Raw genomic sequence first — 238,334 nt, forward strand, 5'->3', positions numbered from 1 at the left:
AACGTTTAGTCAACGACTAGGTCTTTAGAGACAGGGAACAAGCTTGAATTGTCATTTTCAAAAGAACCAAACCAGCATTTGCCTTCTCTAAGTTATAGGAACCACTGAAACCTTAATCCGAACTGTCGGACGAGGACAGCACCGCCGTTCACCTGAGTAAATTACATATACCCTACCTGTCAAAAGTTTTCGATTACTCGTGATAAAAACTATGAACTTTATTTTAGTGTGCAAACCCATCGTACAAACTAAAGAGACTAACAAAATTCTCTCTCTTCCATGAAGTATAATACAATACGGTTTTGAGTTTAGCATCCACAGAGTATCCAGCCTTTGCCTTCAGAACACCTGCACAAACTCTTGGCATTCTGAACATTAGATTTTTTCGTATTTTTGCAGATATAGTAATCCAATACGTCAGTAAATTATTCCATAAATCTTCAACCTTAGATGACCTGTCAAGTTCATCCCATAGCAGGGATTTAGGTGAGGTGACTGGCTTGGCCAAACATTTTTTTTTTCAGTTCCCCACGTTACTCTTTTCTAATGCAATACCCTCTTCACAATTTAGAAGCATGTTTGGGATTATTGCCCTGTTACAGAACAAATCCTCCACCAGTAAGTCTCCTGCCAGATGGAACTCCATTGGTGATCAGTATCCTGTCGTAGCCTTCCTTCGTTAACGTTTCCTTAATTCTCACTAGAAAACCGACCGTATCACCCGCTAAACACCCCCACACCATGACCGATTTCTACCATACCTCACCATTGCCGTCACACACCGACTCTTCCTACACTGTGTGATCAAAAGTATCCGGACACCCTCGAAACGTACGTTTTTCATATTAGGTGCATTGTGCTGCCACCTGCCACCTACTGCCAGGTACGCCATATCAGCGACCTCACTAGTCATTAGATATAGTGAGACACCATAATGGGGCGCCCCGCGGAACTCACGGACTTCGAACGTGGTCAGGTGATTGGGTGTCACTAGTGTCAAATGTCTGTACGAGAGATTTCCGCTCCTGAACATCCCTAGGTCCACCGTTTTCAATGTGATAGTAAGTGGAAACGTCAGGGACACGTACAGCACAAAAGCGTATAGGCCGACCTCGTTTGTTGACTGGCAGAGACTGCCGACAGCTGAAGAGGGTCGTTATGTGTAATAGGCAAACATCTATCCAGACCATCACACAGGAATTCCAAACTGCATCAGGATCCACTGCAAGTATTATGACAGTTAGGCGGGAGGTGAGAAAACTTGGAATTCATGGTAGAGCGGCTGCGTATAAGCCACACATCGCGCCGGTAAGTGCCAAACGACGCCTCGCTTGGTGTAAGGAGCGTGAACATACACTCCTGGAAATTGAAATAAGAACACCGTGAATTCATTGTCCCAGGAAGGGGAAACTTTATTGACACATTCCTGGGGTCAGATACATCACATGATCACACTGACAGAACCACAGGCACATAGACACAGGCAACAGGGCATGCACAATTTCGGCACTAGTACAGTGTATATCCACCTTTCGCAGCAATGCAGGCTGTTATTCTCCCATGGAGACGATCGTAGAGATGCTGGATGTAGTCCTGTGGAACGGCATGCCATGCCATTTCCACCTGGCGCCTCAGTTGGACCAGCGTTCATGCTGGACGTGCAGACCGCGTGAGACGACGCTTCATCCAGTCCCAAACATGCTCAATGGGGGACAGATCCGGAGATCTTGCTGGCCAGGGTAGTTGACTTACACCTTCTAGAGCACGTTGGGTGGCACGGGATACATGCGGACGTGCATTGTCCTGTTGGAACAGCAAGTTCCCTTGCCGGTCTAGGAATGGTAGAACGATGGGTTCGATGACGGTTTGGATGTACCGTGCACTATTCAGTGTCCCCTCGACGATCAACAGAGGTGTACGGCCAGTGTAGGAGATCGCTCCCCACACCATGTTGCCGGGTGTTGGCCCTGTGTGCCTAGGTCGTATGCAGTCCTGATTGTGGCGCTCACCTGCACGGCGCCAAACACGCATACGACCATCATTGGCACCAAGGCTGAAGCGACTCTCATCGCTGAAGACAACACGTCTCCATTCGTCCCTCCATTCATGCCTTCGCGACACCACTGGAGGCGAGCTGCACGATGTTGAGGCGTGAGCGGAAGACGGCCTAACGGTGTGCGGGACCGTAGCCCAGCTTCATGGAGACGGTTGCGAATGGTCCTCGCCGATACCCCAGGAGCAACAGTGTCCCTAATTTGTTGGGAAGTGGTGGTGCGGTCCCCTACGGCACTGCGCAGTAACCTACGGTCTTGGCGTGCATCCGTGCGTCGCTGCGGTCCGGTCCCAGGTCGACGGGCACGTGCACCTTTCGCCGACCACTGGCGACAACATCGATGTACTGTGGAGACCTCACGCCCCACGTGTTGAGCAATTCGGCGGTACGTCCACCCGGCCTCCCGCATGCCCACTATACGCCCTCGCTCAAAGTCCGTCAACTGCACATACGGTTCACGTCCACGCTGTCGCGGCATGCTACCAGTGTTAAAGACTGCGATGGAGCTCCGTATGCCACGGCGAACTGGCTGACACTGACGGCGGCGGTGCACAAATGCTGCGCAGCTAGCGCCATTCGACGGCCAACACCGCGGTTCCTGGTGTGTCCGCTGTGCCGTGCGTGTGATTATTGCTTGTACAGCCCTCTCGCAGTGTCCGGAGCAAGTATGGTGGGTCTGACACACCGGTGTCAATGTGTTCTTTTTTCCATTTCCAGGAGTGTAGGACGAGTGAACAGTGGAAAAACGTTGTGTGGAGTGACGAATCACGGTACACAATGTGGCGATGCAATGGCAGGGTGTGGGTGTGGCGAACGCCCAGTGAACGTCATCTGTCAGCGTGTGTAGTGCCCAACAGTAAAATTCGGAGGCGGTGGTGTTAAGTGTGGTCGTGTTTTTCATGGAGGCGACTTTCACCCCCTTGTTCTTTTGCGTGGCACTATCACAGCACAGGCGTACATTGATGTTTTACGCACCTTCTTGCTTCTCACTTCGGGGATGACGATTGCATCTTTCAACACAATCGAGCACCTTTTCATATTGCACAGCCTGTGGCGGACTGATTACACGACACTAACATCCTTGTAATGGACTGGCCTGCACCGAGTCCTGACCTGAATCTTATAGAAGACCTTTGGGATGTTCTGGAACGCCAACTTCGTGCCAGGCCTCACCGACCGACATCGATACCTCTCCTCAGTGCAGCAGTCCGTGAAGAATGGGCTGCCTTACCCCAAGAAACCTTCCAGCACCTGATTGAACGTATGCGTGCGAGAGTGGAAGCTGTCATCAAGATTAAGGGTGGGTCAACACCATATTGAATTCCAGCATTACCGATGGAAGGCGCTACGAACTTGTACGTAATTTTCAGTCAGGTGTCCAGATACTTTTGATCACACAGTGTATGTTCTCCACAATATTTAAGAACAAATATTCGAATATGGCTTCTAAGTACTTCACATATAAATTCAGTCATGGATAACACTTTTGACCAATGCCGCATCCTCTAGTTTTTATGTTTGCCTACTGCAATCTTTTCACCTTATTTCGTTGTCGTAAAAAGGATGTTTGGCCGCTAAGCATCCCTTTAAACCTTGTTCAGGAAGACGGCGTCGTATTGTTGAGACAAAGACTGGAACTGTTCGCATACTATTTACTTCCTCGCGAATTTCATATGCAGTACCAGTTCTCCGGCGCTTACTCTGTACACATATGAACTTACTTCCTCCGTAAGATGTTACTCGGAGTCTTCCAGATCACGAAATATTTGCATTGATATCCAAGGTGGCCCATACTACCCTGTGGCAAGAGGGGCGCCCCCCCCCCCCCCCCCCGCCCCTCCCTATCTCTCAGAGAAGGTAAAAAATACAGTGTAGTACGGTGCTTTTCTTTTTCTTTTTTTTTTCGAGAAAAGATTTAAAAGTCTTTATCACATAGGTTCTTAACAGGGTCTGAACTGGAACTTTTTTATGGCTTCTTACAAGTCGCTATTCGTCTTCCAAGATATTAAAAACATTCACTACCCGTATAGCGTAGCCATCCAGCTACGAACTCGTCGGGACATTCTGAGATGGGGTGTGCAAACGAAGTAGAAAATTTATTTAATATAATTAGTTTTTATTTAGAACACGGTTCATGGAACTTGTTGTGGCAGTAGTAGTTGGTAAACCATATTTTTCAGAAGATTTCACCTTTTTCAGCAAGTCTTTTTTTCCCTTAGACGTATTTATAAAATTCCATGCAAGTTAGCTTATACTTAAACTGGCACTGTAAAGACTGATTCCACAGTCCCTGGCAACAGTCAATTTCTTTCATCAGTCCACTGAGCCAACATCAGCGAAAATAATCTTTCCACAGTGGCATTGTGTGCTGGAATAGAAAACAAATACTCGGATAATTTTAGCTAGTTGGCATTTGCGTTCATGTTTTAGGTTGCCGTAAGAAAGTAAATCCACCTTTCTTCAACGGAGTGTTTAGGCTTCCACACTTCCGAGTCACCCTTAGTTTCTAAAAAGCCCTTCAGATAAATATGTTCCTGAAAACAATTGTCACCTGAAATCTTCACACTATTTTTAGTCCGGTGCATAATAGTGTTTTCAATCACCGCCCAATCTTGTGTTTCAGATAACGTCATCCAATGAAATGCTTGATATTTATTAAAAGAAATAACCAATTTCTCTAAGTAATCAAATACTATGGTATAGAAAACCATTGTCTCTTCCTCAAATTTCGAAATCAGATTAATTATTTCTGGGTTAGGGCTCTTATTCTATAATTTTTTCAAATTCATTTTGGTTTGCATGCCAATAAAACCGGCAGTCTTCCTTTCATTCAGACATCTTTGAGTTTCAATTATTATATTTCTTATTTCAATTATCGAGACTTTATTCTTCTCCACGCTTTTTATATTTTTCTCAAACAGAGGCAAGTTTGACTGCAGAAACATGAAGTGAATTTCACTGATAGGACTACTGAAAAACTCTGAAATTACTTTAGATGGCCTGTCTTCGGCGTCAAAAAACTATTGTAATGGAATCCAGAGCTTAAGAATTCTCTCAACTACGGGCAATAAAGACAGCCGTCTTGTTTTGAATGAGAAACAAGAGTCTGATGATTGACATCAACGTATAAGCAGAACTTTTTCAGCTTCTCTCTCCTTACTGTATACCGCGTGATCAAAAAGTCAGTATTAATTTGAAAACTGAATAAATCACGGAATAATGTAGATAGAGAGGTACAAATTGACACACATGCTTGGAATGACATTGGGTTTTATTAGAACAAAAAAAAAAAAATACAATAGTTCAAAAAAATTTCGACAGATGGCGCTTTGTCTGATCAGAATAGCAATAATTAGCATAACGAAGGAAGACAAAGCAATGATGATATTCTTTACAGGATATGCTCAATATGTCCACCATCATTCCTCAACAATAGCTGTAGTCGAGGAATAATGTTGTGAACAGCACTGTAAAGCAAGTCCGGAATTATGTTGAGGCATTGGCGTCGGATGTTGTCTTTCAGCATCCCTAGAGTCGGTCGATCACTTGCGACTTCAGGTAACCCCAAAGCCAATAATCTCACGGACTGAGGTCGGGGGACCTGGGAGGCCAAGCATGACGAAAGTGGCGGCTGAGCACACGATCATTACCAAACGACGCGCGCAAGAGATCTTTCACGCGTCTAGCAATATGGGGTGGAGCGCCATCCTGCATAAACATCGTACGTTCCAGCAGGTGTTTATCAACCAGGCTGGGGATGATGCGATTCTGTAACATATCGGCGTACCTCTCACCCGTCACGGTAGCAGTTACAAAACCAGAATCACGCATTTCCTCGAAGAAAAAAGGCCCGATAACGGTAGATATGGTAAATCCAACCCATACCGTGACTTTCTCGTCATGCAATGGAGTTATCACGACAGTTCTAGGATTTTCGGTAGCCCAAATTCTGCAGTTGTGGACGTTGACAGACCCTCGGGGCGTGAAATGAGCTTCGTCGGTCCACAACACGTTACTCAATCATCTTTCGAAACGCCCACACCGCAAATGCCCTCCGCTTCACTAAATCGCAGGTAACAGTTCATGATGCCGATGGATTTAATAAGTACAGGAGAGAACTTATAGAGTGTACTGGACAAAAATAGAGAAATGATGCAAATGGCTAATTACTGGTATCAGGCTATCCAGCTGTGCATAAATCAAACAAAAACAGAAGAAATAATATTTAATCTCAAAGTAACTAAAAATGAAAATAAAACAGTGAAATTACTTGGACTTATCATAGACCAAAAGCTCTCATGGGAAAGACACACCAATTATCTATGTAGTAAACTAGCACGAGTACTTTTCTTATTGTATAAATTAAGAAACAGTGTGAGAAAGCAATTGCTACTCCACTCATACTATGCTTTTTTTCATTCCCAACTGCAATATGGAACATTGCTTTGGGGTAACTCCCCAGGGGCTGAATGTATTTTCAGATCGCAGAAGAAAGCAATGAGGTGCATGGAGGGGTTAGCACACATAGAGTCCTGCAGAAATTATTTTAAATCTGTTGGCATAATGACAGTGCCAAGCATGTACATATATAACTATCTAATATACGCCAGAGAAAATCTGAAAAAATTGAACATGAGATGTGATGTGCATGCACACAGTACAAGAAACAGTCACCTGCTGGACTTGCCTTCCACAAGACTTGCTGTAGTCGATAATAACTATAAGTACTTAAGCATAAAATTTTTCAATAAGTTACCATGCTCAGATCGTACAGTACCACTAAATAAATGTAAGAATACATTGCAAACCTGGCTAAAAAACAACGAATTCTATACAACTGAAGAATTCTTAGAAACTAATCATCAAAATATATGTTTAACCTAAGTTATGAAGAAAATGTTTTGATATTATATAAGCTAGTTATTTACTGTGATTCTTTTCTTAAGTGTGTATTTAATTACTGTATAAGACATTGTTTTACATAATGCTGAAGAAAAGGTCTTTAGTTTCATTGCTCCCCTTTCTGTAACTATTTGAATATCGTAATGAAACTAAAACCCTCTGTAAACTTTGACGAAGCCAATTGTATAAAAAATACTGAAAGGCTAATAAAAAATATTCTATTCTATTCTATTCTAAATATTCTATTCTACGGATAGCATCGGAGGGTACGCGTAAGTGCCAGCCAAACAGCAGTGTATGGAATGCCGGTGCGACGTGCAACTGCGCGAGCGCTGACTTCCCCGTGCATAGACGAACCCACTACAGTCTCCGTTTCTTCCTGAAATGTCTCAACAGCATTACGCCTTGTGCTCGGTCGGCCATTACGGGGTCTGTCGTCTAAACAACCCGTGGCTTCGAACTTCGAAATCATTCTCGCCACAGCTGCATTTGCCAACGGACCTTTATGCGTTCGAATCCCCTTCCCATGGCGATAGGATCGTAACGCTGAACTTTCCCTTTCTGACAATACAGCTTCACTAAAAGCGCCTTTTCAGGTAATGTCAACATGCTGCCACTGCTGGCGCATCTCATTCTCTCTCTTTTCTTTTCTTTATTGTAATTTTAAAACCTGTACTACAGGCAGGCTGTCAGTAGCGTTCTATGCTGAGAAACAAACAGAAAGATTACACATAGGTTACAGAACGGTGGGCAAGAAAACAGTTGGCACAGAAAGACAAACACGGAGCCGTTCACACTCGACGATAGTCCACACTTGAAACTGTTGACACGACGCACAAACACGGAAGACGGCGATGGCAAAGGTGAACGATGGAGTGCGACGGTGAACACTGAACACTAAACACGACGGCACACACGAGACACTGATGGCGATGATCTCCGGCGCGCGAAAGTCCACGTAGCCGTAGCGTGTGCGAGTCCGGGGACCTGCCAAGAGGGGAAGAAGGGCGGGGTGGGGGGGGGGGGGGGTGGAGAGGGAAGAACAAAGACGCCAACGGCTGAGGAGATGGGAGGAGGAGTAGAGGGACAGGGGAGGGGAAACCCGGGGGAGGAGTGGGGAGAAAGGGATGAGGGAGGGAGGGTGCCCAAAGGAACAGAGACAGGAAGAGGGAAGGAGGATCAAATTTGGTAGGAGGGGTATATGGAGGGAAGGAGGACATCATCAGGGAGGGGGAGCTGGTGGAAGCCACCTTGGGAGAGGGTAAGGAGGGTAGAGAGATGGAGACCAGGTGGGACGTGGGAATACAGGCGCGGCAGCGGGCGGGGGCGGGTTAGGATGGGCGAGACAAGCAGGTGAGGAGGATCGAGTTTGTGGGAGGTGTACAGGATCCATATCCTCTCAAGGAAAAGGAGGAGGTAGGGGAATGGAATGAGATCGTACAGCATCTGCATGGGGGAGGGGAGACGGATGCGATAGGCGATCCGGAGAGCATGGTGTTCAAGGATTTGGAGGGATTTGTAAAAGGGAGTGGGGGCGGAGATCCAGGCCAGATGGGCGTAACAAAGGATAGGGCGGATGAGGGATTTATAGGTGTGGAGTATGGTGGAGGGGTCCAGACCCCACGTACGACCGGAAAGGAGCTTGAGGAGATGGAGACGGGAGCATGCCTTGGCTTGGATTGTCCGGAGATGTGGGGTCCAGGAGAGTCGACGGTCGAGGGTGACGCCAAGGTACTTGAGGGTGGGGGTGAGGGCGATAGGACGGCCATAGACGGTGAGATAGAAATCAGGGAGGCGGAAGGAAGGGGTGGTTTTGCCTACAATGATCGCCTGGGTTTTGGAGGGATTGACCTTGAGCAACCACTGTTTGCACCAAGCGGTGAACCGGTCAAGATGGGATTGGAGAAGGTGTTGGGAGCGCTGCAGGGTGGGGGCAAGGGCAAGGAAGTCGGTGTCATCGGCAAACTGGAGAAGGCGGACGGGGGATGACGGCGGCGGCATGTCCGCCGTATACAAAAGGTACAGAAGGGGGAAGAGGACGGAGCCTTGGGGCACACCAGCGGAGGGGAAAAAGGTGTAGGAAGATGTGTTATGGATGGTGATGTAGGAAGGACGGCGGGAGAGAAAGGAGCCGATCAGACGGACGTAATTAATGGGAAGGGCAAAGGTTTGGAGCTTGAAGAGGAGACCGGAATGCCATACGCGGTCATAAGCACGTTCGAGGTCCAGGGAGAGGAAGAGATTCTCTCTCTCATTATAGCTCTTTTTATACGCGATTGTCATGCACAGTCACTGACATTTTACTGTCCAGCGCCATCTGTCGGACATTTTGTGAACCTTTTTTTTCCAATAAAACCCCATGTCATTCCACGCATTCGTGTCAATTTTACCTCTCTATCTACATTATTCTGTGGTTTATTAAGTTTTCAAATTTATACTGACTTTTTGATCTCCCGGTATATTGAAAAATTGACGAGTGTTTCAATGCCTACAGTTAAGACTCCAGCAGCGCTTGATATACGTTTGTGGAGAATATAGGCAGGGCATTCGTTTCCTTCTACATTTGTTACTTGTTCTTCTTTAATTTGGTCAAACACATTCCGCTGGCCGTGTCGGTGAGGCCCTCCGAATTTTGTGATCAATTTACCTAATGGAATTTGCAGTTCTCTTAAAGTGTCTAGACAAAACTTTGCAATTGTCTCCGATGTTTCGTTATACAGCGAATCAAACTTCAATAGCTTCTGCTGGATTCCGTCAGTTTCAGTAAACTATTGAATAAATGAAGGAAACATCGTTCAATCATTATATATAGATTGCTTTGCTGTGACATTTGAGTGAGCTACATTGCAGCATTCAGGTTTACGATACATTCAAGAGAACTGAAGAATTGGTGATGTTTGACACTATATAAGCTGTTGTTAGTTCTGCAACAGCAACGAGCAATTTTTCGTGGTTATCTTCTTTAATCATGAATGTAGAAATCGGCATTGATGTCGATGCTATGGCGAATCTGTTTGCATGATTCTCCGTAGAATTGTGATGCTTCACATCTGCCTTACCTCCGTGAGTAGCGGAATGCGTGTCGCGCGTGTGTCCGGTTGCTGCGAGTCTCCGACCAATGGGGCGGGATCACATTGAATATTGCATGGAGCTCGTTACTTGTTCTCGGAAGGGAGTCGTAGATATGAAGGGAGTATGATGAATTTGGTGCACAATATCGCGGTCCTCCCTTGTGGTGAACAGACATGGTCGAACAGAAACTTGACAACGAGTATGCCTACTTTCGCGTTCCCAAACAGTCCAACATGAGACCACTGTCACATCCTGGCTATTACACGATTCGATTGTCAAATGGAGACTAACAATGATGCACCTTTCAAACCCTTTCAGGTCCTGATAACGCTGTCTCAAACGAGTATGCGGCATCACTGTGCATTATTATATACCATACAGCATGAATTTATGAGATGTCTCCATAATGGAGAAGTAACTTTCTTATTTTCCTCAGAATACATAGTCCAGTGTTTACTAAGTACTTTCAGTGGAATAATATTCGAGAAATGTAGTTCGCACAAAAGGAGGCAACTTACAATACTCTCATTCGATCCATAAATGAGTATTGCTCTTTGGACTAGAATGCTTGCGATGTAGGACTGATAGAGGAAATAGAGACGATCCAAGGAAAACCAGTGGGTTGCGTCACAGATTCGTTTAGTATGCAGGAAAGCATCACGGAAGTGCTGATCCACCGATTGTGGCAGACGTTACAACGTAGATGCTGCTTATGACGATGCGGTTTCCTGTTACAATTCCGAGAGTGTATTTTCCATTAAGAGTCAGCCAACATATTGTGTCTTCCTATATATATTTCGCGAAAAACCACGAGGGTAAGCTTAGATATATTCGATGTGATACACAATCCTAGCAACGATCATTCTTCCAGTGCACCTTTCGTGACTGGGAGAGGAAAGAAGGAATGTGGCAGAGGTACAGCAAGTTCTCTCCGCAACACGCTGTGAGGTAGCATGCGGAATACACCAGGGGCGTTCAATAACTAATGCAACACATTTCATTCTGAAGGCAGGTTGAATTTATTCAGGATTCCTATACACTATATTATTGCTTATTCCTTTGGCCATAAAGCCCTATTTTTTCAGCATTATGTCCTTCCAAGCCGGCCGCTGTGGCTTGTCATGCAATGCCTGCGGCAGGCAGCCGACTGGAAGCAGTGGCTTAGCCTCTCGCTAACGGAGGGTACAAGGAAAAGATTCCGGCTACTGTTTTGTCGGTTCTTGCCTGCTGCTGTGGGTGCAAGTTCCGGCTGCGGCGCTCAGAGCACCCTGATAGCTTAATACTGAACTAGTCAGTATGCTGGTAGAGCGGCGACAGAAGCGGATGTGTGTGTTGCGTGAGATGATTCAATATGGTGAGTGTTTGCGCTAGACGATTATTCCCCCTCATGTAAATTGACCGGTCACTGCTCGACGGGCACAGTAACAATCTGCCCGGCTTCCGAGCTTTTGGCACGACAATCGTGCGAATACTGGGAGACTAGTGCTGAACTCTCAATGTTGTCGACATACGTGGCCCAGCTGTTTCTCTGCGCTGTGGTGAGGTCCCGGGCACGGCGGCGGACAGCGCGTAATGCAATCTGGCGGATGGCGCGCACCTCGCGATCAAGAGTGTGATGCGATTGGAACGTTTTTTTCGACAGATACATTATGTGAGCAAAAGTATCCGAACATCTGGCCGAAAACGACTTACAAGTTCGTGCTGCCCTCCATCGGTAATGCTGGAATTCAGTATGGTGTTTAGTCTTGGTGACAGCTTCCACTCTTGCAGGCATACGTTCAATCAGCTGCTGGGTTTCTTGGGAAATGGCAGCCTATTCTTCACGGAGTGCTGCAGCGAGGAGAGTTATAGATGTTTCCAGTCATCAACAGGCCAATATCGATACTGACTGGCCATGGCGAGGCGTAAAGCTCTGTGTCGTGCGATCACGAGGAGGCTTTCGGCTCCGAAAGCCCATATCGATGATGTCTTCTTGAATGGCTTACAAGCTGACACTTGCTGATGGCCCAGCATTGAAATCTGTAGCAATTTTCGGATGGGTTGCATTTCTGTGACGTTGAACGATTCTCTTCAGTTGTCGTTGGTCCCGTTCTTGCAGGATCTTTTTCGGCAGCAGCGATATTGAAGTTTTGATGTTTTACCGGATTCCTTATATTCACAGCATTCACGGAATGATCTTACAGGAAAATCACTGCTTCATCGCTACCTCGAAGATGCTGCGTCCCATTGCTCGTGCGCCGACTATAACACCACTTTCAAACTCACTTAAATCTTGTCAATCTGCCATTGTAGCAGCAGCAACCGATCTAACAATTGCGCCAGACACTTGTTGTCTTATATAGGCGTTGCCGACCGCAGCGCCGTATTCTTCCTGTTTACATATCTCCGTATTTGAATACGCATGCCTATACCAGTTTCTTTGGCGCTTTACTGTATAAATTTATGAGAAACTAGCTGAGTACCTGATCTTGGCCTGGTATGTATTTATTCCAATCTTCTATTGGTCCATCTCCTTCTTTCCCCTCTCAATGTCCACGTCCACCTCCCCTTGTCTCTCTGCCAATTTACTCCTGCACCGTCACTATGCCACATAACTATAGCACCCCAACATGTTTGAGCTCAAATATAAACAGGACTCTTTAACAGCATCGCTGCTTCCATGCCAATCAGCATGGATTCCGAAAATGCAATTCATGCGAAGCTCAACTCCCTCTCACCTCACATGACATACTGAAAACTGTGGATCAAGGTAATCAGGTGTATGCAGTATTTCTCAACGTCCAGAAGACATTTGACTCAATACCTCATTAAAGCTCATTAACAAAAAAGAGAACATATGTGGTAACAAACAAAATTTTTGATTGGATTCAAGATATCTAACTAGTTTAGAGGCCGAATGTGGTTGGCCTCTACAGTGGGTGGGGGACCTGGGTTGTTAGACGTCAGGAAGTCAGCAGTTCACAACCTTGGGTAAGGTACTGATGGGGCAGGAGAGGATATCGGGTTGTCGTCTGACGTTTCGTCGTGAAAACAGAATTGTTAAAACATTATTTTATTGCTCAGCAATCTACAACAGTTGTGACAATTTTTGGGGGAACGAATGCCGCTAAGACATAAACTATAAACAGCCAGCGAAAAGGTGCTGTGGACAACAAGCGGCCTGTTTTCATTGGCAGCTTGCACCATCGCTTGGCCAGAGACACAATGGTGGCAGCAACTCCGCAAGGACAATGACTCCAGTATCGGGCGTAAGCCCAGGACAGTAGCTGCACAAGCTAAAGCCAGCCACACAGATTGGGACAAGGAACATCAGATCACGCCGAATCTCACTACGAGTAGCAAATAGAGGCAGCCTACAACCTCTCCCTATGGTACTCACTGCTGTGTCTCAGTCATAAATATGAAGATTGGGAGAGGTTGCTTCAATAACTATGATAAATATCTCAGACTCCCTGCATTGTGTTTGGTTGAGAACATCATGGCGCCGATGCGATGTCGTGAACAATGCGATGTATATTGCGTGATTTGATAAAATACGAAAAATGTGGAAAAATACGTAAATTGGAGATAAATGAGAGTACTTACGTATTTACCTGGGTGTGGTCTCTGCTGATGCCTCGAATGACATACATAAACAGCTAATAACAAATAAAAGTCAAGAGACATGACTTAACGTAATTTGTTGTAAATAAATGGACGCAGCCTACAACTTTTCCCTATGCTGCAGAGTTCCAGAGTGCCACAGAAACAAAAGAGAAAATATGTAAAATTGGAAAATACAAAAAAATGGAAAATACGGGGAAATATGTAAAACTGTGGAAGAATGAGAGTACTTACATACACTATGTGATAAAAAGTATCCGGACACCCCCAAAACCATACGTTTTTCATATTAGGTGCATTGTGCTATCACCTACTGCCAGGTACTCCATATCAGCAACCTCAGCAGTCATTTAGACATCGTGAGACAGCAGAATGAGGCACTCCGCGGAACTCAAGGATTTCGAAGGGCGTCAGGTGATTGGGTGTCACTTGTGTGATACGTCTGCACGCGAGATTTCCACACTCCTAAACATCCCTATGTCCAATGTTTCCGATGTGATAGTGAAGTGGAAACGTGAAGGGAGATGTACAGCACAAAAGCGTACAGGCCGACCTCGTCTGTTGACTGACAGAGACCGCCGACAGTTGAAGAGGGTCGTAATGTGTAATAGACAGAGATCTATGCAGACCATCACACAGGGATTCCAAACTGCATCAGGATCCACTGCAAGTACTATGACTATCGCAGCACAGGCCTACATTGATTTTTTAAGCATCTTCTTGCTTCCCACTGTGGAAGAGCAATTCGGGGATGGCGGTTTCATCATTCAACAGCCTGCACATAATTCTGACCTGAATCCTATAGAACACCTATGGAATGTTTTGGAACGCCGACTTCGTGCCAGGCCTTACCGACCGATTTCGATATCTCTCCTAGTGCAGCACTCCGTGAAGAATGGGCTGTCATTCCCCCAGAAACCTTCGAACGCCTGACTGAACGTACGCCAGCGAAAGTGGAAGCTGTCATCAAGGCTAAGGGTGGGCCAACATCATACTGAATTCCCGCATTACCGATGGAAGCACCACGAACTTGTAAGCCATTTTCACATTTTCAGCCAACTATTTGTATACTTTTGATTACATAGTATATTTATTTCTGAAGGACACAGATTCGTTGTCACCTATGATGGCGCTTCCTCCTCAGAAGGGGGGGGGGGGGGGGAGGGAGGGAGGAAGAGAAAGAAAGAGAAAAAATCCTTGTTAAGCTAGTGATTGGGTCGACAAGACTGAATCCTTTCAGAAACGTTTACCTGAGAATCAAGAGGTATATTAAGTTGATGATATTAGCAGGATTATAGGTAGCAGAGGTAAGGGTAAGGATTGCATAATTATTCTTCGGCAGAGCTCTGTCAAATTGTGGCAGACGTTCTTCAAGCCGAGGAAGGCTACTGCAACAATACGTTGTCTCAAGTTTCTATTGACTTGAGAGACAAAACCACGTAAATAAACTGTGTACGACCTCATTCAGATTTAATTCGTATGATAAAGTGCCAAAGAGCACAGTAAAGGTTAATTTGATAAGAACAGGCGCAAGAAAGCATGAGACAGCAAGAACTTGTCAGTCTGTAATTAGTATTAACACAAAGGGAAGAATTGGAAGTACTGACTAATGTATTGTGAGTGGTAGTACAATATGTAGTTCTTGTATGAGTATAGTTTTAAAGATGTGTTTCCTGATAAAACATAAAGGAAGGGAAACTTTTACTTCAAACACAGAGTTCCATATGATGTACGGAAACGGCGGGTTAAGAACATCTGATAATCGACGAGAAGTGCCAAGCATGAGAAACAGTTGAATGGGACTGTGTGCTGTTAGATGATTACTGAGGAATTTGACGGCAAGAGAGGATTTGGTAATGTTATTGTACTACACGGTCCAGCCACGTTAATGCGACTACCGCAATAACCACTCTCAAATGGTAGATGACAGCGCTTGCAGTGGACTGCAAATAAGGCTTGTTGCGCGAACGCGGAAAATAGTGCAGGCGTTGTCGTAACGCGGAAACGTAGCGATTTATCTGTCTCCAAAACGGCATGGTCGGGACAAGGATGGAAGTATTTCCGAAGTTTGTAAACAGTTTGTGTGCTGCTGTGGTTAAAGTATACCGTGCCAAAATGGCGCTATCCAAAACTGACGCCGTGGCAAGTGTGATGTACCACAGGCCATAGATGAAAGGGGTGAACGACAACTGCGGAGATGTGATTGGGGGAATAGACGTACAACTGTTGAGAAACCTTCCTAGATGAACCAACGGGCTACCAACAGTGTTTCCTTACGACCTTTCGGTGAATGTTGTGCATATGGGCCTTAGGTGCAGGTGCCGTGTTCGTGCATCCATGCTGATTGCTGTTCATCAGTGGCGAAAGCTGGAATTGGTATGCCAATAGCGCAATTGAACTTACACTGAGCGGCAACAGGTGGCCTTTTTAGACACGTTTCTGTGATCCATCGGACATATGGCCGTTGGCGTTTATGGCGTGAAACGTCTGAAAGCCAAAACCCAGCAACAATAGTCGGTAGGGTCGAGAATGGGCGGCGTTTCGTGGGCGATCTCGTCATTCTGGAAGGCACAATGGATCAAAATAAGTATGCATCTATCCACCCCTACTTGCAGTTGGTTTTCCTCGGCACTATGGCATCTACCAGCACAACAATGCATTGTGTCACACAGCTCGCAGTGTACTTGTATGCAGAGCAGCAGGATGAGTTTACAGTACTCCAAAGACCACCAAACTTCCCGTATATAAACCCAATCGAGAAACTGTGGAACAGCCTCGAGTGAGCTGTGTCATAGGTCCTCAACCGAGAAACCTGGTGCAGCTTGCCGTGGCACTGGAGTTGGCATGGCTCCACATCCGTGTTGGTGCTTTTTAGAATCTCATTGACTCTCTTCCTGCAGATCTTGGAGCGGTCTGCTACGACAAAAGTTGGTTATTTAGGCTTTAGACAGGTGGTCACATTAATACACTACTGGCCATTAAAATTACTACACCAAGAAGAAATATAGATGATAAACGGGTATTCATTGGACAAATATATTTTACTAGAACTGACATGTGGTTACATTTTCACCCAATTTCGGTAAATAGATACTGGGAAATCAGTACCCAGAACAACCACCTCCGGCCGTAATAACGGCCTTGGTACGCCTGAGCATTGAGTCTAACAGAGCTTGGATGGCGTGTACAGGTACAGCTGCCCATGCAGCTTCCACCCGATACCACAGTTCATCAAGAGTAGTGACTGGCGTATTGTGACGAGCCAGTTGCTCGGCTACCGTTTACCAGACGTTTTCAATTGGTGAGAGATCTGGAGAATGTGCTGTCCAGGGCAGCAGTCGAATATTTTCTGTATCCAGAAAGGCTCGCACAGGACCTGCAACATGCGGTCGTGCATTATCCTGCTGAAATGTAGGGTTTCGAGAGGATCGAATGAAGGGTAGAGCCACGGGTCGTAACACATCTGAAATGTAACGTCCACTGTACAAAGTGCCGTCAGTGCGAACAAGAGGTGACCGACACGTGTAACCAATGGCACCCCATACCATCACGCGGAGTGATACACCAGTATGGCGATGATGAATACACGCTTCCAATGTGCGTTCACCGCAATGTCGCCAAACACGGATGCGACCATCATGATGCTGTAAACAGAACCTGGATTCATCCGAAAAAAATGATGTTTTGCCATTCGTGCACCCAGGTTCGTCGTTGAGTACACCGTCAGAGGCGCTCCTGTCTGTGATGTAGCGTCAAGGGTAACCGCAGCCATGGTCTCCGAGCTGATAGTCCATGCTGCTGCAAGCGTCGTCGAACTGTTCGTGCAGATGGTTGTCGTCTTGCAAACGTCCCGACTGTTGACTCAGGGATCGAGACGTGGCTTCACGATCCGTTACAGCCATGCGGATAAGATGCCTGTCATCTTGACTGCTAGTGATACGACGCCGATGGGATCCAGCACGGCTTTCCGTATTACCCTCCTGAACCCACCGATTCCATATTCTGCTAACAGTCATTGGATCTCGACCAACGCGAGCAGCAATGACGCGATACGATAAACCGCAATCGCGATAGGCTACAATCCGACCTTTATCAAAGTCGGAAACGTGATGGTACGCATTTCTCCTCCTTACACGAGTTTCAGCAGGCAACGCCGGTCAACTGCTGTTTGTGTATGAGAAATCGGTTGGATACTTTTCTCATGTCAGCACGTTGTAGGTGTCGCCACCGGTGTCAACCTTGTGTGAATGCTCTGAAAAGCTAATCATTTGCATATCACGGCATCTTCATCCGGTCGGTTAAATTTCGCGTCTGTAGCACGTCATCTTCGTGGTGTAGCAATTTTAATGACCTGTAGTGTATAACTGGGCAGTGTAGTTTGTAAGTGATGATTTAATGGAATCATGTTTCTATGAGGATCCAAGAAAAGTTCAATGGACTAAACATAGAACATTCCATTTAGATTAAGAAACAGCCAGTGAATTATGTGATTTAACTTGAACTAATGTAAATGAAATACTGAATTTGCTGTACACCTGTGTCACTTTGTAAGATACAAGGTATCAAGACTTTGCAAGATTCCCATGAGCCAGGATACGGCGTGCCAGATCTTCTGAAGAAGGAAGGCATGTTGCATCACAGCAAAATTACTCTGCAACGCCGAGTAAAACTGTGACATCACCAGTAGTTATTGCAACAGGTTATGGAAATGGGTTAGATCGGACCAGCCAGGTGCAGTTATGTGTAGAGCGACTGGCAGTATTACAAAAATTACAGTCACCATGGCTGTAGGGCGGTTACTGGGGAGTCTTGCCCCATTCGTTGTTAGGGTGCCTATGGGATGCAGCGTTCTGGGAACTCTATACAACAATTCAGTCAAATAACATTAGTAGTTTTATTTCCAGAGAGCAAATTGACAATACTTAACTTTAAGTCTGCAGGCTTCCGTGGCCATTGTCACTGAAGTTACTCGTAAAATCTTCTGGGTTATTAGGTCGCGTCATGTTTCTTCTGAAATGTTCGACGTTGCGATCCCTGTGCTGGGATCTTCCTCAGGATCTTACCGCAGGGGGCGCGTCTGGAGCGGCGCGGTCTGATTCCGCACACTATTGGCCGCCCTTTCTCCACCGCCTTCTCTGCTCTTGCGTGCCGGCTCTTCGTTCCGGAGTTTGTGGTTACGCCGGAACAATTACCACGTGCCCCAGCCCAGCAAAGGGACCAATATTCTAAAATAATCAACGCAGCAGAAATGCAGACCCGCTGTGACATTGGTGACCTGACTGCTTCACATCCAAGTCATGATTCTGTCGCGGCTTATGTGACGGCAAGTAATGCCTTGTCAAAACAAGGTTGAGGCAAGTCCATATAATTATTATTCATTTTCAGAAGGAAGTACACAGTCAGGCAACCACTAGCTCTTAGGGGACGAGTTTGCATGGATCAACAAGCTGCCACCTCTGGTAGCTGTGTCACTGCTTTTCAGGCTGAGGATGATGCTGCTGACTTCGCACCGCCCAACTGGTAGGACACCTGTGGGCCTACCTCAGCTGCTGCTGGCCTTCTATCCTGGTGGTTTGCAGTTGAGCCTGGGGCTGTGCAGTGACTCAGCCATTATTGCCTGTGTGGCAAGATCTTTGCTGTTTGCCTCCGCTTGCATGGGCATGCGCTGTTGCTTAGAGCTGCCTCCTCCACAAACGTGTAAGAGATTGATTGGGGTGGACTTAGCCTGCAATGGGCACGCAGCTAGTGGAGACCAAGTCTCATAGTGGCTGCTTATAGCACCATGTCGGCTATTGGACTGGCATAGAGCTCCAGACTGCTATCTATTGCATCTATGTATTGTATGTAATGTATTGCGAATACATAGAAAGAAGGATCCTTTATTGTATGATTATATGATAGCGGAACAAACACTGGTAGCAGTTATTTCTGTAAAATATCTGAGAGTATGCGTACGGAACGATTCGAAGTGGAATGACCATATAAAATTAATTGTTAGTAAGGCGGGTGCCAGGTTGAGATTCATTGGGAGAGTCCTTAGAAAATGTAGTCCATCAACTAAGGAGGTGGCTTACAAAACACTCGTTTAACCTATACTTGAGTAATGCTCATCAGCGTGGGATCCCTACCAGGTCGGGTTGACAGAGGAGATAGAGAAGATCCAAAGAAGAGCGGCTCGTTTCGTCACGGGGTTATTTGGTAAGCGTGATAGCGTTTCGGAGATGTTTAGCAAACTCAAGTGGCAGACTCTGCAAGAGAGGCGCACTGCATCGCGATGTAGTTCGCTGTCCAGATTTCGAGAGGGTACGTTTCTGGATGAGGCATGGAATACATTGCTTCCCCCTACTTATACCTCCCGAGGAAATCACGAACGTAAAACTAGTGAGATTCGAGTGCGCACGGAGGCTTTCCGGCAGTCGTTCTTCCCGCGAACCATGCGCGACTGGAACAGGAAAGGGAGAAATGACAGTGGCAAGTAAGGTGCCCTCCGCCACACACCGTTGGGTGGCTTGCTGAGTATAAATGTACTCGGTTTTCAAGCCGCATCAATTCGAATAAAATCCTCGACCTTTCGATGAATCTCTCCGGCATCGTCGTCAGGATTTCACTGACTTGCTTGCTTCAGCCTGACAGAGACAGATTGGTCTCTGTTGTTCGGTGGAGTCCAAGCTGGTTGGCTATTCCTCCAAGCTGGCGGTGTGTGTGGGTTGTCCTTTCGTTGTGTTTATGTCCTTTCAGTCTGCTGGGACGGCGTTCCTGGCGTGCTTGCAACTTATTGGTCGCGAAGCAGATGTGGCCATCTGGTGGCGTTGAGACGTTGCACACGGTGGCCTAGTGCTCGGAGGAGCGGATTTGTTGACTGCATGGTCTTCTCGTAGAAAAGTCGTGCAGCCTGGCGAAACCTCTCTCTAACAGTTGGAATGTTCGAGACTCGGTGAAGGTCGTCCGACGGGAAGTCCCGAGGGAGGTGCAACGCCAGCCGTAGGATCCGGTTTTGGAGTCGTTGTAGTCTTCCGACATGGCTCGCTGCGGCGTTGCCCCAAACCACAGCGGCGTAGTCGATGAGTGGACGGATTAGAGTCAGATACATCGCAACACCCAGGTCAGGTGGGAGTGCAGTTGATGGATTGAGGAAGGGGTAGAGCTGTGTCATTCTACCCCTGACCTTTTTGACTATATCATCGATGTGATGTCTCCAAGTGAGCCCTCTATCCAGCGTTACACCCAGGTACTTTGCTGTAGTGCCCCAAGGTACGGCGGTTCCCCTAATGGTGATCTGCGGTAGAGCAGCTGGAATATGTTTCTTCGTGATGAGGAGGGCTTGCGTCTTAGCCCCATTGAAGCTGAGGCGCCACCTCCTGGCCCACTGACTAAGTGTGTCAGCTGCTGCTTGCATGCGTCGTTGGAGTAGAGCTGCATTCATGCTCCTTGCGTACATCGCTGTATCATCTGCGTAGAGTGCAAGATGGACCCTGTCCATCCGCGGCATGTCTGCAGTATACAGGATGTAGAGTATGGGGCCGAGGACGGAGCCTTGGGGAACTCCAGCCCTGACCAGACGGCGCGTCGACAAGTCCTCCGTGCGGACATGGAAGCTTCTGTTGGCGAGGTAAGATTGTAGAAGGCGGACATGCGGCAGGGGCACACCGAGGTCCAGAAGCTTGAAAAGGAGCCCCTCATGCCATACAGAATCGAACGCCCGTGAGACATCCAGGAAGGTGGCCCCGAAAAACTCCCATCGTTCGATGGCATCAAGGGCCTCTTCGACTAGTCGAAGCAGTTGGTGCGTTGTTGCATGACCAGGGCGAAAACCACATTGTTCGTCCGGCAGTAGACGTTCTTCCTGAATGTGACGTTGTAAGCGTCGGAGATAAAGTCTTTCAAAGACCTTGCTGACTGCTGGTAGTATGATAGGCCTGTAGCTACTTGGTAAACGAGGGTCCTTCCCAGGCTTCTGGATGGGCACTACCTCCGCATGTTTCCATGCTTGAGGATAGTGTCCAGTGCGGAGAATGTTGTTGAAAAGTCGAGCCAGGTGTTCTATGGCTGCTGGTGGCATCTGTCGCAGCATTTCATTTGTGAGCTGGTCAGGGCCTCCCGCCTTGCGCTTGTTGAGTCGCCGAAGTTCTACGGAGACTTCATCAGTATCCACCTCTTCGATGTGATCGTCGCCCACAGGTGCATTGAGGAATACCGGAAGACGTTGTGTAACCAGTCGAATGTGATCTGGATCCATGGGGTCCACGATGGGCTGGAAATTTCGTTCAAAAACATCAGCGATGGCGTTGGCTTTGTCCGCTGGGCTGCTGGTGATGTTTTGACCGACTTGTAGCGGCGGTATCCTCTGTCGTCGGCGGAGGAAGAACTGCGTGGCTTTCCAAGCAGTACCATCATCAATCCGAAGAGTGGCCAGGCGGTTGGACCATTCCTGATGGCGGTGATTTGCAACGGCAACCTTTATCTCTCTCCTCATCCGGTTTAGTGCCCTCTTCGTTGCTGCGTTTCGTGTCAGCTGCCATTCACGGAATAGGCGATTTTTGGTGGTTATCGCCTCCATTAGATGTGGTGGCAGTTTCCGTGATCGGTCAGGTGGTTCAGATCGCGGCCGCGGTGTGCCCCGGTGCACCGCTTGTATAGCACAGTCTTGAAGGAATCGGGCATAGCCATCAACTCCAACCTCAGCAGCATCTGGTGCATCTCGGAGGCCCTCAGCGATCAGCTCCTGGTATCGGATCCAGTTGGTGTTCCTGGTCTGGATTCCTCTCTGCGACACTGGCTGAGCATCGACATCGATGTCAAAGATAACTGGAACATGGTCCGAGGATAAGGCGTTGCGAGTGCTGGCAGATATAACATAGGGCACCCCCTTGGCCACCGCAATGTCAAGCACGTCTGGAAGTCCACCATTGTTAGGAAAGTGGGTGGGATCATGAGGTCCGAGGATGATGGCGTTCCACCGCTGTGCGACTCGGAGAAGTTTTCGTCCGTGGTTGTTGGTAAGACGAGAATGCCATTCAGTATGTTTTGCGTTAAAATCACCGCCGGCAAAGACCTTTCCAGGTAATGTCAGCAGCGCTTCAACGTCCTGTTGGAGTAACTGCCTGCCAGGTGGACGGTAGACAGCCACAAACGTGATGCGCCCATGTGAGGTGTCAACAGCTACAGCAGTTGCCTCTATCGCTTGTAGTGGCGGAAGCTGAATCTGATGGTGCGCCAGTGAAGTCCGGACGTAGACCGCAGTACCACCGCCATGAGTTGGTCTGTCAGTCCGATAGCACACGTAGTTCGCTGCTCGGACGTGAACTCCAGGCTTGAGAAAAGTCTCCGAGACGAGGCAAATGTCAACGGCTTCATCTCGCAGCAGCTGACTAAATTCGCCATCTTGGGTGCGGATGTCCTGGGCATTCCACACGCATACAGTGACTCCTCGTTGACTACGGGCCATGCTGGGTCTTCAGTGGTCCGGTGGTGATTGCCTGAACGGCTGCACTAACAGCGGCGATGAGTTGCCGTGGGATATCCCTGAGAAGCTCCCGAAGTTCTTGCAGGAGGAGCTTCATTTCTTCCATGCTGGAATCGGCCGCCTGGGAGGGTGCAGATGCAGCGTGTGGGTGTTGAGCTGGGGTTTCCACGACGACAGCCTGGCGTCCCTGTTGGGAGCGGTCGTGTTGTCCCTGGTCTTCACTCTGTTGCTGATCAGGACGCAGTGCTGGTGGTCGCGCTGTGCCTCGTGGACGGCGGGCCTTCTTGTTGTCTGCAGCTGTTGCAACAGTGGCTGGCGCCGTCGCAGGTACGGGGGCCTGCGGAGAGGAGCCAGGGGAAACAGCAGCAGCAAAACTGACTCCAGGTCTGACTGGTGCAGGCCGCTTTATTGAGCCAGGGCGCTGGCCACGGCTCCGTGCCGCAGCCCGTTGGAAGCTGGAACAGCCGCGGTAAGAGGCAACATGTTCTCCCCCACATCCAGCGCATTTGGGCGGTCCATCTGTCCGCTGCCGTGTGCAGTCGCGACTAGCGTGCTCCCCTGCACACTTATCACAGCGTGGGGGTAGCGTGCAGAACCGTGCTACATGCCCAACCATTTGGCAGTTGTAGCACTGAGGTTCTCCCCTCTTCGAGCGGAGTTTTTCTGTAGTGACTGGTGTCGCCGCTATCTTCGTGACCTGCCACAGCCCACGGTTGTGTGGGATATCACAAGTGACCACTAGGACCAGCGGCGTCTCCTTTCTGGTTCGGCGAGACGGTAGGCGGGGTATCGACCTGAGTCCAAATCCATAGCCCATATCCTCCAGTTGCTGCCGGATGTGATCCAGGCTGTAGTTTCGAGGGAGCCCTCGAAAGACGATCTTTAGCGTCTTGTCTGTTGCCGACGGATAAGTGTAGAACGGCTTTTCCTGTTCTCTGAACGCAGCCGTAACCTTTCTGTAGTCATCAGCTGTTTTCAGCGTGATCTTGTACAGGTTGGTGCCAGCAGGCTTGATGACAACGTTGTCTTGGCCAACAAGACGAAGCAGCATCCTGTAGAGGCCGTCGTAGTCTTCAGTATGTTGGACCACAATAGGCGGCGGCCTTGGTTCACTCTTCTGAGTAGGTAACTCCACACCCTCAGCGAGCTCATCATAACTGTTTGTCGTCGGAACCGGCGGTGCAGACGACAGTTGAGCCTTCCTGGCCGGCCGTTTGACGAGTTGAAAACCTTCCTCATCGACGACGACATCCGCCGGTTTTGCCTTCTTTCCCTTAGGAGGGGCTCGAGTAGTTCCTGTGGCGGTGGTCGCCCTCCTTTTCTTCGTCCTGGTGGAGGTGGACGCTTCTTGTCGTGCCGCCGCCTCGTCGTCAGATTCGGGCAGCGGTACTTGCAGTGCAGCCGACTCGAAATCCATAGTCGTGTCCAATGACGATGCCTGGGTCGTCTTAGGTGGGGGGCCGGATGGGGCCGCCGGCAAAGCAAGCTCTGCCGGACGACGATCCGCCACATCCTTCGCTGTACGGACATCCTCTCGCTCCGACATCTCAGCGCAGACTGCGTGGCCACGTTGGATTTCACTGACTGCTACGGTTTCTCGCTTATATAGGCATGATGACGTCAGCAGCAGCCAATCAGATAGACCCAATGTGACGCGCGCGCATAAGTCGACCCGGGCAGCTAGCGGAGCTATTGCCCGTGGAAGCAGGTGGCGCCAGGGGCAGGTGCCACGTTTGAAACTGCCGCTCCCACGTCACGCATCTGTCTTTGCTTTCTTTCGATGTCCAGTCTATTTGATTAAAAATTATGGATATTTATATTAGATCAGTACGCACTTGCTTTGCTGAAACACTGCTTTCGACCTCGTAAGCTACAACCAGTTCACGGCAAGGGGCTGTGGTTACTGGTTCACCGATGCCATAGTCACCCATCTCTCTGCTGCATTGCGGAGCTGTTCCCTTGCCTGGCCTGCAACGTGGAAATCTGACAGTAGCGCTGCTGCATCTGACGTAACGCTGTTTTGGTCGGTTCAACACTCACCCACTGCTGTGGCCTTTTGCAGCAGCCGTGGCAGAGTCGTTATTTTACTCAATAACGCTGGAAAATAGTGATGGCGCTGTACACCCCGCCTCTGTGTTAGCTCTGGTCCTCAGATCTTAGCTCAGGATAATAACGCAAAGACTCGGTGTGCATCATCAAATGATAACTAAGCACAGCACATTTCTCTTAAAACTTGATAGTTTAAACGACAGTGTTCATTGACTGCTTACTAAACCTATAGCAGTAGCCCACAGGCTTTTCCATTTTCCTATGACCAGTAACTTCTTAATTGCCCACTTACAAACCGACAGAGTAATGCCACAAGATACACATCTCTCGTTTCAACCCTTAACAACTGCTTAATAATATATTCATTCATGCAAGGAAATTCTTATGCATATCAGAACAGTGTGTGTACCTATATAACCTTCACATAACTAATTGCAAATAATACTCGGGAGTTCTTTCCCTCTCAACAAACTTTCTTAACGCATCGTGTTTACACAGTAAATCGTCTTACTTAGTTGTATACTGTGCTCGTTAGATAATTCAGTCTACTAGGGAAACTAAGTAAACAATGTTTCCACAAGATTTACACAAAAAAATCCTACTTTTAACATTAATTACTATTAATCCATATAACCACTGGTAAATCTTCAGGTGCTATAACTCGTTTAAATGCATTGTTAATCATCACACAAAAATCTTTTAAAGGCACTACGTCATTAATAACCTAGGCCCCATCGCTGCATTACAGCACACGATCCAGTCACTCAGAACAGCAAAGGATCTGCAGTGTCATCCATTAAACGTCATTATCATTAAATAACATATTCCTACCAAAAATCATCATAAATATTCACACAAAATGACAAATACTCTATTTACATAGCCAGTAAGTATGGAACGACCTAAAAATAGTACTGGGTAACTCTCTCTTAACAAATTACCCATAACAAATCCCCTTTAACAGTATACGGTCCTACTCCATTCCTCACTTACGTCCGACATTCAGTTCGTCTGTCTGTTTGTTTCTTAACCCACTGTTTCGCTACATCATCCAGAACTTTGTCATTGCAACGACACTTCCCCTCCTGGTTTCCAAAACATCGCCCTAAAACCGCGCTCACACTAAACCCAGTCACAGCTCTACCACACCCAATAATTTGACCTGTTTCACTCACTGTAACAGACTGAATCCTTCTTGCAATGCTACGTTCTCATGTAACCTCGCTCACCTGAAGCAACTTCCCAGTGCCTCGCTGCGTTAGTGATTTTATCCGCTGTTGAACTGATTTGCCCCTCATGTTAGACGAATCTTGCAACAGTATTTCATTGATGATAGTTTCCCCTGTCTAGAACATTGTCCCTCTGGGTTCTGCCATACATTGCCAAAGGTCAGTTCTGGCATAATATTTGTACAGAAAGTCTAGCCCCAGGATCACACAGTAATCTTCACTTGCAATACGAGTTACGTTGCAAGTGTCATCATTTTTGTGTATCTCCCACTCCTCAGTCATCCATTCCTCAAAGGATTCGGCCTAGTCGGTTCGATCATTAACCTTAGCAACACGTTTCCTTTTTCTTCTCCTATCCTCTCCATATATCTGAGGAGGCGACGCCATACAAGTGGTAACGAATCTGTATCCTTCGGAAATAAACGCTTTTGTGCCACTTCATTATCCACTACATCCGCAATACACTCAACATTATCAATAGCTTCCTGTGCATCCTCCGCAGTATCTACAACAAAATTACCGTCTGCAGTTCCACTTCGCGTGATACAAAAATTAGCAGCACATACACTTCCCTGTACATCAGCCCCAGGCTCTATGGCCTCATAACATGACCCATTATCACTCAGTGGGATAGATATTGCTATACTTTAATCACCCATGTTGCTGTCGGCACTCTTATTCACTTCCATACAGCACACACTTAAATTCGTCTGGCAGTATAGGCGATTCAGACTTCGCATTTTCTTAAGAAATTGCTGCAGTTAATTCTACATTACTCCCCTTAATTACTACAACGTTACTACTTTTTGCATCCACCCAAGTTCTACCCTTGTCTCTTTATTCAAGTTTCTCAAAAATCGTCATATTCCTTATCGCTGGAGACATAAATTCGTGATTTTTCTACCTCTTCTGTGGATACTGTGGAGTAACTCTTTCGCACAAAGCTCTGTTCTGTTCCACTTTTACTCTCTCTACGCCCAGTCTGCTCCCGTATCCTATATTTCCTTAATTGTATTTGCGTTGACTCAGTTAACTGGGCTGCTATAATTTTCAGCGTCTCTACCAGGATAGTATCATGTAGTATTGCCAACGACATTATTTACTCTTTGCCAATTACACAACGACAAAAGATGAGAACAAAACAGAAAAATAACAAGGACACTGAAATATAATACTACCCCAACACCGTAACTTAACAGCTCTGCCTGAGTAGCTCTCCATGATCACATGCTTAAAAGTTTGTTGCTCAAAACAAAATACATTGTCAATTCCAAATTGTGCCGATTAGTAATAGTCTGTGCAATTCTCAGACTCAGACGTAGTGGAGACTCTTTTAAGTAAATACAACAAAACAGCAACAGCAGGAAAAACCAAATCAAACGACGAGAAGGGCACGTAATTGAACACTGCTATAACACACTGCTGTGAAAAAAGTCATGGGATATCTCCTAATATTGTGTCGGACCTCCTTTTGCCCGGTTTAGAGCAGCATCTCGACATGTTATGGACTCAACAAGTCGTTGGAAGTCCCCTGAAGAAATATTGAGCCGTGATTCCTCTGTAGCTGTCCATAACTGCGAACGATTCGCCGCTGCAGGATTTTGTGCTTGAACTGACCTCTCGATTATGTCCCATAAATGTTCGATGAGATTCATATCGGGCGATCCGGTTGGCCAAACCATGTGCTCGAATTGTCCAGAATGTTCTTCAAACCAATTGCGAAAACTAGTGACTCAGTGACGTCGCGCATTGTCATCTGCAAAAATTCCATCGCTGTTTGGGAACATAGCGTCCATGAATGGCTACAAATAGTCTCCAAGCAGCCAAACATCCAAACGACCCTGTCCATTCAATGTAAACGCAGCCCACACCATTGTGGAGCCACAACCAGCTTGCACAGTACCTTGTTGACAACTTGGGTCCATGGTTTTATGGGGTCTGCGCCACTCTCGAACCCTGTCATCAGCTGTTACCAACTGAACTCGTCTGCCCAAGCCATGGTTTTACGGTCGTCTAGGATCCAACCAATATTGTCACGAGCCCAGGAGAGGGCTGCAGATGATGTCATGCTGTTAGCAAAGGTACTCACGTTGGCCGTCTGCTGCCATAGCACATGAACGCCAGATTTAGACGCACTGTCCTAACGGATACATTCGTCGTACGCCACATATTGGTTTCCGCGGTTATTTCACGCAGTGTTGGTTGTCTCTTAGCTTTGACACCTCTGCGTAAACGCCGCTGCTCTCGGCCGTTAACTGAAGGCCGTCGGTCACTGTATGGTCCTTGGTGAGAGGTAGGTAATGCCTGAAATGTGGTATTCCCATGGATCGTAGAATACTGAATTCCCTAACGATTTCCGAAATGGAAAGTCCCATGGGTCTAGCTCCAAGTACGATTCCACGTAGAAAGTTTGTTAATTCCCGTCCTGCGGCCATAATCACGTTGGAACCTTTCCACAGTAATCACCTGATTACAAATGACGCGTCCATTAATGCACTGCCATTTTATCCTTGTGTACGCAGTACTACCGCCATCTGTATAGATACATATCGCTATTCCATGGCCTTTGTTACCTCAGTGTTCTTCTCAACAAAACTCAGCTTCACCTCTTGAATCGTTACGTGTAGTTAGCACTTTACACATTTCTAGATAATGAGCCACATTCCATGCTCATGACAATACCGACTGGCCATAGTCGAAAAGTAACACCTACATTTACACATCCTTAGAGCACTGTCTGAGTTTACTAGCTACACTCGATAAATGCAGACACCGTTAAAAACGTGGTGGAAGATGCTGTGACACGAAGTGATACTTGGAGGCAATAAAAACCACAAAGAACAGTTAGCATACTCACTCCACTGTGTGTTGAATCTGTGAGTTGTGGCTGGAGATGAAGTTCCTTGTCCAGCAGCAGACGTCAATCCTACTTCTAACACCAAACTGTAAAGGCCTGAAGCGGGTGACCTCCACAGTGGCAGGTTTGAGTTGAGGCAGTTGTTTGCTGTCAGGAAGATGATCGCTATTTGTTCATAGAAACATGATTATCAGTCATACGTTTTACTAAGGAGCAATTACCAACATTCTTAGTGAATATCTGTGGTGCCAACGCCCTCCCATGAGCGTCTGCTGAAAGTGTGGAGATGCTGATGCAAGCAGGTGGCTGGTGGACAGCTGTGATGCCAGAGCTTAGGCAGGAATGCTAACGTGCAAAGTTTGCAGCCGTTCTTGTAGCATCAGGGCCGGCTGTGCAGCTCACGGCAGGAAACTCATTGTGACTCTTGTAAAGGAAGACAGCCCTTAGCGGTGGTTCCTGTCCTTGAGGTTGGAGACATACAGTGTCAGTATGTCCAAGCGGGCTTAAAATGTTGAATCGTTGCACTGCATTGGATTGAATAACTGCCGTCCGGGGCGGATGGCTGGCTGCAGCTGAAGTGAACCCAGAGGTGAACCACTGGTTCGAGGCTGACTGCTAGTCCTTATACGTGTGAAGTGTCCTCGTCTGTTAAGATATCTATGGAAATCAGGTTGATATTGTGATACCTTTAGCAAGCAGAAACGACTGGATGGCTTATTTCATTTCGCGTATAAGGCCCTGAAGATGGTACCAATGATACACCAAAACTGGTAGCATAGTAAAATTATTCCTCTAACTTATGGCTTTTGGATAACTGTTTTCTGCAAGTCTTGTAGTGATCGCTTGTAGAACCATGTGGCCTTGTGAACCAGCGTAGTCCTCTCCTCGGAGATGGTGCTGCCAGACTGCGATCCCTTTGACTAAAAATGATGGGTATTTATACTGGTTCAGCTTCTACATTTACATGATTACTCTTCTATTCACAATAAAGTGTCTGGCAGACGGTTCAATGAACCACCTTCAAGCTGTCTCTCTACCGTTACACTCTCGAACGGCGGGCGGGAAGAACGGGCACTTAATTTTTTCTGTGCGTGACCTGATTTCTCTTATTTTATCGTAATGATCAATTCTCCCTATGTTGGTGGGTGACAGCAGAATGTTTTCGCAATCGGAGGAGATAACTGGTGATTGAAATTTCATGAGCAGATCCCGTCGCAACGAAAAGCGCCTTTGTTTTAAAGATTGCCACTCCAATTCACGTATCATATCTATGGCACTATCTCACCTATTTCGCAATAATACTTAACTACCTGCCCTCTTTTGAACTTTTTCGATGTCATCCGTCAGTCCCACCCGATGCGGATCCTACACCGCACAGGAATATTCCAGAACAGGGCGGACAAGCGTGGTGTAAACAGTCTCTTTAGCAGATCTATTGCGCCTTCTAATGAATCACAGTCTTTGGTTTTCTCTACCCACAACATTATCTACGTGATCATTGGAATTTAGGTTATTTGTAATTGTAATCCCTAATTATTTAGTTGAATTTACAGCCTTCAGATTTGTGTGACTCATCGCGTAATCGAAATTCAGCGGATTTCTTTTTATACTCATGCGAATAACTTCACACTTTTCTTTATTCAAAGTCAATTGCCACTTTTCGCACCATACAGGTAACTTATTTAAATTATTTTGCAATTAGTTTTGGTCATCTGATGACAGCATCATCTGCACAGTGTCTAAAGTGGCTATTCAGAATGTCTCCTACGTCGTTAATATACTAGAGTTATTTGGAAAGTAAGTTCCGATTGATCGCGAAATGGAAAACACTTTGAAAATCAGAAATGTTTTATCTGCAACAGTTAGCTACAGCTTCCATCCACTGCTCTACATAGTCACCACTCCGACTTAGACATTTGTCGCAACGTTGTACCAACTCTCTAATACCCTCGTCATAGAAGGCAGTCGCCTGCGCTTCCCGCCTATTCTGTACGCTCATCTATAGCTCGTTGTCTGTGCGAAATGTTGTCTTCATAGCCAGTAGTTAATGTGAGCAGAGATGAAACACAGAGGGAGCCAATTACGGGCTGTAGTGTGGGTGATCAAACTCTTCCCATTGAAAACGCTGCAGGAGCATTTACATTTCCCCTGCAGATTGCGACCGAGAATTGTCACAAAGTAGGAACTGTATGACAGTTCTGTAATGTGGGCTGCAAACCATCAGGCGAAATCTCTCACCAGGACCTCATATTTGGCGGGAGACACTATTTTCTACGCATCTTTATATTCTCACCATGCACTCAGAACTGAAAAGAGAGAAATGATATAACCGACAGACATACTAGGGGCTCTGTCGAACACATATGTGTAGAGCTTTCTTAGATTTTCACAGTGGTTTCCATTTCTTGACCGATCGGAACTTACTTTCCGAATATCCCTCGTAGATCGGTAACAATAGATGGCCTATACCACTTTCTTGGGGAACGCCGGATATTACTTCTGCTTTATTCGATGACTTTCCGTCTATTACTACGGACTGTGAACTTCCTGACAGAAAATCACGAATCTAATCGCACAACTCAGGCGATATTCCATAGACACGAAGTATGGTGAGAAGACGCTTGTGAGGAACGGTGTCGAAAGCCTTCTGGAAATATGAAAACATGGAATCAATTTGACATCCCCTGTCGATAGCACTCATTACTTCACGAGCATAAAGATCTAGTCGTGTTTCACAAGAGCGACATTTTCTGAATCTATACTGACAATGTGCCAACAAATCGTTTTCTTCGAGGTAATTCATGATGTTCGAACAGAGTATATATTCCAAAACTCTACCGCAAATCGACTTTAATGATATGGGCGTGTAATTCAAAATCGACTTTAATGATATGGGCGTGTAATTCATTGGATTACTCCTATTTCCCTTTTTGGGTATTGATATGACGTGAGCAATTTTCCAGTCTGTAAGTACGAATCTTTCTGTGAGCGAGTGAATCTGTATAATTGCTAATTATGGAACTAGTGTATCAGCATACTCCGAAAGGAACGTGCCAGGTATACAATCAGGACCGGAGGCGCTGCCTTTATTAAGTGATTTACTCTGCTTTGCTACTGCGAGAATATCTACTTGTATGTTTCTCATCTTGGCGGTTGTTCTTAATTGAAATTTCGGAATATTTACTTCGTCTTCTTTGGTGAAGGAGTTTCGGAAAACCATGTTTAATAATTCTGCTTTTGTGGTACTGTGTTCAGCGACTTCGCCGTTGTTATCGCGCAGCGAAGGTCAATATTGTATCTTGCCACTGGTGTGGTTTATGTATGACCAGAATCTCTTTGGGTTTTCTGCCAAATTCTGAGACAGAGTTTCGCTGTGGAAATTATGCATCTCTCATTGAAGTACGCGCTATATTTCGAACTGCTGAAAAACTTTGCTAATCTTGGGGATTTTGCTTTCTTTTAAAGGTGGCATGTTTTTTTCGTTGCTTCTGCTGCTTGTTTTGTACTTCTTTTGCAGAAGCACGACCATAAACCATGTGAGCCGTAACAAGTTCACAGCTATGTGTGTAGTAACCGACTTGCCGAAGCCATAGTCGTTCCACGTTTCTATTCGGTCGCCGTTATTGCAGAGCTGATCCCTTGCCTGGCCCACAATGTGCAAATCGGATGGTGGCAGTGTTGCAACTGACATAACGATGTTTTGGTCGGCTCGTCACTCGCCCCCTCCTATGGCCTCATCGCAACAACCCTGCCAGCGTCCTTATTTTACACAGCAGCACCGGAAAATAGTGGCAGAACTACAATATCTTTCCAGTGAGACAATATCCAGACGAAAGAATCGAGTCATGGAGAAACAGAATCGATAAGCTGCCAAAATCGTTCACAGAGGCCATAACAAGGATGACAGACACAGTGCAATTAAAAGCTGCTTTAGATTATCGGTACGTATTAACCGTTGACTTCCCAGGTGCGGCCTCACAGACCGCTAGCGTTTATTGTTATTCTGTTGCTAGTGCATTGGGGTGGGGTAGGAGATTACAGCGTTGTCTAGTTGTTTTTCCCGCAGCTGTCGTGGTTTTCTTTGTCAGTACAGTTGAAAGTAACGTGGTATACTATTACTGCTTCTTGTGTGCAAGCGGTCTCTGAGACCGCACCTGGGGCTTTGTGGATTCAGTAGCCAGCCTTCGCCTACTGTTCATGTTTAACTGACACTGACTTTGAGTATACAGTTTTAAAATGGCTTGAGGTTAGTTTAGGAAGTGATGTTGGAACAGACAGTGACAACGAAACTGAAAATGAACATAAAACAGCATAAGGACAGTGCGACAGTGACAACAAATTTATTTTGCCACCTGCGAATTCCTTGAATTAAACAAGTGACCAAAGTGATGAAGGCAGAAGTGTGGAGACTAAATCATTAGCAAGAGGTTCTGCTAGGAATACATTAGGACGAAACAAATTTCGCTGCATGTCACAGCCTGTTCCAACGATGGCCAGTGGCATAACTTTTGCGCATGTTGGACGCAAGTGGGGTGAATGTGTTTGTCCTAGAGAGACAATACTCATGAGATGCGCTTTAATTTTTGAAGAAGCTTATAAACACGTTAGTGTCACCACAGGTAAAAAGTGAGATAACAAGTATCACGTATCTCTTGAACTTCGCGTATAGTTCACCGTGTTTTGGGTGTAGCAAAAACAAGAGTAGAAGTCGTTGTAGAACGATTGGAAAAACGCAAAACCTGCTCCACCTATAACCCCCCCCAAAAAAGAGAAAGGCATCCCTTATTTGCCACTGTTGCAAGAAGCGAATCTGACATGAAATCTCCTCAAAAATTTCCAGCGAGTGCAAAGAAAACCTGCGAGAAGGAAACTATACGATTGAACTATTAGTGTAGTTTCCATTTTTGAATGTTTTGTGGGAGCTTTTATGCTTTTATTGTTAACTGTGTATTAAAAGATAAAAATATAGCAAAAAGTAAAATTTGGCATGCAGGCAAGGTATTTGAGTTTTGGTATCGTTAACATTATCATGTAATATTTTGTTCATTGTCTCCAGCTTTCTGTATAAATACATTTTTTGCGAAAATAAACTTTAAAATTTATTTGAATATGTATTTTTATGTGGTTTTAACGTAACCTTTTACACAAAATCCGAACTGTTGCACTGAAACTGAAGAACCCAATTTGTGTGTCTATTTAAATATAGAAGTCACCCAGAACACACCTCGGATACTGTGTAATCAAAAAATGACCTGGAAAGCTAAGGATTAAGATGTCCAGGAATCAGTGAGTGATCAATTTCAAACAATTGTGCAGAGTCGTGGTGGAAAGATAGGTGTAAGTAATGGGGTGGAAGTTGCACTACAAGAAAAGAGTGCACTGCTGCCACTAAAAGAAAGGGATCATTTCCCAAGGGCTATTCATAGAATCAGTGAAAGAAAAAAATTATAGATGGGCTAGATATTATAACTGTGGCCAAAAAGGCCATTTGCTGTATATTGCTGCAAACCAAAGAAATGAAGCGAAAATACGACAGGTAACCCACTAGGGCACTAGAGGCCAGAAAATTTTAGAATGCCTAGTATCATTGTCATAAACTAGTGCATATCGTTGTGCAGAGTAGAAAGATAATTATCTGCGAACAATGCCACAGACTTGGGCATCAAACAAAAGACTGTCAGTCACATAAATGCTACTGTGCAGTAAGTAAGGTAATATTTGGCCTCATTGTAGAGTGAATAGTAATAGGAAATTTGGAGGGTGGAAAAGTAACAAATAATGTGGAATATGATGCAGCCACTTGTTACCACAATAAAGTGGCCAAGAATTAGAGAAATGGCCTTCAAAGCAAAAAAAAGAGATAATTATGGCACAATGCTATTACTCAGAGATGCATTAGGGACCACAGACCTGCAATTGCTCATGGCAGAGAAGTCACAAGTAGAACAGAATTTGCACAGCTTAGGGAGAAGGTCTAAATCCCTTATGATTGTATAATAGGAGACTTTCTGAAAATGCAAAGCGCTATAATCAGTTATGATGGCAAAGTTTTTGAAATAAGGAGTCGGAATATACTGCTGCATACAGTGCCCAACATAGTGACCCAAATAGACAAAGTAAAGCAACAAGTTTCCAAGAAACCTGTAAGCCAAATCAATACAGATCACAAAAGGGACTCTTACTAGGCAAATAGTATCAAAGGGTGACATGCTACAGAGGAGAACATTTTGAGAACATTTTTAGAAGGAGGAGAAACTTATGGATGGAAAGACAGTAATTATTCCTGAAAAGGAAGTAATGGAAAGTGTATATATACCACACTCGATTGAACACCTAAGATAAGGAAAATATATTACAACTGTAGAAAAAATGAATGTGACTGAATGTGACCTAAGCTCACTGAGACTAAGGACAGAAAAGATGGCAAATAAAACGCGAAGTATGGGGATACAGGAAAGAACAGGCAAAGCAGATATATTTCAGAAGTGCATGACTCAAGTAAGAGTGACAATATGCACAGAGCACTTGAACTGAGAAAAGAAATATGAATTAGATAAACTATGTTGCAAGTATTGTGGCATATTTTATTTGAAAGGTGATACGTTATCCCCTACCAAAACAGTGAATTAAGCTCTTCCTGTACTACCAGAGCATATGGGCAAGGCTATAAATGTACATCCTTTCAGAGTACCAGAGACACAAAAGAAAGTGTTATAGGAAGAAATAGAAAAAATACTAAATAATGATATAATTGTAACGATGAATAGACCATGGAATGTACCACTTATGTTAGTGGCAAAGAAAAAAGAAGGCAGTGGACTACTTAAGCATATGCTGGTAGCATATTGTAGAAAGTTAAACGAAATTTTGGTCAGATATGCTTTCCTGATATCCAACATAAGTGAAATCTTAGACCATCTGGGCAAATCAATGTATTTTTCCACTGTAAACATGGAAAGTGGATGTCATCAGATTTCAATGAAACCAGGGGATAGAGAGAAAATAGCTTTAGTGCAAATTTCCTGCACTATGAATACATATGATTGTTGATGGGATTAAAAATGCACCAAATACATTTCAAAGAGTGATGAATGTATTGTTGTCAGAATTGCAAGGTACGAGGTGTCTGATGTACCTAAATCATATTATTTGTTACAGAAGTTCATTAAAGGAGCGTAACAGAATGTTACAAGAAGTCTTTGACAGACTGAGGGAATGCAGGTTGAAACTTGTAATATTATTGGGATTTCCATAATATGAAAGCTGTGAGTACCCTTGAAAAGGCATTCACCTTTCTTTATATTAAATGATCAACCTATGAGATGAGACCAATTCTTTGACAGACATTTGTTTTATATAATTTACGTCACTGTAAAGATGTGCATCCAGCGTGGACGCTAATACATCGATTGTGCAGTCAAAGAAACATTTTAACAGAAGCTGAACTGACGGTCCGCTTCGATCTAAATAAAAGATGACATTAAAAAAAAGCTTTTGTAGATCTTCCGATTTTTAACGTACTTCTGCTTGTAATGCTGCTGTTTAAGCTAGAAAAGTGAGCGGTCTTGCCAGTGTGCAGACAACATTATTAATTAATAAAATTCAAGTAATTTATGTTCGAAACTGTAAATCGGCAAGTTATTGTTATGAAGGTGTTGGACAGTGCAAGAATTGTCTTTAACGAAGGAGAAAAGTAATTACTATAATTTGTGACAAAAACGTAAACTAAGGAGACAGCACAGGGCAGGCTGAAATCTGATCGCACCATACAGTTAGAAAAGTACTTATGTAAGTTATATTGTTTATAAATAAGCCCTAATTTGCTAGTGAGAAGTGTTTGAATACATTTAGTGTTTACCAGATTTCTTATTCTGTTCTTTTCCTTTATACTTTTTTAACCTCATGCCATATTATTTTTATAAATGTCAAACAGCCTTTACTACAGCAGAGAATACTGCAGCATCCTGGTCGTGTACAAAAGGCCGCCCCTTGTCTTCTATACAACTCATAGCTGCCCCATTTATTAATGATTTCAATTGCAAATGAATTTTTTTTACTGTTCATTGTTAAAGGTCCCTTATGTAATTATAAAATTCATACTGATTACGTAAAGAAATCTGGGTTGTTCTTTTCCAAATGATAGAAGTCTTTGCGTAATCAAAAACTATCCTCCTTCTGACAACGATCAGGAGCCGACCAGAAGACGGACGTCTTCAACCGCTTTCATGTCTCCTGTAGCAAAGCTGTATCAAACTGGGAACACGACATTCTAGTATGAAACACAGATTTAAATTGAAAGAATTGAAATATATTTAACTGAATAATAATTTTTTATCATACTAGAAACTCCAACCTGACAAGTGTAAATTCCTGAGGAAGGAGGTAATATTTTTAGGACACAACATAAAGGGGTAGAACTGGAAGAGAGGAATGTGCAAAAGGTGGAGAACCTTCCAGTTTAAAAGTCATTGAAAGAATTAAAATGTTACTTAGGGATTGTCAGATATTATTGTTGTTTCATTCTGAAGCTCAGTAAAACTGTCGGACCATTACACAAGTTGTTGAAGGTTTAAGTACCAAATGAATGAAGAACTCAGCAGCAAGCACCATTCATAAAACTGAAACAGAAATTTATAAATACACATGTATTAAGGTAACTGTATGTTGAGAAACCATTTATAACAACCAAAGATGCTAATCGAGAAGCATTAGGAGCAGTGCTGTCACATGGCAAAAAGGTGCAAAACGACCAACAGCATAAGCCTCACAATCATCAAATAAAGTGAAAAAGAATTATTCTGCGACTGAATCATAATCGTTGGCAAATAGTGTGGGCTCTCAAACAGTTTAGCCCATATGTGTATGGTAGATATTTTACGCTAGTGAATGATCAAAATCCACTGATTTTGATTTTTAGTTTCAAAGATTCATTCATGATTTCTGTCATGGAGATTAAAATTCGAAGAGTACTCGTGTGTTGTTGTGTACAAGCCAGGCAAACTGAATGAATGATCTGGTGTAGTTTGCATTGCTGCCAGATTTGTCCATAATGGTAGTTCCAGGATATCTGCCACTATGACATAAATGCTTAAGTTTGACTTTTCCACAACACAACAGCCCCCTGATGCACCACTAGCAGGCATGATGGAGTAGGACAAACAACTGTTTAGTCTGTCAAAATATGCACCATCGCTCATGGTGCAGCAGCAATCCACAGATGAGCCACCAGATATTTCAGAACAGGACACACAAAAATTGATTAAGTCACAGCTGAGTTGTCCCAATATACTACTATTTTCCACAAAATATAATTTGATTGCCAACAGAATAAAGTGTGTTAATATAGGTATACGAGAAGACAGTGATGTCATGTAGTAACGGAAATCGAGAATGTCAAACATTATGTTTAAGTGCAGTTTATAGAAATGGAGAGCGATGAGGTATGCTGTGCATGCCATACATCAATGCTCAGATGACTATGGAGTATGATTCATCTCGTTCTCCTCCAGACGTCTAGTGCTTTGGTTGAAGCTGTCTGTTATAGAGGTGTATGGGGATGCAGCACTCAAGGTGGGATTTGGAGACTCAGTCATTCATTCACATAATTCAAGCGTTATGAGCTTACATGGCCTAGGGAACGGATTATTCGTTGTTTTAGACAAATTGAGTTGATGGTATCCATATGTTAAAATTATATTCAGTGATGTTTTATGTTATGTTGTATGGATTTAATTCTTATGGGGCCTACCACTTTAATGTACACAGTGTACATGTAAAAGACTTAAAGTCGTAAATGAGTTCATGCATCTGCACAGTGCCAGTGTCAGCTTCTATCACACCTTTAAGAATTAAATCCATACAAGCTGAATTACTGATGGAATCCCAAAGTTTTTTGTTGTTCCTTGTCTGACGCTATAAAGCCTGAATTTAAGGCATAGAAGAAACAGCTATTTCAGCTATACTGTACAGCTGTTAATTAAAAACGAAATCAGAGCATCTTTCAAAACGGTTTACCTGACCCAATGTATCACTGTTGATGTATGAAACTGTATAATAAAATAACACTTTATCATAATATTCTTATTTGACAATCCTCTGATTCAAATATGAGTCCAAAGTTTATAAAGATGTGCAGCCATTGTAACTCAATGAGTAAGGGCTCCAGGTTATAGTGGCTGTGTATTTTGTAACAGGAAAAACATAATTAATTTGTTCCTTTTTACAGACCTCACAGTGCAGTTTGATGGTAGAGATTCAACAATTGAACATCATACATTCAAATTTTGATGTTCATAACAAGATTCATCATTAAATACCAGTACATCACTTGAAACATTTGAGGTAACTATTGAAAGCTTCATGAAATATCACATAACAAGTGTATTCATTGTTTGAGAAATCAATAATACTCAGTTGCTTCCAAACTTCAATGTTTCCTATAAAAGTTAGGAAGAATCTTACACGCATGATTAGATTCAAGCCACTCGAACAGGGAATAAGCATCAGCACCCTCCTCTTCTATCAGGTCAAATCTGTAGTCCTCCAATGGCAACATATTCAGAAGTAATGAGTTCCAGAATCCCCAGGTCATCTGAACCTAGAGAAGTGCTTGAAAACAACAGTGTTGTGCAGCTGTTATTCTCCTTTAGCTGTGAGTTCATGCATGTCTACACATTATAGGGTGATGCTTCAGTGCTCAGAATTTGCAGTATAATTTCACAGCTGTCAGTCAAATTAACAGGTAATACCACTGCTCTGCATTTATCAGGATTAACATAAAGTATCATAACCTTTTTCATTTTTAGTACCATGTGTGGCAACATGAGCGACAGTGACGACCTGACTGTAGAGCCCTGTGTATTATTTCTTTTATACCTGAAAGTAATGATTATACACATGTTACATACAATGTGATGAAATATGCTGATGAAGACATGCTGAAAAAACGTTCTCTCAGTCAAATAACAGTTCTCAAAGGGCAATAATGTCGAAATGCATAGCAACGATGCAACCTTAATAAAGCTGTTCGTGATGATGATGACTGGTAGAACACATTGGCAAAACTACATCTTGTGACGAAAGCAAGCGCTATATCATTTGAGAGATACAGAAGCGAGCGAATTAAAGTAAATTTTCCAAAGAATATGCTTGAGTATATTACTGTTATATAAATTGTTAAATCTCAGAGTCATAATATGAATATGTTTCCCTAAATACATCATTTTAAATAAACAAACAAGAGCGCAAATAATAACGGTAGAAAGCCTAAATTGTTCAGGATGTGCAAACGCATGTCACAATCAACTGTTACAAGTTTCAACTTGGTCAAAACAATATTTTAATCAAAATCTGCGTTTTTACAAAAATTGAAGGCATAAAAATTAGACTTAGAAAGATGAAAATTGATGTGAAGATTCAGATTGATACAAAAACATTAAGGGTATGTAACCCCATTAAGCACCTCTAATAGTTTTCAATTAATTTACTAAAAACGAAATTTGGAACAAAAATATCCTTATTTGTAATAGAGTAAGTATCATTTATATTAATGATAAAAAGTGATTCAACGATAAAGCTAAGATATTAATGATAAAAGTGATTACATGATAAAGCTAAGATATTAATGATAAAAGTGATTAAATGATAAAGCTAAGATATTAATGATAAAAAGTGATTAAATGATAAAGCAACAACAAGTGCCATGACTTTGATGTTAATAACAATCAATACAAGATCTCTTAAAGATTTATCTCAGAGGTCATGTTCTACTGTCAGTTCTGTTCTAAAAATTCTAGCTGGCAATGTTTGAGAGCAGTTGAGCTCAAACTTTTTCTGTAATTAAAGCCAACCTAACCACATTCAAGTAAAATTTATGAAGATTGTAAATTGATACACAACAGAGTTATCGAATTATATGTGGCTGAGAAAGCAGATCGCATAGATGTCGAGGAAATTACTGTTTATCAGGCACCTCTAATGTTGACAAAGCCACATGGCAAGTTATGAGATTATTTTCCACTTTTGTGGCGAGCAATTAACTTTGATTATTAGACATCAAGGCGAAGGACCATTTAATGGGAACTTACCATAGAGGTCCCCACTGAATTGCTCATAGTGCCATTTTTTTATAGAGACATCGTTATTATTATTATTTCTTTCTTTTGTCAGACGTTATGTCTGGTCAAAAATGGAAAGTGACGCGGACCTTGATCAAGCGTGACTTCCTTTTAACTGTACGATATATGTTATATTGCATTTAGGAACTTTTGGGTAATTGAACATGTGTCAATACTTACAGATTTCTGTAGTTGTATATATAAGTTTGGATGTAGCTGTGTTGCATTGATGTACTGGTGGATATTGTGTGGTATGACTCCTGTAGTTGATAGTATAATTGGTATAATGTCAACTTTATCCTGATGCCACATGTCCTTTACTTCCTCAGCCAGTTGGATGTATTTTTCAATTTTTTCTCCTGTTTTCTTTTGTATATTTGTTGTATTGGGTATGGATATTTCGATTAGTTGTGTTAATTTCTTCTTTTTATTGCTGAGTATGATGTGAGGTTTGTTATGTGGTGTTGTTTTATCTCTTAGAATGGTTCTGTTCCAGTATATTATTATAATTATTATTGCCAGGAATATTATTGTATCGTGCATGTGAAATTTTATTGAATATATTAATCACTTAGACCTCAAAACTTTCATTTATGATTTTATTTCCTGATTCCACTGAGTAAATAGAGAGAAAGAAACCTTTTTCCAGTGAGCACAAGAAGAATGTTGACTTCCAGACAGGAAATTATGCTTAATATGTTCCCCACCACTTTCTAGCTGATAACAAAATTAGTTTTGTTATGTGGTGTTGTTTTATCTCTTATAATGGTTCTGTTCCAGTATATTAATATAATTATTATTGCCAGGAATATTATTGTATCGTGCATGTGAAATTTTATTGAATATATTAATCACTTAGACCTCAAAACTTTCATTTATGATTTTATTTCCTGATTCCGCTGAGTAAATAGAGAGAAAGAAACCTTTTTTCAGTGAGCACAAGAAGAATGTTGACTTCCAGACTGGAAATTATGCTTAATATGTTCCCCACCACTTTCTAGCTGATAACAAAATTAGTTTTCTGGCTCTTGTAAAAGATGGCAAAACAATAATTCTTATTCCATCCGCCACACCACAATCAGTGTAACTCATTTTCATTTCTCCATGCAGCTGGGGAAAGCCAGCTTATATGAAAGTAATGTTGTTTGATAGAACACATAATTTAAAAAAGTGTGGCATTAAATGCATCAGCATGAGAATGATGTCTGCGAGTCCTACACAGTGCTGGATTTCGAAAATCTTCAGTGTAGTGATATGAAAGTCTTATTATCACTAGATAAGTGTGTCCTCTATGTGATGTTTTAGTGGTAACTGCAGTCATGTTCAATGGAATTGGTCAAGATCCATCAGTCATATTAAGTGATTATATGGTATCTGCAGGGGGCATGCCATAATCATCTAAAATTTTCTGTTATTTAGAACACACGCATTTAAAAACTTAATGCACTCCAGTTACGTGATCCAGCATCCTCTAGTGAAGCAGTAGTCAATTATTTTTGCCTATCATCTACTGTTGTATCTCTCTTAGCTGTAAAATTTTCTACCTGCTCATCAGCTGCACTGTGATCGTGTTTTATAAAGTAGGGAAGAAGACTTATAGAAAGTTAAAGCATACAATAATAATGACTTACTAAATATCTTATGTTGACATTTCACAAAAAGGTAATAAAAATATTTTTAAAACTCCTACAGCCTACCATCCACCATGATAGCTGTAACACAAACTACTGGGCAGTATAGATTAGGTTCATTGCCACTAGTCTAGATGAATGAATAAGCTGTCAACTGTATATGTACATATTCTATGAGATAATGTGGACTGAATTGGTGTAGTTAGCGTGCAATGCTTAGCATCCATTGGAAGAAATCATAGCCTTAGTTTAGAACTCCTCCAATGGATCACCCTCCATGCCAGATGTAAGCTAGACCTACATTCTTATTTGAGCTGGTATGTATGTCATATAGGCTTTTAAGAGATTATAAATAAAAAAGTTTAAGTCACACGCTGTGTGTTTCTCTATAAAAACCCCTGGCATGCTCATAATATCATGTGGTCATCACCATGGGCGAGTGTGCAAAACAGCCTCATCACAAGAACTTCGTTGTAGCCGACTGGTCCTGCAATACTAGCGAAGATCGGAAGAAGGAAAAGGAGATGAATGGGACATCATTCTTGATCATATACACTCCTGGAAATGGAAAAAAGAACACATTGACACCGGTGTGTCAGACCCACCATACTTGCTCCGGACACTGAGAGAGGGCTGTACAAGCAATGATCACACGCACGGCACAGCGGACACACCAGGAACCGCGGTGTTGGCCGTCAAATGGCGCTAGCTGCGCAGCATTTGTGCAGCGCCGCCGTCAGTGTCAGCCAGTTTGCCGTGGCATACGGAGCTCCATCGCAGTCTTTAACACTGGTAGCATGCCGCGACAGCGTGGACGTGAACCGTATGTGCAGTTGATGGACTTTGAGCGAGGGCGTATAGTGAGCATGCGGGAGGCCGGGTGGACGTACCGCCGAATTGCTCAACACGTGGGGCGTGAGGTCTCCACAGTACATCGATGTTGTCGCCAGTGGTCGGCGGAAGGTGCACGTGCCCGTCGACCTGGTACTGGACCGCAGCGACGCACGGATGCACGCCAAGACCATAGGATCCTATGCAGTGCCGTAGGGGACTGCACCGCCACTACCCAGCAAATTAGGGACACTGTTGCTCCTGGGGTATCGGCGAGGACCATTCGCAACCGTCTCCATGAAGCTGGGCTACGGTCCCGCACACCGTTAGGCCGTCTTCCGCTCACGCCCCAACATCGTGCAGCCCGCCTCCAGTGGTGTTCGACAGGCGTGAATGGAGGGACGAATGGAGACGTGTCGTCTTCAGCGATGAGAGTCGCTTCTGCCTTGGTGCCAATGATGGTCGTATGCGTGTTTGGCGCCTTGCAGGTGAGCGCCACAATCAGGACTGCATACGACCGAGGCACACAGGGCCAACACCCGGCATCATGGTGTGGGAAGCGATCTCCTACACTGCCCGTACACCTCTGGTGATCGTCGAGAGGACACTGAATAGTGCACGGTACATCCAAACCGTCATCGAACCTATCATTCTACCATTCCGAGACCGGCAAGGGAACTTGCTGTTCCAACAGGACAATGCACGTCCGCATGTGTCCCGTGCCACCCAACGTGCTCTAGAAGGTGTAAGTCAACTACCCTGGCCAGCAAGATCTCCGGATCTGTCCCCCATTGCGCATGTTTGGGACTAGATGAAGCGTCGTCTCACGTGGTCTGCACGTCCAGCACGAACGCTGGTCCAACTGAGGCGCCAGGTGGAAATGGCATGGCATGCCGTTCCACAGGACTACATCCAGCATCTCTACGATCGTCTCCATGGGAGAATAGCAGCCTGCATTGCTGCGAAAGGTGGATATACACTGTACTAGTGCCGACATTGTGCATGCTCTGTTGCCTGTGTCTATGTGCCTGTGGTTCTGTCAGTGTGATCATGTGATGTATCTGACCCCAGGAATGTGTCAATAAAGTTTCCCCTTCCTGGGACAATGAATTCACGGTGTTCTTATTTCAATTTCCTGGAGTGTATAAACTATAACTGTAGGTCCATCTGGCTGCTGGAAGATCATATGACTGCTAACACAATCAGCTGTAATTTGTATGAGCTTGTGTATGTATTTTCAAAAACAGTATTTCACTCCAAATCCTGGATATTACAGGAGATGTTGTATGGAATCGATGGTGTAAAGTATGTGACATCAATTGAAAACATTGATATATCTTCACCAGAGAGGATTAAGCTGAACACTGTGTTTATATTTGAACATGTTCCAGTGGAAAACCATCAAATAAGAAAATATTTTTGTTTCGGCCCTTGTATGGAGGTGACATTTTTTATTTGAGTGAGACGTATTCTGGGATCCTGAAACAGATGGTGAGGGATAATGAAAACCTTATTACCCCTTTCAAATAGCAATATGAATTTAAAGTACTGTACGTTTATCAAGCATGTGTAGGAACTGATATGACATTCAGTGAATTTGTAAATATATGTGTAGATTGCTAGAATCACACATTGTACGATTTTCTATGTATTGACTACATAAGAAAACTGAGTGATGAATGATATGCAAGAAACTTCCTGGAGTTTCTCTGAACTTAATATGTATAGTAATACAAGATGTGGGTAAACTGTAAACATCAGCAAAAGTTTAACTAGAATGATTGACATTATGTTTATGATGGCTAAACAGAAGATTAATGCAAAATTCCAGAGGAACGATCAGCAGATAACCTCAAGATTTGAGGACATCTGGAAGATAATCTAAAAAACGTTAGAAGACATGAAAATATCTCAGAACTCTTCAGATGTTAATCATTATATTATGTGCAAAGGTTGATGAAACTGAATGGGTTTTAGACTCGTGCCAAAAATAAATCCGCAGATTAGTCCATGAGACTATATAAATTGTGTACTATCTCAAAGTAAATTTAGTACTCAGCAGCATGTGGACAAAATGTAAAGTCATTGAGACATAGAAGGCTATTTGACAGAAATTATGATTGTTAAGATTATGGGATTTGGAATGAGATCAGATCACTCAGCCACTTACTGAATCTTTGAAGGAAAAAAAAGATGACACTGCCAGTTTCGCTGATTGTCACAGCAATGCTCAGATAAATAATATATAGAGCCTATAAGTTTAACGAGCACATGGTACACATTCATAGCAGAGAATTTCAAATTTACTGAATATAGTGGTCCTAAAAACCTCAAAAACCGGAAATTAATTACAGAAAGATGTAGAAATGTATGGCGAAATATTACATTTGACTGATGTACATAAGACAGCCAATGAAGGCCAAAAAGCCAAACCAGAATGAATCGTTGTAGTAGTAGTAGTAGCAGTAGTACAAGGATATAGGACATGTCAAAGTATTTACAAATTTAGATCAATTTAAAATAAGCATATACACATATATTTACAGACTTCTAGTTAGAGACAATCATTAGATTTACTCCTGGTATATAATACTTTTTTTTAGAAATAACTTATTAAATAATATATGCAACATTGTTCACTCATATCTCACCATCAGTCACTGCACTCACTATACACACATTGTTTCAGAACACTCCACTCACTACACACACACACACACACACACACACACACACACACACACACACACACACACACACACACACACACACTCACACACACACTGGTGATTTCTGGTCCATTTTTTGTACCGCAACTTTCTATTTGCTATCCTGAAAGACTGCGTCAGCAAGCATCCCTCCATAAAGAGTGAGATGTTGAGCTCTGAAAGAGGAAGAGGTGTTAGTATTGTGCCATGCATAACTTGGAAGTAGATATTTCTAGAAAGGGAAAAAAGTAGGAAAATAACATAAGGTGAAGGTGTTATGTGCAATATTGTATATTTTATAATCATTATTATTTATTTGTTTAAATTTTTTTATCAAACCCCTGTTCCGTTTTAGCTAAGTAATTCTTCAATGTATAAAATGTTTTAGGTAACAGGTACTTTTTAACTGCCTTTTTAAATATGTGTATTTTTCCAATGTCTTTAATCTCTTTTGGTAATTTACTGTACAGTTTTATTCCTTGGTAGAATATGCTGTTTCGAGTTTTATGTTATTTTTTCTTGGTAAATGTAAGTTGAGTCTATCTCTTGTTGCATGGTCATGGAGAGAGCTGTTTGTGCACTAATTACCAATGTTATATTTTATGTGTACAACTGACAGGAAAATGTATTCAAATGGAGCAGTTAAAATTTCCAGAGTCCTGAACAGATCTTTACAATGAACTTGACTAGTACTTTTTGTCTTTATTCTTATGGCTCTTTTCTGGAGTTTGAAAATTGTGTTCATAGTTTGTGCATTTCTTCCCCAAAAAAGAATGCCATAGCTAAGAAATGAGTGTACATATGAATAATATGTAACTAAAAGACACTCCATGTTACAACATGATGATAGGATCCTAAGGGCATAACATGCTGATGACATTCTGTTTGCAAGTAGCTTTGTATGTTTGCACCACTTCAACTGAGAATCAATATTCATTCCTAGAAATTTTGCATTTTTAACACAGTCTATAGAGATACTATCTACATTTAATTTAACATTGTCATTTTTTCTCTTAAAACTGAAATTCTTGGCATTAGTTTTCTTTTTGTTCAATGTCACTTTATTACTTATTCGCCAATCATAAACTTCCTTGAGAGTTTCATTTGCTGTCCTGGCAATGAGTTCTCTTGTTTCCTCAGTGACTATAATATTGCTGTCATCAGTGAAGAGGATTTTTTCACCATGAGAATACTACTGGGAAACTCATTGGTGTATATCAGGAACAGTATTGGCCCTAATATGCTACCTTGCAGATCTCCTATATTAATGTATTTTGGTTCTGACAAGTATTTTACTAAATGTTTCGATCAATTTATAGTATGTGTTATCTCTACTCTTTGTACCCTATATGTAAGATATGATCGAAACCAGTCATTATCTACCCCTCTTATTCCTAATGTTTCTAATTTATTTAATAGAATCTTGTGGTCGACTGTATCAAACGCCTTAGAAAGATCCAAAAATACATTTGTGACACACTCATCCTTATCAAGAGCATCAAGTATAACTTTTGTGAATTCTCCTGTATCTAATTCCGTATTTTTGCCGCTACTGAAACCATACTGCCTTTCGCTTCAAAGATTGTATTTATTCAGGTATGTTATTCTGCATTTGTTTACCTCTTCCTGTTCCCTTTTTTTATAACATCCCAGACTGCTTTGCTTTTATTCTCTGCATTATACATTATTTTGTAATTAAATGACTTTTTTGCAGCAATCAGAACCTTCCTATAGATCTTTTTGTATCTATGATACAAATTTAAGAATTTTGTATCATTGTGAATCTTTTTCATGGAACAGACGTGTTTAAGTGTTTGGGAGGACTTCTTAATACCTCTTTTTTTCATTTGTTTTTATGAGATGTTGATACAGACATGCATACTTTCGGAAATGCTTTTTCAGAGTTCAATTTAAACATTGTGGAGAATTTATAGAATGTCATATTCACATTGGTTTCCTTATACACTTCATCCCAGCTTTGTTTTTTTAGTTCTTTTGAAAAAACTTTTATTCTGATTTCCAATAAATGTAGTTTGTAGGCTTGTAATTTAGGGAATGATTCGATGCCTGGCTTTACTGTTGTTATTTGACAGAGATGGTATGATAGTCCGAGATCTTTTACAGCTACATCAGATTTTTCCCTGTCCATATTTGTGGCCACAATGTCAGTTACTGATGAAGCTGATGTGATAACCCTTGTTTCATTAATGACCAATAGGAACATGAAAAAACTTTGAAGGATGTTTATGAAGGTGCTGTTGGATTCATTTATGATGTTACAGTTGATTTTAATGTCCCCACAGAGAACTATGTTGACTTTTGTAATTGAGACTTTATCTAGAACTTCTGTTAACTTACTGAAAAAAGAGTCCACACTACCACTGGGAGATCTGTATGCACACAAAATGATTAATTTCTTGCTGCTATCAAGCTCTGTTAATTCAATAACTGATATTTCAAAGTGTTTGTCTTCACTTACTGTAGTGAGGTCATGTCTTGTTTTGAACTGTGTTCCTTTTATGATATAAATACATGATCCACCACCTCTGGAAGTAGTTCTGCAATAAGAGTTTGCCTTTTCATACAATGACAATGCTGCATGTTGGATTTCTGTCTCCCTGCACCAGTAATATAAACTACTGTGTAGTTCAAAGATTGGAGCTCAACTTCTAATAGTTGTATTTTATTTTTTATTGATTGTATGTTTTGATGGAGGATTGTTAAGTTTGTGAAATGCACCATGTTACTCTTTCCAATGGTTTGTTTTTCTTTGTGACATCTGGTCTAAGCGATATTTAAGGTGTTAAAATTAGTGATATTAGATGCTAGATTTATCATTGGTGAAGGATTTGACATTCCACATGAAGGAATATTCATTAGATCTCTGTATATATTTTCAATCTCTCTGTGTATTATGATGACCCCAATGAGATAACAATATGACTACAACTGCAAATTTCTGGGAATACAGCTCATACAAATCAAATCATATCTTCAGAGCTTAGGAAAAGACATATAATCCAATAATTATGGAGACAATAGCTTGCAAATCATAGTACAAAACATTCCCTCATAGATATGTCAAAGTACATAGTCTGGGTGATATACATTAGATATGAAGCAATGTTCATGGGAGATTGAGGTCCCCAATTCGCCTGGACATTACACATAAAAACTAAAACAGGGAAGATTGTTGCACAGGTGTTTCGACAATTGATGCGTTTGTGGATGAATCATTGGCCATACAACTTTCAAGTCGACTATTAGAGTGAGTACTATAATAGATATTTCAAGACAGCGATGAAACGCTGTGAAATACGTCACTATTCAATGTTCTCCCACATGAAAGCAGTTTCATGGACAGATAGACAAAAAACCAAATGTGAATGCGCTTTAACCCTTGAGGATCATATACATGGCTAGATATAACTGAACTATACATGATACAATACAAATGAAGCCAAGTGATGTTAGAGACTATGGGTTTTTAAGGGGAGCTGGAATGCCCAATCCTGACAATGTTAAATTTAGTGACTGGGATTCCCTGTATTTCAGGAAGCACTGTAGCCATTGACATGACACTTTTACAGAGCATTAAACTGTATGTTCTCTGAGTCCACTGAACTACAAAAATTGCATTTCAGCCACTGCTTTGAGAAATCCAATTTTTTATTTAATGATCAAAATTTTGTGTACTTTTTGTGCACATTATCCCAAATAATTTTAATTACACGTATCATTATGTCCTTCTTATAGTTCATTAGACTCAACTCTCCAAGTGGTTTCTGAGATTTAGGGAAAATGCGACAGAAAATGTAAATTTTCAGGAACGGATTCTAAAGTTTCAAAAGACTGTAACTCACTTAATATATGCTTAATTTTTTTATTTTTAGTCACTCAGAGTACCCTGCACCATACTGTATATCTTCTCTTCATCTTTTTCCAGGTTTTTACTGCTTTCTGGACTCCTTAGTGGCCAACGGTGCTGCATACTCTGCTTTATCAATGCGAACCTTCTTCCATTCAAGTTCTCTGATGCAGTTTTCTCTGGGATTAATTCTTATCTGCTGTAGCACTTTCACCCTATCAATGTTGCCATCATTAAAAGCAATAACAGCATCACTGACGCTCCCTCCCCACCTTAGTGTCTTCATTCTAAAAAAAAAACATTTTTTGGTATGCTTGTCCATACACGATTATTTAATGACTCATTGGGATTTAGAGTCTGATTATGCAGACATTTTTCAGTAATTCAGGATTTGTTAGGTCTCTGTAATAGGTTTTATGATATCCATGACTGCTGCTGGGATGGAATATATGAACTGTTTGGGTACTGAGCAGTGTGGTAATTTCACCATAAATCTGCTCCAGGAGGGCAAAGTTGGTGTCATAGTTTTTCATCAGTTGACAGTCTGTGGAAGAAGGTAGCCCATACTGCCTGCTTAACTTTTAACAAATCGTCAGTATTATTTCTAATGTCCATCCCATAATACTGCTGTAGTTCATCAATCATTTTGTCTATCAGCCTGCCTCTTATGGTTTTACCATCAGAAAGTATCTTGTCTCTCAAATTTTCTTTAAACTTCCTCAACCTGGTGCCCTTCCTCTTCTGGACAAGACCTTTATAATACAGCATTCCACAGTCTTCTGTATAAAATATTACCAATTTTATTAGATCTTGAAGTAACATACATAAAAATTTTAACATTTTCAACTGGTGTAGATTATATATGAAAAAATAAAATAAAATACTTGGCATGTGAATTTATAAGAGTGTATATATATATATATATATATATATATATATATATATATATATATATAATTTTATTTGGAAAATTACAAATTTTATAATGAGATAAAAATTCGAAAATGCGAAAAAAAATTCCATTCTAACTCGCCTTAGATACTGTCTATAATCTGGTTAAAATAGTGAGGCCACGCAAACAGAAATATAATGTAGGTGATTTAGCCCATATTTTAATGCATAAATGCATAAGACTGCATCTAAGGAATCTTACCGACAGAACTATTCAACAAAGACAGTTGTAGTTTGCAAAGTGCAGAGAACAATCCGTAGAATTTACATATTAAAGGATGATGATAGCAGAAAAATTATGGTGGTAGTATTCTCAATAAACTACTGGTTGAATTGTACAACCCTACATTTAATTAGTGTGTGCCAGAAACAAAGATTCAATAACATTTAGCACATGGCGATAAGTGGGTTAACCTTTTGGATGAGGCCTACATGTAACTATAACATCAAATGCAATACAAATATAGATCTTTCAGAATGTCACACTGCCGATCGAATTTTAGCTGATAAAGATGAGGCAATTTGTACAGGAACAGACACTTGTATAGGACAATGCATTGCAGCATCTGGAGAATATGTTTCCAACAAATTATGAACACCTAAAGAGGAAAAGAAAAGCCTATGGTACTTAAAAACTGAATTCAGTCACCAGTGGCTGAAAGTGTCCTGAAGCAGAAATGGTTAACTTTACATTAACACTTGTTTCATAGCTCATTAATACGACATTTCGTAATGATGTGAGATGTGTCAGTTTAACATAAGTTTCCTTTACACAGTACAACTATTTTTTTTATTTTTTTGTGCAGTTACTACATAAAATCTAAAATTAACTATTGAATAGAAAGAGTTGCCATTCAGAAATTCTTTTAATTTGCTCCTAAATGTCACTTGGCTAATTATCAGACTCTTAGTGCTATCGGGCAAATGACCAAAGATTTTTGTGGTAACATAAGTCACCGGTTTCTGTGCCAAAGGTCAGATTTAACCCAGAATAGTGAAGGTCATCCTTTCTTCAAGTTCTGTAACTTGGCACTCTGCTACTATTTTTGAACTGGAAGGGTTATTAATTAAAAAAATCATGAGTGAATATATGTATTGTGATGGTATTTTGAATATCCTGAGTTCTTTAAATAAATCACTGCATGTTGGTCTCGGTTGTACTCCAGCTATTATTCTGATTACATGCTTCTGTGCCATGAATACGTTTTCCTTAATGATTAATTACCCCAAAATATGATGCCATATGAAAGTAGTGAATGAAAATAGGCACACTACGCTAATTAACTGGAATGTTTATCAGCAAAACTTGCAATAATCCTAACAGCATAAGTAGCTGACCTAACAACTTCAGCATATCATCAATGAATTTCTTCCAATTCAATTTCGCATCAGTGCACACATCCAGAAATTTTGAACATTCTGCACTAGCAACAGACTTCTGTTCAAAGTCCATATTTATCAATACAGTTACGCCATTTTCGGTACTGAACTGTAGATACTGTGTTTTTCAAAATTTAGTGAGAGCTCATTTGCAGAGAACCACTTAATAATTTTCTGAAAGACATTATTTACAATTTCCTCAGCTGATTCTTGCTTGTTGTATATAATTACTATACATGTGTCATCAGCAAAAAGAACTAGATTTGCATCATTAATACAGAGTGGAAAGTCATTAATGTAGATTAAGAACAATCGGGGACCCAAGACTGAAGCCTGTGGGACACCATTCTAGATACTTCCCCAGTTAGAGGAATCTGCCGATTTTTTCTGAAGAAGAGGAAGACTGATTAAGATGGCAACATTTCTATCAATAACTAAGATACTGAATGAAAGTATTCCTGTTACAACTCCTCCACTGCAGGGTCTTTCAGACATCTGTTCATTAGCTGGAAGTGTGACAGCTATTACCCAAACAGGGAAAATTGCTAAAAGCGCCCATGAAATGCAAGATAGCGGCTAGTGTAAAAATTCTATGTGTTGCTCCACGAAATAATGTCAATTATGCCGTTAAAAAGAAAAACTGTGAGAGTTGTAAGGACTAAATAACACATCTCAAAGAATGTGTGTCTAGTTTACAATATATTATCAGTTCATTGAAGACAGAGCTGGCCACTCTTCGCGAACAGCTGAGCGTGTTGATGGCCGCGGTCAGCTGTCTTCAGGCTGCTACCTCGGAGTGTAGCGGCAGTGGGGAGTCTGGTGCGTCGCAAGGTACACCCCGGGTGTTACATGCTTCACCCACTGACCCTGCTGTCGAGACATCTTCGCGGGTACCAGGCGCGGTTGGGCCACCCTCTCCCCAAGGGGAGTGGCGGATTCAGCGGCGTTCGCGGCGCACGTGGCGGAGGGTAAATGTGGAGGCTGTCCGTGTGGCAACGCCCGCTCTAATTGTGAGTGGACATGTGGCTGCTCCTTTAGCAAGGTCCGAGCAGGCACACGGGGGGAGGGGTTTATTAGTTATTGGGAGCTCCAACGTTAGGCGGGTGATGGAGCCCCTTACGGAAATAGCGGAAAGGTCGGGGAAGAACGCCAGTGTTCACTCTGTCCGTTTGCCGGGGGGTCTCATCCGAGATGTGAAGGAGGCCCTACCGGCGGCGATAGAGAGCACTGGGTGCACCCGACTGCTAATTGTTGCTCATGTCAGCACCAATGACTCCTGCCATCTGGGTTCAGAGGTCATCCTCGGTTCGTACAGGCGGTTGGCGGAATTGGTGAAGGCGGAAAGCCTCGCTTGCAGGGTGTAATCAGAGCTAACTATTTGTAGTATCGTTCCCAGAACCGATCGCGGTCCTCTGGTTTGGAGCCGAGTGGAAGGGTTAAACCAGAGGCTCAGACGATTCTTCAGAGATCTGGGGTGCAAATTTCTCGACCTCCGCTATCGGGTGGAGAAATGTAGGGTCCCCTGAATAGGTCAGGTGTGCACTACACGCCGGAAGCGGCTCCAAGGATAGCGGAGTACGTGTGGAGTGCACATGGGGGTTTTTTAGGTTAGAGAATTCCCTCCCTAGGCGCGACAAGACGCCTCCTGAGACGCGGCAAGGCAGGAGTAGGCAAAATGCAACAAGGAATAACAATATTAATATGCTAATAGTAAACTGCAGGAGCGTCTATAGAAAGGTCCCAGAACTGCTCTCATTAATAAACGGTCACAACACCCATATAGTACTAGGGACAGAAAGTTGGCTGAAACCAGACGTAAACAGTAATGAAATCCTAAACTCTGATTGGAATGTGTACCGAAGAGACAGGCTGGACAGTGAAGGAGGAGGCGTGTTTATAGCGATAAGAAGTGCAATAGTATCGAAGGAAATTGACGGAGATCCGAAATGTGAAATGATTTGGGTGAAGGTCACGGTTAAAGCAGGCTCAGACATGGTAATTGGATGTCTCTATAGACCCCCGGGCTCAGCAGCTGTTGTGGCTGAGCACCTGAAGGATAATTTGGCAAATATTATGCGTAGATTTCTCCACCATGTTATAGTTCTGGGTGGAGATTTTAATTGGCCGGATATAAACTGGGAGACTCAGTCGTTCATAACGGGTGGCAGGGACAAAGAATTCAGTGAAATTTTTTAAAGTGCTTTATCTGAAAACTACCTTGAGCAGTTAAACAGAGAACCGACTTGTGGTGACAAACAGACCCGAACTATTTGAAACAGTTAGTGCAGAACAGGGAATCAGCGATCATAAAGCGGTTACTGCATCGATGATTTCAGCCGTAAATAGAAATATTAAACAAGGTAGGAAGATTTTTCTGTTTAGCAAAAGTGACAAAAAGCAGATTACAGAGTACCTGACGGCTCAACACAAAAGTTTTGTCTCAAGTACAGATAGTGTTGAGGATCAGTGGACAAAGTTCAAAAGCATCGTACAATATGCGTTAGATGAGTATGTGCCAAGCAAGATCGTAAGAGACGGGAAAGAGCCACCGTGGTACAACAACCGAGTTAGAAAACTGCTGCGGAAGCAAAGGGAACTTCACAGCAAACATAAACATAGCCAAAGCCTTGCAGACAAACTAAAATTACGCGAAGCGAAATGTAGTGTGAGGAGGGCTATGCGAGAGGCGTTCAATGAATTCGAAAGTAAAGTTCTATGTACTGACTTGGCAGAAAATCCTAAGAAATTTTGGTCTTATGTCAAAGCGGTAGGTGGATCAAAACAAAATGTCCAGACACTCTGTGACCAAAATGGCACTGAAACAGAGGATGACAGACTAAAGGCCGAAATACTAGATGCCTTTTTCCAAAGCTGTTTCACAGACGAAGACTGCACTGTAGTTCCTTCTCTAGATTGTCACACAGATAACAAATTGGTAGATATCGAAATAGACGACAGAGGGATAGAGAAACAATTAAAATCGCTCAAAAGACGAAAGGCCGCTGGACCTGATAGGATACCAACTTCACTTTCAAGACCTGAAGGTTTAAAGGTAAGGTGTTACTGTGACTTCTCTGGGAGTTAGCAGGATTCTTTTTCACATTTTTATGTTCTTTATGGCTTGAAGCCATAAAAAACTGTCACTGAGTGACACGACACGTATTTTGCCTTTGGCTCCTTCTTAAGCTGTGCTGTACTGCTGTTCCAATTGTTGTTGTTTCGGCTACTACTACAGTTGTTATTGTTGCTGCTGCTGTTGCTACGATTTCTTCTGATGGTGATGATGATGTTGTTGCTGATTTTTCACTTATTTCTGGTGTTTACTCTTCTACAAATACCATGCTTTTCCGAGAGCTGCTTGAATTCGAGGTATTTACTTGTATTAACAAAATATCACATTTGTCTTGTAAGGGTGTAACTCTGCTGACAGCACATATCACATTTGAGTTTCCAGGTAAAACACACACAATCAGACCAAAGCTCTCATCACATCTTATCGATGGGAAACTCTGGATCATCCTCCGTACAGCCCCGATCTTGCGCCCAGTGACTACCATCTGTTCCTGCACTTGAAGAAACACCTGGACGGTTAGCGTCTTCAAGACGATGGCGAAGTCAAAACAGCGGTGATGCAATCGTTAACAAGTCAGACGGCAGACTTTTATGAGGAGGTATTCAAAAACTGGTACATCGTTAAAAATGGTTCAAATGGCTCTGAGTGCTATGTGACTTAACTTCTAAGGTCATCAGTCCCCTAGAACTTAGAACTGCTTAAACCTAACTAACCTAAGGAAATCACACACATCCATGCCCGAGGCAGGATTCTAACCTGCGACCGTAGCGGCCATCTGGTTCCAGACTGTAGAGTATTTAACTGCTTGGCCACTACGGCCGGCTAGTTCGATTTTACACAGAGTACGCGAAAAAACTTGCCCCCCTTTTTGCAGCGGTGTACCGTAGGTCTCTAGAAGAGCGTAGCGTCCCAAAGGATTGGAAAGGGCACAGGTCATCCCCTCGTTCAAGAAGGGACGTAGAACAAATGTGCAGAACTATAGACCTATGTCTCTAACGTCGATCAGTTGTAGAATTTTGGAACACGTATTATGTTTGAGTATAATGACTTTTCTGGAAACTAGAAATCTGCATTGTAGAAATCAGCATGGGTTTCGAAAAATGGCTCTGAGCACTATGGGACTCAACTGCTTTGGTCATGAGTCCCCTAGAACTTAGAACTACTTAAACCTAACTAACCTAAGGACATCACCCACATCCATGCCCGATGCAGGATTCGAACCTGCGACTGTAGCAGTCGCACGGTTCCGGACTGCGCGATTAGAACCGCAGAGGGCAGATACAGTCTCTTCAAAGTTAATAATCCAACACTTTACTATGTGTTTCTATGGAAGGGCATCATTACGTCCTAAATTATAAAACTTCGAAACTCCCTCTGCGCCACTACCAAACTATGATTATTTTTATAAAAGCTTTTTATGGCTAACGCGCTGTTGTTCGTTCCACTGGTCATGATTACTGAAATGGCCGACTGTTTTCTCGCTAACTGTCACGAGCCCGCAGAGCTGCCACCTGCCCATAGCTGCCACTACACATTTCAAACATTCCCGTTATTCTGTGTCACATCAGAAAGTCAGACAGATTTTTGAAAAACGTATCCATACATGTCCAGGTGGTCGATACACGCAGATAATTGCTATATTTTCTCTAACTTATTTTAGATTTATAGCATAAAATTCTGTGATTCCTTCTATGCAGAATGCATTTACGTCAATAACATGGTAATTAATTGCTTTCTACATCTGCAGCTACATACATACTCCGCAAGCCACCTGATGGTGTGTGGCGGAGGGTACCCTGAGTACCTCTACCGGTTCTCCCTTCTATTCCAGTCTCGTATTGTTCGCGGAAAGAAGGACTGTCGGTACGCTTCTGTGTGGACTCTAATCTCTCTGATATTATCCTCATGGTCTCTTTGGGAGATATACATAGGAGGGAGCTATATACTGCTTGACTCTTTGGTGAAGGTATGTTCTCGAAACTTTAACAAAAGCCCATACCGAGCTACTGAGCGTCTCTCCTGCAGAGTCTTCCACTGGAGTTTATCTATCATCTACGTAACGCTTTCGCGATTACTAAATGATCCTGTAACGAAGCGCGCTGCTCTCCGTTGGATCTTCTCTATCTCTCCTATCAACCCTAACTGGTATGGATCCCACACTGCTGAGCAGTATTCCAGCAGTGGGCGAACAAGCGTACTGTAACCTACTTCCTTTGTTTTCGGATTGCATTTCCCTAGGATTCTTCCAATCAATCTCAGTCTGGCATCTGCTTTACTGACGATCAACTTTATATGATCATTCCATTTTAAATCACTCCTAATGGATACTCCCAGATAATTTATGAAATTAACTGCTTCCAGTTGCTGACCTGCTATTTTGTAGCTAAATGATAAGGGATCTATCTTTCTATGTATTCACATCACATTACACTTGTCTACATTGAGATTCAATTGCCATTCCCTGCAGCATGCGTCAATTTGCTGCAGATCCTGCTGCACTTCAGTACAATTTTCCATTGTTACAACCTCTCGATACACCACAGCATCATCTGCAAAAAGCCTCAGTGAACTTCCGATGTCATCCACAAGGTCATTTATGTATATTCTGAATAGCAACGGTCCTATGACACTCTCCTGCGGCACACCTGAAATCATTCTTACTTCGGAAGACTTCTCTCCATTGAGAATGACATGCTGCGTTCTGTTATCTAGGAACTCCTCAATCCAATCACACAATTGGTCTGATAGTTCATAGTTCATAGTTAAACGACTGTGAGGAACTGTATCGAACGCCTTGCGGAAGTCAAGAAACACGACATCTACCTTGGAACCCATGTCTATAGCCCTCTGAGTCTCATGGACGTATAGCGCGAGCTGGGTTACACACGACCGTCTATTTCGAAACCCATGCTGATTCCTACAGAGTAGATTTCTAGTCTCCAGAAAAGTCATTATACTCGAACGTAATACGTGTTCCAAACTTCTACAACTGATCGACGTTAGAGATATAGGTGTATAGTTCTGCACATCTGTTCGACGTCCCTTCTTGAAAACAGCGATGACCTGTGCCCTTTTCCAGTCCATTGGAACGCTACGCTCTTCAAGAGACCTACGGTACACCGCTGCAAGAAGGGGGGCAAGTTCCTTCGCGTACTCTGTGTAAAATCGAACTAGCCGGCCGTAGTGGCCAAGCGGTTATATTCGCTACAGTCTGGAACCGCATGGCCGCTACAGTCGCAGGTTCGAATCCTACCTCGGGCATGGATGTGTGTGATGTCCTTAGGTTAGTTTGGTTTAAGTAGTTCTAAGTTCTAGGGGGCTGATGACATAGTGCTCAGAGCCATTTGAACCATTTTTAAAATCGAACTGGTATCCCATCAGGTCAAGCGGCCTTTCCTCTTTTGAGCGATTTTAATTGTTTCTCTATCCCTCTGTCGTCTATTTCGATATCAACCATTTTGTCGTCTGTGCGGCAATCTAGAGAAGGAACTACAGTGCAGTCTTCCTCTGTGAAACAGCTTTGGAAAAAGACATTAAGTATTTCGGCCTTTAGTCTGTCATCCTCTGTTTCTGTATTATTTTGGTCACAGAGTGTCTGGACATTTTGTTTTGATCCACTTACCGCTTTGACATAAGACCAAAATTTTTTAGGATATTCTGCCATATCATTACATAGAACTTTACTTTCCAATTCATTGAACGCCTCTCGCATAGCCCTCCTCACACTACATTTCGCTTCGCGTAATTTTAGTTTGTCTGCAAGGCTTTGGCTATGTTTCTGTTTGCTGTGAAGTTCCCTTTGCTTCCGCAGCAGTTTTCTAACTCGGGTGTTGTACCACGGTGGCTCTTTTCCATCTCTTACGATCTTGCTTGGCACATACTCATCTAACGCATATTGTACGATGCTTTTGAACTTTGGCCACTGATCCGCAACCCTATTTGTACTTAAGACAAAACTTTTGTGTTGAGCCGTCAGGTACTCTGTAATCTGCTTTTTGTCACTTTCGCTAAACAGAAAAATCTTCCTACCCTGTTTAATATTTCTATTTACAGCTGAAATCATCGATGCCGTAACCGCTTTATGATCGTTGATTCCCTGTTCTGCGTTAACTGTTAATAGTGAAGATTGCGACGCCACCCCCAGACTTGTTTTTCCTACTAAAGGCAGAACTAAATTTCATGGAGAGTGGTTGACTAATTGTAATTAGGCCTCCAGTGTACCAAACTTCAGTTATGACTGAAATATCAGGTTTATCGACATGTGACAATATCCAGATTATTGTGCTTATTTTTAACACTACCGAAATAATGGTGTGTGGCATTAAGTCCGAATTTATCCTGGTGGACTATTCAGGATGATTTTGGGCTACCAAACTGACGAGCAGGCTTTACAAGTTTCCCAGGCTACCTGTTTGTGCAGATTCTGGTTTGGTGGGTTGTGCCATTCCATGGCAATGCACTTATTTACACCGCTTTGTGGAGCATTTCGTCTAATTTCCTAGTCTGTTAATTTGCTGACAGTCTTTTTGCCTCTCTTATTCGTGTGCATACCATGAGTTGTGTGCAGGTCTCTGTTTAGATTGCTCACATTTACCAAGGACCCATTGTGAAATTTATTACACATTGCTTAAAGCCCATCATTTGCTTGTGCACTTCCAAGTTCATTACAAAGTGTCCCATCAGATCGTGTCTCTGTGGTATACTAATGATAAGTACTTTAGCGTTAGCTAAGGTAGCGAGTGCCGCTTTCATGTGGCTGATAGCGTCGTTTTTTGTTTTTTGTTTTTGTTTTTTTGCTGCATCATTTGTATCTCCAATGATTACTACACGATCATCTGATGAAAAAGACTCACTGTTTTGCATACACGGCTTCACCGCAGCAGAAAGAGGTGCTCCAGGTTGAATGTGAGCCTCAGCTATAAAGTCGTCCTGGATACTTGCGTTGTTTAGTGCTATTCCACGACCGTGACTGTCTCCATATATTAGAATCCGTCCCTTCTTCTGTTTCTTATTCACCCCACTTCTTCTATTGTTCTCTTGAGCCTGTTTCTTCCATACAATCTCACGGATTTCACTGTTTCTATCTTGGACCGTTTGATTATGTTCACTTAGGTTAGCACATAGGGAGTTGTTTGCAGTTTGCAATGTTGCTTTTTGTTTACAAAGATTTGAATGCGACATCCTCCACTATGTCGTCAAGGATCTGATACCTGTTTTTAGTAACAATGTCCGGAGAGATTTGTTTTGTTTTTGATTTAGGCCTGCAGTTGTTGAGCAGACACTGCTGATCAATTTCGATCATTTTTTTTTATTTAGTAGAAACACTTCAGCATTTAGATACTGTATTTCACTATGAAGTCTTCAACGAATGCACAAAATTCACAGTCACAGTTACAACTTTTCCTGTTTATTAATTTACCTATGTTTTTGAAGTGTCATTAAATACTGTTTCAATTTTTCATGAATTCGTTGCATTGTTTCACTGATCGATCATTTGTAGCACATCGGAAATGGAAAGAATGTTTACATTCCATACACCTGATGCCGGTTTTCAACACTTTTTTGCATTTTCTACACTGTTCATCGCCTAAATTAGAGTTCTTATGTGGACTAAGAAACGTTGCACTTCTACTTAGCAGCATTTTATACTGCTGAGTTTTAAAGATTTTTATTTTGTTTAACTTTTGTGGATACAACTGGGCATGTGGTAGGGGCCAGTAACTTATTACACTCATGTTTTACAATAAGGACTGGAGCCTCACTGCTTCTATTAATCTTTCATCATTTATTATAAATTTTAACACAAGAAATAACCCAAAACGAAACAATTAGCGAATAAAAAAACTTATATCAACCACGAAAACCAAAATGAAACGAAATGTAGAGATGTGCACATCGCCATGTATTAGGAGGAAATGAGCTTGGTGTCACGTGATTGACAAATGATGGATACTGTCAAACATCAAAACTTTCTTCCTGAGAAACATTTAGGTGTCATGAAGGGATGGGACAGACGGTGTGCATGCCACCATTTCGAAGGCATTGTAGAATGTTTTGATAGGACAGGATGTGACTTGGCAGCCAGTGTGAATTGGCCTTGCTACATGTCTCAGTCAACTATTTGTCCAATCTAGAGATCTTTGTCTTTGGGGGCACAGTCCATCCGAAAACTGCTGATACACGCCAGTGTTCTAGAAAGTTCATTGCTAATTTTAATTGAAACGTATTGGGTCACACTTGTTTGTGGACAGTTAACATCAAAGCATACAATAATTAGGATAAGAATGCAGCAGCTTATAATTCCTTTTTGGAAAAGATAGAAACACATGACCAGACTGCAATGATAACCTTTTTTCTTTTTTTTTTTTTAAAAAAAAGAAAAGCACATATTGGTTGCTGACTGTTAAACCAAAAAATTAAGCGAAGTGCCGCAGTATACGAGGTATGTCGCCGGGGACAACTAAATGAGTAAGCTAAGTTTGTAATATTTTGACATTCAGTGCTTTCTGATCAATCAGGAAATACCTAAACCTATCACGAACACGACAGTGGACGGCGTCAGACAATGTAAGGGGAAATGGCATATGAAGCATTAGAGCATCAATACATTTTGTACAACTGCATGCCCATTGTGAGAAGCTGCTTGGGTAGCCCTGGCACAGACTGCACATACTTGGAATATTGAACTCATGTAGATAATTAGTTATTGCTGTAATAACTGCCAATGAAGTTAATATTACACAGTAAGGAAGTAAATTAAAGTCTGTTTCATCTTATCAATAGAAGGTTTCACTTCTTTCAACGTATTTCTCGAAAAAAAAAAATCTTGATGGCCGGTTTTGGTATATTTTATACATATACTTTCATACAAATTTAAGTCGTTTTTACAGGTGTTAAGTGAACAATATAGGTTGCTTTCATTACACGTATACACTGATGACCCAAAATATAATAACCACCTCCTTAATCATTTTTTTGTCCACGTTTGGCACGAAGTATATCACTGGAATCAGACAGTTTGTTGGTGGGAGTTTAAATGTATGTGGCATTAGATGTCTATGCACAAGTCCTGTAATTCGCGTAAATACTGGGACGGTGATTTGCGTACACAGTGATGGCGTCCGATAGCGACCCAATGGGTTCCATATGATTTGTATTAGGCAATTTGGTCGCCAAGACATCAAAGTGAGTTCGCTATAATGCTCTTCAAACAACTGCTGCATGGTTCTGGCTCTGAGACATGGACAAATGTATTTATGAAAGATGACATCCCCATCAGGGAAGACATCAAGCATGAAGCGATGCAGTTGGTTCGCAGCTATCTGCGTTTCTTTAATTACTGACAAAGGCCCAATGCAAGCACAGAAGAATGTCTCCCATAGCATAACACAGCTCCCCTGCCTGTGTCCATGGCACATTTTGAGCCGTCATTCACCTCGATTGACCCAGTGTAAGGGAAATGTGTTCCACACAAAGAGCTGACACGTTTCCATTGATCAGTCGTCGAATCCCAATGGCCCTGTGCCCACTGAAATCCTAACTGACGATGTCATTGGGTCAACATGTGAACACGTAGGGGTGGTCTGCTGCGGAGCTCATTTTCCAACAGTGTACAACGAATTGTGTGCTCTGAAACACTTGTGCTTGTACCAGCATTGTGCTCTTTTGGCAGACATGTCACATAACGCCAGCTATCCTACTTTACAGAGCAGACATGCCTCTGAACCCCAAGTTCTGTGAAGAGTCATGCACATCCAAACATTTGGCGACTAGAACATTCGACCAGCTTAGCCGTTTCCGAGACGCTCATTCACAGACTCTGCGTAATAATAATCTGACCCTCTTGCACTTTTGCTGCACATCATGTGCCCGCAACACCACCAGGTGGCATGCAATGCTGCAGAGGGCAGTGATCAAATGTTTTGGATTGTTAGTGTATATAATAATTCCATACCTATCAGGGAATTAAAGGTTTTAAGTTCTATCCTTTATTTCTATTCAAAATGCTTAAAATCCATATCGTGCTTATGCGGTCTTATGCCTAATGTTTTGGTATACAAATTTTGAGCGTTAACGTTATTTTAAGTGCATTACTTTGGTATATTAATCGTAAACGAAAATATTAGTGTTCCACCTAACTATCGTGACTCTTATAATCTGTAGTTAATATAATTTTACTTTTATTGTCTACAAGGACTTTGCAAAAAGATTGTAAACAACCATGAGCGAGAACTGTTTGCACTGCTGTAGGAAAATTAGTTCTGAGGTTCTATGAAGCCGTTTTGACAGATTGTTACATTGGGAGGGAATGTAGTGGCATGGGAATTGGGAAGTACATGGGTCTCTTCCATGGCATTGCAAAGTATGTTCAGGGGATAGTAAAATAGCTGAACAGGAAGTGAAGATTAGAGCCCTTAAGGCTGAACTGGATAGTGCTAGGGAGGAACTGGTGAGGTTAAGGGAGGAGAAGAGTGAAGACAGGTGGGAAGCAGTGGCAAGGAACAGAGGACATGGAAAGAGGACAGTATCTGAGAGTTTAATCATTGGCACAAACTATAGAACTCGTTCTCTCCACATGGCATTTGGCTGTGCTGACAAATCAGTTACATAGGTGGACAAATTATGTGTTAGTGCCCTGAAATGAAATATCCTTTGCAAGAAGATAGCCACTTGTCGCTCAAATTTCTTTCCTAGAGCAGCAGATTTTAGAGAGCACCAGATTGAAAGGGTGCTGTGTTGATGCACAGTGTTTGTGATTCTTATTGCATGCATAGGCATTTGTGCAGATACAGTGTTGCTTGTGGACCATTTGCTACTTTTGATATCTTTTTTTCAGTTCAGTTTGATAGGTTTTTTGCTACTATTCATAAATCAGAGGGTCAGAGAGGTTAGATTCTAATATCCTTGGTGAAGATGATTGTTCAATGCAACTGCCTTTCACTACAGGCAGAGAATCAGTTCCTAAAAATTAACAGTGATCAAGATTGGCTGGAGTGAGAGATTAACAAGTTGTAGCTGTAAAATGAGTGACAAGCAAAGTAGTCCTAAAAAGGAAAGAAAGGTTTGTGGTCAATTACTGCTTGAAGAATTTCGAGAGCAGTTGTTAGTGATTGTACTTGTAATGAATGTGTAAGACAACTTCCCACTAATGAATTCAAAGGTAGATGTGCTGCATGTAATGTGGAGACATAAGTGGAAGTGCATGTAAAAATCCCTGTCAACGAAACAGAGATTAAATTGGCAACTTTTGGGCAGAACATAGTTTTACATTTCAGGTTATTATTCATTTAATTCCCTTAGTGAAACATGTATTTTCTGATTCTAAAATTTCCCAGATCATTTAAATAAAAATATCTAAATGTACAAACATTGTTGTCGAAGTAGAAAGAGATGAAGTAATGGATGATATCAAAACTAAGCTCTTTTCAGTGTTGTTAGATGAGATTTCAGACATTGGCTTACAAAAATCACTGTGTGTTGTGATCAGGTATGTTTCTCCAGTTTTGGGTAGAATCAGGACCCACCATCTAGAACTCATTCGTTTAGACGCTATCGACTAATATGTAGATAAACTTTATATGGCATTTAGAGAAATCCTGCTTGCAAAGACAATCCCAATAACGAGTATTGTAGGGATTTCATTTGATGGTGCCAATATAATGGTCGGTGTTAGTAATTCATTTGTTTTTCAGTTTGAACATGAGGTAAAAGGCGTTATTCTAATTCTCTGCATTTGTCATTTAGAAGTCTTAGTAGCAAGTAACATTTGTGTAAAACTTCCATGTGCACCAGAAGAGCTTCTCAGAAATTCATCTCCTTGCTTGACTCGTAGTTCCAAGCGTTGTGCACATTTGGTTGAGATCCAAGAGTTTATGAATATGGCAAAGCATAATATACCGAAATCAGCAATTACAAGAACGCTTGCAATGCACTAATGCTTATGCCACGTAATTAATAAGTGGTCTGCTTTACAGTGTTTTTTGTAATGTAGATGCATTTGAGGGCAAGTAAAAAGTTCTGTTTTCATCTTGAATGACCAACATAACTTTTACACCAAATCTTACCCCTTGTTTCTGAAATATAGCCTTAATTTTACAACCATTTCAGTGTTCTCTTCCAGAGTCAGAAGATTCTTATTCGTAGCCTACCAGAAAATACTGTTAAACGTCTTATAGAAATCGGCTAGAACTTTTTGTAAGAGTGCAGTAAGAAATTGAAATAGTTATACGTGTTTGCTTGAAACTTCCTTCATTTCAGTGAGGTGTATTTAGAGCTCGAGTGTGAAACGTTGCTGAAATATCCATCTGCTTCAGCGTTAATGAAATCAGAAAGCGATATTTGGAATTTTTTGTGTTTGCCGTTGAAGAAATACAGAGAAGCTTGCCAGTTAGGTATTCAATGAACAAGGAAATTAGATGTTTGTGCCTTACTGTAGCATTGGGAAAGGATAGATCTGACTTACAGAAGTACGACATTTAACTGAAGATTTTAGTAAATATGTCACTGGAAGCAAAGTGTCTGTACGGTGTACATTGTTGTCCCGTTTTTTGGTGAAAGGAAGACAAGTAATTTAATGATAATAGAAGTAGATGAAATGTCGCAACGTGTAGATAATGTTAAAAACGTTACTGATGAATTGAAATTTACTGACTGAGGAAAACTTGTAAAACTGGTAGTATCAGTGCTTTATTCGTCTCTATAATGAATAATGTAAAGACAGACAAGAGGAATGAAACAGGCGATGAGGATAACGATGCAGTTTCATTCGTAGGGTCGGCCTTAAAAGCCAAGGGATTGGACTAGTGTTCGTATAAAGTCATCTACAATCATTTGAAAGTTCACAATTAATATGTACTGTGTCAGATTTAATGAGTATAGTATATATAGATTCATACTTAAGATATTTTAGTAGGCCTTTAATTGGCCAATTTCCTTCTTATATATTTCCAAAAAAACTTTCAATGAGTGGGAGAGATCTTGATCTTGTGGTAAATTATACGATATTTGAGGAAAAATTGAATTGACATTGGGTACTTGGCCACCCTGTGTGTTTACGTCTTTGATTTAGGAAACCCTCTGGATGGAGGTTAAATTTGAACTCTGCGGTTTTTGAAGTTTCGTATGTTTGTGATTTTGTTGTGTATTCTTCTGCTGATTGCCATAACTTTGTACCGTAAATCCGTATTATTGTTGCCAGAGGAAAAGATGGAGGTAAATATGAGTAGTCATATTGATTTTTCAAATTAGTTTCATTTATTTGTTCTTAGACAATTTTACATTTCAGATTGGGTCGTTCTGTGATAAGTGATTCTCGTGCTATCTATCTGCCTATACTTGTTATTGGTAATTTCTTAGTTCTTAGTAGTTGGCCTAAGCGAGCATGTCGAAATTTCACACAAAAGATGTTAACGTTTTCGTCATTTTTGGGTCTCATATGTCTCATTGAGTAGTTAAATGTAGAGTTTTGTAAGGCATAAGGTTTCAACGTTTTAGTGTTCTGATACAGTTTTACAGCACCAGGAGGTGTCAATTTCATTGTAACGAGTACGCTCTACGTTCACGTAGAATTATTTCCTTAGGTTAACATCTGCATTTAGGAATTACTTCTCTATTACTTTATTTGTAAAAAAATTTAGGAGTGGAGAGTTGCAAGATAATAGGGACGCTCCAATGAGCAAAGCGAGCCATCAGTATGTGTTTATGGATGCGACGTCATATTTTATGTAGGTGGCGTTTGGGATGTTTTGTTTGTATGGTGCATTTGTATGCGTCGGTCGTATATTTTCGTTGTAATAGTCGCTCATTTAGTGCTGGTTACACAAAAAAAAAAAAAAAAAAAAACGTATTGTTTACCAGACGAGTTCATCCTGTAACGCCCATCGCTAATGCAGTTTCTCAACCATTCATCAGAAACAACCGTTTCTCTCAGCAAGACACCATAATTTAGTTTCGGGAAGTTGTCAGATACCGAATATCCAAAATTATCGTACATATACTGTTGCAAGATGTAATAACATAAGTGCAGTTGTTTTTTGCATATTGCTATTTCATAATCTAAAAAGTTATTTTCATGACTAGAAAAATCTTATAGACTAGTGAAATGTCATCCCCACTTAAATGTGCATTTCAAGTGACACTAACAATTCAGATGGGCACCAAAAAGTTGGCCCATCAAAAAGAAAGCAAAGACAGCAAGAAAATTTAAGAGGTTGCTATTTTGGATGCACTAGGAAAAAAAAAAGTTTAACAAAGTTATTTCTGGTGCTGTAGAAATTAGACCTTAATTACTTTTAAGATGATGAATTCAGCAGACTTTGGCTAGGGATTAAATATCGTGTGCAGTTCTGAATTGATGGGGTAAAAATTTCATAAGTGACTGCTGCTATGTAATTTAAATTACATATTTGTTGCTTATCAGGATAACTTTGGTTGTGAAATTGCCTGTTCCTTATTCTGTGGCATGTTACTTTAGGGTGGTTCAGAATACACTCCATGTGTGTTCTATTCATTAGTATATCATCAGTCCAAAATAATTAAAAAATTTAATGCTTTTGGCAGTACACTCCATAAAATAAGAGTAGTGCATTCATCATTGGTGACAATTGCCGAGGAAAAATTGTACTAGAACTGTACGCTTCTGATTTGTGTGATGATATTGATCCAGAATGTGGTATCTAGTACAAATAGTGGATGCAGACAGATTGTGTACCACTGGAGAATAAATAATGGCATGTTGAAGATTTCATATGTAATTTGTATACAAAACATTGCTGACCGTATTGTAGAACTGAAGGAAAAGCTGAACTCTGGAGAAGTTAAAATTTGGTTAGATTTTTCAGAAAACTATGCATTTGGTTAACAGTATTCTGTAGAAGGTTTTCATTTGGAAAGCAGGCTACCAACTGTACATTTCACAGTGATTTGTTTGGTTGAAAATACAGAAGTGCTGCTCAAAAATAGCTGCAGTGTAAGTGATAAACTGAGGCGTGACACCATAAATGTTGGCATTTTGTGGCATAACTAGTCAACCTAATGAAGTACATGGTGACTGAACTGCAGCTAAATTTTTTACTTTAGTGATAATCAGCTGCTCAAAAATTTTAAAAATTGTATCCACTTTTTCCAAAATTTGGGATTACAGAAGTATCCGATACCACCCGTCAGCTTTGACCCATGATATCATCTATATGGCACCTATGATGTCACTACATAGACACGGCAACAAACACGAAAATACATATAAATAAGACATCTCCCTCCATAAGTACAATTGAACTAACGAGGCAACCGTGGAAAGTTGCGGGTTTTAGGGTGGGGGCAAGCTAAATATAACATTAAAAAAAAAAAATACACCAATCCCCAAATAGACAAAATGATGAAAAAAAAAAAACAATATTAAAACATTCCACTATACCAACAAAGTTACTGGAAACTGACACTTCACTGCACCTGTATAGGTCAACCACAGCTGATGATACCAAAACACAACCACCTACAACTAACACTATGAAAATTGGAATAAGACATTTCCCTTGACCTACATAATTCAACCTCAGCTGACGATACCAAAACACCAACATCTACAGCTAAAACTATGAAATTTGTGATCAGTAATTTCCCTGACCACAACTATTGATACAAAAACCAACACCTACAATGACGAGAAATAAAACCAAAATAAAAATCTAAAAGTCAAACATTCCTACATAAATTACGAACACAACCAACTCAAACTCCACTCTGTAATGACGTCAAACACAACACTATTATGTCAAGAGTCAAAACAAACAGGTGGAATTGGACACTTCCATTGACACCAACATTTTGGTACAAAAAGCTGACCAGAACTACTTTGGTACTAATTAAGGTGAATTTGCGTGTTATATGCACATGTGAATTGTCAAATGACTGACTGCAAAGGCTAGCTTATAGCGTTTCAAAGAAAACCAAATTCTTACAGTGCATTTTAAACACACACAGTGCACAAACAGTCTCAGCAAAAAAAAAAAAAAAGAAAAAGAAAGAAAGAAAAATAAATCTGGTTGAAACTGTTTATGCTTATTTTTAGAATAGGTGCACTTTCTGCCAGACTGCTGTTCTCCATGAGGAATATTCTGAAAAGTTACTCTTACAGTTAATGATACATCCACATTTTGTCCTCAATATTTGACAGAAATGAAAATGTTGAAGGCTGACAGTTCTATTGGTAAGCCAAGAAGAAAAGTTTTCATGTGTATCCACATTAGTTAGAACAAGGGAAAATTGATAGTTTTATCTAGATGGCTTATGAAGGATTCCGGTGAAATAAGTTTCTGGAAACTTGTGATGTTATTTGTTGCCAAAAGTTCAAACTCCAGAGGAATCATCCAGAATGCAGAGTTTCAACTTTACATCTAGGTCAGAATGTTATCTAATTTATGATAACAGCAAATGGGTTGATAACATTTATGAAATCTCAATTGAAGAACAAGATACATGATTACTTGATGCATCATTGTGGCCATTCACATTTGTTCCACTGACTACTCAGAAGGGATATCTGTTTGACTGCTGGCCAGTATATTCTTTAAAAGCTGCTAGTTCATGAATGCCTTTTGGGTCAACATTAATTTCCTAGATATGCTCATTCATATAATTGATGCACATTTTAATCAGTTGTGTGGCTGATAAACACATGTGGTTGTGCTTGATAAAATCCTGCTTTGTGGTTCTTTAGAGAACTGGTCTTAGATTTGACTGTGTCCACTAAGCAGCCCAGGTGACAGTTGGAAACCTCTTTCAAACAATTTCCTAACAGGTTTGGGAATCTCTGAAAAAGGCTACACCTGAATCTGGATTTCTCTGGCTATCAGGTACCTTGGTGATTTCCATCTAATAGTAGTGGCAATAGGTCCCATGTATGTATACAAGTCAGTGCTCAAAGAGAGCTCTTCAGATTAGCAGTGAACTGTTTGTACAATGTACTTGTCTGAATCTGTGAGCTGACTCACAGTAAACTGATCAGGTTTTAACATAAACTTTGTATAATCACATTTTGCCAAGGTATTTAAAAATTGCAACTTTTGCTCAGTGATGTATAATAGGATTTCTCTTGTCATCAAAATCAGATGTACAATTTTGAAAGGGAAATATACAGTAACCATTTACATTCCTTTAGTCATGAAATTTTGGAAGAACATATCTGAGATTTTTTTTTTTTTGCCTGCCTGAAAAAAATGCCAAAATTGAATTTAGTTACCTCACAGAATAAAGTGTACTGTTTCTGACTTATGTTAAGCAAACTGTGTTAGAGGTAGCTTTTCTGAGATAGAAGAGATCAAAATTAGCTACATATTGAAAATGTTCAATATGACTCATTGGCTTTGACATAATGTTAATGGCTGTTGTCACATCACCTTTTGGTGCATATATTCAGTTTTGTTGTTAGTTGGCAAAGCTAACTATTTCGATCTCCAGTTCACCTTTGTAGCTGAACCCTAGACTAGGGTATCAATAACCACCACCACCGGCCACAACTTTAAAAGTCCGTATCCCAGTCTCCAGTTCACGTATATAGCTCAACCCTAGGACCAGGATCACAATAAAACTCCTACAACTACAAAAGCCAGCATACCAATCTCCAGTTCACCTGTATAGCTCAACTGTAGAGTAAATGTACCCTCACAGTGTCAGAAGCTTTGCTGTTGCATTTGTTAACTGCATGCGCAGTGAATGATGGGAAGTGAACATGACAAATTATAAGTAAAATATGACAAGGTGGTGGAATCCATAAGAAAAATAGCTTTTGACAAATGTAAGTGGATCAATTTTTTTTAATTGAATGATGAGAAAGTGCAGTTGGATCAGTATTTATTAATTAAAAAACATTGACCCAATTGCTCAATAGTTTTGTAGGGACCTAAGAGTACATTTTAAATTTTACGACCTGTTCTGTTTTGTATGATAACATTCTGCATAACATGTTCCATTGTGCCTCCACATAATTTCGTACACTCCACATCATGACAACTCTAGCACACTAAGTGACAACATACCTCTCAAACACATTGCCACCACATAATTAAACTGCTGGAGGAAACCACCTATTCATACAACGTGCCCTCTACAACAGCATTTCATTTCCACTCCAAAACACACACACTGTGGCTTAGTGACGTCACACAACGCATTGCGGTATAGTGCTGCTATATCAAGAGTCAAAGCAGATGGGAGGTATCCTGCAACCCAGTGTACCAGTTTGGTTTAGAGTTGGTGAAGTCAACGAGTAATAGAATGACTAGGTGACACACCAGTGATTATTGCCCCCACATGAAACTTTGAATGTGGTGCAAGTAATTATCTTTCGGAGACCTTACACTCCTGAGGGATGAGATCAGATCTGATCTTGAATGGCAAGGTGTACATTTTGTCCGAAGTGCACAAAAGGGTCCCAAGGATAACTGGATAGATGCACACGCTTTGGTCTTTTCCCTTTTAAGGAAATATCCTCCCAGAAAAAGGTAAAGTTATTGTGGATAGGTTTGACACAACCTTATGTCCTGCTGCTTGTTAGGTGTTCCCAATGTTTATACTCGGGTTGTATGTCATCCTGCAGCATGGTAAACTCAAAATGTGGAAACTGTGGGCAATCTCTCCTTGAAGGACATATCTGTAAAGAATCACCTTAGTGTGCCAGATGTACTGACCACCATCCTCCATGTTCACTGGCTTACAAAAATGTAAATCACTTTACAGCCTGTTGTGTACTGAGACAAGAAAAAGTGAATGCTTGCATCTTGTCAACATGATGAGCAATTGCACAAAAGTCATTTCCATCACCCAACTTATCCCATTTTTTTCCAAATTAGATCTTCTACTTCCCTCCACTGCTGTAGTTTGTGTGACACCATCTTGTGAAACCACTTCCCACACCCGGTAAGAGCAGCAGCTTCCTCCTCAGCATCTATTGGCAACAAAGTTTTCTCTTTGGACCACTCTCCCTGGAAACCCTCAGATCAGAGGCCTACCTCTGGCCAATGGTTGAAGGAGCCACAGCCTGAGAATCCCAGGGCTGCCTACTCTTAATCAGTCCCCACACTCACAGATGATAAGATCTTGCAAGAATATCAACCACCTAAAGCTCTGAAACATGAGGAGGAGGCTACTTTGGTGACCCTGGAAGTGCCAGATCGCCTACACCATTGCATTCTGAGTCTATTTTCATTGATGATGTGCCTGCATCAGTGACAGTAATTTTGGGACATGACCTGTCCTGTCTCCTCTCTCCTTACCAGGACACTCCAGCATGTTTATCCTTGGTCCCTTTACTCCTCAAACCAACCAACCGTGGTATTCCAATGGAACTGTAATTTATGCTTCTGACACCTCGTAGAACTGCAACAACCAATTTCCTTTTATTCAGTAGTCTGTATTGCTCTCCAAGAAGTTCACTTTATTGATGGTCCTTCCCTAAACCTTGTGGTTGTTGTAAATTCTGTTGGATTTGTACTGGCCATGGGAGGGGGACTGGAAGAGTCTGTACATTGGTTTGCACAGATGTCAATGAGTGGATTCCAGGTTGTGCCACGTTAGAAGCAATAATGGTAAAACTGCACCCCAGTGATCAACATTTGTAACTCTTATTTCCCTCCAGTCAGTGCACTTACTTCCCTTGAGATGACCAACAGCTATCTCCCCCCCCCCCCCCCCCCCCCCGTCCCTCTCCCGCCCTTTTCTCCCAAGTGGGGACTATAATATGCACCAGCCCCCTGTGAGTAAGTAACATTTCATCTGGTAGGGATCTTCTAATTGACCATATTCTTTCTGATCTTGATCAGTGTCTGTACTCACACCCACTTCAGTACTGCTAATGGCACATTTTAGGCTCTCAGCCCTGCAATCTCTTGTGGTGTCGCAGCATTGGTTGCTCCATGGTGGTCCTTGGAGAGTGAGCACTTCCCAGTGATCCTGTCGCTTTGTTGTGACCACCCGATGAACCAGCTACCACATTGGGCTCTTCAAAGAGCCAACTGGCAGTTATATACTTCTGCTGTCACCTTGATACCCTGCAGTCAGATTGCATTGACAAGATTGTAGGCGGTGTCTCAGATTCATGCTAAGGCTCGGTAGCTAACTAAGTGCATCAAGAAGGAATTCTGGGAGTGCTGAGTGTCCTCATTGGGAACACATACCTCTTCCTCCTAGGTGTGGACCACCTTGGCCACCAAAGATCAACAACTGTTCCATGCCTCATCCTTCAGGGTGGTGTTTGTACCAGTGCATTGGTTCTTAATGAAGATCTTACAGCCCACTTTATGATAGAATGAGTATCCTCTTCTTATCCAGCTAACCTACAAAAACAAGAAGTTAAGGACGTCCCACTATATCCTCCTCCACTGTCCACATCTGCTTCTCCTGACCAAGCCAAGTTATATAATGAACCTTTCACTGACTGGCAACTGCTTCAGTCTCATGCTTCATCTCATAATCTGGCATCAGGCCCAGATTCAATTCATAGTCCGATAATCCAACATCTGAATGTTATTCAACTTGGGGTTTGCAACCATATTTGGCTTGAAGGTATATTAGCTTCACAGTAGCAACATAGTATTATCGTTCCAGATCTTAACCCAACTACAATCTCAATGTCTTTTGACAGCTACTGACCAATTAGTGTCATCAACATGCTTTGCAAACTGTGTGGAAGGCTTGTTGCCCATTGGCTGTGTACTTCTTATCCTGGGGCCTTTTGTCTCATTATTAGTGTGACTTCTGAGAGGGATAGCCACAGTGAAAACCTGGTTAGATTGGAAACGGCAATCCTGCAGTCTTTCTGAACACCAGCATCTTATTACAATCTCTTTGGACCTACGTAAGGCATAAAATATTTGGCTTCATCGCTTTTTCCTTACCTTCCATGACTGGAGCTAAGACTCTCTATTGGTTTTTACTCAAGTTTATTCTCCCCACTTGTTCCTGGTTAGTTGGTACTTCACTCAACTTCCCAAGGGTCCAAGAGAATGGCGTCCTCCAGGGCACCCTAGTGTCGCACTATTTCTCATCACCATAAGAGGCTCATGACCTCTAGTCACATGCGGGCTATTTGTTTACACCTTTAATATTTGGTATCGTGGCCTTCGGAAGTAAAGGAATATGGACCACTTCCTCATCCACAACATTCACAGTGTAACTAACTTTTTCAGTAGCTTCCTGGGCAGCCTTTGTGGTATCTTCAAAAAATTACCGTCTATAGTTACCCACATGCCACAGAAATAATTGATGCACACAGTCCTTAGAGCTGCCCCAGGCTCCATGGTCTCTACACAATACCTATTATCACCCAATTGGGAAATACTACTACATTAAATCAATACCACACGTTGCTATTCACATGCTCTATTAATTTGAAAATGGTAGTGTGGTCTGGGTGACTGCTAGCACAATAAAGCAGTAATAGTATAGGTGCAAGTCACGTTCAAGTGGCAACTGACAAAGGAAACCACAGCAGCTTCAGCAAAGAACTACTACCCCACCCTACGGATTAGCAACAGAGTGACAATAAACACTGGTGGTCTGAGAGACTGCATCTGGGACATTAACGGTGAAGGAAAATATGCGTAGAGAATCAAATACTATCATATTCTCCAGTATTTTGATTTTTCCATAATTTAATATTGATAACTAAATAGTTAAAAAACTAAATGATTGAACTGTTTTTTTATCTTCTATGTCCTGCCTAAACTTCCGAAACCTTTTTTTTTTTTATTAATTTAAGCAATGATGATGCATTTGATTCATTTGCTCATTTCACTACACCCAAAACATTTTTATTTAACAATTAACATCTGCTAAATATCCTGTAAAGTGAAGCTTTAATTTTTAATGAAATTAACTTTTTAGCAACAGATTAATAGCTAAAAAGTCCACTTTTTGTTAATGTTGCCCAGCTACATGTGGGAGTGTGGCTGGTCGACAAATTGTAAAAATAATATTCCAACAGCCATTATACTTATAGCTTTTTACTTAGGCTATCAGTTTAGACTCCTCAATAGTCATCTTCAAGCCCTATAACATGATCAACAAAAATCATCCAGTCACGCATGTACATAACAGGCAGTCAAATGTGCACCTGGTTTCTGTAGAAGACTTCACAAAAATTGTGCATTCACTTGCTCTTCACTTTCCATAATACTGCCTTCAAGTTTCCCTTTCATAAATTCCTCCACTATTAAGAATTCCTTTCTTTGCTTGGTAGTGGCTTACCATCTGAATTTCTAATGTTCTTACAGTTACTTCTCTCCATCGAAAGATTTTTTCCTAAAGTAACTACTTTTTGTATATGCAGAATTGATCTTTCCTTAGAGACACATGTTTCTACAGGTTTTTTTCCTCTAACCATTTGTAGTTTGGCATTTTTCACTTGCTGTCAGCCAAATGTTTTATATCTGTTCCCTTTTTTTTTTGCTTTGTATACTGTGTTTTTAAATTTTCTGCTTGCATGTGTTTAATATCTTGTGTATTAGCTAAGCAATTCAGCTGGTGTGTCTTTTTGACTAATTTATCCTCTGCTACCTTAACTATTTCTTCTCCCACAACTACCCATTTGTCTCCTGTTGTCTTTCTTTCAACTATTTCTGAATTGTTGCCAAATCCTCTCTCTGACACACTCAGGTGATTCTAGTTGTTCATATCCCGTCTTCTGAATTTCCTACCTTTTCACAATAAAGTAAGCTTTAATATGCATTTCACAGCTAATAAATTATGGCCAAGCCACATCTACTCCAGTAAAGATTATGCTGTTTAAACTCTGGTATTGTAATCTCTGTCATACGTATTACAGCTGAAGCCATTGTGTGTCTTGGTGTCTTCTATTCAGGCAACATTATTTCATGATTCTTAAACAAAGTTTTAACAGCTGATTACGTGATACTCTGTGCAAATTCTGCCAGATGACTTGCAGTTTCATTCTTTCACTAATCCGTTTTCTCTCACTAATTGTCCTTCCCATCCATTTGCTGCTAGTGAATTCCAGGTTCCCATAACAGTGGAAGGTTCATCAACCGTACTTTACTGAATAATTTCATTTATTTCATCATACATTATTCAATTGCATCGTCGGTGGTGCTAGTGGTGATATATAAATGTAGAATTATGGTGAGTAGTGGCTTTGTGTCTATCTTGGCTGTGATGACTTGTCCACTAAGTTTTTGACATTTGTTAACTCACATTTGTGTTGATTATTAGACCTATTCCTGCATTACCCCTATTGGATTTTGTAGTCACCTGACCAGAAAGTATATTCTTCCTGCTACAACACTCCACTAATTCCCATTCTGTCTTACCCAGGTCGCTCCATTTCTGTTTTGAAGTTCTTTAATGTGTCTATGTGGTTGAGAGGTCTGACATTCCTCTCTGGCCCATAGAATTCCAGAATTTATCATCCTCCATACTAATTCCCCCCCCCCCCCCCCCCCCCATATGTCCAAAGGATGGAATATTTAACATCTTGGAGTTGCGTGACTGGAAATATGTTTGTAGTTTTCCCCGCTGTCAATTATGTTGCACTACTAAAGTAGCATGAGTGTGGAATTTAAAGAACACTTATTGGCACACCTCCACCATATCATTACCCTCTGATCTCCCTCCCAAGAAAGAAGTGAAGCTGTCTTCTGACTTAACACTGCTGCTAGAAATGATCCCTCCATGAAATCCCCAATGCCCGAACCTCTATTCGTGGGAACCACCAAAAATTCAGATTAGCACTTCAGTGTGATAAAAATCATCCATTGAGGATGTACTTCAAAAGACTGGGAGCCTGATCCTATTATCTATTTACATAAAACATGGGGTGTTTGAAAAGATTCATAACCGCTATACTTCTTTTCAAGTATAAAAAAAACTCGATGGAATAATGCAATGTTTATGGGCACTAGTCAACAAGTATCAGGATGCCACTTGCCCCTTCATTCTTGCTGAAAAACTAGTGATGTACTTCATTTGAGCTTTGGCATCTGAAAGCTATGCTACCACCTCCCACCTCCATAAAAGAGAAGTGGGAAGTAATGGTTGAACCTTCAGTTCTCCACCCTTGGAAACCAGTATAAGAAGTGGGAACCCCCAAGTGCTTTTGTGCAGTGCCACACCATGCACCAGGTCCTGATTATGTATACACAACCAGATAGTACATCATATACCTAGGCATCACATTCTTGTGTGTATAATTGAATCTAGCATGAGAATAAGTTAAAATATAATTAGTCCAATTTTACAACGGGAAAAGAACCTGTCATAAGGTGGACAGCTACTGCTCTAATTGTGCTATTGGTGTTAAATGCAAGGGGTTTGAATGAATGGCGAACAGATGACTGATGGAACTCTCAAGTTTAAGAGACTTCTATCCAAATTTCCACGCAGTTTTTGGGAAGGCCACTTCATTGGTGACTGCCAGACTTTTTTTGGAAACTGTGAGAATAACCTTCATCCCTCATTGCCATTGTTTTGACTTGCTACAAGCCAATTACACTGCATAGCAGGATGAGGTTCTTACTATTTTCAGAATTGCTACAAGTTATGGAAATTGGAAATATCAGGGAATTCAAACATGTGAGGGAAATATCTGGGAAATTTGAAGGAAAAAAAAAAACACTGGAAAAATCTTGTTTTTGTCTCAGTAGATGAAATGGTTTGTTTACTGAGTTGTTGTTGTTGTGGCTGGCAGGAGAGCCAGCCACTTGGTACTAAAGGAGGCCGAAATGCACGCGTTTAGCTCACGCAGGCTGGCGTGTGGTCTGAAACATGACAAGGGAATTAGAATTGAGAAAAACGGACGTACCTGGTGGAATACATAACTTTAATCCATTAATGGAGAACGTCGCTCTTTATGGTACATGATTCACAATATCAATAGTACGGATACTGGCGCCTTGCTAGGTCGTAGCAAATAACGTAGCTGAAGGCTATGCTAACTATCGTCTCAGCAAATGAGAGCGTAGAAGTCAGTGAACCATCGCTAACAAAGTCGGCTGTACAACTGGGCGAGTGCTAGGAAGTCTCTCTACACCTGCCGTGTGGCGGCGCTCGGTCTGCAATCACTGATAGTGGCGACACGCAGGTCCGGCGTATACTACCGGACCGCGGCCGATTTAAAGGCTACCACCTAACAAGTGTGGTGTCTGGCGGTGATACCACAGTTGTACCATCGCTGACTGGCCGCAGCTAAGTGTGTGTGCTGCTTCCCTACTCCCTCATTCTTACCACTTCTCCCCTTCCCACCACTCCCTTCAGCTTGCAGTCAGTGCTGCCACCACTTCTTGCTGCTTTCCTAGCAGCTGCTGACGGGAGGTAGGGGGGTATGAGGATTGGTTTGTTTGGATCTGATTCTCAGAGATTGTTGATGCAGTGGGTGGTGGTCATGTTTGCATGAATTGTGTCCAAGTGATGGTGTGAATGTGTGTGTGCTTGTTTTCTGACAGGCTATGGCTGAAAATTAAGTGTTGAGTGTGATTGTCTTTTCTCCAAGTCTGTCTGTCTGTGGCTCAGTGACCATCTTTACAGTGAGTTGCTTCCTAGCCTCATTAGTATTGATTCTCAGAGTATTTGCACACATAATCTGTTGCTCTGTTGCATGGATTAATCACTGTGGCCTCATTTCATCAACATGGTGTCTGTGACATGTGAAGAGCTGGCTACAAGTGGATTTGCACTACGGGCCAAAACTGCTGGCCATTTCTGGGAGTATCTCTAATGGATTGGTCCTACCAATCTGAAGCCTTTTGTTTCCTACTAATGTCCAGGCCCTGCCCGTCAGATCTTGTCTCACTGATCTGACTGCAATCAGAGTCTGTTTGTGTGTAGCAGATTTTGAGTGCTCCTCAGCACGCCATAGGCGATGGATTTCAGGAGTTTTGACTGTCCTACTGCAAGTACATTGTACAGTGCACCATTTTATAGACATTTTATTCATTGTAGTACATTTTGGATCTTCGAAAGTAGTTTCTAATATGTAAAGTATGGACAATAAGAAGAAGAAAATTGTGACAGTTTGTACACTATGTACTCATATATTTCTTGAAAGAAAAATCACACAATATCTGTTAAATAATAGACGTAACACAGTGGGTAATAAATGACAGTAATGAATGTAGTACTACCAACATTTCATTGGTTGTCACTTATACTGGTGGTTTACACAACTCTTCCCTGCATTATACACTTCTTTCAAGAGGCCTACTTTTTCTGAAGTTATTTCTGAAATCAGTGAAGGTATTTTAAATCTATCTTGCAGCTCCAATGAAATGTGTACTGTATTTTTGTCACCAAATGTGTTTCATTTTATTGAAGTGAAACAACAGTGGTCTTAATGAAACACACGTACAATTTGGCTTGCTTTCTCCATCTAAAAACAGATCATTAGATAATATGTTGTTAGTGCTTAAGATTTTGTGCTCACACGGATGACAAATACAGAAGTCCTTACATTTTTTGTCATCTTATGTCTTTACTTACCCTTGAGATTTCAAAATTTGTCATGAAAAATGCTAAAACCTGTTTGGAAATCGGGGAATTTTACTTGGGGAAACATATGGCAACCCTGTGATTTTACATGGATAGGTGGGTAGTGTCCTTAATATCATTATCTAATATTTTTTTTTCACATTCTTCCTTCCCTGTTCAATAAGGTCCTTCTCACAGTTTTTCCCACGCAGTAGCAATCAACTAACTTTGAAAGGCCATAGGCTCTATAGTCTTATCTTCTCTATATGTTGTAACAGTTACATGTATTACAATTCAGTTGTGAATTCCAGAATGCAAACTACAAAGTACCGTAAGGAAATGTTAGCCTGTCACTGTATCTTTCAAATCACTATTTCCAGAACATGTCAAAATTACTTCTGCAACTGAACCGACCAGTTGTACCCAAATCTTTAATTATATAGGAAGTTATGTAAGCTAGTAGATATAAAACACTTTCTACTAGTTTTGCCTCTCCCACAGTTTCCTCGAATACCAAATTAGCTGTTGCTTGATGCCTCAGGATGTATCCTATCAGACTCATTCATAGAATCAAATTGTGCCATAAACATACTTTCTCCTGACTCAGTTCAGTACTTTATTGGTTATCCAACCTACTCATCCAATTCTCAGCATTCTTCTGCAGTACATTGCAAAAGTTTCTATTTTCTTGCTTGTGTTCTTTATTGTCCATGTTTCAATTCCTTACATTGCTACGCACCAGACAAATACTTTCAGGAAAGGCTTTCTAATATGTAAGTTGATATTAGATTGTAACATTTCTATTTTTGAGGAAAACTTTTCTTGGCATTATCAGTCTGCATTTCATATATTCTTCGCTTCTGTCAGTGTCATTTGTTTTGCTATCCAGATCGCAAGTCTTATTTACTACTTTTAGTGCATCATTTTGTAATTTCTCTCATTACTCATTGTACACATTGTATAACATGAGTAGTAGACTACAGCCCTTGTCAGTTACTGCCCCCCTTTCATATCTTGTGACTGTTAAAACTGCAACTGTTGTCAGTAACTTTAGCTCTCTGATTTTATTCTTGACAAGTAAACCAACCAATGCTTTGCAATTGCTGAACATGTAAGGGAACTGAGTATACGTCCTAATCTGGGGTATCCCTGGGAACTGTCAGGCACAAATTTTGGCTCCTCATTGCAGCTTCACCCACTTTGAATGCAAGGAACTCGAAATTATAATCATTCACATAGAATATGAATGAAAAAGAGTCATCAGCTTGTGTTCTTGGTTTTTTATTGTTTTATTTTTTTGTGTACAATATAACCACAAAACTTCAGATTGCCCAAATTTTTCATTTCTTGAATACTGTGTGGTAAGAGTATGAACTGGATTTCTGACCTACCAGTTTCGAAAGGGCAACATACAATTGACAGTGTAAAAATCATTGATTGTAAGTAAGTCACAATGCGTTTGAATGTTCAACCTCGAATTTTGTTTATTTTTGCAAACGAAACCTTGACTGGAAATTGAAGTCACTTAAGATGAATGAGGATATCAGTTGGTATCATTAGTGTATGGGATATGAGAACAACCTCTCCAATTGTTGAACCTGCGAGGATAGTAGCTTCAGTAACATTACTTCTCAAGTTTTAATCCACAAATAGGCACCAGTACAAAGTTTTGGAGTATTGAGAGTGCATAATAGTATTACAGGAATACCAGCTCTAACACTTTAGACAACCTGAAGTGATGTGAATGTGGATTGCAAAATTTACACCTCTCTCAATTCACTTGACTTTCTTGATCTTCATAGCCGATCTTCTCTGGATTGCTGGCTCCATTGATCTCCAAAACCTTCTTCTCCGAAGGTTACAGGAATTTATGACACTCTACTTTTGAAATAATTCAGTACTCGAAGATTACTTGTAGTTCAGTCTTAGTATATTTCAACTTCCACCAATAACATATTCACCATTTCTCACGTTAATATTGAAATGTTTACAAGTCAACCGATTCGTCTCTGGTTGGTCTTGATAAAGTACATCTGCAATAAAATTGGTTTAACATTCACATAATTTATGAACCCGTCTTGCCTCTAGCGAGTCCAATACGTGAAGTACCTAAATGTCTATATTCAATTGTTCATAAAACAGCAAAGAATACTACATAATTACTCCTTGTTCTTTCATCATGGCTTCTGTGGTGCTACCGGCAAACAATTGTCGGCCTCATTCGGCCGCCACACTTGGTCTTCTCTTAACAAACTTCCAACCCACACAGAAACAAGTGGCACAGTAAATATGTTGTCACTCTCCCACTTTAAAATATCGCGTGTTCAAGATGGTAGGAGGATGAATGGTTCTAGAATTTATGCGGAAATTGTCAAAGCACTACATATCCCTCACCTCAGCTCGAACACTTGAAGATTTCCATTAACTTCGGAATGCATGTGCGCCAATGTTGCGATGTTATACTGTTGTTGTTGTTGTTGTTGTTGTTGTTGTTGTTGTTGTTGTCTTCAGTCCTGAGACTGGTTTGATGCAGCTCTCCATGTTACCCTATCCTGTGCAAGCTTCATCTCCCAGTACCTACTGCAACCTACATCCTTCTGAATCTGCTTAGTGTATTCATCTCTTGGTCTCCCTCTGTCTCTCCAAAATAAATCGTGCCCTATAATTTTCCACTTTAATGCTTGATTGGGAGGTAAGGAATTCCTGATACACATAGCAAACATTTCTGTAAAGTAAGGATCATGATGGATGTTTCCTGATATGATATTGCATCGTCATAGTTCTCTCTCTCTCTCTCTCTCTTCTCTCTCTCTCTCTCTCTCTCTCTCTCTCTCTCTTTCATATAAAACAAAACAAATATGATGATACTTACCAAATGAAAGCGTTGGTATGTTGATAGATACACACACACAATTCAAAGGTTGCTTCATCAGGAAAGAGGAAAGGAGAGGGAAAGACGAAAGGATGTGGGTTTTAAGGGAGAGGGTAAGGAGTCATTCCAATCCCGGGAGCGGAAAGACTTACCTTAGAGGGGAAAAAGGGACAGGTATACACTCGGGCGCACACACATATCCATCCCCACATATACAGACACAAGCAGACAAATGTAAAGGCCTATATATATAATCACCTTTTGACAGGTTTCCAATCAGTAGTTTCATTGTTCATGTGCCCGTGTATCTTTGTGTGTATGCTGATGTGTGTTTGTGCAGCCTGATTCTTCGACCTTCTTATTTGACGATAAGTAGTAGGTTATTAGAAACCACAGAAACCAGAAAGGACTTCTGAAATCGAAGTAGATGAATATGGAAAGGTGGAGAAATACATAGGTCCTCAAACGAGAAGTAAGAAAGGAAAAAAAATAGATGTTGTTGCTAAGATCGAAGAAGAGAAAGAAGACAGCCCCAAAGACAGGAAACCCTTCCCACGCTCCTTCCCCAGGACCCCTACCTTGATGGAACTCGAATAGGAAGCCAGAGGAGATATGGTGTTAAATTGTCTCCTACAGAACAGACATACCCACCTTCACCTTTGAGGTCCCCGAAGAAAATCTTAGCAACCCTATGGAAATGGAAATGATGAAGAATCAGGCACACTTGTTTGCAAGGGTCATTTGAAAGATGAGTGTGTTTTGTGTTAGTCATGAATTACTTGTTACGTGATTTTACCTACAATACCCACCCACTTTCAAAATTGATAAAAACTTTCCCCTGTATGTCACATCTCATAAAAGGTATAAAATATTCTGCAGCAATTATAAAATTATATATTCCATTATTACAGTCATTTAACTGTTGTTGTTGTTGTTGTTGTTGTTTTCACTCCTGAGACTAGTTTGATGCAGCTCTCCATGCTACTCTGTCCTGTGCAAGCTTCTTCATCTCCCAGTACCTACTGCAGCCTACATCCTTCTGAATCTGCTTAGTGTATTCATCTCTTGGTCTCCCTCTACGATTTTTACCCTCCACACTGCCCTCCAATACTAAATTGGTGATCCGCACCACATTTCGAAAGCTTCTCTTCTCTTCTTGTCCAAACTACACTCCTGGAAATTGAAATAAGAACACCGTGAATTCATTGTCCCAGGAAGGGGAAACTTTATTGACACATTCCTGGGGTCAGATACATCACATGATCACACTGACAGAACCACAGGCACATAGACACAGGCAACAGAGCATGCACAATGTCGGTACTAGTACACTGTATATCCACCTTTCGCAGCAATGCAGGCTGCTATTCTCCCATGGAGACGATCGTAGAGATGCTGGATGTAGTCCTGTGGAACGGCTTGCCATGCCATTTCCACCTGGCGCCTCAGTTGGACCAGCGTTCGTGCTGGACGTGCAGACCACGTGAGACGACGCTTCATCCAGTCCCAAACATGCTCAATGGGGGACAGATCCGGAGATCTTGCTGGCCAGGGTAGTTGACTTACACCTTCTAGAGCACGTTGGGTAACACGGGATACATGTGGACGTGCATTGTCCTGTTGGAACAGCAAGTTCCCTTGCCGGTCTAGGAATGGTAGAACGATGGGTTCGATGACGGTTTGGATGTACCGTGCACTATTCAGTGTCCCCTCGACGATCAGCAGAGGTGTACGGCCAGTGTAGGAGATCGCTCCCCACACCATGATGCCGGGTGTTGGCCCTGTGTGCCTCGGTCGTATGCAGTCCTGATTGTGGCGCTCACCTGCACGGCGCCAAACACGCATACGACCATCATTGGCACCAAGGCAGAAGCGACTCTCATCGCTGAAGACGACACTTCTCCATTCGTCACTCCATTCACGCCTGTCGCGACACCACTGGAGGCGGGCTGCACGATGTTGGGGCGTAAGCGGAAGACGGCCTAACGGTATGCCGGACCATAGCCCAGCTTCATGGAGACGGTTGCGAATGGTCCTCGCCGATATCCCAGGAGCAACAGTGTCCCTAATTTGCTGGGAAGTGGCGGTGCGGTCCCCTACGGCACTGCGTAGGATCCTACGGTCTTGGCCTGCATCCGTGCGTCGCTGCGGTCCGGTCCCAGGTCGACGGGCACATGCACGTTCCGCCGACCACTTGCGACAACATCGATTTACTGTGGAGACCTCACGCCCCACGTGTTGAGCAATTCGGCGGTACGTCCACCCGGCCTCCCGCATGCCCACTATACGCCCTCGCTCAAAGTCCGTCAACTGCACATACGGTTCATGTCCACGCTGTCGCGGCATGCTACCAGTGTTAAAGACTGCGATGGAGCTCCGTATGCCACGGCAAACTGGCTGACACTGACGGCGGCGGTGCACAAATGCTGCGCAGCTAGCGCCATTCGACGGCCAACACCGCGGTTCCTGGTGTGTCCGCTGTGCCATGCGTGTGATCATTGCTTGTACAGCCCTCTCTCAGTGTCCGGAGCAAGTATGGTGGGTCTGACACACCGGTGTCAATGTGTTCTTTTTTCCATTTCCAGGAGTGTATTTATCGTCCATGTTTCACTTCCATACATGGCTATACTCCATACAAATACTTTCAGAAATGACTTCCTGACACTTAAATCTATACTCGATGTTAACAAATTTCTCTTCTTCAGAAACACTTTCCTTGCCATTGCCAGTCTACATTTTATATCCTCTCTACTTCGACCATCATCAGTTATTTTGCTCCCCAAATATCAAAACTCCTTTACTACTTTAAGCGCCTCATTTCCTAATCTAATTCCCTCAGCATCACCCGACTTAATGCGACTACATTCCATTATCCTTGTTTTGCTTTTGTTGATGTTCATCTTATATCCTCCTTTCAAGACACTGTCCATTCCATTCAACTGCTCTTCCAAGTCCTTTGCTGTCTCTGACAGAATTAAAATTTCGTCAGCAAACCTCAAAGCTTTTATTTCTTCTCCATGAATTTTAATACCTATTCCAAATTTTTCTTTTGTTTCCTTACTGCTTGCTCAATATACAGATTGAATAACATCGGGGAGAGACTACAACCCTGTCTCACTCCCTTCCCAACCACTGCTTCCCTTTCATGTCCCTCGACTCTTATAACTGCCACCTGGTTTCTGTACAAATTGTAAATAGCCTTTCGCTCCCTGTATTTTACCCGTGCCACCTTTAGAATTTGAAAGAGAGTATTCCAGTAAACATTGTCAAAAGCTTTCTCTAAGTCTACAAATGCTAGAAATGGAGGTTTGCCTTTTCTTAATATAGCTTCTAAAATAAGTCGTAGGGTCAGTATTGCCTCACGTGTTCCAACATTTTTACGGAATCCAAACTGATCTTCCCTGAGGTCGGCTTCTATCAGTTTTTCCATTTGTAAAGAATTTGTGTTAGTATTTTGCAGCCGTGGCTTATTAAACTGATAATTCGGTAATTTTCACATCTGTCGACATCTGCTTTTTTTTGGAATTAGAATTATTATATTCTTCTTGAAGTCTGAAGGTATTTTGCCTGTCTCATACATCTTGCTCACCAGATGGTAGTTTTGTCAGGACTGACTCTCCCAAGGCTGTCAGTAGTTCTAATGGAATGTTGTCTACTTCTGGGGCCTTGTTTAGACTCAGGTCTTTCAGTGCTCCGTCAAACTCTTCACACAGTATCATATCTCCCATTTCATCTTCATCTACATCCTCTTCCATTTCCATAATAATGTCCTCAACTACATCGCCCTTGTATAGACCCTCTATATACCCCTTCAACCGTTCTGCTTTCCCTTCTTTGCATAGAACTGGGTTTCCTTCAAAGCTCTTGATATTCATGCAAGTGGTTCTCCTTTCTCCAAAAGTCTGTTTAATTTTCCTGTAGGCTGTATCTATCTTACCCCTAGTGAGATAAGCCTCTACATCCTTACATTTGTCCTCTAGTCATCCCTGCTTAGCCATTTTGCACTTCCTGTCGATCTCATTTATGAGACGTTTGTATTCCTTTTTGCCTGCTTCATTTACTGCATTTTTATATTTTCTCCTTTCATCAATTTAATTCAATATTTCTTCTGTTACTCAAGGGTTTCTACTAGCCCTCGTCTTTTTACCTACTTGATCCTCTGCTGCCTTCACTACTTCATCCCTCAAATCTACCCATTCTTCTTCTACTGTATTTCTTTCCCCCATTCCTGTCAATTGTTCCCTTATGCCCTCCCTGAAACAATGTACAACCTCTGGTTCTTTCAGTTTATCCAGGTCCCATCTACTTAATTTCCCACCTTTTTGCAGTTTCTTCAGTTTTAATCTACAGTTCATAACCAATAGATTGTGGTTATAGTCCACACCTGCATCTGGAAATGTCTTACAATTCAAAACCTGGTTCCTAAATCTCTGTCTTACCATTACATAATCTATCTGATACCTTTTAGTATCTCCAGGGTTCTGCCATGTATACAACCTTTTTTCATGATTTTTGAACCAAGTATTAGCTATGATTAAGTTATGCGTGCAAAATTCTACCAGACGGCTTCCTCTTTCATTTCTTAGCCCCAATCCATATTCACCTATTGTGTTTCATTCTCTCCTTTTTCCTACTCTCGAATTCCAGTCACCCATGACTGTTAAATTATCATCTCCCTTCACTACCTGAATAATTTCTTTTATCTCATCATACATTTCACCAATTTCTTCGTCATCTGCAGAGCTAGTTGGCATATAAACTTGTACTACTGTAGTAGGTGTGGGCTTTGTGTCTATCTTGGCCACAATAATGAGTTCACTATGCTGTTTGTAGTAGCTTACCCGCACTCCTATTTTTTTATTCATTATTAAACCTACTCCTTCATTACCCCTATTTGATTTTGTATTTATAACCCTGTATTCACCTGACCAAAAGTCCTGTTCCTCCTGCCATTGAACTTCACTAATTCCCACTATATCTAACTTTAACCTATCCATTTCCCTTTTTAAATTTTCTAACTTACCTCCCTGATTAACGGATCTGACATTCCATGCTCCAGTCTGTAGAATGCCAGTTTTCTTTCTCCTGATAACGATGTCCTCTTGAGTAGTCCCCGCCTGGAGATCCGAATGGGGGACTATTTTACCTCCGGAATATTTTACCCAAGAGGACGTCGTCATCATTTAACCATACAGTAAAGCTGCATGCCCTCGGCAAAAATTACGGCTGTAGTTTCCCCTTGCTTTCAGCTGTTTGCAGTACCAGCACAGCAAGGACGTTTTGGTTAGTGTTACAAGGCCAGATCAGTCGATCATCCAGACTGTTGCCCCTGCAACTACTGGAAAGGCTGCTGCCCCTCTTCAGGAACCACACGTTTGTCTGGCCTCTCATCAGATACCCCTCCGTTGTGGTTGCTCCTACGATACCGCTATCTGTATCGTTGAGGCATGCAATCCTCCCCACCAACGGCAAGGTCCATGGTTCGGGGGGGTTTCATTTAACTAGTCACACAATATTATGTTTTCCACAAATATAATATTCCATTCAGTTTACTAGGAAAATTATGCTTCAATAACTTTAACTTAATTATCTTACATTCAGTGTGAGAATGGTATTCTCACAAATTCGGGAATTATTTCAATAGTTATGTGCCAGATATGGCTCTCCCTATTTACTTAGAACTAGGATTACCAAGCAGCTTTCAAGAAGACCATTTTTTGGAATCATTCATATTAATAGGTTTGATGACGTTGACTTCACCCAGACTTTTAATCAGAGGTTCTCCTACAAAAGGTTTGCCTATTATTTCTAAACGTGTTAATCCAGTTGATAAATGTAGTAAGTCATTTAAAATAAGCTCAAAGTCTTTAAATTTTGTTGCCCATAAAGTATGCTTTTCATGGCGATAGGTGAAGCATAATTTTCCAATTTCTTTTCACACAGATTCGAGGACAGGTTATAGTTGGATATTAATACTTGACCAATATCTTTCCAAGTTAGAAAGTCTTTAAATTCATTACTGTCAAATTGTGGTCCATTATCTGTGAGAAATCGTTATCGTTTTCCTACCTCCAGAAAGTACTGTTGCAAATAGTGTATAACCGTCTGTGTGTTTGCTCTTTTGATAAGATATAACTTAACATACTTTGACCAGCACTCTATGATGGCCAAAGTGTATGTCGCTCCTCCCTTTCCTTTAGGAATCAGTCCAAAAAAATCTGCTGCTGGAAGATAGTGTAACGACGTAGGAATAATTGTATACTTTTTGTACTTAACATGAGTGTTACTCTCTTTCACCTTCTGACAGATTTCACAGGTCCTAATTAAAGATGCTACTTTATGTCCTAGCTTCTTAAAATAATAATAAATAAAATAAAATAATAATAAATAATTCATATGAGCTATACACTTCTTTGTCCCGAGTGTCCATATCCTGTATGAACGTATCACACACTTTGACTTCCATTAACTTCGGAATGCATATGCACCAATGTTGCAATGTTATACTGTCTCTCCAAAATAAATCGTGCCCTATAATTTTCCACTTTAGTGCTTGATTGGGAGGTAAGGAATTCCTGATAAACATAGCAAAGATTTCTGTGAAATGAGGATCATGATGGATGTTTCTATTATTCTTAGCCATTTCTTGTACCCTGGTGTACAGATATTCTACTGTCATAAAGTTAATTGCAAAAATTATGCCAGGTCCTTCCGTACATTTAAATTCCTCCATATCGATAGGTAACATAGACAAAGCATCTGGTACTATATTCTCAGGACCTTTTACATACAGTATCTTAATATCATATTCCTGTTGGAACAACATCCGTCACATTAATCTACTATGTAACAATTGACTACTCATTAGAAAAGATAAAGCTTGATGGTCTGTATAGATATGGGTTTTTGTCACCCACACTAGTGTGGCTATTCCATACAATTGCTAAGAGAACTCTTCCAAAGAGAGAGGGATCTAGATCATGGAGAACATTGAACCATAGCCTTTGCTAGCCGTAGTCTGAATAAACATGAATTAAATTACACGGCTACAGAAAAGGAACTCTTCTGCACAACCCACCCATCATGTTGCACGACAGTGCGCAGCCAAAAAGTTCACTGCAGTCCTTGATTTGTTGTGTTTGTCAAACTTTGTCAAGAGCTGTTCACTCCCTCAACTCTCGTAATCATTGATGAGACACACCGTAACTTCAGAATGTATCTATCAAGCAGACCAGACAAGTGTGCGGGAAAGATAATTTCTTCACATGACGCGAAGATAGATTACTTTCATAGGGGCCTGCCATATTTGCGAAAAGAAACTAGGGATATTATATGATGATATTATACAAACATATTTTTGGAACCAATTGGAACATCATGATGGACGATTCATTTGCTGTTTGTGAAGTGGCTGACAAACTAGTTGACAGAATTTGACAATGGTAGGGACCTTATGCAAAAACAACCCAGAATCCCTGCTTCAAACCAAGGACAAATAAGTTTCTTAATCTGCATTCTTACAAGGAAACAAAAAAAAGAAGTCATACGTTCCATTATATATTGTCAGCGATGGGTGAGAAACGTGAAGTAGGAGGTAAGAAATAGAACATAGCACTTTTCTGCAATGATAGCAAATGGGGAGTCAATGTATTTGATTTACTATGCCACAATAATACCATGGTACTAAAAACCAGGTGCTGGCCTATGTGATATATGTATGAGCATTTAGATGCTTCATGGATAAACGGCACCGCCAGAGGGCTTCCCACTCTTTGGTGGCTTCCTGCTTGGTTACCACGGGGCCCCAGCCTTTGTAGCATTTTTTTTCCCTTCCACGCTGCATGTCTATCCTCTTCGCTATTCATTTTTCTCCTCCCCTGGGGAACACTTCTGGGGTATTCTTGGGAATGTTCTGCATTCTGTCGCTGAGGTACGAACAGTCTCACCCTTGTTTTTTGCTCCCTTTTAATTTCTTTGTTTCCCTTGTCCTCTTGTTCCTCCTCTTCGGCGTTTGAGGATCCTGTGTTGTTGGTGTTTTTCTTTCTCTCCTGAAGGCCGGCCCACGTGTCTGACTCATCACAAGTGACTGAGTAACGTGTAATTCCCAGCCCCGGGTCACCAGGTAGGGTTTGCATGTACCCCCTGGTACAGGCCAGGCCCAAGGAGGGGTGATTGCCTGAGCTGTAACCTTCTCAGACTGCTAATTGATCCCTCCGTCAGGTGTTTGGGAGGGGTGACTTGAGGTGTGAGCAATCACCTAACGCAGTGCGCCCCCTTGTGAAAGGGCCCCCCCCCCCCCCCCCCCCCCAGTTGGAAGGAGCGGGCCATCGGAGATGCTGGCAATCATGGGGGATTTCCCCACAATGGGTCTATCATCTTCCCACTCCACTTCTACAAAACAAAAACGCACTGAGGCTAATGATTCAACAACCCTTCCCGCTGCACCACGGTTCCTTGTGGTCTCATGCACTGGAGATGGTCAGTCCTTCGCCATGGTTAATCCGTTTATCATTCGGAAAGTTGTAGATGCAGTTGCTGGCTCTGTGAAACCCTACTCTCGTTTAAAGAATGGCTCATTGCTTTTGGAGACCACTCCTGATTCTCAAGCACAGCTGCTTGCTGCCTTGCTTCCTCACGATTATCCTGTTCATGTCAAATCCCACAGAACTTTGAATTCTTCCCGTGGTGTAATTTACACCAGGCTGCTCGACAGTCTAACTAAGGCTAAAATACAATTTTACCTCTCTGATCAGGATGTCATTGGTGTTCATTGTGTAACGAAAAAGGTAGTTTCCTCCTCTCTTCGTCACCTACGATAGAGTGGTGCTTCTGTCGAAGCTCAAAGCAGGCTATGAAATTATCACCGTCCGGCCATACATTCCGAACCCGATGTGCTGCTACCAATCTTTTAACCACACTAGAACTTCTTGTAGACACCCAGCCACATGTCACCTGTGGTAGAGTTGCGCACCAGGGCGATTGTCCACCTTCTCCCCACTGTATCAATTGCAATGGTGGTCATGCTGCCTCATCTCGCGATTGTCCCATGTATCTAGACGAGCGGGTTGTTAAAGAGAGCCGGGTAAAGGAAAAGATGCCTTATCCAGTTGCTCGCAGGTTACATGGCTAGTCGCAAACCATATGTTCTCCCATTTGGTACCTATAGTTCTGTTCTAGTCAGCCCTCGCTACATGAAGAACAAGACCACGCAGACATGCGACCTCCAATTCGGCTCTGACGTTGTGAAGTCACCCAGTGTCAAGGTAGCATCGCCATCCCCCCTGTCCAGCTGTGCAACAGGCTATCAAACCCCTGCCTCAAAGAACAAAACAACCAGCTACGCAACAGGTAGGCTGGAAAGGGCAGAAGGAGTACTCTCGTGAAGACTTCCTCAGTCTCTCCAGCCAAACGACACACAAGTCTTCATCTAACCGGAAAGGCTTGAAGAAGTCCTCCAAATGCAAATGGTCCTCTCCTTTGCTACCTTGAAGATCCTCTTTGATGGTGTTGGCATGTGATACCTTAGCCCGGCCAGCCTCTGTGTCGCCTGTGCGCACCAACAACCACTTCTCAGCACTGGACTCCACAGACCGACCACACAAGCAAGCTGATGCTTCTGTGTACCCCATGGAGCAGGATCCTCCTACTTCTGTGCCCTGTAGTAGTGCCTCTTCCCCAGCTGTCACTCAGCAGGCGCCGAGGTGACACTCCTATGTCTCTTCCTCATAATTACTCTCCTCCGATAGAAAGTTCGTGGCCTTTGGTCCCATGACGACAGTTTACGGCTGCTTTTAGCGTCGCAGCATCCTCTTGTACTCTGCTTTCAGGAAATGAAATTGCACCTTCATGACCGCTTTGAGATTTCACATTTCTTATGGATTTGTTTTGACCTACCCCCTGAGGTCGGCATTCCCTCTCATGGGGGCATCATGCTGCTCATACAGGATGACATTTGTTGTCAGCTCATCTGGCTGACTACCAAACTTCAAGCTGTGGCAGTTCGCCTTTTCCCTCCCCACCTGACTCTTTCTCTCTGTACTATTTATGTCCCTCCATCATTGGCTGTACCAGGGCAGACTTCCTTCAACTTGTTTGGCAGCTGCCTCCACCATTTTTGCTACTTGGTACTTTAATGTACATCCCCCTCTTTGGGCTTCTTACAGTGCCTGTCAGAGAGGTGCCCTGTTGGCTGACCTCCTTCTCCAACTTGACTTCTGCTTTAACACTGAAGCATCCGTTTTCCATTCTGGCTCCTCGCACACCTATTCCCATTTGGAACTATCTTTCTGCACTGCCCAGCTTGCCCATCGTGTTGAGTGGTTCATTCTTTCTGATACCTACTCGAGCATCCGTTTCCTGTGTGCTGTCCGTTTGCTGACTCCTCCCCCATTCGCCTGCGCACCTAAATGGCAGGTTTCTAGGGCTGACTGGCAGCTTTACTCCTCCCTGATGACCATCGAAGAACAAGATTCCCCAGTTGAGATGACCAGGTCGAATATCTCGCAAACTTTATCCTTCTGCTGCAGAACATTCCATCCCCTGCACTTCCTCTCTACCACGTCGTGTCCCAGCCTCTTGGTGGACTGAGGCATGCCGTGATGCAATTTGTGCATGTAGATGTGCTCTTCGCGTTCTTAACCACCACCCTATGCTGGCAAACTGCATTCATTATAAACAGATGTGTGCAAAGTGTTGTCACATCCTTGGGATATCAAAAAAGCTAGCTGGATTTCATTCACTAGTTCTTTTAACAGTTCCACACCTTTCTCTGTTGTGTTGACCATCCTCCGACGGCTCTCTGGAACCGAGATCCATTCTCCAGTTTCCAGCTTGACAGTCTTCAACAATGTCATTGTAGACCCTAGTGCTATCCCCAACACCTTGGGCTGTCATTTTGCAGAAGTTTCAAGCTTTTCGCACCATCACCCTGCCTTCCTCTATCGGAAACAAGTGGAGGCGGCTCGGGTGATACCCTTCCCTTCTCCGAAACGTGAGTGCTACAGTGCCATCTTTACTCTGAGAGAGCTCGATCATGCTCTCAGTTCGTCCTGATCCTCTGCCCCAGGGCCAGATGCTATCCAGATTCAGATGTTCCAGCACCTTTCTCTTGCTGGCAAGCACTTCCTGCTTAACACATACAACTGCATCTGAGCAGAGGGCACATTTCCTGGACGCCAGCATGAAGCCACCGTCATACCCATACCTAAGCCCAGTAAGGACAAAAATCTTCCTTATAGCTACTGCCCCATCTCTAAAACCAGCTGCGTTTGCAAGATGGTTGAACGATTTGTGCCCGGCTGGAGTGGTGGCTCGATTCTCGGCATTTACTAATGGAAGCACAGTGTGGATTTGGAGTGCAGCTTTCTACAGTTGACCATCTCGTTACTTTGTCCACCCATGTCATGAATGGTTTTTTGCGGAAATTCCAGACGGTGGCTTTGTTTTTTGATTTGGAGAAGCCCTAGGACACCTGCTGGAGAACTGGTATCCTCCATACTCTTTACATCTGAGGCTTCCGTGGGCACCTGCACCATTTTCTTTAGGCATTTTTACAAAACTGAGTTTTCAAGGCGTGTGTGGCCTCCGCTTGTCAGACACCTTTATCCAGGAGTATGGTGTGCCTCAGGGTTCTGTCCTTAGTGTCGTCCTCTTTGCTATCACCATTAACCCTACAATGGCTTGTCTTCGGCTCTCTTTTTGTGGATGATTTTGCCATCTGTTGCAGTTCTCCACGGACCTGTCTCACTGAGTGGCGTCTTCAGCACTGTCTTGATTGTCTTTACTCCTGGAGTAAACTCATGACAAAACAGTCTATGAATTTCTGGTGGCCAAATGGGGTTTCTCCCACCATCTCTACATCTTAGGCCTGTTGCCCTTCCATTTGTTGAAACTACGAAATTTTTGTTGCTCATGCTCAATAGGAAAATCTCTTGGTCCTCCCATGTCTCACTTGGCAGCCCACTGCACGCGATCCCTCAGTCTCCTACGTGCCCTCAATGGTACTCCCTGTAGTGCCGATCCAACCACCCTTCTCCGTTTGTACTGGTCCCTTGTCCCTTCAAAACTCGACTATGGACGCTTTGTTTATGCATCTGCACGCCCGTCCCTCTTAGGCCGTCTCGACACTATCTACCATCATGGCATCCGTTTGGCCATGGGCACCTTTTACACCAGCCTGGTCGAGTGTGTGTATGCTGAAGCTGCTGAACTGCCACTGTCTTACCACTGTGACTTTCTCCTCAACAGGTATGCATGGCGTTTGTCTGCCATGCGTGGCCACCCCTCCTATGCCTCCTTCTTGGATGATTTGTTTGATCTTCAGTATGGGGCTCGTCCCTCTACTCTGTTACCTCCTGGAGTCCACTTTCGCCACTTGCTACGGTGGCTTAACTTCACACTACCTGCAACTTTCCCGGTGGGTGTGAACCCTTCACCACCTTGGCTTCGTGAAGCGGCCCATGTTAACCTTGGCCTTCATTCGCTTTCTGAGGTCACTACTCCATCGTTGGTCAGTTGCTTCCAGTTTCACGACCTTCGCATGGAACTTTCACGATAGTGCCTTTGCATACACTGATGGCTGTCTGACTGACCATGGGGTCAGCTGTGCCTCCGTTATTGGCACCCATGTCTTTCGATATTGGCTTCTGGCACACTCCTCAGTATTTACAGCCAAGCTTTTTGACACAGCCTCTTAAATTGTGTCCTCTGCTCAGACTCCCTCAGTTCCCTTGAAAGTCTGAGTGCGTACACTGCTCATCCCTTACTGCAGCATGCCCAGGAAAACTTTCACTTGCTCACTCTTCGTGGAGCCAATGTCATGTTTCTGTGGGTCCCTGGTCATGTCAGTCTACCAGGAAACAAGGCTGCTAATGCGGCCGAGGCTGCAGTCCTCGTATCTCAGCCTGCGAGTACCTATATTCCCTCCAATGATCTGTGTTGCCGTCTCAGGTGATGGTGTTCCTTTGGCATCGCCACTGGTCCTCCCTTCACGGGAATAAGCTTTGGCTTATTAAGCCTCTCCCAACAACTTGGATGACCACCTCTCAGCCCTCCTGCTGGGAGGAGGTCATTTTAACTCTGCTGCATATTGGGCACTGCTTTTTATCCATCGTCATTTGCTAAGTGGCGGTACCCCACCACTTATTACGCATTGTGCCGAAATTTTAACAGTCCGTCACTTCCTGCTGGAATGCCATTTTTTAACAATTCATGTTCCATCCTGGGTTTGCTGTCTGATTTATCAGCTGTTTTAGCGATGGATACGCAATCTGTCGACTGTGTTTCACTTTTTATCTGGCGATGACCTTTTAATTTTTAGTTTTGGACCTGCATTTCTGTATGATGCTTTTTTGAGCGCTCTTTCCACGTGCCACGTGTCTCCTATTCTGTCCCTTGGGACTGATGTGTAGTCGTTTAACTCCTCTCTGTGTTCGTGTAATGGTTTTGACTTGGGCGCATATGACCCCAGTTGTTTTTTGCACCCTAAAACAAAACAAAATGGATAAACAGCTATGTCTTGTATTAGGAGAAGGGCGACACAACCAGCAAAAGCAGTTTTCTTAAGTCATTGGTGGTTGGGCTAGTTGTAGGAGAAATGAGACTCCTAAAAACAATTTTACCCAAAGAGCTTTGTGGAACAGATTTTGACATGTTTTGGGTGCAATATTCCAGGATCAGCAATGCAGTCAGAATCAATCTCAATAAAGTGGATGATGCCTTCTTTGCAGTTAAAAAAGAAAAAGGAAAAAGTCCCTTCAAATACTGTGTTTGTTTGAAATGAATGCGCGAACAGCATCGGAAAAATGTGTCGAGGTTGCTGTAACAGTTAGGTTTGAAAATATTTAAATATCCAGAATTTTATCAAATTTGAAATTAATTTATGATATCTTCATTTTGTTTTAGTTCATGAACTATTTTTATTTGTAATTGTTAGCTTTATCTTTTATTGATATGCGTACATTTCTTACACTGTGCTAAACAATCCTTCTTTCTTTTGATTTTCTTAATTTTTAATATGTGGTTCATAATGTTGTTAGAAACACTTTAACTGAATAAAAAAGAAAAATAAGATCTCATGTTTTGATAGATCACAACAATGATATAATGAAATGAACTGACCATAAAATTATCATTGGCTTTGTCATAGTGTGGAAATTAACAATACTTTGTAATGAATGTTGCCTTAAGCTTATTTGTTACTGTATATTACTCCAGAACCTTTATTTTAATGGAGATAAATTTTTACCCCACATTCTTATTTGTGTCTCAGAATTTGCACCCTGTTATACCAAGATTAAAATTCATATAAACTAGTTAACAGTGTAGGTATGAGGATTATTCACAGTTTTATTAGTTTGTCGATTTACCATTCCATTTGCATGTGAACAGGGGTGGGGGTGTGGGGTGGTACTCCGCCACGCAAGACCGTACAGAATATGGTGGCCAATGCCCAGTAACCATTTTTCATCAGAAGTACTGGACAAGTTCATTTGTTTGCTGGGAGGGAAGGCAGGCAGTGTGTGGCCAGTATGTGATACACTGCAGTGACAGAATTGATGTGAGGTGCATGAACTGCAATTTTTCTCAAAGGATTTTACAGAAAATAATCAGTAAAAAAATTTCATTCTTGAGTTCATTATAGCTACATATGTTGCCTTCTTTATGATGTGCTCGTCATTTCGTTACTGGTCACAGTTATTGTGATATGCGTTTTACTAAGACACTGTAGGAAATTTGAAAAAGTTTTACAATGAAAAGTGGGGTTGACATGATTTTGCTTACAGTGCACATTACATAATATGTTGCTGTGTATAAAATTTAGTTAACATATTGAATTTTTCTTAAGACTTGGATGAATATCTATCTGTCACCAATCTCGAGAAAATTGATGTGATGTAGCACATTCATCTGTGATTGCACACACCAGTGATTATGCATGCACCAGTAATAAATATCCGCAACATTTCTCTTATTTCATAAATGATTTGAGGTATCAAAATGATGGTTTGACAAATGATAGTGTATATATTGTGTCATATTCTTAGTGTGCAGAAGTTCAGCATCTCTGTGGTATTCCACAAACTATAGACATTTTTTTTATGGAAGAATATAATTTTAAAGGGTCATTGATAACTGAGGACACTAGAAATGCTGTGGGTGTTTGAACAGTATAAGTGAAGATATTACATATTTATTTTTGTACTGACAAGGTGCTGTTTAATAAGCTGTTGACCTTACTTTTCCTCTGTTCTTCACTTAATAAACCACAGTTTCAGAATTATCTTGCAATTGCATTGCACAACATGTTAGTGAGGTGACAATGTGTAAACTGTACTTTATTTTGGCAAAGGAATAAATTTAACATGGCAACAAGAGAAATGTAGGTTTTACTAAAAATTTGCAACGCGTGACGCATCTATGAAATTTATAAATGGTTAACTAGCCAGTTGAAAATAAATCACTGCTTTTTTTGCATTTTCAGTGGAATTCTTTTCAGACACTAACCAAAGCAGAGGTAAATGTCACCATGTGAGTGTGGGCAAGGAGGGGCTCCACTTAATATTTACAAAAAATGTGAGCATAGACTTCAGCTTAGAATGGTATGTGTCTTATAGCTCCTGCGTATAATGCCATCACTACCACTCTCCCCATGTGTGCCCTGCTGACTGCGCATTGCCAACCACGTTATTCTCAGTGCTCTCTTCTGCTACTAACATCCACTGATTTGAAAATTATGTGTAAAACACTTAACATAAAAATATCTTGTACTTGCTAATAGTTTTCAGAATAATTTAGGAAGAAAAATGAAATTCTTTTCAAGAACTACATTATATAATTGTTAATTTCTTTTCTGTGTCATCCATACAGGAAAGACAGCAGGAAATTCACAAGCTTCATCGCGATATAGAAGTTGCAGAAAGTATGAAACGAGAAATGCAGGATGTCATTAAATATCTAGAGATGGAAAAAATGGAGAAGAATAAGCGGTTAACAATCACTAAGAAGAAACATGAACTAGAGCTATCTCGACTGACTGGAAAGGTAGTTATATGCAGTACTTAAAATGAACTTTACCTTCTTTGACCTAATTGGAATACAGCTGTATATAAATGAATTGGTATTTTGCATCCTCATTTGAATATTCCTAATTTGATGTTTTATCAATGGATACATTGCCAGATGAAAGGCAGAACTTGAGTACAGTGGATTTGTGCATTTACTATGACAATTCATCATTGTATTAAAAAAAATATCAAACTCTTCATTTGAGAGTCTGCAAACAATACTTCATTAAAAGAAGGGCAGCCCTTTAAAAAATCAAGACTAGTTAGTGGTGCAGCTATTACTGAACCTGTGGTTAGCATATTGCTGTAGCTCCGTGCTATGAGTCTCTCTCTCTCTCTCTCTCTCTCTCTCTCTCTCTCTCTCTCTCTCTCTCTCTGTGTGTGTGTGTGTGTGTGTGTGTGTGTGTGTGTGTGTGTGTGTGTGTGTGTGTGTGTCGCTCCCTACCCATCTCCCCCACCCCCTCCTCCCTCTACTAAGACTAAATACTACATTTGATGAAAGTATGGGACATATATTTATAATTGGATATTATATGTTGCATTACTTTTATTTTGCTTGTTGGGCTCAGAATTATGTAAAATATTGTATAATACTGTTGTGATACATGTAGTTTTGAGGTTTCTCATTCTTATTTATACTGGTCCCCAATGGTCACCTGTCCACTACAAGTGGTAAGAAACCAAGGAAAAACTACCCTTTGTCGACAAGCATTCTTTGCATTAGCCTGCCAACTGGTGCCGATAGGAACTGAATTAAAGCAATCTTGGCTGTATAACACTACATCACCCGGCCTTACTGTCTATACATTGAGCACCATCTGGCCGCAAAGTTACAGTGAGCCAGGCATGCCCACTGTTTAAGTCAGTTTGCTGTGGGTAAACCAGAGTTCTCCTGAAGTTTTTGCCTTTTGGTCACAAAATTCAGAATGTTCAACGCGTGAGGATTTTTTTTGTTAGTAAATTTAGGGAAACAGATCGTGTAAGTGTAATCTTAAGTATACATCATATTTTTGGTTGCACCAAACTGAAACTCTGTCAGAGGTATCTAATGTGAGGTAATTTGCATTAAATGTACTTGACACAGCATACTCTAGCGAAAACTTAGCGACGCCCATTTGGTTTCATTATGAGAAACAGAGTGCTAAGTTTGTAACTGTTTATTTATTCATGTAAGAAGCAGCACCAAATTACATATCTTTTGACACTTCTGGAGTGAAAGAGTCAGCCAGTTGTACTGTTGTCCAGGTTGTGCCCAAATGCGTAATTAGCACATTCTTCGAGGAGGCTCCTTTCATGTCCCCCAGGTTTGGAATTGACTTGATATTACATTTTCTTACAAAATTTTCTTCTTGTTTGTAACATAAAAAGCTTTTGCCTCTCAGTCAAACTGAGGAAACTTATCCGTTCGGAACAGTGGAGAATTACAATGCAACAGTGGGAGAGAGTGCTTTTGTGTGAGTAAGACTGAATTACTGAGGTGAACTGCATGAGAACTCATTTGCTGGTAACACTCTTCTTATTAATATTCAAAACTTACGAAAATATATTTTTAATATAATTTTGCTATACTGGCACCACACTCGCCAATCATTCAGCTGAATCTCCCTATACATATTTTTTTGGGATGACGGTGGAAAAAAATCCATTGATATTAATCTCGTCACCAACATAGATGCTTCAAGTGTTGCACTGCCTCTGCTATTATTTGCGAATTTGGTCATTTCTTATAACAATTTTTAATTGCTTCATGCTGTCATGTTTTTGCATGACACTGCTTTCTTCAAGTCTTCAAAGGTGGCTTTTCGAATAGCTTTTTTGCTGGTTGCCTAAACTGCAAACATTTTTTCAAAATGTTTCATGTATTAATTTTTTATAAGTTTGTTGGCAACATAACCTTCAGTTTGGTGTCCATATCACTTCTGTTTGGTTATAAAGGATGTGACAAGTTGGACATCTGTTTTCATCATTTGACTTATTATTATATGCTTTAGAGTTAAAAACAATTTTACACAACATTCATGATTTTTCTTCATAGTCCATCTACATTTATTTCTTTAAACACAACACTATAATCCTGTGAATTGTAACCTTGATGACTGTAACAACACAGGTCAGAAACTCGTATAGGCTCTGAGTAGCCTAACGAAATTTTAAAAGTAGGAACATAGACAAGTAACTCTGAGGACAGATTGAGATTTTACTTGAGTTTTGCTTACCATCTGTTATGGAAGGGTCTCAAGATAACTAGTGTTTTCTACACATTGTCTGTAGATGCCATCTACTGTGGTGTATTAGAACGATTTCATCTATTTAGTTGTTTACACTGCAGTGAATTCATCAAACATGATTGCTTTCATGTACTTCTTGTGTATTTAGTATTATGGTGGTATTTTGAAATTTCACATATTTACTATTTTCACGCTGAAGTCCCCCCTGCTTTTAGAGGTGACCCTATTCAGAAAAAATAGGAAATGAATGAATGTGAAATGCTTTCATAGGTTTTTAACAATGATTATTCAGATGTTTCTAATAATAATGAAGATCCAGATGACTGTGTGACTGGAAGTCAAGTGACATCATTAATCTGTAAAGAAGTGTGAGGTGGCAGTGTTTTCAAGTGATCCCAACACAGGCAATAAAGGTGATTCTATTCGTGTGATTGTTTCATTTTGCCATAATGCCAACACTTTAAAGATGGAGCTGAAGTCTCACTCGAGCCTAACTGAATGAAATAGTGAATAACAGGGTAAATATACATGTTGACTATGGGATGTGCAGACTGACTAATTACATAGTGGGTGTGCTGATTGAATAATCATCACTGACTGACTGAAAGATGTAATGACTGACACAGTAACTATAGATCTTGACTACTGGGAGCAGACTGACTAAACATAGTATTTGAACTGGTTGAGTACTTGCCACAGCCTGACTCTGGAACCTTAATTGTTGAGTACTCTCTGCAGACAACTATATGGATTTGTGTACACTGCCTGTATAAAGATGCATATAGTACAGAAATTACATAATGGCAAAATGTATTATCTTTTCAGTATTAACATAAGTCGGCAAAAGTAAAAATATAAAAATGCATTAGGCAGTGATATTATCTTGGTTAGCAATAAGCCTAATGGCAGATAATAGCTACTGTTGCATGTCATGGAAGTTTTAGTATGCTATGGGATAGCCAAAGTCCGCAAAGAATTTTTGGGAAATACTAATTACCAGTGAGAGTGTTCAACAACCAACATATTATTCTAGGACAGTAATCAGAAAAATTAGATCATAAAACTATAACAACAGAATTTTGACAAGATTACATTTTAAGATTAGTGTGTTCTCAAATATTGTTACCTGGAATAAGTATAACTGTTTAAATACACAGTTTTTTCTAAAACTAAGATGCTCGTCGAAAAGTGGAGAATGAGGCTTTCAAGTAATGTTTATTAGTCCTGAAATAACTTTATAACGGGTTTGAATTTTAAAAGCACATAGTTTTAATGAATCATAAATTTAAAATATTTTTTAAATTAATTTTCTTAAATAAAATATTTTCTGGCTGCCTCCATAGCTGAATGGTTATCATTGCTGCCTTCAGTGCGGAAGGACCCAGTTTGTTGGTATTTCCACAGTTTTTTTCTGAGGTAGATAGGTCTGCTAGGAATCCATTTAGCCCTTGTTAAGCCAAATGATGGTTAGCTTGAATAAAGAAGCTGAGGGTTCATTTACTGACAATAATGGCTGTAGGGATTGGCAACATACTGATCACATGTACTACGATAATGGATCACTCCTCATACTGTGTTGTAGGCAGCAGTTGGCTGTTGGAACAGGCCTAAGGTCGAATCCTCAGATGTTGTTTACTTCTACCATCAGTGATTGGAAAACCATGCGTTGACTAACAAAGTTTGGTAAAATATAGCATTCCTAACAATTTAGAAATTTCATGTATTCATGATATATGCATTATGTGTAGAATAGAAAATGCAACTGGAAAAGGAAAAAAGAGATTAAGGAGTGGAAATAAAACAAGTGGAGCCATTCCACCTTGATACTTTTCATCCTCCTTTTGCTTTACCATGGTAGGTGTCCTTTCAACAATCATAGAATGATAGGGAGCATTATCAAGAACAATTTGTTGATATTATTGGAATGCATTGTGCAAACTATTTCTCTTGACTCTTCTGGCGGTACAATCCCACAGACAAGAGTGATGCCGAACATTTTGACCAACTATCATTTAATGAACTTGCTTCTGACTTCATTCATACCACATAAACAGGGTGTATACGACCCGGGAGATCTGGGAAAACCCAGGAATTTTTTCGTCCGGGAGAAAATCTGGAAAAACCTGGGAATTGTTTAGAATTCCGGGAATTTTTCATTGTTTTAGTTTTCTGTTAATTTTTTAAATTTTGACTTGTAAGAACATATACTCTAACAAAGGATATACTGTATCCTGCTACTGCAGAATAATACTGCAACAACAAAACATGAACAAGAGGGGGAAAAAAAAAACGAAAATAAAACTTAAGTTGCAAAGGAATTGCACCATATACAACAACTAAACAGTGCTCATACAAGTGTCTGCCAACAGCAAAATGTATCAAAGGCTTTAGGAAGACTATGCTTTGTAACAAAAAATTGCCTCTGATGAGTGTGGCATCACAACTGTTTAAATTAGATTCGTTTGAGCAATTGCGGGCGGGCTCTTGCGCGTGCGCACTTGAGTCGCCTATGAGAAGTATTTTCTCCCGCTTCTGGTTACAGAAGTGTGGCTGGGCGCGACTACTTAATGTTGCCCTGGTTCGGAAATTAGTAAATCTGCGGCTGATGCACAGAGCAGTCTGAGTTGTGGTGGAGATGTGGGTCGTCTCCACGTGACCTGTGTTTGCGTTTAGTGATTTTTGTTGTTTCCTCTTTGTTTATTGCTGTCACTTTAAATGATATCAGAACGGATTTTTGTGGCTGGGAGCTATCAAATGAATTAAAATATGTTCGCGTAATTACGAAAGGCTAAAATATGTTATTGGTTTGATTTCATTTCCACCTTTCTGACAGCCAAACATTAATCGCCTTACAGAACAATGAAGTTATTTTTGCTGGTTTGCTAAAGAGATTTGGCTTTTATTAATCTTTTCTGTTGGGGCAGTCAATTTATTTGAAATGAAGTGTTTAATTTCACACTATTGGCTAGTTTCAACTGTTTGCTGCATTTCAAGTGCATGTATGGCATTATGCCATAGTAAAGAACCAAACATGAAATGATACAGTACTGGTACTGAAAGAAAATTTACATACGAATGTGCATTTTTAAGCCGAATTTTGTGTTTTAGTATGGTTCACGAAATTCCAGCGCTCTTGAAGTATTTCCTGGTGTCTTGTTTCTTTTATGACATAATGTAAGACCTTTTAATGTTTTACACATACGAATATATGCACTTCCTGCGTCATCGTAGCTGCCCAAGCACCGTGACGCTTGTTATCTGGCGCTCTATTCCAACTGCTGAAATGGACCTATTTCTAACAGGTCGCGGGAAAACATTGTGAATGGTGGTTTGAAAAGCGTTACATTCAAAGCAGACTTGCTTTTACGTAAGATGTGAGAGACCGTATGATGAATTTCTTAAATCACAATGCATTTGACTTTCATTTTAAAATCAGTTCTTTGAGGACGACTATTTAGAAGATTTTCGAGCCCAGAAGATCAGACATTTACATTGTTATTAAAAATTTTACTGGCAAATTTGTGTGATGTATCTGAAAGTGTAACAAGCGCAAAAAAGATCCACATTATATGTGGAAGCTTAGCTTCTCTTCCAGCTTATTAATCTTATGTGAATGCTATGTATATTAATTTAAACCATTAACTTTTCTTATTTGTGTGTTCACGCTACTTGAGAGTGATCTTGCTATTGGCTGATTACATCACGTGTCCTGTGCTGTCATCGGCGGGGGAGATCACAAGACATGAGCTATGACTGGCTTACAAAACGCATCGCAATCTCAATTTCAATGCTTCTGAAAGTGACATGCGGTATTTGACGGAATTCGAATTTATACCTTCATAACACGAAAATATACCGCATACATATTGCTGCACATAAAAGGTCTTTCAAAACGTGTTTTTCCCCCCTGAGTTTAGTTTTCTAAAGTGCCAGGAAATTCTACTCCGGTATATAAAACCATAAACATTAAAAGGATTGATGAGTTTTACAGTGCGGAATAAGAGTATACTGTAACTTAACATGGAAAAAGTGTATTTTCACTCTGGAGAGAGTCTATTTTAACCAGGAAATCCAGGGAAAATCCGGGAATTTTTTTCGTTGTCCTCGTATACACCTTGATAAATGACAGTAACAATAGATAAAATATTAATCCCACAACTATAAGAAATTAAAACAAACCTCAACACACAATAAACGATCTCACAAGAATAGCTGATCGAAAGTGCAGCATAGTGCAAGCAGGAAGTGACGTGGTGGCGGTTAAGGTCTGGCAACTGCAGTCAGTTGCTGCTGCTGCTGCTGCTGCTAAGGAGCTTGAGATTGGCTGAATGTGTGCCATACTGTCCTTGTGAGCCCCACCTCTGTACTTCCATGTATTTGTCAGTCCTAAAGTAATTTTGAATAATCTACACTCCACCACAAAGCCACTTAGATTAACAGTTTCTGTTGCACTACAGAGAGAGCATTTAAAATGGTTAAATTGTTTTAAGGAATTAATTTATTTTAAAACAGACTGGAGGAGATTGTTTTACAGCTCAGTGTAAACACACAAAACTGATAAAGAAACAGTTTATCATGCTCCTGATGAAAGATGTTACTAGACCTACAAATGGTCAAATGATGAGTATGCTACAAATGAAAACTTCAGATAAATTACTATAAAGCAGGTGCAAAGTGCATGTTAGTCTCTCTCTCTCTCTCTCTCTCTCTCTCTCTTTCTCTTTCTCTTTCTCTTTTTGTCCGTCAAAGATTTGGAAAAGTGTTGGTGTCATTAAATGCAGTGTTTCAAAGAATGGAGGAATTACGAATAAATGCAGTGTTTCAAAGAATGGAGAAATTATGAATCTCAACCAGTAATTACACCTAATCTGTAACAGAACTTATTTATCTTTAGAGATGTCACTAACTAGTGTACACTCAACACCTACATTATTGACAAAAATCTAAATATTATTGAAAAATTTGAGTGTGTTAGATAATGAAGTAGTTCACTGTTGAACAAAAAGATGTTGCCTGACAGGCACAATATTTTAGCAAGCAATTATGTTGCAATCTTTGGGTGCTCTGGCAAAGTGACTGCCTAGGAGGTAGCGCAGGGCTTACACTGCCCCCACCCCCAATCCCTCCCTCGAACCTGCTGTTCTGGACACAGTCTGCACCCAAATGTGGGCATGCATACAGCATCTCTTTCCCTCCTTGCCGCTCGTTGACAGGTTTGTGCTTGTCTACAATGGGGCCCCAGCCTTTGCAGCATCTTTTCCCTTCCATGCTGCATGTCTATCCTCTTGCTGTTCTTTTTCCTCTACCACGGGCAACATGTCTGGGCTGTTTTTGGTAATGTATTCTGCATTTTCGGTAGTTGTCATCGGAATACTCTCCACTGTTCCTTTTTTACCCCTCTCGTTAATCAGCTTCGGCATTTGAGGTTTTTCCCCTTCCCCTTCCCTATGCGCTCCTGAAGCCAGACTCGTGCGTCTTACGTGGAACTGGTGACTAGGTAATGCGTAATTCCCAGCCCCGGGGTAACATGTAGGGTTCACACGTACCCCATGGTACATGCCTGGTCCAGGGAGGGGCGACTGTACATGTCAGGCCTAGGGAGAGGTTATTGCCTGAGCTGCTACCTTCCCAATTCGCAGATTGGTCCGTCAGGTGTTTGGGAGGCGGACCTGAGGTGTGAACAGGCACCTAAGATGGGTGCACCCACTTCTGAAGGGGTCCTCCAGTTGTGAACAGCACACCATCGGAGACACTGGCAATCATGAGAATTTTTTTTTTGCAATGAGCCAATTATCTTCAGCCAATGGCTACGAAATGTAAATGGAATGAGGCTAATGATTTAAAGACCCTCCCGACTGTACCAAGGTTCCTCTGGTCAGTCCTTCGCTACGGTAAATCTGTTCATTATTCAGAAAGGTGTTGATGCTGTTGCTGATCCTGTGAAATCCTGCTGTCGTTTACATAATGGCATTTTGCTTTTGGAGACCACTTCTGATTCTGAAGCACAACTACTGCTTGCAGCTTCACTCCTCCTTGGCTATCCTGTTTGTCTCTAGGCCCATCAGTCACTGTATTCTTCCTGTGGTGTTATTTACATGAGACTGCTTCATAGTATGACTGAGGCAGAATACAGATTTACCTCTGTGATTAGGGTGTCACTACCGTCCACTGGGTGATGAAAAAAGTGGATGCCTCTGTAGTGCCCACACACACACTTTCGCACTTTTGATAGTGGTTCATTGGTCAAAGATCAAAGCAGGTAATGAAGTAATCATAGTCAAACAGTAGATTTCAATACCGATGCGTTGCTACCAGTGTCATCATTACAACCACACTCAAGTCCTGTCAACACCCAGCCAAATGTGTAACCGGTCTGTGATGGGGATGCTCATGAGGACAATTGTCTGCCTCCTCATCCTCATCCTTCTCCTCCTCCTCTCCCCTATTACATCAACAGCAACGCTGACCATGCCACTGCCTCCTGCAATTGTCCCATGTATCTCGAATTACGGAGATCCAGGTGAAAGAAAAAGTGTTTTACCTGATCACTCGCAAGTTGTTGGGTAGTCGGAAACCCTGCATTCTGCCATCTAGCACCTATAGTACTGTTCTTGGTACATCTCACTCCATGAAGCACTTGGCCAGGCAGACGTGTGCCAGCCTGCAGGAAAGGACAGGGGGAATGCTCCTGTGAAGACTACCTATGTCCCTCCAGCCAACCAACATCTGAATCTTTCTCTGATAACTGGAAGGTCCTGAAGTCAAACAAAGGCAAACAATGTTCTCTGTCGCCTGGCTGACCTCAGTGTCGCTGCTGCGCACTACCAACAGTTTTTCTGACCTGGACTCCGCAGACCGACAGCAGAAGAATGCTGACGCCCCTGTAGACCTCATGGAGCAGGATCCTCCTGCATCTGTGCCCTGTAGCACTGAGTTTTCGAAACCTGGCACTCAGCAGCCACCTAGGTGACACTCCTTCAAATTTTTGCTCATCATGACTCTCCTCCAATGGAACATTCGCAGCTTTTGATCCAATAGAGGATTTATGGATGCTCTTAGAATCGCAGCATCCACTTGTTCTATGCCTTCAGGAAACAAAATTGTGTCCTCATGAATGCTTTGAGTTCACATTTCTTCTTGGTCCATTTAACCCCCCCCCCTCCCAAAATTCGGCATTCCAACTCTTGGGGGAGTCATGCTGCTGGTATGGGATGACGTTCACAGTAAAAATTTCCCTGATTACCCAACTTCAAGCTGTTGCAGTTCACCTTTTCCTTCCTCACTTGACCTTTTCCTTCCTCACTTGACCTTTTCCTTCCTCACTTGACCTTTTCCTTCCTCACTTGACCTTTTCCTTCCTCACTTGACCTTTTCCTTCCTCACTTGACCTTTTCCTTCCTCACTTGACCTTTTCCTTCCTCACTTGACCTTTTCCTTCCTCACTTGACCTTTTCCTTCCTCACTTGACCTTTTCCTTCCTCACTTGACCTTTTCCTTCCTCACTTGACCTTTTCCTTCCTCACTTGACCTTTTCCTTCCTCACTTGACCTTTTCCTTCCTCACTTGACCTTTTCCTTCCTCACTTGACCTTTTCCTTCCTCACTTGACCTTTTCCTTCCTCACTTGACCTTTTCCTTCCTCACTTGACCTTTTCCTTCCTCACTTGACCTTTTCCTTACTCACTTGACCTTTTCCTTACTCACTTGACCTTTTCCCTTTGTACCATTTACGACTCTCCCTCATTCGGTGTCACCAGGGCAGACTTCCTCCAGCGTATTAGGGAGCTACCTCACCCCCTTTCTGCTGCTCGGTGACTAATGCACACTATCCCCTTGGGAGTTCTCCCAGAATGTGTTAGAGAGGTACTGTCTTGGCTAACCTTCTAATCAACTTAATCTTTGCTGTCTTAATACAGGAGCAACCACATTCTGTTCAGACTCCGCACATACACATATTTCCTTTCGGACCTAGCTTTCTGCACTGCTCATCATCTCGAGTCATCTGTTTGTTCTGACACTCGAGCGACATTTCCCATTCACTATCAGTTTGCTGACTTACACTCCCTGTGCATGCACTCCCAAATGGTAGCTTACTAAGGCTGACTGGAGGCATTACTCCTCCTGGCGGCCTTTGATGAACAACGTTTCCCCATTTGTGGTGACCAGGTGGAATATCTTACAAATGTCATCCTTACAGTTGCAGAAGGTTCCATTCGCCACACTTCCTCTTTACCAGGCAGTGTCCTGATCTCTTGGTGGACTGAGGTGTGCAGTGATGCAATACGCGTACGTAGATGTACTCTCCGCATTATTAACAGTCATCCTACAATGGCAAACTGCATTCATTATAAACAGATGTGTGCCCAGTGTCGTTGCATTCTTCGGGATAGAAAAAAAGCTAGCTGGATTTTATTCACGAGTTCTTTTAATAGTTCCACTCCTGTCGTGCAGGCCAACATCCGTTCCCCAATTTCCGGCCTGACAGTTGCAGATGATGTACTTGTGGACCTTGTTACTATCTCTGACACCTTGGGCTGCCATTCTGCAGAGATTTCGAGCTCCTCCCGCTATCACCCTGCCGTCCTCCATTGGAAATGAGTGGAGGAGGCTCGGGAAATACCATTGTCTTTCTGAATTGTGATTGCTACCATGCTGCCTTTACTATAAGGGAGTTAGGTCATGCTCTCACTTCATCCTGATCCTCCACCCCCAGGGCCACACGCTGTTGCAGCACCTTTCTCTTGTGGGCAAGCACTTTCTGCGTAATATGTACAACTGCATATGTGCAGAGGCCACGTTTCCCAGACGGTGGTGTGAAGCCACTGTCATAGCCTTTCCTTAGCCAGGTAAGGATGAACACTTTCTTTCTAGTTAGCATCTCATTTCACTCACCAGTGTGTTTGCAAGGTGATGGAATATATGATTCGTGCCCAGCTGGTATGATGGCTCAAGTCTTGCAATTTGCTAACCTTTGCAGTTTGGATTTCGAGCGCACCATTCTGCAGTTGGCCATCTCATCACTCGTTCCATCCGTGTCATGAATGGTTTTTTGCAGAAATCCCAAACTGGACGTGTTTTTCGATTTGGAGAAAGCCTAAGACACCTGCTGGAGGACTGGTATCTTCCGTACTATCTACATATGGGGCTTCCATTCCATGGGCACCAGCCTCACTTCCGACTTAGTTTTCAGTGTATGTGTGGGTTCTGCTTTGTTGGACACCTTTACCCAGGAAAATGGTGTACCTCAGGGTTCAGTCCTGAGCATTGCCCTATATGCTATTGTCATTAATGGCCTGTCTCCTGCCGGGCATCTCTGGCTCCCTTTTCATTGACAATTTTGCCATCTATTGCAGTTCTTCACAGACTTGTCTCATTGAACGGAGTCTTCAGTGATGTGTCGATTATCTTTACTCATCCAACATTGAGAATAGCTTTCGTTTTTCCACTGAAAAAACAATTTGTATGAATTCCTGGCAGCCCAGTTAGTTCCTTCTACCGTCCTTACATCTTGGCCTGTTGCTCTACTGCTTGTTGAAACTAGGAAATTCCTGGGGCTCATACTCATTAGAAAACGTTTTTGGTCCTCCCACATGTTGCACCTGGCAGCCCACTGTATGTGGTTCCTCACTGCCTTACATGCCCTTAATCACACTTCCTGAGGTGCAAATCGAACCACCCTCCTGTGTTTGTATCGGGTCACTTGTCCGTTAGTAACTAGACTATGGGTTTTTCGTTTATGCATCTGCCTGTCTCTCTTATGCCTTCTCAATAGTATCCACTATTGTGGCATCCGTTCTACCACTGGTGCCTTTTACACTAGCCCGGTAGCGTCTGTATGCAGAAGCCGCCGATGTCCTGCCGCCACGACTTTCTCCTCAGCAGATATGCGTGCTGTTTGTTGCCATGGGTGGCCACCCATCCTATGCCGCCTGAATTGATGACTGGTTTGATTGCCAGTATGGAGCGTGTCCCTCTTCTCTGTTACCTCCTCGAGTTCGCTTTCGGCTCATTCTCCAGCAGCTCAACTTCACGCTACCTGCAAGTTTCCTGGTGGGTGTGAACCCTTCACCACCTGGGCTTCATACGGAAGCCTATGTTCTACCTTGGCCTTCATTTGCTTCATCAGGACACTACTCCAGTGTCACTCCATCGCCTTCAGTTTCATGATCTTTGCATGGAAGTTTGCAATAGTATCTTTGTGTACACTGATGGCTCTCAGACTGATCATTGTCAGGTGTGCCTTTATCATAGGGCCGGCATTTTTCAATATCGGTTACCAGAACACTGCTCAGTTCTTACAGCCGAGCTCTTCGCTCTGTATCAGGCCATGCAGTACATCTGACGAAACAAGCTTTTCAATGGTGTCGTCTGCTTCGACTTTCTCAGTGCCCTTCAAAGTTTTGTGCTGTTCACTATCCATCCCTTAGTGCAACGGTCCAGGAAAGCTGTCACTGGCTCGCTTGTGTTGGAGCCACTGTGATGTTTGTGGCTTCCTGGTCAAGTCTGTCTGACAGGAAACAATGCTGTTGACACTGCTGCCAAGGCTGCAGTCCTCGTACCTGAGACCCCTTTGGTTCATGCTTTCCCTCTGATGATTACTATGTTACCGTCCTTAAGCAGGTGGTGTCACTTTGGCATCACCACTGGTCCTCTCTTCATGGTAAAAAGCTCCGAGTTATTAAGCCACTTCCGGTGGCTTTGATGACCACCTCTTGGTGCTCTCGCCATGAGGAAATAATTTTAACTAGGTTATGTGTTGGGCATTGTCTTTTTAGCCATCGCCATTTGTTATGTGGTGCTCCCCCACCAATTTGTGCACATCACGCCCAACTTTTGACTGTTCATAATTTCCTGATGGAATGCCCCCATACCCCCTCTTTTTTTTTAAAAAAAAAATTGCTTATGTTCTCATTGTTGTTTGCTGTCTGAGTTATCAGCCATTAGAGTGAATGACGTGCGGACTGTCATAGCATTAAGGCGAAAGCTGTTCAATTTTTAGTTCTGGACCTCCATTTCTCTATGGCATATTTTATAGACCTTTGCCCATGTCTCTGTTTGTAGCTGTCATCTCTTCCATCGATTGGGACTGATTTTTAACTCCTTTCTTTGTCTTTGTGTTCTACAGTTTTGACATGGGCACGTTTGACCCTTTTGTGTGTGTGTGTGTGTGTGTGTGTGTGTGTGTGTGTGTGTGTGTGTGTGTGTGTCAGTGTGTGTGTGTCAATCTAATGTTCGCTCCCAGGGGTGCATTCTGGTGGCAGCTCTGCTGTTGCTCTGCCTTCCTCTTCCTTTTTTGTAATGTGATTCATTGCAGGTCCCCAGGCCTCACTAAGGCTGTAGTGACAATCATGATTGATATGTGTGTCCCTTACTCCAGTCTCTGTAACTTCTTTAATTACACACTCACAGAAGCTAGACAATTGTGTTACGACTTTAGAAAAGTTGTGATCCATCCTGTGTCATTCTGAAAGGTAGTCTTCTGCGACTACCGGCTGGTTAGGCTGCTGCAGTCTGGTTTGCCATGGTTTTCAGCAACAATCTTAAACATCATGCACCATTTGACCTATGTCAAAATGGGGATCTGATAGACCCTGAACTTCCATAGTCTGATGTCATGCTTGATACTACCTAGTAGTGCCAGTACTTGAGCTGATGGGTGGAAGACAGTCTTCATTTGATGTTTTCAAAGAATTTGTCCAATCTTTCCAGATAATGGGCAACAAAATGGAATAAATGCAATGGCCACGTCCTCCTGAGGTTCCTCTTCTGTTCCTGCCGTTGCACAGTCGGTGTAGCACATAGAGCTCCACAGTGTATGCCACTGTGGTAGATGTTTTTCTGGGTCATAATCCTCAGGTGTCAAAGTTCTTGGTTCTGGCCCATTGTCAAAGAGGGTATAAGCCATTGTTTACGCCATTTCTCTGCACTGGGCAGTAGCAGTTGTCTGTAAGTATCGGTCAATGTGCCTCTTCGTATTGTAAATGCTGTGACCTGATGTGCCATTCCCTCTTCTTTTTACCAGGACAGCCAGAATCAGCAGCACTCCACCCATTTTGACTTCGCTGGTAAAATTGATGTTCTGATGTGTGGAATTCAGGTGTATGAGGAAATCATTCAGTTTCCGTGTGGCCACACAACTTGGGTGTAATTGATTTACTGGAAGAAATAGAAAGATTTCTGTTAGGCTGGTACCAGGGCTCCCTTCTTGAAATGTTAGACATGTGTGTTTTACCATGGGTCTGCCAGTTTGAAGTTACTTACATAGATGAATTGGTGCCTATTGTCAAAGATCATTGCCAGGAACACCAACAACAAAATTACTAGGTTCTGACACAGACGTCTAACTTTTAGGACTGTGTTATTAAAGAATTTATCAAGATTTGAGTAAGAGAACCACTGATCATTGTGATAGGGGCCACCTCCTTGTGACTGGAAAACTTGCATTGAGTCATATTAAGAAAGGAAGGATACAGTTCACAATGGACAGACTTTGGGGGCAGGCAGAGCGACTGCAGAGACGCCACCAGCGTCCATTTTTAAATGGAAAAATAAACATTGAAATGCTAGCCAAGTGTTTAAAATTTTGAAAGGAGCCATGGTAAATAGGATTCAAGGCAGTTACGGTAAAACACAAGGTGGTCAGCCAGTAATAAAAGATAAGTGTGTGTTTCTTTGGAATTTCATAAAACATATTTGTGATCACATTTTTCTGTCCCTAAACTTTATTTTTAGGTTACTGTGAAATTAGTAGTTAAGTATTGTGCTCGATTTGATGTACTTCTGAATTATTGATGCTTTCAGAACAGTTAAAGTCAACCTAGAGTAATCAATAATCCACAATTATCACCTAAAAGATAATCTATCAATTTCATCCCCAGGTGGGCTGAAGTTGACTATGGAGTTTTTTCAGTATTTTACAATGTTTTAGATCAACAGGTAATAAAGACCAAATATTTTACTGCTACAGCTCAATACCCATGATCTGATGAAAAAAACCGTGTATTAATTTTATTGGTTTCAGAAATATTTAAGTTTAAAATCCAAAATTTATCAATTTTGCCCCATTTGGCAGTATCTCATCAGTGCTAATGAGAGAAGGGTTAAAAGTTAATATGATACCACTGCTGGTCCTCGGTGGTGAAGATGTGAACTTTTGTTTTTATGACTTTCACAAGATGTTTATTGCACTGTCCTCATTTTAAGTAACTTTGTTTCCTTTCAGTTACCAGTACTTTGAATAATAATTTACATGTAACTTTGTCCTTATTTTCATAGTTTCTTGAAAGTAGCCTTTTCTAAGGAAAAGTTATCATGGAGTGTTTACTATATTTATTTTCAGATTGTTGAACTTGAATCAACTATTCACGAACTTCAAGAAGTTATATCAGATTTAAAACCGGCAAGCATAAAAGATGCTGGAGACCAACGTATTAGTGTAACTACTAACAATTCTGAGGAGTTAGTGAGATTACAGGTAATGTGTTAACATTGTCTCCACACTGTATTGACACGTACAAACTACCTTCCATTGGCAGTTTTGAAATATTTGCTGAGGAAGATCTATGTCCTATGATATTGACAAATTGTCACTAAAGTTAAAAATTGTGTAAGTAATATTGTACCATGAAAAATTATGTTAAAGAAATGTTCCAGTCAAAGAATTTACTGCTGCAGCTTGAGTGATCTGTGCAGTTAATTACTTGCTGTCATTATGAAAAGTAATATGGCAAATTAAACTAGTGTTTGCAGTTTTATGAGATCAGAAACTTTTATAGTTTACTTTTGTTCCACACAAGCATGTGGATGTGCATGCCATTATGCATGTACAGGGTGTTCCATGTATCTGGTAGCAGCCAGCCCAGGGTATTTTTTTATCCCCACCCCCCTACCAGTACCACACGGCGTGAAGGCCGTACAGACATATGCGCCTTTTCAACCAGTGTCATTAGAACAGTGAAACGGGCATCACGAGTGTAACAGTGAAATTTGTGAACATAACAATGGCAAGAGCAAATTATTGTTCCATGACAAGTGTTTGTTTACAGTTTGTGTTTGCAATGTCCATTCGTACTGTTCGGAGATTATTTCAACAGAGGTTTTGAGGCATTAGAGTTCAGAGTCATGATGCAGTTCACAAATTAGTGAATAAATTTCGTGAAATGGGACTTGTTAAAGACAAGAAGCACAAATAATGGTGTACGGTGCCCACAGGAGCTCATCTTGATGACGTTGCATACTGCCTGGGAAATTCCCCTAAGAAGTCTCTTAGACGTCTTTTGCAGCAAAGACAAATATCGTGTACCTCTGTACAAAGAAGGGCAAAGCTTATCTCAGAGTTGCACTTGCAACCTACGCCCTCAATTGTTTGCTTGACGTATTCCAATCTCTGTCTTCCTCTACAGTTTTTGCCCTCTACAGTTCCCTCTAGTACCATGGAAGTCATTCCCTCATGTCTTAGCAGATGTCCTATCATCCTGTCCCTTCTCCTTATCAGTGTTTTCCACATATTCCTTTCCTCTCCGATTCTGCGTAGAACCTCCTCATTCCTTATCTTATCAGTCCACCTAATTTTCAACATTTGTCTATAGCACCACATCTCAAATGCTTCGATTCTCTTCTGTTCCAGTTTTCCCACAGTCCATGTTTCACTACCATACAATGCTGTAGTCCAGACTTATATCCTCAGAAATTTCTTCCTCAAATTAAGTCCGGTATTTGATATTAGTAGACTTCTCTTGGCCAGAAATGCCTTTTTTGCCATAGCGAGTCTGCTTTTGATGTCCTCCTCGCTCCGTCCGTCATTGGTTATTTTACTGCCTAGGTAACAGAATTCCTTAACTTCATTGACTTCGTGACCATCAATCCTGATGTTAAGTTTTCTCGCTGTTCTCATTTCTACTACTTCTCATTACCTTCATCTTTCTCCAATTTACTCTCAGACCATACTGTGTACTCATTAGACTGTTCATTCCGTTCAGATGATCATTTAATTCTTCCTCACTTTCACTCAGGGTAGCAATGTCATCAGCGAATCGTATCATTGATATCCTTTCGCCTTGTATTTTAATTCCACTCCTGAACCTTTCTTTTATTTCCATCATTGCTTCCTCGATGTACAGATTGAAGGGTAGGGGCAAAAGGCTACAGCCTTGTCTTACACCCTTCTTAATACGAGCACTTCGTTCTAGATCGTCCACTCTTTTTATTCCCTCTTGGTTGTTGTATGTATTGTATATGACCCGTCTCTCCCTATAGCATACCCCTACTTTTTTCAGAATCTTGAACAGCTTGCACCATTTTATATTGTAGAACGCTTTTTCCAGGTCGACAAATCCTATGAACGTGTCTTGATTTTTCTTTAGCCTTGCTTCCATTATTAGCCGTAACGTCAGAATTGCCTCTCTCGTGCCTTTACTTTTCCTAAAACCAAACTGGTTGTCACCTAGCGCATTCTCAATTTTCTTTTCCATTCTTCTGTATATTATTCTTGTAAGCAGCTTCGATGCATGTGCTGTTAAGCTAATTGTGCGATAATTCTCGCACTTGTCAGCTCTTGCCGTCTTCGGAATTGTGTGGATGATGCTTTTCCGAAAGTCAGATGGTATGTTGCCAGACTCATATATTCTACACACCAACATGAACAGTCGTTTTGTTGCCACTTCCCCTAATGATTTTAGAAATTCTGATGGAATGTTATCTATCCCTTCTGCCTTATTTGACCATAAGTCCTCCAAAGCTCTTTTAAATTCAGATTCTAATACTGGATCCCCTATCTCTTCTAAATCGACTCCTGTTTCTTCTTCTATCACATCAGACAAATCTTCACCCTCATAGAGGCTTTCAGTGTATTCTTTCCACCTATCTGCTCTCTCCTCTGCATTTAACATTGGAATTCCCGTTGCGCTCTTAATGTTACCACCGTTGCTTTTAATGTCACCAAAGGTTGTTTTGACTTTCCTGTATGCTGAGTCTGTCTTTCCAACAATCATATCTTTTTCGATGTCTTTGCATTTTTCCCGCAGCCATTTCGTCTTAGCTTCCCTGCACTTCCTATTTATTTCATTCCTCAGCGACTTGTATTTCTATATTCCTGATTTTCCCAGAACATGTTTGTACTTCCTCCTTTCGTCAATCAACTGAAGTATTTCTTCTGTTACCCATGGTTGCTTTGCAGCTACCTTCTTTGTACCTATGTTTTCCTTCAGAACTTCTGTGATGGCCCTTTTTAGAGATGTCCATTCCTTTTCAACTGTACTGCCTACTGCACTATTCCTTATTGCTGTATCTATAGCGTTAGAGAACTTCAAACGTATCTCGTCATTCCTTAGAAATTCTGTATCCCACTTCTTTGCGTATTGATTCTTCCTGATTAATGTCTTGAACTTCAGCCTACTCTTCATCACTACTATATTATGATGTGAGTCTATATCTGCTCCTGGGTACGCCTTACAATCCAGTATCTGATTTCAGAATCTCTGTCTGACCATGATGTAATCTAATTGAAATCTTCCCGTATCTCCCGGCCTTTTCCAAGTATACCTCCTCCTCTTGTGATTCTTGAACAGGGTATTCGCTATTACTAGCTGAAACTTGTTACAGAACTCAATTAGTCTTTCTCCTCTTTCATTCCTTGTCCCAAACCCATATTCTCCTGTAACCTTTTCTTCTACTCCTTCCCCTACAACTGCATTCCAGTCGCCCATGACTATTAGATTTTCGTCCCCCTTTACATACTGCATTACCCTTTCAATATCCTCATACACTTTCTCTATCTGTTCATCTTCAGCTTGCGACGTCGGCATGTATACCTGAACTATCGTTGTCGGTGATGGTCTGCTAACGATTCTGATTAGAATAACCCGGTCACTGAACTGTTCACAGTAACACACCCTCTGCCCTACCTTCCTATTCATAACGAATCCTACACCTGTTATACCATTTTCTGCTGCTGTTGATATTACCCGATACTCATCTGACCAGAAATCCCTGTCTTCCTTCCACTTCACTTCACTGACCCCTACTATATCTAGATTGAGCCTTTGCATTTCTCTTTTCAGATTTTCTAGTTTCCCTACCACGTTCAAGCTTCTGACATTCCACGCCCCGACTCGTAGAACATTATCCTTTCGTTGATTATTCAATCTTTTTCTCATGGTAACCTCCCCCTTGGCAGTCCCCTCCCGGAGATCCGAATGGGGGACTATTCCGGAATCTTTTGCGAAGGGAGAGATCATCATGACACTTCTTCAACTACAGGTCCTGTGGATACACGTTAGGTGTCTTTAATGCAGTGGTTTCCATTGCCTTCTGCATCCTCATGTCGTTGATCATTGCTTATTCTTCCGCCTATAGGGGCAATTTCCCACCCCTAGGACAAGAGAGTGCCCTGAACCTCTATCCACTCCTCCGCCCTCTTTGACAAGGCTGTTGGCAGAATGAGGCTGACTTCTTATGCCGGGAGTCTTCGGCCGCCAATGCTGATTATTTATCAAAATTTAGGCAGTGGCGGGGATCGAACCCGGGACCGAAGACGTTTTGATTATGAATCAAAGACGCTACCCTTAGACCATGGGTGCTTGGGCTAAGGCCCTCTAAAGTATCAGTAGTACAAGAACGTAGACTTGGTGATCTTGCGCATAGGGTTAAGTTTTGTGAATGGGTTTTAAAAAAATTGCATGATGGTGCAATGGATCTTTACATCATTCTGTTGTCAGACAAGGCTTGATCACATTTCCATGGGTATGTTAATTCCAAAAACTGTCGACATTGGAGTGCAGATAGACTTTTTGTGCTTAATGAGGAACCCCTTCATGATCAGAAAATAGGTGTGTGGTGTGCAGTAAAAGTCCTGATATAACTCTGTGTGATTTTTATTTGTGGGTAACACTGAAGTACAAAGTGTGCACAACAAATTCTCATACGACGTAAGAACTCAAGGTTAATATCTGTGAATCAGTTAATTCAATATCTCTCAGAGAAGTACATCGTGTGATTATTTCTTGAGTAGATGTCAGAAATGTATGGAAAATAATGGCAGGCATGTCCAGCATCTCCTTGCGATACATGGGTGAGTACAAAATTTGTTTGTTTTATATTTTAAACACAGCCATCTCTTACCGCAGCAGTAGATGGGCAACATGGCATCTGATAGCCGGGCAACAGAGTACTTGCTGCCTGACATCTACTGCGCTGCACAGAGGGTCATCTTATAGATAGAACAAACAACCAGTATTTGGCTACAATGTGTTTTAGCATTCTTGCTGCTGATTGTTAAACGTCTGTTTCAGGCTGAAAAACAGGAAGCAGAGAATGCCTACTTATTGTTGCAAAACACATACAAAGAATTTCAGACACAGAATACTCACCTGGAAAATGTAAGAAATGAACTTTTGACCCAGATTTCTGAATTACAGTCAAAACTGGCTCTGAAGATTGATGAATACAATGCATCCAAAGAAAATGTGGAAGTAAGTAGTAGCAATGAAATAATTTTGATGACGTGATTCTTCAATTTCTCCATTCGTATTTCATGACGAAATAAATCTCGGGTGAACAGCCTGGTGTGAGTGTACAAAAGACACTCACAGCAGGCTGTTCACCCAAGAATTATTTCGTCAATTTTGATGGTATTTGCTAGTCTTCTATAGTGAAATTTTTTCACTAGTTTATAGTTGTGCATATTAAATAAGTCTTATTACCTTACACATTTGGTATGACAGTAACACATTATCTTGGAAAATGTTGTTTGCAAAGAGATTTGTTTAGTGTTACATACGTTTCAGCTACCTTTATGCTGCAAAATACAAACATCTTTTTTATGGTGTACTCCACGACCTCACCAACGCATATGTCTAACTATTAAAGATAGAAGAAAAGATGCTGCTGCTGTACAAAAGGCACATTACAAAAAGAGCAGTATAAGACAATAGAATAAGTAAATAACCAACACCTTGAAGTGTAACAGATTTCTTTGGCTTCAAGTGGTGTGTTAAGCCTTACCCTTTCAATACAATGTAAGTCAGTCATTGGTTGACAGCCAGAATATACAATACACATTGAACAAGGCAAATGTATATCTTGGAGTGTAAGCAGCTGTAAAAAAGGCGGTGTACTTGTTTGTATCAGAAAATGAATACATGTGTAGCAAAGGAGGAGAGTCCGAAATCATTCAGCAATAGCTGTTTTTTTTAAAATAACTTTCCAATCTGACACAGGCATTGCAACACGGGGAAAAAGTCTGATACCTGGGACACAATACTTCTACGACTACTTCAAAGTGCAAGAAGGTAAAGTTTATAATCTACGGCGACCATAAAATACACGCAAATGGATTGTTAGAGATGCGTGGTACATCCCAACCTATTTCAGATCACAATTTATTTGGAACCACTGTGAAGTGTAAAGAACAAATGCACGTTTACTATGTTGGTGTTATGTGGATGTTTAGGGCACATACTTAACGGATACCATTAGTGCAGAATGGATGGTTGCTATCCCAATTTACTGAAAATTTTTGTTATTACAAATTGCCTGTGGGTCAGATGGAGCTAGATTGGTAAGTGAGCAGTCATTGTCAGTTGCTGCATTTATACACCAACCAAGGGGAAATAGTGGGACAATAATTAGAAAGAGATTAATCTTTTCAAGGGTAAACCACTGGATGAAAATTAAGGAAAGAGTGTCCATAGGCAGTTTTATGGATTTGTACTGAGGAAACTTAGGAAAAGAAATAGCAGGTAGGGTGGAGTAACAATGTGATTAGAGATGGAGAGGCTACAGAGCAGCACAAGTGTGTGGGGATAATTTGAAAGGGAAAAATAATGAGAGAGTAACTAGAAAATAATTGTAGTTAAGGTTAAAGCAGTAAAAGACAAAATGGCAATTTAAAAAACTAAAAGTGAGAAAAATGGAATTTGTGGAAAATGGGCTGAAAAGCTTTAAGATACGCTGTAAAAGGGAATACAGTAAAGAAAGAGTGGCAGGAACTAAGAAGGATATGGTCAAATAGATGGTGCTGTGTTAATGTGTTTTCAGTTCAGTTACACTGTTTAAATAGATAGTGTGTTGAAAATAATCTTCCATTTACAATGCTCATATCAGTTTATAAATAAGGTATGTTTTAGCAAGCAAGTAGTAAAATAATATTGTGATAGGTGGTCGAAATGGACAAAAAAAAGGAGGCTATGGGATATAGAGTTGGGATCCAAGAAGTACTACCTATTCCCTAATAACAGAAGCACCTTTTGTAAATGTAATAGTCCATAATACGTGGTTGTTAACCCTATTTGTTATATGAATATGTTAACATGTAGCACTGTATCGATTTCAAGCTGCTGTGGACATCGGTTATGTGTGCTGTCATGTCTTTCCTTTTAGGCTATAAACCATAATCATGCCACCTCATAGTGCTAGAGTTCAAAGCCCTTCTAAAACCACTGAATCTCACATAATGTTAAGCACAGTAAGCTCGTTAAAATCTGAAGTCGACAGTAGTGAGACCTTTGCAGAAAATTTCAGAGTATGCCGGAAGGATGGGAAAACAAGAAATGGAAGTGGTGAACCTCTTACAGGAGACAAGAACCTCAGAACCATCAACATAGAAGTTTAAGCTGGATGTGAGATTGTTTGGACAATACTCAATATCAAGGGTAGGCAAAAAATTCTAATAGGATTCTTTTATCCAGCATCACATGTTCATTCAGTATAACGAAAAAGTTTAGAGAGAACTTCAGTTTGTACATAAGTTCCCAATAATGCTGTAATCATTGAAGGAGACTTTAATCTTGCAATGATCAATTGGGATAATTATAGTTTTGCTAGTGGTGACCATGACAAGACATCTTGTGAAACATTACTAAATGCCTTCTCTGAAAACTACAGGTAATTCAGAACCCCACTCGTGATGGAAATATATCTAATGACAACAAACAGACCTGAAATTGGTATCATTGACCATGAGGCACTTCTAGTGACAATGAATACCAAAATGTGAAGGGCAACTTAAACAGGCAGAAAGATTTATATGTTCAACAAAATAGACAGTGAAACAATAATGTTGTACCTCAGTGAGGCATCTGAATCTTTTAGCTTAGGACAGGAGCATGTAGAGGCACTATGGCTCAAGTTTTAAAAAAATAGTCAATCATGCACTGGACAGATATCCACCCAGTAGGACAGATAACAATGCGGCAGGTGTCCCATAGTATACAGTCACTGTAAATAAACTTACAAAGAAACAGAGATTACTGTACAAAATGTATAAAATAAAGCATAGGGCTATAGATAGAGAGGTGCATATGAAATTGTCTGGCAATCAAGACAGTAGTAAATGAAGCCTTCAATGACTACTGTAGCAGAATATTTTCAAATTATATTTTACAAAATCCATAGATATTCTGGTCATATGTAAAGGGTGTTAGTGACACCGAAGTTTGTGACTAGTCACTCATGGATGAGACTGAAATTGAAGTTGAGAGTAGCAGAGCAAAAACAGAATAAAATGATGAAAGTCCAGGATGGAATAATGACAGTATTATGAGGAGAATGGATCACTGCTCACTATATAGCCGAGAAATTGAGCTACAGGCAGACACAACAAAAGAGCTACTGAACGTGTAAGCTTCTAGCCAGAAGGCCTTCTTCAGAAATAAATGAACTGCGCACAGAGTCACTCACACAAATGTAACTCTCACACACATAACCACAGTTTCTGGCAGCTGAAGCCAGACTGTGAGCAACTGCCCTTGACAGGAGAAGCAGTCTGGGTAGTGGGGGGTAAGTAGGAGGCTTGGGTTGAGAGGGGGGGGGGTAAGAGCAGGGTATGGTTGGAGGATATTAAAGTGCTGTTTGTGGGAGCATACGGGGATTAGATGGAGAGGAGGTAAGGCAGCTAAATGCAATCTGCAGGTTAGATGGAGCGTGAGGGGTATAAAAAAAAGAGAGAAGTAAAAACTGTGGATGTGCTTGTGGAGTACAAGGCTGTGGAGTGGGAACAGGGAAGGGGATAGGTGGAAGAAGGACAATGACTAATGAAGGCTGAAGCCAGGTGGTTTACAGGAACATAGGATATATTGCTATTCAGAAAAGCTGATATTGATAGAAAGAATCCAGATGGCAAAGGGTGTGAAGAAGTCATTAAAACAAAGTAATAGTTGAGCAGTGTGCTCAGCAACTGTGTCGTTCAGCTGTTTCTTGGCTACAGTTTGTTAGTGACCTTTCATGCAGACTAACAGCTTATTGGTTGCCATGCCCACATAGAACAAAGCACTGCTGTTGCAACTTGGCTTGTAAATTACGTGATTCATTTCACATGTAGCCGTGCCTTTGATGGGACAGGTGATGACTGTAACTAACTGACTGACTGGACTGGAGTAGGTGATGGTGGGAGGATGAGTGGGACAGGTCTTGCATCTAAATCTATTACAGGAATATGAGCCATGAGACTAGGAGTTGTGTAGGGATGGATGACATTCTTCATTTGAATGACTGCTTCGTAGCCTGTGCCATCTGAATTCTTCCTACCAATTCCAGTTTTTCTGTATTGCACCGGTGGGAACTCTTAGTCTGCCCTATCCTGCCCCTACTCTAGCACATACATAGTCTTTTCACTTTTGTCCTTTCCTGGATGCACCCTGCCTCCTGCCTAACCTTTTGACTGTACCTGTCAGCTCTAGCCTATTTCCACACCTCTTCCCTGTTTGCTCCCACAAGTAGCACTTTTATCGTCCCCAACATGTACCCTGCTCTCCCTACTCCTCCCTGCCTCAGCTATCCCCATGACTCAGTTTGCTTCTCCCATCATTCACAGTTGCTAACAGTCTGGCAGCAAGAGACAGTTGGCCTTTTGTGAGTGAGCTGCGTTTACTTTGTGTGTGTGTGTGTGTGTGTGTGTGTGTGTGTGTGTGTGTGTGTGTCTTCTGTACTTCAGAAGAAGGCTTTCTGGCCGATAGCTGACTTGTTTATTAATATTTTTTGTTATGCCTGCTTGTGACTCAACATTTCTGCTATATCTGTGTTGATCTACTGTGGTTACAGGACAGTGACCAGTCAAGTATTTACCAAGGAAAATCACCAAACAAACATGTGTTTTGAGAAGTTACTGTCCTGAGACACCCATAACGCCATCTTCAGGCCCTATGCAGTCCAAGCATAGGTAACCAGACATATTGATACTTGCATAATTGGGCCATCAGTATCTGGATTTCAAGAATTTGTGTTTGGAGTGTTTACTTCAGACTTAGGAACAACTCTTCATATCTTTGAAATAAACACTCCAAAAACAAATTCACAAAATCCAGATATTGATGGCTCCAGCTAAGTATCAATATATCTGATTGTTCATACATGGGTGAAAATACACAATTTATACAGGCATGAGTCATTTCTTCATCTGGATTAACCCAACATGCAAAGCTCTGCAAACTTCAACAATCATCAGAATTCTCAATGCCTAGGTGCAAGTCGCAACAAGCACAACATGGTTCTATATGTTCAAGCATGACTCATCAGCAGTGCTTCAAAGTCCCTTTCATTTCCAGTTCTGAACTGTGTGTCAGGTGTGGCAGTTCCCTGTACATATTTTGATTATTTTTAATCTGCAGATTATTGAAATTAAGCCACAGAAGAATGATCAATATACAGCATTTCCAAGGATTTTGATAGACAAGTGGTGGCATGTCACAAAACTAAATGAGATGTCCAAAAATTTATTTCATTTTTGAATTCAGCACCCACGAGTTAGTATGGAACACAATTTTCTTTGTACAAAAATGTTGCCAATTGGTACTATGTAAAATATTGAACCTATTGCTGAATTTTATCTCGTATTGTATACTTACCTTATGCTTTATATATGTGGGGAGAGAGAGAGAGAGAGAGAGACAGAGAGAGAGAGACAGACAGACAGAGAGAGAGAGAGAGAGAGAGAGAGAGCTGTCTGTCCATATTGTTACATTTCAGAAAACTCATTTACATGCGTCTCCTTTGTCTATTACACACAAAAATTATTATATTTATTAAAATGTCATAAATCTTTGAAAATTACAGCTGTAATGATACTTACCTCTCAGGGTTCAGTGGTTGCATCGATAGAGAAAAGTTCTCTCATAGTTGAGATTTTGAGGGAAAAAAAACTAAGTCATGCACATTGTAAATTTTCATTGCAAGAAGTTTGAAGTAATACGTTTAATTGACAGCATATCCGAACTTTCATGAAATCACAACATTTACATCATTCACCATCATTGGAGTTGCCAGTTTATATTCCGTGTGTGTGTGTGTGTGTGTGTGTGTGTGTGTGTGTGTGTGTGTGGGCGTGCGCGCGATCTTCTCTCTCTCTCTCTCTCTCTCTCTCTCTCTCTCTCTCTCTCTCCTTTCTGCTTTGGACTACAACACCATAGGCTTTGGATTGTTGATAAAAACTTGCTTGCCTTCTAGCAAAGTCCACACTTTCTGAGTCTTTAGTATCACCTATGGACTATTTGAATTTCACTGTCATGGTGTATTCTATAGGAAACTTCTGAATGTGAAGTTATTTTATTTTCTGTTCATAATTGGACTTATTTCTATGAATGTTATTCTTTAACCTACTCAGCTGGTTATCTACATTTTCATCACATCAATTCTCTGTCCAAGTTGGTGCCTCCCATAGTTACATCCATATCCAGGAGAATGGAGTCCTGCAAGGCTCTGTATTGTGTGTGTGTGTGTGTGTGTGTGTGTGTGTGTGTGTGTGTGTGTGTGTGTGTGTGTGTCTATTTTTTAGTGGCTATTAACGGTCTAGCAGCAGCTGTCAGGTCCTCCGTGTCACCTTCTCCGTGTCACCTTCTCTATTTGCAGATGACCTCTGCTGCTGCTCCAGTACTGGTGTTGCTGAGCATCACCTACAGGGAGCCATCCACAAGGTGCAGTCATGGGCTCTAGCCTATGGCTTCCACTTTTCAGCCACAAAGTCGTGTGTCATGTGCTTCTGTCGGCGTTGTACCCAGAACTTTACCTTCATGATGGTCCATTCACTGTAGTGGAGAGATATCGATTCTTTTGACCAGTTTGTGATGCTCGATTGACTTGCCTGAGCAACACCAGTTGGGGTGCAGATCGCTCTACACTGCTGCAGCTCTCCGCTGCTGCAGTTCAATCCATAATTGACTACCAGAGTGTGGTTTATGGTTTGGCGGTGGCCTCAGCATTGCATTTACCCGCCCTGTGCACCACTGCAGGGTTTGACTACCGACAGTCCGTTTCTTGCATTGGCAGCTGAGGTCGGGACTAAGAACTGCAGTTCGCGTGCGATCCCTTCTCTCCCAACAGGAGTCCTTCACTTTACAACCTATATGTGCTGTCCGTTCATGTACGCCTCCATTGTGTGCGCCTCGGCCGCAACTTCGTCTGGGCCTTTCACGTGGCCCTAAGGACTCCGTTAACCCTACGGCGCTCTACTGTCACTTGCTCTCAATTCTTGACGTGTTCCGGGGCTCTGAAATGGTTTACACCAACGGCTCTATGGCTGATGGTGACGTAGGCTTTGCGTATGTTCATTGAGGACATATTGAACAGCACTCCTTGCCTGATGGCTGCAGTGTCTCACTGCAGAGCTGGCGGCCATATCTCGTGCTCTTGAACACATCCGCTCATGCCCTGGCGCGTCATTTCTGCTGTGTACTGTCTCGTTGAGCAGCCTACAAGCTATCAACCAGTGCTACCCTCGCCATCTGCTGGTAGTGTCCATCCAGTAGTCAATCTATGCTCTGGAATGGTCCCGTCGTTCAGTGGTGTTTGTGTGGCCCCTGGACACATCAGAATCCCACACAATGGACTTGGCGACAGGCTGGCCAAACAGGCGATGTGGAAACCGCTTCTGGAGATGGGCATCTCTGAAGCTGACCTGCATTCTGTCTTATGCCATAAGGTTTTCAGGCTTTGGGAGACAGGAACGGCATAACAGTACGCACAACAAGTTGCGTATAATTAAGAAGACGACAAATGTGTGGAAGTCTTCCATGCGGTCCTCTCTCGCAGGGAATCAGTTGTCCTGTGCTGGCTCTGCATTTGTCATACAAAGCTAACACATGGTTACCTACTCCATCGCGAGGACCCACTTCTGGGTCACTGTGACTCCCAAATGACAGTCGTCCACCTCTTGCTGTGCTGCCCACTTTTAGCCGCTCTTCGGCGGACTTTCAACTTTCCCAGGTCCCTACATTCGGTGTTGGGCGACGATGCCTCAGCAGCTGCTTTAGTTTTAAGTTTTATCTGTGAGAGTGGGCTTTATACTTCTGTGTAGGTTTTAGTGCATGTTCTTTGTCCCTCTGTGTCCTCCACCCTAGTGCTTTTAGGGTGGAAGTTTTAATGTGTTGCAGAGTGGTTGGCTTCTCCTTTTTATCCTCATGGTTGGCCAGCCACTGTAATCTGCTTTCTTGTTTTACTCTCTTCTGATTCTAGCATCTCTGTTTTTTTCTTGTCCTCTTTTGTTCCTTTTAGGGTTCATTGCCTTTCCTTCGTTCTTGTGGTTTTTCCTTTCTTTCCTTTTTGTGTTATACATCTTGTCCGTTTTATTCTCATACTTGGGGCATTGTTTTATTAGGAACAGGGGACCGATGACCTCTTAGATTGGTCCCTTCCCCCCTCTTAAACCAACCAACCAAACAACCAACCATTACATCAAATAGTCCTCATTATTTTCATTTGACACTAGTTTCATCAATTAGTTGGGCCCATATATATCACATTTCTACCACACTTTCGTAGTGGCTGCAAAATCCATATCATTCGGTAGAAAACTGGTCTAATCTCATATATTATTGCTCAAAACTCCTCATCCATTTGCTGATAAGGAAACATCCTACCACAGTTATTTTGAAATTCCTATTTTTTACACTGCAGTACTAGGTCAAGTTTGCTAAAATATTCGGGATTGTTAATGTCTCCACCAAATATCGAAAATGTGGAGAAGTTTCATTATTTGCGTTGCAGAGCTTATCTCAGATGCAGATAATGAACATTATCAATGTCGTCGTCGTCCCCCCCCCCCCCCCCCCCCCCCCAGTGGACTTGCCACTCTGGCTGGTTCGTGCTTGTCTACCACAAGGCCCCAGCCTTTGCAGCATTTTTTCCTTTCCATGCTGCATGTCTGTCGTCTTGCTATTCTTTTTCCCCTCCCTTGGGGAACATGTCTGGGGTATTCTTGGGAATGTTCTGCATTATGTCAGTGATGTGCGAATAGTCTCACCTTTGTTGTTGTTGTTGTCCCCCTTTCTCCTTTCATTCCTCTTTTTTTCTTTTTCCTCCCTGTGCACTCCTGAAGATCAGCACACACATCTAATGCGTAACAGGTGACTGGGTAACACACAATTCCCAGCCCTGGGTCAACATGTAGGGCTCACACATGTCCCCTGGTATAGGCCAGGCCCAGGGAAGGGTGTTTGCCTGAGCTGTATCCTTCCCAAACTGCCGATTGGTCCCTCCATCAGGTGTTTGGGAGGGGTGACCTGAGGTTTGAACAATCACCTAAGGCAGGTGCACCCCTTGTGAAAGGGGCCCCCAGTTGGAAGGAGCGCGCAGTTGGAGATGCTGGCAATCATGGGGATTTCCTCGCGATGAGTCGATCATCTTCCCAGTCCACTAATACAAAGTGTAAACGCAATGAGGCGAATGATTCAAAGGCCCTCTTCACTGCACCACGGTTCCTCGTGGTCTCATGTACTGAAGATAGTCAGTCCTTCACCATGATAAATCCGTTTATTATTCAGAAAGGTGTAGATGCAATTGCTGGCTCTGTGAAATCTTGCTCTTATTTACGGAATGGCGCTCTTTTTTTTTTTTTTTTTTTTTTTTTTTTTTTTTTTTTTTTTTTTTTTTTTTTTTTTTAAGCAACTACTGATTGCTGCCTCGCTTCTCCACAGTTACCCTGTTTGTGTCGAGGCCCACTGAACTTTGAATTCTTCCCGTAGTGTTGTTTACCCTAGGCTGCTTTACGGTCTCACTGAGGCCGAAATCTAATCTTACCTCTCTGGTCAGGGTGTCATTGCCATTCATCTTCTAATGAAAAAGATAGATTCCTCCTTAGTGCCTACCCGCACTCTTGTTCTCACCTTTGATAGTGGTGCTTCCGTCTGTGCTCAAAGCAGGCTATGAAATTATCACTGTCCGGCCATACATTCTGAACCTGATGCGCTGCTACCAGTGTCATTGTTTTAACTACTCTAGAATGTCTTGTCGACACCCAGCCAAATTTGTCACCTGTGGCAGGGATGTGCATGAGGACTATTGTCCACCACCTTCTCCCCGCTGTATCAACTGCAGTGACGACCATGCCACCTCCTCTCCGGGTAAAGGAAAAGGTGCCTTATCCAGTTGCTTGCAAGTTATTGGCTAGTTGCAGACCCTGCGTTCTCCCATCTATTACCTATTGTTCTGTTGTTGATGCCCCTCGCTCCATGAAAACCCAGTGTTAAGGTAGCATCACCATCCCCCTGTCCAGCTGTGCACCAAGCCATCAGACTCTCGCCTCAAGATGTGAAGCCACCAGCTACACAACCAGTAGGCAGGAAAGGACAGTAGTAGTACTCCCGTGAAGACTTCTCCGCCCCTCCAGCCAAACATCATCAGTCTCTTCATCTAATCAGAAAGGCTTGAAGAAGTTCTCCAAAGGCAGTCTGTCTTCTCCTTCAACACCTTGAAGATTCTCTAATGATGTCTGCACTTGGTACCTTTGCCCGGCCAGCCTCCGTGTCGCCGCTGCGCACCAACAACTGTTTTTCGTCGGACTCCACAGACCGACCGCACAAGCAAGCCGATGCTTTTGTGGATCCAGTGGAGCAGGGTCCTCCTACTTCTGTGCCCTGTAGTAGTGCCTCTTCCCCAGCTGTCATTTGGCAGCTTCTTGTGTCACAGCATGCCCTTGTACTAAGCCTTCAGGAAACAAAATTGTGCCCTCATGATCGCTTTGAGCTTTCACATTTCTTACAGATTAATTTTGGCCTTCCCCTTGAGGTCGGCATTTCCTCTCATGGGGGCATCATGCTGCTCATATGGGATAACATTCATAGTCAACCAATCTCGCTGACTACCAATCTTCAAGCTATGGCTGTTCACCTTTTCCTTCCCCACATGTCCCCATATGTCTCTCCATCATTTTGCTGTCACCAGGGCAGACTTCCTTCAACTTATTGGGCAGCTGCTTCCCCCATGTTTGCTACTTGTATTAAGTGCAAGTTTTTAAGAGGGGCAGGATGTCAAACCAGCCGAGTGGGAGCAGGAGAGGCACCACAGGATATTTTAATTTCCACTGTTCTGAATATAGTTTGTTGGCATCCATTACAAAATATTATCTGTTTGAATTCCACAGAGCGAAATACAGTGACGTGCAATAGAAGAATGCTTTGAGAAGGGGCATGGCATTGCACTTTCCCACACTTGGGATCAACTAACATTTTGTACATTTCCTCAAACACACGTTTTATGTATCAGACTCTAAAGAAAGATGTGCTGCAAAATGAACATATTTGTGAAAAATAGATTTTTTGATTTCTGGCACCCGACGTCAAAAGCTCCAGGGGTTGGGGGCGGTACGGCACCTCTATCTAGTATTGCCCCCGTTCGGATATATCATAGATCCAGGGCTGATTGCTCTCACGCCACATGAAAACAAAATGGATTTCTGTGGCCAGGAGCTATCAAGTGGATTAAAATACATTCACATAATTACAGAAAGCTAAAATATGTTATTAGTTTCAAATGTTATTTCATTTCCACCTTTCTGACAGTCGAGCGTTAATCGCCTTGCAGAACAATGAAATTATTTTTGTTGATTTGCTGAAGAAATTTGGCTTTTACTAATCTTTTCCACTGAAACGAAGTGCTTAATTCCACACGGTTGGCTACTTAAATTGTTTGGTGCATTTCAAGTGCACATTTCCATTTTGTGGCACGTATGGCGCATCCCTGCTACAGGTGACAAATTTGGCTGGGTGTCGACAAGAGATTCTACAGTAGTTAAAACGATGACACTGGTAGCCATGCATCAAGTTTGGAATGTATGGCCGGACAGTGATAATTTCACAGCCTGCTTTGAGTATGGATGGAAGCACAACTCTATCAAAGGTGAGAACAAGTGTGTGGGTAGGCACTAAGGAGGAATCTACCTTTTTCATTAGAAGATGAATGGCAGTGACACCCTGACCAGAGAGGTAAGATTAGATTTCGGCCTCAGTGAGACTGTAAAGCAGCCTAGTGTAAATAAAGAATCAAACATGAGATAAAATGTTACTGTACTCCAAAAAAAAATTACATCTGAATCTGGACATACGGATGTGCGCGGAAGCCGAATTATTCATTTTAGTATGGTTTACGAAATTCCGGTGCTCTTGGAGTATCCACTGATGTCTTGTTTCTTTTATGACATAATGTAAGATGTTTTAATGTTTTACTCGATGAGCATACGGGCTTCCTGTGCCATTGTAGCTGTGCAAGTGCGGTGATGCCTGTTACCTCGCTCTCTGGCAACTGCTGAAACGAACCTATTTCTAACAGGTCACAGGAAAATATTGCAAATGGTTGTTTGAAAAGTGTTACTTTTAAAGTAAATTTCCTTTAATGCAAGCTGTACTATGTGGAGAATGTCCAATGAATTTCTTAAATCACAGAGCATTTGCCTCTCATTTAAAAATCAACTCTTTCAGAACAACCATTTAAAAAAAATTTGAGCCCAGAAGATCAGACATTTATGTTGGTGGCGGTGTGGTCTTCAATCCTGAGACTGGTTTGTTGCAGCTCTCCATGCCACTCTATCCTGTGCAAGCTTCTTCATCTCCCAATACGTACTGCAGCCTACATCCTTCTGAATCTGCTTAGTGTATTCATTTCTTGGTCTCCCTCTATGATTTTTACCCTCCATTCTGCCCTCCAATACTAAACTGGTGATCCCTTGATGCCTCAGAGCATGTCCTACCAACCGATCCCTTCTTCTAGTCAAGTTGTGCCACAAATTTCTCTTCTCCCCAATCCTATTCAACACCTCTTCATTAGTTATGTGATCTACCCATCTAATCTTCAGCATTCTTCTGTAGCACCACATTTCAAAAGCTTCTATTCTCTTCTTGTCCAAACTATTTATCGTCCATGTTTCACTTCCATACATGGCTACACTCCATACAAATACTTTCAGAAACGTCTTCCTGACACTTAAATCTATAGTCGATGTTAACAAATTTCTCTTCTTCAGAAACTCTTTCCTTGCCATTGTCAGTCTACATTTTACATCCCCTCTACTTCGATCAACATCAGTTATTTTACTCCCTAAATAGCAAAACTCCTTTACTGCTTTAAGTGTCTCATTTCCTAATCTAATTCCCTCAGCATCACCCAACGTAATTCAACTACATTCCATTACCCTCGTTTTGCTTATGTTGATGTTCATCTTATATCCTCCTTTCAAGACACTATCCATTCCGTTCAACTGCTCGTACAAGTCTTTTGCTGTCTCTGACAGAATTAAAATTTCGTCAGCAAACCTCAAAGTTTTTGTTTCTTCTCCATGGATTTTAATACCTACTCCGAATTTTTCTTTTGTTTCCTTCACTGCTTGCTCAATATACAGATTGAATAACATCGGGGAGAGACTACAACCCTGTTTCACTCCCTTCCCAACCACTGCTTTCCTTTCATGCCCCTCAACTCTTATAACTGCCATCTGGTTTATGTACAAATTGTAAATAGCCTCTTCTATTATGTTGAACCAAATAGCTGTTTACCTCACAGGTTCATTTCTTGTGCCATGCAAAATAACTTCCTCTCTCTCACTATCCAGAGACGTTGATGATGATGATTAGTTTTATTTCGTGAACAGTTGACTTGTGTATCCTAATTACGTTTACCAGCAATCGCATCTTACGTTAGGTGCAAATGTTTACTTAGTGATGAAAAATAAAATACTCACTGGATTGTCAAAACTGCAGCTTAACATGTAATGAATGGTATATTATTTATACAACTTACTGTTTGTTCCAAAGTTACTGGCACTGCTTCTCAGCCTGCAATTTAACAAAAATACATAATTGATTTATTGAATTCTCCAAACAAAGTGCTTTGGGGTAATTCTGTCTACTGATGCAGCTCAAGTCTGTGTTGACTGTTTGCCAAAATTTGTGCTAAACTGAAGCTGTTTCTGTTTTTGTGACCTGAGACTTTTTAAAGAATTGGTCAAATGCTTGGAACTGTTTTGCATGTAAGTAATAGTTTCAACAGAATATGGCTGCAGTTAGTAATTTTTGAACCCTTCCCCCACAATAAAAGAATTAATCACCTTAGAATCATTGCAACACAAGTTCCTTAAATTAGGCTTACTGGTAAAAAAAATTCACAATCGTGAGTGTTATGAGAAATAGCTTTGCAAGTGCTGATTGTGTCCTCATCTTGAATAAAGTCTCTTCTATCAAGGACATAAAGTCAAATTTTAAAAGAATTATGCATTACCTAGTCCACTGGGCCTTTAATATGTTCATGGCTGGAGCATTAAAATAAGTTAAACCTATCCACACCTATCAATTAACTTATGACTAAGTCAGGGCAGTCTTTGATGGATGCATTCTTTGTCATCTATCTCTAAGTACATTTTTACTCACTTAGTTGGTGAAGGTACTTTTAATTGGCATTACTATAGTGCAGAGTCTATACCAACATTTTTTATACTGTGTTGGGTTACATTACTCTCTCTTTCTTTCTTTTTTTTGTGCTGTATATGACAGTAACAATGTAATTATGATGGGACTACTTTTAGTTAATGTATCATTATGTCTCTACTAAGTGGCATTTCATTCAAAAGTAGTGTATACAATGTCACATTTACATATATTTTCTATCTGCAGGCTCTTCAAGAACAAAATGCTTTAATGAAGGTTGAACTCGAAACACTCAAAGCAAAAGTGAACACTCATTCATCAAAAGGAAATTCACTATTTGCTGAAGTGGAAGATGGTCGACAGCAGTTGGAAAATCAAATCAAGAAGCAGAAGGTGCAGCTTTTGGCTTTGCAAAAACGCCATTTGCAGACATTCTTAACCTTTAGGAAGCTTCTGGTAAGTACTTATGCAACTTATTGCTATATTTCCTAATCTGTCACAATAGATAGATCTATCATTGAACTTAACTGTAGTAATTAAGTTAATTAAAGGTACATACAACAAAATTTTCCTGCTTGTAGAAAGAAAAAGCTAGACTGTGTGAAGACTTGGCCCAAACCAAAGAACAAGTATCAACCAAGGAACTGCAGTTACAACTCACAGCATACAAAGAACGTTTAAAGGTAAGGCTTTTCTCTTTCCATTTTTAACTAAGATAGCATGTAAAAGAAAAATAATTGCTCAGAGGATTTAAGGAGTGATAAGTATGTTAATGTTTCTAGGATCTAGAAACAGCACAAAGGGCATGGGTAGAAGAAAAAGCTGCTCTACCCATTGTTCTTGGCAATAATTATGAGTCGGTGAAGACATTTGATCGCTTAGTGGAGAAAGAGAGGTAAAGACAGATTTCCATATTTCTTGACTATTTTTCTTTACTTTTAATACTACTGGAATAATTTAGTGTCTTCCACTTAATAGCTTGCAATTGAGTCCTGTGTTAAATGTCTCTGATCTGGCTTATCATTTCAGTATGTTGTTCCGTGTATTATTATGTAAGAGGTTTACTCGGAAAATTCCGAAACATATGCTCCAAGAAGTCTGGCAATGTTCTGGTTTGACCTTCACACATCTTGTAAAACGACCATGATTGTAAAATCAGAGCTAGCATAGAAACTCACCAACAATAATTCATTGCATGTACCATTTGTGATTGATTGAAATGGAAAATAGGGGAAATTATGGTGCTACTGGAAACACCCTTTGCTACATATAGTAAGGTGGTTTATGGGGTATGGATGAAGTGTAAACTTACAGCATTACAGTAGATAGTGTTTATAATTTGTAGCATAGCCTATGCAGTACAGAAAAGTGGCATTAACTGGTAAGTGGACCAATCTTTGTAAAACAGAATTGGCAGATTTGCTGGCCCTAGTCCCAGCCCCACTATAGGGTGAGCAGTATCAGTAATTCTAATCACTATGTATCTCCTCTATAGACTTCCATACAGGGTGAAAATGAACTCCACCAACAAAATTTTGGAGTTTATAGATTGATATTTTCTGAGTATTTTGGCATAAACAACCTGTGATTTCCAGTGGTTCATTACGGAGTACGTAATTGTATTTTGATTTCTTACCCTGGATTACCTTCATGGACAACAATGCAGATGTTGACAGTATGTGATATGTGTGCCTTGTTTGGGAACGAACTTCTTCAGTTAACTCACAGAACTTATTGTTCACATTAGTAATGATCACTTTGCTCTTTGCCCTCAGGTTTTCATTTAGTACTGCTCTGTTCTATCTCTGTTTCGGTTTTGTAACAGTGTTAGTTGTACTTAGGGATCCAGAAAAATGTACACACCCTTTGACAGTCAGTGTTAATGGAACAAAGTGGCATACCGTTCCAGTTTTTGCACCAGGGAAGGGCTCTGTTCTATGCATTTAAAATGTCCTCCATTGGGGGCCAAATGATGTTGATTCTGCTGAACTGTTGGTTGAACTACAGCTGTCAGTGTTGTCGGTGTGATAGCCACACAGGACACCTTGACGGTTTCTCGTCACTCATTCAGTGTAGCTGGCTTCTGTTGATAAACTTCATTTTTTAAGGTCCCCTTTAAGTGGAAGTCAAGAGGTGTCATGTCTGAAGATGGTGGTGGGTACTCAACAACTCCTCTTAGACCTATGCATCATCCAGGTAGATTTTCATGCAAGTAGGCTTTGACATCTCTTTGGTAGTGACGTGGAGTGCCATCTTGTTGTAGGTAAAATCTTTCATTTCCAAACACTTCTCAGATGGTAGGTAAAATAAATGTTTGCAGTATATGAAGATGCACCTAGCCAATTACGGTACGTTCAAAGAAGAATGGGCCAATCAGACTGCACAATGACAGACCACACATCATCACCCACACATTAACACCTGGTAGATTGACTTATTTGTCCAAGTGAACATGAGGATTTTCAAGAATCCTTTGAATTGTGCGTCATCAGGCCAGATAACCTTCCTCACAAAGCATCCCTTGAAATGACTTGCATCCTTCAACCCGAGTCACCTGAACAGTATCGTCGACTTCAAATTTATCCCGAATATGAGAAATTGCTGTACTGTTGGTGGCTGGGTTCCGTATGCATTACACCATTGCCGTTATACCTCCAGTGTGTTTTTTTACTTACAGTATCACTTCCACAAGGCCTTGCATTGCTCAGATGACAATCTTACTTCATTCACTGCTGCACTGTCATCTGCTGGAAAATGTGAGCCAAGATCTGTAGAGAAAACAGTGGACTATGCTACCATGCAAAATTTTCTGAACCCCTCGGTACATTAGCAGTGATATACAGCAGAAAGGACCAGGTTACTGATGGTGTGTTTGACAATGTGCACCTTGCAGATGGGCACACTTAATCTAATAGAAGAGCAGCACAAAGACATTATGCTAAGCTGTTCCCACTGAGACAACAGAGTCACAGTGAATTTGTTTCATCTAAGCGTTGTTGTGTTGCTCTGTTGTGATATACATTTGTTATATTACGAGCTGTTTTACAGTTGTGAAGATAATTAGGGTAACAAACCAAATAAATAATAATTTACACCATTAATCAGCAGTGAGCCATTGGAGACTAAGGATGCCTTATACCGAAATACTCTGAAAATATTCTAGAAAACTTCTGAAATTTTATTGGTGGAGTTAAGGTTCCCTGAATATTTTTATACCATGACTCTATAATCTGTAAAGAAAAAGAAAATTGGTGCTTCACACCTCCTGTACTGGCTCCTCTTCTAGAAAACAGTAATGCTGCCTTTCATTAATATTGTAGAGTTCAAGTGTCACTGATCCAACAGTTTTACATACCACGGAGAAAATTATGACATTGAGAGAGACCATATGCATACAAATTTTCGGTACTGCCAGTAGACGCACATCAAAGTACATAAATTATCCTAACTTTTGGAAGTATTAGTGCCTCCATTATGTAGCGTCTGGTGATACACTGGGGGGAAGTTAACCCTTTGGTGGCTACCGGGGCTGAGCATTCTGCCTGCCAGGCTGGTTAAAGCGGTTGAACGTATTTTGTGCCTTGCCAGCAGGTGGCAGACACAGCCTCATGACCGCTGCAGTTTACAGCCACTATAGGCTACTCATGTATTCCACAGCACTTGGAACCTCTCGTGAATAGCACTGCTTATGAAATCAGTATCGCCCTTTGTTGCCTGTCATATCAATTTCTAATGATGACGAAAGAGAACTTCAGAACTAATCTAAGCGTTTTGTTGTAAGTTTATCTTGGCTGGAGAAAGTTATTTCAGAAAAATAAGAACTTACTAAATTTGTTATTTAAAAATTCTGTTACTTGAGATACCCACTACCAATATATTTGCCTATAATGTATTAAAATGTCAAACATAGGAAAAACACATTGCAAGTTTTTAAGTGAATAGTTCCTACCAGAGAGGCCCAAAACTGTTTTCAGTTCGGCGCAGCAGGGATTGTTGCTGAGGAACTGCACATATTTTGCTGCACTGTTTCCCTTTTGCAACATCTGATTCACCATTTCTGTATGATAATTCATGCCTCTTCAGATATTACAGGGTGGTCCATTGATCGTGACCGGGCCAAATATCTCATGAAATAAGCATCAACGAAATTTGTCTAGCTTGAAGGGGGAAATCAGATGGCGCTATGGTTGGCCTGCTAGATAGCACTGCCATAGGTCAAACGGATATCAACTGCGTTTCTTTAAATAGGAAGCTCCATTTTTATTACATATTCGTGTAATACGTAAAGAAATATGAATGTTTTAGTTACACCACTTTCTTCGCTTTGTGATAGGTGGCGCTGTAATAGTCACAGACATATGGCTCACAATTGTAGACAAACAGTTGGTAACAGGTAGGTTTTTCAAATTAAAATACAGGACGTAGATACATTTGATCATTTTATTTCGGTTGTTCCAATGTGATACATATACCTTTGTGAACTTATCATTTCTGAGAACGCTTATGCTGTTACACGTGATTACCTGTAAATACCACATTAATGCAATAAATGCTCAAAATAATGTCCATCAACCTCAATGCATTTGACAAAATGTGTAACGACATTCCTCTCAACAACGAGTAGTTCGTGTTCCGTAATGTTCGTACACGCATTGACAGTGCGCTGACGCGTGTTGTCAGGCATTGTCAGTGGATCACAATAGCAAATATCTTTCAAATTTCCCCATAGAAAGAAAATGGGGGACGTCAGGTCCGGTGAACGTGCGGGCCACGGTATGGTGCTTAGACGACCAATCCACCTGTCATGAAATATGCTATTCAATACCACTTCAACTGCATGCGAGCTATGTGGTGGACATCCATCATGTTGGAAGTACATCGCTATTCTGTCATGCAGTAAAACATCTTGTAGTAACATTGGTAGAACATTCCGTACGAAATCTGCATACGTTGCACCATTTAGATTGCCGTCGATAAAATGGGGGCCAGTTATGCTTCCTCCCATGATGCCACACCATACCTTGATCCACCAAGGTCGGTTATGTTTCACGTGTCGCAGCCTTCGTGGATTTTCCGTTGCCCAATAGTGTATATTATGCCAGTTTACGTTACCGCTGTTGGTGAATGACGCTTCGTCACTAAATAGAACATGTGCAAAAAATCTGTCATTGTGTCCAGTGGCAGAACTGTACATGACATTCAAAGTCGTCACCATGCAAGTCCTCGTGCATAGAAATATGGTATGGGTACAATTGATGTTGATGTAGCATTCTCAACACCGACATTTTTGAGATTCCCGATTCTTGTGCAATTTGTCTGCTAGTAATGTGCAGATTAGCTGCGACAGCAGCTAAAACACTCACTTGGGCATCATCATTTGTTGCAGGTCGTGGTTGGCGTTTCACATGTGGCTGAACACTTCCTGTTGCTTTAAATAACGTAACTATCCAGCGAACGGTCCGGACCCTTAGATGATGTCTTCCAGGATACCTAGCAGTATACCCAGCAGTATACATAGCACATGTCCTCTGGGCATTTTGATCACAATAATCGTACATCAACACGATACCGACCTTTTGCGCAATTGGTAAACAGCCCATTTTATCACGGGTAATGTATCACGAAGCAAATACCGTCTGCACTGGCGGAATGTTATGTGATACCACGTACTTATACGTTTGTGACTATACAGCGCCATCTATCACAAAGTGAAGAAAGTGGTCCAACTAAAACATTCATATTTCTTTACATACTACACGAATATGTAATAAAAATGGAGGTTCCTATTTTCAAAAAACGCAGTTGATATCCGTTTGACCTATGGCAGCGCCATCTAGCAGTCCAACCATAGCGCCATCTGGTTTCCCCCTTCAAGCTAGACGAGTTTCGTTCTTTGTAGTTTTTTCATTTGATGCTTATTTCGTGAGATATTTGGCCCGGTCACTATCAATGCACCACCCTGTATACTTATGTTATGAGAGAGAAGTAATGACAGATTCTTTACATACCTTTTTTTCCAGACAACAATATTGTTCACTTCAAAGTAGTTCCATCAGCAACTATTCAATGGCGGAGTCATTGTTCCCATTCTTGTTAGCATTGCTGAAAGGCTTCACTTGTCTGTAATGTTCTTTTGAATATTTTCCCCGAGTCCCAAACTGATGTGCTTTTAAGACATTTTTCAATTTTGGCAAAAGGAAGTCACAAGGGCAGATCAGGTGAATAGTGGTTCTGTGTAATAGGAATGCCTTTTGAGGTAAAAAAATTCTTTATGCATAATAGCCCCCCCCCCCCCACCCAAAAAAAGACATTGTTTTAATCTTTGGTTTGCTCATTTGAGCTTTTTTCAGTGGAGGAGATGTCTCAATGTACCACTCCTCACTTTGCTGCTTTGTCTCAGAATCATACCCAACAGTGAGGATTAATCACCTGTGATCACACATCTGAACTGTTGACAATCCTCTCAAAAAGATCAACACACACATTTTTTCAGAGTTTTTTTGGTATCATTTGGGCACAAACCTTTCACATGTGCAAATCGTAGTTCAAAATTCGATGTATGGTGAAAGTTTTTAACAAGTCACCTGTCATCCTTATTGTTAGGTCTGATTCACAAGAGCATGCACCTTTTTGTTTCTTTTTTGACATGGAAGATGTGCCTGAATGAGGTTCATCTTCAATAATATGTTCTTGGCCTTACAAAAATTCTGCTGTTTCTTTTCAAAACACACACAAAAAAAACACAACTTCACTGACGGTGCCTTCAGAAATCCTGAGATAACTGTGTGGAACTGAAACTTGGACCAAGCATCTGGAAGTGATGAATACACCGAGCTACACAAGTAGGAAAACTCAGTGTTGCCACATCGCTCACAGAGTTGTCAGTCTTCATTTTTCTCACACACCTTGTATGTATTGTGTGTCCTTCATAGATTAATAAATCAGATTTCATTTCGTTGGCCGTGTGCACTAATTCCTGTTCCGTACTGCCACGAGTGTTGATAAGAAACCGGTGATGGAACGATAGTATCATACAGAGAATGTGTCAATAAAAAAAGTTTCAGTGCTGTTTAAAAAGACAGGTAGAGGTGACTGCCAGAATTTATAGAGGGATTAACTTACTGGACAGAGCATATAATGCTTTAGAATCGTTTATTAAGCGAAGAACGAGTAATTTTCCTTTAGAGGATGATCAAAATCAGATGCAATATTTGTAATGAAACAGATCATTGAAAAACATTCAGAATTCAGTCGAGAAACGCTCTTAGCATTTGTCGATGAGGATGAAGCTTTTTATAAAGTTAATAAAGAAAAACTTGAAAGCAAAATGGAGAAGAGGGTACCCACTCCATATAATAAACACTGCACAAAAGTTAATACGAAAACACAATAATCAGGTCAGATACGAATGCAGAGGTGGCAGTACCTTTCAAACACACACACACACACACACACACACACACACACACACACACACACACTCTCTCTCTCTCTCTCTCTCTCTCTCTCTCTCTCTCTCTCTCTCTCTCTCTCTCTCTCTCCCCACCCCACCCCACCCCACCCCCTCCCCACCGTGTGTTCATGCAACCATAATTATAACATTCCCTCCCAGACAAGCTATAACCATAAAGTTGAGCATAAATGGTATTAAGTGCATTTTTGGTGTAATTTGAAAGTAGTATTGCACTGTATACTTATAACTGGGGAAGGGATTAATTAATTAATGGAAAATCTCATATAAAGATGTGAAACAAATACTAACAAAGAGATAGAGGGGCTGGCCAGTACTTACCTCAGCTCAGTACAGCCGATAGATACACAAAAAACAACCGAAAATTTACGTTCCTAGCTTTCGGAATAAATGTTCCTTCATCAGGGAGGAGAGAGGGGAAAGAAAGGGAAGAAGGGAAAGTGGATTTAGTTAGATCATCCCTTGACAAAATTCTCCCCACACCACCCAGAGTTGCCTTTCGTCGCCCCCCCTAACCTCCGTAACATCTTTGTTAAACCCTACAATATTCCCAGACTACCTTCTCTACCCAGCAGTTCCTACCCCTGTAAACGACCCCGCTGCAAAACCTGCCCCATGCATCCCCCCACAACTACCTACTCCAGCCCCGATACTGGTAAAACATACACAATTCAAGGCAGGGCCACGTGTGAAACTACATGTCATTCATCAGCTGACATGCCTGCACTGCACAGCCTTTTACATTGGTATGACAACAACTAAACTGGCTGAGCGCATGAACGGACACAGACGAACTGTCCGCCTAGGAGATGTCCAATAGCCAGTAGTGGAGCATGCCCTCCAGCATAATTCTAGGGACCTGGGAACCTGCTACACCGTATGTGCCATTTGGCTTCTCCCACCCAACACCAGTCCCTCTGAACTGCAGAGATGGGAACTTGCACTCCAACACATCCTTTCATCCCGCCATCCCCCTGGACTGAACCTACATTAAACCACCTCACTTCCATTTACTCTTCAGTCTTCTCCTCTTTCCCTTTCCTTTTTAGCCATTCATGCATCTTTTCATCCTACATCTTTATACTATATATCTCTTTACTTCTGTATGCATCCTCTTTGGTTTAAAGCTGGCACAGTACTTACAGTAGAATATCTTTGGCTTCTCTCTGACAACCATGCCTCCATCCTTGCTACCCTCCCTGTTTTCCTTTCCCTGTTGCTTCATAACCAGGGTTGTGAGTAACTAAATCCACTTTCCCTTCTTCTCTTTCTTTCCTCTCTCTCCTCCCTGATGAAGGAACATTTATTCCGAAAGCTAGGAACATAAATTTTCGGTTGTTTTTTGTGTATCTATCGGCTGTACTGAGCTGAGGTAAGTACTGGCCAGCCCCTCTCTCTCTCTTTGTTAGTATTTGAAGGGATTAATTACAAATACTAAGGGAATGTACTTATCTTATCTGGGAACCTTATAGGTACTTCACAGGTCATCTCAGTCTTGTTGTCTACAGCATCGGATTTGTTATTGCATGGATAGAACACTTTCCGCCATTTTAATTCATGTTATTTATTTTCTTCCAAGACATTGCTTACAAAGTCATTGTGAAATTACACAACTGAAAGTCAATTTATTGAGTTGATTTTAACAAGAGTGGTTGATGCCAATTTTTGAATACATCAGAAACATGCAACTGACTAATCATCACATGACCTAACCTCTGTTTATAGCATAGTTCATGGCAGAACATTATAGAAAAATACACATTTTAAGTACAATACTTTTCTAAGAAAAATTTCAACAAAAATGTGCATTCTTGGAAACTGTTGTTTTACCATTACAAAATGATGATATTTGTTATTTCAGATTAATTTAAAATCTGTTTTAGAAGTTTCTCAGATTCGAAAGCTTTTGAAAACAGGATTTGTGAGAGATTTGTTTGTGGACTGATACAGGTTATTCTTTCATTAGTAGATAACAAAATGTTCCCATTAAGGTATACGATAATTAATCTAATTGTCTTTTGTCTATGTAGAAGTCCTCTGTAATATGCCTTTTGTAACTGTTGTAATTTTATGGATTTTTTCTTTAAATAAATTTTTTTCAGCGAGACTAATTATTAGATGGATGCGTAAGCTCATAGTGTTATGTTGGTATTGTGGTTGTTATGGGTTCATTTATTAATTTTCATTTTTATATGTAATTGTTGATATCTGAGTTTATATTTTGTCATTTGGGGATAGTGAGTGGAGTTGTAACACTAGAAAATCGTTTGTCAAGTGGACAGATCAGAACATTTCAGACATATTCTTCAGTTTGAGTTCAATAGAAGCAGAGGCAGTCAGAAACATTTGTTCTGTGTATGGGGATAATGCCATTGGACAGAGCAAGGCAAGAAAATGGTTTTCTCATTTTAAGAGGGGTTAGAGGTTTTATGTAGATCATTTAACCACATTAATCCATGGTGATCTATTTCCGTGTACTTGAAAACTGGCAGATGTGATGAACTGTGATCAGTGTGACATTTGCATGCAGTAGGGAAGATTTAAAAAATCAGGTGTATGGGTACCACAGGCTCCAAGTCAAAATTGCAAAAATCAGCTGTTGGCCATGTGTACATCTCTACTTGCTGATCATCAGTTGGCTCATGAACACCACCAACAGTTCCTATCCTGTATTGTTAGTGGTGACAAGAGATGATGTCATTATGTTAACATAAGGAAAAGAAAGGAATGGTTGACCCCAAACAAAGCAGCAACTACCTGTTAAAAGACCTTTGTCCATCCAGAAAAGATAATGTTGTGCATCTGGTGAAACAGTTACAGTGTGGTGTGCTATGAATTGCTGACCTGGGGTGTACCCATCACCACTGACATTTATTGTCAATAAATGAAATGTCTTGCAGATGCAATCCGAGAATGACGACCAGAAAGACGGCGTGTAGTGATGCTACTCCATAATAATGCTCACTTACATCTTGCTTGACTGACAAAAAACATTATCCAGGAGTTGCATTGGTAAGTCGTTCCGCACCCACCTACTCACCTAATCTTGTCCCCTCAGATTTTGACCTTTCCCGCCCTCTGTCTTCAAAGAACTTAATTTCAGGAATGAAAATGCGCTCCGAACATGGCTCGAAGAGTTCTTCGCCGCAAAACCATGTGACTTCTACAGTCACAGAATCAAAAAGCTATCCCAGCATTGGCAAACTGTTCCAAATAGTGAAGGAGAATATATTATTGATGACAAAACTCTTTTTTGTCTATTGTGTTCGTTAAACTCACGGAAAACCGCTATCAACTTAAGCTGCAACCCAATACATACATTCTCTCAAACAAGTAATGGATGGGTCATTCCATGTCAGTTCAACCAGGGGCTCCAGCTCATAGTCCAACATTTGACTGAAATTTAGTACACTTAATTCTACCAAGTGTGGAACTCTCATGTACAAAGTATTAGTTTCCCCTGCCAATTAGTTCCAGAATTATGACTTGTGAAAGACGGTGGTGTGACCCGGAATTTGCAACCCGCATCTGGCAATCTATCTTCAGACCCAACTTCAGGTCTTAATAACTTTGGAACTATTCCACACAGTCTAGTGAAATTTTTAGAAGCCAGTAACATCCACTTAGAGAACACACTCTGTGAATCAAAACACCAACAACATATTTCTGAGGGAAAATAAGAAATTCCAAAATGTGATTAAAAAATGTAAAATGTTAAAAGGTATATATTGTAGGTGCCCTCTATGCCAAATATAATTCCTCAAAAGGTTTTTTTTTTTTTTTGTGGTAAGCTTAATCTGGCCTAAACACACACAGAACTCATCATGCCCATATCAGTCACAAAAACTGATTTACATGCACACAAAAATACAAAAATTTGAAAAATTACCTGAAAACATGGATTTTCGAAGTGTGATGCACAAAAGGGACAAGTGGTATACAAGCCAAATTTCACACACTGCGTTAGTAGACCATAATGATATATATCTCAAAATTTCAGCATGTTATTGCAAGACATTTGTGTACCATGGAAGTTAACAGATGTATTTGATGATGTGGCCATTGTACCACAACACAATTTTGTAGGAAAAAAAAAATGTAAACTGTTCTGCCTCATCTTATCCTCTCCCACAACTGTTTAATCACTAAGCAACAACATTAGACAGATTAACGCAACTTATCATTAATGTTTACTGTACCTTAACTGCTAAAAACCAGTTGCTTGTGCTTCAAACAGAAGTTCTCCCACACTATAGCTACTGTACTCTGTAAACTGAGTGGCAAATTGTACTGTCTTCCTGACACTGTGGTAGGAACTGGAACTGTCATAAGCATATGTTCAAAAGGAATCAACACCTGTCTGCCAAATGTAGCCAATGAAATGATCGTGTTGGTCCTGCTGGTGCCATGAAGTTCACAAATACATCACCTTCTGCTTCACAGCACTCTGCAACACATCCTAAGTACCATTTGTCATCATAAACAGCAATAACATAGCAACATGGTTGTATGTTGCTGCTTTTGCTTCTGAATCCTGAGTCAGACACACTGTGAAGACACATGTTGTGCTAAACATAGAATGATTGTATGCCAGAGATATGTTTCTGTACCCAGGTAAATAATTGAAGTGGTGTTAGATTGTGACCTTCTGTAGGGTGCTGCAGACTAGCTCATGATACCATGCACTTAATGGTAGCACCAATACCATCACATACATTTTTACCATGACTTGTTGCGAAAAAATTCCGTTCTGCGTGAATCTGAAAATCGTGGTAACGCATGCATACATCTTTGAGAATTTTACAGTTTTTGTATTGACTAGCTGCCACATGACTGAAGTATTTCGCAAAATGTATGCGATGCAGCTTGTTTTTCACATATGCCATGACAGTGCGAATGTGGACATGAACTGCAGTGGCATCATGAATTAAACAGTCACTAAAAACGCACAGGTTCATGACAGACACATCACCTGATTCACCTCTATAGTAAATCGCAAATGGCTGGAGTGTTGCCTGACTGTTGTCCCAATGATATCCTTGGATGGCATCTTGAACTATAAATGCATAATTTTCAGAGAAGTCTAGTATTACTATAATTTCATCTTGTTTCAAATTATCCCTATAGAACTGGAGATAAGCCAATTGTGGTGTTGCTGTGCAGCTGTGTGTGATCAGTTTGTCCATTTTTTGACAACACATTTCAACAAAATCTTCCACTGTACTTTGCTTTATTTAAAGACTTGGGCGATCCATGTGTGTCCATTGTTTATAAGAAACAAGTTCATCGTCATCCATAAGGAGTTCACCATACAGTTTGTTATTCATGTGTTCTGCAAGATTTGCCGTACTAGGACACTTTTCACACCTAGGTATCATGCACTGGTAGGAACTGATGTCACACACTAGCAGCTTCATTGCAGCTTTGTAATCCAGACCAGAATCCTTTATAGCAGCAAACATCAGCTTAGCATTTTGATGGGTCTCACATACACAAACATTGTGTGTGCCACTTGCACTTATAGGCAAAACCCATTTTGGCTGAAGATTGAAAAAGATGATAAACCTGCTTTGGTATTGGGATATTCTTCCTTGAATTCTACATATAGTTCTGATATGTTGTATAGCAACAGTCTTTTTTTGTATCTGTACACGTACATTTCCCATTTTCACCGGAAAGAATACTTATCCAGAAACACTTTCATATGATGATAACAAACACTAAAGTTTCCTGGAACTGTACTTCCTGTGCCCACAGGGTGTATCCCGAATCTCCATAGCTACAAATCTTTGTCAGATTCATCCAGATCATACAGCACAAAGCGAATGCCACATTTTGTTCCATATGTTGTTTTATGACATTCAGATGCTTGTGCTCTACCAATACTGCAACTTGTTTGAACAAAAGCACCACTAGTACACTCTTCTGCCTCCATACTGACTTTCCGCAACAGTACTTACCAGTCTGAAGTAGAATCTTTAAAAAATGAGTAACCTGTAACTGTTGCTTGTTTCCTTTGTTGTTCCTGTGCCTAACAATGACTCATTCTGTCTCTGAAAAATACCATTGTTTAACTTTTGTTGCCTAATGGTTCCTGACAATTGCTGCAGCTTTATCTGAAACAAGCTGTTTGCATCATCACTATTACTTGCTAACCGTCTTGTGTTAAAAGAAATGTAACCAAATACATCTCTGTCAACTTCCATTGTACACAAACACCTTGCAATAACATGCTGAAATTTTGCCACATATTATATTAAGATCTACTTATGCAGTGTTTGAAATTTGGCTTGGAAAATCGATGTTTTTCAGGTAATTTTTCAAATTTTTGTATTTTCGCATGTATGTAACTTTGTGTGACTGATATGGGAAAAAAAATTTATACCCGTTTTGAGTGAATTATATTTGGCATAGAGGGCACCTACAATATGTATCTTTTAACATATTACATTTTTTAATCACGTTTTGGGATTTTTTATTTTCCCTCAGAAATATGTTGTTGGTGTTTTGATTCAGGACTGTGCGGAATAGCTCCAAAGTTATTAAGACCTGAAGTTGGGTCTGAAGATAGATTGCCAGATGCGGGTTGCAATTTCTGGGTCACGCCACCTTCTTTTACAAGCCATAATTCTGGATCTAATTGGCAGGGGAGCTTAAAATTTTGTACATGGGTGTTCCACAGTTGGTAGCATTGGTGTGCTAAATTTCAGCCAAATCTGAGACTATCAACTGGAACATTTTCTCAAATTGTTTGAATTGCCATGGAATGACTCGGATATCTAAATCCTGAATAACAAATTTCAAATAGAGTACTTAAAATTTCAGAAATTTTTGTCTTTCTTTAAGAACTTAATACTTCCATTTTTCAAAATTTTCTCAAAGAGCGAGCCAATTGGGGAAGGGCACCTTACATGGTGCATAGTGCCCATCATGTGCTGACACCTCTCGCATCCTTCATCAACATGGATCTGCACTTCCTCTCATTCTCCAGCTGTTGGGCAAAGTCACCCTCCTGGGTATGTTTTCCTCCATCCTCTGTGCAGTATCGCTTTCTGCGCTGTCAACGCTAATGGACTTCTTAGCTCATTTGCGCCTGATATCGAGCATGGTAGCCAGTCTGTTGTGGTGGGGCTGCCATGTATCCAGTTGCTTGTAGCCCCCTGACCACACAGGGATTGCTCTGCTGATGCATGTGCTGTTAACTCCCCATGTATGCCAAGGAGTATATGCTTGTCACCCTGGAGCATCAGGACTTCCGGCAGTGGCCATCCTGCTAGGTGCCATTTACTGTGGGTGGGTGGCGCTCGTGGAGAGGGCCCCTGATCGGAGTGGGTGGCATCAGGATGGATGATATGCCATGAAGTATAGTATATCATCTCTTGCTGGTTAGAGGACAAGTTTGGGAAGGTGGAGGGCTTGTCCCCAACGTGGCCAGGGTTGGTCTTGATCAAAACAGCATCTTCTGCCCAGTCACCTGTGACAAGCTGGGGGATGTTTCTGTTTCCATCACACGCCATAAGAGTGTAAATATGGTCCGGAGTATCATATTTCATAGGGACCTTCTTTTGCAGTCTGACAATGAGCTATTCACAATTTAGAGTGGCGAAGTGTCCATTTCATCCAGCGCGTCCACTGGGGTCTGATGTATACTCAAGTTGCCACCAGTGCCTTTATCTTGGCCTATGAGGGGGAGACGTTACTCGAGAAGGTCAAGGTGATGGTCTACCACAGTGATGTAAAGCCATATATCCTTACTCCGATGCAGTACTGGAAGTTCAGCCATATGTTTTCCCACTGTACTTTCAGTGTCACCTGTCTGGATTCTGGACGTCCTTCACATCCCAGTACCACATGTACCCCGCCTCCCATCTGTGGAGAATGCCATTCGCCTTGCTTTTCAGATTGCAGTATTCTCCAGAAACAAAGAAAAATAATGGAACACAAGACCCTGGACCAGCTGACCTACACTGAGGCTAAGAGAAAATATGAGAGGTTACATCCTGTCTAAATGATGACAACCTTACACCGTTGGCTCTTAGAGCTCTTAAGAGTGGTCAGACTCCACCTGCCCTCTTGATGGTGGGGGGCACTTCCCTCCCTGTTGCTCCTACACAACCTACTTCAGGAGCAACACCGTCGCAAACATCAGGGATGTCAGTCCCCACTTCTCAGCCAGAGGAGTATGTCTTCTACGACTCCTCTCATGAGGAAGGGGTCCCTTGGGTCACTCCCTTCCCAAGTTCCTACCAGTGGCAAAGCTGACACCCGCCAGTGGCTGAAGCAACCACAGGTAGCTGGTTGTAGGGCTTCACGGTCCTCCTCAATCCCTTAGACTGAATCAGTGAAGCCCTGCCAGCTGGACAAACCTAAGGAGCAACGAGAGAAACCTAAAAAGAAAAAGACCGCCAAGAACCAAGGCAATGCAGTGGCACCAGCAGGTGACCGAGGTGTAGACTGCCTCATTGAGTGTTTTCATGCCTTCCCAGTCTCACGATCACGTAATCTTCCAGTGGAATTGCGGCGGTTTTTTTTACCACCTGGCTAAGCTGCGGTAACTGTTAAGCTTTGCACCCTCTTTCTGCATTGCCTGCTTCCTGGCAATGCAGACCCCTGCCCTCCGTGGCTATAAGGGATATTATAGGAACCGTCATGGCTATAATAGTGTGTCAGGTGGAATTTGTGTCAATGTCCTGAACTCAGTATGTGGTGAACCCGTGCCCCTTCAAACCCCTCTTGAAGCTGTGGCTGTCAGGATAAGGACAACACAGGAAATAAATGTCTGCAATGTATATCTTCCTCCAGATGGTGCAGTACCCCTGAATGTAGTAGATGCATTCACTGATCAACTCCCTAAACCTTTCCTACTTTTGGGCCCATGAACCCTTGTGAGGTGGGGGCCATGCTTACTGGCCGATGTAGGGAGGTCGAAGATTTACTGTCACGACTCGACCTCGACCTCTGCCTCTTAAATACAGGTGCCCCCACACATTTCACTTATTTGGCCATTGACCTCTTGGTCTGCAGTCCTCGTCTTCTCCCATTTATACATTGGAAAGCACATGATGCCCTGTGTGGTAGTGACCACTTCCCATCTTCCTGTCACTCCCTGGCGACATCCCCACAGGCGCCTACCCAGATGGGTTTTAAACAAGGCAGACTGGGAAGCCTTCGCCTCTGCTATCACTGCTGAATCTCCCTCACATGGTGCCATAGATGTTGTCATTGAGAAGGTGACTACAATAATCATTTCTAGAGTGGAAAATGTGATCCCTCATTCCTTAGAGTGCCCCCGGCAAAAGACAGTCCCTTGGTGGTCGCCAGAAGTCGCTGAGGCAATTAAAGGGTGTTTGCGAGCTCTACAGCGAGAAGTGGCACACCTCCCCAGAGCACCTAAAAGCCTTTAAGCTACTCCCTGCCTGTCGTTCACCAGCTTATAAAAAGACAGAAACAAAAGTGTCAGGAGAGGTACATGTCGAACATTGGGTGCCATTAATCACCTTCCCAAGTCTGGACGAAGATAAGGCGTCTTTTTGGGTACCAGACCCCCAACAGGTGCCCCTGGCATTAACATCAATGTGATTGCTGAGCACTTTGCTCAAGCCTCTGCATCAGAGAACTAGCCCCCCGGCCTTTTGCACCCTCAAACAGCAGATAGAAAGGAAAGTCCTCTCGTTCATTATTGGCCACAGTGAATCTTATAACACCCCATTTACAGAGTGGGAGCTCCTCAGTGCCTTTGCACATTGCCCCGACACAGCTCCTGGGCCGGATCGGATCCACAGTCAGATGTTTAAACATCTCTCATCTGATTATAAATGACATTTCCTAGTCATATTCAGCCGGATCTGGTGCAATGGCATCTTTCCATCGCAATGGCGGGAGAGCATCCTCATTCCAATGCTCAAACCCAGTCAAAACCCACTTGATGTGTATAGCTACCAGCCTATCAGCCTCACAACATTCTTTGTAAGCTGCTGGAACGTATCGTGTGTCAGTGGTTTGGTTGGGTCCTGGAGTCATGTGGCCTACTGGCTCCATGTTAGGGCGGCTTCCGCCAGGGTACTGTGCCACTTATAATCTTGTGTCCCTTGAGTCCGAACAGCTTTTTCCATGTGCCAACATCTGGTTGCCGTCTTTTTTGACTTACGTAATGCATACAAACACGACCTGGCGACTTCATATCCTTGCCACATTGTATGAGTGGGGTCTCCGGGGCCTGCTCCTGACTTTTATCCAAAACTTCCTGTCGCTCCGTACTTTCCAAGTCCAAGTCAGTGCCTCCTATAGTTCCTCCCATATTCAGGAGAATGGTGCTCCGCAGGACTTTGTATTGAGTGTCTCAATTTTTAGTGGCTATTAACGGTCTAGCAACATCTGTAGTGCCATCGGTCTCACCTTGTCTGTATGCGGATGACTTCTGCATTTCGTACTGCTCCTCCAGCACTGGTGTTGCTGAGCGGCACCAACAAGGAGTCATTCACAAGGTGCAGTCTGGGCTCTAACCCATGGCTTCCAGTTTTCAGTTGGGAAGTCATGTGTCCTGCATTTCTGTCAGTGTCATACCGTTCATCCGAACCTGAACTTTAACTTAATGATGATCCAATCGCTATAGTGGAGACATATCGATTCTTAGGACTGGTTTTTGATACCCAATTGTCTTGGCTGCCTCACCTTCGTCAGCTTAAGTGGAAGCGCTTGCATCACCTCAGTGCTCTCCACTGCCTGAGCAATACCAACTAGGGTGCAGATCGCTCTACGCTGCTGCAGCTCTATGGAGCTCTTGTTTAATCCCGCCTTGACTATGGGAGTCTGGTTTATGGTTTGGCGGCGCCCTTGGCATTGTGTTTACTCGACCCAGTGCACCACTGCCGCATTTGCCTAGCGACGTGAGCTTTTAGAATGAGTCCAATGACCAGTATCCTGGTGGAGGCCAGCGTCCCTCCATTGAGGGTTAGGTGTGCACAACTGCTCGCCAGTTACGTTGCACGTGTTCGTAGTTCTCCTGCATATCCGAATTACTGTCTCCTTTTCCCAACAACAGTGGTTCATCTCCCGCATCAGCGGCCCAGGTCAGGGCTTATGATGGCAGTTTGCGTCCAGTCCCTTCTTTCTGAGCTGGAGTCTTTCCCGTTACCTCCTCTCCTCGAGGTCCATTCACGTACATCTCCATGGTGTACACCTAAGCTGTAGATTCTTCTGAACCTTTTGCATGGTCCTAATGACTCCGTTAACCCCATGGCTCTCCACTATCACATCTCTAGATTCTCAACATGTACCAGGGCCATGAAGAGGTTTACACTGACGGTTCAATGGCTGGTCGTCATGTAGGCTTTGTTTATGTTCATTGAGGACATATTGAACAGCACTACTTGTCAGATGGCTGCAGTGTTTTCACTGCAGAGCTGGCGGTCATATCTTGTGCTCTTGTGCATATCCGATCGTGCCCTGGCGAGTCATTTCTACTGTGTGCTGACTCCTTGAGCAGCGTATAAGCTATCGACCAATGCTACCCACGGCATCCTTTGGTAGTGTCCATTCAGGAGTCAATTTATGCCCTGGAATGGTCCCATTGTTCAATGGTGTTTGTGTGGACCCCAGTACACATCGGAATTCCAGGCAACAAAGTTGCTGACAGGTTGGCCAAACGGGCTATACAGAAACCGCTCTTGAGATGGGCATCTCCGAAACAGACCTGCATTCTGTCTTATGCTGTAGGGATTTTCGGCTTTGGGAGACAGAATGGCATAACAGTATGCACAACAAACTGCGTGTCATTAAGGAGACTACGAATGTGTGGAAGTCTTCCATGTGGACCTCTCGCAGGGAATCAGTTGTCCTCTGCCAGCTTCATATTGGCCATACGTGACTAACACGTTTACCTCCTCTGTCACGAGTACCCACTTCAGTGTTGCTATGGCTCACAAATGATGGTTGTACACCTCATGTTGGACTGCCCACTTTAAGCTGATCTGCGGTGGACTTTTAACTTTCCCAGCACCCTACCTTTGGTGTTGGGTGACAGTGAGTCAACAGCAGCGTTAGTTTTACGTTTTAGTCATGAGGGTGGATTTTATCATTTGATCTAAGTTTTAGCGTAAGTCCTTTGTCCCTCTGTGTCCTCCACCCTGTGCTTTTAGGTTTTAATGTGTTGCAGAGTGGTTGGCTTCTCCTTTTTATTCTCATTGTTAGCCAGCCATGGTAATCTGCTCTCTTGTCTTGATTTCTTCTACATGTTTCTTGCAACTCTGTGGTCGTCTTGTCCACTTTTGTCCATTTGTGTTTGTTACTCTTCTGTCATTCTTGTGGTTTTCTCTTTTCCTCTGGCTGTATTTTGTTTGGCTTGATTATTTTACTCCCACCCTTGTGGAATTATTTTAATTGGAACGAGGGACCGATGACCTAGCGCTTTGGTCCCTCCCTCCTTCTTTTTAACCAACCAACCAACCACCCACCCACCCAACCCGAGCACAGGGTCCTGGGTTTGATTCCTGGTGGAGTCAGAGATTTTCACCTGCCTTCAGATGACTGGGTGTTGTTGTGTTGTCTTCATCATCATCATCATCATCATCATCATCATCCATCCCCATTACGGTCAGAGGAAGGCAACGGCAAACCACGTCCATTAGGACCTTGCCTAGTATGACGGTATGGGTCTCCTGCATCTCTCCCCTACGCTCTGTCAAGAAGCATGGGACTTCATTTCCATTTCCATGGTATTAAGCAAATAATTCTCTCAGTTTCTAATTATGTTCTTTGTTTCAAAATAAATGATAAGATGAACCTTCATTAGTATATGTTATGCACACATTTTGCGAACTCAAAAGAAATCTTTGTGTTAGTTAAGACCCATACTGAATGAAAACATCATTTGTGTATTGTATCGTACATGTAAAAGTTTGTATCATAAAGTACACTAGAAAGGTGGAATCTACTTTATATTAAAGGAACCTTACCTACCCCCAAATACATTGCAAGACAGTGTTAAAATCTCAATAGATAGAAAAAGACCTGCAAAAAGGAATTTACCTCCCAACCAAAGTAGCTGAAGACTGCAATTTGATTTCATTCACAGACACAACTAAAACAGTGGCTTTTATAGGATGAGATGCCATAAGAACAAAAATGGTGGTGAACAATCTAATTGTAGAACATGGCAGCCATTTTAATCATCTGGTATGTGATACCTCAGAAAAGTATGGCAAAGATGTAGACAAGCAGAAAAACTTGGAAAACTATGGGTAACAACAGACAAGTATTTAAGAGACAAGATACAAAGAATAAAACACAGTTTTATAAAGTAATGGCTTGCGCAATATTTGTAGTTAGAACGGAACTGTGATCATAAGAGGCTACTAAAAGGGCTCTTACATCTAGTGAAACTTTTACTTTGTTGACTTGGCAATTATTAGGACATCATTAGTTTTAGCTCTTTTGCAATCTTTTTGGCTTAATTGTGTATGATCTCCTCTTAGGGTTGGACTTCCACTTTTCTAAATTTCAGGGAAGTACGGCCCGTTTGGGGAGCGCACATTACATGATGCATAATCTATTTTCCTCTTCCTATGATATGTGTCAGATGTTGTGACACATATGCTCCCACTGTACTAATAAAGCTACTTTTGTGTGTGGCAGGACAACCCCTTAAATGTGTAAATTACATAGTACACCATCCCCCTTGTTCGCCAACACATTGTTTCCAAGAGGGAGGAGAAAATCCAGCATTATAAAACACTTGATCAACAGTAATATCAAGATGCCTAGAAAAAGTTTGAACAACTGCATCCAATCGATCTGATGTCAGACTGTACAAACTTTGTGTCAAAGTTTACGCCTAGCATGATGAAAAGGTCTCAAACCGAACTAATGGCCCACACCACATTTTAATACCTGTTCAACCACCCACCCACAGTAACAGTGGTAATCACTCCATCAAAGCAACTGGAGAGGCCTCATCCTCCTCCAGCATCATCAGGAAAGAAGATACCTGATGAAGTTCCCCCCCCCCCCCCCCCCTGCCCCTGCCCAGATGAAACACACCAGCAACCTACCATCAACCAGTGGCCAACAGGGCCACAGACTGTGGACCATACAGGAGAATGGTCTTCTTCTGTCCCAAAAGACAAGACATGAAAAATTTCATCGCAAAAATTGCTCTGGTCAATCTGGCACCCATTTTCCCCGACATTGAGCCTTTGAATACCGATGGAGGGCCAAACATTCAGGTGGATTGTGACTCGGCAGCAAATTAATTTGTACTCCTCTTTTCCTTTTGCTGCTTTCTTACATCCAAATCTGATGTTTCTTCAATGGAACTGTAACATATACTATCGCCACATGGCTTAACTCTGTCAGTTTATAGCTACTTACTTTGCAGCTGGCATGGCTCTACATGAAACTTGGTTTTCTGAAATCCAACTCTCTACTATTAAAAAATTAAGATCCCACTGTACAAATTGCATTAGCGTCAAGAGGGCATTTGGAGGAATCTGCACATTCATTCGATTTGACATTTTCAATTGGCAGATGCCACTGTCCCCGGCATTAGAAGCTGTTGCTCTTCATGTATACCTGTCATTTAATGTAACAGTATACAATATCTGTCTACCCCCAGACAGATTTATACCATATCATAAGCTGATGGAACAGCTGCCTCCAACTTCCTTCCTGCTGGGCGGACAATCCTCTGTAAGGCAGCCAAACCACATGTTGCAGGTGCCAAGTAATAGAGCAATCAATTTCAGAGCTGGAAATCTGACACTCAGCTATAGCTATTAGTTGGCATCTCAAGCATCTCTCTCTGAATTCAGTGATCCATCCATGGCGACCTCTGCGACAGCAACCACTCTCCTGCTATTCTCTCTTTCTCTACACATCGGCAAGTGGAACATAACCAGGCCTGTCACTTTGGAAAGCCAACTGGCAGCCTTCATCTCCAGAACAATTTTTGAAACCAGTCAAAAGAAAGACATCGAAAGAATAGTAAAAAATACATGCTGTTGAGGCAATGATATCCTTCCTTCAGACTCTTCCCGATGGACACCAGCGCCATGGTGGCCTGAAGAAAAAACTGCAGCTATCAGGGCATGGCAGGGCACTTTGACACAAGTGCCATCCGTGTACAGAACATTTAGTAGCATGCTTGAGACTCTGAGCAAAGACACAGTTTTTAATAAAGAAGAGAAAGCAGGATTGTTGGAAATGGTATGTATCATCTACAAGAAACCGCAACCTACCACTATGGTTGTGGCTACATACTGTTCACAGTATTTCCTGGCATCCTCCTCAATGGCAACATGTATACTGATCCTGCTATTATTGCTGAATGTTCTGTGGCACACTGCCGAAGTGCGCGCATGCAATAAATATTATTGTAATTTCGTGATTCAGAAATGCCTGGCAGAGCGCAACTCGTTATCCTTCCCTGCACATAAATTTGAATCGTACAATATGCCATGAAATCTTCACGGGATATCAGCTGAGCGTCGTTGTCTTCTAGTTACAATGTTTCAATGGCTTGCGTATCCATCATCTTCGCATATATAATATGCCATTTACTAAATAGAAATTTAACAGCATTTTAACAAACTAGTGAGACACAGCCCCTGAAAATGTTAGCAATGACAGCATAAAACACATCCTTTGGTTTTCAGTCATATTTGGTGGAAGCCAGTGTGGAGTTGCTAGTCTCCCACTGCATTGGGTACCTCCCCAGTTTGTGGATAGGGGAATGCTCACCAGATATAGTGCATGCCAGGGAAACACCCGGGGTGGACTGACACTAGTGTCTCCTGCCTTGTAGTGTGATATTGGCTTATCAAAGACTAAAGAAAGAAAACTTTGCAAATAATTTACATGGTCCCCTGGGTTGGGGGCTGTGCAGTGAGCCAGCTCCTCACACAAGTGAAAAAATTAGAATGCTAAAAAACCTAATAATATGCCTAGGAAAAACTGGAATCTTGGATGACGAAAAAGTGAAGAAAAAAAGAAAATGACAGCTGGATGCTGGAATATGTGAGGTATCTCCACAAAATTGAATTTATTAGCAACATAGATTGACAGGTTCAAAATGGATGTTGTACTCTGAGACCAAGAGGAAAGACAAAGGAGGAGAACAACAACTAGGTAATGATTTATATATTTGCAGTGGGATGTCCAAAGTGGCAAGAGGCAAAGCTAGAGTCTCCATCATGACAAGGAAGACATGGAAACAGTGTCACAAATTGGGACTCTATTAATGAATGTCTTTTTATGGCAGAAAAGACTGTTTGCGAAAAAAGTTGTAATTATTGGAGTATACATAACCACAAATAAGAAGAGACCAGGAGAAAGACACTTTCTAGACTATCCTTAGCAGGACTGTAGAAAAAATCCCGTGGTGGAAGGAACTGCTTATCATGTGGAATTTGAACAGAAGATCTGGAATGAGATAATCATGTATGATTGTGGGAAAAGGTGGAGAGAGAGAGAGAATACAGTGACAATGGGGAACGATTGATTGAAATTTATGAACAGTTTGATATGAAAATTACCATCACATTTTTTAAACACAAGGATATTCATAATATACTTGCAATAGAATACTGGAGAATTTTGTTGTTTAATAAATTGCATTTGACAGGAAAGTAGTTTCAATGCAGCATACATTAGATCGTATAGAAGAGCCCAGTGTGTATCAGACCATTACCTAGTAAAAATGAAGAGTTTTTGGCCATGGAAGAATGCAAAGAATGATGCTAACAACGCTAAAATGAATTGTGCTGAGAAAGCTCAGAATCTACAGTTCAGTATTGACAGCCAACAAGATGAAAGTATACGAACACTCTTTGCTGCCAGGCTGGGAAGAATGTTGCAAGAATCATTTGAAGGAAGTAAAAAGGAAATATAGGAATACATAAAAACCAGTGTTATAGCAACAGAGATGCTGGGCATGTAGGGAAACAACCACAGCTGTACAGCAGAATGGTGGTTGGAGGAAACAGAGGTGGCAATTAAAGGAAAGAGGAACATTTTCAGTCAGTGGTTCAATAATAAACCGTAAGCAGCAAGAGCAGTCTACAAAGAAAAGAAGAACGAAGTGATGGAAAAAATACGGATAGCAAAGATGGGGAAGAGCATGTACAATGTCAATAGCGAACTAGTATTTGTGAGAGTGAAAGAAGTGTTGTCAGTATTAAAAGGGCTTCATCAAGAGACGAAAGCAAAGACTGGTCTTCAACTGATAACACCAAAGAAATGGAAGAATATTTCTGGAAATTATTAAATAAGGATACAGAAGAATAACTGGAAGAAGGAATAGGAAGGGAAGGAAATCCAAATTTTAGAAAGTGAGGTGAGTATGAGGTCAAGAATGGGAAAGAATAGTAAATCATCTGGATGAAGTGATATCAGTCTTGAGTTCCTAAAATATGGTGGTGACAAAATTGTGAAACTAATAAAATGATTATTCAATACGTTGTTACATGGAGATTCAGTAATCAAGGAAAAGAAGCTAGGTTGTATTAATACTACTTTTAAAAAAAGGATGACAAAAGCTGCTTGAACTATTGAGGAGTTTGTGTTATAGACACAATAATGTGAAATTCTGGGAAAGAGATTAAAAATAAGCTGGAAATTTCAAAAATCCAGAAATAACAATGAGGCTTCACAGCTGGTAGATCATGCATAGACTGAAGTTTTACGTCCTTGTGTATTACAAGGAAAGATGATTATGACAGAATAATATTATGTAGGAAGGAAGTTGCAGAACATATGCTGTGTACAGATGTTTGTTTCGTCGGTGAAGACATTTAACGGGGGTATGTGAGAAAATGGCAAGGTGTGATGATGAGTAAATGGCTTCACCTGCTGTTGACGTGGCCATAGATGTTTTGACATCAGGGCTTTGTGGTAGCTTGATCGTCAAGGAACAACCACACTACAAGAATGAAAACAAAAGACAAGATAGTTTTGTGACAAATAATATATATACAGCAATCTTGGATGTTACGTTGAGCCTTTGAGGAGTATGTCATATGAAAAGCTATGTTCTGCTCTAATTCATGAGTCACTCTAATGATCTATTCACCCATTTAAGGAAATATATATTAGTAAAAGGAAAGCCGTGGACGTGTTTTTTTGTGATATGAATAGAAGTTATCTTCTTTTGCTCCAGTAACAGCTGCAGAACATGAAGTAGTCAAGCCTTTCCTCGGTTGCACACTGGATTTCAGAGGCACTGATTAGCAGGAGCTCTACTCAAAGAGAATCAACTACAGCTATGTCCACTGGGTTAAAAAAGAAGGTTAACACATCAGATAGTGCATTGGGTGACAAATCTCATGAAATGTGCTCTGAGCTTCAACTACAATGAGTGAGACAGCAGCTACATGAAACCTTACAACAGATCTTAGAGAAACATAGGAAGAAATCAAAAAACATAGGATTAATTTTCAAAGATTTAGAAAAAGCATATGATACTGTACTGAGAAAACTACTTTGGAGAGCAATACACATGGAAAACATAAAGGATCCTTTAATTAAAATAATACAAGAAATATATAAATGTAACGTGTGTCAATTGGAAATTGATAATAAATCTTCTCTGAAACTTAGAAGAAGCAAGAGTTTGTTAAAAGGCTGTCCCATGTCACCAACATAGTTTAAAATCTAGAGAGACTGTAGTCTTAAGGCATGGTCTCATAAATGCAATGGAATGGGGCTAAAAATTAGAGATGGAGTTTATTTACATCACCTACTATTTGCTGATGATAAAGTAGTTCTAGTTTAAGACACAGAAGATTATCAGAAAAACAGAATACCTGACTGATGATCCAGATAACTTATACTTATTAAGGTCAGTACTTTGTTTGGGATCCATTTTAGAGATGGAGTGAAAATTAGAGCTAGAAATTAATAAAAGAATGAAGAGTGGAAGGAAACTCATTAGGATGCTCAACTCAATTGTTTGGAGGAGAAATGTAATAACCCAAAGCAAAGTAATCATATATAAATCGATATTAGAGAGCATAATTATGTATGGAATGGAGACATGGATTATTAATATGACACACACACACACACACACATTTAAAGAGAATGGAAGTAAGTGAAAGAATACATGACATGATTGATGGATGGAAGCAAGTTACAATGAATGGTGTGGGCATTTAAGAAGAATTGAGAGAGCCAGAAAACTGAAAATTATCCAGGAATGGGAAATGAGGAGGAAAGGACACACTAACTGGCTCCAAAATGTACAATGAGCAATGAGAAGACCTGACACAGGGAAGAAGATATACAAGATCAAAACAGCTGGAGTGACATCAGAGGAGATTAAGGTCTTGTGTAACAATGTAATAATTTCTGGGTATTTGTTATGTCGACAAAAGCTTATGTATAGAGATAAATCTCATTTAATTAAAAAAATTTGATGGGGAGGAGAGTTTCAATCCCATTGGTAGGATGGTTTTATTTCTCTCCTGAAAGTGGGAAAAGACCCTCATATTGTACTTATCACTGCAGTGGATGCTCCGAGTGGCCTCAGGCTCCTTTTTCACTCTGAAGTACAGCACATTTTTAAACTTTTGTGTACATATTTTATCTATCCGTGTATTTAAGCTAATTAGTTTGTAGTCTGTAGAATCTGCTTTTTCTCACATTTTAATTGTACTGTAAATGTCTACCTTCCTTGTTATATTCTTCAATGACCAGCTAGAATTTTTTTAGGTGCTTAGATTTTTGTCATTTTCAACTATCTGGCTACAGCTAGTGTCACACTCACTTTTAACCATTACGACATTTTCACAACCCTGGAGCTGACAATTCTCCTTTTCTTGCTTCATATGTTTTTATGAGAATTTGCAGTGAGGGACTAATAACAAAGTAGTTTAATCTCTCTAAACCCATAACCATGATTGTTATAAAATAATGAAGCTCTCCATACTACGCAGCCAGCTGAAGTGGCCGAGTGGTTCTAGGCACTTCGGTCTGGAACCACGCAACTGCTACAGTCACAGGTTCGAACCCTGTCTCGGGCATGGATGTGTGTGATGCATTTAGGTTAGTTAGGATTAAGTAGTTCGAAGTTCTAGGGGACTGATGACCTCAGATGTTAAGTTCCATGGTGCTCAGAGCCATCCATACTACTCAACAGAAGTGTGTTACAGGTCACTTAGAAACAACAAAGTAAGAAAGATCCAAGCAGCTAAGTGAGATTTCCTTGGGTTGTGAAAAGATGCACCAGACAAATTAAGAAACACACACATTTAGAAGGTATGAACATGTTCAACGTGAGGGGGGAAAATCTACAACAGAAAGAAATAGTGGGAGCATCTCAACAGAATGAACAGCGGTAGACTTCCTTACAAGGTTACAAATTATAATCCAATACACCGAAGGAAGTCTGGCCAGGCCAGAGAAGAGATGGGTGCCATAACGAAAGCCTAATACTTGATGTACAGAAGACAAGCATTAGGGACAATCAAGATACCTTTCAACATACAACCACACCACAACCCTAACAGTTTGGCAACATTTGTGATAAAGAAAAACCATATCCAATTTTTCAGCTATTGTGTACATTGTGAATATCTAAGTAACTTCATGAGCAAGTTGTTTGACTGCTAAAACAGCAGATCATGGACTAAAAGGCTTCAAACTCACATGAACTGTTTATATTTGGTTCAGTAGATCAGGCATTTGTGGAAACTTCTGCAGATGGTGGGAGAGTGGTTGGTGGTGCTGTTATCTTGTTACTGTACGATAGAGTTCAACTTATTATGTTTTTAAAGTCCTCTTGAAATAATTTTTCTGATGCTACATAAAACAGTTCATGGTCTTTAAAATGCCACATTTAGCGTCTTTAAAAGTCGCAAGTTAGTTGTGTCTATCAGAAAATTCTCCACATTGTCTACTATCACTAGTGAGAACCTCTTCTTATTATACATATTTGTTCTGTATACGTCTGGGCTGGCCTGTTTTAGAATACTGTCAGTCATAGAGTGTGTTTCACCAATTAACTTAACATAATGATTTATCAGATTATTTTACGGGACCTCATATTAATGGAAAAATTCCATTTAGCTAGACATATGTACAAAAAGTAGATTAAAACTGAAGAAACTGCAAAAAATTGGGAATTTAAGAAGATGGGACCTGGATAAACTAAAAGAACCAGAGGATGTACGAAGTTTCAAGGAGAGCATAAGGGAGCAATTGACAGGAATGGGGGAAAGAAATACAATAGAAGACGAATGGGTAGCTTTGAGGGATGAAGTAGTGAAGGCAGCAGAGGATCAAGTAGGTAAAAAGACGAGGGCTAGTAGAAATTCTTGGGTAACAGAAGAAATATTGAATTTAATTGATGAAAGGAGAAAATATAAAAATGCAATAAATGAAGCAGGCAAAAAGGAATACAAACGTCTCAAAAATGAGATCGACAGGAAGTGCAAAATGGCTAAGCAGGGATGGCTAGAGGACAAATGTAAGGATGTAGAGACTTATCTCACTAGGGGTAAGATAGATACTGCCTCCAGGAAAATTAGAGAGACGTTTGGATATAAGAGAACCACTTGTGTCAACATCAAGAGCTCAGATGGAAACCCAGTTCTAAGCAAAGAAGGGAAAGCAGAAAGGTGGAAGGAGTATATAGAGGGTCTATACAAGGGTGATGTACTTGAGGACAATATTATGGAAATGGAAGAGGGTGTAGATGAAGATGAAATGGGAGATACGATATTGCGTGAAGAGTTTGACAGAGCACTGAAAGACCTAAGTCGAAACAAGGCGCCAGGAGTAGACAACATTCCATTAGAACTACTGACAGCCTTGGGAGAGCCAGTCCTGACAAAACTCTACCATCTGGTGAGCAAGGTGTATGAGACAGGCGAAATACCCTCAGACTTCAAGAAGAATATAATAATTCCAATCCCAAAGAAAGCAGGTGTTGACAGATGTGAAAATTACCGAACTATCAGTTTAATAAGTCACAGCTGCAAAATACTAACGCGAGTTCTTTACAGACGAATGGAAAAACTAGTAGAAGCCGACCTCGGGGAAGATCAGTTTGGATTCCTTAGAAATGTTGGAATACGTGAGGCAATACTGTCCCTACGACTTATCTTAGAAGCTAGATTAAGGAAGGGCAAACCTACGTTTCTAGCATTTGTAGACTTAGAGTAAGCTTTTGACAATGTTGACTGGAATACTCTCTTTCAAATTCTGAAGGTGGCAGGGGTAAAATACAGGGAGCGAAAGGCTATTTACAATTTGTACAGAAACCAGATGGCAGTTATAAAAGTCAAGGGGCATGAAAGGCAAGCAGTGGATGGGAAGGGAGTGAGACAAGGTTGTAGCATATCCCCGATGTTATTAAATCCGTATATTGAACAAGCAGTGAAGGAAACAAAAGAAAAATTCGGAGTCGGTATTAAAATCCATGGAGAAGAAATAAAAACTTTGAGGTTCGCCAATGACATTGTAATTCTGTCAGAGATAGCAAAGGACTTGGAAGAGCAGTTGAACGGGATGAACAGTGTCTTGAAAGGAGGATGTAAAATGAACATCAACAAAAGCAAAACGAGGATAATGGAATGTATTTGAATTAAATTGGGTGATGCTGAGGGAATTAAATTATGAAATGAGATGCTTAAAGTAGTAGACAAGTTTTGCAATTTGGGCAGCAAAATAACTGATGATGGTCGAAGATATAAAATGTAGACTGGCAATGGCAAGGAAAGCGTTACTGAAGAAGAGAAATTTGTTAACTTCGAGTATAGATTTAAGTCTCAGGAAGTCCTTTCTGAAAGTATTTGTGTTGAGTGTAGCCGTGTATGGAAGTGAAACTTGGATGATAAATAGTTTAGACAAGAAGAGAATAGAAGCTTTCGAAATGTGGTGTTACAGAAGACTGCTGAATATTATATGGGTAGATCACATAACTAATGAGGAGGTGTTGAATAGAATTGGGGAGGAGTTTGTGGCACAACTTGACAAGAAGAAGGCATCAGTTGGTAGGACATGTTCTGAGGCATCAAGGGATCACCAATTTAGTATCGGAAGGAAGTGTGGAGGGTAATAATTGTAGAGGGAGACCAAGAGATTAATACACTAAGCAGATTCAGAAGGATGTAGGTTTGCAGTAGTACTGGGTGATGAAGCAGCTTGCACAGGATAGAGTAGCATGGAGAGCTGCATCAAACCAGTCTTTGTACTGAAGAAGAATAAGACTACTACTACAACAACTACAATTACTACTACAGTGACAACAACAAGGTTAAAAAATACTTTTGCAGTTGTTTTTATTCTCTTTTTACCAGTTGCGATGTTATTTGCTAGGTACTGATAAATTTCCACAACTCGAGCCATTGTGTTGTCATATGATGCAACTGCTATTGACATTGACACCTCTGTATATCTCTTATATGTAGCCTTTGTTTCAGGGTTGAGAATAGTGAGTAAAGATAAACATTTCATCACATTCCTATTACTTTGCCTTTCTGAAAAACAGGTTTCTATCACAAAATAAGGCGAATGTCACAAGTTTGTACGGTCTGACTGTGATATCTGTGGGAAACTGACTGATAATCCTGCAAGTGGTTTCTTAAGTGTCATTATGATCAGAGTTGACCGAAGCATGTCTTTGTACATGTTTTCAGACCTGGTATCTTTCAACATGTGTCCCACTTAGGAACTTTCAAAGAATGGTTGTGTAGATTCTGAATCCCCTTTTTAATTTTAGTAGTAGATACTGTACCCAACATCTCTTAAAGATCAAACTTTTGTCGGTCACTTCATCTGTCTGGATTGCACAAACTACTGAATTTGTTTGCTGAATAATACATGGGCCAAATTTCATTGAGCGTTCACTGTGGATGGTTTACATAATTAGTAGAACAGAAAAGTAAAGGTACTTTCTTATATTAAAAAAAAAAATTGGTACAACTTACAATCTTTTGGAATGTTGGTGTCGCCAGCATCAGTGCTATTAAGTAATTTAGTATGAATGGAAACCTTAGAGGAGCTGGTGACAATAGAGTAGATGAATCTGTACCATCCAGCTGGTGAGCACATGCTAATTATTCACCTGATGAACTTTCATCACTTGCCTCATCTGATTACGTATCATGTGTTGTCGAGCCCTCATGCAATGTCAGATCTTCTGTTGCTGCTGTTTCTAAATGCATTTTGTAAACTACTGTACAAGATGACAAACTCCTCTTAATTTCTAATACATAAAACATGCATACACACAAGGGGATCTCTAGTGGCAACAACTGTAACCAAATAATTGATGCTGAACAAGAAGTATGAAGTGGATACTCTGACTTCAACAATCAACTACTGGATAGAAACAGTAATATTTAGGACTCCATTTTTAAAGGGTTCTTGCAGAATTACTTCAATAAACTTGGGATTTTAATTTTCCAATATATTTTAAAATAAAATGTAACACTTGACACAAGTATTTATATTATTAATACATCTTTAATGGCTGCTTCATTTTGTTAATATTTACATTTGATTCTCACATGTGCCGAGCCGTTCTCGAGATATAAGGAACTCTATAATTGAATTAATTAATTAATTAATTTTTTTAACTGTGATTCAGTATTTTAAGTTTATTATTTGCTGTTTTTACATGGCTACAATGTTGAGAGTGTACCTTTCTTTTGAAAGGAGAAATACTCTACAGATTATATCCTTGAAAACTGCTGTTTGATTTTCCATTAGAGAGAAGACTAAAAAGATTTGGGAACGATATGAAGATATTATGATGAGGTACATCGCAATGACTGATGAAGTCGTGGCTTTGAAAAGTGAGACTGGTGTTACGGAAAGAATGAGATTGCGTGCAGAGGAGGAAATAGTTAAACTTAAACAGGAGATTGAGAAGAAAGGTGAAGGTAATGTGCATCTAGCTTTTTTCTGTTAGGAAAGTAGGCTTCTGTGCAAACTTCTGTTTTATTTTGTAAAATGAGCCACACATTGTTGTTTAAGAAATATATTAAATGCTGTATTACAGTTATTCTGCATGGAGTCAGAGTTTCTGAAATTTGCATGTCAAAGTTAGTTTCCCTTCTGTTGCTTCACTAATTTGTGAAACCATTTGCTGAACAGTATACATTACAATTTTATCATAAAGCTTTTTTTCTATTCTTTGACAACAAGTTTAGTTAGAACAGGAAGTGTCCTAGGCTGATGAAACTTAAGTGTCCTGACATAAGGAAGTTTGTCAGCGTATAAATTTTCAGCAATAATCTATGTAACAAATTGTTTAGTTATTCCAAAAATTTGGCATGTGTCCTGGTTTCTATCTGTATACAAGTTATACACTGATAATTGTGCATGTTGGGTGACCTCACATCTAGTTGATAATTAGGAATGGTGTTTGGAGATGTTGCATTTACATTTCATAATACTACTTTTCATTGTAAATGTATGCTAATAGCTCAAAACAAGTGTTAGAAGGATATTTAATAAGTATATTACATTAATTTATAAAGAAAAAGTGCAGGTATAAATAGAGAGATTTTATTATATTCAATTAAAGCTACCACTGTCAGTTCTTTGTCCACATAATTGCTTGCTAAACACAACACTCTTGTCACATCAAGTAACAATTTTATCAGTTCCCTCGTTGTTGAATTCTACCACCCATGAGCTAAATTGCGCATTGGAACAATCCTTTAATTCATTATCATCTTCAAACCACTGTGACCATAGCTGTTTCATTATCTGAAACAGGTAAAAAATCAAGGTCTATGTCAAGCATTTTCATTGTGAGAAATTCATTAGAGCAGTGCAGAAAACTGAAGCAATTGGGAATCTCGTGATGCAAAACCAAATGATTAAACCTGAAGGTCCCCAAGCACTAGAAACGTTTTACAACAAGATCCAAAATTATTAGCTGCGGAGTTTCTCGTGCACAAAACTGGAATCAGAAAAGCACCTCCCACTGAAAATTAGAGGAGTTGAATGTGTGATTGAAGCAACACAGACAATACCCAAATTCGAACAGACCACACAGAATGATACTACAGCAGCAGCAGCAGGGTAGGCAGCAATGCAGGACGCCACACCGACCAACTCAAAGGCAGCTCTTGAACCACAACAAGCAGTCCAGTTGATGCCACAGTTGTTTACACAGCAATCTGGCCTATCAAAACATGCAGAACCACGAAAAGTACAAACTCTCAAAAAGCACAATAATTAAAGTGGTGCTTGTATACAAACATAAGAGTGGCAGTTCCACACCAAAAACAAATAAGAGGAGGGAGTTAGTGACAACAAACAAGCAGAAAATGAAAGGGTTGGGGGAAGTAGGCTGCCTGTAGAGAAAAATGTATCTGCGATGCTGACTCAAGAACCAGTGTAACAAAAGGTGGATTTAAATATTGTTAAAGATCCTTCGATGTTTCCAGTGGACAAGATATTCTTAAGAGTGGATGGCGTAGGTACAGAACCCTGCCAACTGTGTACAGAGCCTGGAAGAAAAAAAAATAAAGGACTCCAAAGACTTCAGTGTTGCTACTTGTGTAAAAGAATCCCAATCAGAAATTCCTGTTGAAATGGAATGAGAAAACAACTGTTCAGTCTGCATTAATGAGCTTCTCTGTGGCTTTAACTCAAGCTAATTTAATGTTGGCTCTGAAAATTTATAAATTACATTTGATTTAAAATTTGCATTTCAACAATAATTCATTTATGAATAAGAAGCAGTTATTCTTATCTTACAAGAAGTTAGTATTTTAAATTTGTCAGTTCCTGGGTTCCGTACATTAATGAACATAGCTCCGAAAGAAAGTACAGTTGTTTTATTAAGGGAAGGTATTCCCATAAATCATACTTTTTTGACTTAGGCCGCAAGATAAGTTTGACATTCATGGCTAACATTAAATAACAATATAGATTTTTATCTGTTAGACAGGTCCCTGCAACCTGTTAATGGTTAGTGACTTTAACTGTGTGGTCAACAAAAAAATACCAGTCACCGAATTTTAACTACTGTAAAGAGCCACCCGAGTTGGTTCAGAGTGTGAAACTGAGAGACTCTTGGGAATTAAAGTATTCCACTGTACCGAAATATGTTTCTCGCCTCAACTTTGTGCAGCCAGCTAAATAGACTGCATGTGTCTGATAATATAAGTGAACAAATTCTTGCTGTTGATGTGGTTCAGGCCTGTTTTATGATCATCCTGCTCTTTCAGTAACTGTAAATCTACCAAGTGACATGGGTGGCAGTGGATGTTAAACATTTCATACCTTGCACACAGTGAATTATTCGATGTTATAAGTGACACTTGGCACGCTTATCTATGCTCAAACAATAAGTATTCGTCAAAATCAGAATGGTGGACCAGTTTAGCCAAAAGGAAACTTGGGCAACACCAAGTTTATTATGGGGCTCAAGAAGCAAGAAACAATAAGATGACTTTTGTTACAACTTATTGAGAGAGCTATATGATACACCCAGAAATAAACTTGATAACAGCCAAACTATTGAGCATGAAACAGAAACAAACAAATTGAAGCTCACAAGATAAAATCAAAACCCAAATCTCTTTAAGTAGCAACTTCTATGTTCCATTTCATCAGACACCATACAAATGATAGACAGACTTCACAGATTGCTTGGAAATGGAAAATGGCAGCTTACTCACAAAGCAGAATGACAGGCGACACGTCTATAGGAGAAGACTGACTAGGCTGCATATCAAGCAATGCGTGTTTCATACTGTTCAACACAATACCTGTACAGTAACTGTGCGCCACGTGCTTAACCATACAAAAGACTCAAAACTAATGCAATGGTTGTGGTAAGAGTGGTGTAGCTCCAGAGCAGGAGGCTGTGGCACCCAGCGTATGATGCAAGTTTTGAGTGCCTCCATGCTCCAGCGTGGAGGCGTATGACACCCATCGGCCATCAAGCTGTTGGACAACACAATGGCCCAGGGGCCATAACCCCCCCCCCCCCCCTCCACACAACACACACACACACACACACACACAGGTGTTTTACAACAGGAACAGTACAAACGAAAAAGATTACCCTGGACAGTGGATCACTCGGCTCATGGGTGAAAAACAGAGCAAATTGTGCAGTGAAATATGAACTGCAGGACAGGTGAACATTGACATTTCATGCACACATTGTGATCCATGGATTCCATTCAATGTCACGTCAGGCTGAGTGTCAGCAGTATATTGAAGCTCGCAGCATTTTTTGCTCTGCTTTGGAGACTGGAGAATATCGTGGCCAGTATGATGTGTGTGCTGTGTCTCCTCAAATGTGCTATGTGCACCTGTCCCCTAGTGGTTCGCATACCAGCGCTGTTTCAGCAGTGTGCAGAGCTGGCTGCCACTGCAGCGCGCGCCACCTTGCATAACGACCTCAGAGCACCGAACCCCACAGGCATGTGGCATGTGGTGTTTGGGAGGGTTCACTACCTCAACACCTTGAACTGAGCCCAAGTCCACCTTGAATGAGGCCACGGCCTGTACAGGGTACCAGGCCTTTAGCGGCTGGTATGAGCATTGGCAGAACATCTCCTTCAAGTCGAGTTGCGTGAAAGTGCAGCTTCAAGTGGGTGGTAAACTCCATCTGAGACTAAATGGGACCACAAAACTGACAGCAAACAAGTACCGTGAGGGAAAGTTGAAAAGAACTTTGAGGGCTACAAAGAAGGAAAAAGAGTGGATTTTTTCTGGAATTTTTTTTAAGGCAGAAGACATTTTAGAGGTAATCAACAAGTTGCCACCACAACACAGAATACCTGGACTAGACGGTATATGAAAAGAGTTTTATCTTAAGTCATGGAGCATCATTGGAGCAACTTTTACTGAAATTTTAAATGAAATTATGTCAGGAGGCACTGTTCCCATTAGAACCAAAATGGGTGAAATTGATCTAATGTCAAAGAAAATATACAACTTCTGCCCAGTAACCTTACTAAACTTAGATTATAAAAAGATTGCCACAGCATTTATAGCAGAATGATGTCCCTCCTTGACAAAGTAGTGAAAACTCAAAAAGCCTGCCTTCCAGGGAGACCTGTCATGACCCTAATTTCTGAAGACTGTAACATTATTTCATAGTTGCCATAACTAACATAAAATGTGTTTTACTTTCTGTTGACTTTTGTGATGCTTTTGACTGTCTCAATTTCCACTATTTAGAACAGGTACTGAAACAAATAGAACTTGAAGAAAGGGCTGTAAAAGTAAACTGAAATTTGATAACAAATCACTACAAGGATTATACGAGGGTCACTCCAAAAGAAATGCACACTATTTTTGTAAAAATACAGTTTTCATTCTGCACGTGTGAAAATTTTACAGTGTAGATACATCCTTCCTGCTTGTTTTCAAAATTAACTTCAACCTGCTCCCGTGAGTGGCGCCATCACAGCATGTCTTCAAGATGGCTGCTACACTTGACGTTCGTCAGTAGCAACGTGCTGTCATAGAATTCCTGTGCTGTCAAAACGAGACTGTGGGAAACATCCACAAGAGGTTGAAAAAGGTGTATGGAGATGTTGCTGTCGATTGCAGTACAGTTAGCTGGTGGGCAAGCAGGTTACGTGATGAAAGTAGGCACGGCAATATTGAGGATTGTCCTCGCAGCAGCAGGCCTCATACTGCACACGCTCCAGACAATGTGCAGAGAGTTAACGAATTGGTGACTGCTGACAGATGCATCACAGTGAAAGAACTGTCACGCTACGTTGGGATAAGGGAAGGAATACTGAAAGTGTTGACGTTAAAAAAGGTTTGTGCTAGGTGGGTTCCCAGGATGTTGACAGTGGCTCACAAAGAAACAAGAAAAACAGTATGCAGCGAACTTCTGGAACAGTATGAGAATGATGGAGATGAATTTCTTGGAAGAATTGCGACAACTGATGAAACATGGCTCCATCATTTTTCACCAGAGATGAAGAGGTAATAAGTGGAGTGGCATTATGCAAATTTACCCAAGGAAAAATAAATTCAAAACCACACCTTCTGCTGGAAAAGTTATGGCTACATTGTTTTCGATTTCAAAGTCTCTTGCTTGTGGACATCATGCCATGTGGAATCACCATAAATTCTGATGCATATGTGATGACACTGAAGAAACTTCAAGGTTGACCGAGTTGTGTTCGACCACATCGGCAAAAGCAGGATGTTTTGCTGTTGCACGACAATGCACTGCCACATGTCAGTCAAAAAACCATGGAAGCGATCACAAAACTCAGGTGGACAATACTGAAACACCTGCCTTACAGTCCTGATCTGGCTCCATGAGATTATCTTCTCTTTGGGAAACTGAAAGACTCTCTTCGTGAAACAAGGTTTGAAGATGACGCCGCCCTTGTGCACGCTGCCAAACAGTGGCTCCAACAGGTTGGGCTAGAATTTTACCGTGCGGGTATACGGGCGCTGGTTCCAAGATGGCGAAAGGTAGTTGAGAGGGACGGTATGTGGAGAAATGAAAATATTGTTCCTAAAGGATGTATCTACACACTGTAAAACTTTCAAACATGCACAATAAAAGATGAATTTTGAAAAAAATAGTGTGCATTTCTTTTGGAGTGACTCTCGTATCAACAGATACATAACAAAGGTGATTCAGATACAAAAGGGTGTCCCTCAAGGCAGTCTGCTTTCAGTGTCACTCTTTGTGCTATGACTGGAGCCGCTACTCAGGAGAATGGAAAACTAACTGGTGTGGCTATGGTTTTCATAAGTAAAGAGAACAATATAGGAAAACTGAAAACTGAAATTGACTACTACAGTGCAGCCTCTAGAACAAAAATAAACTAGGGAAAATGTGCAATATTAAATGCCAGAGGTTTTGGAATTGTTGGTGTACTGTGGGTGCAAATGGTAAACAGCCATGACACACTAGGAATCATAATGGTAAATGGCAACCAAAAACTGAAAGCTCACAACAAACTAAATACAAGGTGCCTTAATAGAAAACAACTGGTTAAAAAAATCAGGATTGTGACTCAGGTGTGTATCCAATTCTCAAACTGCAGGCCAAAAAGACAATACAAATGTCCTGAAGGTGTGTGCAACAAGGCCGTATCTTCAAGCTAAATTACAGTGTGATCATAAAATCAAGACAGGTAGGTAGCTTAGAAAAAATGGATATCAGAAGGAAGATTACTGCACTGTGTGTAAAACAAACCACCTTAGTGGTTAACAAGGAGCCAAGCACCATCACATGGAAGCTTTCCAAACATGTGCGCACTGAAAGAATAAAACCGCCCATTGACATAAGCAATATAAATTTAAAACTTAAATTTGTCAGAGAATTTTACCTGGAAGAGTGTTCCCTTGGTAACATAGCACATCACAAAAAACAGTATTAATGACAAAGACCTTGAATGATGAATGGAAGAAGACAGCCAGCCAAAACCTTGTCGAACTTAAGCACCCAAATATCACATGGAAAACAATGTGGGAAAATTTTAGCTTGAAAATTCATTCATCAGAAGTGGCTTCAACTTCATGTCAAGTTGTAAACAATACTGTTGCAACGAGTGGAAAAATTTAACCTTATTGAGTGAAGTGATATTGACAAGTGGCTCAAATGTGATATAAAAGTTGACTTGCTGCGGACAGTTCATGAATTGGAAGTTGTCCAGAAAGAGATTAGAATTACTCACAACGGACTGCTTATATCAACAACATACTCCTATTGGCTGACTTGGTGTACTACCCAAAAACGAAAAAAAACTCTATTTATGTGGATTTGTACGTTATGTGAATTAAGTCATAACAAAAATAGAGACAACATTTACAAATTTCAAGATTATTTGGAAACAGTGTATTGGCATAGGAAATGGTTGCCAAACGTAAAAAAAAAAAAGAATTTTCAAATGTTGTTGTCGTTGTTGTTGTTGTCTTCAGTCCTGAGACTGGTTTGATGCAGCTCTCCATGCTACTCTATCCTGTGCAAGCTTCATCTCCCAGTACCTACGGCAACCTACATCCTTCTGAATATGCTTAGTGTATTCATCTCTTGGTCTCCCTCTACGATTTTTACACTCCACGCTGCCCTCCAATGCTACATTTGTGATCCCTTGATGCCTCAAAACATCTCCTACCAACCGATCCCTTCTTCTAGTCAAGTTGTGCCACAAACTTCTCTTCTCCCCAATCCTATTCAATACCTCCTCATTAGTTACGTGATCTACCCACCTTGTCTTCAGCATTCTTCTGTAGCACCACATTTCGAAAGCTTCTATTCTCTTCTTGTCCAAACTAGTTATCGTCCATGTTTCACTTCCATACATGGCTACACTCCATACAAATACTTTCAGAAACGTCTTCCTGACACGTAAATCTATAGTCGATGTTAACAAATTTCTTTTCTTCAGAAACGCTTTCCTTGCCGTTGTCAGTCTACATTTTATATCCTCTCTACTTCGATCAACATCAGTTATTTTACTCCCTAAATAGCAAAACTCCTTTACTACTTTAAGTGTCTCATTTCCTAATCTAATACCCTCAGCATCACCCGATTTAATGCGACTACATTCCATTATTCTCGTTTTGCTTTTGTTGCTGTTCATCTTATATCCTCCTTTCAAGACACTGTCCATTCCGTTCAACTGCTCTTCCAAGCCCTTTGCTGTCTCTGACAGAATTACAATGTCATTGGCGAACCTCAAAGTTTTTACTTCTTCTCCATGAATTTTAATACCTACTCCGAATTGTTCTTTCGTTTCCTTTACTGCTTGCTCGATATACAGATTGAATAACAGCCTGTCTCACTCCTTTCCCAACCACTGCTTCCCTTTGATGCCCCTCGACTCTTATAACTGCCGTCTGGTTTCTGTACAAATTGTAAATAGCCTTCCGCTCCCTGTGTTTTACTCCTGCCACCTTCAGAATTTGAAAGAGAGTATTCCACTTAACATTGTTAAAAGCTTTCTCTAAGTCTACAAATGCTAGAAACGTAGATTTGCCTTTTCTTAATCTTTCTTCTAAGATAAGTCGTAAGGTTAGTATTGTCTCACGTGTTCCAACATTTCTACGGAGTCCAAACTGATCTTCCCCGAGGTCCGCTTCTACCAGTTTTTCCATTCGTCTGTAAAGAATTCGTGTTAGTATTTTGCAGCTGTGACTTATCAAACTGATACTTTGGTAATTTTCACATCTGTCAACACCCGCTCACTTTTTTTTTTTTCCTTCTTTCTTCTTCTTCTTCTTCTTCTTTTTCTTGGGATTGGAATTACTTCTTGAAGTCTGAGGGTATTTTGCCTGTCTCATACATCTTGCTCACCAGCTGGTAGAGTTTTGTCAGGACTGGCTCTCCCAAGGCAGTCAGTAGTTCTAATGGAATGTTGTCTACTCCGGGGGCCTTGTTTCGACTCAGGTCTTTCAGTGCTCTGTCTAACTCTTCACGCAGTATCATATCTCCCATTTCATCTTCATCTACATCCTCTTCCATTTCCATAATATTGTCCTCAAGTACATCGCCCTTGTATAAACCCTCTATATACTCCTTCCACCTTTCTGCCTTCCCTTCTTTGCTTAGAACTGGGTTGCCATCTGAGCTCTTGACATTCATGCAAGTGGTTCTCCTTTCTCCAAATTTTCAAATATGTTATCATTATTAATTGAAAAATAAGGAATTGGATGATATACAAAAGAAAATAGGCTGTTAATTTAGACATTCAGTTAACGATTTAAAAAAAAAGTGACATGTGTATATTTAATCTTCACTTTAATGTTGTTGAAAATATGTGAATGCAGGAAAAATTAAATTCAGGGAGTATATACATTGGTTTTGACAGTATATGAAATGGATAGATTGCTGCTCACCATGTAGCAGAGATGTTTATCACAGCCAGGTACAGCAAAAAGACTACTAAACACATAAGCTTGCAGGCAGATCATCTCCTACTGAAATAGACAACATACACACATACATTCTCGCAAACGCAGCTCTTATACATATGACTAATGTGTCTTGGCTGTCGAGGCCAGACTATGAGCAACTGCACGTGATGGGACAAACAACCTGGGTGGTGGGAGTGAGGTGGAGGCTGGGGTGGGAAGAGGGAGGCAGAGCAGGGTACGGCTGAGGTATAGTAAGGAGCTGCTTGAGGAACCAAATGGGGACAAGATGGAGAGAGGGTAGGGCAGCTGGGTAAAGTCAAGAGGTTAGACAGAGGGCAGCGTTAGGGTGGAAAAGCAGAAAAGTAGAGAGACTGAGGGTGCTTGTGGAATGGAAAGCTGTGGATTGGGGACAAGGATGGGATAAGCGGGTGGAGTACATTGTAAAGAAGACTGAGGCAAGCAGGTTTACGGGAACATGGGATAAATTGCAGTGAGAGTTCCCACCTGCTCAATTCAGAAAGCTGATTTTATAGAAGTATCCAGATGGCACAGCCTGTGAATCAGTGATTAAAATGAAGAACATCATGATGGACAGCATGCTCAGCAACTGCGTGATCGAACTGTTTCTTGGCCACAGTTTGTCCATTCATGTTGTTGTCATGCCCATGTGAAACAAAACACAGTGGTTGCAATCTAGCTTATAGATCACATGACTGGTTTCACAGGTAGCCATCCCTTTCATGGCATAGGTGATACTTGTGACCAGTCTGGAAAAGGTGGTGGTGGTGGTGGTGGTGGTGGTGGTGGTGGTGGTGGTGGTGGTGGTGGTGGTGGTGGTGGTGGCGGTGGTGTGCATGGGACAGGTCTTGCATCTAGGACTATTACAGGAGTATGAGCCATGGAGCAAGAGGTGGTGGTGGTGTGCATGGGACAGGTCTTGCATCTAGGACTATTACAGGAGTATGAGCCATGGAGCAAGGGGTTGGGAGCAGGGGTTTTATAGGGAGGAGGAGGATATTGCACAAGTTGGTGGGTGGCAGAATACCACTGTGGGAGGTGTGGGGAGGATAGTGGGTAGGACATTCCTCATTTCAGGGCACAACAAGACGTAGTCAAAATACTGGTAGAGAATGTGATTCAGTTCCTGCAGTCCTGGGTAGTACCGAGTCTCAAGGGGTACACACTTCTGAGGCAGACAGTGGGACTTCAGGAGGTGGTGAGTGTCTGTAGAGATAAGACATGGGAGATCTGTTTCTGTCCAAGTTTGGGAGACTAATTACGGTCTGTGAAGGCCTCAGTGAGACTCTGGGCATAATTTGAGAGGGACCTCTTGTCACTATGGAGAGCAGTAACTCCTGATGGATAGGGTGTATGGAAGGGACTTCTTGTTGTGGAATGGGTGGCAGCTATCGAAGTGGAGATATTGCTGGTGGTTGGTAGGTGTGATGTGGATGAAGGTACTGATGCTTACTACCTGAGCCCCCATCTTACTGTTACTCGCTCCTGTGAACGGGAACGCGTTATGCAGATCTTGGTGCCTCTCGTGTCCATCTAGAAAAGATAATCTGAAGATGCCTAAATAAAGCGAAACGCGTCGTTGAAAAATAAAAAACTAACATTGCAACCAAGACTGTTTTTAACCAATACTGATGTAGTCACCTTTGAGGTGGAAGTCAACATAAAGGAAGAACCAGGTGAAGCGAATGGGGGAGAAGGTGTTGAGGTCCTGGCGGAATGTGTATAGGATGTCCTCACTCTGTCCAGATTTCAAAGATGTCATCAATGAATCTGAACAAGATGAGGGGCTTTTTACACCATTAAGGGAATACTTCCTTCAGTGTGCTACATAAATTTCAGCTTGATATGTCTAAGTGTACCTGAGAAAAAGGAATGTTAACCATCAGAGGGATAGTGTCTGATAAATGATGAAAAGGTTTTGTCATGTGACATAATTACTGAGTAAGAATTTCCAATATTTTTTCCTGTGGTTCTAGTGTGATACCTTGCTTCTTGCCAAATTTCATGATTTTCGGTCAGCAGGAAGTTTCCTGTAGGTTGTGATGAGTGAATTTTTCAGTATCAAAATATGACATTAATGGTTGATTCTTTTGTGTGCATTGTTTCAGAAGCATATATTTACTGCACTGCCAGGGATCTGTAGCCACTACGTAGCTCCATTCTATTAATGATAGACTCATTCAACTTTGTGAAGCAATGAGCCAGACGTTAACATAGAACATCTAAGACAAAAACAAACACAAAGCAAAGAGTAAATGATTATGTGCACACTAGAGTCTTTGCCGCTGCCACTGTACTGTGCACACACAACTATTCATCTGCGTGCTCCCACACAGCCCCCTCCCTAAAGAGCGGAGCTTCAGGAATTTGCAGAAACTTGTACTGAACCCTTCGCCTGGCTCTTTTTCAAATTTCTGGCTGTACTTCCTCGATCATCGTATCCTCTCGTAGCTTCATCCGGCTCGCTGTCCTACCATCTGTTGCACCCTGCAGGGGCCCCTCGTCTTGCTGCAGGCCCGCTTCCTCTTCTTATCTTACATTTTCTAGCAGTAAGTGGGCCAGCTTCACCCGGTCGATTGATACAATAATACTCTTATCGCAAACTGGGATAGTCATGGCCTGGTCCGTACGGTTTAGTACTTCATAAGGTCCCGTATATGGCAGCTGCAATGGAGTTCTGACTGCGTCGGTTTCCAACATTACATGTAAGCCTTTGCTCAATTGTCTATGTACAAATGATTCCCTAACGCCATGCCGTGTCACTGGTTGTGGCATAAGCTCGGCAAGTTGAGCCCTTACTCTTGTTAACAAGTACAGTAGGTCCATCTTGCCTGTACTTTTCTTAGGCGTAAGGTTTCCGCGTATACTAATTGTGCTGTAGATGCTCAAGGATCGGGTTTGAAAACAGTGCGTAAGCCTAGTAACACTAGTGGCAATGCTGCTGATCAATTCTCGCCATGGCACATTAACGCGGTCTTAAGCGTTTGGTTGCACCGCTCTACCATGCCGTTGCTTTCCGCGTGATAACTTGTGGTACGGTGACAGCGGAATCCGCACATGTTTGCCATCTTCATGAATAAGGATGATTCGAACTGACGTCCTTGGTCAGTCGTGACATGTACCAGACATCTGAACCGTGCTATCCACGTCATCAAGAACGCCCAGCTGACGGTCTCTCCTGATATGTCTGAAATGGGGATTGCTTCTGCCCATCTCGTAAATCTGTCAGTTGTTGTCAATAGATATCGATAGCCTTCGGACATTGGCAATGGATCAACAATATCGAGATGCACATGTTTGAAACGACCAGTTGGCCCCTGAACTGTATCCACTGGCTTCTTCAACATGGCATCCCACTTTACATCGCTGACAATCCAGACACATCTGTGCCCACTTCCGACAGTCTCTCTTAATTCCTGGCCACACGAAATGCCTCGTCATGAATTTTACACTTGCTCTGGGTCCCGAATGAGTCAAACCATGTAACCCTTTGAATACTTCCCAGTGCTAACTCTCCGGCACAAAAGGTCTAGGCCATCCCTGTGGGGTATTGCACCATAACTGTATTGTCTCACCTTCCGGACACAGTTTTCTTAACTTAAACCCGGTGGGCATGCTCTGCTGAGAAACTTGCAGTTGTGCATCATCTTTCTGCTCTCTCGCCGTTGTAGCATAGTTCTCTGCATACTTTATTGCCGCAACTCGTGAGAAGTAATCTGCCACCATATTCTTTGCCCCATTAATATGTCATAAATCAGTAGTAAACTGTCACCTAAACAATTCAACTGAAATATATAAGCCAAAGTATCCGTACGCTTGCAGAATGAAAAAGTGAGAGGTTTGTGATCTGTAAACAATGTAAATGGTCTGACTTCCACGTAAGGCCGGAAATACCTTATGGCTTCGTAAGCAGCCAGCAGCTCTCTATCGTACGCACTCCAATTCTGCTGTGGGTCTGTGAGTTTCTTGGAGAAGAATCTTAAGGCTGGCAGTGACCAGCAGTCCACTGATGCAACGCTGCCCCAATTGCCACCTGACTTGTGTCAACAATAATAGCTAGCTTCGCATCTTTCTCTGGGTGAACTAGTAAAACCGCCTGCTTTAGGCTTTCCTTGATCCGCTCAAATGTGCGCTGCATGCTTGATGTCCATTGTAGCTTCTGATTTTCCCGTGTTCATGCCCACCAAAGCCTCCATGAGAGGCGCTTTTAAAGCCACAGATCCTGGCAGATGTGTGCGGTAAAAATTTAAAACACCTAGGAACCTCCACAACTGTTGCAAATCTAACAGATGAGGCATCTGCTGTATAACTTTGAACTTCTCCTCCAAAGGACGGATGCCAGCTGCTGAGACTGTGAGACCCAGGTAAATCACCCGATCTTTACGCAAACTGCTTTTGGTGTCACTCACCACTACACCATAAGTACGTAACCTCTTGAAAACTGTCCGGAGCTGCTCTTCGTGGAGGGCTGCTGTCGCTGAGAACACCAGTATATCGTCTAAATAGACAAAAGCGAAATCTAGCCCTCGCAGCACCTCATCGATGAAACGTTGCCATATCTGTGCAGCGTTTTTTTAACCAAATGGCATGCGTAAAAACTCGAGAAGACGGAAAGGTGTAGTGACTGCTGTCTGCGATATGTCACTGTCAGCCACCGGTATTTGGTGGTATGCTTTTTTACAGTCGACTACACTGAAACACTCAGCTCCAGCCAATTTATTTGTAAAGTCGTGAATGTTGGGAACCGGGTACCGATCAGGTATCGTACGGGCATTCAACAACCTATAATCCCCACAAGGTCTCCAACTTCCGTCTTTCTTCCGCACTAAATATAAAGGCAAGTCCCATGCACTATCAGATCTTTGTATCACTCAGATTTCCAACATCTCTTCGAACTCAGCTTTTGTGTCTGCAAATCTGTCTGGGGCCACCCTTCTCAGTCTGAGGGAGACCGAAGGCCCGGGCACGGTGTTTATGTGGTGAACTGTATGGTGGGCCACCATGACTATCAGCTGCGCTGACGGTTCTCTAAGTCGGCATACTTTTGTCACTCCAACCGAACCTTGTACCTTCTCTGTGATTATTCCTACATGACCCTGCACCACCTCTTTGCCCCTTCTAAGCTGCGATAACCACAAAAATACTGAATGCATATAGAAAATCTGCTCCTAATATGCACTCTGCCACATCTGCAATGACAGAAGTCCTATAACAAGTAATACTAGGTTCTAAATTCACTTCTCTGACACAACTGCCATATGTCATTATGGGCTGTTTATTGCAGCCTTGAGGAAAAACGATGTTCTGTCACTGAGGGAAGTACATTTCCCCTTTGGCCAAGTGCTGACATAAGACCCTGTGTCTATCAAATATCAACACGAAGCCGTCACATCCCAAACATACAGTAGCCGAGATACCGTTAATAAAGAAACATCTCTACTTACAGTCTCCGTGTTATTTACACGGCGAGTGTGACTACACGGTAGAATGCACTTTGAGGGCTCGCTCCCTGAATCGTCGCTGATACCAACACAACTGCTCTTTCCTGGCATCTCCACTGTCCTTATGTGTCAGCAGGACCTCCGAATCGGTAGCTCTCAACACCTCCATCTGCCTCTGCAGCCCATCTAGCTGCTCCTTGAATTTTTGAAGTTGTGTACCAGTAACAGCGCGCTTCTGCTTATTAATCACCGCCGCTTCATATTCTTCCGTCGTCGCCTCCACCTTTGCTATACTGAGAGAATTGGTTTGTTCAACCGTCGCATGTACCCTGTCGGTGAGTTGGAGTAGTGCTTTGTATATCGTATCCGTTATTCACTGCCACAGCTGCTCTTAGTGCAGACGGAAGCTGTGCTGCCCAAACGGAATGAAATGTAGTGTTCAAAAATTCATTTTCAGTCACGATTCCACACAAATGCCTCCAATATTTGGAGGGAATTCTGTCACTTCTACGTTCACCTCACAACACCTGGCAGATTCTTTGATCTAGCAGTTTAGTAAGCCAGCTTATTAAAAAGCCCTTCAGTGTTGTATGTTGCTGTGTTTCCGGCAGCCGTCTAATTATCTCTTCAACCAATATCGCTGCCCTGGCATTCCGACTGTTTGCTGCAATCATGAACTTTTTCCGGTCGCCAGTTACCCGATTATGCATGAATGCCAGTTCTAACATGGAGAACCAAAGGTCCGCTTTGTTGGCCAGGAACGGTGGTGGGCGTACTTTCATGCATTGTCTCAGCGAATCTTCCTCTCTTATGTGTGTTCCGGCCGCAGATTTTGTCCTGGTAATATCACTGTCCCACTCCGCTGAATCCATTCCGTGGTGTCAAACGTCGTTCCATACTTCCCTAACCTGACCACGCAGTGTACCCTGCCGGTGTACTGATCGTGCTGTAGAGCTTCTGCCGTTTGGTGTATGTTGTAGTATACCTTCATTGCCCTTCTCCTCTGCCTCTTGCTGTACCTGTTCCTTTGACTTTGGGCCACCACTTTGTAGTCACTACGTAGCTCCATTCTATGAATGATAGACTCGTTCGTGTTCCTAATGTTCAACTTTATTGTGAAGCAATGAACCAGTCATTAGCATAGAACATCTAAGACTAAAACACAAAGAAAAGAGTAAATGATTATGTGCACACTAGAGTCTGTGCTGCTGCCCCTGTACTGTGCACACACAACTATTCGTCTGCATGCTCCCACAGGCTTATAGACTTTAGTATGCGACATAAATTTCAACCTGGTAACTCTATACATTTTTGAGAAAAACGATTTTGAACAGTTGGATAGCAGGACAGCAGAGCAATACTGTAAGGGTTCTCTTTTACGTATTATGGTACAGAACTTTAAACAAGTTGGCAAGTGTGAGACTACTAATCCAAAGGTACAAAGCTCAATTCTCAGTTAGTCTTACGATCATTTTCTCTCACTTGTTGCTTGAGTCATGTCAAGTAAGAATTTTTAAAGGATGAAAACCCCCAAGTGGCACTACGATATGGAGTCCACGGTAATCTATAGGTCCTCTTATAACTAGATGATCATTTCAGAGACAGGAAGAATCAAGGGCATGTCTAAGGTTGTAATGGGTGCTGGCAAACTGCATGATCAAAATATATGTAGTAAATTTAGTGCCTAGTAATGATGTTAGCACTTTCACATGTACTATGATGTGAGTGGAAGCTACATGGGAATTCTCCTCCTCAGTTTTGCATGTCACATTTAATTGCCCGTATTTTGACTGTAGTTTTATTATATGGATTAGGATTATTGCAAAAGTGTGTCACTGGTGCTTTTAAATACTTTTAACACCTTTTATATACGAAAACCATCATTTGTTAATGGAAACTAAATGTGTGCGGGGCTTACCAACTTCCCGTTCATGTAATCATGTGGGAGTTTGAATAATATATATAGAAAATGAGAAGTATAGTAATACTACTCTGTGAGTGAATATGAATTTTTTTTAAGCTAATTTGTACTGCCCCCATTTACTTTCTTAACATTAATTTACCTGTAACTGAACGTTCTACTGTTTCAGTTTTATCACTTAATAATTGTTTTGCTGCAAATGCACCTTTCTGTAAACCCATCTAATCGACTCCTCTACCCCTCCCCTCCCTCTACCCCTCCCCTCCCTCTACCCCTCCCCTCCCTCTACCCCTCCCCTCCCTCTACCCCTCCCCCTCCCTCTGCCCCTCCCCCTCCCTCTGCCCCTCCCCCTCCCTCTGCCCCTCCCCCTCCCTCTGCCCCTCCCCCTCCCTCTGCCCCTCCCCCTCCCTCTGCCCCTCCCCCTCCCTCTGCCCCTCCCCCTCCCTCTGCCCCTCCCCCTCCCTCTGCCCCTCCCCCTCCCTCTGCCCCTCCCCCTCCCTCTGCCCCTCCCCCTCCCTCTGCCCCTCCCCCTCCCTCTGCCCCTCCCCCTCCCTCTGCCCCTCTCCCTCCCTCTGCCCCTCCCCCTCCCTCTGCCCCTCCCCCTCCCTCTGCCCCTCCCCCTCCCTCTGCCCCTCCCCCTCCCTCTGCCCCTCCCCCTCCCTCTACTCCTCCCCCTGCCCCTCCCCTCATACCCCAAATAATAATAATAATCATCATCATCAGGTATTTCTAGATGACAAGTAAATTTTATTTGTTAGAAGTTCAACATTTTTATTTGAAAGTGGTTATTTCCTGATTTTCCTTAATAAAAACTATGCATAAGTAGATACCCAATGAAAGAAGTGAACACATTCACTATGGATTTTTGTTCTTTTGTAGGTGACCATAAAGAGGAGGATCTGATTCCAGTTGTTGAAAGTTCACTTCCACAGGAAATTCAAAACAAAAAGAAGTGCCGATTTGCTCCAGAAACAATTGAACCCTCTTCGAAAAAACTTGTTGCCAAAAAAGAAACTAACAAAATACCTTACTTGACTTCTAGCTAGTGTGTGTGTGTGTGTGTGTGTGTGTGTGTGTGTGTGAGAGAGAGAGAGAGAGAGAGAGAGAGAGAGAGAGAGAGAGAGAGCGACCTTCAAGTATTTCTAGAATTTATACATAATGTTTATTCCATGATATTGTATTAAACTAGTGGAAATGAGAACATTACATAAAGTTTTTGAATAGTTCTCCTTGGTTGCCATTATCATGGAAGCCTGGTTCATTATAAGACACTTTCTCTGGCTTTTCATTTAATTTCTACTTCTGAGAATGCTTCTTGTATGCGAAATAAGTGGAGTCGTTCTTTGACTTTATATCCATGACAAAAGCCAGGTCCCTGCCTTTTAGCTTGTGAACTAAAATCATGTGTTGTGTGGTTAATTAATGTACTGAGTTTAGACTGGAATGCCTATAATTCAGTGCATGTGGTACGGACGGTCAGTATTGGGACGGTGTTTTGATCACATTTTCTGAAAAGTGTCTGGAGCAGCTAGTACGAAGACTCATGTGCCATGAAAATATTTCAGATCTTGTAGGTATGAACAGGTTGACCTTACGAATAGTGCCAGAAAGACATTGATTAGTGATCATTGTCGTCAGAGTGAGAGTGATTACTAAGGTTAATAAATCCATCAAGAAAGCCAATGGGAAATGTTCTTCTGGTAGAAAGAGCCGCAATGCAATTGTTAGCATCCTACTTAAACAGCGAATGGGCATTATTTAGTTCAGATATGACAGAAAATGTATGGATTCTGGGCAAAGTTAAAACTGACTGTAAATCATGTTGTGGAGTAGTATGTGCCGAGTTACAGGATTATAAGGCTGGAAAGAACCCACTGTGGTTAGTAGCAGAGATTGATGTACTTTTGGTTAGAATAAGAATGTGAAAATGTCAGCAAGCAAGAATTATTAGTCATTTTTGCATCTGTAAAATACTGATACGCAAAGTGTTCAAAAACTTCAGAACAACTCGCCTATCGACTTGATGTGTGATCGATGTTCACACTGAATAATTGTAAGAAAAAGTGTTTGTGTTCCTCTTTCATTTGGTGTATTATTTATAACTTAAGGTGAATTGTAATATGTGCTACAAAGCCTTAAAACCCTTATATTCATTTTTAAACACACTGTACTTGACATTTCAAAGTTTATTAATTATATGAATATTATTCCATATAAATTACTGATTTTTTAAATTTGCAGCCAAGCACATTGCTTATGGTTAGTGTAAAACACACACACACACACACCACACACTCACACTCACTTACACACGGGCTGATTTATCAGGGGAATTCTGCCCCTCTCCCCACCCTTTATACTTAACATTGAATTGCTGCAGAATTCTTGAGCATATTCTAACTTTATCATAAATTTCCTTGAGACAGGAATGCTTCTCTCAAATATTTCAAAAGAATTATTTGTCTGAAACTCAGCTTGCCATTTCCTTAGATGATATCCAATGAACTGTGGATAAAAGGCAATAGACAGTCCCTATTCCTATGTTTCTGGAAAATATTTGACACAGTCCCCCACTGCAGACTGTTAATGTTTGAGTACATGGAATAGGTTTGCAGACATGCAAGTGGCTCAAAGATTTCTTCAATAAAAGAACCCAGCATGTTGTTCTGGATGAGTGTTCATCAAAGGTAAAGATATTGCAAGGACTGCCACAGGAAAATCTTATAGGACCACTCTTGGTGGCTTCCAAGTTTGTTTGAGAGCCTTACACCAGACGTCTAGGGGAGATGATCACGTCATTGGCAACAACCTTTATAGAGAGAAAATGTTGGCTGACACGTCATGACAATGCTAGCCATAATTTATTATTGGTTATACCCCTGAGAGATAGCAGAGTATAGGCCCTCCGTGGGTGTGTATGCAGTGTGTGTGTTGCACATAATCCAGGCATCTGCTCCCCATAAAATGGGCTAGGCTGAGCTCTGGATTCGCTTCTAAAATAACTTACTCTACTTAGTGAGACTCACTCGGGTATAATTGTTGAAAATCACATTTTCAATGTAATAGGGTAGGTAGTACGGAGATGCAGCACACCTGGCTAGTTCAGTGAGCTTTGTCCCCGAACCAACAAATCCAATAAAAAGATGCCTAGCATTATCTGAATGTATCAGTGAACATTTTGTGTCCAGCAAAAGCTGCTCCCCATCACATCATCTAGAGACTTTGAAACATCCTGTATTCATAAATGCTGTAACTGACAGGGTGACCAACAATCTGCGACCATTTGCTGGAGATGCAGCATTGTATGGGAAAGTGTCACTGTAGGCCTATACACAATGATTTGTGGCAATTTATATTTGGTGTGATGAATGGCAGCTTGCTTTAAATGTAGAAAAATGTAAGTTAATGCAGGTGAATAGGAAAAACAGTTGTGTAATGTTTGAATATATTATTAGTGGTGTGCCGCTTGACACAGTCACGTCAATTAAATATCCAGGCACAACATTACAAAGTGGTATGAACTAGAATGAGCATGTAAGGTTGATGTTATGGAAGGTAAATGGTTGACTTCATTTTATGGAGAGGATTCAAGGAAAGTGTTGCTAATCTGCAAACGGAACAGCTTACAATAGATGTTGTTATAGATCTTATTTTGGTATAGCCTTAAAGTATGTGTCATTTAATAAGTATTGGAACATTGTGTGGAGTAAAGATCATATAAAAAATTTGTGCCAAAAAGAGATATGTATGAAAAGAGATACGTACATATATCTGTATTCTAAAGTTTCCTTAAGCTGATATCAAATTTTTCACTCTTCAACTAGCTGTCTTTCCCATCCATGATTATGGGTGGATGTGTTGTGTATACATCAGACAAATATATATAGTGTGTGTGTGTGTGTGTGTGTGTGTGTGTGTGTGTGTGTGTGTTCTATTTTTGATGAAACCTCACTGGCCGAAAGATTAATTCATGACAGTCTTTTTTGTCATGCCTATCTGCGACTCGGATATCTCCACTATATGGTGAGTAGCAAATTTTATTTTTACATTCCATCCTGGCTTTTCCATTGTTTGATTTTTTAACTCAGGTAATTGAAATATATAAAACAGGGCATAAATATTTTCTGCTGTATTGCTTACCTTCTGTTTTCTTTGTGACATGAAACAAATAATATTGCCAATAGAAAGTCTCATGAAAGGATATGCATGGATGGACAATGAAATTTCTGTGTACACTACAAAAAACAAAGTGAAACCCACCGAGAAGGTAGAAAAATTGTAACTTAAAGCTTGAATGGCTGTGCTTGGTAGTGCGTCACTTGTATCTGTATCTATACAGGGTGTCCCAGCTATCTTGTCCACCCAAAATATCTCTGGAACAATAACAGCTATTGGAAAACGACTTTCACCGGTATCAATATAGGGCTGGGGCCCATGAATGTACATATTTGGAAACATTCTCAAACGAAAGCATATGTGTTTTTTAACACAAACTTATGTTTTTTAAATGGACCTCCTATATTTTTTCTTCAGCAATCCATAGCATGACAAAGCACATACACAATGGTGTTGATTGCATCGCAATATTCCCATTACATCCCGAGATATATATTGAGACGCGAAGTTGACGCTTGAAACACCCGACATGCTCTGCTAGCTCACATCCTGAGGCTCAGGCGTGTGAACCCCATCGCGATGTGATTGACAAGTAAGTGTCCCGATGTGATTGACAAGTAAGTGTCCCTCTTGATAAGTATGGAGGTGTGATTACACATGTCAATCACATCACGATTACGGGCAGCATGGGGTTCACACTTCAGCCTCAGGACATGCGCTAGCAGCGCATGTCGGGTGTTTCAAGCGTCAACTTCGCGTCTCAATATCTCGGGATGTAATGGGAATATTGCGATGCAATCAACACCATTGTGTATGTGCTTTGTCATGCTATGGATTGCTGAAGGAAAAAATATAGGAGGTCCATTTAAAAAAAAATGTTTGTGTTAAAAAACGCATATGCTTTCGTTTTAGAATGTTTCCAAATATGTACATTCATGGGCCCCAGCCCTACATTGATACCGGTGAAAGTCGTTTTCCAATAGCTGTTATTGTTCCAGAGATATTTTGGGTGGACAAGATAGGTGGGACACCCTGTATATTGCTTGACATTGTTTGGGTCTAAGCTATATCGAATGTGGACCTTATTCTAGCAATTACCTCAGGCTATTGCTTATTTTTACATAATAGGGTCGGTGTGTTTTGCCTTGCACAAGTAGGAAACAATTTCAGAATTCTGTTCTGCAAGTTCTAAAAATTCAGTTAGCCTCGGCAAGGTGACATCAATTATATTTTGTTTACCTTTGATATACACTACATCGAACTGAATTCCTGTAAGCAAATACACCAACTTGCCTGGTCTTCTGTGTAACAATTTGCACATCAAGTGAAAAGAAAACGCTTGGAGGTCACAGTAGAATTTGGCATGTTTCCCCCACAAATAACATTTTAATTTGTTAAACGCCTACAGTACAGAGAAAGCTTCACACTCTATTATGGCATACAACTGCTTACATTCAGTAAGAGTTCTTCCTTGCAAAACTAAGTATCTTGGCTATTGTTTTCTAATGGTTTTCAGACGACAAGAGACAGTGTGGTATTGGGTTGCAAGGCACACACATGTCTCAGTTCAGTTAACTTGCATGTTGTGCATAGCCGATCCTCTTCTCTGGGTAATCAGCTACACCAATCTCCCATAAGCTGCTTCTCCAAAGACTATAGCTGGTTAAAAGAATTTATTAAAATACTTATCTATCCTTGAAATAATTTTGGTACAAGTAAAATACTTTTCAGTTCAGTCACTATATATTTTCAACTTTCACAGACAATAACTTCTGCAAGCTAATTTATTCCTTAAACATTAGACTCATTTACACATATTCAAATAACATATGTGTCTTGCTTCGTTCATAGCCAAGACTTGAAATAATTCAAAAGTCTCTAGTCTCAAACGAGTCCAATACATGAATGAACATAGAAATCTGTACTTAATTTTCCATTAGTCTTTTTACAATCAACAGACACACTAAGGAGCACAGGTTACTACATGAAGTTTCCTTGTTCATCTCAACCCCTACACAGAGACGCTGCGGACCGTACAGCAGGTACTTGTCTGTTGCAGTTCGGCAGTCTGGTCCATCTTTTTCTTGTAAACTTTTTTTACCCGCACATACAAATAGGCGATGCGCTGCAGGGTGTATTCATTTCTCCCACTCACCTCTAAAATATCGGGTGTTAAAAAATGAGCTGCTTTTATGTTTTTAGTCAATTTGACATTGATTTATCCATATCCATGGGTTACGCTTCCATAAGAAGTTTAACAGGGCATCACTCTTCAGCAGCTGGTCAGGAATAAATTTTTTAAAGAAAGCCTACATAAGCTGAATTGTATTTTGGTCTGAGGTGGGGAAAATGTGATTGCACCTATTTCTCTGGATCTGGCAAAATATGTTGGGGCGGTATTGTGTGTCCTAGAACTTTGACCTTTTCCTTCCAAATTCACAAATCCTTAAATTTACTATAACACCATATTCTGAGAATTGATATAGTACTTGTCACAAATGCTCTTCTCAGGTAGCATTGCTCTTAGTCAACCACATAAACAGTGGTTTTATTAAGCAGTTCTGGACCTAAAACTTCATCTAACACAGAAATGAAGACATGTGTTCACATTTAAGCTGAAAGGCAGAGTACAAAATTCATAGCTCCTGCCCCTGCTCCACGTTACGGAAGGCTCTCATGAATACCACAGGATTCGTTCTTTTGCCCTCTGTAATAAAAGTCGGAAACTGTGTATTCTGAGTAACTCTTCATCAGCTAAGGGAGTAGACAGGTAGGAGGTACAGTCTGCTAATGTCATTGCACTGTTTGCAAATGGTATACTCCTTTTATGGCGGTGCAACTGGTATTGACATTGGAAGTACCTTTTTCATTTTATACTCTCCTTCCTCTCTGCCAGAAGGAAATTGCAGGTAGGTACTGCAGCTCTCTATTCTACTTGATTGCTTGTAAGTAGGTGCTCCTTTGTGGTATCAGTACCTCTAGTTACTCTGTTCCACAGTTTTTCTTCCACTGCCTTTATACCCGATTCAATCATGACAGTTAAATTAGTTTTCCTTCTCCCTGACTACCTCTTTCATCATGTCTACATTGGTCTTATGCTCTTGCACTTCCTTCTGTGCTAGTGTCGTAGCCTTTAAGTTCATTGCGTCCTAGTACATTCTTTCTTCAGTTTTCTTTACGAACTTACTGCTCAGTTTTAAATGATTCAATTCTACAGAGTGTTCTTATACTTCCTCAAAAAATCTTTAAATATAGTTTGCAACTTGGTAACAGTTTCTTGCATCTCCTTCAGATTTTTGTTAATTGTTGACTGACACCCTTCGATTTTAATCCGTGTGTTGCTCATGCTTTTCAACGTACCTTCCATTTCAACACCTGATACCTTTTAACCTAGCGTATCTATTTCTGGAAACAGATCTGTAAATAACTCCACTCTTAATTCTTTTCCCATTTTAGATAACTTACATGTTAAATCATTTGGCATGTCTGTGCACAAGTTTTTTCTTAGGTCATAAAATTTTTGCATTTGTTCATTTGAAAGTTCCTCAGATTTTTGTGTCACATGATTCCTAAAACCATTAAATGTTTGTGTTTGTTGTTTTGCATCCTAAAATCAGAATTTTCATTATCCCTTGCAAATGTCTTACCAATGTCGAGTTACCGAGTCATATCTGATTACATTCGGGTCCTTTTTGCATGATGTGAAAGTTTTATAGCTACTAGAATCTGCACTATCATGCCTTTCACTAGCCTATATGAAAAAATGTTTCCCAGTGATATTTGCGAATTTATTTTATCTATCTTAAGTAAAGTCATATCATTAATCACAAAATTGCTATCCTCTATCACAGTTGAGGTTAAGTAATACTCACAACTGCCATCTGACTCACTAGCAGGTTCATGCTCACTATCATTTGTCAGGTTAGTTGCAGTGACATTTTGCACTTTAACATTACTTACTGAATTGTCAACAATGGTTTTATCTGCAGTATGCATTTCTGTTCTTGTGATTTATCAATTATAAAATTTTAAAACAACCCTCCAAAAGGTGTTGTAAGCCTTCTCCAAATCGAAGAACACAGCCACCGTCTGGCACTTACGCAAAAAGTTGTTCATAATGAAGGTTGACCAGGTAACCAGGTGGTCAACAGCAAAGCAGCGCCTACAAAAGCCACATTGGACACTGGTAAGGAGGCGTCGAGATTCAAGGACCCAAACCAATCGAGAATTTACAATGCACTCCATCACCTTGCAGACGCAGATGGTAAGGGAGATGGGGCGATAGCTGGAAGGAATGTTTGTCCTTCGCTGGTTTGGGTATGGGAACAACAATTGCTTCACGCCAGCGTGTGGGAACATGACCTTCAGTCCAGATGCGATTATAGGTGCGAAGAAGAAAGCCTTTACCTGCGGGAGAAAGGTTCTTCAGCATCTGAATGTGGATACCATCGGGCCCCGGAGCAGAGAATCGGGCCTGGGCGAGTGCGCTTTCGAGCTCGCGCACGGTGAAGGTGGCATTGTAACTTTCACGATTCGGACTGGAAAGAAGGTAGCCATGCCTCCTCTGCTTGTTTACGAGGGAGGAAGGCATGATGGTAATGGTCAGAGCTCGAAACCTCCGTGAAAAAGCGGCTGAAGGCATTTGAGACATCCTCAGGATCCACAAGGACTTCATCCGCTACAGTCAGGCCAGAAATAGGGGAGTGGACCTTGGTGCCAGAAGGCTGGCACAGGTCACCCCCAGACAACCGAAGGAGGAGTAAAACTGTTGAATGAGCTGGTGAAAGCCACCTAGCAAGCCTTTTTGCTTTCTTTGATAACACGACGACATTGTGCACGGAGTCATTTGTGATACAGTTTACCATCGTAGGATGGCGCTCGCTGAGCACAAATAGCGTCACTGCATGCTGTAGTCCACCAGGGGACTGGGACTGAACGTGGAGAAGAGGAAGTACGAGGGATGTAATATTCAGCAGAAGCGAGAATAACGTCCGTGAGGTATGCGACCTGACTATCGGAGCTGTAGAAGTTTTGATCATGAAGGTCGCCAGGGAGGTGAAAAGCCCCCAGTCAGCTTTGGAGATGTTCCAGCTAGTGGAACATGTAGAAGTAGTGTGATGCAGGAGATGGATTACGCAGGGGAAATGATCGCTCGAGTATTTGTCAGACAGAGCATACCCCTTGAACTGACGTGCAAATTGGATAGTGGATACTGAGAGGTCCAAGTGGTAGGTATGCGCTGCGTCCGAAAGGAAGGTAGGTGCACTGGTATTTAAGCAGACTAGATTGGGGTGGTTGAAAAGGTCTTCCAAGAGGGAGCCTCTCAGGCAGGATGCTGGAGAGCCCCAAAGGTCCAAGGAAAGGCAGAAGATGATGGAGTGTAAACAGTACAAACGGAAAATGTGAAAGTGGGGAGAGTAATTCGGGCGCAACAGTCTGCAGATCTGTGTGCAATGTAATGGGGTCGTAGTAGACATCATCCAGAACGAGCAACATGACCCCTCCACGAGCCGGAATACCTGCCACAGGGGGTAGGTCAAAAGAGTGTGCCAGGTCAATATGTTTGCATGGGCATAACTTTGTTTCTTGGAGATCTAAGACAAGCGGGCAGTGCATTCAAAGGAGCAATTTTAGTTCCTCTTGGTTGGACCAAATGCCGCTAATATTCCATTGAAGTAGTGCCATTATGAAGACGAAAAGAAAAAGAAGAAACAGGAAACGGCTATCTCGATGGCCGCTGAGGGCATGGCTTCGAGGGAGCACTGCTGCTGCAATCGATAGGTGGTGAGTCATGGTCCATCAACTCAACAGTTGCGTCTGCCACCTTCCTGAGCTGCTCAGGAGGGGCAGATTCCTCCACCAGTGAAAGGCCAGCTGATCGGCTACCAGCGGTGCGGCCTGCCGCAACTGTAGATGGCCGAGGACGGCAACTGCTGGGTGGCGCAAGAGAAGAAACACGCCTCGGTGGAGATGAAGAACTCTTCTTTCTATGAGCCTTCTTTGAAGATTTATGTTTTGTGGAAAGAACAGTTGATGGCTGTGTTCCTTCTTTTTTGAAGGTCCGAGCATGTGATTTAGAGGTCCCCTTCTTAGCAGTAGCAGATGATGTTGTTTGAGACTTAGGGTTGGTGGGAGGAAGCTGAGACGTTGATCGGGCAATCTTAGCACTGGCCAATCTGAGGACCGAATCGCTAAATGTTAGAGCGCATGTCTGTGTAGCTACCTCCCTAGTAGGCCGAGGAGACGCGAGAACGGTACTGTATTGACCTGCCAGAAGCACAGTGGGCTTTCTGCTATGGGCTTTTTGCAGATGACACTATGGTGTATCGAGAGGTTGCAACAATGGAAAATTGTAGTGAAATGCAGGAGGATCTGCAGCGAATTGACACATGGTTCAGGGAATGGCAATTGAATCTCAATGTAGACAAGTGTAATGTGCTGCGAATACATAGAAAGATAGGTCCTTCATCATTTAGCTACAAAATAGCAGGTCAGCAACTGGAAGCAGTTAATTCCATAAATTATCTGGGAGTAGGCATTAGGAGTGATTTAAAATGGAATGATCATATAAAGTTGATCGCCGGTAAAGCATATTCCAGACTGAGATTCATTGGAAGAATCCTAAGGAAATGCAATCTGAAAACAAACGAAGTAGGTTACAGTACACTTGTTCGCCCACTGCTTGAATACTGCTCAGCAGTGTGGGATCCGTACCATATAGGGTTGATAGAAGAGATAGAGAAGATCCAACGGAGAGCAGCGCGCCTCATTACAGGATCATTTAGTAATCGCGAAAGCGTTATGGAGATGATAGCTAAACTCCAGTGGAAGACTCTGCAGGAGAGATGCTCAGTAGCTCGGTACAGGCTTTTGTTAAAGTTTCGAGAACATACCTTCACCGTAGAGTCAAGCAGTATATTTCTCCCTCCTACGTATATCTCGCGAAGAGACCATGAGGATAAAATCAGAGAGATTAGAGCCCACACAGAAGCATACCGACAATCCTTCTTTCCACCAACAATACAAGACTGGAATAGAAGGGAGAACCGATAGAGGTACTCAGGGTACCCTCCGCCACACACCATCAGGTGGCTTGCGGAGTATGGATGTAGATGTAGATCTAGAATAACTTGCGAGCAGCCGAGGTCGACACCTTCTCTTTCACTAGAATTGCCTGTATACTCTTCTCATCTTTGTAAATGGGGAGGAAGAGGGCCACGAGGATGGAGAAAAACAAAGGAAACAGGATCCTGGAGTTTTCAAACGTCCGTCTCCGGCCGAATGCTCGATACATTACTGGGGATGGGGGACGGGGATAGGGCAGCCTGGAAATGAAGGAGAACTGCACTATCTTGGGGCCCCAGGCTCGCCACGCACGTATTCACAAAAGAGTTGTGGAATCCCCATAATAAATGATGGCTAGCATTGTCATGATGTGTCAGCCAACATTTTCTCTCTACAAAGGTTGTTTCCAATGATGTGATCATCTCCCCTAGACGTCTGGTGTAAGGCTCTGAAACACTCTTTAAAAACACCAAGAGTGGTCCTATAAGATTTTCCCGTGGCAGTCCTCGCAGTACCTTCACCTTTGATCACTCGTTATCCAGCATGAGTTTACCATACTCCCCTGGCCACCAAGCTCCCTTGATTTAAACCCATCCAAGAATCTGTGGTGCCACCTTATCTGGGAATTCTTCAGTGTAGCACCAAGAAATTAAGGTTCACTTTCTGTTTTGATCCTGTAAGAAACTCTGTCATCTGCTAGTGAAGTTAGTTACATTATCTGGTAGTATAGACACAGTCCTGCCAAACCTTGATACATAATCATTAATAAGCCTCCTAATAATAGGAGTGCTCATTGCACTTTTGACACTTGTAATTGCACATAGCTGAAAATACTTGGAAAATATGTCATAGTGAGCAACAATGTACGTCATGTCTCCACATGCTTGCAGTAATGGGCTGGTCACATCGATTGATACAGTTTGTAGTAAATTGATTGGTAGAATAGAATGCAGTTTGGTGCGAATGGTGTGGGTTTTTTTTTTTTTTTTTTTTTTTAAGGAAGTAGCAGAACAGATTGAATTTTTGAGCACAATTTAAAACACTGAAATATCCCCAGGTGTGATGTACATAGCATATTTCACTGTTCTGTTAGTCAGCTGGAAAGCAGACACAGCAGGAATCAGACTGTAGATCATGTCTGCAGAATAAAATGTTACTGAGGATTATGTAGTGTTGTATTAGCCTTTGAATGGGTCTTCGCTGTATTTGCTGCTTAACAATGTTCCACATAGGTTCAGAGTTCTGGAAAACTTTAATAGGACCTTCAGTATGTAGCACCTTTCACTAAAACTGTGAAATCTAAAGGTTTCTCGGTAAATTTTGAAACGACTTGCAAGGCTTGTATGAGACGAGACAAAGCATGTCTGTGACGTCATTGTTTTTTCCCACTACATGTATAAATTCAAAGTCATACTTCTGTAGGGCTAATGACCATTTTGCAAAAAAATCATACCATACAGACTGTGTGTTTACGCCCAACTGAACTTGACACAAACAAACAAATGCAGAGACCAACACACGATGCATCTCTGGACAGACGAAAGTCAATTGACATGTTAGGATGGTACAGTAATTTTGATGTCACAAGTGCTTGTTTGATGTTATCAAATGCCACGCGGCAACCCCAAGACCAGAACAACTGTAATTGCTTTCTTAACAGATTTAGTAATGGCTCACAGCGTAGCAACTAATTCAATAGAAATCTGCTATAGAATGAAGTTAAACCAAAAAGCTTTCAGCTGCTTTCTCATCTGAGGAATGAGAAAATGTTTAGGGCACACTAATTTTATTACTATCGAGCAACATTTGACATGGTGTTATTATGTGGCCTAAAAATTTAATCTACTCATGGCTGAACTTCGACTTTTGCAGCTTGGCAGTAATACCAGACTACAAGAATTTCCTTAGCCCTCTTTTGATAAGGTCAGTATGCTCTTCCCATGCCTGTGTCACAGTTAAGAGGTCATCCACAGACACTTTTACTTTAGCCAGTGACTCAGACCTGAATAAAGAGTCTAGTGTCAGGGAAAAAAAGAAAAGGAAAAAACACACTTGAACTGATGTTCAGACTGAAAGTTAATGCTTTCGATACATACATATGAGTGTCATATACAAATACAGTGAATTTTCATGATTTACATGCCAGTTGGATTTGCCAGTAGAAATAATGTAAGTAGATACTTGTAAGAAACTCAACTCCATGGAACTTTACCTGTTCTATGTTTTCAGAGCAATAATTTGATCATGTCATTTTGTGTGCATGATTCCCATGACACACTATCTTGTGGGGTGGTTTACTTCATCTGGTATTCATTTGTTCTACTTTGATTGTTGCTTTTACTGCTTGCAAGTGATGGATGGCCTGATGTGCTAACAGTTTTTGTCTTAACTTGGTTCACTGTACATTTCTTGTAGTTGGCCTCTATCTGTCAATGATCTAAACGCTCAAGATGTCACCCTCAAACATTCAGTGAACCATAATATTGCTTCCCCAGAACTCAATCCTGCATTCCAAATGCATTCTCCATACAGTTAGAAATATTGTACTCTCTGTCCACCCACTCTGCTGCAGGGTCTCTAAGCAGTTTTGCTCTAACAGCCATGCATGCTATTGTGGTGATACTTTAATGTCGAAGTTTCAGGTAGGGGGATGTTTTTATAGTTGCATAAATTACTCGTAAAATTTGGACTTGCAGTACCTCATTTATGGCACTGCCAATCACAGCAAGCAATTGTGGTAGCCATTGCTGATTGCTTTGTGTATTCTGCTTGGCTTTGTGCTGTGCGTTGCTCGTTTTCTCCTTTACTTATTTTGAAATGAATAAAGTTCAACTCCTGATGTCATTACCCCAAGTAGGACTGTTGATCGCTATTGTTTGTCAGGTCTGCTTTTGCACAGGCACAAATCTAGGGTATAAGTAGTCAGCCCAATGAGAGACAGGTGTGGCTTGTTCCTGTACATCTTTCCTCTCCCCATGGTGATCAAATTTCTCATTTGTTCACCTTGCAGCTTACTGCAGTGGTAAAGTGTCCACTCTATACATGTTTCCATGTTTTCTCAACATGGTTCACCCCACAAAGTGTCATCAAGAACCAATGTTCTCATGAAGTCGGAATATCATTTAACATGCGTGCATATATAGTATATTCACTTGCTAACCAGCCGTGCAGAACTGTTTCAGAACTTTGTAAAGGTCACAGAAATTGGCATTAATTTGGGCCCCACTACATAAAGACAGATGGGCCTCATGAAAAATAAGAATGAGATGGATTTTACATAATCAGTGATTGTAGAATTCATGTGATTCTTCTGTATTAGTTGTTTGGTATCTAAGGAAGTTGTGAGTAAGTGGAACACACTGGCCACACTGGCCATAGTTAATTTCAAAGTGGCTAGTCTCAAAACTTTTTTTTTACCCCCCCCCCCCCCCCCCCCCCAGTCATTCGACTTTCATACAGGATAAAGATTTTTTATGGCATCATGACAAAATGAGGAGAGATTCATTCCACATGTAAGAACATGGTTCATCTCAATAAAGATCAGTGTCATTATCTTTACAAGAAGTCACCCTTCTCCACAAAGAATAGTTCATTTATTGTGTGCTGAGAGAAGTAACATCATCTGGCTCAGTGAGAAAAAATACTAACATATATGGAGATAAAGTACTTACTATGCTACAAATCATGATTTGTTGCATTAGCAATAACATAGCATAATTAGAACATTATTGTAGAAATAAGTAAGTGGATGTAGGGTGTAGGCTATATGAGAACACTAGCTAGCTAAATGTGAAATAGATATTTATGTTCCTCAGGGCTATGTTTTTGCTTTCATAAAGTATAGAGAACAGAAAAGAAATGATAGTGCTGTAATGCTTGTCTAAATATTTCTGAAGTTCACAAAAGATTAAGTCAGTCAATTTTACTCTGAATTAGATGGTGAGTTCAGCTGCACAATACTGACAGACCAGAATAGTATTCAAACATAACCTGTTTCACTCTGGCAAACTACTTTTGCAGATCAGTATCAAAGCTTGGAGGAAGCTGCATTTATGTAAAAGAAAACATAGACTATAAGATAATAGACTGTGTACATCAGTTAGGAAGTGAAAAACACTTTGAAGCCTCTGCTATTGAAATAACACCAGGAAAAGCTATAATAATGCATGTTTACAGATCACCCAACAGCAATGTAAACATTTTCTTTAAAAAACTTGACTTTGCACTATGGAAACTTAAAAATACTTGCAAAACTATAATTCTGTGTGGAGATTTTAATATTGACCTCTTTACACATGGCTCCCAAAGAGAGAAACTCTTTAATATTATTCAAGAATATAACCTGTGTACTAAAATAAACTCCCCTACACACATAAAAAAAACTAGTGCTACACGTATTGATCAGATCTTTGTAAACACAGACATGCACACCTCAGAAAACTTTAATACAGGCTACAGTGACCACAATGCACAGCTACTTGCCGTATGCAGAAGTATTGACTTGTCTAGTAATGGAAGTGTTATCTACAAGAGAAAATTCAGCATGCAAAATATTGAGCACTTCAAACATATGCTAAGTACCCACTTGTGAAATAAAATCTGCAACAGTTACTACACAGATGAAAAGCTGGGTAATGTCTTGGAAATTTACAGGCATTGTTTTGAAATTGCATTTCCAAAAAAAAAAAAAAAAAAAAAAAAAAAAAAAAAAAAAAAAATTGTAAAGGCCCCAGCAAACCGAAAACTTGGGTTACATCAGGGATCAAAGTATCATGTAGAAGAAAAAGGAAACTTTTTGCACTATCAAAAACAGATAGCAGCCCTGAATTTGCTCACTACTTGAAAATACAAGTTAACTCTGAGTCATGTAAAAATGGTAGCAAAATTAAGGGAAAATGACAAACTTATTATGGAATCATCAAATAAAGCTAAGACAATGTGGAACACGGTACAGTGACTTTCTGGAAAGGTGGAAACACATAAAAATATTGTATTGTCACAGGCGGGCAACAAGATCACTGATCCAAAATTAATTGCTAACAACTTCAATACTTACCACACCAATATTGCTGGTGAGATAGTGAAGGAACAAATGGGAAAAACATCAAACAAAATATTACAGAAAATTTCTGGAAATAGTGTAACAAATACATCCATGTTCCTTCGACCAATAAGTAGGAAAGAACTGTTAAACGCCATAAAGTCATTAAAAAATAAGTATTCAGCCGGAGTTGACGATAGTCTGGCAGACTATATTATAAAAATATCAGCTGAACAGATACTCACACCACTGCTAGATATATGCAATTCTTCACTATCAAGTGGTATTTTCCCACAACAGTTAAAAACTGCAAAAGTTGTACCCCTTTACAAAAAGGGCAATCGGCAGCAGATGTCAACTATAGGCCTGAGTCACTCCTCTCAGGTTTTTCAAATATCATTGAAAAACTAGTTCCGTCACAATTAACTGATTTCTTTAACAAAAAAAGAAATATGATCTCAGGATGTCAGCATGGCTTCAGGTCTCAGTTCAGTACTGAAACAGCCACTTTTAGCCTCATAAATTGTATTTTAAATGCAGTGGATAATCACAAAAAATGTTTCATGGATTTTCCTGGATTTAACAAAAGCATTTGATTTAATAGACCATGAAATTCTCCTAAGAAAGTTAGTCGTATGGTATAAGAGGCCTGCCACACGAGTGCCTGAAATCCTACCTAAAAAATACGTCTCAGTTAACAGAGGTAAAGCACATGGGAAAAAACGAACTCCAAGCTTATCAATCGAAACCTTACACATTAACCCATGGTGTACCACAAGGCTCAATTTTAGGTCCCTTTCTCTTCTTAATTTTCATAAACAACTTCCTCCCACATGTTCAACACTCCGAACCAGTGCTATTTGCAGATGACACACGCATATTAATTGAAGGTGAAAACGAAATGGCTCTAATTTTAAATGCTAAAGTCACAAATGAAAATATCAGTGTTTTATGAGGAATACATTACACAACAAAATAAAAACCCATTAAAACCAAACATGTCCATGGAAAACCAAAGAATTAACAGTGTTGGTGAAACAAAATTTCTTGGCGTCTACTTACAAGACAATCTTAAATGAAATTCCCACATCACATCATTAAATTGTAAACTATCGAAAATGACTTATGCGATGAGGATTATATGGAACAACACAAGTCCTGAAACAGTTAGAGTAGTGTATTACACTTGCATACACTACCTATTGAGATATGGCATCATATTCCGGGAAAATTATCCTCATAGCATAACAACATTCTGGAAACAAAAAAATATTGTGAGGATAGTGAAAAATGCTGACAGCCAAAAATCATGCATACCATTCTTTAAAGAACTGGGGATTCTACCCCTACCATGTATCTATATACTAGAAGTTGTCATGTACCTAAAAAAAAGGGCATGCTAAAATGGAAATGTATTTATTCAAAATAAAAATGAACACCATACAAGGGCAAATAGTGACATAGCAGACATCATTGTTATACCACACTGTGCAAGAAAGGTGTATATCACTCAGGTTCACATTTGTTTAATAAGCTGCCAAGTAACTTAAAGGCCATAAACAAAATCCATAGCTTTAAAAAATCTGTAACTTCATATCTCTTGGAAAACTGTTTTAACTCAGTAACACAGTATCTTGAAAGTTAATTTCTGTTATAACAATATAAAAACGTAATGTAACAATATATCAGTGTAACTATTTATAAATGTAATGTATTCAATCAATGTAACAGTATATTACTGTAGTGTCATTTTGTCCAACATCTAGGGTATAGTATATGTACCTGAAAGATTCAGGACACAAATAAATAAATAGGAGACTCTCGAGTATCTAGCTCATGACTGTGTGGCTTCTGTATTATCCAGCCTACTTGATTAGTATCATAATAGTACTTCTCTGTGATAAAATAGATTAATTTATTGTCAGTAATGTACTTCTCCAAACTTTTAGCAAGCAGGCACCAGCTACAATGCTGGATGTGTTTTCTAAATGTTTTATGCATCTTTTTTGCTTCTAGCTTCTGGAGTCGCAGTTATAAGGTGCATACTGTATTGTTAATATTGAATAAATTGGAGAACCACACTCCAGCAGGTGATACTTAGAAGCCCTCTTCCAGTACTCACAAACAACAATGAACACACATACAGAGCAGCTCTTTTGGCAACCTGTGTTCTTTCTTTCTTTAGCTGCATATCACACTTCAAACTTGTGTGTGTTTTAAGTTGTTGTTTCAGGTGGTCCTTTAACGTTAAATAGTCCAAAACAGGTGATAAACCAAAAAAGTTTGCGATGACTATGAATCAGAAACTACATGATGTAATGAGACTGAATTCTTGGGTAGCATCCAAAACTACTGCTTTGGAGATGGGGACAGGAAAAAGTACTGTTGGAGACTGGAAGAAAAGTCAAGCACAATTTTAAAAAGGGAGTGCTTCCTATGGTAGTGGAAGTGGAATAGACAACATTGGAAGGTAAGCATAAAGAAGTTGAGGAAGCTTTATTTTTTGTTGAATGAACACTTAAAAGGAAAGGGTTTGCCTGTTAGTGGGCCAATATTGTAGGAAAATGCATGGCAATTTCAGCAGCAAATAGAAAGAAAAGATTCAGAATTTATTTGCAGTGATGGGTGGCTGGATTGGTGGAAGAAATGATTCGTTATTAGACGTATTACCATCAGTGGGGAGCCTTTATTCACTGACAAAGAGGTTGCACCATTGTTTAAAGAATATCTTTTGAAGTTAATTGATATGGAGGGACTTTCTGGTGAACAGCTGAACGATTTATGAGAGTTGTTTAAGTTACAAGATGCTCCCTATGAAAATGCTTGCTTCAAAAAAGAAAGAAGCAGCACCTGGATACAAGAAATGAGTTACCAACTGGCTTGCAGTAAAGCAACTGGAAACCACAAGCTTGGTGTTACAGTGATAGGAAAATCATGGAAACCAAGAGCTTTTGAAAACCTGAAAAATCGGGAACCACTGCCCCTATATTACACTCATTCAAAGAAAACGTGGTTGAAAACCTGGTCCCAAAATGAATTCATACCAGCTGCAGAGAAATATTTAAAAGACGACCTTTGCTGCTACTTGGTAATATGTATTTGCATCCTACCAGTGACAAACTCACAGATGGAGACATCAAAACAGTATTTTTAGCATCAAATGTGAGTGCTCTTTGTTAGCTGATGGATCCTTGAAATACTATAGTAGTAGTATTCCTGCTGTCTTCTCAGTTTACTGGTGTCAGTGATCGATTAATGAAGACTGTATAATGATTCTGAAGAGGACTGATTTGCTAGATGTTGTAAGGTGGTTGGTCAAAGTGTGGGAAGAGATTCCAGACGTTTTTTCAGCATGCAGAACTTTGCCGCAAGTATCTGCAACACTCAGTGGCATAACAAGAGCCGCTTACCACAGAACTCCCTGACCTAAAAATCAAGGGAAAATTGTTAATTCAATGGACTGACCCCATGAAATTAACCTTCGAAATGGCAAAGCATAGCATAGTGGTTGTACAGCTCCTCACTCATCCAGAATTAAAAGCAGCATTCACACTGGAAGTAGATGAAAGTCAGATAGTGTTCAGAACCACTCTATAACATTTCCATGACGGAACATGGCAATCTTTGGCCTACCAATCCCATAAGCTGTCATCATATGAGTAGAAATGGAGCACTTATGATCGGGAACTCCTCGCAATGCATGAGGCAATAAATTACTTCTGTCCACAACTGGAAGCAAGGGAGTTAATGATTCTTACTGATCACAAGCCACTGATGTACAAATTTTGGCAGAAAAACAACAATTGCTCTTCTCGCCAGCACAACCAACTCATTTTCATAGTGCAACTCAACATGGACATCAGGCACATATCAGATACTATGTTGGCTGATGCCTGACTTGCAAGTATGGTGTTTTGCTTGACTCACCAAGGCATAGAATTCTGACAAAGATATTCAGAACTATATCACAACAGTGCTGGAAGTGAGGTTAGTCAATGTGTCTGGCACCAACACCAAAATATGCTGTGACCTCTTGACTGGGAAACCAAGGCCTTTCTTACTGGTAGAGATTTGCAAGCCTAGCTTTGACAATCTGTCCAGATTAAGTCATCCAGGCATCAGGTCATCCAGTTCGCCTAGTCTCCCACCACTTTGTGTGGCCAAGAATACAGAAATACTGCCATGAATGAACTCGCACGAATGTCTAATGCCAATGGAGGAAGATCAACCATCACATATGCACAGCAGCTAGGACGTCTCCAATTAAAAACATGTTATTTGCACACATACATGTCAGTGTCATGGGTCCACTACTTTCTTCCAATGCATGACAACATATCCTTAATATGATTGCTCCTTTTACACACTGGACTGAAGTAACCACGTTGGATAACACGTCTACAGAAATATTGGCATCTGCTTTTACATCAAGTTGGCTTCCTTGCTTTAGTTGCCTGCTTCACATAATCACAGATTGTGGCCGCTGGTCTGAGTTGGATCTGTTCTCCCAGCTTACAAAGTTACGTGGTGCAGTGCACCATAGAACCAGCAGTAACCACCCAGCCAATAATGGCATTATTGAGTTCTGGCACTGCTTGCTTAAAGTGGCCAAGATTAAGATTGGATGACAGCATTTAAACATATTACTGGACAACATATAAACCCTATTTAGACACATCATCGGCAAAACGTATTCATGGTGAAACCCTGCACATACCTGCAGAGTTTGTAGAAGTGCAACCATCACAGTTACCTCATCTCAGTCATAGTGACTTAGTACTTTGGCTGAGAAAACATTTCACCCACACCAATGTCAAGGCATGGCCACCCCTGCTGTCTATGTGCATCAGGACCTATTGATATGAACACGTTATGTTCCACATGGACAGTGTCAGACCTTTGGTGCAATCACCTATCACCAGGCCCAACAGCATGTTGCAATAAGATACTGGTAAAAGGAAAGACAAGACAAGATGAAACCAGCATACATTCCATGCAACAATTGACTACCCACCTGCCCACAACCACACCCAGCAGCATCAGAAGCAGTACTGGCATCAACACTGTTACCACCAATCACAGAACTGCCATTGACATGCACAACGAGATCAGGATAGTAAGTACAACTTCGAGCACCCTATCTGGATAGTTCTCTGCTTTCCTGAGGGGGCTGATATAGCGGTGAAGTTCCAATTTATCTTGCAGTGTAGTGCAGTGCAGGGCAGTGTTGAATGCTTGTGCATACAAATGTGTAAGTATCATTATGGTGCAGTAAGTCATATCACACACATACAGGGTAGATGATGAATCTGCTGAACAAATGTCTCATTGTTAGATGTATACTGAATATAAAATAATTTCACATAGGAGGAAACTTTCACCATGTGGAAATTGATTTTCAAAGACAAAAATAGAAGCCCATCCACCCAGAGTCAGTTCCCTAAAAATCTTTAATAAATTGCCATCCTCAGTGTGGTCCATGTACTGGAAATTATTTCAAAGAAAACAATGTAGGTAGTTGCCTGAAATCCCACACTGCAATATAACAGAATTTGTTGCTGTACAGAACATGAACACTGTATGTTAAAATACAAAATGTGTGACTGAATGTCTTTTATTATGTATGTTTGTAATTAAGTACACTGGTAAATATATATGTCTCTAATTATATATAAGAGATGAAGTCTAATCCATTGTATATATGGTCAATGAGGAATAAAGATTGACTGATTAGTTCATACTCTGTAAAATAATCTCTTACCAAGTTCGAAAAATCTTAACAAAATAAATTACAGTGCTCTTATCTTATGATGGTCTTTGTACCTACACATATTTCACTCATATGACAGCATCACTTAACTGTTTACTTGTAGCTATCACAAAAGTTTTTCCCTTCAAGGCTACAAAGCTATGGTCAATGTAAATGGTAAAAAAGACCTCCATTTTGCTGAAACATTCATAAATATTATGTTTTCATATAAAAAGGGTTGGCTGCTCTGGCCAAAATGAAAAAAGTTGCTTCCAGATATTATGAGTAGTAATTAAAACACCACAGAGTATTTCATGTGTAATCTGCCTGCAGTGTCAAAATTAAAAACAAGTTATTTTTATAGAAAAGCAACACTAAAAACCATCTTGTGATTGGTGTGCCATGCAGAATCTGAGAATTCAACAACAGGATCAATCTTCTTTTTGTGTGAATAAAGGTATCTAGGTTGCATAATATATTTCTTCATTTATAACAGTTCTGTCATAAGATGAATGGAGCATAATTATGTGAAGTGTGACAGTAATAAAAACTACTACAACTGTACTGAAGATGTGTTTATTATATCAGAAGTTGTTTCATTTCAATAAACATCATCAGGTGACAATATGTTGAAACTTCGGCAATTTGGTTTGTAAAAGAATAAATTGTAGCACTCCAAATCACAATTATTGTTTTATTTCTGTTGCTGGTGACCAGTTTCATTTATCGTCACCATCATCTAACCACAGGAGAGCTGCCTTGTACAGCCAAAGGGTACTCATCATCAATTGGCTGGAGTACTCCTTGTAGCCAGTCAGTCTGCTTGTGATTTTCTATTACTTCTTGTCATTTCTGTATTGCTTTCATACCATTTAATATCTAAGAAACACTATCTATTTATGTAAAAATACAAATGATGCTAGTAAAATGTTCTTTTAGGGGGTTGGTGTTGGATCTTGATCCCCTTGACATCTTCCACTCTACCCCCCTACACCCCCAACCCACCCTCTTCCACCACCATGCCTTTGTATCCACACCTGCTAGAGAAGCCACTTCAGTGGAATCAGAATGGTAGTTGCTCCACATTTATGTGTCGTTTGAAGGCCATGCAAAGAGTATAATATGCCACCGCATTACTTACTGCTAGGCACCAGAAAAAAGGCACCCATTGGCATGCCTCTATAACACCAGCCTCAAAAATGATATGATGTACTTGTCACTGACAAGAAAGCAGTATTCTTAGATGTCTCATAAAAGAAGCATCTTTGGTTGATTACTGACCTTGAAACATGGCAAAATGATGAGCATAATTGCCCACAGCCCAGTGTAGTGTGACTTTTAACCTACAGTGTCTGTAAATATGAGTAGTTGATTATGGCAGAAGAAAATGCAGTTTCTGTATGAGCAATGAAACAGAAGTTGTAATGAGTTTAATTAAGAGAGGTGAATCAGAATTCAGTTTGGTATCTGTCAAGAGACATGTCAGTGCAGACTGTGGGGTGGCAGTGCTGAGTGATTCTGTAGTTAGCCAAGTTGGGTGTTGACATGGCGCAAGCCAGGAGACAGAGGAACACAGTCATGGGAGGGCGAACAAAAACTGAAACACAGTATTTGTAGATAGACACACCTCCACACTGGGGAAGGTGGATGATCCTACCAGCAATCTTCACCAAAGAAAAAAGTAGTTATTTCAGTAAATAATTAAGTTAAAGCATGGAGCATCAGCAAAAATTAGGTAAAAGCATAATTCCATAATTCAAGTGTTAGAGAGACAATAAGGGTGAGTTAAACTTGGGCAGGTTCAGTTTTTATGGAAAACAACATTGCACTAGTGGTGTAAATGTACACAAAGGAGCATAACAGCATGGCCATGATCGTAATGGATTCAGAGTCACGCAGTACGGGAACGGTATTGTCTGTAAAAGTTTGTAAGAAAGTTTTAGAGAGGCCAACATGCCTCAGGAATGTGTACATGAATTTTACCAGAACTTTGTGACTTTCTTTAGTAATAGACCTTCACTTCCCCACATTAGCCTTAAGATTTGAAATATATACAGAATTCATAGGATGGCAAATGACACAAAAGTGGCTGCAACTGCAGGTAAAGTCAGGTAGGTTACAGGTTGAGAAAGTGTGGAGGCTGACAACACTGCTAATGTGAGGTAAGTCATACATAGGACTTGCCAAGCACCCCTGTAATGCTATTGCTTATTGTACCAGACAGCCAAGATGGTCTAGGGGTGTTGTCACATGGGGATTGTCATTCATTACTTCTCTTGTTGGGATGCCAATGTTAAGATCTTATTTTGTTTTTAGCCATCCAGAAAGAGTGGGTGTTCTCATTCATGGAACAGGCTGTGGTGGAATCTTGAAACCTCACACTTACAGTAAACATAGCCAAGTACTTGAATTTATTAGTCCTTCCAACTCAAGGAGAGCCACTTCTGATCACAAACATAGTGGGGAAAAAAGATGGTGCTTTATACAATAATTAAACCTATGGGAACATCAACTTCATATTCATTCCGTGGAAAATTTCCCAGAATTGTATCAACAGACATAAGTGACCATGTCTGAATAATTTAAACATTACATAATGAGATTTCAAAGGTGTACCAAAACTGAAAATGATTCTAGACTGATTCCTAGCTATTTTTCAGATCACTCTTGCTTTGAGCTGTTGATGTGCCTGATTATTTCCATCTTAATCTGATGAATCTTTAAAGTAATAACTGATGTAAGAATATATTGGTTCAAATTTTAAAAGACTTTTATAACATAATACGCCAAAAGCAATATCATAAACTGCACAGACTAACTACAAAAGTTATTTCATTGTTTAGTTCATCTTATGTAAGCCTCCTAATCAAGAGGCTGGCATTTCTCTGTAATTAACAAAACAGAAGTAGTGATGAAGGGTGACCGTACTGTTCAGTTTTCGTGAGTACCATGACATAAAATTTTGTCATTTGAGTTTTTCTTTTTGTCCTGACAAAATTATATTTGGATCAATATAGTACTTCAATGGGACTTTGAACACCAACTTAGTGATCAAATAAGGAAAACAATAAGAATGTGGAAAGTTATTTCCTAGTTGTACAGGAAACCAAATTTCTAAACAAGAACACTGTGTACAATGAACACAGCAGAATATTCACAGGAATAGGAATAATTATGGGAAATGTACCTCTGCTCAAGACTGTTGTTCATGTAAACAAAAATACAGTGAATGATGATGTAGAGTTCACAATGAAATCTGAAAGACCACCACCATTTACAATCAAATGCAAAAAAAGAAATATAACTTTATCAGCTGCCAAGCCAGCTTTCCATAACCAATAAAAACAAGAAGAAGAAGAACCGCCCCCCGCCCCAGAAAGTGCACTATATCTGGGATCGTTTGGGAGGGGGGGGGGGGGGGTAGAGACCAAACAGCAAGGTCATTGGTCTCGGGAAGGATGGGAAGAAAGTCAGCTGTGCCCTGTCAAAGGAACCATCCCGGCATTTGTCTGGAGCAATTTAGGGAAATCACGGGAAACCTAAATCAGAATGGCCGGATGTGAGATTTATCTGTCGCCCTCCTGAATGCGAGTCCAGTGAGCTAACCAGTGCGCCACCTCGCTTGGTGGGATCTTTTGGAAAATGAGATCTTGCAGATAGCCAAGAAGAGTGTAAAAATTCTCCTGGGTGGTTTTAATGCATAGATAGGGAAGGAAAGGAACTACAAAGACAATGCTGGAATGCCTGGCACATAAGAGAACAACCAGGAATGGAAAAAGGCTCATAGAACTTTGTAGAGCATGGCATTTTAGACTAAAGTCAAATCATTCAGGGAATTCCCAAGAACAGTGAAAAGCTGGGTATCCCTAAATCCCAATCTATAGGAAAATTGCACTCAAACCATATATTAGTATTTAGGAAAAACTGAAATGTCAAGGTGAACAGAAATGGTGAATTCTATTACTACTGTTACATTTATAAACTGCTCCACTAGCTCTCAAGAAAGTCCCACCCAGAATAACGAAACAGAACATAAACAAAATGAACATCATGCAAGAATTCATTAAGAAGTCCAGGGAAGAAATTTGCACTACCTTAAATAAAAGCTGGCAATGACACTCGAAAGGAATCAGTAAAGCAGCAAAGGAAATACTAAGGTTGGTGAAGAGAGAAAGGGAAATTAGGTAGAATGGAGAATGTGAGGAACCACTTAGAAAGAGGTTCATGAAATGGGGAAGATGGAAACCCTCAGCAAAAACAGAACTTTCGGAAGAATTTGGACAACAGGGGTTAGAAATGTCCAGAATATTCCACAGGTCTAAACGATCATTTAAACAGTGCAGTTAAAATTCTCCACACTGACTTTATTAAGCACAAGCCTGAAGATACCTATCACACTTTCAAAGACAAACTTCAGGGTTACTAAGCTCCAAGTATCAGTTTTCAAAATCAATAGACAAGCTGGACTGAACAGTGAAGAAAACAGTGAGATACTTGCTGGATACTTTCAAAATATCTTGAATTGTCTATTCCCAACATCTAGATTAGAAATCCAAGAGTGAAAAGAAAACCCAGAAGATGGTGAACCACAAAGAAAGAAAATCAGAAATGTCATCAAAAATCTAAAAAGCCAACTGGGCAAGTGGAGGAGGTCTAATAACTGCTGGACTGTTAAAGGAATGGAGGCAGGAGTTCTTGATAACTTTCATTGAAATGTTGCGAAAATCTGGTAAATTAAGAAAATCTTGAAATAATGGAAATCCCATCTGCTCCACGAGAAAGAGGATAAGCTAGATATTAACAGCTACAGAGACATTTTTGTCATTTCAGTTGCTTATAAAATTGGATGTTTTAAGTAGAGTAGAGAAAGCACTGGACAAACAACTAGGGGAATATCAAAGAAGGTACACAAAAGGCAGCTTGAGTGTTAATCTAAGATAACTAAATAATTAGTACACCTTGAAACATCACATGACTGAAAGTAAATAATGGTGAACAGGTCTTCAACTTAAATCAGTAATCTGCCATAGAATGCTGGACAACAAGAGAAATTGTGTTGTCTTTCATAGGCTCTCAGTTTAGTGTACAGAGAGAGACTTTGAACATGATTATAGCAGATTTCTGAATCAATAGCAAGTAAGCAAATGTAGTCATAGGAATCCTAACAAAAACAAGCTCCAGAGTAAAGTTTCTGGGAACAACTCTCTTGTCCATTCATAATGAAGAGAGGAACAAGACAAAGGATGGCCTTTTGCCATTCCTATTCAATTATATTCTAGAGAAAGTCATGAGAATTTGTAAAACATAGTTGTATAGTCAGAGAATAAACTCAAACTGCATGGGGAGATACACATGATAAAGTAAAGTCAGCTGCCTGGCAGTTACTGATTATGCTATGGTACTATCAGAAAGCCCAGAAGAAGCAACCACAGAAATCTGTATCTTGGTAAAGCTTACAAGAACTCTGTGCAGGAATCAGTGAAGCTGCAAATGGGATGCTCAGGATGGCAAAGAGAGAAAAAATCTTTTCAAATAAGACTCAGAATCTCAGCTGAAAAGACAAAATTTATGAGCAGTTACAAACATGGACTAAAATGTCTTAAAACAGGAATAGGGTGGACTGAAAGTATCAAGAAGTTCAGATACTTTGGTGAGAGTCTACAAGAGAAAGAGAAATGATTACAATAGTAGCTGTTGGACACTGAATGTTAAGTATGGAAACAGGGAATTTGCTTTCTGGAAGCACATGGATTGACAAAAAATGTATATAATAAGAAGCACTTCTCCTGAAGTGCCAAAATAATGCACTATAACACTATTGTCACAATAGAATATCTTCATGATGAACTTTGTCTTGGGGAACATAGAAGTCTCAGAAAGGAGAATTACAAGAAAAATCATGGGTGTGCCCTGGACTGAAGACAGATGAAACTGTGAAGCAATGGAAAAATATGTCAGAACATGGAAAGAATTTCAGAGACTATGTTCATGGACATGATGCTCCTAATCAGTTTATGGGTGACTTCAACTAAAAACCTTGAAGGTACTCTGGAACATAGTGTTCACTGATAACTGGCATATACTGATTGATATTTGTATGTAAAAAGTTTCCATCTGTGACACCAATGCACTGGTGTCCTTAGGACTCTAGTACACAGAGAATATGCTGTTTCCAATGTGGGCAATATAACACAGGAACTTGTACACTCGGCTTATGTGTTTAAGGAAAATGGATACCCCAAAAGTCAGATTCATTGGGCTGTGCAGTTTGGATTACCCAGGAGGCAAATGAAGAGAAGATTATAGTTGAGTCAGTTGCAGTGGGCAGCTTTGCTGGCCTACCACAACGAATAACGTAACACAATTTTGTAAACATCTCTATGGCAACTTCTCATTGTTGTCACAGCTCTGTAGACAGCTACTGTTTTCATCTTCAGCCATTAGCACTTCATAGCTGGAGGCAGGCCACAGTGCTACAGGATGTTAGGGATCTCTTTACACTGTCTCGACTGTATATCTGGGGCCTTTGTTCCTCATGCTGAGGGCATATCCTTTAAATGTGTAAAAACAGACAATTGAAACTCCAGATAGGAATATCAACAATTTAGGGAAAAATAAATTTCTACTAATGATAAAGAAGATTCTTTAAGTTGTAGACAGGTACAATTACAAGATACTTACAGGAAGTTTTCGGCACAGCCTTCATCAGCAAAAGAGAAACAAACACCATTCATATGCACAAGCAAGCATGCCTCACACACACATGACCACCAACTCCGGCAGCATGGGCCAGAATGCAGCAATCTCTTCTGATGGAAGCAGCAGTCTGGGTGGAATGGGGAAGGGGAAATGATAATAATGTATTGTTGGGGAGAGAGTAGAATACTGTCTTGTGGGAGGAACAGAGACTAGAATGCCAGCATCACAATGTCAGTACATTGGGAGGCGAGGAAAAAAGTTGTGGAAAAGGAGGGGAGCAGGGAAGAATGGGCAGGTGTGTTGGCAGAGGTTGGCAAACAAAGAGAGTCTTGTCTCCCATCTTCTTTGTTTGCCACCCTCTACAAACAAAGAAGATGGGAGACAAGAATCCACCCATCTTTCCATGCTCCTCTCTTTTTCTGCTTCTTTTTTCCCCATCTCCCTGCACCTCTTAATGCTGTGCCTGTTGGCATCCTAGTCCCTGCACTCTCCACCAGAGTTCCTCTTTCCCTTCCCCTTCCCCTTCCTGTTTCCCTTCCCCACCCACTTCAGACTGATGCTTCCATTCCAGACGATAGTTGCTTTCTGGCCTGAGCTGGCATAATTGGCAGTCATGAGTGCATGTGGCATGCTTACTTGTAAGTATGAATGGTGTTCATTTCTCTTATTCTGATGAAGACAGTGGCCGAAAGCTTTGTGTAAGTGTCTTTAAATTGTGCCTGTCTGCTGCTTCAACAGAGTAAGAATTTTAAGGAGGTTAGGACATTACTCGGCTCTGTCAAAGATGATTTGGAAAGGCTGACTTATGCAAAAGTCCATGTCAATGTGAAGAAGCTTGCACTGGCTGGTCAATTCACATAGTTCAAAACAGGTGTGAGGAACTTTATCACTACACAAAGTACAAGAACCTAAAAAATCAGGAGTACCAGAACATTGTTTAAAGGAGGAATATAGGACTAAATTTGATGAGACCATGATATTTGATCGTATGTGTGGTTTTTGGATCAGTGTTTTGTAAGGAAGCAATTGAAATTAGGTTGGCAGGTACTAGGGACAAGGGTTTTTGCCATAGCAGAATGTGGAACTGAGTACTATCTCGCAACAAAACACAAAGTTGTTTGATGTGGCTGGATCCAGTGTTTGAAAGTAGTCTTTGAATGTGGTATGCCATTGGGGTTTTCTACTTTGGGCAGCACCCCTTTGAATGTGGTATGCCATTGGGGTGTTCTACTATGGGCAGCACCACAAGCCCAGTGTTAGGGGCAGCACCTATGGTGGGCAGTACATGGACCATGTATGGCATGGAGGCTTATACAGGGCAAGTTTCCAGCCTTGAATTTAGTTAGGAATCAGCAGCAGCAGCATTTCTCCCAAAGGTGGCAGACAGGTGTATCACCAGAATTTCAAGTTCTGTTGATTTTAGAAGCTGGCAGCAAATGTTAGGAGATTGTAAATGAAATAAGTATTCAACTATCTCTGGAAGAGAAAACTAATCTAACATGTTCAGAAAATTGGGAAAGATCTAGAAAAGTTGAACATCAGATAGTCTCAAATGTTAGAAAGACGTACATTTAGGAATAAAATCTGAAATGTTTCCAGCCAGAGTGGACAAACATGGACGAAAGAACAAGAGAAGCAGGACAACATACGCTTCAAGGTATATTGGAAACAAAGGAAACCCCAGGCGAAGGAGAAGAAAAAGAAATAAAATTGCAGTGTGATTCTAAGTGCTAAATTCACTTGTAATAATAATAAAAAGAACACACAGCTGATGTCAGAAGCTATTTTCTTTGATACAACATAACTAGTAGCTGACAGTAAACATTTTTGTTCAGATTATACCTTACTGATTTTGTTCCTTATGTACCCACTAAGCAGAAAAAGGTTATTACATTTAAATTTGTAAATGATATGCCGAGCTAACAGTTAGTAAAACAGATTTTATCCAAGTTACATACGTCTGCAGAACAGTTTTCCTGAACTAGAGTAGTAAAAATCTTGGTTTATTTTTTCTTCAAATTTTTAATTAGGTTATCATGTGTATGTATTAGTAAAGTTTTGGAATGATGCTAGAAATTCTTGTTAAGAAACAAAATAATTTATTAGAGCATTTTCAATAATAATACAATGTAAATTTGTTCACAAATTAGTGTTGTAGGCTACTGGACAACTATGGAGGTGGTGGGTGATGATGTCCAGGACCATGGTGTTCGTGTGGTGGCCCATGGTGTCCATGGTGCTCATGTGGGGGCCCATGGTGCTCATGTGGTGGCCCATGATGTCCATGGTGCTCTGGAGGTGGCCCATCATGATGTGGCCTCGGGTCATGCGGTGGTGGATGGTGGTCATGATGCGGTCCATGTGGATCATGAGGCCCATGATGATGAGGGTCGTGATGCGACATTCTGTCAAAATCACAAAACCTGTGAATATAATGATGCATTTCCTGCAGTTAATGTAGCTTATAGTGCAATACCTTATTGTTTGACAACATGAAATACAATTATATTCAATTTAATCTACCCACATCAACAGAAAAGATGTAACTCAGTTAACAATGGCACTATTGTTGATGTTGCAGTAACATAAATTTTTAAGTGATTACTCAAAATGTATTCACTTTTGTCATTTTACCATAAAATTTCTGTTAAAAAGATTTAAACGTCCAGTACCATGATGTTATTCTGAATGGAGAATGGGTTAAATCTAATAGTTCTTTCTGCACGTATTTTATTCCTTTAGTAGTTTATAGGACACATGTCTCACTAAGTTAATATGCAGTTTTGAGTGATAGGATGTCTGTGTGCCATATCCGTTTAGTGCTACCATGTAGTGAGAAGTTTTTGGTACTTGGAGAAAAATACTATGGATGATACCATGCATACTGGATATGCATAAGGGTGTGAATGATTCATAGGGATAGAGTGTGTTTATTGCTGGTCCATTGCATATGCACTACCTTCTCTGGTTTTGGCTCTTGAGATAAAATAGACTGCCATCCCTCCATAGACTTTTAGTCATACCATTGAAACTCTCCCCAGCAGAGTTCAAGCCTAAATAAAGGCAAAGCGTGGACACACCCTACATTAATGTCCACTAACAGGTGTCCAAACAATTTTGTTCAGATAGTGTATACCATACTACAACCCTCCAATTTTTCAGTACCATATGGACCATGAAGACAATGTTAGGCTAATTACAATTTTCACAGAAGCTTTTAAGCAATCATTCTTTCCGCACTCCAGACACGAATGGAACAGAAAAATACCATGCACACTCGTCATATGTGGATGGTCAATAGTCATCAACATGAAATAAATTCTCAGCCTGGTGGGCAGATCAGCAGTTTGTATCTCTTCACTGAAGCGTCCAATACACCTGTTCTGAAATACATTTCCCCCCTATTCTGAACCTGTACTTTGATTTGGAACTCAGTGTAATGTAAGGCAATTCTAGTTGAGTGTGTTTGTACTGGTTCTAGATAACGTTGTTTGGAACTGAAACATTCAGCTGTAACAGCCTTTTCAGCAATCAACCTAATGTAGTTTATATTTTCCACACTATGCAGTTTGTGGCAGTGACCTGCCTAGCAAATGTTAGATTATGACTTAAAATTAGTGTTTCACTCTAGGAATATTAATCCTGCTCATTTGTCGGACAAATGCCTTAGGCATCATAATTTTGGTCTCTTCATCATACAATCAGCTCATGTGCACTGAAGTTCTGTTCATTTATGATCAAAGGTAAGTTTGGGAAATTCACAGGGATTATTGACTCCACATATACACATTATATGTTTTGCAACTTCTTCAGTTGTCTTCTTCAAAAGCTTCAACTGACAATCTTAAAAGGAGTGCAGAAAGTGAACAAACTGTAAATCGTTGACAGTAACTGAGGAGGTAACTAGGTCAGTCATAGAAATATTGTGTCGTTAAAAGATCCAATATATTGACTAAAACCTGAACATTTGTGTTTACAATTCATGATGTAAAAGTTTCATATCATGGCCAGATGATTTTAAGCACGAGAGGCATTCAGTACGTAATGCAACACATATTTTTTTCTAAAAGTAGGTTGGTTTTATTCAGGATTCCAACACACCACATTATTCCTCACGCTTTTGACTACAAAACCTTATTTTTCAAAATAATCTCCGTTATATGTGATGGGCGTAGTCCGCCTTATAGGGAGGGCTTGTATGTCTGCGTGGTACCACCCTACTGGTCGATGTCAGAATGAATATCTTGGTGCATCTATAACCGTCTCATTATTCACGCACTTCTTCCCACAGAGTTCAGTCTTCATTGGGCTGAACAGGTGGAGGTTGGAAGGTGTGAGATCTGGGCTGTCAAGTGGATGAGTGGACGAGGAAGAAGAGTCCAGCGAAGTTTTATGAGCTTTTAGGGGGGGGGGGGGGGGCACCAAACTGCTGAGGTCATCGGCCTGTGAGCTCCTCTCAGGTGTGCAGACCTGTGTGAGGCTTTGCCGTGTCATAAATAAGGAGACGTTCATTTGCAGTTTTGTGATGACGAACACGCTGCAATCGTTTCTTCAATTTCCTGAGGGTAGCACAGCTTCGTACAGCTGGCTGACACGCAGGAAATCTGACAGGTTTGCACGACGTTGTTGGGATGATGGCAGATGCCTCACGCAACGATTCACTGTGCTTTTGTTCACTTCCAGGTCTCCTTAGACATTCTACAAGCGCCTATCAATTTCTGCAATGCTCTGGATTTCCGCCAAAAGAAATTCAATGAATGCCATGTACTTGGAGCTCCTTTACGGACGCCATTTTGTGGGCTACATGTGGCTCCACCATCTATCAGAGCTTCATGAAACTGTAGAGGCTGAAGCGGGAATATCCCGCGATCTACCCTAACAAATTCCTCATTTTTTCAACCGAAACTGGTCGAGAAAAAACAAAGTATTGCCTTACTTGTTGAACGCCCTTCGTAGTTTTCGTCTTTGGTAGTAGAGAAAGTTTAAAGTCGAGCTACGCAGAATGGAAACGCCAAGAACTGGAAATAAAGGCACTTAAGAATGCCGTTGACTGAATTTGCTATAAATTTGGTGAAAAAATTAGTGTGTCCATCATAAAAACAGGATGTTTCACTTACAGTGCAAGCACTGTGTGTGCATTGCGCGGGAACCAATACTGAGGAGGGAGACTTCAATCATCATATACGCTGTCATCCGATGCTCGGACTTTGGCAGGTGGAGTATTTGTTTTAGTCAACTATCAGTGTAAGGAGTGGAGCTGGAAAGAACTACCCATTTAGCACTTCAGAATGCTGTGTTGGCAGCTTCTGCTCACAGAGATGTGCACAAATTAAAACTGAAAGACTGCAGAGTAATGGTAATCGATTGACTGACCAATCTCTATCTATACTCAACAAGCCACCATATGATTCGTGCAGAGGGTAAATTTTGTACCACTAACATTTCCCCCCTTTCCTGTTCCAGATGCAAATGTTGATAAGCCTCCTTCTGAGTTCGAATCTCCCTTATTTAACCTTCATGGATTTTTCTCGGGCCAGCCGGAGTGGCCGAGCAGTTCTAGACGCTACAGTCTGGAACCGCTACGGCCGCAGATTCGAATCTTGCTTTGGGCATGGATGTGTGTGATGTCCTTGGTTAGTTAGGTTTATGTGGTTCTAAGTTCTAGGGAACTGATGACCAAAGAAGTTAAGTCCCATAGTGCTCAGAGCCATTTGAACCATTTGATTTTTCTCGAGATATATTAGTTCGGTGCATTGGTTTGCAGCGTCTTTGATTTGCATGTTGGTATTCCAGTTGCTAAAGGTTTATTTATCGATTGTCGTTTTTTATTTGTAATTCACTGTTGCAAGCTGAATTTGCATATCGTCATTTGGAGATAGTGAATGGAGCTGTAGACACTAGAAAATGGAGTACAAACAGGAGAAATCGGAGCATTTCTGATAGAAGCTTCTGCTGGAGTGCAGTAGAGGGGTGACAGCAGCAGTGCCAGCCAGAAACATTTGCGCTGTGTGTGGGGGATAAGGCCATTGGACAGAGGAGGGCAAGGAAATATTTTCTCGTTTTAAGGAGGATCGTTTGGACGTTAGTGACTCTCCACATTCATGAAGACCTTCGAGGTTTGATGACAATCGTTTAAATGCATTAATAGACTGATCCAGGGTACTCGAGAACTGTGATCATTCAACCATCGTGCGACATTTGCATGCATTGGGGTAGGTTAAAAAATCGGGTATGTGGATATCACATGCTGTAAGCAAAAATCCCAAAAATCAGCATGTGGTCAAATGTGCATCTCTGCTTGCTCGTCATCAGTTGGCTCGTGAAGAACACCGACCATTCCTATCCTGTATCGTTACTGGTGAAGAGAAATAATGTCTTTATGCTAATATAAGGAAAAGAAAGGACTGTCTGAGCCCAAACAGAGCAGCATCTACCAGTACAAAGACTTGCGCTCATCCACAAAAGATAATGATATTCTTCACGGGTTTGCAGCCGGATCATGTCGTCGTCCAGACACAATGTTTCGGCGGACCAGCTGGCCGCCGTCTTCAGGTGAGTTAATGCTCGTGCACTGCCTCGCCGAATCTGAATTCCAGCCACAACTACGGAAACCTTTATACGCCACGGACAGAGCAACGCGCGTGAATATCAGCAGTTATTACGCCAGGAAAGTCTACGAAATCACAAAAGATAATGTTACGCATCTGGTGGAACAGTGGCGGTGTGGTGTACTACGAATTGCTTTCCCGAGGTGTAACCATCACTGCTGACATTTTTTGTCAACAACGAAGACGTCTTGCAGACGCAGTCCAAGAACAACGACTGCGTAAAGTGATGCTAATCCACGATAAAGCCTGCCTGCATTCTGCTAGACTGACAAAAAACACTATACAAGAGTTGGATTGGGAAGTCATTCTGCACCCTTCTTAGGCACCTGATATTGCGCCCTCAGATTTTATCTTTTCCACCTTCAAGGAACCTCCATTCAGAATAAAATCCGCTCCGAACATGGCTCAACAAGCTCTTCGCCTCAGAACCACGTGATTTCTACAGTCGTGGAATCAAAAAGTCGTTCCAGCATTGGCAGACAGCTGTTAATAGTGAAGGACAATATATTATTGTTGAGTAAAGTCTCTGTTAAGTGTATCTGTTGTGCTTCTTAAACTTACGGAAAAACGTTGACTCTTCTAAGGACGTACACTCAGGCAATTATAACATTAATCAACATCATGATGCACCATGCCGCGCTTGTAAGGTCTGTCATTGGAGCTGGATGAGCATCTCCCTGATGCTTTCGCACTTGCTAAACTTCCATGTGAAGAAATTGTTGCTCTTCTTTGGCTCTCTTCTACTTCCTCTGTCAATCCTTTCTGATACGTTTCAATCTGTCGCTTGAGCCTTGTCCTGCAGTTACGCAGGGTCAGCCATCATTGGCATGTTAATGTTTAATGTTTAAAAGGTGTCCGGATGCCCTTCCTGCCTCCTCCCCGTACCCCCCGGCATGGAATTAGTGTACCCCAACTGTCTGCGTCGAGTGTAATCCATGGATGTCTGCGAGCTGTGTGAGTCGGAACATGGGGACCAACCTGGTATTCACCTAGTGGGATCTGGAAAACCGCCTAAAAACCACATCCAGGCTGGCCGGCGCGCCTACCCGAGTCCAGGAAGCAGCGCTCTTGGCTACCCCAGCAGGTAATCCTTTCTGATACATTTAGCAGACTGAAAAGGAATATTCAAGTATTGGTTGTACGAGCGTTTCATATGTTACCCTCCTTTACGGTTAGGCTACACTTCCTGAGGATTCCTCCAATGAATATCAGTCTGGCATCTGCCTTTCCTGCTATTAGTTTTATGTGGTTGTTCTACTATAAATCTCTCTGCAATCATACGCCACATATCTAATGGGCGCGATTGCTTCCAGAGGTTGGTCCGAAATTGTCTATTCATTTGATATTGAATCTTTCTATCTATTTATACACAAAACTTACATTTGTTTATGTTGAAAGTCAAATGTCAGTTCCTACCCCAAGTATAGATCCTCTGCAGGTCTTCTTGTACTTCGCTACAATTTTATAGTGTATAATCTCATCTGCGAGCAACCTTATGGAAATTCGGACGTTACACAATGGGATATATATGCAGCACAACCGACTTTATTATTCTACTTTCTCATCTAAAGATTTCTCTCCATTAAAAATGAAGTGCTGTTTTCTGCTTGCTAGAAATTCTTCACTCCAACCACAAAGCTACGCCTGATATTCCATACACTCGAGCCTTCTTCATTAGACAACAGTGTGTAACTGTAACTGTATCGAACGCCTTCCGAAAGTCAAGGAGCACGGTGTAGTGTTTCGAGAATTTCTGCGTAAATTCTAGAACCACTCACCCTTCTACCGTCTCGAGCACACGATATTTTAGATAATGAGTGTGAGAGAGCGGAATCCTACCTACATGTCTGTGTGTGCAGGTTTAAATTCAGTCGCAGGAAGAATGTAGACGCGGCGGTCGAATGGCACCGACAGGTACCTGTCGGGCAATCCATCGATGTTTAGTGAATGCGTACGAAAGGACCATGGAGTATTCATGTAACTCTGTGGTAATAGTGTCAGTAGCTATTGTTAGTGAAAAAATAACTCTAAAAAAACTCTTATTCCAACTTTGCTAGAGGCAAGACGTATTTAATGAATCATGTGATATAGAGTTGTGGTTATTAAGCCATCTCTTTTGTGGATGTAATTAGATTTGTTTCTGACATGAGGCCATACGAGTGACTTACAAGAAGTCTAATGTTTATGTCAGAAGGGAGAACTTTGTTCGGTATGAAGCTTTAATATATCGTTAGTTGATGAAAAGCAACCTTAGAGTGTCTACTTATTTCACAAGTAGAGGGAGAATTTTAAATATTCCTGTACCTAGCACCACTCTTCGGAGAAGAAGTTAAAAGAGATTTCAGAAGCCAGAGAAGAAGATCGGCTACGGACTAGTTAGTCATCTCGTGAAAGGAGTGGAAGTTAGTATATCTACTTCACACTTAAATTGTCGTCCAAAGAGTTAGAACGGTATCAACCTGAGCTTCAGTACTGCGTTTTGTGCCTCGAGGATGAACAGACAGAGATGTGTTCCAAACGACCATTGTTCACAGAATCCATTTTGATTCCTATAGATGAGACTTTCAAACCCCGCAGAGGCCATAATATGTACGTGAACAAGAAAAATGTTCTAAAACTCTACAACTGATATCAGCAATACTGGTCTGCAATTATGTATGTTCGCATGACGTTCCTTCTTAAATCGGAATGAAGTGTGCATTTTTGCAATGGTAGATTTTTCAATGGTAGACTGATTCCAGAAGAGAAGAAATGTTGCTCGATGTTAGTACTGCGACTATCTCTTGCGGTCCACGTATGACGGAAATATTGATGCATAAATGCTGTTTTCTCTGTTCAAGCCTGGCTGCAGTTATCGGGGTACATTTACTTATGAACAGTTAGTGTTGGAGCACTGGAAACCTTCGTCAATTACATCAAGAGCAGGGCTGGTTACAGCAGAGAAAGAGCTTCGCAAATTGAGCAAGTCAATAATGTGTTTGTACACGTCTGGCCCTTATTTAAGCAGTTATTAGGCTTGACACTGACTTGTAGAGTTGTTATATGTCTTCCTGAAGGATCCAGTGCCAATTTCTGTCCAACTGGCGCGTTTAATCGTCAAAATCCCGATATTGTTGAAGGGCCCTGCCCATAATGCTCCAAACTTTCACAACTGGGGAGAGATCTGACTACATTACTGGCCAAAGTAGGGTTTGGCAAGCACAAAGACAAGCAGTAGAAACTCTCGCCATATGTGAGCGGACACTATCTTCCTGAAATGTAAGCCCAGGATGTCTTGCCACGAAGGGCAACAAAACGGGATGCAGAATATCGTTGACATACTGCTGTACTATAAGGGTGCTACGGATGACACCCAAAGGGGTCCTGCTGTGAAAACCAGGAATGATGGTCTGGGTAGCCATTTCTTTTCGTAGCAGGGTCATTGTCATTCATGGCACACTGACAGCACAGCGGTACGTCGATGATATTCTACATCCTGTTTTGTTGCCCCTCAGCAAAATAATGCCTGCCTGCACACAGCGAGAGTTTCTGTTGCTTGTCATCGTGGTTGCCAACCCGACGTTGCCCAGGGAGGTCGCCGGATCTCTCACCAATTGAGAATTTTTGGAGCATTATGGGCATGGTACTCCAACCATCTCAGTACTTTGACGATCTAACGTAACAGTTGAATAGAATTTGGCACTATATCCCTCAGGAGGACGTCCAATAATACTGTCTATCAATACCAAGCCAAATAACTGCTTGCCTAAGGGTCAAAGTTCGACCAACGCGTTGTTGACTTACTCAGTTTGTGCAGTTCTTCTCTTGAATAAATAATCCAATTTTTCTGAAATTGTATTCACTTGTTTGTCTGTAGATGTACATAAAATCTACCGACTTGCGTCCCATTCGGATAATTCCTTCCAGGTGCGTTGATTTTTATTTTTTTATTTCTTTAGTTTTTTGTTTTTGTCTTAAAGTGTATTGTCATCTGACGCCATTTCAGTGACGGGTGTGGCAGTTTTAAATGGCTCTGTCAGCAGTAATCGAACTCAGATCCACTCTGTGGGTAGCGTGAATGCTACCTTCAGCATTGGATGGGGCTCATTATATTTATTATATGAGAAATATGAGTAAGAGTACTAGGTAAAGAAAGTAATGTCTGAAGAAGAGGGGAGACGGAGGGAGGGTGCGAAATGATACGTCGCTTTCGTGGAAAAACATTCACGAACCGGCCCTGACCAACAGCTCTTACATAGAATGAAAACAGGAGTGTGTTATGCATTTTTTAGTGCAGCGTGAATTATCGGACAGATCTTGTACCACCACTTCTTGTAGATATCTGAACAATATATTGCAAACCTTTTCCAGAACACTAACAACTAACGAAAAGATCGATGTTTGTTCCTTGCAGGAAAATGCATGAGCACTCATCACTAAAGCCTCCATGTCGGTATTTTGATCTGATTTTGACGACAGGAACTACCGTTGTTGTTAGTTCTACGAAAAGCTAACATCTGTATTATAGAATTAGGAAATTTCAAATAATGTGCTGCAGAAGCTTGAGTTGTTCGGTCGAATATCTTGGAACTTAATTGGTTTGATATACCGCAGATTGTTACATCAACTGCAACCACCAACAGGTGCAAGCACTAGAGATCACACGTCTGTCAGTCAGTCCGAAACATTGCAGTTATTTTTAGTTTTGCTACTACACTGGCAGGGGGACTTGGGTATAAGCTTTGCTTATTGCCACCGGATTGGAATAATAAAAATGCATATCCTGACTTGTATGTCTTGTTGCATCTGTACGAGGGTTACCAGACGTCTGAAAAATCCCAGACGTGGCCTACTTTTTAACCAACTGTCCGGTGTCAGGGAGGAATGTAAGACAAAACATAAATGCCATACATATGAGGAAGGCCTCACGTTGTTGATTCATCCGCGCATAAACCAGCAATGGCAAAAGAATCTTGAGTAGATCTTTCTTTTTCCTGATGTTCTGGGACGTTCAAAAGCAGATTAGTTGGGGCTCCATAATCTGTGGGTTGCTAAGTAGTTCATCTCGTTCTCTATTGCTGTCAATGTGGATAGTGGTTACAACTTGAATATTCAGAACTATCAGTTTAAAACGTATGGTTGCAAAATACTGGCTAAAATTATTAAGAGAAGATTTTAGGAATCCGACGCTAAGGAAGATTAGTTTAGGTTCAGGAAAAGGAACTTGCAAGGCATTACTAACCGTACAGCTTATCTTAGGGGACAGGTTGAAGAAAGGAAAACCTATATTTACAGCACTTGTAGATTTAGGAGAAAGCTTTCGCTATTGTTGTCTGAAACATACTCTTTAAAATTCCGAAGGGACAAAACACAGTGAGCGAAAAAATTATCCATAACTTGTACAGAACCAGACTGCAGCCCATGAAACGGAAGCAGTTCTTCAGAATGGAGTGACAGTGTCAGAACCGGTTCGAGAACATTTTTCCATACAAGCGACTCATCATGTGGCGCCCTCATCTGCCCCCTTTTCTCCTCATACATTTTCACACGTGTTAATTTTCGCTACTAACTGTGGTATGCACTGTATAAAAATATTGCACATGGCGCCTCAAGCACCCGTTGATAATTGTGATATGACCTGCATAGAAATCGTACTGTTGTGTGCCTCTGACGTCCTTCAAGCAGCGACTTGCGTCGCTTGGGCCTTAAACCAGCCCTGGACAGAGTTGCAGCCTACCCCTGATGTTGCACAAGCAAGACGGAGCAAGCAGTAAAGGAAGCCAAGGAGAAAATTTGAAAAGGAATTGAATTTCAGGGAGAAGAAATAAATTTTTTTTAGTTTCGCTGATGGCATTGTAATTCTATCAGAGACGCCAAAGGACTTGAAAGATCAGTTACACAGAATGGATAGTATCTTGAAAGCAACTTATGAGATTAATATGAACAGATGTGGATATTATGATGTACTCGAATTAAACCAAGGTATGGTAAGGAAATTACGTAGATATTGAATAACACAGCAAAAACTCCGCAGAAAACATTAATGTCTCCATGTACTGAATACAAGGTATTTATGTTTTAAAAGTATAAAACTGTGAATATATTGCCCCTTCCTGTACTACATTTCTCTGTAATGTCCTAAATGTTGTGTCTTCCTGTCCTATATTTCGTTAAAGCGATCTGGTAATCCTACACAAAGCAGAAAAATTGTTTGACATACCTTTCCTGATATAGCACGCCTTCTGATCGGAAGCACTGTTGTGATACGATCTGACGAAGAGCCGACTACGAGTATATATAAGGAAATATGCGAGATACGAGTAAACTCTATCGCTCGTTACGTCATTGTTTTATCCCTTCGGAAATTCCGGGCAAAAATGTAATCAGCAGGAGCCGGCAAGATCAATAACTGAGGTGAGTCAGTAAGGTAAACACAGTCTCAAACACGCCCTGCGCCGTCGATAAGGACGGTTATGTGTCCATAACCAATGTCTAATGCAGGGATTATTGCAGCTACTGCCTTTCTTCAGTAAGTTACGGAAGAATCGGGGATTTTTCAGAACTTAGCACATAATCTAAAAATAATAAAAAGCAAGATACAATGTTTCAGCCAACTTAAGGTGATATTACTCATAGTACAGGGCGTGACACGTAAAACCTGCCTGTAAAGTCAACATGTGAACGTAAAATGAAATGTAAGGTATTGAATAGATTACTCACCTTCATAGTAGGTGCTGAAAGTGTCCTCCGCCCACTTCAGCACACATGTGAGCACGCTTCATAGGATTCACATATACTATTGCCAGTGCTTGTCTTGTGATGCTATTGATGACATCCTGGATCCTGGTCTTAAGATCTTCAATTGTGTATGGATTTGTTTCGTATACTCTTCCCTTTGAAGTCCCCACAAATAAAAGTCACAAGTGGACAAGTCTAGTGACCGAGGAGGCCACAAGCCTTTGTTGATTGTCCTCTCTGATGTAAACATCTCATGCACTGGGACAATGATGCAACTAACATATGGTATGTTGCACTGTCCTGCTGGAGTAACATAATTGTGGTTCTACTTCTGCCAAGTTTGAATAAAACTCCTCCATGATTCCCAGATATACGTCACTATTCACTGTCGTCTCAAAGAATATGGGCCCCATAACGTGTGTGGCAGAAATGACACACCATATCGCGTGTGGATTTTCTGTGTACCAATGTCAGTTGTTTTGGGAATTTATGTACCCAGACAGGTAGAACCACGCCTCGTCACTCATGAAAAGCCTTAGTGGGTCCAAGACATCACTGGCAACATTTCTCAACAGCCATGAACAGAAATGCACTCTCTTTGGCAGGTCAGGCACCTTCAGTTCTTGCACAACTCTTATCCGGTACACTTTTAACTTCAGTCCCCTTAAAACATGTCTGCAATTTCTCTCACTCGCATGAACCTGTTGACTCAATCTCCTGTTGACTTACGACGACTTCTTGTCATTACCTCCTGCATTTGTCTCTTTAATTCAGATGTGCAGACAGGTGGTGGTCTGTTTCTGGGAGCATTTTGAACCGATCCTGTACTCCGCCATTTTTCAATCAATTCCTGTATGGTGTGTTTTGTTGGCACAGACGTTATGGAAAGTCATCCCGAAACAAATTCTTTGTTTTCACAAAAGATCCACTGCGAATGAACGCTTCAACAATGGCATAACGCTGGGTTAACGAATACGGCATTATCACACATTCACATTAACCCAGCCTTAGACAAGGAGGCCTTTTTCTCAATTGGTGGTTCCAACAAGTTTCACTGGCTTCGGCTGCAGCTCACACAACAACAAAGTTCTGTGCAGAATCGGTGCATGAGAGGAAATGGTTAGTTCGTGTGTGACTGTTTGGACTGCGTTTCTCGTTTTCCACGCACTGCAACATTATCGTTTCGCACGACTGGCCGGTTTTACGTGCCGCGCCCTGTATTTTCTGACAAAGAGTGACTCAAGGCATTCTTACTGGGCAGAAAAAGAAGGAAGATGGTACACTGCCAGACACACAAACAAAGCACTACGAAAGAATTATTGTAACTCAGACATGAAATCTGTATCGCATATGACAATCGACGGAAAGAATAAACTATATTCATTTATTTGTAATATGCACTATCTGATCAAATGTATCCAGACACCCCTATATAATGCGGAATTGACACTAGATGTCATGAGAGGCGCACCCAACAGATTAAAATGAGGCGGAGGGTATTGTCTTGCAGTAGAGTAGTAGTAACAGCAGAACGGGTTGGTCAGTAGATTTCCAACGTGGTTGTCGTAGCGGTCCCTTCTCTGTTAGAGGGCCCGCACGACAGACAAGCAAGGTGGACTGCCGACCTCCCTTCAAGAGCTCAGACCAAAACATCGGTAAATAAATGTGTGACATGGGCATCCCGTCGGGTAGACCGCTCGCCTGGTGCAAGTCTTTCGATTTGACGCCACTTCGACGACTTGCGCGTCGATGGGGATCCAATGATGATGATTAGGACAACACAACACCCAGTCCCTGAACGGAGAAAATCTCCAACCCGGACGGGAATCGAACCACGGCTCTTTGGATTGACATACTGTCGCTCTGACCACTTTTTTTCAATTTATTGGTCATAACATTCCACAGTAGTACATAATTTTCATCTGACATTTAAAAGTAATAAAACAAGCTAAAATTAATTACAGGTTGCTTGACATTTTAGAAAAAATCCAAGTCTAAACCAGATAGTGATGTTCGTCACTTGATCGTATTTGTTTTTCAAAGATCAAATTGTCTCTCGTTTCTTCATGTTCTGAATCGTATAATCGAAAATGGAATTCACATGACTGTTCTTCTGAGGATGTTGGCGTATGTCTCATAATAATTATGCATGCATAGTAGCTTGTAATGCCGGTCGGAGATGTACGTCCAAAACTCTCCTTCGCTCCTTTCTTTGCTGGACAGCAGGTAAGATACCGCCTGTCCCTTCAACCTGTTGATGGCATTTTTCTTCCAGGTGGGGTATAGTTCTTCTTCCGGGTATAAAAGACACGATCGCGTCATTAAATACGACGGTTTTCTCGGCATAGTTGCTAATTTTTTCATGATTGACCACCATATGTTATTTGCATTTCCACAGACAAATTGATGTTCATCTGTGTCAATGAGATTGCAAGTGGTACACGAAGGGGAATCAGCCAGATGAATGGAATGTGGTCTGGAGTTCGTTGGAAATTTCCTATGCACAAAATGGTACCACAATGACCGCACTTTTGTTGGTAGATGCGGGTGGTGTATATTCCTCCAGAAATCATGCCAAGAGTGACCGACGTATTTTTGTTCTATGATGTTCTTGGCCTGAAAGTTCATTAAGTTTTGGTATATTTTCTTGACTTTGATGACATCTTTCTCGGGTGTTCCTAGTCTAATGTAGCTATATTCTACGAAGGAATGTTTTAAGTGGTAAAGTTCATTTGGGATGTGGTGAACGTCTATTGGGGCGTCCTGGCTGGCCGGCGCTATTTCATTTAACAGAAATGCGGAAACACTGTTGACTGACCGCTTCCACAGTTTATATGTTTTACAGACGTACAATGCTTGTGCTTTATTGTACACGTCTGTAAAATTCAATTCACCGTTCTCAGTCGGTACAGTCAATGTTTGGTACTTGACTTTGAAGATGTGGCCGCGGCTGACGAAGTGGCCAAAAGCAGCCAAAATCCTGTTCACCACTTCCCTCGGCATTGGCAGGGCTTGCGCCACGTAATTTAATTTAGAGGATAAATAGATGTTGACGAGAGCCACTCTTTGTACCTCATCAAGAGTACGGAGATTGTGCTGACGTATACAAGCACGGATGGTGTTGAGGATTCTTCTGTAATTAACTGCGATGGTCTGCCGAATATTCCTTGTATACTCCACCCCAAGGCCTGTCGTGGTGACAATTTCCTTTATTGGTCCATGAATGGAAACTCCTAATCCGCTTCCAATATCCTTTATGCCAGACTTATTTCTATTCAGTTTCGTACCAGATACTTGCTCATATTTGTTTATTATGTCGAGTGCTTTCTCTATCTCGTCGTTGTCCTTGACAATAAATGCAACGTCATCGGCATATGCCCTGCAGACCACTCAGCTACTGGGGACGGACTAATACATCGCTAATGGATGTAAACGACAAGAGACTTTCCGCATAAACATGGAACTACTTCGTGAAAAGCCATGTGACAGATATCCACCAATTGGAACTAATGAGACTACGTGCAGCACTCCGCCGAATCGGCGTTATAAGCACGCCAGCAGAGACAGATCAGCAGTGTGTACCTACAGCTAGGACAGCTCTGGCCAACACCAACGCTGGCGCTGGATTAGTGGACATTCGACGTAGTATTCAGTACCAACTTGTATCTTTGTCATTGTTTAGGGTTTGGTTATTTTGGTTATTATTTTCTTTTCAATGTCTTTTACTCTTATCTGGTTTTTGCCACCACAACAATTGTTGTGCTTCTTGTTGTTCTTGCGTTTGGAAATTAGTGCATCCCAAGAAGGCGTTTTAGTTACAATAAAGTGTGTTCAACTTGATCGTTAGTTCTTTCCTGCCCACCGCAGGACACTACAGTGGTCTGACCTGTGGATGCTACATGACTAACAAATCCATCGGGGACATTTGAGCCCTTGTAAAGCTGCACAAGTCGACTGCTCTTGGTGTGCCTGTGACGTTGAAATGCGAAAGACAACCGTAGCTAAACCAATACCAGGTAGACCTCACCTGCTGACAGACAGGTCCATCGACCACTGCGAAGAGTCGTTGTAAAAATGCATGAATTCAGGCAGTTAAATGAAAACGGTTCAATGGTCGACCACATATTTCTGTAGTCAGTGCAAAGCGATGTTTTAGCTGGTGTAAAAAGCCACGCTACTGGATATTGGATGACTGGAAGTGAATGGCTTGGAAGGAGGTGCCACGCTATAGCCTGTGCCAATTCAGTGGAGCTTGGTGAACTTTACAGAACACCATGTGTAGTGCCAACAGTGAAGTAGGGAGGAGGTGGTGTTACTGTATGGGGGTGTTTTCCATGTTTAGGCTGTGCTCTCCTTATTGCGCTTAAGAAAACGCTAAATGAGGAAGGATATGAACATATTTTACAGAATTGTGTATAGCACACAGTGGAGGAACAGTTCGGAAACGCTGATCGTTTGTATCAGCATGACAATGCACACTGTCATTCAGCAGCACCAGTGACACAAAGGTCTGTGGACAATAACTTTCCTAAAACATACTGAACTGCCCGGAGCGCAGCCGTAAACCCTATAGAACACTTTTGCAATAAGTTAGAATGTCGAGTTCACTCCAGACCCCAGCGTCCAACAGGAGTACCTTCTCTAAGTTTCGGCTGTTGAGAAAGAATGGGCTGCCATTCCTCCACGGACATTGAGAGACCTCACGAAAAGTGGAAAAGTGTACTCAGGCAGAGTTGAAGCTGTCATAAAGTCGAAAATAAGGTACACCCCATATTAATTTCCATTAATAAGTCTCCAGATACCTATGAATGGAAAGCGCACATGTAGATCTGCTACGTACAAACTACAAGTGTTCGATACTTTTGATCAGATGATGTACATATAGGTACTCTACATCCAAACTACTGTCAGATGTTAGGCGCTGATGGGACTGCTCGCTGTTGGGAGAAAAAAAAGGGTTCAAATGGTTCTGAGCACTATGAGACTTAACATCTGAGGTCATCAGTCCCCTAGAACTTAGAACTACTTAAACCTAACTAACCTAAGGACATCACACACATCCATGAGCGAGGCAGGATTCGAACCTGCGACCGTAGCGGACGCGCGGTTCAAGACTGAAGCGCCTAGAATCGCTCGGCCACACCGGCCGGCTCGCTGTTGGACCCAACCAAATTGTGATTGTCACACACCCAGCAGCCCCAGCAACTGATAAACAATAAGGCCGTCCGTAGAAGAAGCGACTTAATGGGAACGGAACGGGCTGGCGGTCTAAATCGGTTATTGGTTTCCGACTTATTGGCAACGCAATTCCGCACACGGCGCAACGCTGAAACAACAAGCAGCTGAGTAGTGTATGCGAGGATGGAGGAGGTTAGTACGGTTTGTTGTACCCGAACATATTTTTGTTACACTCGGTATGTCGAGTACTGATTTAAGCTCAAAGAAAGATATGATACTATACCTATTATTATTGCACACAAATGAAAAAAAACGAAGAAAATTCTGGAATAATCTTGTTCGTGATAGCTTGTTTGTAGCAGCCAGTGAGCTACGTCAGATTCGAAATTCATTGCCTTTCATAGAATCACTAGCTGTTACCCACGTCTGTGCTCACGTATCAATGAAATGAAATGTGCAAATGGTTTTTTTGGCCAGGGGACCCTGTCCAGGATGTTCGCCGCTTATTGCAAGTCTTTTTAGTTGACGCCAATTAGGTGACTTGCGTATCGATGATGATAAAAAGATGATAAGTACAAAACGCACACACAGAGTCCCAGGTGGAGCAAATCTAACTCGGCTGGCAATCGAACTCATTACCCTGTGATCAAGGGTCAGCAACGCTAACCGAAAGCTTACAGTAGTTTTGTTGCGATGAGCGATGTTGACGGTACTAAAATAAGACGTGGATTTCTTAAAAGAATTAAATAGTGTTAAACTGACGAAGAAAAAAAGTGAAAAATATGTATTTCGGTTCAGCGTCAATTTTATAACATTTGCACGCGCAATAACGTCAGCTACCGTCACGCCACTGCCTGTTACCCGCGGCCGGGCTTGCACATCACAAATAAACGCAACTTGTCTTTGACCTGCTGGAAAGAGATCTCATAGTCTGAAAACTGGAAAAACCAATGGGAGAAGGTAGCGTACGGGCAAGAAAATCAACTCAATCCTCGAATACAACTTAATCACAATATCAGACAACCTCTCTTTTTCGAACCTCATTCTGCAATCGAACGGAGTTTTACAGGGTGACCCAATGAGCCCTTTGCTGTACATTCTTGCCCCTGAAGAAGTACTGCGATTTGGAGAAAATGAAGAAGATGTACACGTATATGCATACGCTGACGACATAGCCGTAGGTTCAGCAGATATACAGAAGCTGCAGAAAATCGTTGAGAAAATAGGCAAATGGTGCAATGAACACAAACTACACATAAACATAACAAAGATAGAAAGGAGGCAAAACACCCAACAATGCGGAAATCAACATCAGAGGACAAAAAATAAAAATTTCATCAGTCTTTAAATACTTAGGGGTGACATTGCAACCAACAGCCAAATGCTTCACAAAACATACAACAGAACGTGCAGTCCAAGCAATAATAGCAATACAGTACATCAAAAACATCCGCCTACTCAGCCTAGAACCGGCCATGAAATTATTCAACGCAAAAATCTTGCCAATCCTGGCCTATGGGATGGAGGTTATATGGGACCACCTAACAGAAAAAAAATCTAGAAACACTGGAAAAGGTAAAATCGACTTACCTAAAAAGAGCACTAGGTCTTTCAAAGACAACAAGATCTAGACTAGTGTAACTGCTAGCGAGAGAGTCATTCCTAATTGAAGACATCAAACTTCGATATATGATGCCATACGTCAGGGCTTCCAGAAATCAACTGAAGATCATGGAAGATAAACGAGAAAAGGTATGGCCGGAGTTCTATGGCACCGAATCAATGACGAACCGCTTATAGACAGCACCAAATTTCGAACTGCGACATGTCGTAACTAGATTTTCTTTTCACGGCTTTCATCATCTAATTTGCAAACACAAAACTTATCACAACCCAACCACAACATGTGTATTTGAACTGTGCAACGAAGCCTGTGAACTATATCACATAGAACTGTGCAGTAAAAGAGTGAAATCGATAAATGAATATGCAAAAATGTAAAATGTAAATGTAAAATGTTAAGCAAAGTAACTGTATATGGCTAGTTGTCTGCAATTTTATTAAATAAAAAAAATAATAAACGCAACCTCACTGAAGGCCTTCCACGTTATATATGTAAAGGCACGATTTGTCTGTTTGTCGTACAGCATTTGAATGAAGTCATTGTGAGTCTTCAAGCATCTCAGAAGCTATGAGACGCGTGACTCTCTGTAGTTAAAATGCGAACGGCTTGTGACATTAGTATAGAAGTACGGATTAAACACGCTGAGGATTATATAAGTATTGTATTCATTACACTGAATCGCATTATATAGAATAAATCAAACAATAAAAGCATGGTCACAAATGTATGAAGTTCCAAGTCAAAGAGTAAACAGCTTTTTCAAAGAATAATTATTGTTCCATATTTCGCGTTGTATTCTTCAAAGCAGTAAAATTTTGTACTAGACACTTTTTACAGTAGCCAGTGTTATTCCTCAGAATTTAGCTATCTCCATGCCAAATTGCATAAAAATCAGTTCACCTGTTTAGTCGTGAAAAGATAACAGACAGAGTTATTTTCAACTTCTAATATTAGTATGGATTAGTAGGGATGTGTACGGTATGTTGATACCATTGTGTATACAACTGAGATTTGTTGATTCTCTGTCTTTTTTTCGTCATTTTCACGATTCATTTGCATACATTAATGTAGTGTTTCAGAACGTCACGAGCCCAGCTAGTTACACAAAAGAACACTCCCAGCACGGTATACTTTTCCTGGTATGTTTACTCGCACTGGAAACAAAGTCATCCGTGGCCGAGAGAAGTCTACTAGTATCAATTAAAGGCCTTAATTTGAGAAGAAATTTCTGATAATGTACGTTTGGATGACAGAATGGTAGTGAAACATTGACTATGGGAAAACTGTAACAGAAAAGAATCGAAACATTTGAGATGTGGTGCTACAGAATAATGTTAAAATTTATGTGGACTGATAAGGTAAGGACTGAGGAGTAGAATTGGCAAGGAAAGGAACATGTGCAAAACACTAACAAGAAAAAGGGCCACGGTGATAGGACATCTTTTAAGACATTAGAGATTAAGTTCCATGGTACTAGAGGGAGATGTAGAGGGTAAAAACAGCAAAGGCTGACAGAGACTGGAACATACCCAACAAATAATTAAAGATATAGGTTGCAGTTACTACTCTAAGATCAGAAGGTTGGTACAGGAGAGAAATTCGTGGCGGGCCTCATCAAACCAGTCAGAAAACCGAAAAAAGTGGTAAATTTGAAACCACACTGTTAGTCACTAGTGCGAGGGAAGTCCTGCAAGCAATACTGGAAGATCTTCCTCCAAGAATGCTCGATATTTATCACTGTTCAAAGTGCCATCGATAAAGGGTGGACGAGTTTGTCACTAATGTTACACACCAAAAATTCAGATTCCACGGACGTTGAAGTTCAACTTATCATCACCAACGTGAGTTTTCTGTTTTCCAATAACGCATGTTGTATCGATTATTCGTACCGTAGTTCGTGAAGGTCGACTCGTCAGAGAACAATAGTTGTACAAAGAAGTTTGGGTCTCTCTCTATTTGCTGAAGCGACCGCTGGCAATATGTTACTCGCTCTAGGAATCATTGTCATGAAGACCCTAGTGGAGGGAGATGCAAACGGACCATATTTTCTACGTATCAAAATTCTGAAAAAAGTGGTCAGACTAATTCTCGATTCATGACTTAATTGCCGAGTGCTGATATGGAGTGTATGATTCACTGCAGCTAATATCGCAGTTTCGTTATTCTCTCCAGCAACAGTTCTTCGTCGGTTCCTGTTTCATGGTTGTACAATTCCCTCGGCGGAGATCTGACAGAAAGAAGTTCGTAATCGCATCCCTGCCGCTTTCTCCATAACTAGTAACGCAGTCAGATTATGAAGGATCGTGTTTATGAAATACAGGACGACGTGCAGTCAATGAGTTCAAGTCAAACAAGGGTCTCAATTTTGCGTCAGTCACGTAAACGCTTGTGCTATTTATCAGTGTCTATGCCGCGACACATTGGGACCTACGTCATTATTTATAATTCCATAGATGGCGACTAGATCTGCCCCAATAATTGACGAATTTTTGGGACTAATTGATGTCCTCCTTTAAATTTAAATAATGAATGATTGAATGTTTCAAAACAACTGCACGCAACTGCAGACCACCGAGACGTTTGCCACCTACGTCAGTTTTTGATCCAACGAATCTTTCGCTAGATAATACTGTCTTCGAATTTAATTGTGTTTGTTGTCGGTTACAGTGCCGTCTATCACGAAACTACGACGAAGGTGTTAAGTACAAAAGTTGCGTATTTTTTATTCTATTCTATAATAAAAATTGCTTGTTCCTGTTTAAGATTACGAAGTTCTCCCCGCAGATTGGGAGGGGAGGAGTTTCTACTTTGGTATCACCGGGTAGAGTGTTTAAAAATACTGAACGCGTACTCTTCCGTTTTTTATTTTTATCTTTTTCAATCTGATGCATAGTTTTGAGATATTTCGTTGTTTCACGATAAAAACTCATCATGTTAATAACTGATTCCAGGACGAAAAATATGTTAGAATTAAAACATCCCACCAAATCATCGTCGTCAGATATGACGAATGATTCAGTTGAACAAGGAAGAAGTAGAAAAACGGCTTGAATCGTATTGAAGGAACGAGCCAGCATTCATTTGAAACGCGTTAGAGAAACTGCGGAAAACGTAAGTCAGGAAAAGTGAATAGCGAATTGAGCCCCACATCTACCCTATCTTAAAACGGACATCAACTCGCTCGGTTGGACTGTTCGGTCCTAGAGCTATATTGATTATTTGTGGAGTGACCATATCTCTGTTTGCCGCTGTCGATAAGGCTGATGAATTGAGACGTTGAACAAGCGACGCTTGGAATTCTGAGAAAAAGGTTTATATTTGGCGCGAAAGAGATAAGTCCGATAAACTGCTAAGCGGGCAAATTGCACAGGTTTTGTTCATATTTTTAACGCCTAGTTGGTAACTGGCAGCTATCTGAAGTAAAAGGTGTTTGATGTTACTTTCAAATGGACAAATACAACTATTGCACAATGATAGAAATTATTTTAAAAGGTCGACTGTGGCTCAGATACGAACTGAACTGTGGTGAGTTCTTACGGAATTTTGCATAGCCAGAAGGCGCAGTGGCTAGGCCTCAGACTCGCATTCAAGAAAACAGCTGTTCAATTTGTCGTCCAGCTATGCAAATGTAGGTTTCCCGGGCTTTTCCTAACTCGATTAAGCCAAATGCTGGAATCGTTCCTGTGAAGAAGCCACGGCCAATTTCCTTCCCTAATCATAGCGTGTGCTGCGTCTCTAATGATCTCGTCGTAAACGGAACATCAAACTCCAGTCTTCCTCTCATTCTTTCTTTGTATCAGAATTCACGGTCGTTTAATAATGGGTATCGAACTACTCATACTACCACTGTAAATCTGCCGCGTTCTAGTATCTTGGTTTCATGTTTTCTCTGAAAAAGAAAATACATTCCTAAAATAACCTGGGCACGTGACTAAATAAAGTAGCTTTATTATTTGTGAGACGGTGTCCATTCGATACGAACGGCTGCATAATTTTCTTCATGAAGTTCTCTTTATTTGTTTCCTCTAACTGCAATGTGTCTCTGAACTGCGGCTTTCGAAACCTCTTCTTGTCTCCCCCACAAAACGTTTCTTTAACTTGCCAAATGTTGACAGGAAATGATTATGACTTAGTTTTCATAACACTTGGGTATCATTAATAGTACCATTTTCCCATTGGAGAGGTGTGGTATTCTGAGCACCTCATCGACACATCTTTAATAATTGCCCATAATTTTCCTCTTGGTGTAAAGCATTCTTCAGCACTTTGCAGTATCCTCTCTAGGGAAATTCTGTGCCGAAAGTCATGGTGTAATGTAAGGTAAATTACACTACTGGCCATTAAAATTGCTACATCAAGAAGAAGTGCAGATGATAAACGGCTATTCACTGGACAAATGCATTACACTAGAACTGACATGTGATTACATTTTCAGGCAATTTGGGTGCATAGATCCTGAGAAATCAGTACCCAGAACAACCACCTCTGGCCGTAATAATGACCTTGATACGCCTGGGCATTGAGTCAAAGTTTGGATGGCGTGTATAGGTACAGCTGCCCTTGCAGCTTCAACATGATACCACAGTTCATCAAAAGTATTGGCTGGCGTATTGTGACGAACCAGTTGCTCGTCCACCATTGACCAGACGTTTTCAATTGGTGAGAGATCTGGAGAATGTGCTGGCCAGGGCACAGTCGAACATTTTTTGTATCCATAAAGGCCCGTACAGGACCTGCAACATGCGGTCGTGCATTATCGTGTTGTAATGTAGGGTTTCGCATGGATCTAATGAAGGGTAGAGCCACGGGTCGTAACACACCTTAAATGTAACGTCCACTGTTCAAAGTGCCGTCAATGCGAACAAGAGGTGACCGAGACGTGTAACCAATGGCACCCCATACCATCACGCCGGGTCATACGCCAGTATGGTTATGGCGAATACACGCTTCCAATGTGCTTTCACCGCAATGTTGCCAAGCACGGATGCGACCATGATGATGCTGTAAACAGAACCTGGCTTCATCCGAAAAAGTGACGTTTTGCCATTTGTGTACCCACGTTCGTCGTTGAGTACACCATCAGAGGCGGTCCTGCCTGTGGTGCAGCGTCAAGAGTAACTGCATCCACGGTCTCCGAGCTAATAGTCCATGCTACTGCAAACGTCGTTGAACTGTTAGTGCAGATTGTTGTTGTCTTGCAAATGTCCCCCTGCACGAGCCGTTACAGCCAAGCGGATAAGATGCCTGTCATCTCGACAGCTAGTGATACGAGGCCGTTGGGATCCAGCACGGCGTTCCGTATTACCCTCCTGAACCCACCGATTCCATATTCTGCTAACAGTCATTGGATCTCGACCAACGCGAGCAGCAATGTTGCGATACGATAAACCACAATCGCGATAGGCTACAATCCGACATTTATCAAAGCCAGAAACGTGATGGTACGCATTTCTCCTTCCTACACGAGGCATCACAGCAACGTTTCGCCAGGCAACGCCGGTCAACTGCTGTTTGTGTATGAGAAATCGGTAGGAAACTTTCCTCATGTCAGCACGTTTTAGGTGTCGCCACCGGCGCCAACCTTGTGTGAATGCTCTGAAAAGCTAATCATTTGGATATCACAGCATCTTCTTCCCGTCTGTTAAATTTCGCGTCTGTAGCATGTCATCTTCATGGTGTAGCAATTTTAATGACCAGTAGTGTATTTATCAACTATGGTTGTGAATAATAGGCTCATGCAGCACTATGCCTCCCCACATCATAATACCTGCACTACCAACATGATCATGTTCGATAATGTTTCTGTGTACATTAAAAACACTCATTTGGTGAGACGTGGGAACACGTATTACACCTAGGAAATTGGCGAACATAATCTTTTTTTTGGTGCAGGTGCTATAAAGTGGGGAGGCATAATGTATCATGGGCATATTGACCTCCAAATCTTTGAACATGGCACACTTACCGGTCAACTTTATTGTTACACTGTACTCCCTCATGTGCGGCTTTTCAGGAGTTTATTCGGCCCGTCCTTGATTTTTATGGATGACAGTGCTCGGCCACAAGTGGAATCCGTTGGCGAACCGTACTGCAGCACGCCCACTTGCGTCAATGACCATCCCGCAAATGTGAACCACTTCTTACCAACCCAGTGGCCCACATGGGGACACGCTGCAGAACAAGCATTGCCGTCCGTGGTGGTCACACACTCTATTGAGATCCATATCCCCCCTTTTGTAACGTCCGCAGGACGACCATAAATCGCCGTGACTTCAGTGTAATTATTGTTTTTGAATAAAAGTGTCATTTCTTTCCGTCTCATTTCTTTCTACACCATGCTGTGCCAGTTCTTTGTATGTACGGCCCATGTTTCATACAGGCGTGTTAATTGGCAATGTCACATCATGCAAAAGTTGCTTTCCCCCATAAGTTTCGCACACCAGTGATTCGCTCTTGGATTGCTGAAAACAGATTGCCGGTTAACAGCAACAAAAAACTCTCCATTAAGTTTCTGACACAAAAATCCTGTAGAAGAGATATTTTACTGTCACGGTGTTGTCGAGTAATCAGTGAAGCTGAAAATTTTAGATCGTTTGGTCTGATTACAAAGCTACAAGAACCAGCTTTAAATAAGTAATCTCGGAATACGCTACAACCCTTTACGTAATGCTTCAGTAAGATTCGCGAAGACAAAATTAGACTTAAGTAGATATAGTTACAACGTGCGCGCATGTTTTTAGATGATCATTCTTCCCGCGCTCCATCCTGAATAGAACGGGAAGGAGCCCTAATAACCCTCTGCCATATACGTCACAGTGTCACAGTAGCTTGCAGAGTG

General features: G+C 41.4%; 1 protein-coding gene and 1 long non-coding RNA gene across 2 annotated transcripts; one reads left to right on the top strand and one right to left on the bottom strand.

Moving 5' to 3' along the window:
- Nucleotides 1-66,847: 66,847 nt before the first annotated feature.
- On the top strand, nt 66,848-186,095 carry LOC126278403 (protein Spindly-like). Its single transcript, XM_049978505.1, has 9 exons — nt 66,848-66,997; nt 98,997-99,170; nt 114,760-114,894; nt 119,708-119,887; nt 134,282-134,491; nt 134,617-134,718; nt 134,818-134,930; nt 166,215-166,387; nt 183,579-186,095. Exons 1-9 carry the CDS (start codon nt 66,908-66,910, stop codon nt 183,743-183,745), a joined length of 1,344 nt encoding a protein of 447 aa, XP_049834462.1. The 5' UTR covers nt 66,848-66,907; the 3' UTR covers nt 183,746-186,095.
- Nucleotides 186,096-213,445: 27,350 nt separating this feature from the next.
- LOC126278378 (uncharacterized) lies at nt 213,446-224,262 on the bottom strand. Its single transcript, XR_007550695.1, has 2 exons — nt 224,177-224,262; nt 213,446-213,774 (listed from the first exon to the last, which is right to left on the bottom strand). It is a non-coding gene; the product is annotated as an uncharacterized LOC126278378 (long non-coding RNA).
- Between the last annotated feature and the right edge of the window lie 14,072 nt (nt 224,263-238,334).

Source organism: Schistocerca gregaria, chromosome 6 (assembly GCF_023897955.1).
Source record: "Schistocerca gregaria isolate iqSchGreg1 chromosome 6, iqSchGreg1.2, whole genome shotgun sequence".
Taxonomy (NCBI): Eukaryota; Metazoa; Arthropoda; class Insecta; order Orthoptera; family Acrididae; genus Schistocerca; species Schistocerca gregaria.

Coding starts and splice junctions, on each gene's coding strand:
- LOC126278403 (XM_049978505.1), top strand. CDS start 66,908: ATGTTTGTGATTTTGTTGTGTATTCTTCTGCTGATTGCCATAACTTTG. Junction 134,719..134,817: donor CATACAAAGAACGTTTAAAG/GTAAGGCTTTTC, acceptor TAATGTTTCTAG/GATCTAGAAACAGCACAAAG. Junction 166,388..183,578: donor GATTGAGAAGAAAGGTGAAG/GTAATGTGCATC, acceptor GTTCTTTTGTAG/GTGACCATAAAGAGGAGGAT.